The sequence below is a fragment of the Corvus moneduloides genome, chromosome W (genome assembly GCF_009650955.1).
Source record: "Corvus moneduloides isolate bCorMon1 chromosome W, bCorMon1.pri, whole genome shotgun sequence".
Lineage (NCBI taxonomy): Eukaryota > Metazoa > Chordata > Aves > Passeriformes > Corvidae > Corvus > Corvus moneduloides.
In genome coordinates, this window is record NC_045510.1 from 8,310,181 (window position 1) to 8,598,538 (window position 288,358).

Here is a 288,358-nt window from a genome sequence, read left to right on the forward strand (position 1 = left end):
TTGACGCTGACTTTAAAGGTCAGATTTGCGCTATGGTCTCCATGCAAAAACGCCCTGTCACTATTCCTGAAAAGACCTGCCTTGCTAAATTAGTGCCTTTTAAGTCTTGTGTCCCCAGGATAGAACAACAAACTTAAGAAGATATCGGCAGTGGATCTACGGGACTTCCGCAGGCCTTCTGGACTGCAGACATCTCTGACCAAAGGCCACAGATGACATGTACCCTGATCCTGCCGAACGCCCGTCCACCCTGGACCCGGCTTCGAGGTTTGATTGATACGGGTGCTGATGCAACTATCATCTCCTTCTCTGCGTGGTCTCCCTCATGGCCTTTAGCCCCTGTGGGATTGGCCATCGCAGGATTAGGAGGAACCACACAGAGCTATTTAAGCGAATGGCCTGTGGTGGTGAGGGACTCAGAGGGACACACAGCTACCATTAGGCCTTATGTTGCTACCACTTCCCTTAACCTTTGGGGATGGGACGTGTTAGCAGCTTGGGGGGTATGGATTGGGACGAATTTTTAGCAGGGGTCATTGTGCATAAGGGCGCACAGTATCCTACACTGCCTTTGCAGTGCCTGACTGACACACCAATCCGAGTCAGGCTCTGCTCAGTTAGTTGAATTACAGGCTGTTGCCATGGCTTTTCAATGATTCTCACAGGAACCTTTGAACTTGGTTACCGACTCTGCTTATGTAGCAGATATCACCCAACGCTTAGATTGTTCACTTCTGGAGGAGGTTGTTGGGGTTTTAAGAGATCTAGTTTTTTTTTTTCTGTTAAAGGAATTTTCCCCCATTCTGTTACTAAGATACAGATCCCTGGGTGCTTAAGAGAAGACAAAAGACCTGGCTACTCTTTTGTATCACCTGGGTGTGGGGTCAGTTCGCTCCCAGCATTCTCAGGGAGAGGAGCCTGGTTCTTTTCAGCCATTTTTCTTTCTGCGGAGAAAGATCCCAGGCCCCCCGGCCCACCTTCCCTGTCCCGCTGGAGGCCGGGCTGTGGCTGCCCTGCCCCGCCGCTGATTGGAGCCTTCGCTGCGTTGTAGCCGTGCTCGCCCTGCCTGCCTGGACCTCCGGGGGGTTCCCCACTTGGATACATCGTGTCTGCCACCCGGGATCTGTGCTCATCCCTGCCGCTTCAGCTTGCCACTCCAGCCTGCCATTCCAGCCTGCCACTCCAGCCTGCTGTTCCAGCCTGCTGTTCCCGAGGCTCCAGCCGGACATCGGGGCCAGCCGCCTGGGGTTTGTGAAGCCTTTGTTCCATCCCTTCCCGGGATCCCAGGACACCAGTGCTGCGTGCTCCCCGAGCTCGCTCCGGAGCGCCCCCTGCAGCCGTGGGGGAACCATCGCACCTGCCCTGCTCACCGGGAGCCGCCAGCGCCCCTGCCGGCTGTGACCAGAACTGCACACGAGGGGAAAGGGCCTGACAGCCGAGAAGGCTGGCACTGGGTTTGTGATCGTTTGCTGTTACTGTCATGGTTATTGTTGTTTGTTTGACTGGTTATATATATATAATAGTAAAGAACTGTTATTCCTATTTCCCACATCTTTGCCTAAAGGCCCTTGATTTTCAAAAATTTTAATAACTCGGAGGGAAAGGGGTTACATCTGCCACTTCAAGGGAGGCTTCTGCCTTCCTTAGCAGACACCTGTCTTTCGAACCAAGGCAGAGGTGAACAATGCAGTTCTGTTTCCACTGTTTCATACCTTGTGGTCTGCAATTCAGGCTCGAGTGCATCTGTATTACATTCTGCACATTTGAAGCCACACCAATTCACCAGGTTTTCTAACAGAAGGCAATTCCAGGGCTGACATGCTGGCCAACCCTGCGTGGGTAGGGCCTCAGCCTGACAAAATTGCACAAGCCAAGGTATCGCACGGTTTCTTCCATCAAAGTGCACATACCCTGCAGAAGCATTTTCATTTAACGCCAACCAAGGCGCGCGACATTGACAGCGCTTGTGCTGTCACGGACTCACTGTGCCTTTGCCAGCAGGGGTAAACCCCAGAGGGCTAAAAGCCTTGCAGATTTGGCAAACAGATGTAACTCACATCCCAGAATTTGGTCGGCTGAAATATGTGCACGTGTCACTTGACACTTTCTCCTCAGCTATGTGGGCTTCTGCTCACACTGGAGAGAAGGGCCGTGATGTCATTGCCCATTGGAAATTGGCTTTCTCAGTCCTGGGCGTGCCAGCTTCTGTGAAAACTGATAATGGTCCTGCCTCCGCCTCGGAGAAGATGCGGCAATTTTTACACCTATGGGGTGTAGACCATACCTTTGGTATCCCACATTCTCCTACTGGCCAAGCCATTGTCGAACGCGCTCATGGTACTTTGAAGCGTGTTTTGGACAAACAGAAAAGGGGAATGCATGGAGAAACCCCACAGAGCCGACTAGCAAAAGCTTTGTATACAATTAATCACCTTACAGTACCACAAAATTCAAATAATCCTGTTATTCTGAATCATTTTCTCTCATTGCAGTCTGCAGGCGACAGACAGCTGCCCCGGGCAAAAGTCTGGGTACGGAATTTACTCACTAACCAGTGGGAAGGCCCGCATGAGCTTATCGTTTGGGGTCGTGGGTATGCTTGCATTTCCACAGATACTGGGATACGGTGGCTACCTTCAAAATGCGTTCGCCCTGACCTGCGGCACCAGAGGCAGAACAGGCAACCTCCAAATGATGACCAGAACGCCAACCATCCAAATGGCGACCAGAATGTAGATCATCAGCTTAATGACTTTTCTGATGATGACCAAGATGTCAACCATCAGGCAGATGGTCCTTCCACAAGCAGAGACTGGGATGGTCCTTCCAAAAGCAGAGACTGAACTTTAAATTTCTTGTTATGGAGTCAGATAGTTAAAGCCTTAAGGACATATTTAGAATTAATAACTGATGTAGATTTCTATTTAGGATTAATAGTAGAGTTGTTCTCTTATCAAGCAAAAAGGGGGAATTGTAGATACAAAAATGCTGCTAGCAAGGATTTTCTTGCTATTTTCTAAGTCCTTGAGAGACTTTTCTCTCTCACAGAAGAGCTAGCAGAGTTATGTAAACAACCAAACCACCTGCAACCTTGAAAAGGCTTGTTTATGGTACGGTACAAAAATATTTTGACAATGGATGTTTTAGGATTTTAGCCAATCACCCCCAAGGGGTGGCTGATCCTTGTCCAATTAGACTATTGTAGTGGTTTGGTCTAAAATACTCATTACTGTTTACCTTCTGTGAGATAAGAATTAGGAGAAATGCAAAGCAGGCACCAAACTTGAAAGAATATAAAGAAGTTTATTAACAGACCTAAAAGAAGAAAAAAAATCATACCACACCTTCAGAATTCTTCTCCTCCCCCCACCTTCCTCCCTTCTCCCCGTGACAATGTAAAAAGACAACCCTTGAGAAGTTCAGTCTGTTTATCACTTCCATAATAACATTGTTCATTTAGGAAGAGGAGTCTCTCTTGCCCATGCTATGAAAACATTATCACAACGAGACAGCCACCCAGGTTGGTTCTCTGTTCGCATGTGGGTCCCTTCCCCCCCGACTTGCAGCTTTTCCCACAACTGCTTTCAAGGGTCCGCTCTTGAAATTACTGGGGTAAAATTTTAAGGTTTAGCCGTTCAGAAATAAAAGTTCTCTTCACCCATCTCTGGGAGCATTTCATCTCTAAGAACAGAGGCCCTTCTCCTTCCCTGGGAGCAAAGGGTCTTCCTCATCTTCATCTTTAGGACTATCTCTGGGAGCATCTCTAGGAACTGAGGTTTTCTCCTTTTCCATTTGGAGCAAAAGTTCTCATCGCTTCCATCTCTCCCTGTCCAAACTTCTCATGAAATTACAGCTGCTTCAGCATCTGCCTATCTCAGCGCAGGTGCTTTTGCTCGCAAGTACTTGAACGCTCCACCCCCCATGCCTTCATGAAATTACAACGGGTACTCTGATATATCATAGCTTTACAACAGACTTTCAGCTTTAAGCATCTCCTCTTTCTCTTCCCTCAGGTTTTCAGCTCTTCATAGCACTAAAAGTGTTAATCTCACCTAGGCCTTGCAGCTGGAATTTCGCTTATCGCTCTTGGTCACATGACAGCGGTGTAGCTTCAGCCGAATCTTGGCCGCACTGGAGAGGGGGGGAGCCGAGCCGCTCCGGCTGCCCGCAGCAGGGCTGTGGGGGGGTTCTGTGGGTGTAACAGGGCCCATCGGCTCCAGGATGGCCGTGGCCCGGCCTGGCCTGGCCTGGCCAAAGCAGGGCCTGGGCCAGGCCCGCTGGCTCCCACACAGGGCCTGCAGCCACCTGTCCCAGCACCGGAAACGAGACAGATTTGTGGGGGGGTTAGTCTGTTCTTAAGTGTGGATCACAGAGGCGGTCACAATTTTAAGTGGCTTAAAGAATTGTCCATATTCAAACTGGCCAGCTGATAGGTTCTATCAGGTCCCAGAGGAAGCTGTAAGCACCCCTTAGCAAGGACATCCCTTCCAGGACTATGCTTGCTAACCTATGACATATTGTTTCTAAAGCTTGTCCAAATAGGTTTGGAGATTCTGTACATCCCTGTGGTAATCTTGTCCATCTTAGTTGCTGCTTTCTCCCAGTATTTGGATCCTCCCATTCAAAGGCGAAAATATCTCAGCTTTCTTCAGCCAGTGGGCAGGTCCAGAAGGCATATTTTAAATCCACTACACTAAACCACTGATGCTGGGATGGGACTTTACTTAGGAGAGTATAGGGATTGGGTACCACAGGATAATGAGCCCGAGTCCTCTTATTAACTTCCCGTAAGTCTTGCACTAATCTATAAGTCCCATCAGGCTTTTTTACTGGTAGAATAGGGGTGTTATGAGGAGACATACAAGGTTCTAATGTCCCATCCTTTATTAGTCCTTCTATTACTGGTTTCAAGCCTTCTCGTCCTTCTAAGGATATAGGGTACTGACGTACACGTATGGGACATTCTTCTTTCTCAATCGTGACCCTTATGGGGTCAATATCCAGTTCTCCTCTATTCCCTTCCCCCAGCCCAAACCTCCTCGTTAATTTTCTTTTCATCTTCTTGACCAAGTTTTAAAATTCTAGCCGTCATTTTCCCTTCTTCTGGTATAACTTCTATTCCCAACTCCACCTGTAAATCCCTCCCTAATAAATTACTAACTGCCCCAGGGACTAATAAAACATCCCCCATCCAAATTCTAGTTTCCCCTTCGATTACCATGTCTTTTATGACAGGAACTGTAAAACTTTCTCCTTTTCCCCCGTTACTTTTATGGTATCTTTACTTATACTACAACCTTTTGGAGTATTCACTAGGCAGGTTCTTTCGGCTCCTGTATCAACCACAAATTCTAACTCCTCCTCCTGGGGACAGACTTTTAAAGTTATCACAGGCTCTAGATAGTATTTGTCTCCCAGAAAATAGAGCCAGTGACATCCCTATTCCTCGTCTGAGCCTATTTCTCGGAAGATTTTCATGTCCTTCCTTAAGTGAGGGCATTCTCTTCCAAAATGCCCTTCCTCTCCACAGTAATAGCAAGCAGTTTTAGAATGCTCTTGGGTTTTTGTTTGTACTGAGTTCCTGTTTTTTTCCCTTTTCCCCTTTTCTAAAGCCCGAATTTCTAGGAGTGGTATTCGGAGACTTCAGATTCCTTTGAAAGTTACTTTCTCTCATAGTGGCTACCATAATTTTGGCTTCTACTTTGGCTTTTTCTTCATCTCTCCTGACATAAACTTTTGGAGCCTCTTTTAATAAATCGTTTAATGATCTTTCATGCCAGTCTTCCAATTTTTCTAGTTTCTTCCTAATATCTGGCCAAGCATGAGTGATAAAAATGACTCTTAGTAGAGCCTGCCCAGCTACTGTCTCAGGATCTATCCCAGAAAATTATTTCATATTTCTCCTAAGTCTCTCTCTAACCATTCATTTGGAGACTCTTCCTTTCCCTGTTGCCCTTCAAAAGCCCTTTTTAAATTCTGCCCTAGAGGTGCTGCCTCTTTTATTCCTTTGATTATTAAATTACGGTAATCATTCATATTCCTTTGCCCAGCCTCTTCACTGTGATTCCAAGCAGGGGGTGTCAAATGGCATCTTCTGGTCTCCTGGTGGTCCCTGCTGGTTTTCTCTTTCCCAAATTCTCATACCTGCAACTCTAATCATTTCTCGTTCCTCTTGAGAAAATAATATTTTCATTATTGCTTGCATCTCTTCCCAAGTGAAAATGTTTGGACCTAAAAATTGATCTAATTGTTCAGCTGTACCTATAGGATCGTCCAATAGTCCTTTGATCTCTTTTTTAAAATTTCTAACCTCTGAAGAAGTGAGGGGGACGTTTACAAATCCTGTTCCCCCAGCTCCCATTGGAACTTCCCTCAAAGGGAACAAACGGACCTCCCCATCCCAATTCTTGTGTCCTTTTTCTCTTATGATACTTCTTTCCTGTCTTGGGGGGGGTGTCAGGAGAGGGCTGTTCTGTAACTGAGCTCCCCGTACTTTGGTGTTTTACTTCCTCCCTAAGAGGAACAGCAGAAGCGGTTGTTGCCAGGGGAACGGTGCAGGCGAGGGAGTGGGGGTAGGAGGTGGGAGTCCTCTCCGAAGCTGATTCCTCCAGGAGTGGGGGGGCCGTAGGCGGGGACTGCCGCCGGAACCGCCAAGGGGACAAGTTCTTCTGGCAGATACCAGAGTTTGGCGTGGACTCTCTGCACACGGTCCACAGCAGTCATGGCGACAGGACTCTGTGCTGCCGGCGGACCCAGTGTGGCCCACAGGGTTGAAGCCGGGTTCAATGGAGCAGTGACAAACAATGCAGCGGGGGCAGGGGCTGGTGGAACGGCTGTAGACATCGGAACCGGGGCCGGGGCCGGAACTGGGGCCGCCACCAGGGCCGGGGCAGAGGCAGAGGCAGGGGGGGCCCCAAAAGCGGCGGGCTGGGCTGCCACTGGACCCGAGGGGGCTGGAGGGGGAGGCGGGAATTCCGGGGCTACCAGCGGAGCCGTGGCAGGCAACGCAGCGGGGGCAAGGGCTGATGGAATGGCCACGGACATCAGAATCGGTGCCGGAGTCGGGGTAGGGGGGACTCCAAAAGCGGTGGGCTGGGCTCCCACAGGACCCGCAGGGGCTGAAGGGGGCGACGGGAACACTGGGGCTACCGGCGGAGCTGCTGCTGCTGGGACAAGTGGTAGAGCTGCTGGTGGTGCCATAAGAGCCAGGACAGGCGGGACCTCGGGCCCCAGGACCGGCGGTGCAGCTGCGAGTGGCGCAACAGGAGCCTGGGCTTGGGGTGGGGCAGGCGGGAATGGAGGGGGCAATGCTTCCAGGGGGTCCCAGCCCTTCTCTTTCTTGTTTTCCCTTTTCTCCTTTTCTTGGGTCTCTGACAACTTAAAAATTCTTATTCTCTTAGGCTCTATGTTTCCCACCCAGCATGAAGCATACTTGCCTTCTTCTGTGTTAAAGGGTTCTTTTGAATTTACAAATACTTGTAAAGACTGACAGATCCAAACTTCAAAAGAGCCATATCTGGGCCAGTGAACATGGTCAGATCTTATTTCCTTCTCGGCCCAATCAAACATACAAAACTGTATCATTTTGACTTTGCTCTTTTTTCTTGTACTTGGGTTAGTATTCCAGTTAGCTAACATAACTCCCAGAGGGCTTTCCTGGGGTATCTCTGCTGGCACGCCTCTATTCCTTTTTTTATTTCCTGATTCTTGCATACTGGTTTTATGTCCCATTTCCTCAGAATCTTATCTACCCTTCCCAGGCCTTTGTTTCCCACTTTTTTGAATAAAAAATTAACAAAACAAACAACAATTCGGACCCCACCCCCTCTTTCCCCTTTTCCTCTCCTAGAATACAAAAGTTCCCTCCTCTTAATACAATATGCCTCCCTCCAGAAAATAAAGTTATATTTCAGGGTTTAACATTTCTATCACATACATTTTCATTCATTCTCACTCATTTTTATTGTTCCAATTTCTCTTTCTCAAGCACTATCAGTCACAACCACACAAGATTAAGGTACCTTTTAATTTTAAATAGTTGGCTAATATTCACCCATGGGCCCAATGTTCCAGGTTTCTTGGATTAATCCTCAATTTAGCAGAATTAAGCCTAAATTTCTTGCGTCCAAACCTCAATTTGACAGTCTCAAACCCCAAATTTCTTGGAGTAATCCTCAATTTGGCAGAATTGAGCCCAAATCTCTTGGAGTCAACCCTCAATTCAGCAGTCTTAAAACCTAAATCTCTTGGGTCAATCCTCAGTTTAGCAGAATTAAGCCCAGATTTCTTGGATTTTAATCCTCAATCCGGCAGTCTCAAAACCTAAATCTCTTGGATCAATCCTCAACCTGGCAAATCTTTAGGGGCTCTTTTACTTTTTGTCTCGTTTCCTCGTGGTTTGTACTAGGAAACTCTTGACTCCCTTTCTTCAGGGGATCCAATCCGTCCCCTGAAACCCAGTCCCAGTTAAACCGGGGGTTCTTTCACTCCTTTTATCTTTCGCTTTGCCTCTTTACTGACTGCTTCCCTCACGGGAGAGCAGAAATGCAGCCTCAGAAGCTCCTCACTCGCTTCACAGGTCTGAGGGTAACCAGCCTGCATCTCATACACACACTTTCATCCCCCGTATTGATGCCTTTTCTTGGTCTTAAAATCAAGAGTCATACACGGTTAGAAGGGGAAAAGGGATTTTACCTTGGTATTTATTTTAAGGATCCTTAGGTGCACACGTCCAGGTCATATGCATCGAGATGCACCCCCACCGAGTCTATCTCTGTGTCCGTCCCCCCCCAACATTGGGTATAACATTATAGGTTTTACTAATTAGCATATCTATCAAAGATTCCCCAATGAGAGGCTCAAGTGAGCCCCCCTCCCCAAGGAACCTTCCCCTGGATGGTTCTATCTTGGTTTACAGAATGTGTTCTGGAGAGGACCTTGGGGTCTGGGGCACACTGATCCCTAGCTACAAAGCTTCTAAGATGTTTAGTCTCTTAGCTTGACAAACAAGTCCAAGAATGTAGGCAAAAAGCACTAGGAATACAGAAGTTGCAAAAAGGTATAACAGGGGTATAAAAGAAAAGGCAAAAATCTTCATGGCATCAGTATCCACTCTCCCCCAAGAAAAAGAGGAAAGAAAAAATACTCACCTTTCTCTGAGTCTTCGTGCACAAGATTTTTACATGCTTAACTACTGCGGTATCTTAGGGAGCCTTTTCTTTCCTTTCTTTTTGCTTTATTGTCTCCTCTCTTGTCCTCCGGGTGTTTGACTTGCAAACCCCCCCGACCCACACCGGGAAACAAAAAGTGAGGCCACCAAAAGCGGGCGAGGGCGCCCCTCCGCTCTGGGTTCCCCGGGAGACCTCAGAGGTGAGGTCTTTATCCCCGTACGGGCCACCAATTGTGAAAAACGAGGTTCACTCTTTATAAATTTTAAAAGAAGTTTAATAAAAGGGACAATTAGGAGACAATAGCAAAAAGGGTATTACGGCCGGGTGCTTTGACAGAGCCAAAGGCACACCTCTACATCCAAAAGATCGTCTTTAAAAGTACATCTCTTATTGCATATTCATCACAATCATGCATGATTCATAAATTCTTTGGAGTTTCTGTGTATCATCCCATCAGCCTTATCTTCCTCCTTGGCTCCATTCCATCTCTGCTCCCTCCATAAATTCTTCTCTCTCTGGTTTTCTGGTTTTTCTTCTTCTCTGATAAGATACTCCAGAAATGTGAAGACTTTCTCTGCCTATCTTTTCTAAATTGACTACATAAACAATAGACATTCTATATCATCTAGGTAAAGTTTTTCTAACATTAACTAACATGCAAAAATCCAACATCACAATACATTCATAACAATTATGTAACATTCGAGAAGCCAACATCATAATATATTCATAACAATATCATTATTGATTTGATAGGTGAAAGTGATTTGTTACTTACAGGGAGTCTTGTACATACTCGGGTAAGCATCTCCTTTCATCCCCAAACTACAAATTCCAGTCACTAGGCCCTGCAGTTTGAGCCATGTATATCTTCTAATGCTCCTCCCCCACCCCCCCCATCCAATTGTTCCAATTAACCAAAGAATTTACTAGCACAGGTCCTGTTTTGGTACCTGCATAATGCTCTAGAAGGTTGGTTACAAATTCATCACTGTAGGCACATTAACAAAGGCTCATTCCTCCATCACATAAGGATTATATACACGTAATCTTGGGAATGCTCACAATTTGACCATATCCTTCCAACCACAAAACTATTAAAGGATGTTAGGAGTGGCCACCTCATCCAGCAGCTGCTGCCCAAAACTCCTGCCCAGCCACTGGAGCCCAGTTCTGTGTGTCCTGGGGACCCCAGGGTCTCTTCCCAGGCTGAGGGACATGGCTGCCACTTTCCCATTTGCAGGTTCAACTGGTAACAAAGCTGAGCTTGTATCCCAGAGATTCTCCACCCACATACAGGACACACAGAGGACATATACAGGACATTAACATGGCCAGTTACACAGAGTGCCACAGATAAGGCACTGCCTTCAACAGCACCTACATATAGGATTTGCATAAAACAAATATAGGCAAGTCCCCTTCCTCCTCTTTGGTAGAAATTGAAGGTCACTAGTGAAGGCACACACACGACACTGTCTAGATTCACAAGCACATGAACATTAGTGGATCCCATGAGTACCGGCACCAACCTTTCTGTCCTTTCGGTATGTCTGACTATATTCCAGGCCCTCTTACCTGTTTCATGGGTCTTTTATTCGCCATCTGGTCACCAAAAATACACATACTCATCCCACAGGCATTCCACATTTAAGTCATACTCCAACAGACATTTGTAAGATTTTACCTTTTCAGGGAAAAGCCACATTCTGTTTTGGTAGCTGCCAGGGTTTTTTTCACTTGTTTCTTTGTTTTTAGCTGTTCAATTTTTTTTTTTCTCTTCCTGAGAGTCTCCTAACCCTCTGGAAAGGGACTCTGTCTCTCCTTCTGGAGGCCTCTTCATACCAATTAAAAAATACATCCCACATTAAGTGAACTATTTTATCTAAGTTAAGATACCTTCTAGAATGAATTGTTTTGAGGGATCATTTTTTTTTGTCCCCAAATCCCAATTATCTAAGTACCTGCATGCTTTAGGAGAGTACTGCATTTACATATAGTACTCTGGAGTTCTCTTTGAGGGCAGTGAAACTTCCTTTGGTTGTCCCGATTCCCATTTTCACTTATTCAGAGGAAATAAAGGAAAGTCAGAGGGACTTATGTGGCTTGGATCCTTAGTGAGGGAGTGCAAATCCAGGCCTTTCCATGGCAAAGAGGGATAAGATAAAATGTTTGGGCATCCTGTAGAAGACAGAGCTTTGACTTAATCCCCTCACAGCAATCAACCATGTTTTTCTTCAGTGTGACTAACCAGAACCAGAGACTGAAGGGACCCTCCTGGTCACTGTGTCTAGACTGAGCCCATCATACTGGTTGAGGTTGGGGTTGTCAACAATGAAACCAAAGGAGGCTTATACTAGAACTAGAGACAGAAGAGGGTTAATGGGGTCACTCACACCAAGAGCTCACACTATTCTTCTTTAACAGCTAGGGCTAATCATTCTTTGCAGAGGGCAGCCTGGGTGGCTAATGGATACCAGAAGAGAGGATGTCTCTAAGTAGTGGCAGAAATCAATGCCCAGCTCTCAAGAATCACCATTCACACAGGTGCATTCATTCATTCATACCATATTAATACCAGAAACCAACCCAGACTTTACCTGACTTACCTCTCCTAAATTTTACCAGAAACAGAATTACAGATTTCTTCTCTCTTTAAGCCAGCAATTTGGGTCTGAACTGACCTTTATCAAAAGTTTGGATTTGGTAGTCTCAGCACACCACAGGAGCCTACAGATGACCATTGCCCAAAGTCCCAGTAAGGATTTCAAAAGGTCCTGTACCTTCTGAGTGGCACCAAGGAGTTTTGGGAGGGAGCAGTCTGTGGTCCTCCCAGGTGAAGCATGATGTGTGAATCTGACTTATGGCTTCAAATTTGTCATGGAAAAAATGGAATACAATTTACATCAGATGAGAACAGAAGCTATTGGAGAGAGCATGGAGCAACAGTCTCTGCTGATGTGAACTCTGTCTATGTAAAGTGGATACAAGTTTTATACACTTAAAGATGCTGTGCCAAAGACAGATAACAGAATGTGAGTTATTAATATCTGTCACATACATAAGACCAGAGAACTGCTCAAGGCTGGTTTAGAGTCTGCTTTCTTTAACACAGAGACTGAACATAAAGGTTACACAGTGATTATTATTTCAGGAGACAAGGTGAGAGTTCAATCAAGAGGTCCATGAGACAGGATGAGAGTTGACTCAAGAGGCCCACCCAGGCCTTAGCATTTCTACTTCCATAATAGAAATGAGTAATTGTAAAATTCAGAAAAAAGGATGATCTCTTAAAAAATTAAGAAGAGACATACCTTCTTTGAGAATGATGTAAAAAAATATTTTGAGAGAAAAATCTATATATTTGGAATTATTTGAAGTAGAATTTCCTATTCTTATTTTAATTTCTATTAGTCCTATTAGGCCCTGATGGATCTAAGTGGAAAGATATCTGTGCAAATTAACTATATAGAAGAAAAGATTACAACTTTAAACTGATTTGATAATTTCCTTGTAACACTGGCAGCTACAACCCTCCTACCTATATAACAGCTGATTATATATTCATAAGATGAAGATGTTTCTAAAACATTCTACAAATATGTAGAGTCGGGGAAAGAACTTAAGCCATTTCATTTTATTTGTGCCAAGGCCTGAAACAAGTTTGATTTTTTCCTTCAAAGATAGGTGTGAAAAACGAGGTTCACTTTTTGTAAAATTTAAAAAAAGTTTAATAAAAGGGACAATTAGGAGACAATAGCAAAAAGGGTATTACAGCCAGGTGCTTTGGCAGAGCCAAAGGCACACCTCTACATCCAAAAGATCGTCTTTAAAAGTACATCTCTTATTGCATATTCATCACAATCATGCATGATTCATAAATTCTTTGGAGTTTCTGTGTATCATCCCATCAGCCTTATCTTCCTCCTTGGCTCCATTCCATCTCTGCTCCCTCCATAAATTCTTCTCTCTCTGGTTTTCTGGTTTTCTGGTTTTTCTTCTTCTCTGATAAGATACTCCAGGAATGTGAAGACTTTCTCTATCTTTTCTAAATTGACTACATAAACAATAGACATTCTATATCATCTAGGTAAAGTTTTTCTAACATTAAGGAACATGTGAAAAGCCAACATCACAATACATTCATAACAATAGGCACACGAAGTTCCTTCCTTTGAGAACACAAATTGACAGCCCAGTCAACTGAGATAAAGACCCAACTTTAAGGCTCGCACCACAGCTTATCCTGTTCTTCTTTCCAAACAAGTAAGCATGCAAATGTTGCTTGACAGAACAGATAAGAGTACAGTATCAAGAAGAAACAGCCTTCAAGTCTGTCATGGTTTAGGATAGTTTGGGTTTTTAGTAAAGAGAGCTTCAGCCACAGAAGTAATTCTCTTGCAAAGAGGTGCTTGCAGCTTCCTCTATGACCCGATAGAACCAATCAACTGGCTAGTTTGAATACTGGCAACTTTTTAAGCTACTTAAGAAGCTTGACACGCCTCTGTGATCCACATTTAAGAACAAACAGAGCCCGGGAAAGCTCTCTTGCTTCTGGCTTTCGGACAGGTAACTAGGGGGGGGCCTGCAGGCGGCCCAGCAGGGCTGGGCCAGGCCCTCCCGTGGCCCTGCCCCATGCAGGCCCTCACCCAGTTTGGCCGAAATTCATCTGAGGCCGCTGCCCTGCCCGGCAAAGATCATGTGACCAACAGCAAGAGGCAAATTCCAGCTGCGGAGCCCGGGTGAGATTAAGCCTTTTAGTGCTGTAAGATTCTCCAGAACAGATGAAGCCTGCAGACATCAATACTCTCCCGAGTCAGAGGAGGAGGAAAGGTGAGGGCACATGAAGAAAACACCATAAAGACACCAAAGTCAGTAAAGAAGGAAGAGCTGAAACCCTGAGAGAGGAGAAAGAGGAGATGCTTCAAGCTTAGAAGCTGAAATTCTGTTGTAAAGCTATGGTGATGGACTATGATACATCAGAGTACCTGTTGTAATCTCATGAAAGCATGGAGGGTGGAGCCTTCAAACTGCAATTGTGAGCAAAAGTACCTGTGCTGAAACAAGCAAATGTTGAAGTAGCTGTAATTTGATGAGAAGCTTGAACAGAGAGAGAGATGAAAGTGATGAAGACCCTTGCTCCCAGGGGAGGAGGAGGGCCTCTGTTCCTGGGGCTGAAGATGCTCTCAGAGATAGGTGAAGAGAACCTTTGTTTCTGAACAGCTCATCCTTAAAATGGTACCCCAGTAGCTCAAGATTGAACCCTCGAAAACAGTTGTGGGGAAAGTTGTAAGACGAGGGAAGGGACTTTCACATGCGAGCAGAGAACCAACCCGGGCGGCTGTCATGCTGTGACATTGAAGCCATGAGTGAGCTGTTTCTTGTGGAGATGTCTCCATAGCATGAGCAAGAGAGACTCCTCTCCCTAAGTGAACTGAAAAAAGATTATTATAGAGGTGGTAAACTGATTGAAAATCTCAAGGGTTGTCTTTTTACTGTAGAGGGATTCCTTGTGGAATATAGGATACCCCAGGAGGGCTTGGGCATCCCAGGGCTGTTGCAGAAGTACCCCTGAAGGGGCCTCAGGCTGAAGATAGGCTTGCAAGGCACCTGCCAGCCGGCAGCCTTGAACAGCCTTGGGAAAAGGTATACACTGGTCAGCTCCCCCGCTGCTTAGAGGTTTTCTCATGGGAAAGGGGCGTGAACTTTGGGAAAAAGTATAACTTGGTGTAACCGAATAATAAAACTGGAGCACGATGGTCAAATCGTATCGGTGTTCGTATCATGACTCTGGCTGGATTCCCCTGCTCCCGGGCCCCCCCCCCCCCCCGCTACACGTGGCGCCCGAACGGCAGGGACCCGAGTGAGTTTTGCTTCAGGCAGGTTCGCTTCAATGAGGTAAGACTCCGTATTTCATCGTATCGGTGCGGCGGAGCCAGGGGAACCAGAGCGGGTGGCCCCGAAGCCGAGTAAAGCCGGGGGCCCGGTCTCAAAGCAGAATAGAAAGCTGGAGGATAAGTCCCAAAGCCGAGTAAAGCCGGGGGCTAAACCTCAAAGCTGAGTGGCCGGAGACCATATCTTCGCGCGGCCGAGCGAATACCCGCAGCACAGAAGCTATGGACTACGGGGCAGGACCTCGACTCCTAGCTAATATTCTCTCTATGAGAGGCGAAATTGTAAAAGACCGAGATCTGAATGCCCTCGTTACGTGGGCCCGGGAACATGGATTATTGAGTTACACTTCGCATTTGTTCTCAACCGAAGCGTGGGGGCAAGTTGGATATAAATTGTGGCTGTCCACGATTGAGGGTGGAAAGGAAGCTAAAGAAGCTAAAGCCCTCGGCTTAACCTGGAGGGCAGTAACTAGCACTCTTGCAGAGATGAACACAGAGAGGACAGTGGCTGCGGCTGTCATAGAGGCTTTAGAGAGTAGCAGCTCTGGGAAAGGAACAGATGGGGGTCTTATGGAGCGGCGGCCAGAGACCAGAGCCGAGTCCGGGGTAGCGCGGTCCTTCGGGCTGGCCGCGAGAAAACCGATTAAAAGCACAGCAGCACCCGTCCGCTCACTGCAGGAGCTGCTAAACTCGGCAGAGCCGGATGTTACCCCTCCGACGGCCGAGGGAGAAATGGCCGCGAACGCGGAAGCTGAGCCGCCAGACCCAGGGGGCGGGGCGCAGGTGGGTCAAGGAGACACAGGCAGTCCTGGCGTCCTGCCGAAAGCGGCAGAGCAACGGAGAGGTCCTAGAACCCGGCCAAAAGCGGCAGAGAGTAAACCCCCCCCCCCCCCCCGCCGAACAGCGGGACGTCCGGCAGCAGCGCGGCTTCTGCGGTTTCGTCTCCTGCAAAGCCAAAGCCGGCCGGGGCGGCCCGGAAGCAGCCCCAAAAGAAGGAGAAGTACCAACAAATAACGCAAAAAGTAATCAAAAAGCTTGCTGACTTATCTACACAAGGCATTTTGCAGTCTATCTTTACAGCAGATGTCCTGTGTTCAAATTACTACATCAGCATCGTACAGTTGTTATTAACCCCTTCACAGTTCCTGCTCTGGGAACGAACGTGGACTGCAATGCTGCGGAATGTCCTGCAACAACAGGGACAAGTCATCGCTGCATCACTGCCCAGAGCTGTGCCCAGGAACGTGGTGCCATGCTACAGGACCCCGAAACAAGAAAGCACAGTCAGCATCAGCTCCTGAGGAAAGTGACGCCACTACTTCAACAGCTGGAACTCTGAGACCTGTCCTGAGGAGCCTTGGGAGAGGCTGCAGACGTGGCTGAGTGAAGGAGCTGAGGACTTGCCAGATCCACCACTCTCCGTAGCAGGAGAAATAGCGAGACTCTGGGGTGAATCTAACAGCTGCCCTAGGTGGTTGCTAGTGACTTGTGGTGGGTGTCAGGGAACCCTCTCCAAAGGCAAAACCAAGAGGGAGAGTTGCATAAATTTTTGGGTATAGCACCAGACACAGAGGTAGAGTGAGAAATTGTTTTTTGACTGTCTTGAGACAGGAGCATTAGTGGACATTTTCAATCAGCTGTCCGCCCATTTAGATCGAGTGAAGGCAGTCAATTTGGCTAGCATCTATGTTGTTACCTGGTGTTTCGGCAGCCAGGGCTCACGCTATTTTGCATAAACTTTCTTGCTGGGAGAGGGATAAGTTAAACATAACTTCGCAGATGCTTGATGAGTTAAGCGTAGATGTTACTAGTGTTAGACATACAGTATTACAAAATCGAGCAGCCATTGATTTTCTACTACTAGCTCACAGCCACGGCTGCGAAGAGTTCCAGAGTATGTGCTGTATGAATCTTTCTGACCACTCTGTCCCAATTCACAAGCACCTCTCTGACCTCCAGAGGGGCCTACACATCTTTCAGGAGACAGATGACCCGATTGGAGATTGGCTTAAGGGTCTGGGTATCACCAGATGGCTGTGTACCTTGGTAGTAGAAGGCTGCTGATTGCTATTTGTAGTTATATTAGGTTTAATAATACTTGGGTGTATTTTTTTGCCTTAAAGCAGGGCTGCGAAAAATCATTGACCAGACCTGGGTTGCCCAAAAAGAAAACGGGGGATGTGTAGAGGGATTCCTTGTGGAATATAGGATACCCCAGGAGGGCTTGGGCATCCCAGGGCTGTTGCAGAAGTACCCCTGAAGGGGCCTCAGGCTGAAGATAGGCTTGCTAGGCACCTGCCAGCCGGCAGCCTTGAACAGCCTTGGGAAAAGGTATACACTGGTCAGCTCCCCCGCTGCTTAGAGGTTTTCTCATGGGAAAGGGGCGTGAACTTTGGGAAAAAGTATAACTTGGTGTAACCGAATAATAAAACTGGAGCACGATGGTCAAATCGTATCGGTGTTCGTATCATGACTCTGGCTGGATTCCCCTGCTCCCGGGACCCCCCCCAGCTACATTTTACGTTGTCAGTGGGAGAAGGGAGAAAGGTGGGGGGAGGAGAAGTGTTCTGAAGGTTTAGTCTGACTTTTTTTCTTTCTTTTAGGTCTGTTAATAAACTTCTTTATATTCTTTTAAGTTTTGTGCCTGCTTTGCTTTCTCCTAATTCTTAACTCACAGAAGGAAAATAAGTAAGTAATGGATATTTGGAACCAAACCACTACAAAGTCACAGAATGGTTGAGGTTGGAAGAGACCTGTTGAGATCATCTAAGTCTGACTTCCCTGCTCATGCAGGGCCACCTAGAGCTGGTTGACCAGGACCATGATATCTCCAAGGCAACCACTGTGGCCAACTTGTGTGAGTGCTCAGTCACCTTCATAGTAATAAAGTGATTCCTGATGTCAATGCTTTCTTAACCATCATGGGTAAGATGGTTCTAAAGCATTACTGTGGACTTAGTCACAGTGTTCTAGTAACAGTTTTTATGAGATAAAAATTATTTGGTGGCCAACCTTTAGAAATTAATTAAGATTATTCTGTCTTGCTTTTAGCAGCAATTATGCTGAGAACCCTTTCAGCCTTAAATATTATGACATACATTTTGTAGCCCTCTATGTGGATACTGAACAAATGCCAGTTAAACTGGTGCAGCCTGATTTTGAGAATGGCTGCTATGTGAGAGAATACATGCAGCTCATTCAGAGAGTCAGCAGCCATTTGGAAGACCATTTCCTGCTGGTTGACATAAGGACCATTGAGTCCAACTCCCTGCTCCTCACAGGAATACTTAAAACTAAATCATATGACTAAGAGCATCCAGAAGCTCATTGAACTCTGACAGGCTTGGTGCCATGATCACTTCCAGTGACAGACCACCCTCTCAGTGAAGAGCCTTTTTCTAATGTCCAATCTGAACTTCCCCTGCTGCAGCTTCATACCATTTCCACCACAGAATAATAGAATCGTTAAGGTTGGAAAAGACCTCTAAAATCATCAAGTCCAAGTGTCAACTGAGCACCACCATCATGTTCACCATTAAACCATGTCCTCAAGTGCCATATCCACATGTTTTTTGAACACTTCCAGGGATGGTGACTTCACCACTTCCCTGAGCAGTCTGTTCCAATGCTTTACAATCCTTTCTGTGAAAAAAAAATTCCTAATATCTAATCTAAACCTTCCCTGGAAAAACTTGAGGCCATTTCCTCTCATCCTGTTACTTGTTGCCTGGGAGAAGGGACTGACCCCCACCTCACTACAACTTCCTTTCAGGGAGTGGTAGAGAGCAATAAGGTCTCCCCTCAGACTCCTTTTCTCCAGGCTAAACAACTCCAGTTCCCTCAGCTGCTCTTCATAAGACTTGTGCTCTAGCCCCTTCACCAGCTTTCTTGCTCTTCTCTGGACTCATTCCATCAGCACTTCTCCCTTTGCTGCCCCTCTTGAGGAGGTTGCAGACTGCAGTGAAGTCTCCCTTCAGCCTTCTCTTCTTTTCTCTTCTCTTCTCTTCTCTTCTCTTCTCTTCTCTTCTCTTCTCTTCTCTTCTCTTCTCTTCTCTTCTCTTCTCTTCTCTTCTCTCTTCTCTTCTCTTCTCTTCTCTCTTCTCTTCTCTTCTCTTCTCTTTTCTCTTCTCTTCTCTTCTCTCTTGCCAAGTGGCCTCAACTGCTCCTCAAGTCTTGCCCTTGAGATCTTTCACCATATCAGTCCCCTGCCTCTGGACACACTCTAATAATTTGATGTCCTTCTTATGTTGAAGCACCCAAAACTGCACACAGTACTTGATGTGGTGTTCCACCAGTGCAGAGTAGAGTGGGACAATCACATCCCTCGACCAGCTGGTGATACTGTGCCTGATGCACCCCAGGACATGGTTGGCCCTTTTGGCTTCCAGGGCACACTGCTGACTCATATTCAACTTGACATCAAGCTGAATGCTCAGATCTCTTTCCACAGTGCTGCTCTCTAACCTCTTGTTTGTACGTATAGCATCCAGCCCCCCCCCCCCCCCCGCCAGTTTGTACATATAACCAAGATTATCCTGTCCCAGGTGCAGAATCTGGCACTTGCTCTTGTTAAATTCCATAGAGTTGGTGATTGCCCAGCTCTCTAGTCTATCCAGATCTCTCTGTAAGGCCTCTCTACCCTCAAGGGAATCCACAGCTCTTCCTAATTTAGTATCATTGTCAAACTTACTTAACGCACATTTGATTCCTGTGCCCAGATAATTTATAAAAACATCAAAGCATACTGGCCCTAAAACTGAGCCCTGAGGAACCCTACTGGTGACTGGCCACCAGCCCGATGTTGTGGATACAAAAATGCTGTTAGCAAGGAATTTCCCTGCTGTTTTCTAAGGCGTGGGATACTTTTCTCTCTCATGAAGAGATTAGCAGAAGTTCTGTAAACCATGAACACCTGCGACCTTGTAGAACTTTGTTTATAGTACAGTAGGAAAATATTTTGACAATGGATGTTTTAGGATTTTAGCCAATCACCCCCAAGGGGTGGCTGATCCTTTGTCCAATTAGACTATGAAGAAAAAAGTCTATAAAAGAGTTTGTGAAATAATTAAATAGATCAATCTTGCTGCACAATTCCTGCCTGTTGGATCGTCTCTCCTCCTCCCTATGGCTGCGGGATACAGTAATATTTACTACTGTAATACAGTGTAATCCAATTTACTATAACTCTTTGAACCCAACCTGTCAGCCAATTGTTCACCCAATGTATTATGGACTTTTCCAGCTGTATGCTGGACATTTTGTCCAGAGGAATACTGTGAGACACAGTATCAAAAGCTTTGCCAAAATAAAAAAAAAAACCCACCACATCTACTGGTTTCCCTTGGTCAACTAGATGTGCAACCTTGTCATAAAAGGAAATTAAGTTAGTTAAGCAGGATTTTCCCCTCATGAGCCCATGCTGGCTATGACCAATATATGTATTACAGCCAAATATTACTGGTTATGTAGATGGTATAATGGGCTGCATACAACAGTAATTTTATAGGTTACAAAATGTGCAAAAGAGCTGCAGGTTTGCATGTATTTGGGTTACAGGGATATATGGAATCATAGTGACCATTAGATGTGGATGCATTGCAGAAAAATAAGTATGGTGCTGTGTAAATTCTCACATTGTGTATTGACTCCAGTATGCAACATCTCTTATATCCCTTAAACAAGCAGTCATCTTCAATATCTTGTAGCCCCATGACTGCAAGGTGCAGAGAATCATTGGTGATATGGGAGATTAAGGGGAAACAGGATGAGGAAGGAAATTTAAAGAGCGTTGCCCTGGTGGCAGCATGCAGAATGAAGTGTGTTCAGGGAAGGAATAGAAGTGAAGCAGGTTGCATTCTAAGGAAAGGCATATGTGGGGAAGGGTAGGGGTCTATGAGAAACATTGCTGAAGGGAAAGGTTAGCACAAGGCAGTTGGTAATGCACATGCTGGTTGTGCATGTGCTGAGTCCAGGAGGCCAAGCGTATACAGCAGTTACAGAAAATGTTCAGCTTTGCCAATGAGGGCAGTACAGCTGCTGCCACAGCCTCACCTACTTTAAGTGGCAGCAGTCGACAAATACCCCATCCAGCAGCATCTCTTCACTGTTACTTTCTGATGGAAAAAGAAATGGAGATGGTGATAAGATGTTAGGACAAAGCAGAACTTCCTGTTCACTCTAAACTGCTTCAAAGTAGCAGGAAGCAAACAGGGTGGAAAAGCAAAGCAAACCACTGAACAGAGATGCCTGCAGAAACCCCCCCTTTATTTTAGTCGTTAATCGGATGTGACGTCAGGATGTCGGTGAGCATGATCCACGCGGGAGACAGATATGCTGATATGCCCACACCCTCTCTTCCCTCCTTCTCCCTCCCACTCGTGTTTCGGCCTGGCATTTGCTATCCATTTGAACTATCACCCACCACTACAGGTTCCCTCCTTGCCTACTCCGATGTAGTATGATCTTACATCCATGGATAGTCCATTGTCATACTAGTGCCACTTTGCTTGCTGGGAATAGAATACGCCCTCGCACGCCCTTAGTGAGGTGGGGGTTTTAATACGTTCCTACCAACCTTCTTTTCTTTCCTCCTTGAGGAAACAGATCCTCCTCCCCTCCGGCCCTAAAAGCTGTCCGTCATACGGGAGGCCCTGCCTCTTCCGGGTCTCTTCGGCTGGGCCACTGCTTCCTTCTCTCTTGCTTGCTCTCTCTCTTTTGTGGGTTATAGCAACTGTTGCCTTGTGAATCAAGCGCCATAGTCACCGTAGTCCTGGTGACTGTTTACTCATCAACAACTGCTCTTCCACTGCTTTCTATTTGCTTCCTAATCATCACCTACAACAGCCACCACCAGCAAGAACAACACAGCTTTCCACGATTCAGGTGAATGTAACTGTTCTGTATAGGCTTGCAATTCTGCCTTTCTATCCCTTTCTTCTCTCCCCGCCTCCACCCCAGCTTTTACCTCCTCCCTCCTTGCAGCATCCAGGCTGGGACTGCTGCATTGGGCTTCGCTATTGATTGGGGGGAGGCGGGCGGGGGGAGGGGGAGAGGGAGAGAGAGAAAAGCCTCGAGCGCTTTCTCTTCCTCATCCTTTCTTCCCTCCCAATTTATAATATAGGAAGAGACATAATTTCCAAAGGGGGGAAAAATGATGTAAATTGCCCTGTGGTTGTTTATTATGAAGGGTATTTATCTTTATTATTATTATTATTATTATTAGTTATCTGACACGCTGCAGTACTTGTAATGTTCCAAAGTATCTTGTACATCAATAGGGAAAGGCCTATGTTACCTGTAGTACACATTAGAGATCCTTTAAAATTGTCTTGAAGGTGTGATTAGTAGTTAATAGTAGAGGTTGAAGGGCTAATTGGTACTATATAAGATTCTTCAGTGCAATTAATTGTCATGGTGAAAGTGTAATTTAATTTTATAAATTCATTTTATGGCTGTACCTCTGAATTCCTAACATTCTCTTCTCATCAACTAACACTTTCATTTTATTTTAAAAACATATTTGTTCTACATGGAATATTTGATTGTATTATTTTTTCATGCACTGATTCAGAGCCTTTTTTAATTCTTCAGCTTGTGCTACTTGTAGAATTTAACCTGCTAGTATAGAAACCACTAAGTTTTCAGTAAACTCAAAAGAGTTGTGCATATTTAGAGCACACAATGCTGTGTTTGTCTTACTTTCTTAGAAACCCATTTGTTTCTGAAGAGCTAAAGAAATATTGAATGTATAGTTCGATAGGAATAAGAGCCATCTACCTGGCTATGCCTTCTTAATTAAGGTGGCCCTACCATGCCATGTTGTTGATCCATATAGTTTCTTGTCATTCAGTTTCTGTATCAAGTTGTGTTATCTCAGTAGATGATTTAAAATAGTTTTATAGTCTATTAACCCTAGCTTATACTGTGTTAGGAAGTGTACCTCTTCTTACAAAAAATGTACATGCTATCTTTCTTATGAGCATAGCTTCTTTCTGCTGCCTAATAAAAGTTCTATGTGGAAAAACAAGAGAACATATCTACTGTGGGTTTTAACCTATTTTTAAATTACTTTAAAAGGAGAAAAACATGGATACCATGTAACTGTCTAGTTCTTCACAACCCCTTAGCCACAGAAATCCCATATGTATTTCCTTTATAATTGCATTACTTGAATTTACTCTACTCTCTCTCATTTAGTGCCACGATGAAATGTTTAATTGTCTCTTACACCCATATTTACATGGCACAAAACTAGGATATTTTTATCTTCAGTAATTCCATTTTGTTTTATCACATTATGAATACTTTTGAATTAAACCAAATTTTGAGATAACTGTAAAGTAATATTGTATCAGGAAAATAATGATTCATTTTTTAGAATTACTGTTTACTAACATGCAGATACAAGCCCATGAAATGGAAGGCAAAATGCTGTATTTTTAAAGGGATATTTGGAATACAGATAATGAGGGAAGCTAAAGAACAGCCTTGGAACATTTTCCTAGAATCATAGAATGGTTTGGGTTGGAAAGGACCTTAAAGATTATCTAATTCCAACCCCACTGACATGGGCAGGGACACCTTCCAATGGACCAGGTTGCTCAGAGCCCCAGCCAGCCTGGCCTTGAACACATTCAGGGATGGGGGCATCCACAACTTCCTGGGCAACCTGTTCTAGTGTCTCACCACCCTCACAGCAAATAATTTCTTCCTAATATCCAATCTAAATCAGCCCTCTTTCAGCTTAAAGCCATTGCCCCTTGTCCTATCACTACATGCCCTTGTAAAAAGGCCCTCTCCAGCCTTCCTGTAGCCCCCCTTTAGGTACTGGAAGGGACTATAAGGTCTCCCCAAAGCCTTCTCTTCTCCAGGCTGAACAAGTCCCAACTGTCTCAGTCTGTCTTCATAGGAGAGGTGCTTCAGCCCTCTGATCATCTTTGTGGCCTCCTCTGGACTTGCTCCAACAGATCCACATCTTTCTTGTGCTGGGGGCCCCAGAGCTGGATGCACAACTTCATGTGGGGTCTCACCAAAGCAGAATAGAGGGGGAAAATCACCTCCCTCACCCTGATGGCCACACCTCTTTTGATGCAGCCCAGGACACGGTTGGCTTTCTGGGCTGCAAGCACACATTGCTGAGACATATTGAGACTCTCATCCACCAACAGCCCCAAATTCTTTTCCCCAGGGCTGCACTCAATCCATTCTCTGCCCAGACTGTACTTGTTCTTGGGACTGTCTCGACCCAGGTGCAGGATCTTGCACTTGGCCTTGTTGAATTTCATGAGGTTTGCACAGACCCACCTCTCAAACCTGTCAAGGTCCCTCTGGATGCCATCCTGTCCCTCCAGCACGTCGACTGCATCACGCAGCTCGGTGTCATTGGCAAACTTGCTGAGGGTGCACTCAATCCCACTGTCCATGTTGCTGACAAAGATGTTAAACAGCACAAGTCCCAGTACAGACCCCTGAGGAACACCACTCATCCCTGGCATTCACTTGGACATCAAGCCACTGACTGCAACTCTGAGTGTGACCATCCAGCCAATTCCTTTTCCACCAAGTGGTCCATCAATCGAATCCATGTCTCTCTAGTTCCCTTGTCCACCATTTTGTTGATTTTGTTTCTAGATAAGTTAAACTAAATAGCAGTCTTGAAAACTTTTTTGGGTCAACATTTTCTTTGCTTTTGCAATTTATGTTTTAGTCCTACTTTGCTTTTTTATTATTGCTGATCATTTTTTTTCTGTTCATGTACATATTATAATTCTGTTTTCTCTATCTGCTGGTGCTTGGTTATCTCTTCAATATGTTACCTTTTTGCAGAATTGTTTCCTATCCACTTTTCTTTCCTTTTCCTTGTTAGATGTTTCACTTCCACATGGTTTAATGTTTCAGTTTACTTGAGGTAGAGGGGTGTGTCAAGGCTGGGGAGCACTGTATATTAGACATCTCTGAACTATATCCAGCTGAGCTGCAGAGATAGCCTACAGGTGCTCTTTTATTAATCTGTTTTCTTTTGGGGTGTAAATGTTACCTGCTTCATCTCAATATACACAGAATTGACATTTAAAATTTATTTTGAAGAAGACTCCTTCAGCCAATTGCAAATGACTAGAAAGAACACTTATTCAGCAGTCCAGGATCTATTTTTCACACCAGAAACCTGAAGATTAGTTAAAACATCCTCAAACATATTGTGAAAATAATCATATTGAGGAATATGCCTTTTTGTCAAGTTGGAGAATCTGAGGAAGTTTTAATTTTTTTTTTTTTTTTAGATAATATAGAAGTGTACTTGGTTGATAGCTGCTTAGGTTTCTGCAGAACATATTAAAGCCTTATTCCTTTGTGGTATAGTAGTGCTTCTGTGTCTGGCTTGACATCTCTTGGTGTAATAACCCTTTACCACATTAAATTTACCATTTAAAAATCAGGGATTTACTGAAACTTAGTATTGGAGTAGCTGTTTTCAGGGGGGTTTTAGTATTTATCTTAAAATATATATATAATTATATACTTGTATCTATGTATACATTTAAATACAGGTGGTTGAGGTGTTTTGGGTTTTTTTTAAACATGCCCTGTTCTTGGAATTGCAGAGAAGTTAATTTTCCTAAAGGTTCTGGGTGTTTGACACTATGCCCAGCTGGAAAAATAATAAATTTAGTAAAGATACAACAAAATGAAAACATACTCATGTTGGAAAATGTTCAAGAGTCTTAAGTGTAGATGGCAATATTTATTTCATTTTGGGCAGATATTTATCATGTACATGTGAAACAGCTGTTTAGAGAGATTGAGGATATGAACATCTGCATGTGTGTCAAAGCCTGGTCTATGTACTTGCATCAAGTACTTAAAAGTTTGATGCTGAGAAGTGAGGGAGGGAGAAGGAATTTGAATGGAAAAGACTAAAGGGAACATTGAACATAGACAGTATGTACTGTAGAAACATCTCACAGATCAGGGAGATACTCCATAATAGTGAAGGGGGAAATGTTGGTTTAATCTTGGTAGGGTCTGATTTTGGTTGAATTTCTTCATGTGAAGAATACTTATTTAACCAAGCTGTCTCACCAAACTTAACAGATTGAGGCTCTTATTCTTATATAAACAAACCTATATGTCTGCAAAAGTTTAGTTGCATTCAAGAGACTGTCTTATGGTACTAATAAAATATTACTTATGGAGCAATTGAAGTTGGACAGCATTGCAACTGCTCTTTGCTAAGTCCCTCCTGTCTCTAGTATATCCTTGAGCAACACAGAAGGAAACACTTGCTCTCAGTAGAAACTAGATCTAAAAAAAAACCAAGACTGTAAAATGGAGTTCAGATAATCATTAGCTAGTTTTTAAGTGCAACTATTTTTAGAGTATAAATATCTAGATGTCTTTAACTGTAGCTGTGTAGATAGAATATTTTTAGACTGTTTTCCAAGCTGTTTTCCCTCACTTTTGAGATCACAATCAATAGGATAGCTTTTAATTTTGCAGTGATCTGTCCTTGAAAGTAATTAAAAGTAGTGATTACTGTACTTATGTCTCTATATTAATCTTTTTTGTCTGTGTTGAGGAAAATAGGTACTTGATTCAGGATTCTGACTTTCCTCTGTGTTCTTTACAAGGCTAAATCCTAAAAGTGCTGGAGATCATGGAATCATCATGGTTTGGGTTGGAAGGGACCTTAAAAATCATCCAGTTCCAACCCCCCTGCCATGGGCAGGGACACCTTCCACTAGACCAGGTTGCTCAGGGCTCCATCCAACCTGGCCTTGAACACATCCGGGTATGGGGTGTCCACAGTTTCTCTGGGCAACCTGTTCCAGTGCCTCGCTAGCCTGATGAAATAACTTTTCTTTATGGTTTGTTTTGTAAGCCCACTAGGCAAAAAAAAAAAGAAAAAAAAAGTTTGGTTTTGAGGTTTAACAAGTCTAAGTGCCAGGTCTTGCACTTTGGCCATAATAACCCCCTGCAGCACTACAGGCTGGGTACAGTGTGGCTGGACAGCGGCCAGGCAGAAAGGGACCTGCGGGTACTGGTCGACAGCCGACTGAACATGAGCCAGCAGTGTACTCAGGTGGCCAAGAAGGCCAATGGCATCCTGGCCTGTATCAGGAATAGTGTGGCCAGCAGGACCAGGGAAGTGATTCTTCCCCTTTACTCGGCACTGGTTAGGCCGCACCTTGAGTAATGTGTCCAGTTCTGGGGCCCCAATTTTGGAAGGATGTTGAGATGCTTGAATGTATCCAGAGAAGGGCAACAAGGCTGGTGAGGGGTCCGGAATGCAAGCCTTATGAAGAACGGCTGAGGGAGCTGGGGTTGCTTAGCCTGGAAAAAAGGAGGCTCAGGGGAGACCTTATTGTTCTCTACAACTACCTGAAAGGAGGTCATAGTCAGGTGGGGGTTGGTCTCTTTTTCCAGGCAACAACTGACAGAACAAGAGGACACAGTGTTAAGCTGTGCCAGGGGAAGTTTAGGCTAGACATTAGGAAGAATTTCTTCACTGAAAGAGTGATTAGGCACTGGAATGGGCTGCCCAGAGAGGTGGGGGAGTCACCGTCCCTGGAGGTGTTTAAAAAATGACTGAATGTGGCACTCAGTGCCATGGTTTAGTTGATAAGGTGGTTAGGTCATAGGTTGGATCCGATGATCTCAAAGGTCTTTTCCAACCTAGTTAATTCTGTGATTCTGTGATTTGCTTTAGAAAAAACACTGCAAGCTTATGAATTATGGAGAAGAAACAAAATACCAGTTGCAAAAGCAGTTCTCATTCATTAATGCTCTCTTAGGAAGAAATTTTCTCTTCTTCCCCCCCTTCCCCCCAACTTCTTGCTTTCAAAGGAGTCTTCATTTTGTTATTCTTTTTTGAGGTCCCTGTAGAAAACCTTGACCAAGTAGTATTAAATGCTTTGAGATGCACAAACTGGGTGTTGTATAGACTAGTTATCTCAGCCTTTTTGATAACTTTCAAGACATGCTTTTATTCTTGTGTTCCTAAAGAAATAGTTTCTGTGATAGTGCCTTCCATCTTATTTGAAAAAGGGGTAGAGGGTTCAAAAACACAGATTTCATCAGAATAATTATCTGGGGAAAGGTAAGACTAAATTTATGCTACTATTGAAGAAAATGCAGTCAGTTCTCAGGTTTTAAATATTTCATTTGGCAATAAACATCTGGCCAGTCAGCAAACATCCACACCTTATACTCTCTGTTGTAATATGGATACAATTGAAGAGCAAAAGGCATAGGCCAGATTTCCTATTTCCTATAATGTCATCAATCATGCTACTTTAGAACAATTTGTAGGAGAAAAGCCATATTGTTCACTTCTTAGCCATTTCTTCACCCTTCTTCAGTGGATTTGCAAAAATATTATTGAAAACACTGATCCTGTAGAGGTATTCTCAGGTATCTAATTTGGCCTGCAGAATGTTTAAGATTGAAAATAATGAATAAAACCAGAAAAACAGAGTTTGACAAAAGCAACTTGGAGTCAATATGAAGTTTTTATTGATGAGTGTGATGTCATATAGTATAGAATATTATTTTGGTCAATTGGGATCAGCTGTCCCAGCTGTGTCCCATCCCAACTCCTTGAGCATTCCCAGTCTACTTGCTGGCAGGGCAGTATGAGAAACAGAAAAGACCTTGATGCTGCATAAGCACTTTTCATCAGTAGCTGAAACATGGATGTGTTATCAACACTTTTTAAAATCACAAATCCAAAACACAGAACCATACAAGCTGCTGTGAAGAAAATTAATTCTATCCCAGCCAAAGCCCAGTGCAATTGTTAAAATCTGTTAGTGTAACCCTTTAATAAAAGTGATCTGTCAGTGTGTGGTGGCTATTTGAGAAGACTTTTAAGCTCTTTAAGCAAATTTATCAGAAATGCATAAGAAGGGCTATAGATTTATTAGTGCTTCTTAACCTAAAAGCACCACATACCTTTTAGGTTGCCCAGCAACTGACTCCTAGCAACAGTAGCAGATTGAATTTTTAATAGCGACATGTCAGATGTAATAATAAAGCAAGAGTACACACAGTTGTAATGGTTTTCTTTTTATAATAAACTAGTTTGAATTTAAGGAACTTTTTGTCCCTCCAAAATAGGAAGTCTCCTTCTCCACTGACCTTGATGCCTCCATGTTGTGTCCTCACATGTTCTCACCTCCTTCTCTGTGTAGAAAAAAACTGCGTGTGCCCCACTTCTGGCACCAAAACTAACAAAGCTGTTTAGAATGAGAGTTGCTGTCAGGTTTTGGTGTGGGGGTGGGATTTTTTTTTGTCTAATTTCCATTTTTCTAGCATAGTACTATGAGATAAAACAGAAAATAAGGAATCAATAAATGGAACATTACATAAGAAATTTAATGCATGCTTAAGGCGATTTGTAAATTTCAACTTCTCTTGTAAATTAATTCATTGTAGGATTTCTTAAAAGTCACCAGCTAAACAAGTAAACAAATGTTTTGGAAGGAATCAAAATTCTTTTACTTTGGGATACAAGTCAAACTAATGGAGTTAGAAAGAGATCTCCCCTGAACAGGTTATTCCATAACTGCCTACTGTAGAGATTCTTGTGTCTATGTGAAGTTTGCTAAACTCATTTAGACAATTTTTATGTTCCAAAATATAGATGGTCAGTGTTTCATTATTTTTTTCTGTTGTCTTCTCTTGGTTCAGCTAACAAATATTCTGAGGCAATTTTTCTAACTTTTTTTGAGATGAATGTTGATATAAAATCCTATATTGATTTTTTTAAATTTTATTTGCTAAACACAATAAAATGGACTATTTTAAATCAAATTCTAACCTTTTTCAAAAAGGTTTGTGAAATTATTGTGAAGATTTGTATAAAAGTTACCAACAGACAAATTTACTCTGTCATACCAGTCTGTCAGTGTATGTTTTACCTTTTAAAATCCTTTGTATTAAAGGTGTGAAAAAGGTAGAAAATATGTGGGCAGGTAGGTGGTATGGAGATGGAATGAGACAGAGAAATAAAACATGCTTCTGCATGGGCTCCTCTCCATGTGCCACAGTTCCTGCCAAGAGCCTGCTCCAGCATGGACTTTCCATAAACTCCAGCATTCTTTGGGGCATATCCACCGTTCCAGTGTCATCTTTGCCACGGGCTGCAGGGGTATCTCTGCTCTGGTGCGCCTTCTCCCCCTCTACTTTCACTGACCCTGGTGTCTGTGGGGTTGTTTCTCACACTCTCTCCCCCCCCCCCCCTTCTCACTCTGCTGTGCAGTGATTTTGCCCTTTCTTAAATATGTTATCACAGAGGTGCTACCAGCTTTGCTGATTGGCTCAACTTTGGCCAGTGGTGAGTTCGTTAGGGATTTTGCTGGAACCACCTTTGTTAGGCACAGGGGCAGCCCCTGATCTTTCTTCACAAAAGCCACCTGTGCAACCCCGTGTGGTCTGAACACTAATGGAGTCTGACAACATGTTATAAAACAAAGCTTTATTGAAGCAGTAAGAAAGATGAGCAATGATGTGCCCATATGGCACAATTACCATTAGCAAACATAGCCTCATAAGCGATGTCATGACTCTGGTGGACTGCCAGGTACACTTGATGGCTGGGTCATCTGACAGCAACTGCCAATTGTGCAATTGCCTTTTGAGTGTGGGTAAAATTTGTGCCTCCCCTTGACTCCACCATGTTGTGTTCCGCTCCTAAGAGGAAGGGAGCACCCAACATTTGTAGATGCCCATGGTTGAAAAGGAATGACAAATGTCAGAAGGTCTGAAAAAAACTTACAAAGATTTATTAGTAAATTATAAAGTTGGCATGGAAATTGGTATAAGTAAGTCCCTTATCTTCTAGTAGCAAGAAAAATAAAAAATAAAAGAGGGAAGATGGAGAGAAAGAGAAATAGGTCAGATAGGAGAGGAAAGGAGATCACCAGTCCTGGGTCCAGTGTTTATCTGGCTGACAGGGTGTCCAGGGTCCTGGGGGGAAGCCACATGGGCTTTGTGAGGGTACCTTTTTATAGATAAGTTTTCCCCACACCGGAGATAAGTTCCTCGCTTTCTATGCAAATTAGTCATTATATGCAGTTTGTTCTTCTGGACCTTTCTGGAAATGGGTTGGAGGGCTTTGGGGGTCTGTGGTGGTCTCATCCCCCCTCTACTGGTCTTGCCTATTACTTGACCTCATTCCTGCCCTTGTTCTGGACTGTGTTGTACTTATCTCCAGGAGCCAGAACAAGGATGTTTGTCCTGGAAAAGTGCTGCCCTACCTCTGCATGGCCCCTTTTCCAGCCACATCCTGCTCTTTTTTTCCAATTTGCACAGCATGCTCTCACTCATCAATCCTTGTTTGGCTTCATGGCTATCAGTGTTTGAGACGTACACATTAGCTCCTTATCTTCTGGGCTTCTACACACCAATGGTAGTGTGATTTGAGAGAATCATACTTTACATGAAGAATGTGGGCAGCATCCTGCCTGTGCTTCTGATATTGGTCAAGAAGCAGGGTATCAGGAAGCAGGGTGTCACCTCCCCCAACTGCCAAAATCTTGCCATGTAAATCTTGTTTTGTTTTAAACCACACTTTGTTAAATGTAATGAGGCTATTTCGTTACTTCATATGCCCTCGATAGAGAGCTAGTGATAGAAATTCATCTGAAAGAATGCCTTGCATGTCATAAAGCTTTATTTTATGACATAAAACCAAAATAAAAGGTAGAAATTAAGAAACCACGCAGATGCTCACTTGTCCCCCCCTCCCCCCCAACCCAGTGGAACGGGGAGGAGAATCAGAAGTAAAACTTGTATGTTGAGATAAGAACAGTTTAATAATTGAAAATAAAGCAAAATACAATAATAATCATAAATAATAATACTGATAATAAAAAGGAAACAAACACGTGATGCACAATGCAATTTCTCACCACCCACTGACCAATGCCAGACCCCCCTTCCCAAACCCAGATTGGCCACCCTTCTGGGTAACTCTTCCCAGTTTATATACTGGGCATGATGTTCTATGGTGTGGAATATCCCTTTGGTCAGTTCGGGTCACCTGTCCCGGCTGTGCTCCCTCCCAGTTTCTTTTGTGAACCTCCTCACTGACAGAGCATGAGACAAGAAAAAACTCCTTGACTTAGGATAAACACAACTTAGCAAACACCAAAACATCAGTGTGTTATCAACACCATTCTCATTCTGAATCCAAAACACAGCGCTGTAACGGCTACTGAGAAGAAATTAACTCTGTCCCAGCTGAAACCAGGACAGTGCAAAAGGGTTTAGCAGTACTTAATCATGGACTAATTTAACATTTATGAAATGATTCAATAGGGTTTACTACAATTACAGCGACTTAATTATAGATTTGAGATAGCAACATTCATACCATAATCAATTCACATGCACTCACACAGATGTATGCATCTATATCTATATGTGCAAAGGTACCTGTTAAAAACTCGAGTTCAGTGAAACATGCCATATCCCTTTGTGTTCTCAATGAGCAAGGGTTGCGCCTCGAGGAGTGTGTGTGTGTGGCCTATCAGCCTAAGCCTCATTATCAGCAATAGTCTTTCAATAGTCTTGCAAACTTGAGGGTTCATGAGCTCCGAGTGGCATCCCACTCAGAGGGAGGTGCTGGCACAGCCCACTGCAGTCCAGGAGAGCTCAAAGGGCCTTTATAGGGTCACAAGATGATTTGCTTTAGTCATCAGTAAGTTTCCATCCTGGCCATAACCCAAGTTGGTAACTACTGGACATTTTTAAAAAAATATAACAATGTAACAATGGTACTATTTCACTTATTCAGGTAAATAGTTTTCCAAGGCTGTCAGGGGATAACTGATTATCCCTTGTTCCCCACCTTGATCAGATGTTCCTGATACGATCAGTGTTGTTTCCACCTTTACCATGCAAGAGCTCCTGGTCAAGGGGTGCTTCATTACCCAACTGGTTTGATCAAGGCTTATCAGGAGCTCCTGAGATCTGTTTGTATTTCAATATCAAAATAATTAAAAGTGTGACTAGGTCTTAAAAGTATGGAAAAAGGCAAATGTTATGCTCATCTTCAAGGAGAATGAGGATGAGGAACTGGATAACTACAGGTTTGTCAGTCTAACCTCAGTCCATGGGTAGGTTATGAAGGACGTCCTCTTGTAAACTGTTTCCAGACACATAAAGGATAAGAAGGTGTTTGGGAACAGCCAGTGTGGATTTACCAAGGCAAAGTAGTGCCTGACCAACCTAATAGCTTTCTGTGATGAGCTGACTGTATGTCTCTAAGGGGAGAACAGTGGATGTCACACCTTTTACTTTAGCCTTTGATATGGCATTTCATGGTAACCTTATGGCCAAATTGGTGAGATATTGATTGGATAAGTGGACAATAAGGTGGATGGGAAAACTGTCTTGGCCTGCCTGGCTCAAAAGGTGTTGAGTAGTGATACAAAGTCTAGTTGGGAACTGGATAGCAGTGTTGTCCCTCAGGGATTGATACTGGGGTTGATAGTATTTAATGTCTTTTTTAGTAACCTGGACAGTAGGATAGAGTGCACCTTTGACGAGTTTGTGGGTGACAGTAAATTGGTGTGAATGGTCAATATTCTGTAGGGCAGGGCTGTTGTTCAGAGGGACCCCAACAGGCTGGAGAAATAGGCTGATCAGAATGTCATGGAGTTCAACAAAGGGAAATGCCAAGTCCCACGTCTGGGCTGAAATAGCCCCATGTACTGGTACAGGCTGGGAGCCAACTGGCTAGAAAGCAGCCTTGTAGAAAAGGAAGGATCTGGGGGTGCTGGTGGGCAAGAAGTTGTACACGAGCCAGAAAAACATGCCCTTGAGACAAAGGCAGCCAAAAGCATCCTTGGCTGTATTAGTAAGAGTGCAGCCAGCAGGTCCAGGGAAGTGATCCTTCCCCTCTATTCCATGATGATGAAATCACATCTGGAATCCTGTGTCCAGTCTTGAACTCCTAGTACATGACAGTCAGAGAGAGATTGGAGCAAGTCTGGGTCTGAAGCATGTGACATGAGGAGAGGCTGAGAGAACTGGATTTGTTCAGCCTAGGAAAGAGAAGTCATGGAGAGACCTTATTGCTGCCTTTCAACTACCTAATGGGAAGGAATAGAGAAGATGGAGCCAGACTCTTCTGGGAGGTGCACAGTGAAAGGACAAGAGGCAATGGACACAAGTTGGAACAGGGGAAATTCTGACTTGATATTAGCAAAAGTTGTGTAGAAAGGGGGGAAAAGGATGTGTATCAGGAGGCATTAGGTAGTGTGTTTTCAGTCTCCCTATCATCTGTTTAAAAAAAAGCCCTGAAGAAATCTGTACCAGCCATATGTTTTTGGTTTTCTTTTTTTTTAAAGAAAGGCAAGTTTTTTATTGTGGCCATGGATTCTGGTTTTAGGAGTATTTATTGAAACTGGTTAGGAATTTATTCTCTTCAGTGTTATATAGGAATCTCAACTATGTTTAAAATTATTCCTGAAAATGAAGCAGCCATAAGCAGGATCGGAAATTCTTAGTAATAATCTAAATAACATTTCAGTCTTATTTTCAGTTAAAATTATTTCCTGACACACATTCTAGATATAGATGTTTTCTGATTCTACTTAACATGACACTCAGGAAACCTATTCCTAAAATTCAATTTTGAGTGGAAAACAGATATGTATTAATGCCATTTGATCACAACGCAAAACCAAAAAGAATGAACACAGTTTAGGACAGTTTTCAGGTAGATGGTTACATGACACCTCAAAATCAGCATATACTTGTGTATTTCTTGATGCCTACCAGTAAGAATTTATTGCAAAGTTTAGAAGTGAAGTTTGTGCAACATTTGACTGAAAAAAGACCCAGCTGAAAAGGATCCGAGGGTGCTGGTCGACAGCCAGCTGAACATGAGCCAGCATGTGCCCAGGTGGCCAAGAAGGCCAATGGCATCCTGGCCTGTATCAGGAATAATATGGCCAGCAGGACTAAGGAAGTGATTCTTCCCCTGTACTGAGTACTAGTGAGACCGCACTTTGAGTACTGTGTCCAGTTCTGGGCCCCTCACTTCAAGAAGGACTTTGAGGTGCTGGAACGAGTCTAGAGAAGGGCAACAAAAACTGGTGAAGGGTCTAGAGAGTACGTCATATGAGGAACAGCTGAGGGAGCTGGGGTTGCTTAGTCTGGAGAAGAGGAGGCTGAAGGGAGACCTTATTGCTCTCTACAACTACCTGAAAGGAGGTTGTAGCAAGGTGGTGATTGGCCTCTTCTCCCAAGTAACAAGGGGTAGGACAAGAGGAAATGTCCTTAAGTTGCACCAGGGGAGGTTAAGATTGCATAACTACTGTTATAATTTCAAATATATACCTGTAGAAAATCTGTTGAACATCTCATTCCTAATTACTGGCAGAGACAGAACAATACCTATACAATAGCTAGGCAAAACTTGAAGCCATATGATAAATGCTTATTTAATTTGGATCGCATCTTCCATTTTATTGTGGCACTAAGTGGTGTTGGGAAATATAATAAAAAGATCAGAAATTACCGACAACATAATACAACAGCTGAGATATTAGCATCCTTTCAGGTAGTTATAGAAAACAATAAGGTCTCCCCTGAGCCTCCCCTTCTTCAGACTAAACAACCCCAGCTCCCTCAGTTGCTCCTCATATGACATTCTCCAGACACTTCACCAGGTTCAGTGCCCTTCTCTGGACACACTCTAAGACCTCGATGTCCTTCCTGTATTGAGGGGCCCAAAACTGAACACGATATTCAAGGTGTGCCCTCACCAGTGCCAAAGAACAGGGAGATGATCACTGCCCTAGTCCTGCTGGCCACACTATTTCTGATACATATCTTCCACTTCCCTTACTGGTACTTAGTTAATATGAACAGGAGCTTGAACAGGGAAGACATTTATTGGAAAAATAAATTTTGTATAGAGAAATCTGGTGGTACTTGGAAGCAGATACCAGGGAGGGATAGGACCGTTGGACTGACTTTGAATAGAGGATGGAATTTTGAGAGATTTGAGTTCTGATAAATACATACCTTAGGTGAAAGTGGAAAAAGAAAGGGAGAACAGGATCAAAATCTTCAGAAAAGGGGTAGGTGAAGGAGGGTATGAGAAATGTTAATTCTATGTACTATAGAGGGATTATTATCAAATATAGCAATTCTTTGTTTTTGACTAAAATGTTACAAAATTTTTTAATGAAGTTTCTTCCTTCAAAACTGTGGTTTTTTAACCTTTTTCCTGCTTTTCCTTTCTTTTTCTGTTTTTCCTTTTTTGAAATTGTCATGATGTACAGTAGTGTATTTTGTATGGTTCTCTCTAGTGTTTCTCACTTTTAATTTGAAAAGAAAGTCCAGAAATTAGGGTGTTAATCTGGAAACCTATGCTAAATTCCCTGCTGTGTTACAGATTATGTTTGTGGTCTTGTCTGGAGCAAATTATTTGGGCTCAGATAATCAAAGATAATCAGGGACCTAATTCCTCTTAGCTACTCTTTGGTTGCAATTTTTAAGTATATGAAAGTGTGCAGGGTTTTTTTACTTTGTTAATACCCTTTATATGATTTTGTATTTGGTTCATTCTCTGGTATATACAGTAGTCAAATTAAAAGGAAAATAACTGGGATTTCTATGCTTTTTGTCAAATTGTCTCTCCTGTCTCCAACAGTTGCAGGGGAAAAAAGGGTTTTGAGTTTCATTGGGAATATCACATTTGAAGAAAATAGTTTGTTCATACTAAATTGACCATGTTCTAGTAAAAAATAAAGGAAAGGATACTGTCACATGAAAGGGGGTTTTTCCTCAAACCCTATATATTTGATCAGTCTGTCAATGCCCCAAGAAAGACGAGACTCTTGTATCTGACCAGCCTGTCAGTGTCCTGTTATGGGGACTCCACTAAACAGTCCACTGTATTGGAGAACATGCATCAACAGCAAATTGGAGTAAATTCCTTTATTTCAGTTTGCAAGGAGAGACCCCCTTCTGGATCTCCCCACTCATAGTTGGTATATTATTGGTTTTGTTCAAGTATGTTATCTGCTGCCATCTGCTTCTAGTGCCCTTGAGAAGGACTCGCACTAAACAGTTCATGGAATAACACACTTTATTAACAGACACACTGATAATAGGAAATTGTGACAGATTAAAGTTCAGAGATTGCCATTGAAAGTATATTGACTGTAAAAAGAAATTTGAAGCAATATACAGAAAAGCTCTAATCCCTAACAAAAGATGGACTCGAGATAATCATTCAGCCCACATAGAGTACAGTTTGTACCCAATAGGTGTCCTTAGGGGGAAGAAGACAGGTTCAGCCCATCGACTGATCCCCGCAGTTATGATGGAGTCTTCTCTAACTTCTCCCCATTCTTAATTTACTTTTATACTATTTCTTTGTGTTTAGGTGGAGCTTAAGTGGCTTTAGTCATACATACTTTTGTCACTGATTGGTGTAAAATTCTCTCCCTTTTCTCTTAAAGACATAGTCAATAAAATCTAGAGTGCATGCCCAGTGAGCGGTGGTCATACCTTGGAGGTGGGTAACTTTGGGATGGAGGTATGCTCTGGTATTACAATGAGATTATAATGAACCAAATTCATCTGAGGAAAGTGGTTTTGCCACAGTTGCTGGTTCGACAACAAGACATCTCCTATCTCCCTTGGTTGACAGCTGCTATGTGATTTATCAACTACATGGTACCATCAAGTTCTCATTCCTGCAGGGATTGCAACAGAGCCTGGCCAAGTGTCTTCACTCACTCCACCCTCCTTTTCTTCCCTCTGAGCATGTGCTTAAGGTTGCAGGATGTGTTGTGTGGGGAACTACTGTGGAATAGGTTTTGGGCATGCCAACCACATTCCATCCTGGGAGTAGCAACTGCATTTCACCCTATAATTTCCTTACTGTTATAACTTCTGTTAGAATATGAATATAACTTCCAAGTTTTCTCTAATTTTATCCCCAGTCATTTTCTCACAGATACTAAGTTGACGTTTAAAGTCCTTTAGTATGGACCAGTCTCCAAGAAAAGTTTTGGAATTCAGATGTTGATGTCTTCATCTTTACCTTCAATTCACAGTGACCCTTAACATTATGAAACTGCAAGAAACGAAGTTTTAAACTTCATTTTGAAAGCACATTGATTGTATCATTGTTTTTAGCACTACAGCCTAGATTTGGTGTGATGTATTGAAACTGTATTGCATTTTTAGTACAATTCACCTTTTTCCATTGTAGAGATTATGTCCCATTATTTAATATCTGGAATTGTATCACCATGGAAAGGTAAATCCTAAAGATAGTGCAAGAAGATTACTTTGTATATTTTAACCCTATTCTTCTATGCATATCCCTCCCTTACTTTGGGGACCTTTTTCAGATAAGCCTGCTTAAAAAGACTTGCTTCCTCCTGTGGAAGAAGCATTTAAGAAATTCAGGTGAATTAACTTGACTCAAGTTGTTTTCTGATCATAAGGAGGGATGATAGACTACGGCTCATTTGAGACAATGCAGTTCTTTGACAAGAAGTTTGATTTATGTATATTGACTTTAGTCAAATCTGTCTTTCTTCATAAATTGGTTCAGAGGAAAAAGATGCATGCTACTATATGCCTGTCAAAACTTTACAGCTCTGAGATGTACACTTGAAGGAGATGTACACAGTTGAAGGAGATGACAATTAGTGAAAGACCTAACTTCTGGTCTTTCTACTTTCCTGTGTGCATTTACAAAGTGTCTGTCACTGTTCCTTCTGGAACAGACTGCTCTAGCATGGGTCCCCCACAAGTCCACAGGTCCTGCCAAGGAGCCTGCTCCAGTGTGGGCTTACCACAGGGTCACAGCCTACTTTGGTCATCCACCTGCTCCAGTGTGGGGTCCTTCACAGGCTGCAGGTGGATCTCTGCTCCCACGTGGACTCATCCACAGGTGCCTTTGACTCAAGTTTGCACTAGAGTTCCAGCCTGTCCAGTACAGCAGCACAGAAACAGCAGCAATGCCATGGCCATTTGCCAACCTAGGCACATCATCATTGCTGTTATCAAAATGTGCATGGGGTTATTCTTCCCCAGGTGCAGGACCCTACACTTGCCTTTGCTGAATTTCAAAAGTTCCATTCTGTCCATCCCTCGAGCCTGTCAAGATCCTTCTGAATGGCTGCATAGCTCTGGGGTATCGGCCACTCCTCCCAGTTTTGTATCATCAACAAACTTGCTGAGGAGGCATTTACCTCCTCATCCAAGTAACTGATGAATAAGTTAAACAATACTGGACCCAGTATTGACCCTTGGGGGACACCACTAGTTATAGGCCTCCAACTAGACTCTGGACCACTGATCACAACCCTCTGAGATCTGCCATTCAGCCAATTCTCAATCCACCTCACCATCTACTCATCCAAACTGTGTTTCCTGAGATTGCCTATGAGGATATAATGAGAGAGTGTTATAAGCCTTGCTGAAGTCCAGGTAGACAATATCCACTCCTTTCCTCACATCTATCCAGCCAGTTGTTCCATCGTAGAAGGCAATCAGGTTGGTTAAGCAGGCTATCCAAGCAGGATGTTCCCTTGTTAAATCCATGTTGACTACTCCTGATCACCTTCTTGTCTTCCATGTGCTTAGAGATGGCCTCCAGGATGAGCTGTTCCATCAGCTTGCCAGAGATTGAGGTCAGGCTGTAGTTCCCTGTGTCCTCCCTCTTGCCCTTTTTGAAGACTGGGGTGACACTTGCTTTCTTACAGTCTTCAGGCACCTCTCCTGATATCCACAACCTTTCAAAGATGATTGTGAGTGGCCTAGCAATGATGTCCACCAGCTCCCTCAGCACTCATGAGTGCATTCTATCAGGGCCCATGGACTTGTGGATGTCAAGTTTGACTAAATGGTCTCTAACTCAATCCTCCTCAACCAAGGGAAAGTCTTCCTTTCTCCTGACCTTCTCCTTGGTCTCCTGGGTCAGGAATTCCTGAGGACTGGCCTTGGCAGTGAAGACTGAAGCAAAGGAGTTCAGTATCTCAACCTTCTCTGCAACCTCTGTTGCAGAGGGTCCCTGTTCCATTCAGTAGTGGGCTCACATTTTCCCTGGTATTCCTTTTGTTATTGATGTATTTGAAGAAGCCCTTCTTGTTATCCATGCCATCCTTAGCCAGATTTAATTCCAGATGGGCCTTGGCCTTCCTTGCTGCATTTCTGCATACTCTGACAATATCCCTATATTCATCCCTGGTGGCCTGTCCCTGCTTCCACCCCGTGTATCTCCTGCTTATGTCTGAGTTTTAACAGTTCCTTGTTCATCTGTGCAGGTCTCCTGCCCCTTTTGCTCAATTTCTTGCCCATGGCAATGCACCATTCTTGAGCCTGGAGAAAGTGATGTTTGAATATTGACCAGTTCTCTTGTACCCCTCTTTCCTCTAGGACACATTCCCATGGGATTCTTCCAAGAAGGTCCCTGAAGGGGCCAAAGTTAGCTCTCCTGTAGTTCAGTGTTGTGATCTTACTCATTGTCCTGCTTCCTCCTCACAAGATACTGAATTCTATGATCTCATGGTCACTGTAGCCAAGACTGCTCCCAACCTTCACATCTCAAACCAGACCTTCCTTGTCAGTCAGTATAAGGTCCAACAGCACACCATTCCTCATTGGCTCCTCCATCACCTGTATCAAAAAGTTATTGTCAATGCTTTCCAAGAACCTCCTGGATTGTTTGTACCTTGCTGTGTTGTTCCTCCAGCAGATGTCAGATGCTATCACAGAAGCGCCACAAACTTCCTAAAACTGACTGTCAAACATGGGGCCAGCTCCTGATTTCTTTGCACAGAAGCACCCCCGCAGCCCCCCCACTTGCCATGTAAACCCAATACAGGCACCAAAAAGGGCTATTGTGATTTAACTGCAGTAGGCAGCTTAACACCACACAGCTGCTCACTCACTCTCATCTTGTCAGGTCTCTCATGTCTCTCATCTCACTGCTCCTATATAATCCGATCTTTCTTACCTGTCTTGCCTGATCTCCCTCTCCTCATCTCTCTTCTGCTTCTGTCAGCTTGTCCCTCATCTTGTTTCCCGTTGCAGCTCTCTCATCTCTAGCCTCTAAACTCTTGACTCTCTGTCTCTCTTCTCATCACTTGCCTCCCCTTTTCCTCTTCTTTCTCCCATCTCTCATTTCCTCTTGTCTCTCATGGCTTGTCTCATATTTTGTCTCTTGTCACATTTCTCATGTCCCACCTCTCATCCCCCCCATACCTCTCGCCTCTCACATCGCAATTCTCTTGCCCCTCCCTGTCTCTCATCTACCTTGTGTCTCTACTTTCTCAAGTTGCTCTCACCTTTCTCAACGCATGAAACCCCCTCCCCCCACCATAGAATCATAGAACATCATAAGTTGGAAGGGACCCACAAGGATCATCAAAGTCCAGCTCCTGGCCCTGCACAGGATAGCCCCAAGAATCCCACCATATGCCTGAAAGTGTTGTCCAAATGCTTCTTGAACTCAGGCTTGGTACTGTGACCACTTCCCTGGGGAGCCTGTTCCAGTGCTCAACCACCCTCTGTGTGAAGAACCTTTTCCTAATATCCAACCTAAACCTTCGCTGACACAGCTTCAGACCATTCCCTCAGGTCCTGTCACTGTGCACCAGAAAAGAGATCAGTGCCTGCCCCTCGTCTTCCCCTCACAAGGAAGCTGTAGAATGCAATGAGGTCTCCCCTCAGTCTCCTCCAGGCTGAACAGACCAAGCGACCTCAGCCACTCCTCATACGGCTTACCCTCTAGGCCCTTCATCATCTTCATAGCCCTCCTTTGGATGCTCTCTAATAGGTTAATATCTTTCTTATATTGTGGCACCAAAACTTCCCCCGGGACTCAAGGTGAGGCTACCCCGGTGCAGAGCAGGGCAATCCCTTCCGTTGAGTGGCTGGCAATGCTGTGCTTGATGCACCCCAGGATATGATTGGCCCTCCTGGCTGCCAGGGCACACTGTTGACTTATATTCAACTTGCCATTAACCAGGACCCTGTGTGAATCGACACATACAGGTAACCAAGGTGACCATCAAAACACGACTTTATTTCATTACCTTGCTAACAATGCTGGGCAGCAGAGGCACACGAGGACACTGGCTCTGTTAGGCTCTGTTAGGCTTAGTTCATTCTAGTGGACAGCAGTGGGGGGGAAAGGGTAGGGTATCTGCCCCCAATATATCAAAAGTCTTTGGGCATGCACAGTTTATCACAAGGCTGTGCTTTTATGATCGCTCTCTCTCCCAGCAGGAGGCTCAAGCGTGTCTGTGAGAGTGTGTTATCTCCACACAGGAATTCTACTTCTCAAAACAGGCAGAGGACAAACAACACTAGGCATAATAAGTGGAGTTTTCAAGGTTACTTTGAGTGAAATTATTCCCTCCTTGCCAAATATTCTGGTTTTAACCCTTTCCTCCCAACAGACCCTCAGGTCCTTTTCTGTGGCACTGCTTCCCAGCATCTTGTTCCGTAGTCTCTACATACATCCAGGGTTGCCCTGTCCCAGGTGCAGAATCCAGCACTTGCCCTTATTAAACTTCATATGGTTGGTGATTGCCCAGCCCTCTAATTTATCAAGGTCTCTCTGCCTTTGAGGGAGTCAAGACCTCCCAATTTTGTATCATCTGCAAATTTGCTTAGTATACCTTTGCCAGTCTGATGTCACCCCATTCACTAGAACCCTTTGCGCCCGACCTGTGAGCCAGTTGCTCATCCATTGCATTATGTGTTTATCCAGCTGTGGGCTGGACGTTTTGTCCAGAAGGATACTATGAGAGTATTGAAAGCTGTGCTGAAGTCCAAAAATATTACATCAAGTGGCTTTTCTTGACCAAGTAGGTGGGTTACCTTTTCATAAAAGGAAATGAGGTTTGACAAGCAGGACTTTCCCCTCATGAAGCCGTGCTGGCTGTGACCAATGACTGCATTGTCTTTCAAGTGTTTTTCAATAACTCCCAGAATAATCTTCTCCATAATCTTACTAGGCATGGAAGTGAGACTAACAGGGTCATAGTTTCCAGGGTCATTCTTCTTGTTTTTTTTTTAAATCAGGACAACATTCGCCAGCTTCTGTTCAGCTGGGACCTCTCCAGATTCCCAAGACCATTCAAAAAACCTCAAGAGAGGCCTTGCAATTACATCAGCCAGCTCTTTGAGGGTTCTTGTGTGAATCCCATCAGGCCTCATAAATTTATAAGGATCCAGCTGGAACAGCAGATCCTTCAAAACTTCAGGGTCAACTGGGAGTTGACAATTCTCACAGCCATGGTCCTCCAGTTCAGGGCACTGGGACCCTGTTAGTCTATCATCAGTGTTGAAGACAGAGGCAAAGAAAGCATTAAACATATCTGCCTTGTCCATGTCCCTGTTTGTGAGGTGACCATCTTCATCCTGTATTGGGCTGATGTAATTTCTGCACTGCCTATCACCATTAATGTATATAAAAATACCATTTTATTGTCCCCCACAGTTCTGGCAGCTTCAACTCCAACTGAGCTTTGGTTGCACAAATTTTCTCCCTACAGTGGTGAGCAGCGCCCTTTTATTCTTCCCATGTCACTTGACCTTGCTTCCACTGGCCATACACCTTCCTTTTTGGCCTTAGCTCCAGAGGAAGTTCCCTGCTCAGCCAAACCAGCCTTCTGCCTTGCCTGCTTGATTTCCAACATTTGGAAATTGCCTGCTTCTGTGCCCTTAACTAGTGGTGTTTAAAAGTGACCAGCACTGATGGACCCAGCACCTGCAAAAGCATTTTCCCAGGGGATCTTATTCACTAATTTCCTGAGCAGCCTGAAGTCTGCTCTCCTCATGTCCAGAGTTGAGGGTTTGCTGGCACTTTTCCTCCTGTCAACAGAGATTTTAAACTTGATCATTTTGTGGTTGCTGTGGCCAAGACAGCTGCCAATCTCCACTTCTCTCACAAGACCCTCTCTGTTGACAAGCAACAAATCAAGGAGGGGATCTTTCCTAGTCAGCTCTCTTAGTACCTGTTCCATAAAGTTGTCATCCAGGTTTCTTAGGAATCTTCTGTGTTGGTTACGGACGGTCGGTGACGGAGATGAGAGATCTCTATAGTCTGATCTTGGGACACAGGCGGTTTATTGCAAAGGGCGTGGGTATGGGGGCACTGCTCAGAGCTGCCAGACTCAGCTCTGAGCAGGCCCAAGAGAGCAAGAGAGTAAGCGGGTAAGAGAGAGAGAGAGAGAGTGTAAGAGCAAGGAGAGTGAGGAAGAAGTAGTAAGAATAAGAGCAAGAGTGGAAGCAAGAGCAAGAGTAAGAGCAAGAGTAAGAGCAAGAGTGAGAGTGTCTGAAGTCCTGGTTACAATACAATAAATCATCTTCTGTACTGAATATTCTAATTGTCACTAACCAATCTAATACAAGATACAAATCCTATAGCATTTACATACAGCCTATAAGAGTTCTTATATTACCATAGAGTGTTACATCTTAACTTCTAAAAACTACTCTTTGGACCCCTTCTGCTGAGCTAGTAGGGTCTGCTCTGACCCTTGGACCTGCTTGCAAGCAGAGGGTATTGTTCAATCAAGAGGGGATTACCTTCAGTTGGCCATACCATTGTTTTCTAGTTGTTCAGTAACTAAGACTTGGTATTTCAAAAGTGGCTTTCATTTCGATGTTGCCTGTAGTTTTCATATTCCCAAAATCTTTTGTCAAGCAATCATATTTATAAGGCTTTCCTGTTTCATCTTCCCCAACACTTCTGGACTTGTTTGTACCAGCTATGTGGTGTTCCCAGTTAACATCAAGCATGTTGAATTCCCCCATAAGGACAAGGGCAGTTGATTGAGAGGTTTCTCTTAGTTCCTCAAAGGATAATTCGTTGGTGTCATCGTTCTGGCTAGGAGATCTATACTAGACTCCCACAATGACATCTGCATTATTTATTTGTCTTACCCAGATGCTCTCAACTGTACCATTGCCATCTGTAAGCTCCATATGTTCCAGCCCCTCCAATACATACAACTCCACTCTCCCGCCCTGCCTTGCCTGCCCTGCCTATCCCTCCTGAAGAGTAACTGTCCAACATGGCACTCCATTCACAGGACTCATCACACCAGGTTTCACTTATGCCAATGATGTCAAATCTCTGGGTCTGGGCCAAAACTTTGAGCCCGTCTTGTTTGTTCCTCATGCTACATGCGTTGGTATAGAAACACTTCAGGTGTGGTTTATTGTAGCTGACACCTCATGGAGCCAATTGGCCAATTGAGTGATCCCACTAGTGCTCACCTCCTCATGTTTTGGCACACCATCCCACTGTCTATCACTGGCAAGCCTGGTTTCATCCCTTTCCCCTTCCAATCTAGTTTAAAGCCCCACTAGTTCCTGTGCTAGAACCATTTTTCCCCTCTGAGAAAGGTGCATCTCATCAGGTGTCAGTAGACCAGGTGTTGAGTAGATCATCCCATGGTCATAAAACCCAAAGTTTTTCCAATGACGCCAGCCTTGGAGCCATGTGTTGATCTCATGGATCTGCCTGTTCCTTTCTATATTATACCTTGCTACTGGAAGGATCAAGGAAAAGACTACCTTTGCTCCTGATCTTTCAACCAGTTGTCCCTAGGTCCTGAAAGACCTTTTGATTGCCCTTGGACTTCTCTTTGTTATCTCATCATTACTGACTTGAAGAAGCTATAGCAGATAATAATCAGAGGACCTTATTAGACTGGAGAGTTTTCCAATAATATCCCTTACCTGAGCCCCTGCAGACTTTCCTGTCAGTTTTGTCTGGTCTGCGTATCAGGCCCTCCGTTCCCCTTAGAGGGGAGTCACATATGACAACTACCTTTCTTCTCCTCTTAACAGAGGTGGTCGTGATGCAGGGGGTAGATTGTGTTGCCCTAGGTGGCCCCTCCATCCCAGAAGGACCTTCCTCCACCTCGTCAGTTGACTGTCCTTCTGGTTCCAGGGCTTCATACCTGTTGTAAAAAGTGCCAGTCCTACTTGTCATCATCAAGTTTTCAGGAAGAGGAGCCTTCCTTCTAGTATGGTGTATTAGTTTGAAAACAAACCAGTGGGAGACTCCAAGTCAGAAGTACAATTTGATAGGAAAATTAAAAATTAAGGCAGAAAACACTGGCTTAAACTGACAGAGTCAGGATATAACCTGATACCCTGTTGGTCAGGGTGGTGGTAGCAGTCCAATTAAATGGTGGCTGCAGTCTTCCTGGAGTGATATATGTGGTTTTGTTGAAGCAGTGATCCTGTAGAAGGGTCTGGTCTTCCTCAGAAGGTCCAGTGGTGGTTATGTAGCTCTTGCCCTCTGGGAATCCAGTAGGAAAGGGCTGACTGTGGTGTTCCAAACTTCAGATTATATCCAGGATGGAATGCTTGGTTCCTCCCCCTGGGTGGAGCATCTTACAATGGGATGATGTAATTTTATGAGTCATGCAGTGAGACTTGATGGCCCATTAACAGAAGAGAGTTATCAGGGATGTGTCATGGAAGAGATAAAGAACACTGTCTCACCTGGTTTTAACAGCTTATGAAGATGGTGATAGAATACATACTTTTAGTTACACCTTGCATTGTAACCTAAGACATATGGGCAGTGACCAGCTTCCAGCCTTTCTGTTCAACAGACCTTTGACTAGCTACTTGACAGGGTTCCAGGTTGTCCTGGTTCTGGCCAGGAGGTGCATGGCTAGGACCTGGAGGTTATTCTATACCACCTCATGTCATTGTCAGGGGCAGGAGGAAGGGAGTCTCTTCCGTGGTTGGCATATCATGGCAGAGGGAGTAATTGGATATTGTCTATTGTCGGGGAGTTTCTGTGTTTTCTTATTCTGGTTCCAACCAGGACAGAGTTAATTTTTTGCAGTAGCCAGGGTGGGATGCAGCTAGGACATGGAAGTTATTCAATACCACCTCATTGCTGGGGGCAGTGGGGAAGGGACTCTTTCTTCCAGGTAGAAGGGGTTCCTTCTGGTGGAGAAAATATGGTGAGGGGAAGATGATTGGTATCGTTTATTGTCTCAGGCTCCATGGTGAGCATTTTTGCATGTGAATCATTCTCTCTTTTTGCATACCTTTGTTATTAATATTGTTGCTCTTACTGTTGGTTTTCTTATCTCATTGCTGTTTCCAGTAAATTGTTCTTCTCTCAACCCGTGATCTTTACCTTTTGTGCCTCCAATTCTCCTCTCCAGCCTGCCAGCGGGGGAGGGGGAGGAGGGGAAATGAGCAAGCAGCAGTGTGGTTTGGAGAGTCTCAGTGGGAACACTAAATTGGGGAATACCATTCCTAAACCACGACAAGGGTTCACCTGGCTCTCCACTACTAACGCAACCGGGAGCTTGTAATCACAAGCCCCGGCATGCCTTCGGGCAGAGGGGACGCAGCGTTAGCCTCCACAGCGTCCTCGCTGGACGGCTCAGTGGAATCAGCGTGAGATGGGTGCGTGCTCTGGCTCCTCCTCAGAGGAAACACGTCGTGCAGCCGGTGGAATGGCTTGCGTTAGCCCGGAGGCAAAGAAGGTGGGAGGGGCTTCTGGTGTGAGTTCCAACAGGTTTATTTGCAGGAGGGTCCAGGGACCAGCGAAGCCTCAAGGAGATGCAGGCTAGCCCCTTTATGGGGGGGGTGGAGTAAGGCAGGGAAAGAGAAAACAACCAATGGGGTACAAGCAGAGGGGAGGATACAATTTTTCAGAACAAATGGGGAAAACAGGGAGGCAGGAGTCATAACAGGGAACCAATTAATAACTAAAAAAGGGAGAACTTTCTGGAACAGGGGGAGGTAATTTAGGATTGGGAGCCACCCAGGGGGAGGTAACCTAGACCTCAGTGATCTCATCTGGTCCACCTTCCGATCCACTGTCCTGGGTGGGGAAATCCACCCAGTGGATAGCCCTGGTTTGACTGACATTTGATGGTTTCAGCCTGAGAGCAGGCTGATCCACCCCAACATACTACAATGAAAGTGGGAGACAATGACAACGAACAAACCTCTCCAGTCACACTAATTAATGGACTGTTAAGAAACTACAGTCACCACTTTCAGGAAGATCAACATGGACTTTGCAACTGATAAGATGTTAAACCAAGGGCGATCCCAGACACCAACCATAGAGGGATGTGGGAACTGATAGAACTATACAAAATGATGAGGGGATGTGGGAGGGGAAGGAGAAGCAGGGAGAAACAAAGAGGAGAGATAGACAGAAAGGGGGATAAAAGTTTCCAGTCACAGGTAAAAATGGGCCAGTCAGTATGGTTGTCTTGATGCCTTAAGAGGCCTCCTAGAAACAGAGACTAGACAGGAGTAAGGGAATAAAAGTAGGTATTTATTTGAAAGGCCTTCAAAGGTACCCCCTGGGGCCAGAGGCTATTACCAAGATGGACCCCAAGATGGACAACAGGTCACAAGTTCTTCACTCTTTTATAGGTTTGGTTCATTTGCATATCAGGGTTAATTCTCCAATTAAAGCTTCAGTTTTCCCCTCAGCTTACCCCCTCTCCCCCTCCCCCCCTTAGAGGCTCTTTGGTTTATAATTTTGAGCCTAGGACAGTCTAGGTGTCCTTGAAGAGCAGGCCCAGAGAGGCTTTGTTATGTCTACCTAGCATGAGAGAGCAGAAATTAACAGGCTACAAGAAACTTCAGAGTTACACACTAAGCAGTACAGGATTTGAAAAATTTAAAAGTTAAAACCTAAGGCATCATTTCCCCCCCCCTTTAGAGGCTTGACAAGGCCTCTATCTTGTTGAGACTCTATTCTAAATATTCTAAATATCCACTAATAATATGTGTCTAACAGCAGTATATATCTATAAACAAGAATTATAATTACGATCCTTATAAACAATCTTTAATTCAGGGCCAGTTTGGTAACCATGAAACCAGGGTGTGGAAGATACAATCAGCTTTGAATGTTATCCAGTGTAAGATCTAAGTTAATTGTCAAATTGTAAACAAATTTTGTTGATCTTTTCACTTCAGTTCACATGTCAATTATTAGTTTTGTATCCAAATGAATGTCTTTGGATATACTTTGGACTAGAATGATATGCAAAATTTAGTTCCAAACCTGAGCCAGGGTTACCAACTGTGTAGATAATAAGCACAGGAAAAAAATCATTTAAACTACATCATCTTCGTTTGTATCAGTCTCTGTTTTCTCAGTTGTTTCAGGAGCAGAAGCCTTCTTAACTCTGGAATAGTGAATCCAGGGTCCTTTGCCAGCAACTTTGACTGCGGTGAGGGTGGTCAGCAAAATCTGGAATGGTCCTTTCCTCTTGGCCTGTAGAGGATCACTATACCACCACTTGACATAGACCCAGTCTCCAGGCTGGAAGGGATGTGCAGGGGTGTCCAGTCCTATGGGTCTGGATAACACAATGTAATTCTGGAGCTTCTGCAAATTAGAACCTAAAGCCAATAGATATCTCTACAAATCAAGTTTTCCCCTCATGTGAATTTCACCTGGAACATGTGGAATTTGATATGGCCTGCCATACAATATTTCATAGCGACTGATGTTATCCCTCTGCCTCGGTTGTATGCGGATCCTCAGTAAAGCTATAGGCTGAATCGCGCCGAAACCGGGCCAGGAGACACTTCAGAGACAGAGTCAGAGAAGTGGGTATTTGCTTTATTCGGCGCGCCGGGTGTGTGGGGATCGCTCCTCCAAACACACACCAGTGCTCCTTACAACACAGTATTAAGGGTTAAATTATGAATATTCATCACATTCCTTGGGACAGGTGTGGTTATACAAATTATTTCTCGGAAGTCATTAATATCATTAGCATACGGGCCACACATACGCTGTGTGTCCTGGTGGTCTCACTGAGGAAGGCTCCTTCTTCTTCCTCAGGGGTCTTTCTGATGAGGAGCAGTAGTCATCCTCACAGTGCACTTTTCACCTTTCTCCCTGGGCATGCGTAGTCCTTAGAGGAATGATTCAGCAGTCTCTGAGATGATCCTTGTCCCCTCTATCTTGACAAGATTAGGGTGAATTTGGCTTCTTAGGCTTTGTAATTAACATCTGCTGTCTGAACTAACATTTGCTGTCTCCCAATAGTTAACTTGTGCTTACATGAGTTAGTTATTGACTGCCCTTTCCTCAGGCAAGGCCTGAACCCATGTCATGGATGTCGCTTGACAAATTTTACTAATTTGTGCCTTAAGGGTCCCATTCATGCATTCCTCCTTACTGCTTGCTTGGGGTCTGTAAGGTGTGTGCAGATCCCAAGCAATTCCCAAAATTCGGCTAACTTCTTGAATCGCATTTGCAACAAAATGTGGTCCTATATCTGAAGACATACCCAAAGGAACCCCAAACCTTGGTATTATATGATTAAGCAAAACTTTCACCACCTCCTTGGCTGTGTTAGTGTGACAGGGGTAAACTTCTGGCCATCCACTGAAGGTGTCAACCAATACCAGTATGTACCTGTATCCCTCTTTGTGTGGTAACTCAGCAAAGTCTATTTGCCAGTAGTCTCCAGGAAGATCCCCTGCCTTTGTTACTCCTAACACAACTCTTTTCCTCGTATCAAGATTGTTTTTGTAGCAGATTTCACACATGCTCACTAATTGTACAAGATCTGTCGTTCCCTTTCCTATTACTATCTTTTTCAGATGTTTCAGAAGATTTTCAACCCCAAAATGTGTGCTTTCATGTTCTCTTTGAGCTAGCTCTCGAAGAATTAAGAGGTGGGACTACAACCTGATTTGCAGGTGTAACAGCCCATCCATTTTCTGTGATTTCAGCCTTAAGAAACTGTTGCAGTGGGGATACTGCAACATGCATATACCAAACCAGGAGTCCCGTGGAAAGGAAATATATATGGACAGACAGATTCTTGATAGCTGTTTCAAAGAGATGTTTATTTCTCCATCCGCATGGCTGGAGCTCTGCCGAGGAACTGTTACAGTCACCGGACCAAGGGTCCTTTTGCCCGCGCAGGGGAACACAAACCAACCAATGGGGAATGAGGCTGAGCAGGGGCAGGGAAACCCCGTGTCTGTCCCCTCAGGGCCCCTCTCCCAGGGCTACACGGCGGGGGAGGAGACCCCAACACCTCACCCGTTTTATTTTAATAAAAGGAGAATGAAAACAACTGGATAAACATAACAAGAACAGTTTCAAAACAAAACAAGCCACCCTCCTGAGTCTTTAAATGTCCAAACAGATTCTGTGGAACATCTTAGGGCTGACAGAAGGGAGACAGGACTCTCTGAGCATGCTTTGTGGGGAAACTGAGGCAGGAGAGGGTTTAATTTCTTCCCTCCCCCTTTTCATCCCCCACTCGGCATTGGAAAGGGATTTTTGGGGAAACAATTGGCAAAAGCATGGTTTTGTGAGGGAAACTATGGATAAAAAACCGGATTGGGAATACACTGGGGGTAATAGGACATAGGGTAAAAGGGAAAGGTGGGATTAGGAAAGGGAGACTGTAGGGGGGACTTACAATGGAGATATTGTCTAACATGACTACGATTTTTTGCATATATACTGCCTTTTACAGGAACACCATCAGGCCCAGTGACCTGTGATGCTTGTAACCCTTTTCTACCTTGTATAATTTTGAATTCCACCACCTCTCCATCTCCCAAGCTTGGGATGCATTTTTCAGGGTTATTCTTTTTAATAGCAGTTCTATGCACGAATATGTCTTGCTGGTTGTCACACCTTGTTATAAAACCATAATTTTGCTTAACATTATACCATTTTACTATCCCTAAGATCTTAGCTACTATGATTTTTTCCTTTTTTCGAGTGGCTGCTGTTTTCTGTCTCGCTGCGTCTTTGCTCTCTCTTTCGGTCTCTCCCGTGTTGGAATTGTTGGAGCTGCTGGGGCTTGTGCGCTCTTCCCGGGGTTGCGTTCGGGGCTGCATGGGCCGGGCCGGGCCGCGCCGCTCAGTTCTCCGTGCGTCGCCTCCTCTGGTCGCAGCTTCGCTGCCGCTGCCAGGTGCTGTGACCACGTCTCGGCCGGGCCCCTGAGCGACGACTCCCCCGCGCCCTGCTCCAGCGCGTGTTTCGGTTCGGCGCGGCTCCGCTCCACCGCCACCGCCGCCAGCCGCTGCCCGCGCGCCGCCCCTCTTGGTCGGACGTTCACGGGGCTCGCTCCACCACGCGCTGCGCGGGGCCGGGTGGGCACCGCCGGGTCCCGCCGCGCCTCGCTCTGCCACCGACACTGCAGCTCGCGTGGCTCCGCCCGCGCGCGGGAACTGCCTCGCTGCTGCTCGCAGAGCGCTCAGTGCACGTGGCCTGGGCCGCACAGTCCCTGCGCCAGGCTTCCCTTCGCCAGGACACAGCTGACATTGCTCAACAGTCTCGGAAATTAAATAATATTCACGAAAATATTCTTCCATCGGCATATATTTTGACTCAAATATTAACTGTGTCCAAATGGTTTTCCAAAAGCTCTTGGTAAGAATTAAATCCCAGGAAACATAGAAAAAGTTCTTAAACAACCATGCCAGGAAGTGTTTCAGTTCTTTTTGAGCTTGAATCAAGCTAAAATTTACCAATCGTTGTTCAAGAATCATTTTAAGTTTAAGATAAATGTCCATATGCGGCTCTGAGAGCCAAGAGTCTTCCCACGGTTCCTCCATAGTTTAGATATGGAATAGCAAAGCAAAACCAAGAAGAGGAATCCAAAGTTTCCAGGGTTTACTCACACAAATCAGTCGCTTAGGGATCGGGGATCGTTCTGCCCGCATTAGCCACCATTATGTTGCAGTGGGGATCCTGCAACATACATATACCAAACCAGGAGTCCCGTGGAAAGGAAATATATATGGACAGACAGATTCTTGATAGCTGTTTCAGAGAGATGTTTATTTCTCCATCTGCATGGCCGGAGCTCTGCCGAGGAACTGTTACAGTCACGGGACCAAGGGTCCTTTTGCCCGCGCAGGGAACACAAACCAACCAATGGGAACGAGGCTGAGCAGGGGCAGGGAAACCCCGTGTCTGTCCCCTCAGGGCCCCTCTCCCAGGGCTACACGGCAGGGGAGGAGACCCCAACAAGAAACTTAATTAACTTGTGGTCTGCCTACTCATATTTTGGGGTGAAACCTGAAAAATCAATCTTTTTTTGTTGAATTACTACAAGAATACCTTTTTCTGCAACTCCTTTTGCTGTTTCATCAGCAAAGCGATTTCCCAATTCTGGAGTGGTTTTCCCTTTCTGGTGACCCCTACAATGCATGATAGCTACTTCTGTGAGTTTTTTGATGCTCTCTAAGAGGGCAAGGATTTGTTCAGCATGTTTGATCTGGTTACCTTGAGCATTCAACAGTCCTCTCTCCTTCCAGATGGCTCCATGGGCGTGGACAACACTAAATGCATATTTAGAGTCCGTCCATATATTTACCTTCTTTCCTTTGCTCAGGTCTAGGGCCTTCGTTAATGCAATCAGTTTGACTTTCTGCGATGACACATCCGCTGGCAGGGCCTTTGCCTCGATCACCTTGTCCTGGGTGGTTACTGCATAACCTGTCATTCGTTTACCATTTCTCATGAAGCTGCTCCTGTCTGTAAACAGCTCCCAGTCTGGATTTTCTAGGGGCACGTCCTTCAGGTCTAGTCTGCTGGAATAGACCTCCTTGATTGTCTGCAAACAGTCATGCTCAGGCACATCGTCAGTTAAGGTAGAGGACAGAAACATGGCAGGGTTAACAACAGAAGTTGTTTTCAGGGTAACATCATCCTGTTCTAACAGCAGTGACTGATATCTAAGCATTCGGTTGCTGGACAGCCAATGTCCTCCTTTCTGCTCCAGTACTGCTGCTACTGCATGTGGCACATACACTACAATGTGTTGTCCAAGGGTGAGTTTTCAGGCCTCTTGAATCAGGATGACAGTAGCCGCCATGGCCTTCAAACACCCAGGCCACCCTTGGCTAACATTGTCTAGCTGTTTGAAAAAGTAGGCCACAGCCCTCCATTGGCTTTTGAGGTGCTGTGCTAGTACGCCCAGTGCCACATTCAGTCTCTCATGTGTAAAATTTCAAGACTTAGTCAAGTCTGATAAGCCCAGTGCTGGAGCTGACATTAGAGAGTGTTTCAGCTGTTTAACTGCAGCCCTTGTGCTTTCAGTTCAAATTATAATGCCATTTTCAGCTGCTTTTATTGCTCCATACAAAGGTTTCACCAACAACCCATAATTTGCTATCCACAAACGACACCAACCTACCATTCCCAGGAAAGCCTGCATCTCTCTCATGGTGTGGGGCTCTGGCAGCCGGCAAATGGCTTCTTTCCATTCCTTGCTGAGCTGTCGGTGTCCATGAAAAATCTCAAGCCCCAAGTAAACTACTGCTTCCTTGGCAATCTGTGCCTCGTCTTTGGAAACTCTGTATCCACTCTGTCCCAAAAAGCTTAACAAGCTTACAGTGAATTGAATACAGTTATCTCTGGTGTTAGCTGCAATCAAGATGTCAACATACTGAAGGATAACCCCTCCTGGCTCTTGTCTCCTCCAATCTTCCAATTCCTTTGCTAGCTGGTTTCCAAATATTTTTGGGCTATTCTTGAAACCCTGGGGTAGGACTGTCCAAGTAAGTTGACTTTTCCTCCCCATTTTGGGATTCTCCCACTCAAAAGCAAAAAGCTCCTGGCTGTTTTTATGCACAGGAATGCAGCAAAAGGCATCTTTCAGGTCCACAACAGTAAACCACCCTAATTCATCTGTCAGTGTGGTCAAAAGTGTGTATGGACTGGCTACCACTGGGTGTATGTCCTCTGTAATTTTGTTAATTGCCCTCAAATCTTGGGCTAACCGATAACTTTTACCATCAGCTTTCTTCACTGAAAGGATTGGCGTGTTATACCTGGACTCACATTGCACTAATAACCCATGGTGGAGGAATTTTTCAATTATAGGTGCCAGTCCTTTGCAACTTTCTAATTTTAAAGGATATTGTTTTTGCCTTACTGGTGTGGCTCCTGGTTTGAGTGCAATGCTCACTGGTTCTGCCTGTTTGGATCTTCCTGGAACATCACTGGCCCACACAACTGGATTGACAGCATTTTAAACTTCAATGGGGATTTCACCACATCTGCCCTGCATAAAAAGTGCAGCAACTTCAACAAATTTAGTTTATGGAATTATAACTCGTACACCCTTCCCTTTTTAGAATTTAGTTTCAGCTTCCAATTTTTCTAACAAATCCCTCCCCAGCAATGGTTTAGGGGAGTTGAGCATATAAAGAAATTGATGAGTTACCCAGTGCTTCCCCAGTTTAAATTTCAAAGGTTGGAAGAAAGGCCGTGTTTCAGTTACCCCTGTTGCCCCAACCACATGAACAGTTTCATGACTCAGTTTCCCTTCTAAAGTATTTAACACAGAATATGCCGCACTGGTGTCTACCAGAAATTCTATATCATCTTTCCCCAGCTTGGCTATAACCAAAGGCTCTGCTGGGGGAGAAGCCTCCAGTCCCCATCATTCTGAGTATGAGTTTTGTTCCAAAGGGAGATGTGGAACTGGGGGTGTCTTCAACATCAGACAGTCAGCCTTCCAATGCCCTTTCCTCTTGCAATAAGCGCGTGTGTCTTTGTCCCTAGGGGGAGAGGCTTTCTTAGATGACTTTTCCTGGCTATCCTACTTTTTGGGACAGGGTTTACCTTTGTCACTGGAGTCTCTATCTCGAAATGCTCTCCAGGCTACTTCTAACATTTTATTCATGTCTTGAAACCTGTCTTGGTTTGAAAGACAGGTGTCTGCTAAGGAAGGCAGAAACCTCCCTTGGAATGGCAGATGCAACCCATTTCCCTCCGAGTTATTATAATTTTGAAATCAAGGGGGCTTTTAGGCAAAGATGTGCGAAATAGGAATAACAGTTCTTTACTATTATATATGTGTATAACCAGTCAAACAAACAACAATAACTATGGCAGTAACAGCAAACAATCACAAACCCAGTCCCAGCCTTCTCGGCTTTCAGGCCCTTTCCCCTCGGGTGCAGTTCCGCTCGCAGCCGGCAGGGGTGCTGGTGGCTCCCAGTGATCAGGGCAGGTTCGATGGTTCCCCTGCGGCTGCAGGGGGTGCTCTGGAGTGAGCTCGGGGAGCACGCGGCACTGGTGCCCTGGGATCCCGGGGAAGGGATGGGACAAAGAAGATTCACAAACCCCTGGGCAGCGGATCCCAGTGTCCGGCCGGACCCTCGGTAACAGCAGGCTGGAACAGCAGGGACGAGCACAAATCCCGGATGGCAGATGAGGTGTATCCAAACAGGGAACACCCCTGGAGGTCTGGGCAGGCAGGGCGAGCAGGGCTACAACGTAGCGAAGGCTCGAAGTGGCGGCGGGGCAGGGCGGCCACGGCTCGGCTCCGAGCGGGGCAGGGAAGGCGGGCTTGGGATCCCTGGGCTTTCTCCAGCAGAAAGCAAAGTGGCCGAAGAAAAAGCAGCTTCCCTCTCTGTCCGAATGCCGCCGAGACCGACTGCCCCCACACACTCAGGTGAAAACAAAAGAGTAGCCAGATGTGCCCCACCCTGTAGTCAGCTCTTTTGTTTTTCTTAAGTACCCAGCCATTTGCTTCCCAGCAACATGTATGGGCAAAATTCCTTTAACAGAAGAAAAAAACCAGAAGAGCTCCTAAAACCCCAACATTATCCACCCCGAATTTTTCCCATACTAACACGTTACATGAAACTTAACCCTTTTAACCATATAAATACATGCATCACCCGAATTATATACATATATACATGCTGATACTGATACAAGTACAGAGCCATGGGTAGTTCACCCTAAAACAAGGTCCCCTTGAGGTATGCATCCGGTCTCTCCATCCTTTTGCATCACCCACCAGGTGCAACCTGGTCCCTGAGTGAAGACAACCCCACGGATGGGTCTGTCTTTGCTCGAGGCAGAATGAACCCAAACAGTTTTTCCAAGCATACCTCTCATGTGCACCACTGGAACCTTATCCCCGTCTGTTGTTTGTAGGGGTTCGGATTGGGCAGGGCCTGCTCGGCTGGTGGAGCCTCGGGTGTTAACTAACCAGGTGGCTCTTGCTAAATGCACCTCCCAGTTTTTGAAAGTCCCCCCACCCAGTGCCTTCAAGGTGGTTTTAAGCAATCCATTACACCGCTCAACCTTCCCAGCTGCTGGTGCATGGTAAGGGATGTGGTACACCCACTCTATGCCATGTTCTCTAGCCCAGGTGTTTATAAGGCTGTTCTTGAAATGAGTCCCATTGTCAGACTCGATTCTCTCAGGGGTGCTATGCCTCCAAAGGACTTGCTTTTCAAGGCCCAGGATGGTGTTACGGGCAGTAGTGTGAGGCACAGGGTAGGTCTCCAGCCATCCAGTGGTGGCTTCTACCATTGTGAGCACATAGCGCTTGCCTTGGCGGGTTTGAGGCAGTGTGATGTAATCAATCTGCCAGGCCTCCCCATACTTGTATTTGGACCACTGCCCACCATACCACAGAGGCTTTACCCGCTTGGCCTGCTTGATCACAGCACGTCTCACAGTCATGGATCACCTGGAAGATACTGTCCATGGTTAGATCCACCCCTCGATCTCGTGCCCACCTATAGGTAGCATCTCTGCCCTGATGGCCTGAGGCATCATGGGCCCATCGAGCTAGGAACAGTTCTCCTTTATGTTGCCAATCCAAGTCTATCTGGGACACCTCTATTTTCGCAGCCTGATCTACATGTTTGTTGTTATGATGTTCTTCATTAGCCTGGCTCTTGGGAACGTGAGCGTCTACATGATGGACCTTCACAGGTAGCTTCTCTACCCGAGTGGCAATGTCTTTCCACTCCTCAGCAGCCCAGATTGGTTTTCCTCTGCGCTGCCAGTTTGCCTTCTTCCACCTTTCCAGCCAACCCCACAGAGCATTGGCTACCATCCATGAATCAGTGTAGAGGTAGAGCTTTGGCCACCTCCCTCTTTCAGCTATGTCCAGAGCTAATTGGACGGCTTTGAGTTCAGCAAATTGGCTCGATCCACCTTCTCCTTCAGTAGCCTGTGCAACTTGTCGTGTGGGGCTCCATACAGCAGCTTTCCATTTCCGGCTAGCACCTACAATTCAGCAGGAACTGTCAGTGAAGAGGGCATATTTTCTTTCACTCTCGGGTAACTCGTTATATGGTGGGGCTTCTTCGGCACGTGTCACCTGCTCCTCATCTTCTTCTTCAGAAGATAACCCAAAAGTCTCACCTTCCGGCCAGTTCGTAATTATTTCCAAGATCCCAGGGCGGCTTGGGTTTCCAATTCGGGCGCGCTGCGTGATGAGGGCGATCCATTTGCTCCAAGTAGCGTCGGTGGCGTGATGCGTGGAGGGAACCTTTCCTTTGAACATCCACCCCAGCACCGGTAGTTGGGGTGCCAGGAGGAGTTGTGCCTCTCTGCCAATTACTTCTGAGGCAGCTTGGACTCCTTCGTAAGCTGCCATGATTTCTTTCTCTGGGGGAGTGTAGTTGGCTTCGGACCCTCTGTAGCTTCGGCTCCAGAATCCTAGTGGTCGACCTCGAGTCTCACCAGGCGCCTTCTGCCAGAGGCTCCAGGACAGACCATTGTTCCCGGCTGCAGAGTAGAGCACATTCTTCACCTCTGGTCCCATCCTGACTGGGCCAAGGGCTACGGCGTGAGCGATTTCCTGCTTGATCTGGGCAAAGGCTTGCTGCTGTTCAGGGCCCCAGTGGAAATCGTTCTTCTTTCGGGTAACCAGGTAGAGAGGGCTCACGATCTGGCTATACTTGGGAATGTGCATTCTCCAGAAACCTATGGCACCTAGGAAGGCTTGTGTTTCCTTGTTGGTTGGTGGAGACATTGCTGTGATCTTATTGATTACCTCGGTGAGAATCTGACGTCGTCCATCTTGCCACTTTACTCCCAGGAGCTGGATCTCTTGGGCAGGTCCCTTGACTTTGCTCTTCTTGATGGCAAATCCAGCTTCCAGGAGAATTTGGATGATTCTCTCTCCTTTCTCAAATACCTCCATTGCCGTGTTCCCCCACACAATGATGTCATCAATGTACTGCAGATGTTCTGGAGCCTCACCCTCTTCCAGTGCAGCCTGGATCAGTCCATGGCAGATGGTGGGACTGTGCTTCCACCCCTGGGGCAGTCGGTTCCAGGTGTACTGCACACCCCTCCAGGTGAAGGCAAACTGAGGCCTGCACTCTGCTGCCAGAGAAATGGAGAAAAATTCATTAGCAATGTCAATAGTGGTGTACCACTTTGCTGCTTTGGACTCCAGCTCGTACTGTAGCTCCAACATGTCCAGCACAGCAGCGCTCAATGGCGGGGTCACTTCATTCAAGGCACGATAGTCCACAGTCAATCTCCATTGCCCGTCAGACTTGCGCACAGGCCAGATGGGGCTGTTGAAGGGTGAGTGGGTCTTGCTGACCACCCCTTGGCTCTCCAGCTCACGGATCATCTGGTGGATGGGGATCACAGCATCTCGATTTGTCTGATACTGCCAGTGGTGCACTGTCGAGGTGGCAATTGGCACTCATTGCTCTTCCACTTTCAGGAGCCCAACTGCAGAAGGATTTTCTGGTAGTCCAGGAAGGGTGCTCAATTGCCTAATGCCCTTTGCCTCCACAGCAGCAATCCCAAATGCCCACCTCAGTCCTTTCAGGTCTTCGTAATAGCTGTTCGGGAGGAAGTCTATGCCCAGAATACACGGGGCCTCTGGGCCGGTCACAATTGGATGCTTTTGCCACTCCTTCCCAGTCAGGCTCACCTCAGCTTCCAAAAGGGTCAACTGCTGTGATCCCCCAGTCACCCCAGCGATGGATACAGGTTCTGCCCCCACATGTCCCGATGGCATTAAAGTACACTGTGCCCCAGTATCAACCAACGCATCATATTTTTGTGGCTGTGATGTGCCAGGCCATCGGATCCACACCGTCCAGAAAACCTGGTTCTCCCGTGCCACTCCCTGGCTAGAGGCAGGGCCCCTCTAGCCCTGGTTATCATTCTTTCCCTGGGCGTACATGCTAGAGGTCCCTTCAAGGGGATCTGACATATCATCCTCCTTTCTGTAATACCTGGCAGCTTGGTCACGGGAGGCTGAGGCTACTTTCACCTTAGCGGAACCCCCTCAGTTAGTGCCTCCCTCCTTGAGCTCACGCACCTGTGCTGCCAGGACAGAGGTGGGTTTCCCATCCCACCTTCTCATGTCTTCCTCATGCTCACACAGGAAAAACCACAGCTCAGCTCGTGGGGTGTACCCTCTCTCTCTAGCTGGGGGATGATGGGCTCTGACTTGGGGGCCTGTGACTCGCACTGGTGCCACACTGACCCTCCTCATCTCCTCCCTCATCTCCTCCCTCATCTCCTTCATCTCCTCTTTGAGGTCCTGGACCACAGCTGAGACATGAGCTTTCAGCGGGCCATTGACCATACTGTCGTAATTCCTGAGCTTGTTGGCAACAGAGCCCTCTGTTTCTCGGTTATTGTCAGCATCAATTGTTGCAATGAAGGTGGTGTATTGCGGTGGCCCTAGCTTTGCCAGGTTCCACATCATCTGTCCTGTGCACCTGACCTCATCAGGGTCATTATCATGCTGTCCATCCTTCTCAAAGAGTACCTCTAATACTGCCACCTCTCTTAGCTGCTGGATCCCTTCTTCGAGTGTCTTCCACTGCATCCTATGATGGTACTCCTGCACTCTGTCTTTGTGAACGAACCTTTCTCTCACACCCGTTAAGAACCGCTCCCAAAGGGGCCCTGGCTCCCTCACAAATATCTGGTCCACACCTGGATCCTGGGTCAATGATCCCAGATACCTTGCCTCACCACTATCCAGTTGCACACCTGTGCCCATAAGGTCCCAAACCCAAAGCAGCCAGGTTGTATAAGGCTCACGTCCCCTACGCACAATGTCTTTTTGCATACTACGGAGACTGTCGTACGACAGGGACTCAGTGATGATTTCTGGCTCTGGCTCTCCTGCTGGTTGTGAGGGCCCTGGTTCCCCATCATCATTAACTGGTCGTACTGATTTGGTCTTATACTTCCTCCTTTGCACAGGGGCGACTGCTGCTGGCTGTGGTTGTCCTTGTGGTTCAGCTGAAACCTGGACAGTTGTAACATCCATGGGTTCCACTGCTGCATCATCGGACTCACCCTCTTTGGGGCAGGGAGAGGGTTTTTCACTAGCTGAGGAGGTGTATTCCCTTAGCACTTGGCATATCCCCTGTCGCACCTGGCCCATCTCCTGGCATATCCCCTGGCACACCTGGCCCATCTCCTGGCATATCTCCTGGTGCATCTCCTGTATCCCCTTCACCAGTACTCCCACCCAGTTTGGGCAGTCCATTTCTGAGGTGGGCTGTTGGGCGGTATCAGGCTGTGGGGCAGGGTCAGGCTGTGGGGCAGGATCTCTAGTGTCTGGGGCCATGTCAGGCTCTGGGGCTGGATCAGGCTCTGGGGTAGGATCTCTAGTCTCTGGGGCCGGTGTCTGGGTAGTCATCCAAGCTGATCTCAACTTATCCCTGAGTGCTAAATAGAGTAGGCCTATCAGCACCAGTTGGTTAGTACTCAGAGGGAATCTAAACCCTTCGAAAATTGGTGGGGTGGGCCCAAAGAACTGGTTGAGGGGTTGGGAGAAAACTTCCCCTGGTGTCATTTCCTCACAGAAGGTACCATTTTTAACATAACTCCAAAAACATGCACTTAGTGTGTGATAGCCCTTTATCCATGTACCCACATTCCGGAGGAAGTTAAAAACCCATGAATTCCTCACCTACTTGACCCATAGTGCAAACTGGATAACAGCAATGGCAGCCTTAGTCAGAGGACCCATGTTTAGGTAAGGAGCTGCAAAGGGGAAGAATATAGCCACGACCACCTGCCACCCGAACCAGGGTAAACTAGACCACATAGTGCTGCCTAACAAGGTTCCTATATCTAGCACACAAAATTAAGTTATCCAGGAACTGTTATTCCTTTTTCACCCCTTTCTCTTAATGCCCTCAGGCCCCACGGTTGGGTGCCAAGATCTGTCTTGGTTTGAAAGACAGGTGTCTGCTAAGGAAGGTAGAAGCCTACCTTGGAATGGCAGATGCGACCCCCCCTTCGAGTTATTATAATTTTGAAATCAAGGGGGCTTTTAGGCAAAGATGTGGGAAATAGGAATAACAGTTCTTTACTATTATATATCTATATGTGTTTAACCAGTCAAACAAACAACAGTAACTATGGTAGTAACAGCAAACAATCACAAACCCAGTGCCAGCCTTCTCGGCTTTCAGGCCCTTTCCCCTCGGGTGCAGTTCCGGTCGCAGCCGGCAGGGGCGCTGGTGGCTCACGGGGATCAGGGCAGGTGCGATGGTTCCCCCGCGGCTGCAGGGGGCGCTCCGGAGCGAGCTCGAGGAGCACGCGGCACTGGTGCCCTGGGATCCCGGGGAAGGGATGGGACAAAGAAGATTCACAAACCCCTGGGCAGCCGATCCCAGTGTCCGGCCGGACCCTCGGTAACAGCAGGCTGGAACAGCAGGGACGAGCACAAATCCCGGATGGCAGATGAGGTGTATCCAAACGGGGAACCCCCCTGGAGGTCTGGGCAGGCAGGGCAAGCAGGGCTACAACGTAGCGAAGGCTCGAAGTGGCGGCGGGGCAGGGCGGCCACGGCTCGGCTCCGAGCGGGGCAGGGAAGGCGGGCTTGGGATCCCGGGGCTTTCTCCAGCAGAAAGCAAAGCGGCCGAAGAAAAAGCAGCTTCCCTCTCTGTCCGAACGCCGCCGAGACCGACTGCCCCCACGCACTCAGGTGAAAACAAAAGAGTAGCCAGATGTGCCCCACCCTGTAGTCAGCTCTTAATACCCAGCCATTTGCTTCCCAGCAACATGTATGGGCAAAATTCCTTTAACAGAAGAAAAAAACCAGGAGAGCTCCTAAAACCCCAACTGATGCCTTTTCCTGGTCTTAAAATCAAGAGGCATACACGGTTAGAAGGGGAAAAGGGATTTTACCTTGGTATTTATTTTAAGGATCCTTAGGTGTACACGTCCAGGTCATACGCATCGAAATGCACCCCGCCGAGTCTTTCCCTGTGTCTCTGTCTTTCTTCTTGTGTTTCCCCCCCAACATTGGGTATAACATTATAGGCTTTACTAATTAGCATATCTATCAAAGATTCCCCAATGAGAGGTTCAAGTGAGCCCCCCCTCCCCAAGGAACCTTCCCCTGGATGGTTCTATCTTGGTTTACAGACTATGTTCTGGAGAGGACCTTGGGGTCTGGGGCACACTGATCCCTAGCTACGAAGCTTCTAAAATGTTTAGTCTCTTAGCTTGACAAACAAGTCCAAGAATGTAGGCAAAAAGCACTAGGAATACAGAAGTTGTAAAAAGGTATAACAGGGGTATAAAAGAAAAGGCAAAAATCTTGGCATCATTTCCCCCCTTTTAGAGACTAACAAAACTCTATCTTGTCTAGTCTCTACTCTACTCTTCTACCCGCAGAACCGGTTTACACAACCGGCTGCTCCACAGGAAATTACATAGATAATAACTACAATTACAACTATTATGAATATTTCTTTTACCCAGGCCCAGTTTGGTAACCATGAGGTGAGGGTATCAAAAATATGATCAAATTTTAAGGTGTTATTTCTAGAAACTACTTCATGTAGAATTTGAGTTCCCTTCCAAATTTCATCCAAATCTTTCTTAATTCTTCTATTAAAATGCCAATCAATGGCCAGTGACCCTTCCCATCTAGGGGCGGTAACTGAGTACAGATTCAGCAATTGCTCTTATTAAGAATTTTGGACACATTTTGGACCACAGTCTTATGCAAATCATGGGGTGAACCCTGAACCATGGTTACCAGTTGGGCAAACAGCAAACATGTAAAAAACAGTTTAGACTGCATCTTTCTGATTTGTCTCAGTCTCTGTCTTCTTGGTGATTTTGGGAGCAGAAGCTTTCTTCACCCTGGAGTAGTGAATCCATGGTCCCTTGCCAGCAACCTTGACCGCAGTAAAAGTGGTCAGCAAAACTTGGAATGGTCCCTTCCACTTGGCTTGCAAGGGGTCGCTGTCCCACCAGTTGATGTAGACCCAGTCTCCAGGCTGGAACGGATGAGCAGGTGTGTCCAATCCTATTGGTTTGGATAACACGATGAATCTCTGGAGCTTCTGCAAAGTGGAACTCAGAGCCATTAAATACTTTTGCAAATCATTTTTACCTCTCATATGAATTTCCCCTGGGATATGTGGAACCTGGTATGGCCTGCCATATAATATTTCATAGGGACTGATGTTGTCCCTTTGCCTTGGCTGTACGCGGACTCTCAGCAAGGCTATAGGCAGGGCTTGAACCCATGTCATGGATGTCTCTTGACAAATCTTGCAAATCTGAGGGTCCCATTCATGCGTTCAACTTTGCCACTTGCCTAGGGCCTGTATGGTGTGTGCAGGTCCCAGGTAAGTCCCAAAATCCTGCTAACTTCCCCAACCACTGTTGCAACAAAATGTGGTCCCCTATCTGATGACATTCCCAAAGGAACCCCAAATCTTGGTATTATATGATTAAGCAAAGCTTTTACAACTTCTTTTGCTGTGTTGGTGCAACAGGGGAAAGCCTCAGGCCATCCACTGAAGGTGTCAACCAGTACCAGTATATACCTGCATCCCTCTTTGCGTGGCATCTCAGCAAAATCTATTTGCCAATAATCTCCTGGGAGATCTCCTGTCTTTGTCACTCCTAACACAACTCTTTTGCTTGTGTCAGGGTTGTTTTTACAGCAGGTTTCACACTTGCTTGTTACAGATTGTACAATATCAGTCATTCCTCTCCCTATCACTACTTTCTTCAAATGTTTTAAAAGATTTTCTGCTCCCCAGTGGGTACTTTCATGCTCTCGTTGGGCTATTTCCCGAAGGATCAGGGGTGGAACTACGACTTGTCCTACTGGGGTAACAGCCCACCCACCTTCTTTGATTTCAGCCTTAAGGAATTTAATTAATTTGTGATCCCTCTGATCGTATTTTGGGGTAAATGATGACAAATCTCTCTCTTTTTGTGGTACCACTGCAAAAATGCCTTTTTCTGCAATCCCCCTGGCTGTTTTGTCAGCAAAACGATTTCCCAGTTCGGGGGCTGTTTTCCCTTTTTGATGACCCTTGCAATGCATGATAGCCACTTCCGTAGGCTTCCAAATGCTCTGTAAAAGTGCAAGAATTTGTTTAGCATGCTTAACTTCATTACCTTGAGCAGTCAGCAGGCCACGTTCCTTCCAAATAGCTCCGTGGGCATGAACAACACTGAAGGCATATTTGGAATCAGTCCATATGTTCACCTTCTTCCCCTCACTCAGTTCTAGAGCTCTCGTTAGTGCAATGAGTTCAGCTTTCTGTCATGATACATCTGGAGGCAAGGCTTTTGCCTCAGTGATTTTATCTGAGGTGGTTACAGTGTAACCGGTCATCCTCCTATCGTTTCTCATGAAGCTGCTTCCATCAGTGTACAGTTCCCAGTCTGGATCTTTCAAAGGACCATCTTTCAGGTCTGGTCTGCTGGAATAAGTTTCCTCTATTGTCTGCAAACAATCATGCTCAGGCACACTGTCAAGTAATGTGGATGATAAAAACATTGCAGGGTTTACCACAGAAGTTGTCTTTAGAGTAACATCGTCCTGTTCCAACAACACAGATTGGTATTTGAGCATCCTGCTAGGGGATAGCCAGTGTCCCCCCTTTTGCTCCAGCACATTTATCACTGCATGGGGTACATACACGACAATGTGCTGCCCAAGGGTGAATTTACGGGCCTCCTGTATCAGAAGGACTGTTGCTGCCACAGCTTTCAAGCATCCTGGCCAACCCTGGGCTACATTGTCTAATTGTTTTGAGAAATAGGCCACAGCTCTTCGCTGGTCTCCAAGGTGCTGTGCCAGTACCCCCAGAGCAACATTCAGTTGCTCATGTGTAAAGAGTTCAAAAGGTTTAGTCAAGTCCGGCAGCCCCAGAGCTGGGGCTGACATCAAGGAATGTTTCAGCTGTTTAAATGCAGCCCTGGCATTCTCTGTCCACATGATTGTCCCCTTTTCAGCTGCTTTAAGGACCTCATATAAAGGTCTCACCAGTATACTGTAGTTTGATATCCACAGGCGACACCAACCTACCATTCCCAGGAAGGCCTGCATCTCCCTTATGGTATGGGGCTCTGGAAGTTGGCAGATGGCTTCCTTCCGTTCTCTGCTGAGTTGGCGATGTCCACGGAAAATTTCCAGGCCCAGGTATACTACTGTTTCCCTGGCAACCTGTGCCTTCTCTTTCGAGACCCGATACACACTTTGGCCTAAAAAGTTCAACAGACTTACAGTGAGCTTGATGCAGTCACCTCGTGTCTTGGCCGCTATCAAGATGTCATCAACATACTGGAGAACTGCTCCTCCTGGTTCTTGTTTCCTCCAGTCCTCAAGCTCCTTTGCCAGCTGGTTTCCGAATATGGTTGGGCTGTTTTTGAATCCTTGTGGTAAAACTGTCCAGGTGAGCTGGGTCTTCCTCCCTGTTTCTGGATTCTCCCACTCAAAAGCAAAAAGTTCTTGGCTATTCTTATGCACAGGAATGCAGAAAAAGGCATCCTTGAGATCTGAAACAGTGAACCACCCTAATTCGTTAGTGTTGTCAAAAGTGTGTAAGGATTTGCTACCCCTGGGTGTATGTCCTCTGTAATCTTGTTGATTTCCCTCAAATCCTGTACCAACCTGTAGCTTTTACCATCAGCTTTCTTTACTGGCAAGATTGGTGTGTTGTACCTGGATTCACATTCTGCTAACAACCCAAATTTGAGAAACTTTTCAATCACAGGTACTAATCCCTTACGAGCTTCTAATTTCAGAGGATATTGTCTTTGTCTTACTGGTGTAGCCCCTGCTTTGAGTGTGATACTCACAGGTTCAGCTTTTTTGGATCTCCCAGGAGAATCATTGGCCCACACTATTTGAATGACAGCCTCTTCAACTTCTTTGGGAATTTTTCCATGGCATTCCTGTACAAGTATAGCAGCTGCTTCGATAATTTTAGATTCTGGGATTATAACTTTCACTCCTCCTTCCTTTGAAAACTTAATTTCTGCTTCCAATTTTTCCAATAAATCTCTGCCTAATAATGGCATTGAGGAATTTGGCATATACAGGAACTGGTGAGTGACCCAGTGTTTTCCCAATTTAAATTTTAAAGGTTGGAAAAAAGGCCTTGTTTCACTTACCCCTGTAGCTCCAATCACATCCACAGTGTCTTGACTCAGTTTACCTTTTAAAGTATTTAACACAGAATACGTTGCCCCTGTATCAACCAGAAATTCAACATCATCATTCCCCAGCTTAGCTACAACCGAAGGCTCTGCTGGGGTAGTTATCTTCAGTCCCTGTCAGTCTGTATTTACAGTTAGTTCCAAAACTGGGGGCTTCTTTTCTGCTCGTGATGGACACTCATTTTTCCAGTGCCCCCGTTTTTTGCAAATTGCGCATTGGTCCTCAGATAGGGGAAAAGGGGGACCCCCTTTTGATGTCTCAAATGACTTTTCCTTATCATACTTCTTCTTGTAGTAGGGTTTATGATGTTTATCTGCTAAGTCTCTGTTCTGGTATACCTTCCAGGCTACAGTCAACAATTTACTTATGTCCGGTGGCCCATCTATCTTTTGCAGCTTTCTCTTTATGTCATTAGAAGATTGACCTATAAACAGGTAGGCCAGGTGGATTTGCTGCTCAGGTGAGTCAGGGTCTAAGGTAGTGTATTTTTGTGCAGCCTCTTTAAGCCTATTTAGAAACTCTGTGGGGGTCTCATTTGGATTTTGTTTAATTTCATATAATTTAGCCCAATTCACTGCTTTAGGAACAGCACATTTTAACGCAAAAACCACCCATTTCTGGTATCGCTTCAGCTTTTCCATCTGTTCTGGGACATTGGGATCCCAGTTAGGGTTCGCTAGGGGATAGATATCATTAACTGACCCTTGAAGACTCCCAGTTGCAATTTGAGTTTCTATAGCAGATATAGCAGCTTTGTTGACCATTTCTCTCTCTGTTTTATCCAATAATTCATCTAGCATAACATTTAGATCACCCCAATCTGGGTTTTGGGCTTTTATGGCCATTTCTACACACATAGCTACTCTCTCTGGGTTGTCCCTGTACTTCCCAATTGAGTTTTTCCACTGCTGTAATTCTCCGAGAGAAAATGGTACTTTTATATAAATGGCTCCTTGATTTCCCACAGCCTGTCTCAGAGGTGCTTCTAATGCAAGTTCTTCCTCCCCCCCTTTACCTGCTTTGGACCTTGTGTGTTTAGCGACGGGACTGATTGCTCTCATAGCTTCTCGGGCTATCCTGCCCCTCCTTCTACCTCCCTCCCCGTGAGAACCATCTGTATCAAAATCATCCCATTCGCTTTTAATTGAAATTGGTTCATTGGTTTTAAAACTTGTTCCAAGCGAATATTGATCAGGAACCGTCTCGCTCTTTGCAGCAGTGGAGGGGTAGGGAGGCAGGGGCTGCAAGCAGGTTCTCCCGTCCCTGGCTCTGTAAGAGCCGCCTGGGTCGGGGCCATCCCATCTGCCCTCAGCTTTAACACTGCCTGTGCCGCAGGGTGGGGAGAGCGAGCGGCTCCTCCTGTCTCTGGCTCGGAAACTTGCGGTTCTCTGTATTGGGGAATGCCGCTGCAATTGCCCGTGTCCATTTCTACCTTCACTTCTGTGTTCAGGGTACTCGGAGAAAGGCGGCCAGCCTGCCCCTTCCCCTTCCCCGTCTCTGCCTCTGGACCGGTCAGGGGGCGGCGGCCAATCCACCCCTTCTCCGCCTCTGGATTGGTTAGGGGGCGGTGGCCAATCCACCCCTTCTCTGCCTCCGCGCCCGCCCTCCGCCCCTGAGGAGGCTGGGGGTGGGGGGGCCCCGCGCCGCTCCTCCGGCTTGGAGCTGGCCGCCTGCTCCCTCCCCTGCCCCCGCTCGGACAGTGGCGGGGACAGCGGTGGCGGCGGCGGCACCGGCGGTGGGGGAGCCACTGCTCCCCCATCCCCCGCCCCCACCTGTGCGGGCTGCCCCGGCGGTTGAACAGGGTGGGGAGACCCCCCCCCCCATTGCGCAAAGCTGGTGCTACCATATCTGTATCTGTCATATCAATTTCTCTGTCCGTATTAGTATACGAGTCAGCTTGCTGCAGCTTTTTCTTTCCCTTTCTCTTCCTCAAAGTCATTTCCATATTACTTTTGTCTACCACATATGCTTCTTCCCTGTTCAAATACATAGTAAAAAGTTCTGCATATCTTAGTTCATCAAACCTACGTAATGATCTCAATTCTACCATCAGGTCATTAATGATGTTATTTTCCAAACTCCCATAGCGAGGCCAATTTCCTTGACTTAATTTTAAAGTCGGCCAAACCCGTGTGGACAGCCTGATCAATTCTCGGGTGTCTAAAGTAGTTTTTCGCCCTGTCAGCCATTTCCAGTGTTTTATTATCAGCTCCAACGGGCTGTTAGGAGGAATTTTTTCATTCACACCATCCATGTTTTCTCACAGACAGGAAAACTCTGCCAGAGGAAAGCTCTTAACTCTGGAATTCAGCCTGCAATCTGGCCTTGGAATTCCGATTTCCCAGGCAGTTTATCTAGGTTACTACACTAACACTTCAAAACAGCACTTTAAAATACTAAAAAGCAACTAGTTTCAGCAAGCAGTAAATGCGCGCAAAAATCTGATCTTAACAGGATTCGAACCCACAACTCCTGACGTCTGAACCAACCAACCAACCAACCTCTGAGCCACTCCTGCAGCTGCATAGGGTGCAGCCTCTGGGCTCCTGGAGGGCGTCCCCTCCTTTCTACAGTTTGCAGGGGAAAAGTTTAAGCTTTCCCCTTTTGTGGGCTTTTATGCCCCCAACCTTTCCAACCCCCTCGGAGACCTCCTTCCCTAGTGCTAGCACAGTCTCAGTGGTACTGATCCCCTTTTCACTCACCTCTTTCCATGCTTCTGCCTTTCCGTGCTGGGTCCTAAAGTCCTGGTCACAGATTGTTGCTCCAGCCCCTCTGTAATTTGCCGGCAAAAAGAGGGGCAAAGCAAGATGTATTCCAACCCAAGACTGCGAGTTTCAAGGTCTTTAGGGTCCCTTCATGGTCGCCAGCAACTGATGCCTTTTCCTGGTCTTAAAATCAAGAGGCATACACGGTTAGAAGGGGAAAAGGGATTTTACCTTGGTATTTATTTTTAAGGATCCTTAGGTGTACACGTCCAGGTCATATGCATCGAGATGTACCCCACCGAGTCTTTCCCTGTGTCTCTGTCTTTCTTCTTGTGTTTCCCCCCCAACATTGGGTATAACATTATAGGCTTTACTAATTAGCATATCTATCAAAGATTCCCCAATGAGAGGTTCAAGTGAGCCCCCCCTCCCCAAGGAACCTTCCCCTGGATGGTTCTATCTTGGTTTACAGACTATGTTCTGGAGAGGACCTTGGGGTCTGGGGCACACTGATCCCTAGCTACGAAGCTTCTAAGATGTTTAGTCTCTTAGCTTAACAAACAAGTCCAAGAATGTAGTCAAAAAGCACTAGGAATACAGAAGCTGTAAAAAGGTATAACAGGGGTATAAAAGAAAAGGCAAAAATCTTCATGGCATCACAACAAACCCCTTCTAACTTTTGCAACTTTCTTCTTATATCGTTTGAAGCCTGACCCATAAAGAAATAAGCCAGATGATTTCCCCCTTCCATTGTATCAGGATTTATGTTCGTGTATTTGGTAGCAACTTCTCTTACCCTATTCAAAAAATCAGTAGGATTTTCATTAGGGCCTTGTTTCACTTCATAAAGCTTTGCCCAGTTAAGAGCTTTAGGGACACCATGCTTTAACCCATATACTATGAGATCTTGATACCATTTTAATCTTTGCATTTCTGCTGGCACATTTGGGTCCCACCTTGGATCATCTGTTGGAAATATTTCTGCAACCGTGTTTTGTAGTGTCCTCTTAGCTATGCCTGATTCCACAGAGTCTATAATAGCTTTGTTTACCATCTGTCTTTCAGTGGGATCAAGCAATGTCTCTATCATAGCTGCCAAATCGCTCCAGTCAGGGTTCTGTGTTTTAATTGCTCTTTGTACCAAAGTAGCCACTTTGTCTGGATTTCCTTTATATTTTCCCACTGTACTCTTCCATTGTTCTATGAGGGAGTATGTAACTTTCACATAGATTATCCCTTGATTACCCACAGCCTGTCTCAGAGGGGCTTGTAAAACTGGCCCCCTTTTCGCTCTGGTCCGTTTAGCAATTGGGCTCCGCTCCCTTATTGCTTTTCTGGTTATCTTTCTCCTCTTTCGCCTGCTTAAAGCAGCTATCTCATCTTCATCTTCAGAGGAACTGCCTGAGTGAGAGCTGTCTGATTCCGTGGAGTCGGCTGTGTCAGGTCTGCCCTGGCCCGTTCTGGTACCTGGTATCACTGACAGGGACCTACTCCGTCGCAGGGACCGAGCAGTGTCCCTGGGCCTGCGCGCTTTGATGACGTCATCCTCCAACGCTCGGCGCGCGGCGTTGTCATGGAGACTCCGACGCCTGGGAGAGGGAGGGACGCCACCCCCCCCCCCTTGGGAGGTTCCCTCCCCACCCTCTTGGTGGAAAGCCCTACCCCCCGGCTCCTCCTCTAAGGGCGGTGCCGTAGGCTGCACACGCTGGCTGTCCCCTCCCCTCAGCCCTTCCTCCCCTGGTGAGATTAGATGGGAGGGGGGAGAGGGAGAGCCGGGCGGCTTCTGGGCAGAAGTCACTGAAGATACAAACGCCTTCCAAAGCCGCCACTGCAAGTTTTCATCCTCTTTCAAATGCGGCCCTGTCGGAGCCTGAGTCGGGGCCAGGAAGTCTCCCGGGTCCGCGGGAGGCGGCGGGGGCGGCCAGTCCACCTCCCCCTTCTCCTTTTTCACCGGCCGGAACCCATCTAAAGCTGCCTCTCCTCCTCCCCCTACCCCCTGGACCCACGTCGGCTGAGAAGGAGGAGGAGGGGGAGGGGGCCCCATTCTCAAGGCGGGCGCTATTAAATCCATCTCCACGTCTTCCCCCTTTGTCAGGTCCAACATAGACTTAACATTTTTCTCTTTTTTCCTTAAAAACAGTAAATGCTTCCTTTTAAATATTTGTAACTTAGATGCAGCCAAGAAGAGCTTCGCATATCCTAGTTCTAAGAAACAGTCATCTCTTCAGTGATACGATATTAAACTCAATATTAATTCTTCATCTAGGCTTCCAAATTGCGGCCACTTTTGCCAGTTATCTAACCTATTAGCTGTCCAAATCAGTGTGGAAAGCCTAATTAATTCTGCTTTTGTAAGGGTTTTATCTTTGCCAGTCAATTTTCCCCGGTTATCTAAGTTTAAAGGTGAGTTCTGTGGTGTTTCACTCCCCATACAAGAAATATTACCACCCATGGTTTTATGCTTATAAACAGAAAATTCACAAAAACAAAACAAGATCTAAAATACTCTATAAAGCAAAGAGAGAAAACTAGAGAAGGTAGGATTTGAACCCATAACTCCAGGATTTGAACTCTGGCTGGAAACTCATTCCAAGCCTCCAGGCCACTGTGCCACCTGGCTGGATGTCTAAGGTTGGTGGCTGGACAGAAGCTAGCAACAAACCAACAGAGGGAAAATTAAATTCCCTGGGACTCTCACACGAGTTCCATGACAAGCTCTCACGAGCTACCAAGCTAACAAAAGGGGAAACACCAAATAAAAACCCCCTTGGACTCTCCCGAGTCCCTAAACAAACTGTAAGAGATCTCTTAACACCCAGTCCAGGTGCCAACAGAATACCATCTTTATTCAGTTACTCACGTGCCTCTGTGCTGGATCTGGAGAGTTTTCTGGGCTCTTGGAGCTCCTCTGCCTCCTGGACTCCTGGCAACTGCCCCCCCCCCCCCCGGGTGCTGGCAGAGGGGGGGAGCTGAGCTGGATCTTTCTGAGTTCCAGAGGATTTTCGGAAGCCTCGTTGTCCCTTCTGGTGGTGCCAAAGAACTGATGCCTTAAGAGGCCTCCTAGAAACAGAGACTAGACAGGAGTAAGGGAATAAAAGTAGGTATTTATTTGAAAGGCCTTCAAAGGTACTCCCTGGGGCCAGAAGCTATTACCAAGATGGACCCCAAGATGGACAACAGGTCACAAGTTCTTCACTCTTTTATAGGTTTGGTTCATTTGCATATCAGGGTTAATTCTCCAATTAAAGCTTCAGTTTTCCCCTCAGCTTACCCCCCACCCCTTAGAGGGTCTTTGGTTTATACTTTTGGGTCTAGAACAGCCTAAGTGTCCTTGAAGAGCAGGCCCAGAGAGGCTTTGTTATGTCTACCTAGCAGGAGAGCAGAAATTAACAGGCTACAAGAAACTTCAGAGTTACACACTAAGCAGTACAGAATTTGAAAAATTTAAAAGTTAAAACCTATGGCATCAGTCTGGCTGAGCCCTGTGCCTGATCACTGCAGTCTGTCCTATTTTCTTATATTTTCTTTTTGAATGTTTTCTTAACTATCGCCCTGCTTAATCTCACTCTCTGTCCTCTGTGTATGTGTTGTGGCTTAACCCCAACCGGCAACTAAATACCACACACAGCTGCTCGCTCACTTCCCTTCCCCCCACCCTCATTGTGATGGGAAGGAGAATCAGGGAATAAAAGAAAATTAAACTCATGGGTTGAGATCAGAACAGTATAATAATTGAAACAAAGTAAAATATAATAATAATGATGGTAATATGGTAATACTAATACTACTGCTAATAGTTGTAATAAAATGAGACGGAGAGAGGAAGGTAAAACCCAAGAAAAAGAAGTGATGCACAATACAAATGCTCACCACCCACTGACCGAGCAGCAATTGGCCCCTTCTGGCTAACTTTCCCCACTTTACTCACCGAGCATGATGTTCTATGGTACAGAATATCCCTTTGGGCAGTTCAGGTCAGCTGAGTATGCTCCTCCCAGCTTCTTGTGCAGTTCCTCCCTGGCAGAGCATGAGACACTGAAAAGCCCTTGACTCAGGGTAAGCACTGCTCAGCGACAACCAAAACATCAATGCGTGTCCTGGTTTGAAAGACAGGTGTCTGCCAAGGAAGGCAGGAGCCTCCCTTGAAATGGAAAAATGCACCCCCCTTCCCTCCGAATATTATAATTTTGAAATTAAGGGGCTTTCAGGCAAAGATATGAGGAATAGGAATAACAGTTCTTTACTAATATATATATATATGTGTATAACAAGGCAAACAAACAACAATAACTATGGCATAACAGCAAACAGAACCACAAACCCAGTGCCAGCCTTCTTGGCTGTCAGGCCCTTTCCCCTTGGGTGCAGTTACTGTCACAGCCGGCAGGGGCGCTGGCGGCTCCCGGTGAGCAGGGCAGGTGCGATGGTTCCCCCGCAGCTGCAGGGGGCGCTCCGGAGCAAGCTCAGGGAGCACGTGGCAATGGCAGCTTGGGATCCTGGGAAGGGATGGAACAAGGGCTTCACGGACCCTCTGGGCAGCCGATCCCGGTGCCCAGCCAGACCCTCGGTAACAGCAGGCTGGAACAGCAGGGACGAGCACAAATCCCGGGTGGCAGATGAGATGTATCCAAACTCTGGAGCTGCAGCAGGAACCCTGGGAGGTCTTGGCAGGCAGGGTGTGTGGAGCTACAGAGTAGCAAAGGCACGAAGCAATGGCGGGGGCAGGGCGGCCACGGCCTGGCTCCCAGTGGGGCAGGGAAAGGCGGGCTTGGGAATCCCGGGGTTTTCCCTGAGGCTCCTGTGCAGATGGTGAAAAGGTCCCTCTTTTAGTAAGGCGGGGTGTTAAATAGGGTCCCAGTGTAACAGTCACTCCAGCAAGCAAGCTCCACTCACGGTAGAAGGAAGGTAGCTGAAAGCAGAAGCTTGCAGCACTGACAAACTCCCTCCACAACGATGGGAGCCCTCCTCTCCCTCCGAACGAAGAGAACACCAGCCAGCCAGGGACTGTACTCACCCCCTTTTTCCCAGTTCAAATCTCGAGGCATCCCCTGCCCTACAGGAGAAAACCACAGGTGAAAGAGAGTAGCCAGTTGGACCTCTCCCTCTGTGGCCAGGTCTTTTGTTTTTCTTAAGCACCCAGTAATTTGTCCCCCTGGCAACATATATGGGGAAAATTCTTTAAGAGAAAAAGAAAATAGAAGGAGAACTCCTAAAACCCCAACAGTGTGTTATCAGCATTATTCCCATACTGAATCCAAAACACAGCACTGTACCAGCTACTGAGAAGAAAATGAATTCTATCCCAGCTGAAAACAGGACAGTATGTGTGCTGAAAGGAACAGGTGCCAGCTGCTGGTGAGACCTGTGTGTGTGTGAGTGAAATTTGGTGCCCAGCTACTGGAGTCAGACTGGGGAGTATAGGCACCCTGGGGCCTGTGGTGTCAGCTACAGGAGTGAGTGAGGGTTCTACCATCAGTAGTTGGACAGACCATAGCTCTCTAAATCATCATCATATGGTTTGGGTTAGAAGGGACCTTTAAAGGTCCAACCCCGCTGTCATGGACAAGGGCACATTTCACTAGATCAGGTTGCTCAAAGCCTTGTCCAACCTGACCTTTAACACTTCTAATGATGGGGCATCCAAAACTTCCCTGGGCAACCTGATTGTTCCAGTGTCTCACCATCTTAGTTGTAAACAATTTCTTCCTTATGTCCCATCTAAATCAGTTGAAAACCATTGCCCATTTTCCTGTAACTATGGGCCCTGGTAAAAAGTCTCCATATTTCTTAGAAGCCCTATTTAAATGTTAAAAGGCTACTATAAAATCTCCCTGGAGTCTTCCCTTTTTCAGGCTGAGGGACTCCAGCAACAGATATGAAACTGGGAGGAGTCGTTGATAGACCAGATGTCTCTCGTGCCATTCAGAGAGATCTTTACACTCTAAAGAACTGGCAGAGAAGGATCTCATGATATTCAACAAGTGGGAATGCAAAGTCCTGCATCTGGGGAGGATTTACCCCAAGCACCAGTACAGGCTGCAGGGTGACTAGCTAGAAAGTAGCTTTGGGGAGAAGAAAATGTGTGTCCTGACGGAGAAACTGAACATAAGCCAGCAATGCACCCTAATGACAAAAGAGGCCAACAGTATCCCTGGCTGCATTAGGAAGAGTATTGCTAGGATTTGAGGTAGATCCTTTCTCCCTACTCAGTGCTCGTGAGGCCACATGTTCAGTTCTGGGCTCCCCAGTACAAGAAAGGGCAAGGGCAGCAAGGGACTACAAAGATGATTAAGGTACTGGAGCATATGCCATATGAGGAGAGGCTGAGAGCTGGGACTATTCAGCTTGGAAGGAGAAGGCTCAGGGAGGACCTTATCACTGTGCATAAATACCTGATGGGAGGGAGTGAAGATGAGGGAGCAAGACTATTCTCAGTGGTGCTCATTGACAGGACAGGAGGCAATCGACACAAATGGAAAAAAGCAGGAAATTCCATCTGAACACTCAAATACACTTTTTTACTGTGAGGTTAGTCAAGGACTATAGCAGGTTTTACAAAGATGTTGTGGAGTGTCTATCTTTGGAGGTATTAAGAACCCAACTGGACATGGCAACTTGTTCTAGGTGACCCTGTTTTGAGCGGGAAGGTTGGACTAGATGATCTCAAAAGGTTCCTTCCAACCTAAACAATTCTGTAATTCTGTGCAAAACTGAAGATTTCTCTAATTCCTGTTATGTATAAGTGTGGTTGTTTGACTGTGGCTGGATGCCAGGTACCCACCAAAGCCGCTCTATCACTCCCTTCTTCAACTAGACAGGGGAGAGAAAATATAATTAAAGGCTCATGAATTAAGGACTGGGAGAGATCACTTGTCGATTACCATCACAGGCAAAACAGACTCGACTTGGGGAAATTAATTGAATTTATTACCAATTAAAATCAGAGCAGGATAATGGGAAGCAAAACAAATCTTACAAATATCTTCTCCCCACCCCTCCCTCCTTCCTGGGCTCTACCTTCTCCCTCCCCAACAGCACAGGGAGACAGGGAATGGGGGTTACAGTCAGTTCATCACACGTCATTCCTGCTGCTGCTCAGGGAGAGGAGTCAGAGTCCTTCCCCTGCTCCAGCATGGGGTCCTTCCCATGGGAGACAGTCCTCCACAAACTTCTCCAATGTGAGTCCTTCCCACGGGCTACAGTTCTTCAGGAACTGCCCCAGTGTGGATCCCTTTCCATGGCGTGCAATCCTTCAGGCACAGCCTGCTCCACTGTGGGTCCCCCACAGGGTCACAAGTCCTTCTGGCAAACCTGCTCCAGTGTGGGCTCCTCTCTCCATGGGTCCACAGGTCCCTGCCAGGACCCTGCTCCAGCACGGGCTTCCCACAGGGTAACAGCCTCCTCTCAGGCATTCACATGCTCCAATGTGGGGCTCTTCCATGGGCTGCAGGGGCACAGCTGCTTCACCATGGTCTTCACCACAGGCTGCAGAGGAATCTCAGCTCTGGCGCCTGGAGCACCTCCTCCCCCTCCTTCTGCACTGACCTTGGTGCCTGCAGAGTTGCTTCTCTCATGTTCTCACTCTGCTCTTTTCTGGCTGCAATTACTTCTATGCAATATCTTTTTTTCCTTCTTAAATATATTATAACAAATGCATTATTACCATCACTGATTGTCTCAGCCTTGGCCAGTGGTGGGTCCGTCTTGGAGCCGGCTGGCTTTGGCTCTGTCGGACATGGAGGAAGCTTCCAGCAGCTGCTCTCAGAAGCCACCCCTGTAGCCCCCCTCAACTCACAAAATCTGGCCACACAAACCCAACAGAGTAAGTCATCCTCAGTCTTCTTTATGATAATCTAAATAGGTTTTCTTTGTAAGGCATTTTCCTTCATTGTTGGACCATTTCTGTGCTGTATCCAAATTTTGAATATTCCTCTTAAAAATGTCAGTGCCACAACCTCATGTAGGGGTAAAATCCCTGTTTATAACTCCAGTGATTACACTTAACACTTTCTGCTAAAAAAGCTTACTTGAGTCACTTTTTCACCTTTAAAATGCTTTCCAGGGTCTTCTTTTCAGGTTGAAGCCCCTCATTCTATCACCTGCCAGAGCTTTAACTCAGCATTTGAATATGAAAAATTTATAGTGCAACTCATTAAACCAGAGGAAGGACAGCTTTGAAGAATGTGTAGTCATTTACAAGCTGATGGCAGGACTTTGACTTATTTCTGATTTTTATGAGTTGTTCCTGAAGTCACATAAATAAGTGAGAAAAGTTTCTGTTGATTTGCATTATTAAATAAGATATCTTGAGGGCAAGTAAGGTAAGAGAAAACTTTTAATATTTCAGTACATAAGGATTTGAACTGTTTCAGGGAAGAAAATGAAAAGAAATTTCTTTCTGGTATTGCATATTTTACCCATTGTGTTCTTACAGTATACTTTATTCAGTGTATGTTAGTTCTTTCTGAAAGCTGACGATATTGAAGGTACTATAATTTGCTTGTACTATGATTACTACATAAATTACTCTTTTTGTTCTTTAGAATTGTGATGACTTAGTGGGAAATATTTCCATCATTCAGTTTTATTGCATTGATGATTGCAAGTCTTTTTGTGAAGGCATGCTTAATTAAGAAGTAAACATTTATATGTGCAGCTTCTAGAATTAATTATTTTTGTGCATATAGGTAGCTTAAAGTGTGTTGTCTTAATATGGTATAAGGTTTTGAGTCTCCTCTCAAAATTTAATAATAGTTGCAGCTAATGTATACAAGTGTAGTTAGAGAAGAATCAGGCCTGTGAATGGATGTTTTTCTAAAAGTTCTTTACTTCAAAGCAGTAAATAGGTTTGTGTGCACCTTGCTTCTGACTTGATAAATGTATTTGCTATTACAAAGCAGACTGTAAACTGTTAGAAAGAAATCATGAAGTCCAAAGCTTATTCTCTTCTCAATGTGCTGCAAGCTCTAAGCAGACCTTAGATTAGATAAAGTAATAACATAATATATAATATGAATTTTCTAATACTTTAGGCCAAAACAGCATTTTAAAAAAGGAAAAATAAATTAAATATCTCTGTGTACTCATGTAATAGAACATGAAACAATCTTTAGCTAATCCCCAGATTTGATTTTGGGTGAATATGCTTCTTTTAAGATCTGAATAAGTGACAAAAAGCAAAGAAGTTCGTGCTGAACTTTTAATTTTACATTTTAATTTTATTCAGAGACCACGATGCAGACATCAGAGACTGGGTCGGACACAGGTTCGACTGTGACTTTACAGGCATCTGTGGCTGGCCAGGCAGCAGTACCCACACAGGTAGTACAGCAGGTACCGGTTCAGCAACAGGTAGGTGTCTGTTAATTTTGGGAAAACAAAAAACCCTGGCAAGACAGAATGATGCATTTCAATAGATGTAGTGAAGAACTGATTTTTACAAGGCTGCAAAACCAATTCCTTTTCACTGTTTTATTCAATTTTATTTTGATGGAACTAAAATAGCTACATAAGCAGACATGCAGTTTTCAGAGTTTATTTCTTGAACTAGAATATTTGTCAAATACCAGAAATATATATGCATGATTCTGTAAGTAGATTATTATGAAATGTGTGAAATAGCTCATAAAAATTACATTCATTTAAGTTAATGAATATTCACATTTATTCCTTTGAAAGGAATGTGGATTTTTAAAATAAATTCAATATAGATGTAAAACACAAAAACAATGTAATTTTGTACTTCTAAGCTGATCTCCCTGCAGGTTCTTGAGCAAATGCAGAAAGATGTGAAGTAAAACAGTAAGTAATGCATAATTTGGATTTGCCAGGGAATTAAAAGGGCTTCTGAAGCAGCCAGTTCAGCACACACTTCTGTGACATGATTAATCACCTATGCAGCCCCACCAACACTGGAGGGTGTGCTGCATGGGGAGATCAAGGAGGGAAGCAGGAGTTGGAAAACAAGAACTGAATGTGAAAAGCCATGACTTTTGTCCAAGACTCCTTTAGTATGTGTAATTTAGCATTTTTTCTTTTTTTAAAAATTCTTTGTTCCAGTTGGAAGGGATCTACAATGTCTACTTCAACTACCTGACCACTTCAGGGCTGACCAAAAGCATAATATTAAGGGCATTGTCCAAATACCTCAAACACTGACAGGCTTGGGGGCACCAACTATGTCTCTAGGAAGCCTGTTCCAGTGTTTGACCACCCTCTCAGTAATGTTTTCTAATATCTAGTCTGAACCTTTTGTGATGCAGCTCTGAAATATTCCTACTCATCCTGTCACAGGATACCAGGGAGAAGAGAGCAGGATCTCCCTCTCCACTTTCCCTCCATTCAGCTGTCACTGTTTTAGGTTCTTTGGGTGAAATCTGATGTTCTTTTTTTCATATAAGTTGGCTTTAGAGGTTCAAAATCACCAATATTAAAACTGAGAATAGCTTGTTAAATTATATGTCTGTTTCTGTGCTAGTGAATCATTGTTGTCTAAACTAAAATTTCTAGCATTGTGTTAAGTTTAGTTTTAAAATTTAAGGTTATTACCGCAGACCTGGGCCCTAGGGTATATCACCGTGTCCCGCAGCCATAGGGAGGAGGAGGAGAGAAGATACAGCAGGCAGGAATTGTGCAGCAAGATTGATTTATTTAATTATTTTACAAACTCTTTTATAGACTTTTTTCTTCATAGTCTAATTGGACAAAGGATCAGCCACCCCTTGGGGTGATTGGCTAAAATCCTAAAACATCCATTGTCAAAATATTTTTCTACTATACCATAAACAAGACTTTTCAAGGTTGCAGGTGTTTGGTTGTTTACATACTCTGCTAGCTCTTCTGTGAGAGAGAAAAGTCTCTCACGGACTTAGAAAATAGCAAGAAAATCCTTGCTAGCAGCATTTTTGTATCTACAATTCCCCCTTTTTGTTTGATAAGAGAACAACTCTACTATTAATCCTAAATAGAAATTTACATCAGTTATTAATTCTAAATATGTCCTTAAGGCTTTAACTATCTGAATCCATAACAAGAAATTTAAAGTTCAGTCTCTGCTTGTGGAAGGACCATCCCAGTCTCTGCTTGTAGAAGGACCATCTGCCTGATGGTCGACATCTTGGTCATCATCAGAAGAGTCATTAGGCTGATGATCTACATTCTGGTCGCCATTTGGATGGTTGGCGTTCTGGTCATCATTTGGAGGTTGCCTGTTCTGCCTCTGGTGCCATAGGTCAGGGCGAACGCATTTTGCAGGTAGCCACCATACCGCAGTATCTGTGGAAACGCAAGCATACCCACGACCCCAAACGATAAGCTCATGCGGGCCTTCCCACTGGTTAGTGAGTAAATTCCGTACCCAGACTTTTGCCTGGGGCAGCTGTGTCTCGCCTGCAGACTGCAATGAGAGAAAATGATTCAGAATAACAGGATTATTTGAATTTTGTGGTACTGTAAGGTGATTAATTGTATACAAAGCTTTTTCTAGTCGGCTTCAGTAACCAAGTTCAAAGGTTCCTGTGAGAATCATTGAAAAGCCATGATAAAAGCCCTTAATTCAACTAACTGAGCAGAGTCTGACTTGGATTGGTGTGTTAGTCAACCACCGCAGAGGCAGTGTAGGATACTGTGTGCCCTTAAGGACAGTGACCCCTATTAAAAATTTGTCCCAATCCGTACCCCCCTAGCTGCCAACAAGTCCCATCCCCAAAGGTTAAGGGAAGTGGTAGCAACATAAGGTCTAATCATAGCTGTGTGTCCCTCTGAGTCCTTCACCACCACAGGCCGTTCACTTAAATAGCTCTGTGTGGTTCCTCCTAATCCTGCGATGGCTGATCCCACAGAGGCTAAAGGCCATGAGGGAGGCCACACAGAGAAGGAGATGATAGTTACATCAGCACCCATATCAATCAAACCTCGAAGCTGAGTCCGGGGCAGACGGGCGTTCGGCAGGACCAGGGTACATGTCATCTGTGGCCTTTGGTCAGAGATGTCTGCAGTCCAGAAGGCCTGCGGAAGTCCCGTAGATCCACTGCCATTATCTTCGTGAGTTGGTTGTTCTATCCTGGGGACACAAGACTTAAAAGGCACTAATTTAGCAAGGCAGGTCTTTTCAGGAATAGTGACAGGGGGTTTTTGCGTGGAGACCATAGCACATAACTGACCTTTAAAGTCAGTGTCAATAACTCCTGAGTTCACTAAGATTCCTTGATGGGCAACATCAGGTTTTCCTACCAGCATCGCACTGGATCCCTGTGCTAAGGGTCCATATGCATCCAAGGGAACCTTATAAATACCACTAGAGTCTAAGATGACTGTGACTGAGGTATGGACGTCAAAACTGTCTGATCCCTGGGTGCTGTCTCTAGGGTGGCTGAGTAGGCCTGTGCCTGTACCTGTGCCACTCTCTGGGGGAGCGACTGCATCGGAGAGCAATTCCCCCTCCTTGCACCCCGGCGGAAGTTTCCTGACAAAGGCCGACCATCGGCATGAGTCCGGGATCTACAGTAGTCCGAGCAATGCCCTGGCCTGCCACACCTCTTGCACTGGGGGATCGGTGTGTTCTCTTTTTGGCTCGGCTTAGGCCGCTTCCGTTTTTTTGCCTGTTTTGGTTGCTTTGGTTCACGACCAGAAGATGCGTGAACAGGCTGCAGGAACGCAGCCAAAGCAGACCTTCTCTGGTTCCCAGATCCCACCTTAGCGCAGGCTTCAACCATGTCTGTTACCTCAGGATCCCCTGGCAAAGCATCTATGATTTTTCTGCACTCCTCATTCACGTTCTCTCTCACTAACTGCCTTAATAACAACTGTCTTAACCCAACATCCTCAACCTGCTTCTCGAGAGAAGCAGCGACTTTCTCCACAAAAGAGAGGAATGACTCTGATTTCCCTTGAACTATTTCAGTATATCGCTTTCTAGGAGCAGACAGCTGTATGGTTTTCAACAGGGCAGCCATGCCGACCTGTTGAGCTTGCTGCAGGATGCTAGAGGACAAAGCACCCTGTAGGCTGGGATCAGAGAAGGGACCAGTCCCCATCAAAGCATCCATTCCCGCTGTCCGTCTAGGATCGGCAGCAGGGAGCTGCATATTCCCTAATGCAGCCTTGTCAGCCAGCTTTCTCCAGGTTTTCTCAAAAACTGTAAATTGTATAGCTTGGAATAGAATTTGACCTAAGTGTCCGATATCAAATGGAGCAAGTAAATCTGTATTTATCACCCTTATTATCTGCATAACCTCAGCAGAACCTAGCCCATATTGTGCCACCTTGGATTGCAGGTCCTGGGCAACCTTCCAAGCAAGTACCTCATGCTTATCATGCTTGCCTGAATTTGGGAGAGCCTTATACACTGGGAAAGCTTGGATCTCCCCTTTTGGGGAGTCGCTACCATCCTGAACTTCTGGCATAGCCTGTGGATGGAGTGTAACAGCTTCTCGATTACCCCCAGAATCCTCAAATCTATTTGGCATTCCAAGTGTTTCCAATAACTTCCAGTCACCCTCCTCCAATGCTCGCATTTTAACTGACTCTAAGAAGCGACTGTAGTGGGTTGGACGCACTGTTACCATGAAGTCCTGAAAGGTCCAGGGGCGAGACCGGAGCAGCCTTTTCCTTCTCCGCCCGGCTACGGCAGCTTTATGCCCCGGGGCCAGAACCTCATCTGCTTCACTTCCCGATGATGAGTCATCAGGCAAAGGGAACTCTGAGGTGCTGGGAGCGAACAGAGGTGGATGGAGAGGGGCATTTTGGCTAAGTTCGCTAGAGCCAGAACAGACAGCACAAGACTGCAGTTGGCTGCGCTACAGTTTGAACAGCAGCTTCTTTTCGGGATGCCGTCTCGGCCGGTCCCGACCGAACTGGTACTGGAGCTGCTGCTGCCGTCTCTGGGGCTACAGCCGCGCCCGGCGCCGCCACTGGCCCTTGCTTTGTGGCCGCGTTCGGCGCCGCTGCCGGCCCTTGCTCCGTGGCCACGTTTGGCGCCGCTGCCAAAACCGCTGCTGTTTCTCTCTCCCCAGCTGCGTTTGGTGCTGCTGCCCCCGGCCGCCGCTCTGCAGCCACCGCCGCTTCCGGGTTTTCCTGCGGCAGCGCCGCTTCCGGGTTTGCCGCCAGCCACGCCGCTCCCTGGTTTGGGACCGCTGGCGGCGCGGGCCCGGCACACCCTGCGCGGCAGGGTGCCTCTGTTATCTGCAGCAGCTGCTCTTGCAAGCTGAGCAGGTCCTCCAGCTTTCGGGATATGTTCGGTAACTCTGTCAGCAAAGGCAGATGCTGTATTAAAAGGTCGATGGCCTGGTTCTGCAGCGATGCAGAATCATCCAGCGCCAAGGAGGGCAGCGGGCCACACCCAGGCAGTCTCGGTGCAGTCACGCCTGGCACTACACCGGCTAAGAAGGGACATCCGGGTGATTTTGGCTGTGTTGGTGCATATGCAAACGGGCTAGGAGCTGCCAGGGGGGTCCAATTCGCTAAGCCGCTAATTCACGGCCCTGGATAAGCTGTGGCCGCTGCCAAACTGAGCGGCAAGGCAGGCTGCGTGCCCTCTCGCTGCCCCGACACCCCCACCTCTGCCAGCGCGATGTCCCTGGGGGCTGCAGAGTCCTGCGATTGTGCAGGATGAGGCGGCGCAGGCTCTGTCTGTGGAGCCCGGTCACCAAGGTCCCCCTCAGACGTTCCTCCGTCACTCATCACCGAAACAGGCAAGCCAGCTCTGCTGCTACAGTCGAGGTCGGTCAGCAGAATAAATAACGAACGCCAGGTCTGGTATAATTCTAACACTGCTGGGTCCCCAGACAGGAGTTCGTGCCGGACAGCACAGCCAAGTTCCTGCCATAAGGCAAAGTCCAGGGCAGTATCTCTGTCCATGGAAATCCCTTTTAAAGTAGCCCAATCTAATAATTCCCAAACTGAGTTTTCAGGAATGGAGGTTTGCAATATGCTAAACACACCTTTCCAGGCCATTACCACAGCGTCGTTTTGTGAGCCGCTGTTCGCTATTCCTCAGTCATGTTGGACCTCCCGGGGGGGGGGGGGGGGGGGGGGTGGGGGGGGTGGGAAAGGGGAACAGCGTACCTCTAGAGAAATTCAGTTTGACTCACAGCAGCAGGACACATCAGAGAGTGCAGATCACGTCGGGGTCACCAAATATTACTGCAGGCCTAGGCCCTAGCGTATCCCTAGCGTGTCCCGCAGCCATAGGGAGGAGGAGGAGAGAAGATACAGCAGGCAGGAATTGTGCAGCAAGATTGATTTATTTAATTATTTTACAAACTCTTTTATAGACTTTTTTCTTCATAGTCTAATTGGACAAAGGATCAGCCACCCCTTGGGGTGATTGGCTAAAATCCTAAAACATCCATTGTCAAAATATTTTTCTACTATACCATAAACAAGACTTTTCAAGGTTGCAGGTGTTTGGTTGTTTACATACTCTGCTAGCTCTTCTGTGAGAGAGAAAAGTCTCTCACAGACTTAGAAAATAGCAAGAAAATCCTTGCTAGCAGCATTTTTGTATCTACATAAGGTGATGATTTTTTTCTGCATGTGTTGCAGGTTAATGCTGGCTGGATGCCAGGCACCCAAGAAAGCCGCTCACTCCCTCCTCTCCGCAGCTGGACAGAGGAGAGAAAATTTAACAAAGGGTTCATGGGTTGAGATAAGGACTGGGAGAGATCGTTCATCAAATACCACAATGGGCAAAACAGGCTCAACTTAGAGACATAAAGTGAATTTATTGCTAACAAAATCAGAGCAGGATAATGAAGAGTAAAATTAACCCTTAAAAACACATTCCCCCCCCCCCCCCCCTCCTCCCCCCCCTCCTTCTTCCCAGCTCTACCTCCTACCCCAGTGGCGCAAGGAGACAGGGAATGGGGGTTATGGTCAGTTCATCACCCATGGCTTCTCCTGCTGCTCAGGGAGGAGTTGTTCCCCTGCTGCACCCTGGGGTCCATCCCATGGGAGACAGTTCTCTGTGAACTTCTCTGACATGAGTTCATCTCACAAGCAACAGCTCCCTGTGAACTGCTGCAATGTGAGTCCATCCCACAGGCCACAGTACCCCTCAAAATGCTGCAGAGCGGGTGACTCTTCCATGGAGTGCAGCCCTTCAAGAACAGGCTGCTCCAGCCTGGGAGCAGGGCCCCTCCCTCCACAGGTCTCCCACAGGATCACAGCCTCCTCCCAGGTGGCGTGGGGCTCTTCCATGGTCTGCAGGTGGATCTCTGCATCGCTGTGGTCCTCCATGGGCTGCAGGGGGACAACGTGCTTCACCATGGTCTTCACTATAGGCTGCAGAGGAATCTCGGCTCTGGTGCCTGCAGCACCTCCTCCCCCTCCTTCTTCACTGACCTTGGTGTCTGCATAGTCATTCTTCTCGCATGTTCTCACTCCTCTCTTCTCTGGCTGAAAATTACAACTGTGCCACAACCTTTGTTTTGATTTCTTCTTAAATATGTTATCACAGAGGCGTTACCACCATTTCTTATTGGCCCAGCCTTGACTAGTGGCATGTCCATCTTTGGAGCCCCCAGGGATTGGCTCTGCCGGACGTTGTGGAAGATTCTGGCAGCTTCTCACAGAAGCCACCTCTGTGGCCCTCCCTACCAAAAACCAGGCCATGCAAGTCCAATACAGCATGTTCTTTGCAATGCTGTTTAAATGCCTCATACATTTCACTAATAATATTTCCTGGTATACAGACTCAATTTATAATGTATAATAATTCCATTACTATCACTTCTACTTATAATGTACCTTGGAATACATTTGCTTTTTTTTTTTAAACATGCCCCCCCAAACCCCAAAAATGCAGTGTTTCAGCAAAACATTCAAATATTGGGCACTTAACATGAATTTAAAAGCTTATCTTCATGTACTTTCTCCTCTTTTAGTTCAGAACGATTCCCTCTTGTCCTATTACTATCTGCCTGTGTGAAAATGATAAGGTCTTTCTATTATTGTGCTTTTTAAATGAAGCTACTATGGTGCTTTGACTTAGTAAAGCTTTCTATGAGGCTTACTGTGGTTAACTCTTTTTAAGCTTTGCTTCAAACTTTTGAAAACTAGATATAGTTTTTATCAGAATATATTTTCAATAAGGTATTACTCATGTTCTAGCATTATTATTTCCAATATTTCCTTTTCACTGAATATTTAATCTGTACTTTGGAGCATTTTCTGATTCTATTAGACTGTATATTTCAGTTGAGTCTTACTTTGAAAGTATAAGTTATGTAAGGTTTCAAAAAGGAATGTTAGGGGATCAGCCTGGCCAAGGAAGAGGAGTTTGCTGCAATAATTTGTATAGACTGAAAAGGTGATGCATATGTAGTGAAAGCCAACGCAGATGATTCTGCAGTGATTAAGACAGAATATGAAGGAGATACTGGTTTAGAGAGAAAAGGATAGATGATAAAAGTGTTGAGAAAAGGTCAGGAATTCTAAAGGAATTGAATGTGTAGGGTAAGCAAAAGGAAGAATCAGCAGTCCAGCCCGATCAGCAGCCCAGAGCTGTGTCAGAGCTTGGAAGCTCTTGTGAGCCAATCAGACAAGGAGGAGTCATAGCCAGGAACACTGTGGGAGATTTAAACGACTCCAGAAAGCACGAGCAGCCCAGAGAGCATCGAATAGGGTGAGCAAACAGGATGTGGCATGTCAGAAGGATGTGACGTGGCAGTTCACGAGGGCAGGGCATATGGGGAGGGTGCTGCAATCTGAAAGTAGGTCCACAGCTCAGGTAAGTGCTAAGTGCTCTAGGTCTCTGCCATAATGGTGGGCACTTGTCTCAGAGCCAAAACCAGTGTGTCTACTGAGATAGCACCTAAGAAGTCTGATGCTTCTGTCCAGATGGAACTGGTAAGGAAGGAGATGTCAGTACAGGTGGTAGCTTGCAATGGATGCCCAGATACTTCTCCTGGAGAAAAGGCTGGTGCCTGCACAAAGTGTGCACAGGTTGATGACCTGTTGCAGCAGGTGGCTGAATTACAGGAGACAGTTAATAGGCTGCACAGTATTAGAGGGGCTGAAATGGAGATAGATAATGTGGCTTTGAAACCATCCACCTACAATGGATACCACTGAGCATGAGGCACCTTGGAACCTGGTGACCCACAAAAGCTGGGTTCCGATTCAACCTCCAACATCCAGACCAAAAGCAGATTTGATGCTTTAAAGGCTTTAGATGTCCATGAGCAAGGCCAACAAGGAGAATCCACACCAGCAGCACACAGCAGTTACCATAAAAAGAAACTTTGAGTGCTCATAGTGTGCGACTCTCTATTAAGGGGCACTGAGGCCCCTATCTGCCAGCCTGATAAACAGTCACAAGAGGTATGCTGCCTACCAGGGGGTAGGATTGGTGATGTTACTGAGAGGGTACCCAAACTTGTCAAGAGCATGGACTAGTACTCACTACTACTTTTTCATGTGGGTACAAATGACACCGCAAGCCAAAAAATAGATAGGATCAAGGAAGACTATAAAGCCCTGGCGAGGCAGGTGAAAAACAACAGTGCCCAAGTCATCTTCTCATCTATCCTACTGGTTAGAGAAATGGGGACAGACAGAAGCAGACATGTAGTGCACATCAATGTCTCACTTTGTGGCTGGTGCCATCGAGAAGGTTTTGGTTTTTATGACAATGATTGTAGCCTGTTAGGGAGGGATGGGATCCACCTGTCTAAAAAGGGCAAGAGAATCTTTGGCAGCAGGCTGGCCAATTTGGTGAGACGGGCTTTAAACTGAAGGACTGGGGGAATGGGGTCCAAAGTGGTGATGCTTGTGCCATTGCTTCCTCATGGGGAGTAGGCCATGCCAACCAGTGCAGTGACAGATGTTCCTTGGCTGCCTCTCAGGATGAAAATCACAGAGCTAACCACATCGAGGGTGTGTATGGCTGTGGTGAATCCTCTTACACCCCTTCTAGCGAACCTGCATGCTTGGTTACCTCTCTGAAGTGCCTGTATACAAACACACGGAGCATGGGGAATAAACAGGAAGAACTGGAAATCTGTGTGGTCACAGGGCCATGATCTCATTGCAATTACTGAGACATGGTGGGATAGCTCACATGACTGGAATGTTGTCATGGACGACTATTTACTTTTTAGAAAGGACAGGTCAGTGAGGCAAGGTGGTGGAGTTGCTCTTAATGTGAGGGAGCAACTGGAATGTATTGAGCTGGGGACAGATGTACCCAGGGACAGACTAACGAGTTGAGAGTTTATGAGTGAGAATTAAGGGACAGGGTGATATGGGTGACACTGTCATGGGTGTTTACTGTAGACCACCTGATCAATAGGAGGAAGTTGATGAGGCTTTCTATGGACAGCTGGAAATAGCCTCATGGTCACAGGCTCCAGTTCTCCTGGGTGACCTCAACCACCCTGATATTGGTTGGAGAGACAACACAGTTTGGCACACACAGTCCAGGAAGTTCTTGCAGATTATTGATGAAAACTTTTTGAGGCAAGTGGTGGAAGAGCCAATGAGGAGAGGTGTGTAGCTGGACCTTGTGCTAACAAACCAGGAGGGACTGGTTGAAGACGTGAACATTGGAGGCAGCCTTGGCTGTAGTGACCATGAGGTGGTGGAACTCAGGATCCTGCACGAAGGAAGCAAAGCAGTAAGCAGGACTAGAGCTCTGAACTTCTGGAGATCTAACTTTGACCTCTTCAAAGACCTACTTAGAGATATCCCATGGGTTAGGGCCCTAGAAGAGAAGGGGATCCAAGAGAGCTGGTCAGTATTCAAGCATCACTTTCACCAAGCTCAAGACCAGTGTATCCCCATGAGCAAGAAGTCAAGCAAAGGGGGCAGGAGACCTGCATAGATGAGCAGGAAGCTTCTAGCAAATCTCAAATGGAAGAAAGAAATTTATGGGATGTGGAAAAAGGGACTGGCCACATGGGAGGACTATAAGAATATTGTCAGAATATGCAAGGATGTGACGAGGAAGGCCAAAGCCCACTTGGTTCAACAAGAGCAAGTGTATGGTCCTGCACCTGGGGAGGAATAACCCCAAGTACCAGTACAGGTTGGGGGCCGACCTACTAGAGAGCAGCTCTGCGGAGAAGGACCTGGGAGTCTTGGTGGATGACAAGTTGACTATGAGCTGTCAGTGTGCCCTTGTGGCCAGGAGAGCCAATGGGATCCTGGGATCAGGAAGAGTATGGCCAGCAGGTCGAGGGAGGTGATCCCCCCCCTCTGCTCGGCCCTAGTGAGGCCATATCTGGAGTACTGTGTTCAGTTCTGGGCTCCTCAGAACAAGAAAGACAAGGAACTACTGGAGACAGTCCAGTGGAGGCCACAAATATGGTTAGGGGTCTGGAGCATCTCTTATGAGGAGAGACTGCAGGAGCTGGGCCTGTTTAGTCTAGAGAAGAGAAGACCGAGAGAGGATCTTATTAATGCATATAAATATCTCAAAGGCAGGTGCCAAGAGGATGGTCCCAGACACTTTTAATTGGTGCCCAGAGACAGGACAAGGAGCAATGGCCACAAACTAAAACACAAGAAGCTCCACCTCAACATGAGGAAGAACTTCTTTCTATTGAGGGTGGCAGAGCACTGGAATAGCTGCCCAGGGAGGTGGTGGAGTGTCCTGCTCTGGAGACATTCAAAACCCACCTGGACGCGTTCCTGTGTCACCTGCTCTAGGTGACCCTGCCTTGGCAGGGGGGTTGGACTGGATAATCTCCAGAGGTCCCTTCCAACCATAACTATTCTGTGATTCTGGGAAGAAGATGTGAATCTACTATAACACTAGGAAATGTGGTGAAGAATGTGGGTAAGATAGGTGCTTTTCCACTGTAGGAAAAGAAAAGGCTATCAGGCATTAAAACAATGTCTTTGATGAAGAAGAATGGCTTTGCTCTGAAAAAAATTAATGTATATACTATATATTTGCTTAATTTTAAAATTTGAATTTATGTACACATGCTTTAGGAGCAGACTACTTTAGGTAAAAATGAAAAATTCAGAAGAAATAATTTATTTTTTTAAATTCTTTCTTGTAGTTATGAGTGGAATAATTTTTCAATGTCTAAATTATTTTCTGCTAAAATAATTTTTTTATTTGCACACAAACAATATAACTATGGCTTTCATGAAAGTTTGATATGGTGCTCCAAATGAAGAAAAAGAAATGTCCTTAATGAAAAACTAAGATTCCCTTCTGATTGTAGCGGCAGTAGTTTCACAGATGTTTTTAAATGACACAGCAATTGTCATTTTTGGAACCTTGAATTGGTGAAGGGAGAAACCTATATATGTGCAAGTAAAAAGTAGCAAAAGTAAGGCAAAAAAGTGAGAAGCATAATTAAATGCCATTTAACATCTTGTGCAATTTTTCTTAGTCTTATATTTCCTCAAATATGATTTTCCACTCATATATCATTCCTGTTTTAACATGCATTCTTAAGCATGAGGTAGCAAGCTTATAAGGATTTTAAATTAATTTCACTGACCTTATGGTTTATGTCATGCAATACAGAAGGATTCAAAGAGTAAAATTAAAAACAAGTGTCTAATCTATTTTAGAATGTGTATCCATACATTAAAGGTTACACAAAACAAATCTTCCTATTCATAGTAGACTATGACCATAGCATTCAGAAATAAATGTATCATTCAACTGGACATACAAACTTCTGCTAATGAAAATTGGAGCTTAATGAAAAATCATTTTTAACATAAAAACTAGTCATGAACTTATATTGGTCATTTATCTAAATATCAACGTTACAGCATGAGCTGCTTTCCAAAAGTATTACAGACTAATTAATGTATTAAGATGATTTTTTTTCTCTGAGAACAGAAATCTTTGTGTATACAGCTCTGATTTTTTTTTTTTTTTAAATTTAAATGGGGTTTATAAATCCTCACATATTTTACCCTGGTATTATTCTCTTAACCTTATTAGTACTTTTAATGCAAACACTTGTATCTAAAATCAAAATTCTGTACAATTTTATCTTGCTTTATAATAAGAGATGTATTTTTTGAATTTGGGAAATTATAGTTCAGGAACACTGTTAAGAGATGGCAGGCCAATGTCAATTTATGTAACAGTTAACATGTGAAATCAGCAACCTGCTGAATTTTCCATTTAATCATCAAAAAGAGTACATATCATTACTACTGATTGACAGAAACTCTGTTTTTCTGTCACACTTGAACAGTCTTTTTCAAAGTAATGTATTTTTTTTCAAAATTAAGGTTTTCATATAAATTTTTCCTTAGGTGTCATGATTTCACCCCAGACGGCAACTAAGCACCACAGCAACATGCTCACTCACTCCTCCCCTCCCCCCAGTGGGAGAGAATTGGAAGGGTAAAAATGAGAAAGCTCATGGGCTGAGCTAAAAACAGTTTAATAATTAAAAAGTAATTCTAATAAAATGTAAGGAAAAGAGGGGGAAAAAAGACCCAAAGAGAGAAAAATAAAATCCAAGAAAGATGAGAGTTGCAAATGAAAACAATTGCTCACCACCAACTGACTAATGCCCAGCAGTCCCCCGGCCAACCTTCCCCCTAGTTTTATTGCTGAACATAACATCATATGGTATGGAATATCCCTTTGGTCAGTTGGGGTCAGGTGTCACAGCTGTGTTCCCTCCCAACTTCTTGAGCACCTCCAGACTATTCCCAGTAGTTAACAATGAAGTTTAGAATCTTGTTTTGAAGTATATGACTTAATGGTGGAGAAGGAGGGATAGGAATTTTAGAGAGTATAGTGAGGATGATGAATGTGTTCTAACTAAAATGTTATTAAAGAGCTCTTGTAGATCATAGAATCAAAGAATAATTTAGATTGGAAAGGACCTTTAAGATCATTGAATCCAACACTGCCAAGTCGATCACTAAACTATGTCTCTGAGCTCTACATCTACACATCTTTTATATACCTCCAGGGATGGTGACTCAATAATTTCCCTGGGCAGTCTGTTCCAGTGCTTGACAATGCTTTCAGTGAAGAAATTTTTCCTAATATCCAATCTAAACCTGCCCTGGCGCAACTTGAGGCCTTTTCCTCTCATCCTGTCACTTGTTACCTGGAAGAAGGGACTGACCCCCACTTCACTACAACCTCCTTTCAAGTAGTTGTAGAGAGAGTGATAAGGTCCCCCCTGAGCCTCTTTTCTCCAGACTAAACAACCCCAGTCCCCTCAGCTGGTCCTCATAAAGACTTGTGCTCCAGACCCTTCACCAGCTTTGTTACCCTTTTTTGGACACGCTCCAGCACCTCAATGTCTTTCTTGTACTGAGGGGCCCAAAACTGAACACAGTATTCGAGGCCTTTCCAGTGCCTGGTACAGAGGGACAATTATTTCCCTGGTCCTGTTGGTGTCTTGGGGTGACTTTGTGATGTGTATCCCCTATTGCTGCCCCATGCCCAGAAATTAATTTTGTGCCTTTCCGTGCCTTTAAACTGAGCCTGAGAGGGGGGGAGGAAAACCTGAGCAAAACTTCTTCAAAGCAGTTTGCAGCTTGTTCAAGGGCACACAGAGAAACTTTTTTTTTTGTCAGCTGCAGCAGGAGAGCGAGAGTGGGGAAAGCACCCTGCTTGCTTTCGGCCAGTTTTTCAGCTCCTTTTTCTTTCTCCACAGAGACGGAGAGTTGAACTTTTGTTTTCCTGGGACTTTGTTTTTTTTCCTTTTTTTTCTCTGCTGGACTGTTTCAACATCAGAATACATCGGGAGGAATTTCCACCGAGGCATTGGCCCTGGAGGTGCGCCCACCACCCTGTCCCAGCTCCAAGGAGGGGGAGAGAGAGATCTATGGAAGGACTGAAATTTTCCCAGGTTTCTCTCAGCAGGGCAAGGGGTTTTATTATTTAGCATCATTATCCCTTTTCCTGTGTGTTTGTTAAATAAATAGTTTTTATCTCTTTTACTTTCCTTCTAGGAAAATTTATTTTTTCCCAAACCTGGTGGGGGAGGGATGGTTGTAACCTGCCTTCTCTCAGAGGATATATTTCTAAATTTGGCCAAACCGCCACACTATTTCTGATACAGGCCAGGATGCCATTTGCCTTCTTGGCCATCTGGGCACACTGATGGCTCATGTTCAGCTGGCAATTGACTAACACCTCCAGGTCCTTTTCTGCCAGGCAGCTTTCCAGCCACTCTTCCCCAAGCCTGTAGCATTGCATGGGGTTGTTGTGACCCAAGTGCAGGACCCAGCACTTGGCCTTATTAAACTTCATACAATTGGCCTCTACCCATTGATCCAGCCTGTTCAGGTCCCTCTTCAGAGCCTTCCTACCCTCCAGCAGATTGACACTCTCACCCAATTTAGTGTCGTCCAGGAATTTGATAATGGTAGGCTCAATCCCCTCGTTTAGATTGTCAGTAAAGATATTAAACAGGACTGGGCCCCACACTGATCCCTGGGGAACACCACTAGTGTCTGGTCACCAACTGGATGCAGCAGCATTCACCACCACTCTCTGGGCCTGGCCATCCAGCCAGTTTTTAACCCAGCAAAGAATACACCTGTTTAAGCCATGGGCTGCCAGCTTTTCCAGGAGAATACCGTGGGAGGCAGTATCAAAGGCTTTACTGAATTCCAGGTAGACACATCCACAGCCTTTCCCTCATCCACTAGGCAGGTCACCTGGTCATAAAAGGAGATCACATTGGTCAGGCAGGACCTGCCTTTCCTAAACCCACTAATGACCACTAATTGGGCTCGCCTCTTGAGTTGGTAGGGGGACCGTGTCCTCCCTGCATGCCCTTCTTGCATGAACTGCTGTGTAAACTGCCAAGCCTGCCTTGGCTGATGTGCCCCTGTCCTGGGTTTATCCAGAACAGAGTTAATTTTTTGCAGTAGCTAGGAGGGGGTGTGGACAGGACCGTAATTTTATTCAGTACCACCTCACACCACTGCCAGGGGTGGGAAAGGGACTCTCTCTCACTTCGGGGGCAGGGAAAAGGGTCTCTCTCAAGGAGAAGGATGTTCCTTCTGGTTGAGAAAATGTGGCAGGGGAAGCTGTCCAGTATTTGTTTATTCTTGCGGGCTTTCTGTGTAAATAATTTCTTTTTCTTATACCTTTTGTTATTAATATTGTTGCTGTTACTGTTCATTTTCTTATCTTATTGCTGTTTCCAATAGATTGTTCTTATCTCAAAATGTGATCTTTGTCTTTTGTGCTTCCAATTGGAGGGGGGTGGGGAAGCAGAAGCATTTGTTCAGTGGGAGCACTAAATTGGGGAATACCATTCCTAAACCACAACAGCGTTATTTGGCACCCAATGTGAGGCATGAAGGGTTGAGATAACAACAGATCTGCCCAGAGAGGGTTGGAAACAAATTTTATCTAAGCATTTGTTGTATTAGGTATGGAACCACTGGTCACAATGTTGCTTGGTCTGTTCCTGTGGATGTGGTACCCAACCCTGTATATATTCCTGTATGTGCTCCTTGTGATGATCTTCTTTAGAGCAGGGAGAGGGATCAGCATAGCTTTGTTGCTGTATTGTGGGATATCAGCTTATGACAGGATAGCATCAGGGGCAATGAGGGTCATTTGCGATGTGTATTCAGTGTTGCTCTCCTAACCTTACCTCAGGCGCTACCTTTGGGAGTGCATTAATAATCATACCCAGTCTGTGGGGGGAACAGGGGAGGATGATTTTCTTCACCTTTTCACCCCCTTTTCCTCCTTCAGGCCCGTTACAACAGCTTTTGAGAATTTAGAATTTCCCTTGGATGTTAAGGAAAGCATGTTCTTGTTGCTAAGTCTGCCAGGTCTCCTCAGTGCGGCCCATACCATGTTTAGAGTCAAGAAGGAGATTTTTAGGACGGTCATTTAAAGATCTGCCCCAAGGGGGAATAGTCATGAGTGGCATGGAATGTGGGAGAAAATGGGCCAGTTTTTGGAGAAATTCTCTCCTCCAGTGTTTTGGGAGTCCACCCCTGAACAACTACAGGACCCTGATAAAATGACAGAATATTTACAAGGAGAAAGCTGTGTCAACTCCAGAGAAAAACAACTTATTACAGTGTGCTGGGCCCTGGCTACTATTTATCAGACACTGCTCATCACTAGACAGCACCCTTGGGGGAGGAAGAGGAAAGCAGACCAGCAGGCACCATGGCCACTCAAACTGCAGCTGAGCCAGGGGGACAACCCATGCTGGTAGCAGTCGCCCCCATACAGAAAAAAAATCTTAGACTAAATCAGTTCGCCTAGTGAGGGCTGAAGAGGAATCAGGGCCGTCTCCAAAGGAGGAAGAGGTAGGGCCAGAGATAATCACCCAATCCCTATCCCATGTGAGCTGCGAGATATGCAAAAAGATTTCAGCCGCCAATCAGGTGAGCCCCATGTGACCTGGCTGCTCCAATGCTGGGATATCGCAGCCCACGATATGAAACTAGATGGTAGTGAAGCCAAGCAACTGAGATCCCTGTCCCAGGAAGTGGGCATTGACAAGACAATTGGGAAGAAGACAGAAACTCTCAGCCTCTGGAAGTAACTCCTGTCAAGCATGAGGGAAAGGTATTCTTTCAAGGATGATTTAATAGTGAGCCAAAGCAGGTGGAACGCCATGGAGAAGGGTATCCAGTACCTGAGAGAATTAGCTGTGCTGGATGTACTCTGAAGGGATTCAAATAACAAGCAGTCCCCTGTAGATCCAGATGGGGTCCAGTGTACACAATCAATGTGGCAGAATTTTGTACAGAGCACGCCATTGTCATACACCACCTCACTGGCATTGATATCAATGAAAGGAGAACAAACAGTGCTTCAGGTGATTACCCGACTGGCAATATGAAGATCTTTTTTTTTCCTCCCTACTAACCTGTGCCTCAGTTGTGGAAAGACTGTCCAAGACTATGCACAGACTTGAAAGACTCAAGCAAGTTAGAGAGAAAATGTCCCATGCACAGCCAGTATGGACCAGAGTCTCTGCTATTGGGAGCAAGCACCCTCCTGCTCAAGAGAGAAAGTACAAACCATGAGGTAACCTGTGGTTTTACCTGCGTGACATGAGAAAGTGGGATGGAAAACCCACCTCTGCCCTAGTAGCATGGGTATGTGAGTTGAGAGAAAGAACAACCACCACAGGAAATTCTTCAAGGATAAATGACGCTCCAGTTTCCAGAGGGCACGTCATCAGATGGAATAGGAGGGCTGATGTTACTTCCCATCGTCTTGAAGGGAACTCCAGTTCATATTTACAACAAGTGAGCAATGAGTACTATGACCAGGACTAGAGGGGTAATGCCCCCAGCCAGGTGGAGGAAAGGAACAGTAGGATCTATTGGACTGTGGGGATCCCATGGCCTGGCACATCAGACCCACAAGAGTATAAGGCTTTAGTTGACACCAGTGTATAATGTACCCTGATGCCATCAAGATATGCAGAGGCAGAATCCATCTCTATTTCTGGGGTGACAGGGGGATCCCAACAGCTGACTGTATTGGAAGTTGAAGTTAGCCTGACTGGGAAAGAATGGTGAAAACACCCCATTGTTACTGTCCCAGAGGCCCTGTGCATCCTTGGCATAGATTACCTCAGAAGAGGGTATTTCAAGGACCCAAAAGGGCATTGTTGGGCTTTTGGGATAGCTGCTGTGGAGACAGAGGGAATTAGGCAGCTGAATATCTTGTCCGGTCTCTCAGAGGACCCTTCTACTATGGGACTGCTGAGGGTTAAAGAACAACAGGTACCGATTGCTACCAGAACAGTGCACTGTCAACAACACAGCACCAACCAGGACTCCAGGACTCCCATCCATGAGATGATTCATGGAGAGCCAGGGAATGGTCAGCAAGACTTGCTCACCCTTCAATATCCCCATATGGCCAGTGCGTAAGTCCAATGGAGAGTGGAGACTGACAGTGGACTATCGTGGCCTGAATGAAGTCATACCACCACTGAGTGCTGCTGTGCTGGACACACTGGAGCTTCAGTACAAACTGGAGTCCAAGGCAGCAAAATGGTGCTACCATTGATACTGCTAATGCATTTTTCTCCATTCCTTTAGCGGCAGAGTACAGGTCACAGTTTGCTTTCTCCTGGAAGGGTGTCCAGTACACCTGGAACCGACTGTCCCAGGGGTGGAAACACATTCCCACTATTTGCCATGGACTGATCCAGGCTGCACTGTAAAAGGGTGAGGCTCCAGAACACTTACAGTACATTGATGACATCGTCCTATGGGGCAACACAGCAGAGGAGGTTTTTGAGAAAGGGGAGAAGATAATCCAAATCCTCCTGAAGGCTGGTTTTGCCATAAAACAAAGGGAGCCCTAAATTGGGGAATACCATTCCTAAACCATGACAGTCACACCCTGTTTACCTGCCCTATTTGCGCCACTCCTGGTTGCTTCTTGGGTGCGTCTTTTGTACCTGTGGGAGTTGGTTACCTTCACTCCTGGTGCTGCCCATGCTGAGTTAGAGCTGCCACTTGTCTAGCTTTTAACACTTCCTGCTCTGGCTGAGGCTGGTGCATCCTCTGTCTCTCTGCGCTAGGTTCACAGTTTTGCTGGGTTTTGGAAAGCTCTCCTAGCACAATCCTCCACTCCAGAGCATTTCTGCCAGAGCAGTTCACCTCGGAGACATATGATGATGCATCACATGCATGAGAACCAGACTCTTCTAGGATTACACTGAATTTTTTAGGACCTACTCTCACAGGTCAAAGTTTGCCTTTTAACAGCACATGTGAGTTGTGATTTAGAAGCTTGTATTGTATAAATTGGAGTAAAAAAAAATACAAAAATTCAGCATATAGATGACCAAATAAAATTTTCTTCCTTCCTATAGTTCCTAAGCTTGATGTCAATCATATAGTTCTTGTTCTTTCTAGATGGTTCTTTCTTTGGCATTGAAAATACCCATACTCTCAAGGGCCTCCATCTCCAATGTTAGTACTCCACTTAGCATATTACAGACTTGCACCACAATATTACATTCCGTGTCATTTAGTAATTGTGAGAACAGGGATATCCCATAATTGAGAGCATTGTTTAGAAACCATTAGATGCACTGAAGCACTAGTCATTCTTTTTATAAGGTAAACTATCCTATATTTCTGGTGTTCTTGTTTGCAGGTACAGCAAGTACAGACTGTGCAACAGGTACAACATGTCTACCCAGCCCAGGTTCAGTATGTGGAGGGAAGTGACACAGTCTACACAAATGGAACTATGTAAGTTGGTTATTGATCTAAATTAGAATGTTTACTAAAATATGAAGTTAAATGCACATTCTTTTAATGACATCATATGGGATACTATATTTTAATTAGCAGAGAAAAAATGTTTGAACAAAAACTTTATTTTTTGTCATTTTAAATCATTATTTGAGTGAAAACAAGTTGGATTCATATCACTTGAATTAATCTAAAATGAATTCAGATAATTGTTACAGTTGGGCAGTGTGAAGCTGTATATGCATCATTTTGTTGTTTGGGGAAAAAACTTGAGTTTATGGACAAGTTTTAAGTTATACTGATAGAAAGTATGATCTAAATTTGTCATAATATGATCATCTGTGTAATAAAGAAGTCTTCATGTGGCCCTCTATTCTTCTAGTTGAAATTATACTGGCAATTTCCTGAATTGCTGAGGCAGCTGTAGTCATTACTTACAGAAAACAATTATGTAATTGTTCCGGTTTGGCCAAATTTAGAAATATATCCTCTGAGAGAAGGCACAACCACCCCTCCCCCCACCAGGTTCGGGAAAAAATAAATTTTCCTCGAAGGAAAGTGAAGAAGATAAAACTATTTATTTACCAAACACACGGGAAAGGAAAATAATGTTAAATGGTAAAATCTTTCACTGTAGAGGAAAAACCTGGGAAAGTGTTCGAGTCCTCCCTTTGGTCTCCTCGGAGCTGGGGCTTGGGCCAGGGCCAGGCCCTCTGTGCCCGGTGGAAAGTCCTCCCGATGTGCTCTGATGCTACAGCAATCAAGCAGTCCAGTAGAAAAGGGAGAAAATCCGAAATTCCAGAGAAGGAAAAGTTCAACTCTCAGCCTCTCTCCAGAGAACAAGGAACTGGAAAAAACTGGCCAAAAGCTGACTGGAAAGCCGCAAGCCAGGTGCTTCCTCGCTCCCCTGCCCCAGCTGGGGAAAAAAAACCTGCTATCTTTTTGTGTCCTTGAACAAGCTACAAACTGCTTTGAGAAAGTTTTGCTCAGGTTTTTTTCCTTCCCCCTCTCAGGCTCAGTTTAGAGGCATAGAAAGGCCCAAAAATTAATTTCTGGGCATAGGCAGCGATATGGGATACACATCATAAGGTCACCCCAAGAAATTCCACCCCTTATCCCATATTGTTGGCTCAATGCCCAAAGATATTCTAATTCTACATACACATTAATACATATATATATATATATACACAGCTATATACGAACAGTGACAGTGACAATCAGCAAGAAGGGGTATACTGGCATTTCACACTACAGGTGGTTTTCACACAACAATCAGATCTCCCTGTGGTACACAACGCGTTGTTCCATCTTTCTGCGTTACCCGCCATGTGCAACCAGGTCCCTGAGCAAAGACAACCCCATGGATGGGTTTGTCTGTACTCGAGGCAGAATTTATCCACACAGTCTTTCCTAACAGACCTCTGACATGCACTACTGGGACCTTATATCCATCTGTTGTATGCAGGGATTCAAATTGGGCTGGACCAGCTCTATTGGTGGAACCTCGGGTGTTAACTAACCAGGTGGCCTTTGCTAGATTCTGTTCCCAATTTTTGAAGGTTCCCCCACCCAGTGCCTTCAAAGTGGTTTTCAACAATCCATTACACCGTTCCACTTTGCCTGCAGCTGGTGCATGGTAAGGCATATGGTACACCCACTCAATGCCATGTTCTCTAGCCCAGGTGTTAATAAGGCTATTCTTAAAATGAGTCCCATTGTCAGATTCAATTCTTTCAGGGGTGCCATGCCTCCAAAGGACTTGCTTTTCAAGGCCCAGGATGGTGTTCCGGGCAGTAGCGTGAGGCACGGGGTAGGTCTCCAGCCATCCTGTGGTGGCTTCTACCACTGTGAGCACATAGCGCTTGCCTTGGCGTGTTTGAGGCAGTTTGATGTAATCAATCTGCCAGGCCTCCCCATACTTGTATTTAGACCACCGCCCACCATACCACAGGGGCTTCACCTGCTTGGCCTGCTTGATCGCAGCGCATGTCTCACAGTCATGGATAACCTGGGAGATACTGTCCATGGTCAGGTCCACCCCTCGATCTCGTGCCCACTTATAGGCGGCATCTCTGCCCTGATGGCCTGAGGCATCATGGGCCCATCGAGCTAGGAACAACTCTCCCTTGTGTTTCCAGTCCAAGTCTACCTGTGACACTTCTATCTTTGCAGCCTGATCTACCTGCTTGTTGTTTTGGTGTTCTTCATTAGCCCTACTCTTGGGGACATGGGCATCTACATGGCGGACTTTCACAACCAGCTTTCTTACTCGGGCAGCGATGTTTTTCCACTCTTCAGCAGCCCAGATTGGTTTTCCCCTATGCTGCCAATTTGCTTTTTCCCACTTTTCTAACCATCCCCACAGAGCATTGGCTACCATCCATGAATCAGTGTTGAGGTAGAGCTTTGGCCACTTCTCTCTTTCAGCAATGTCCAGGGCTAGTTGAACAGCTTTGAGTTCAGCGAGTTGGCTTGATCCACCTTCTCCTTCAGTAGCTTCTGCAACCTGTCGTGTGGGACTCCATACGGCTGCTTTCCACTTTTGTTTCATCCCTACGATGCGACAAGAACCGTCGGTGAAAAGAGCGTAGCGTGTGTCTTCTGATGGCAGTTGGTTGTACGGTGGAGCTTCTTCAGCGCGTGTCAGTTGTTCTTCTTCATCAGCGAGACCAAAGTTTTCACCTTCAGGTCAGTTTGTAATTATTCCCAAAATCCCAGGGCGATTCAGTTTTCCGATACGGGCGCGCTGTGTGATGAGAGCAATCCATTTGCTCCATGTGGCATTGGTGGCGTGGTGGGTAGAGGGAACCTCTGCTTTGAGCATCCACCCCAGCACCGGTAGTCAGGGTGCCAGGAGGAGTTGTGCCTCAGTGCCAATTACCTCTGAGGTGGCTTGGATTCCTTCATAGGCTGCCAAGATTTCCTTCTCTGTTGGGGTGTAGTTGGCTTCAGATCCTCTGTAGCTTCGGCTCCAGAATCCCAGTGGTCGACCTCGAGTCTCACCAGGCACCTTCTGCCAAAGGCTCCAGGACAGGCCATGGCTCCCGGCTGCAGAGTAGAGCACGTTCTTCACTTTGGGTCCTGTCCTAACTGGGCCAAGGGCTATGGCATGAGAGATTTCCTGCTTGATTTAGGCAAAAGCTTGTTGCTGTTCGGGGCCCCAATGGAAATCATTCTTCTTGCAGGTAACCAGGTAAAGAGGACTCACAATCTGGCTGTACTCAGGAATATGAATCCTCCAAAAGCCTATGGCACCTAGGAAAGCTTGTGTTTCCTTCTTGTTGGTTGGTGGAGACATTGCTGTGATCTTATTGATGACCTCGGTGGGAATCTGACGCCATCCATCTTGCCACTTTACTCCCAGGAACTGGATCTCTTGAGCACGTCCCTTGACTTTGCTCTTCTTGATGGCGAAACCAGCTTCCAGGAGAATCCGGATAACTTTCTCTCCTTTCTCAAACACTTCGGTTGCGGTGTTCCCCCATAGAGTGATGTCATCAATGTACTGCAAATGTTCTGGAGCCTCACCCTTTTCTAGTGCAGTCTGGATCAGTCCATGGCAGATGGTGGGACTGTGCTTCCACCCCTGGGGCAGTCGGTTCCAGGTGTACTGCACACCCCTCCAGGTGAAAGCAAACTGGGGCCTGCACTCTGCTGCCAGAGGAATGGAGAAAAATGCATTGGGAATGTCAATAGTGGCATACCACTTTGCTGCTTTGGACTCCAGCTCATACTGGAGCTCCAACATGTCCGGCACAGCAGCGCTCCATGGTGGAGTCACTTCATTCAAGGCACGATAGTCCACAGTCAATCTCCATTCTCCTTCTGATTTGTGCACAGGCCAAATGGGGCTGTTGAAGGGTGAGTGGGTCTTGCTGATCACCCCTTGGCTCTCCAGCTCATGGATCATCTTGTGGATGGGAATCACAGCATCTCGAGTTGTCCGGTACTGTCGGCGATGCACTGTCGAGGTAGCAATTGGTACTCTTTGTTCTTCCACCTTCAGAAGGCCTACTGCAGATGGGTTCTCTGATAGTCCAGGCAAAGTGTTCAATTGCTTAATGCCCTCTGTCTCCACAGCAGCTATTCCAAAAGCCCACCTGAGTCCCTTTGGGTCTCTGAAATACCCGTTCTGGAGGAAGTCTATGCCCAAAATGCACGGGACCTCTGGGCCAGTCACAATGAGATGTCTCTTCCACTCATTTCCAGTCAGGCTCACCTCAGCTTCCACCAAGGTCAAATTTTGTGATCCACCTGTTACACCAGAAATAGAAACAGATTCTACCCCCACATGCTGCGATGGGATTACTGTACACTGCGCACCAGTGTCAACCAAGGCATCGTACTTTTGTGGTTCTGATGTACCAGGCCAACGAATCCACACAGTCCAAAAAACACGGTTTTCCCTGACCTCTACCTGGCTAGAGGCAGGGCCCCTCTATGCCTGGTTATCCTTCTTTCCCTGGGCCTGTATCTTAGAGGTTCCTTCATGGGAATTGGACATGCCATCGTCTTTTCCATCATTTCCGGCAGTTTGGCTACAGGCAACTGGAGCTACTTCCTTTTTGGTAGATCCTCCTTTCTGAGACTTGCGCTCCTTCAATTCACGCACTCGTGCTGCCAGAGCAGAAGTGGGTTGTCCACCCCACTTCCTCATGTTTTCACCACTGTCACACAGGAAATTCCACAGCTCACTTCGTGGGATGTTCCTTCCCTCTGGGGAACGTCCGCGGAGGAGGCACTCTTTAATCTCCTGGTGACTCTTCTTCATTTCATCTTCAATTTTCTGCATACGTGTTTCCACAGCTGTGATTCTTGCATGTGTTGGGCCATGCACAGAGTCTGCATATGCTCGGAGCTTCACTGCCATATCCCGCACGGTCTCATTCGCACCGTAGTCCGGTTTCATTATTGCTAAAGCAGAAGCGTATTCTGGTGGCCCAAGCTGTATGAGTTTTCGCCACATGTATGGAATAACTCTGGCCCAGTCTGGACTCCTCAATCCTGGGTCATTTGTGAAGACAACCTCTACCACCCCTAGTTCTCTCAGGCGTTGGATCCCTTGTTCTATGGTCTTCCACGGGGTTTGCTGCATGTAGAGATCGTCTCCACACATATATCTTTCAATCACACCTGTCAAAATCCGTCTCCAGAGACTGGTAGAGTCAGCCTCCCTTATCATCGCTTGGTCGATCACTGGATCATGTGACAGGGATCCCAAATGCCTCGCTCCAGCACCGTCCAGCATCACATCATCACCTGCCGCATCCCAAATACGGACCATCCAACTTATTATGGATTCATCGGACCGTCGGGTGTAATCCTTTCTTAGGCTGTGAAGGTCCTTTATGGACATGGACTCAGTAATGGTTTCTGTGCCTGAGTCAGTTGGTGGTTTTGAGGTTCCTTCCCCGGCATCTTTTGAGGTTCCTTCCCCTGCATCATCATCATCTTTCACTGGGTGATCAGTTTTGGTTGTGTGTTTTTTCCTCGTGACAGGAGCCACTGTCAGTGGCTTAGACTCTCCATCTGGTTTGAGCTTGCTATCTGGTTTATGTGCAGCCTGAGTGACTGGGGTTTCTGCAGGCTTTGCTGATTGATCTTCCTGCCTCTCTACCTTTACCTTCTGCAGTGTGCGATAGGCATATGCCAAAGCCCAACATATTGCAAGGAGCTTTTTCTCATTAGAATTGTCATTGTATTTCTCTTTCAGGTATTTCCCCACCTCAGCTGGTTTCTGAATTTGTTCAGATGGGAAATCCCAAACTATCGGGTCAGAGAATTTCTTTAGGGTTTGGCCGATGTCCTCCCATTCCCCACACCGCTCAGGATTTTCCACCTCTGGGTCAGGTGTCTCAGCAGTCACCCTGGAAATCTGAGCTCTTATTCTAGACAAGCTGCGAACCACATAGAGGAAGCTTACCAGATTAAATGCCAGGAGGGTGGTCTCTTTAACATCCAGGGGATACTGAACATTCTCAAAAGATAACCTATCAAATTTAAAGGGAAGGGAAACCCCGTCTCCTCCTCCTCTAACAATCTGGGTGCAATTACTAATAAATTCCCAAAACAGGCTACTGAAGCTAGGACTGGGGTTAGGATGGAGGAATCACTTATCATACACACCTTGAACAGCTGCCTGTACCTCTATCAACTTCTTATAAATCATTATCACCGAGCACAGCAAAATAGAAATCCTGATTCGTTTCCCTTCTCTGTAAAATTTACATATCAAGGACAAGATTGGGCCAAGTTGTGGATAGGCAAACAACCCTAGGGACCAAAAAAGCACTAGTACCTCACTGAAGCCTAAGGACCAGAAAGACATGAGTACATCGAGCCAGAGAGACATTATGAACTCAACCGGCATGGTGACTACTTTACCCCAACACAGGATAAGTAAATTCAAACCAAAATGTGATTACTACAGGTTTTTTCACTTCCCTTTGAGCCACGCAGTTGGGCGCCACTAAATTTGTTCTGGTTTGGCTAAATTTAGAAATATATCCTCTGAGAGAAGGCACAACCACCCTCCCCCCACCAGGTTCTTTATTGTTTTAAGTGCAATGATATACATATTTATTATTTTTTCCAAAGGAAGGAAGGTAGAGGAAGGAGAATATGTCCTTTTGCTTCTCTCTCAGACTCTTCTATTTCCTGTGCTTTTCTTGCTTCCATGAACATAGTTTTCTACCATCAAATTACTTTCTCCCATGTTCAAACTTAAAATCTTAGAATAATTTAGGTCAAAAGAGACCTCTAGAGGTTATATGGTAAAACCCACACACGCAGTCAGAGTAGGGCTAACTTCAAAGTTGCTCAGGGAGAACCTTCCCTCCCTCTTTTTCAAGTTACCTCTAAATATATCCCCTGAAGCTTTTGATATAAGGTTAAGGAAGAAGCAAAAGGCCTGTAGAAAACTTTTTTGGTGCCAGCATATAGGTATTTATTTATGATAATCTGGCATTGACACGAAAAAGTCAACAACACTATTGGGTTCTGAGACTGATGTTAACACTTGCAGCATCCTCTTCACTGACATATTTTGCCAAATTCATTCTTCAGATAAACTTTTCCAACACACTCTCTTGTTCCCTCATTTTTTTTGCTCTTATAATATCTAAGCAATCTTCTGTCCTAAATGGGTCTGTTAAGACATGCTTATTATTAAGAATGACCAATGTGTCCCTGTTTAAGATACTGTAAAAACAGAAAGTCACTCATCACATTGTTAAACTGTAATCAAAGACTGAAAATATCTATGTAGAATGTCTGATCAGGCTAACTTCTATTTGAAAAATGTCAGCCAAAGACACTGAACTGTTGAGACAAAAGAAAACATATTTCTTCATTCACACTTGTTTTTATTTTAAAAGCTCTAGTGCTTCTACTCTTTAAATTATGGGCAGTGATATTGGCAATGTATAGTTTATTGCAGTTCATGACATTTTTCCTGACTTTATAGCTCAAAGATATTAAGCAGAGGATTGTTTGTTTTATCCTATCTATATGTTAATTGCTCCAAAGACCAGTGGTTGTCCTCCAGATGGCTCTAAATGGGGTATCTCCTTGCAGCTGCTGCTTCTGCTATTAATTATGTGAACTCTGGTTTTTAGTACCTAATCTATTAACAAAGAATCTATTCTATTCCATATACAGGGCCTAGGATATATGGTTGAAGGAAGTTATCCTATTAAAACAGAGAAAGGAGCAAGTACTAAATCTATGGTGGGAATGGAAAATGTTCTATGACAAGTAACACGGATATTCTTTCATTCTCTTTTTATGGTCATGTACTAGCCTGATTCTAATGCAACCCTCAAGACCTCCCAAGAGATCATTTGCTCATGAAAACAGCAGCTAGGCCCAGTCAGTGAGGAGGAAAGGAAAACATGAGTTTTCTGATTCAGAAGAGTGAAACTGTGATCTAGTGAGCAGGAAAGGGTTCTGGTCTTAGATAAAGAGCTGGTGGAAGTGCCTGGAAAGGCGAGAGCTGAGAACCAGTGAGTGGAAAGAAGGAAGTATGGTGGCAGACATAGAAATCTAACAAAATGTCAAAATGCATGGTTGTCTGCGAAAAAGAACTTTAAAAAACAAAACAAAACAAAACAAAACAAAACAAAAATAAAAATACTGACTGGATAAACAGCCCAGAAAAGTTGTCTCCATACAGGAGATGATGCCTATATGATTTTCCTGGTATAACTCCTTACAATTTCATTTGTAGATAGCACCTTAAAAGGATATGGAAGGAGGAGCTGGCTGATGTGACAGTTTGTAGTCCTATTTCATCCACCAGTAAGCTGTATTTTAGTATTTAGGTTGTAAGGGACTTCCAGAGGTGATCTAGTCCAACCCTCTGCTCAAAGCAAGTCTAATTAGATCAGGTTTCTCAGGGACCTGTCCCATAAAGTCATGTACAGCTCCAGGGATAGAGGTTGTGTACATCTCCAAGGATAGGGGAGGTTCCTGAGGACCGGAAGAAAGCAAATGATACTTCAATCTTCAAAAAGGGCAAGAAGGAGGATCTGGGGAAATACAGGCTGGTCAGCCTCACCTCTATTCCTGTGAAGATGATGGAAAAAATAATCCTGGAAGCCATTTCCTGGCACACAAAGGACACAGGGGGATTTGGAGTAGTCACCATGGATTTACAAAAGGAAAATTATGCTTGGCCAACCTGCCAGCCTTCTACAATGAGTCAACTAGCTTGGTGGATGAGGGGATAGCAGCAGATGCTCTTTATCTTGACTTTAGCAAGGCTTTCAATGCTGTCTCATATAACATCCTCATAGACAAGCTGACAAAGTGCAGGTTAGATAAGTGGACAGTGAGGTGGACTGAAAACTGGCTGAACTGCTAGGCTTAGACAGTTGTGACCAGAAGCATAATGTCTAGTTGGAGGTCAGTGTCTAGTGGTGTTCCCCTGGGCTGATCCTTGGGCCAATACGGGTTAGCAACTTCATTAATGACCTGAACAATGTGACAGAGAGCACCCTCAGCAAGTTTTCAGATGGTACAAAATTGGGAGGAGCGTTTGATAGACCAGATGTCTGTTGTGCCTTCAGAAGGACCTCAACAGACTGGAGAAATGGGCAGACAGGAACCTCATGCAGTCCATCAAAGGGAAATGCCAAGTCCTGCCCCTGGGTAGGAATAACATGATGCACCAGTACAAGATAGGGGCTGACTGGCTGGAAAGCAGCTTTGCAGAGAAGGACATGGGGGTCCTGGTGGAAAATAAGCTGAATGTGAGACAGTAATGTGCCCTTGCAGCAAAAGAGGCCAATAGTATCCTGAGCTGCATTAGGAACAGTGTTGACAGGAGGTTGAGGGAGGTAAACCTTTCTCTCTACTCAGCACTGGAGAGGCCACACTTGTAGTACTGTGTCCAGTTATGGTCTCCTCAGTACAAGAAAGACACGGAAATACTGTAACAAGTTCAGCGAAGAGCCACTGCAGTGATGAAAGGATTGGAGCATCTCCTATAGGAGCAGATGGTGAAAGAGCTGGGATAGAATCATAAAATCATAGGATCATTGAGGTTGGAAAAGATCTTTAAGATCATCCAGTCCAAGTATTAACCTAATACTGTTAAGTCTAGCCCTAAACCATGTGCCTAAGTGCCTTGTCTTTATGTCTTGCCAAATGCCTTCAGGGATGTTGACTCAGGATCACAGAATCACAGAATAGGTAAGGTTGGAAGGGACCACAGTGGGTCATCTGGTCCAACCTCCCTGCTCAAGCAGGGTCAGACCAGAGCACATAGCACAGGATTGTGTCCAGAGAGTTCTTGAATATCTCCAGTGAGGGAGATTCCACAAGCTCTCCAGGCAATCTGTTCCTGTGCTCGGTCACCCACACAGTAAAGAAGTTCTTCCTCCTGTTCAGGTGGAACTTCCTGTGCATCAGTTTCTGCCCATTGCCTTTTGTCCTATTGCTTGGCACCACCGAGAAGAGCCGGGCTTCATCTTCTTGGCACCCTCCCTTCAGAGAGGCAAAAGGATTTTAGCCCATGAACTGGCAGAACTCATTGAGAGGGCTTTAAACTAGATTTGAAGAGGGAAGAGGATGCAACTGGGTTCTCCAGAAGCAAGCCCAAGAGTGGTAAGCCAGAGTCAGGGGTGAAATCAGCGGCCCAGCTGAAGTGCATGTATACTAATGCATGCAGCATGGGTAACAAACAAGAAGAGCTGGAAGCCATGGTACAGCAGCAAAGCTATGATGTAGTCGCCATCACAGAAACATGGTGGGATGACTCACATAACTGGAGCGCTGCACTGGATGGCTACAAGCTCTTCAGAAGGGACAGGAGAAGGAGAAGAGGTGGAGGGATAGCCCTTTATATTAGGGAGGCTTTTGATGCCATGGAAATTGAAACTAATGACGATGAAGTTGAATGCCTATGGGTAAGAATTAAGGGGAAGGCCAACAAGGCTGACATCCTGCTGGAAGTCTGTTATCGACCACCCAACTAGGAAGAAGAGGTGGATAACTTATTCTACAAGCAGCTGGAGGATGTTTCAGGATCACCAACCCTTGTTCTTGTAGGTGACTTTAACCTACCAGACATCTGCTGGGAACTTAACACAGCAGAGAAGAGGCAGTCCAAGAGGTTCTTAGGGTGTGGAGGACAACTTCTTGTCACAGCTGATGAGTGAGCCCACCGGGGGAGGGACTACACTAGACCTGTTGTTTGCAAATAGAGATGGGCTGGTGGGAGATGTGGTGATTGGAGGCCGTCTGGGGCATAGTGATCATGAAATTATAGTTTTCAATATTTGGTGAAATAAGGAGGGGCATCAATAAAACTTTCACACTAGACTTCCAGAGGGCAGACCTTGGCCTATTCAGGAGACTTATTCGGAGAGTTCCTTGGGAAGCAGCCCTTAAAAACAAAGGAGTCCAAGAAGGGTGGGCATGCTTCAAAACAGAGATCTTGAGGGCACAGGAACAGACTGTCCCTGTGTGCCGAAAGATGAGTCGACAAGGCAAATGTCCAGCCTGGATGGGCAAGGAGCGTTTGAAGGAGCTAAGGAATAAAAAGAGGAAGGAGGGTCAGGTATCTCAGGAAATATTTAAGGGGGTTGTTAGGGCATGTAGAAAAAAAAATAGAGAAGCCAAAGCTCAGTTAGAACTTAATTTGGCAACTTTTGTGAAGGATAATAAAAAATGTTTTTACAAATATATTAATGGCAAAAGGAAGGGTAAGAACAACCTCAGTTCTCTACTGGATGCAGGAGGGAATTTAGTGACTGCAGATGGGGAGAAGGCAGAGGTGTTTAATGCCTTCTTTGCCTCAGTCTTTAGCAAAAAGACGGTTTGTCCTCAGGACAACTGTCCTCCTGGGTTGGCAGATGGTGTCAGGGAGCAGAACAGTCCCTCTGTTATCCAGGAGGAGGCAGTCAGAGAACTGCTGAGCCACTTGGATGTTCATAAATCTGAGACCAGATGGGGTCCATCCCAGGGTGATGAGGGAGCTGGCAGATGAGCTTGCAAAGCCGCTCTCCATTGTTTACCAACAGTCCTGGCTCACTGGTGAGGTTCCAGATGACTGGAAGCTGGCCCATTCACAAAAAGGGTAGGAAGGAGGATCCTGGAAATTATAGGCCAGTCAGTCTGACCTCGGTACCCAGTAAGGTAATGGAACAGTTTATTTTGAGTGCCATCACACAGCACCTACAGGATGGCCGGGGCATCAAACCCAGCCAGCATGGGTTTAGGAGGGGTAGGTCATGTTTGACCAACCTTATCTCCTTTTATGACCAGGTGACCCGCCTGGTGGATGCGGGAAAGGCTGTGGATGTTGTCTATTTGGACTTCTGCAAGGCCTTTGACACTGTCTTCCACAGTAAACTCCTGGAAAAGCTGGCAGCCCACAGCTTGGACTGGTGCACTCTTTGCTGGGTTAAGAACTGGCTGGATGGCCGGGCCCAGAGAGTGGTGGTGAACGGTGCTGCATCCAGTTGGCGGCCAGTCACTAGTGGTGTCCCTCAGGGATCTGTGCTGGGGCCAGTTTTGTTTAATATGTTTATTGATTACATGGATGAGGGTACTGAGTCTACCATCAGTAAATTTGCAGATGACACTAAGCTGGGAGCGTGTGTCGATCTGTTGGAAAGTGGGAGGGCTCTGCAAAGAGACCTGGAATGGTTGGATAGATGGGCAGAGTCCAGTAAGATGAAGTTTAACAAGTCCAAGTGCTGAGTCCTGCATTTTGGCCACAATAACCCCTCGCAATACTATAGGCTGGGGACAGTGTGGCTGGACAGTGGCCAGGCAGAAAGGGACCTGGGGGTACTGGTCGACAGCCAACTGAACATGAGCCAGCAGTGTGCTCAGATGGTCAAGAAGGCCAATGGTATCCTGGCCTGTATCAGGAATAGTGTGGCCAGCAGGACCAGGGAAGTGATTCTTCCCCTTTACTCAGCACTGGTGAGACCGCACCTTGAGTACTGTGTTCAGTTCTGGGCCCTCAGTTCAGGAACGACATTGAGATGCTTGAACGCATCCAAAGGAGGGCAACAAGGCTGGTGAAGGGTCTGGAGCACAAGCCCTATGAGGAACAACTGAGGGAGCTGGGGTTGTTTAGCCTGGAGAAAAGAAGACTCAGAGGTGACCTTATCACACTCTACAACTTCCTGAAAGGTGGTTGTAGTCAGGTGGGGGTTGGTCTCTTTTTCCAGGCAACAACTGACAGAACAAGAGGACACAGTCTTAAGCTGTGCCAAGGGAAATTTGGGTTGGATATTAGGAAAAAGTTTTTTACTGAAGGAGTGATAAAGTACTGGAATCATCTGCCCAGGGAGGTGGTAGAGACACCATCCCTGGATGTGTTTAAAAAAAGATTGGATGTGGCGCTCAGTGCCATGCTTTAGTTGAGGTGGTGTTAGGACATGGGTTGGACTCAGTGATCTTGAAGGTCTCTTCCAACCTGGTAGTAAAAAGAAAACAAAAAAAAAAAACTTATAGGCATTGATGAGGTCCCCTCTCAGTTGTCTCTTCTCCAGGCTGAACAGGCCCAGCTTCCTCAGCCTTTCCTCATAAGAGAGATGCTCCAGTCCCTTAATCAACTTTGCAGCCCTTTTCTGCACCCAGTCCAGGAGGTCCATGTCTCTCTTGTACTGAGGAGCCCAGAACTGGACACAGCACTCCAGGTGAGGCCTCACCAGGGCTGAGTATAGGGGCAGGATCACCTCCGTCCACCTACTGGTAATGCTCTTCCCAATGCACCCCAGGATACCATTTGCCTTCTTGGCCACAAGGGCACTGCTGGCTCATGGACATCTTGTTGTCCACCAGGACACCTGGTTCCTTCTCTGCAGAGCTGCTTTCCAGCAGGTCACCCCCAGCCTGTACTGGTGCCTGGAGTTATTCCTCCCCAGGTGCCGGACCCTGCACTGACCTGTGTTGAATTTAAGACAGTTCTTCTCTGCCCATGTCTCCAACCTGTTGAGGTACTTCTGAATTGCTGTACATCTCTCTGGAGTATCGGCCACTCCTCCCAGCTTTGTGTCATCAGCGAACTTGCTGAGGAGGCATCCAAGTCATTGATGAATAAGTTAAACAATACTGGCCCACATTGAACCTTGGGGGACCCCTAGTGACAGGCCTCCAACTAGACCCTGTGCCACTGATCACAACCCTCTGGGATCTGTGTTTCAGACAGTTGTCAATCCACCTTACTGTCCACCCATCCAGTCCACACTTCCTGAATTGTTTAGGATTGTTTAGTCTGGAAAAGAGAAGGCTCAGGAGGGATCTTATCTGTATCTAAATACACTGTGCATTGAAGATTGTTGTGGTTTAACCCCAGCCAGCAACCAAGCCCCATGCAGCCACTTGCTCACTCCCCCATCAGTGTGATCAGGGAGAGAATTGGAAGGGTAAAAGCTGGAGAACTCATGGGTTAAGATAAAGACGGTTTAATAGGGAAAGGAAAAATCTCACATACAAGCAAAGCAAAACAAGGAATTAAGTTACCGCTTCCTATGGGCAGGCAGGTGTTCAGCCATCTCCAGGAGAATGGGGCCCCATCATGCATAACAGTGACTTGGGAAGACAAACGCCATCACTCCAAATGTCCCCCTCCTGCCCTTTCTCCTTCTTCCCCCCACTTTATATACTGAGCATGATGTCATGTGGTCTGGAATATCCCTTTGGTCACTTGGGGTCACCTGTCCTGGCTGTGTCTCCTCCCAGCTTCTCATGCACCTCCAGCCTCCTCGCCAGCACGGCCATATGAAAAGCAGAAAAGGCCTTGGCTTTGTGTAGCCCTGCTCAGCAATAACAAAAATATCTCTGTATTATCAACCCTGTGTTCAGCAGAAATCCAAAACATAGCCCCGTACCAGCCACTGGGAAGAATATTAACTCTACCCTAGCTGAAACCAGCACAAAGATGGAGCTAAAGTCTTCTCAGGTGTGCTCAGTGAAAGGATGAGAGACAATGCACACAAACTGAAATGCATGAACTTCCATTCAAACATAAGAAAAATCTTTTTAACTCTAAGGATGGTCAAACACTGGACCAGGCTGCCCAGAGAGGTTGTGGATTCCCCATCATTTGAGATATCTAAAACCTGACTGGACAATGTCCCGAGCTACTTACTCTGGTTGATCCTGCTTTGAGCATGGGCTGGGAAGGTGTTTGGACTAGACAAGCTCCAAAGATCCCTTTCAACCTCAACTACTCTACTATTCTATGGTTCTGTGATTACACTTGAAGTCGCCACAGCAGAAGGTGTCATTTATACAGGATTGAAAATAGCTACAAGGGTAGCTGAGTTTCTACATCTTAAAATATTAATCCAACTTCATAAAGTGATTATTCTTTGTTCCACGGAAAGGAATAGAAAACTTGGTATTTAAAAGAATTATCCTGGATTGTAAGCGGGAAATTTCTTTTTAATATTTAATGCAACATACAAAACATACAATGAATGATTTAGGAAGGAATTTAAACTACAGGCACCACCTCCTGGAAGATCAAACCGAACTTTGCAACTGATAAGATGTTAAACCAGGAGGGATCCCAGACATCAAACTGGGATGGATGCAGGAATTGATAGAACTATACAAAATGATGAAGGGAATTACAGGGGAAAGAGGAAGTAGGGAGAAACAAAGAGGGGAGATAGACAGAAAGGGGGATAAAAGTTTCCAGTCACAGGTAAAAATGAGCCAGTCAGTATGGTTGTCTGGCTGAGCCCTGTGCCTGATCACTGCAGTCTGTCCTATTTTCTTATATTTTCTTTTTGAATGTTTTCTTAACTATCGCCCTGCTTAATCTCACTCTCTGTCCTCTGTGTATGTGTTGTGGCTTAACCCCAACCGGCAACTAAATACCACACACAGCTGCTCGCTCACTTCCCTTCCCCCCACCCTCATTGTGATGGGAAGGAGAATCAGGGAATAAAAGAAAATTAAACTCATGGGTTGAGATCAGAACAGTATAATAATTGAAACAAAGTAAAATATAATAATAATGATGGTAATATGGTAATACTAATACTACTGCTAATAGTTGTAATAAAATGAGACGGAGAGAGGAAGGTAAAACCCAAGAAAAAGAAGTGATGCACAATACAAATGCTCACCACCCACTGACCGAGCAGCAATTGGCCCCTTCTGGCTAACTTCCCCCACTTTACTCACTGAGCATGATGTTCTATGGTACAGAATATCCCTTTGGGCAGTTCAGGTCAGCTGTCTGGAGTATGCTCCTCCCAGCTTCTTGTGCAGCTCCTCCCTGGCAGAGCATGAGACACTGAAAAGCCCTTGACTCAGGGTAAGCACTGCTCAGCGACAACCAAAACATCAGTGTATTATCAGCATTATTCCCATACGGAATCCAAAACACAGCACTGTACCAGCTACTGAGAAGAAAATGAATTCTATCCCAGCTGAAACCAGGACGGTATATGTGCTGCAAGGAACAGGTGCTAGCTGCTGGTGAGACCTGTGCGTGTGTGAGTGAAATTTGGTGCCCAGCTACTGGAGTCAGACTGGGGAGTGTAGGCACCCTGGGGCCTGTGGTGTCAGCTACAGGAGTGAGTGAGGGTTCAACCATCAGTAGTTGAACAGGCCATAGCCCTCTGAACCATTATCTTATGGTTTGGGTTAGAAGCGACCTTCAAAGGTCCAACTCCACTGTCATGAGCAGGGAATCCCTTTAGGGTTAGGTTGTTCCTAATGCCCCCCAAGATGCAGTTTGTCTTCTTGGTTGCTAGGGCTCACTGCTGACTCATATTGAGCCTCCTGTCAACCAGCACCCCCAGATCCCTTTCTGCAAGGGTGCTCTCCAGCCATTACTCTCCCAATCTATAATTGTGCCTGGCATTATTCTGTCACAGGTTCAGAATCTGGCATTTGGACTTGTTAATTTTCATGCCATTGATGATTGCTCCAATCTATCCAGATCCCTCTGCAAGGCCTCTTGTCCCTCGAGAGAGTCAGCAGCTCCCCGCAGTTTGGTATCATCAGCAAACTTGCTAATGGTGCATCCAACTCCTGCATCCAGATCATTGATAAAGATATTGAACAGAACTGGCCCCTAAATTAAACCCTGAGGAACACTGCTAGTGACCAGTTGCCAGCCAGATGTAGCCCCATTCACTACAACCCTTTGAGCTCTGTCATCCAGGCAGTTCTTCACCCAGTGCACCATGAACCTGCTCATCTCACAGTTGGACAACTTTTCCAGAAGGATACTGTGAGGGACAGTATCAAAGGCCTTAATAAAATCCAGAAAAACTACATCCATCATCTTCCTTTCATCCACTAGGTAGGTGATCTTATTATAGAAGGATACCAAATTAAACAGGACTTTCCCTTTGCGAACGCTTGTTGATTGTGCCTGATGACTGCATTGTTCTTTGAATGTCTTTCAGTAGCACCCAGTATTATCTTCTCCATAATTTTTCCAGGAATTGAGGTTAGACTAACAGGTCTGTATTTCCCTGGGTCTTCCCTCATACCCTTCTTGTAACTAGGAATAGCATTGGCCATCTTCCAGTCAGCAGGGACTTCCTCAGACTCCCAAAACATTTGGCAGAAGATCGAGATGGGTCCTGTCATAACATCCTCTAGCTCCTTTGGAACTCTGGGACGAATCCCATCAGGACCCATCGACTTGTGAACATTCAGCTGATACAACTGGTCCCTTACAATTTCAGTGTCCACAAATGGAAAACCACTGTTCCCTCAGTCATTGTCCTCCAACTCAAAGGACTGGGCAGCCCAAAGTCTATCAATATCATTAAAGATTGAGGCAAAAAAAGAATGTAATGCCTTTGTTTTTTCTTCATCCCTATTAGTCAGGTGACCATCTTCAACAAGTATCAGTCCAATGTTTTCTTTAGACGTGGTCTTGCTATTAATGTATTTTAAAAAGTCTTTCTTGTTATCTGACACAACCCTGGCCAGTTTCAACTCTATTTGAGCTTTGCTTTTCTTGTCTTCTCCCTGCAAATATGAACCACAGCTCTATAATCTTCCTGCAAAGCCTAACCTTGCTTCCAGAGAGTCTACAGTTTCTTTTTCCTCTTGAGCTCCACGAGGAGTTCCCTGTTCACCTGATTTGGTTTTCTGCCCCACTTGTTTGACTTTTGACACAGTGGAATTGCCTTCTCCTGTGCTTCTTAAAGGTGGTTCTTAAAGACTGACCAGCATTCATGGGCCCCTAAGCCCTCAAAGCAGATTCGCAGGGTAATCTTCTAATTAGCTCCATGAATAGCTTAAAGATTGCTCTCTTGAAATCCAGGGTAGCAACTCTGCTTACCTTTTTTCTCATTACACTTAAAATTTTAAACTCAACCATTTCATGGTCACTGTGGCCAAGACAGCCACCAACCATCACATCTCCCAAGAGTCCTTCTCTAGTCACAAACAACAGGTCTAGGAGGGCATCTTTCCTAGTTGGCTCACAGAGTACTTGTGACAAGAAATTACCTCCCACAAGCTTCAAGACTTCCCAAGGCCTGCTCGTGTCAGCAGGATGATATTCCCACTTGATGTCTGGGAAGTTGGAATCTCTCATAAGGACAAGGGCTACTGATCCAGCAATTTCTCCTAATTGCTTACAGAATAACTCATCACTGCTTACATCCTGGCTGGGTGATCAGTAATAAACACCCACTATAATATCTCCTTTGTTTTTCATCCCCTTAAGCCTCACTCAGAGGCTCTCTACCACATCATTGCCAACTGTAAGGGCTGTACAATCAAACCTCTTCCTTACATATAGTGCCACATCTCCATCTTACCTGCCCTGCCTATCCCTCCTAAACAGCCTGTACCCCTCCATCCCAGCACTCCAGTTGTGGGACTCCTTCCACCTAGCAAATATATCACTACTTGCTACATCAGTTAGACATACACAAGTCTATGGGACTTGATGGGATCCAGCCAAGGGTGGAATGTTTTGGAGCAGATCACCCCTACAGAGAGGGGTCTGGACAGGCTGAATTGATGGACTGAGGTGAACTGTATGAGGTTCAACAAGGCCAAGTGCCAGGTCGTGCACTTGGGTCATAACAACCCCATGCAATGCTACAGGCTTGGAGAAGAGTGGCTGGAAAGCTGCCTGGCAGAAAAGGACCTGGAGGTGTTAGTCAATTGCCAGCTGAACATGAGCCATCAGTGTGCCCAGATGGCCAAGAAGGCCAATGGCATCCTGGCCTGTATCAGAAATAATGTGGCCAGCAGGAACAGGGAAGCGATTGTCCTTCTGTACTTGGCACTGGCAAGGCCACACCTCAAATACTGTGTTCAGTTTTGGGCCCCTCACTACAGGAAGGACATTAAGATGTTGGAACATGTCCAAAGAAGGGTACCAAAGCTGATGAAGAGTCTAATGCATGAGTCTTATGAGGACCAGCTGAGGGAACTGGGGTTGTTTAGTCTGGAGAAAGGAGGCTCAGGGGACACCTTATCGAGCTCTACCTGAAAGGAGGTTGTGGTGAGGTGAAGGTTGGCCTCTTCGCCCAGGCAACTAGCAACAGTACAAGGGGAAATGGCCTCAGGTTGCACCAGGGGAGGTTCAGGTTGGATATTAGGAAAAATTTATTCACTGAAAGCATGGTTAAGCATTGGAAAAGGCTCCCCAGGGAAATGATGGATTCACCATCCTTGGAAGTGTTCAAAACATGAGTGGACATGCACTTTACAATATGGTTTAGTTGACATGGTGGTATTAGGTCAAAGGTTGGACTTGATGATCTTGGAGGTCTTTTCCAACTTTAATGATTCTATGATTCTGTGATGCTATGACTACCAGGTCATGTTCATCTTGTCATCAGCCGACACCTCCAAGTCCTTGTCTGCATGGCTGCCCTTGATCCATTCTCTACCCGCCCTGTATATTTGCATGGTATTCCCCCACACAGGTGCAGGACCTTGTATGTGGCGTCATTGAAATTCATGAGGTTTGCACAGGCCCACCTCTCTAGCTTGTCAAGATTGCCTTTGATGGCATCCCTTCCCTCCAGCTTGTCAACTTCACCACTCAGCTTGGTGTTATCTGCAAACTTGCTGAGGCTGCACTCAGTCCCATTGTCTATGTCATTAATGAAGATATTAAATAACACTGGTTCCAAAATGGACCCCTGAGAGACACCACTCATTACTGATCTTCATGTGAACATTGAGCTGTTAACCACTACCCTCTGGATGAGACCATCCAACCAATTCCTCATCCACCTAACAGTCCACCCACTGAATCCATCTCTCTTCAATTTAGAGAGAAGGATGTTGTAGGGGACCATATCAAAGGCTTTACAGAAGTCCAGATAAATGACATCTGTAGCCCTTCCCTTGTCCACTGATAGAGTCACTCCATCATAGAAGGCCACTAGGTTGGTCAGGCAGGACTTGCCCTCGGTGAAGCCATACTGGCTGTCCCAAATCACCTCCCTGTCCTCCATGTGCCTTAGCACAGCTTCTAGGAGGATCTGTTCCATGATCTTCCCTGGCACAGAAGTGAGGCTGACAGGCTAGTAGTTCCCAGGGTCCTCCTTTCTACCCTTTTTAAAATGGGTACAATGTTTCCCTGTTTCCAGTCACCTGGGACTTCACTTGACCTCCATGTTTTTTCAAATATGGAGAATGGCTTTGCAAATACATGAGCCAATTCCCTCGGGACTGTGATTCATCTCATCAAGTCTCATAGACTCATGTCTGTTCAGTTTCTTCAAGTGGTCACAAACACAATCAGTGGGACGGACTTTGCTCCCCCAGTCCCCCATCTTGCAGTCCATCTACTCAAGATGTGTGGGAGAGACGTTGCCATTGAAGACTGGCAAAAAATTTGTTGAGTACCTCAGCCTTCTCCTCGTCTGTTGTTACCCATCTGCCAGCCTTGTTTATTGGGAGAGGTAGGGTACACCTTCTTTGACTTCCCTTTTCTGATTGACATACCTGAAGAATCCTTTCTTCTTGTTCTCTGGCCATTTTCAATTCTAGCTGAGCTTTAGCCTTCCTGACTGCATCTCTTCATGCCCTAGCAAGGTTCTTATGGTCCTCAATGGCTATTTGGCTGTCTTTCCATACCTGATATGTTTCTTTTTTGCTTTTAAGCACACCCATAAGCTCATTGTTAAGCCAGGGTGGCATCTTGTTCTGCCTTCCTTTCCCTTTGTAGGGGGATGGACTGTTCTTGTGCTTCCAAGAGACTGTTCTTCAATAACTCCCTGCTCTCACAAACTCCTTTTCACTTCATGGACGATTTCCATTGAATGCCTCACACCTGGGCTCTGAGCATCTTCAAGTTGGCTCTTTTAAAATCCAGGGTCTTTGTCCTACTACTGGTCTTCAGTGTGCTTGGCAGGATATTAAACTCCACAACGTTGTGATTGCTGTATCCAAGGCTACTATTGGCAGTTATCTTGTCAAGTAAGTCTTCTCAGTTTGCAAGCAGTAAATCCAGCAATGAACTGCTCCTAGTTGGCATGTCTAGTATCTGTAGCAGGAAGCAGTCCTCAGTGCATTCTGAGAACTTGATGGTTGACTTGTGCCCTGCTGTGTTGTTTTCCCAACAAGTGTCCAGGTAATTGAAGCCACCCATGAGGACCAGGTTCTGTCAGCCTAAGAATTCCTTGAGCAGCCAAAGTAAGGTTTCATTAGTCTCATCATCCTGCTTGGGAGGTCAGTAACAGATACTTACCATGAGATCCCCCTTGGTGACAATCCCTCCAATCTTGATCCAAAGTTATTCAATGATAGAACTTTTGTGATCTCCACATCTCACCTTCATAAATTCAAATTTATCTTTTACATAAAGTGCAACTCTACCTTCTGTTCTTCCCTTCCAATCTTTTCAAAAGAATTTGTAGCCATCCATTGTGGTCTGTCACATATGAGTTTTCCCCCCAAGCTTCTTTGACTCTTATGACATCATAACTGTCATACTGGGCATGGAGCTCCAGTTCCTCCTGTTTGTTGCCCAGACTATGTATACATGCACTTGAGGTGGCTGGACTTGGGGTTTTTGACTTTGGAGAGGGTTGGGGAGCATTTCTCACTACTCCGGTAGGTATGCTCATCCACCCTGTTGCTCGTGGATATACAGGTGTCACAGCTTTGGACCCCACCGCCCCAAGTTTATTAGTTTAAAGCACGATTCACTAAGTCAGTCAATATGCTGGCAAAGATTCTCCTGCCTCCTCTTCTAGATCAGTAGATTCCAACTCTTCTCAATAGGCTGCATTCATCGAAGAACGTCCTGTGACCATAGAAACCAAAGCCCTGGGGACAACACCATCCACAAAACCAGGTATTGATTTGCATGATGCATTGACTTCTGCCTGCACCCCTATTCCTGACTGGCAAGACAAAGGAGAAGATCACTTGGACACCTGTCCCCTTCACTTGAAGCCCCAGGGTTTTTAAGTCCTGCTTGATCTTGTCCAGACATTGCTTTACCATGTCATTGGTGCCCATGTGGAAAAGTAGTGGATAGTAGTCTGCGCTTTTAGCCAGTTGTGGTAGTTTCTCTGTGACATCCTGGATCTTGGCTCCTGTCAAGCAGCAAACTTCCCTTGACTGTATATCAGGATGGCAGATGGGTGCCTTGATGCCTCTCACCCACTCTTAGCACTTGCTGCTTTCTTTTGCAGCTTTTAGTATGTCCTGCTGTTGCAGTTTCTCCCTGTGAATCGCTCATTGGTTTTGCCCACTGCTAAGGCTTCATATCTTTTGCTGGTTGGTACATACAAGGAAGGGGAGTGAAGCAATATCCTGTTCCCATGGTTCACCAAAGACCATGGTGCCTCCTTCTCCAAGGTGCTGTGTGTTTGCCACTGCAGCTCTTTGTCTGGTAATCCTTGGAGGTCAGTGACATGGGGTCCTAGTATTTATTCTTGCAACACCTCAAATAGTACTCTGTTTCTTGTTCCCCCTTGTAAAGGCCCAGAAAAGCTGACTTTAGTCGTGGGGTGCATCCTCCTGCCCTCCTCCCCAGGCTGCACTATGATCTGAAAAATGCTCATTAGGCCTTGGCCTTGACTAACTGCACTTGGACTAAGCCCCTCTTGAGCTTATCAGAAACACTGTCTGTTCCCAGGAACTAACAACTCAGCTTATTCTGTGATTTCTCTTTTTTAACAAACAGCATTGGAAACTTATTTTTCTTGCCTGAAAAACAACCCAAGTAGAATAATATTTTTGTTATTGGACCTTCAAAGAAAGTTACTGACTCGAATTGCAGCCAGGATGGAAAATTACTATGACTAAAGCCCATTCTCCAACAACCCTATAAACAGCAGTCCAAAGTGACACCCTTTGAGCTCTTGATTCCCAGAAGATAAGGGGCTAATGTGTATGTCTCAAACACTGATAACCAGATGGCTGTGGAGCCAACCAAGGACTGGCCACCATGAGAAAAAACAAGATTTGGCTTGAGAAGGGGGGCCATGTGGAGGTAAGGCAGCACTTTTCTGGGATAAACATCCTTGTTGTAGTTCCTGGAGATAAGCACAGCACAGTACAGTGCAATCACAGGAATGAGGCCAAGAAGTGGGCATGGACTATAGGGGGAGATTAAGACCACCAAAGAGCCCTGAAAGCCCTCCAGACCATTTCCAGAAAGGTCTGAAAGAATGGACTGCACATGAGAATTAATGTGCATAGAAAGAGAGAAACCTGTCTTCAGGGTAGAGAAACCTATCCAGAAAAATGTACCCACCCCCCCAAGCCTGGGCAGTGCCCCCAGGACCCTGGACATCTCATCAGCCGGACCAATGCTGCTGGACTGATGCTAAAACCAGGATTATAAGATGGATGAACACTGAAACCAGAACTGACATCCCATCAGCTGGATTGATGCTGGAACCAGGACTGGTGATCTCTTTTTATCTCTTTCTTTTTCTCTTTCCCTCTTTAATCTCTTCCTTTCTGTTTTTCCTTTCACCCTACCCCTTTTCCAAAACCCACTGCTGTGTGCTTATATAGTAGGTCAGGGACTAACATACCAAATTCCATGCCAAGTGTGTAATTTACTAATAAAACTTTCTCATTGTTTGTGGACCCTCTGACTTTTGCCTTTCCTTTCGAACACGAGCATTTATGAATCTTAGGTGCTCCCTTCCCCTTAAGGATGGATCTTCACACCCCTCCCTAATACAGCATAACCTAGTGACTTCCTTCTGCATCTCCTCCACCCAGGAGCATGATGTGCAGTTTTTACAGCCCTCCACCTGGACAGCAGCTTCCCTGATAGGAAGCTCGGTCTGGGTGGCTGCCTCCACTCATTCCAGGCTAGCCTGGCTAGACAGCCAATTCCTGCCTGCTGCAGAGTACAGCTCTCATCTGGTCTCTACCACCATGTTTTCAACAATCCCAAAGCACTGCCTAAAAAGGTCCTATGATTCCCTGGAGACCTCAAGCTGCTGGATAGGCTTGCACAGCCAACAGCTATTTGGGGTGACCATTTGGGCTGCAGCATAGGACTGTGTTAGCAGAGCAGGCAGCAGTCCAACATCTAGTAGGATGTGCTGCCTTTCTCATGCACCCTTCTGCTTGAACTGCTGCACAATCTCTTGCGCCATTCTTCTCAGGCACTGTTCCCTACAGCACCACACCCTGGTCACTGGCACTTCCTAGGGGCCAGTTACATGTGGATTCCTGTGGTTTGAAGTGGCTGCACCAACAGTGGGGATCACCCAACTCTCTCACGCCCCTCTTATGAGACCTGTTGCCTGCCGGCTAGTCCCTACACACACACACAGCCCAAGGGTATTGGGGGCCCAGAAAACTCCTCAAACACCCTCCAGGACTTCATAAGCATCACAGTCTTCTCAGCACACAGCAAATACTACTGCTGCTGCTACTACTGCCATTGCTGCTGCTGGCATTGGCTTCCCATGGTTCGAACTGGCTGGGGAACAGCCACCACCACCCAAGCAAATGGATCTCCAAAGTGAAATCAGACACGAAACGGAAGTACACAGAAGGTGGAAGCAGGGACAGACTACTTAGGACAAACACAAAGATATTGCCCATACATATAGCAAGACAGCTCTGAAGATTGTCTAGTGCACACCCCCCACCCCCTGCCCAGCTCAAAGGACATAGGAGACTATCTGCACTAGTTTTATACTTTTTTGGGCAATAGTGGATGCTCTGTGAATCTTAAAGATTCCTTACTGAGATGCACTGAAGGATCTATTTGCCATCCAGACAAAAGAACCAGAGGCCACTGATGTGTTAGAAACCAACAGAGAGACACCTGTGACATGCCACAAAGGAATTAGGTTGTGTTCCTCTAAAAAGGTGACAAGGTCAATAGGCCCACTAAAGTGCCTCTATAGCAATGCATGTAGCATGGATAACAGACAGGAAAAGATGGAAGCCTCTGTGCACCTGGAAAGCTATGATTTAATTGCTATCACTGAGATTTGGTAGGACAAATTGCATGACTGGAGCGCTGCAATTGATGGCTATAAACCGTTCAGAAAGCACAGGCAAGGAAGAAGGGGTGGAGGGGTTGCCTTCTATGTAAAAAAAAATTGATTGACTGGAGAGAGCTGTCTTTGAAAACCAGTGCTGAATGGGTTGAGACCTTTTGGGTAAAAATAAGGGAAAAGCCAACAAAGGAAACCTCGTGGTTGGTGTTTACTACAGGCTGCCCGATCAAGGTGAGGATGTCAATTAAGCATTCTTACTTCAACTGCAGGAAGAATCGCGCTCACAGGCTCTGATCCTCCTGGGGAACTTCAACCACCCTGACACCAGCAATCTCTCTTCCCACAACCTTAACCTCAAGGTCTATATCCAAGACAGGGAGGAAGCAGTTCCTCCCATCATAGGAGAAGATCGGGTTTGTGACCACCTAAGAAACCTGAGCATACATAAATCCATGGGACGACACAAGATGCATGCCAGGGTCCTGAGGGAATTTGCTGATGTGGTTGCTAAGCCATTGTCCATTATATTTGAGAAGTTATGGCAGTCAGACCACATCCCTGATGACTGGAAAAAAGGAAACATTGCACCCATTTATAAAAAATGTTAAAAGGACCACCCTGGGAACTACCAACCAGTAGACCTCACCTCCGTGCCCAGTAAGATCATAGGACAGATCCTCCTGGAATATATATTGAGGCATACGGATGACAGGGAGGAGATTAGCACAGCCAGCATGGCTTCACTAAAGGCAAATTGTGCATGATTATTTTAGTGGTCTTCTACAATGGAGCGACTGAATCAGTGGAAAAGGGAAGAGCTATGGATGTCATCTACCTGGACTTCTGTAAGGCCTTTCAAATGGTCCCCCAAAATATTCTGACCACTAAATTGGAGAGATATGGGGACTGTTAGATGAATTTGCTGGATGGCTATGTCCAAAGAGTTACAGTCAATAGTGCAGTGTTCAAGTGGAAACCAGTGACAAGTGGTGTCTGTCAGGGGTCCATATTGAGACCAATGCTGTTTAATATCTTCATCAATGACATAGTGAGTTTGAGTGCACCCTCAGCAAGTTTTCAGATGACACCAAACTGAGTGGTGCAGTTGACATGGCTAAGGGAAGGGATGCCATCCAGAGGGATATTGACAGGCTAGAGAGGAGTGGGCCCATGCAAACCTCATGAAGTTCACCAAGACCAAGTGCAAGGTCCTGCACCTGGATAAGGTCAATCCCCAGTATCAATGCAGACTGGGGATGAATGGATCGAGGGCAGTCCTGAAGAGATGGACTTGGGGATATGCTGGTGGATGAAAAGTTGGTCATGGGCTCGCAATGAGCGCTTGCAGCTCAGAAAACCAATCACATCCTGGGCTTCTGTCGTGGGGTGACTTTATGATGTGTATCCCATATCGCTGCCCTATGCCCAGAAATTAACTTTGTGCCTTTCTATGCCTCTAAACTGAGCCTGAGAGGGGGAAGGAAAAACTGAGCAAAACTTTTTCAAAGCAGTTTGCAGCTTGTTCAAGGTCACACAGAGATAACGACTTTTTTTTTTTTCCCCAGCTGTGGCAGGGGAGGGGGGAAGCACCTGGCTTGCTGTTTCCCGAGTCAGTTTTTTGGCCAGTTGTTCAGCTTCTTTTTCTCCGGAGAGAGACTGAGAGTTGAATTTTTTTTCCCTTCCCTGGAATTTCAGATTTTCTCCCTTTTCCACTGGACTGCTTCAATATTAGAACACATCGGGAGGACTTTCCACCAAGCACAGAGGGCCTGGCCCTGGGCCAAGCCCCAGCTCCGAGGAGACCAAAGGGAGGACTCTAACACTTTCCCAGGTTTTTCCTCCACAGCGAGAGATTTTATTATTTAGCATTATTTTCCTTTTCCCATGTGTTTGTTAAATAAATAGTTTTTATCTCTTTCACTTTCCTTTGAGGAAAATTTATTTTCCCCGAACCTGGTGGGGGAGGGGTGGTGACCTGCCTTCTCTCAGAGGATATATTTCTAAATTTAGCCAAACCGGAACAAATTTAGTGGCGCCCAACTGCGTGGCTCGAAGGAAAGTGAAAAAACCTGTAGTAATCACATTTTGGTTTGAATTTACTTATCCTGTGTTGGGGTAAAGTAGTCACCATGCTGGTTGAGTTCATAATGTCTCTCTGGCTTGATGTACTCATGTCTTTCTGATCCTTAGGCTTCATTGAGGTATTAGTGCTTTTTTGGTCCCTAGGGTTGTTTGCCTATCCACAACTTGCTCCAATATTGTCCCTGATATGTAAATTTTACAGAGAAGGGCTACGAATAAGGATTTCTATTTTGCTGTGCTCGGTGATAATGATTTATAAGAAGTTAACAGAGGTACGGGCAGCTGTTTGAAGTGTGTATGATATGCGGTTTCTCCGCCCTAACTCCAGTCCTAGCTTCAGTAGCCTGTTTTGGGAATTTATTAGTAATTGCACCCAGATTGTTAGAGGAGGAGGAGACGGGGTTTCCCTTCCCTTTAAATTTGATAGGTTATCTTTTGAGAATGTTCAGTATCCCCTGGATGTTAAAGAGACCACCCTCCTGGTATTTAATCTGGTAAGCTTCCTCTATGTGGTTTGCAGCTTGTCTAGAATAAGAGCTCAGATTTCCGGGGTGACTGCTGAGACACCTGACCCAGAGGTGGAAAATCCTGAGCGGTGTGGGGAATGGGAGGACATCGGCCAAACCCTAAAGAAATTCTCTGACCCGATAGTTTGGGATTTCCCATCTGAACAAATTCAGAAACCAGCTGAGGTGGGGAAATATCTGAAAGAGAAATACAATGAAAATTCTGAGAAAAAGATCTTTGCAATATGTTGGGCTTTGGCATATGCCTATCGCACACTGCAGCAGGTAAAGGTAGAGAGGCAGGAAGATAAATCAGTAAAGCCTGCAGACACCCCAGTCACTCAGACTGCAGCCATACCAGACAGCAAGCCCAAACCAGATGGAGAGTCTAAGCCATTGACAGTGGCTCCTGTCACGAGGAAAAAACACACAACCAAAACTGATCGCCCAGTGAAAGATGAGGACAATGCAGGGGAAGGAACCTCAAAAGATGCAGGGGAAGGAACCTCAAAACCACCAACTGACTCAGGCACAGAAACCATTACTGAGTCCATGTCCATAAAGGACCTTCACAGCCTAAGAAAGGACTATACCCAATGGTCTGATGAATCCATAATAAGTTGGATGGTCCGTATTTGGGATGCTGCAGGTGATGATGTGATGCTGGACAGTGCTGAAGCGAGGCATTTGGGATCCCTGTCACATGATCCAGTGATCGGCCAAGCAATGAAAAGGGAGGCTGACTCTACCAGTCTCTGGAGACGGGTCTTGACAGGCGTGATTGAAAGATATATGTGTGGAGATGATCTCTACATGCAGCAAACCCAGTGGAATACCATAGAACAAGGGATCCAGTGCCTGAGAGAACTAGGGGTGGTAGAGGTTGTCTTCACAGATGACCCAGGATTGAGGAGTCCAGACCGGGCCAGAGTTAATCCATATATATGGTGAAAACTCATACAGCTTGGGCCACAAGAATATGCTTCTGCTTTAGCAATAATGAAACCGAACTACGCTGCGAATGAGACTGTGTGGGATAGGGCAGTGAAGCTCTGAATATATGCAGACTCTGTGCATGGCCCAACACATGCAAGAATCGCAGCTGTGGAAACACGTATGCAGCAAATGGAAGATGAAATGAAGAAGAGTCACCAGGAGATTAAAGAGTGCCTTCTCCGCAGACGTTCCCCAGAGAGAAGGAACATCCCACGAAGTGAGCTGTGGAAATTCCTGTGTGACAGTGGGGAAGACATGAAAAGGTGGGGTGGACAACCCACCTCTGCTCTGGCAGCACGAGTGCGTGAATTGAAGGAGCGCAAGTCTCAGAAAGGAAGTTCTACCAAAAAGGAAGTAGCTCCAGTTGCCTGTAGCCAAACTGCCGGAAGTGATGGAAAAGATGATGGCATGTCCAATTCTCATGAAGGAACCTCTAAGATGCAGGCCCAGGGAAAGAAGGATAACCAGGCATAGAGGGGGCCTGCCTCTAGCCAGGTAGAGGTCAGGGAAAACCGTGTTTTTTGGACTGTGTGGATTCATTGGCCTGGTACATCAGAACCAGAAAAATACGATGCCTTGGTTTGTAGCGAAATGGCTGAGTGAACAGGGACATGTATACGTGCACAATCCAAGCTATATTAGTGAACTGTCCTTGACTAGAGGAAAAAAGAGAGGAGCAATGCTGATGTGGCAAGTAACAGGATATTGCGGAGGGGGATGCTGACCATAGAAAGAGAAAGACTTATGTTAATTAGTCGCGTGCATATTAATCTGTAACCAATCGCTTGCTATTAAAGGCCGCATGAACAGTAGCTGTAACCCAATAGTATGGAGCTTGCTTATGCGTGCTTGGGGAATTAGGGTATAACTATGGGTCTGACAATAGAATAAACGGAGTTCCATCATATCTCTATGAGAAGCGTGGTTCATCCTGGCAGATCTCTGGCTATTTCTGGCGCCCGACCAGGGACCGTTCCTCCGAGGAAGATACGCTCACTGATCACCAAAAGGAGGGTGACGACGACGAGTGACAGAGATACTGCGGGCAGAGAGTGTCGACCGCGAGTCAAAGGACGTCGGTCAGGCCGGTAAGAAGGGTCGCTACCTTCCCTCCGTGATACCCTGCTAGCATGGATTTAGAGTTTGCGGCAGCACAGAAATTACTCCTCAGTATCCTCGCTAAGCGAGGGGAGGAGGTCAAGGAAAAGGATCTAAATAAGCTCGTTTTATGGGCGCAGGAGTATGGACATTTGCGAGTCCCCCCCCTCCTCTTTGATGCAGCCGAGTGGAGGGAAGTAGGGGATCACCTGTGGGACTGTACTATCCAGGGAAAAGGGAAAGAAATGACGAACTTAGGGCCCACCTGGAGAACTGTTATAAATGCCTTGAAAAATATGCAAGCTGAGTCGAAAGTAGCTGCGGCTGCGGTGGAGGCAATTGCAACACCGGCTGGTGTTGTCGCTCCTGCCCGAACTACACAGCGTGGGGGGGCTGAGTGGACTGTTTAAAAGCCCGAGCGCGATAAAAGGGCAGAAAGCAGAGAAGCACTTTGAGACTGTCAGTGAGCTCCTGCGGGAGCAGGAGAAAGAGCTCTTGCAATCAGAGCCAAAAGAGGAAGTTACCACCACCATGCCTCAGAGCAAACTGAAGGTAAACGCGGAAGTTACAGTTGACCAGTCAATGGGCGGAGCAATGGGCGGTCCTTCTTGTCAGCAGCGCCTCTACCCTGCTTGCCCACCCCCTCCACCTCCGCTGCCAGCAGAGATTCATCCCGGACCACAGACTGCTTCTCTGCCACAGACTGTTTTTCGGCCAGAGCCACAGACTGTTCCTCTGCCAGATGATGACATACCAATGACAGAGGCGACAAATGAGCTACCTGCTCATCCCCCAGGATCTTGTGTGAACCCACAATCATTGGAAAGATGGGCTCATCAAGTGGTAGAGGCAATGCATCAAATGAAACAACACTTTGTGCTCTGTCTTCTATGGAAGAAAAGCTCAATTGAAAGCAGGAGCCACAACAAGGTCCCATTCAGTCCCGAAGGGGTGTGGCCCAGACGGCCCTGCAACTACAGGAATGGGCTCCAGTCGAGCCCTCCGCTCCACCTCCCAACTTTGAGCCAGGACGTGACACGTACAGCAGATGTTCCCAACCTTTGGAAAGTGAACCTCTGCTTGATGACCGACGACCTCACATTTGGACGACCACTTGGAGTCTGGGAAAAGTCACTGAGTGTGCATGCTAATCACCGCAGGAATTGTTTACGCTGTTATAATAGCTTGTGCTTGCGCTGTGGGGGCTGTGGAGAAGAGCTTGCATGGGGAACTTGGAATGTAGATGAGCGAGGTAGTTTATGCCGAGAATGTTATCAAGTGCCTGAGACAAGTTTTAGGCAGTGTGCGCTATCGTGCTCAAGATATTTTGTTGTGTTTTTGGGTGCATACGGAAGGCTTTAGAGAACGTTGTTCATCGGGCTTGGCTTGTGCAAGAAGCAAAAGGGGGAATTGTAGAGAAATGGCTGAGTGAACAGGGACATGTATACGTGCAAAATCCAAGCTATATTAGTGAACTGTCTTTGACTAGAGGAAAAAAGAGAGGAGCAATGCTGATGTGGCAAGCAACAGGATGTTGGGGAGGGGGATGCTGACCACAGAGAGAGGAAGACTTATGTTAGTTAGTCGCGTGCATATTAATCTGTAACCAATCGCTTGCTATTAAAGGCCGCATGAACAGTAGCTGTAACCCAATAGTATGGAGCTTGCTTATGCGTGCTTGGGGAATTAGGGTATAACTATGGGTCTGACAATAGAATAAACGGAGTTCCATCATATCTCTGTGAGAAGCGTGGTTCATCCTGGCAGATCTCTGGCTATTTTGGTTGACACTGCTGCGCAGTGTGCAATAATCCCATTGCAACATGTGGGGGTAGAATCTGTTTCTATTTCTGGTGTAACAGGTGGATCACAAAATTTGACCTTGGTGGAAGCTGAGGTGAGCCTGACTGGAAATGAGTGGAAGAAACATCTCATTATGACTGGCCCAGAGGCCCCGTGCATTTTGGGAATTGACTTCCTCCAGAACGGGTATTTCAGAGACCCAAAGGGACTCAGGTGGGCTTTTGGAATAGCTGCTGTGGAGACAGAGGGCATTAAGCAATTGAACACTTTGCCTGGACTATCAGAGAACCCATCTGCAGTAGGCCTTCTGAAGGTGGAAGAACAAAGAGTACCAATTGCTACCTCGACAGTGCATCGCCAACAGTACCGGACAACTCAAGATGCTGTGATTCCCATCCACAAGATGATCCGTTAGCTGGAGAGCCAAGGGGTGGTCAGCAAGACCCACTCACCCTTCAACAGCCCCATTTGGCCTGTGCACAAATCAGAAGGAGAATGGAGATTGACTGTGGACTATCGTGCCTTTAATGAAGTGACTCCACCATTGAGCACTGCTCTGCCGGACATGTTGGAGCTCCAGTACGAGCTGGAGTCCAAAGCAGCGAAGTGGTACGCCACTATTGACATTGCTAATGCATTTTTCTCCATTCCTCTGGCAGCAGAGTGCAGGCCTCAGTTTGCCTTCACCTGGAGGGGTGTGCAGTACACCTGGAACCGACTGCCCCAGGGGTGGAAGCACAGTCCCACCATCTGCCATGGACTGATCCAGACTGCACTAGAAAAGGGTGAGGCTCCAGAACATTTGCAGTACATTGATGACATCACTCTGTGGGGGAACACCGCAACAGAAGTGTTTGAGAAAGGAGAGAAAATTATCTGGATTGTCCTGGAAGCTGGTTTCGCCATCAAGAAGAGCAAAGTCAAGGGACGTGCTCAAGAGATCCAGTTCCTGGGAGTGAAATGGCAAGATGGACAGCTTCAGATTCCCACCGAGGTCATCAATAAGATCACAGCAATGTCTCCACCAACCAACAAGAAGGAGACGCAAGCTTTCCTAGGTGCCATAGGCTTTTGGAGGATGCATATTCCTGAGTACAGCCAGATTGTGAGTCCTCTTTACCTGGTTACTCGCAAGAAGAACGATTTCTGCTGGGGCCCTGAACAGCAACAAGCTTTTGCCCAAATCAAGCAGGAAATCGCTCATGCGGTAGCCCTTGGCCCAGTCAGGACAGGACCCGAAGTGAAGAACATGCTCTACTCTGCAGCTGGGAGCCATGGTCTGTCCTGGAACCTTTGGCAGAAGGTGTCTGGTGAGACTCAAGGTCGACCACTGGGATTTTGGAGCCGAAGCTACAGAGGGTCTGAAGCCAACTACACCCCAACAGAGAAGGAACTCTTAGCAGCCTATGAAGGAATCCAAGCCGCCTCAGAGGTAATTGGCGCTGAAGCACAGCTCCTCCTGGCACCCTGACTACCGGTGCTGGGGTGGATGTTCAAAGCAAAGGTTCCCTCTACCCACCATGCCACCAATGCCACATGGAGCAAATGGATTGCTCTCATCACACAGCGGGCCTGTATCAGGAAACTGAACTGCCCTGGGATTTTGGAAATAATCACAAATTGGCCTGAAGGTGAAAACTTTGGTCTCACTGATGAAGAGGAACAAGAACCAGTGACACGTGCTGAAGAAGCTCCACCATACAACCAACTGCCATCAGAAGACACACGCTACGCTCTTTTCACTGACGGTTCTTGTCGCATCGTAGGGATGAAACGAAAGTGGAAAGCAGCCGTATGGAGTCCCACACGACGGGTTGCAGAAGCTACTGAAGGAGAAGGTGGATCAAGCCAACTCGCTGAACTCAAAGCTGTTCAACTAGCCCTGGACATTGCTGAAAGAGAGAAGTGGCCAAAGCTCTACCTTTACACTGATTCATGGATGGTAGCCAATGCTCTGTGAGGATGGCTGGAAAAGTGGAACAAGCTAATTGGCAGCATAGGGGAAAACCAATCTGGGCTGCTGAAGAGTGGAAAGACATCGCTGCCCGAGTAAGAAAGCTAACTATGAAAGTCCGCCATGTAGATGCCCGTGTCCCCAAGAGTTGGGCTAATGAGGAATATCGTAACAACAAACAGGTAGATCAGACTGCAAAGATAGAAGTGTCACAGATAGACTTAGATTGGAAACATAAAGGAGAGTTGTTCCTAGCTCGATGGGCCCGTGATGCCTCAGGCCATCAGGGCAGAGATGCCACTTATAAGTGGGCACGAGACCGAGGGGTGGATCTAACCATGGATAGTATCTCCCAGGTGATCCATGACTGTGAGACATGCGCTGCGATCAAGCAGGCCAAGCGGGTGAAGCCCCTGTGGTATGGTGGGCGATGGTCCAAATACAAGTATGGGGAGGCCTGGCAGATTGATTACATCACACTGCCTCAAACCCGCCAAGGCAAGCGCTATGTGCTCACAATGGTAGAAGCCACCACAGGAGGGTTGGAGACCTACCCTGTGCCTCACGCTACAGCCCGAAATACCATCCTGGGTCTTGAAAAGCAAGTCCTTTGGAGGCATGGTACCCCTGAAAGAATTGAATCTGACAATGGGACTCATTTTAAGAATAGCCTTATAAACACCTGGGCTAGAGAACATGGCATAGAGTGGGTGTACCACATCCCTTACCATGCACCAGCTGCAGGCAAAGTGGAACAGTGCAATGGATTGTTGAAAACTACCCTGAAGGCACTAGGTGGGGGAAATTTCAAAAATTGGGAACATCATCTAGCAAAGGCCACCTGGTTAGTTAACACCCAAGGTTCCACCAATAGAGCTGGTCCAGCCCAATCTGAATCCCTGCATACAACAGATGGATATAAGGTCCCAGTAGTGCATGTCAGAGGTCTGTTAGGAAAGACTGGGTGGATGAATTCTGCCTCGAGTACAGACAAACCCATCTGTGGGGTTGTCTTTGCTCAGGGACCTGGTTGCACATGGTGGGTAATGCAGAAAGATGGAACAACACGTTGTGTACGACAGGGAGATCTGATTGTTGTGTGAAAACCATCTGTAATGTGAAATGCCTGTATACCACTGCTTGCTGAGTGTCACTGTCACTGTTCATACATAGCTGTGTATACATATATGTATGTATTGATGTGTGTGTTTAGAGTTAGAATATATTAGTTTGGGCATTAAGCCAACGATATGGGATAAGGGGTGGAATGTCTTGGGGTGACTTTATGATGTGTATCCCATGTCGCTGCCCTATGCCCAGAAATTAACTTTGTGCCTTTCTATGCCTCTAAACTGAGCCTGAGAGGGGGAAGGAAAAACTGAGCAAAACTTTTTCAAAGCAGTTTGCAGCTTGTTCAAGGTCACACAGAGATAATGACTTTTTTTTTTTCCCCAGCTGCGGCAGGGGAGGGGGGAAGCACCTGGCTTGCTGTTTCCCGAGTCAGTTTTTTGGCCAGTTGTTCAGCTTCTTTTTCTCCGGAGAGAGACTGAGAGTTGAATTTTTTTCCCTTCCCTGGAATTTCAGATTTTCTCCCTTTTCCACTGGACTGCTTCAATATTAGAACACATCGGGAGGACTTTCCACCAAGCACAGAGGGCCTGGCCCTGGGCCAAGCCCCAGCTCCGAGGAGACCAAAGGGAGGACTCTAACACTTTCCCAGGTTTTTTTCCACAGCAAGAGATTTTATTATTTAGCATTATTTTCCTTTTCCCATTTGTTTGTTAAATAAATAGTTTTTATCTCTTTCACTTTCCTTTGAGGAAAATTTATTTTCCCCGAACCTGGTGGGGGAGGGGTGGTGACCTGCCTTCTCTCAGAGGATATATTTCTAAATTTAGCCAAACCGGTACAGCTTCATAAAAGGAAGTGTGGCCAGCAGTTTGAGGGAGGTCAATTCTCCCCCTCTACTTCACTCTCATGAGACCCCACCCGGAGTACAACATCCGGTTCTTTTAGAGAAAGTCCAGAGGAGGGCCACAAAGATGATTAGAGGGCTGGAACATCTCTCATAAGAGGAAAGATTATGAGAGTTCGTTTTTTTCAGCCTGGAGAAGAAAAGGCTCCAGGGAGACCTTATTGTAGCCTTTCAATATATAAAGGGGGCAGAGAGGCACTTTTTGCCAGAGCTTGTACTGGCAGGACAAGGGGCAGTGGCTTTAAACTGAAAGAGGGAATGTTTACATTTAGATTTAGGGATCAGGAGCATAGCTGAAATGCTTGTACACCAATGCACTCAGTATGAGAAACAAACAGGATGAACATGTTGTAGTGGGTTGACATTAGCTGAATGCCAGGTGCCCAACCAAGCTGTTTTATCACTCTCCTTCCCAGTGGGACAGGGGAGAGAAAATAAGATGGAAAACAAGTAATAGGTTGAGATAAGGCAGTTTACTAAAGCAAAAGCAAAAGTTTGCACGAACATAAGCAGATAAAAAAAAAGTTTATACAGCAAGTGATGTTTAGACACTTCCCAGGAAGCAGGGCTTCAGCACATGAAGTGGTTGCTCTGGAAGGCAAACATAAATAGCAAATGTCCACCATTCTTCCTCCGTCCTTTAGCTTTTATATCTAAGCTGACATCACATGGTATGGAATATCCCTTTGGTTAATTTGGGTCATCTGGCCTATTTGTGTCCCCTCCCAGGATCTTGCCCACTCCCAGCCCCTTGATGGGGGGGGAGGATGTTGGTTAGACAGCGCTGATGGTGTGCCAGCGCTGCTCAGCAGCAGCCAAAACACTGGTGTGTTATCAACACCTTTCCAGCTCCCAATGCAAAGCACAGCACTGGGAGGGCTGCTATGGGAAAATGAACTCTAGCTCAGCCAGACCCAATACACATGCTTGAACGACCCTGTCTAGGTTTGAGACAAATTGGGAGGAAACGTCTGGAATGAACGTGTCCTCTAATAGAAGGCAGGTGCCAGCAGCCCCTCCTCCACTCAGGTTTGGAAAGAAATTTCTTGGAGGAAAGTGAAACAAAAAAAAAAAAAAGCTGTTTATTTAACAAGCAGGGTGCATGCAGGCAGGAGAGAATGAATAATGTTAAATAATAAAACCTCTTGCTGTGGAGAAGACCTGGTAGATTCACAGTCCTTTCTGTAGGTGTGGCTCTGCTCTCTCCGGAGTTGGGGTGTGGTGTGGGCCCCTCCGAGCCACGGTGTGGGGCCTCCAGGTGATGGTGTTCCAGACCGGAACAGAGTTCCAGGAGAAGAAGAAAAAGCCACAGTCCCAGAAAAACTTTCTTGCCTCACCTAGCAGGCTAGCTAAAAAGCAAAAGATTTTAACTTTCCGTCTCTCTCCTGAGAAAAAGGAGCCGAGAGCTGGGGAAAAGCAGGAAGGTGCTTCCTCGGCTCTGCAGCGGTGAGAACGCAGGGGAGTGTATGTGTCCTTGAACATAAACCGCACTGAAGAATTCGCTCGGCTTCCCCCCCTTTCTCTCGGACCCAGCTTAAAGGCACAGAAAGGCACAGAATTCATGTCTGGCATAGAGCAGGTGATAGGGGATACAGCATCATAAAGTCACCCCAAGACAGTCTATTAGGTCTATTATGAGTTATTTTTTGAATAGATATGAGGTAACAGACAAAAGGCCTTAAACAGAGTTACTTACTATACATTATAAACTAAAAGAACTACTAGTAGATTACATAAAACAGTGCATGACATAAAGGTACCTATATTATAGCTAGCAAAGAAATAGTATAGATTAGGAGTCAATGTAACTTACTACCAAATTGATGATAGTGTACAGAGTCCTTTCACTCAACTGCCAGGAGAGTAACCCAAAACTCACGGTAGAAGAAAATAGTAGGAGACGGGACTCCGCAGTGATGGCGAATTCTTCCCACAGCGACCCCAGCCTGTCTCCCCTCCGATCCCGAGAGCGAGAGAGAGCTCGGAGCTGAGTCCATCCCCTCGCCCCCCAGCCAGAATCTCATGGTATCTCTGCCCTTCCCAAGAGAAAAGCCCCCGGCTAAGGGGGTGCAGCTGGCTGCACCCCTTCCCCCACCTTGGCCACTTCCTTTGTCTCTCTTAAGTACCGGTTGTTATTATCTCTTAGCAACAAATGGGAGAAAATTCCCTCAGAGAACAAGAAAAAAAAAGAAAAAAATCCTAACATCCAACAAAGATTAACTGGTTAATGAGGCCCAAAGGTTTAATAGTTGGAAAGAATTGTGGAAAATTGCTGCTGTTCCTTTGACTTTTTTACTCCCTTCACAAACCCTTTCATAAATTGTAGTTCTTTTTTAGTTTTTCCTTCTTTTTCGTAATAACACTGTACATATTGCTGTCCAATTTAAAATTTCACTCTGCTGAACTGAATGTCTTAAAATACAAATGAGTTCGGAATTTCAAGCTTCAGCCAGAGAATTTCAGTTAATTTGAAAACAAAGCAAAGCATTTATAGGACTCTTGTATATAGGACCCTCTTGGCTGACATTTTTTTGTCATGTTTACAGTTTTGTAATGTACACAGTTGTTGTGGTTTAACCCCAGCCAGCAACTAAGCACCACACAGCTGTTCACTCACTCCTCCCTCCCTGCAGTGGGATGGGGAAGAGAATTGGGAAAAGTAGTTTGACAGTTGGACTTGACAACTGTTGAGGTTGACGGTTGGACTTGATAATCTTAAAGGTCTTTTTCAACCTTGATGATTCTATGGTTCAATGATTCTATGAATAGTAAACCTCATGGGTTGAGATAAAGAAAGTTTACTAAGATTAAAAAAGGAAGAGAAAAGAATAGAATATACAAAACAAATGATGCAAAATGCAATGGCTCACTAGTTGCTGACTGATGCCCAGCCCATCCCTGAGCTGTGATTCCAGCCCCCTGGTGAACTCCTCCCAGTTTATATGCTAAGTATGACATCACAGAATGTTATGGGTTGGAAGGGGCCTTAAAGATCATCTAGTCCCAAGTCCCCTGCCCTGGGCAGGGAAACCACCCATTAGATCAGGTTGCTCAAGGCCTTATCCAACCTGGCCTTGAACACTGCCAGGGTTGGGGCATCTACAACCTCCCTGGGCAACCTGTTCTGGTGCCTCACCACCTTCACAGTAAAGAATTTTTTTCTTATGTCTAACCTAAATTTCCCCTCTTTCAATTTGTATCCATTACTCCTTGTCCTATCACTACAGTTCCTGATGAAGAGTCCCTCTCCAGCTTCCCTGTAGGTCCCTTCAGATACTGGAAGGTTGCTATGAGGTCTTCATGCAACCTTCTCTTCTCCAGGCTGAATAGCCCCAACTTTCTCAGCCTGTCTTTGTAGGTGTCAGGAAAATTAATCCACAAACACCAGAGGTTTATGTCCAAAAAGGAGACAGAGGAGTCCTGTTACTTCATTCGAATAAAGGGAGAGGCCATGGGCATTTCCCATGGGGTCTCTCAAATTGTTAGAGGATGCAGTCTCCTTTTTATCCTAATTTCCTGGCTGCATTTCCCTCTCTTTCCCCATTGACTGAGGTACTTGAGAGGTACAGATGCCCTTTTAATGTGTACTCCCCCCCACACACACATTTTTCTTTTTTCTTGTGTCTCTGTTCTTTTTCTCTAAGTCCAGGGATTTAACACGGTCTTGAGTGAGTAACAGTCTGTGTCAATTAGTGAAATTCCTATGGAATTTATGGTTCCTCCCATTGCTTCTTTCACCTCTCAGTATCTGGCTTTATCTACCAGCAGGCCCACTGTTTGTAAAGACATCTCCTTCTCATTCCTTTCATAGGGGAAGTGCTCCAGTCCTCTTATCAACTTCATGGCCTTCCTCTGGACTTGCTCCAACAGTTCCATGTCCTTCTTATGTTGAGGGCACCAGAACTGTACTCAGTACTCCAGATGGGGTCTCACAAGAGCTGAGTAGAGGGGGAAAATCACCTCCATCAACCTGCTGCCAAGTCTCCTTTTGATGCAGCCCAGGATGTGGTTGGCTTCCTGGGCTCTGAGCTCATACATGGAATATTGTTTGGGTCAGCTGTCCTGGCTGTGCCCCCTCCTAGCTTCTTGAGCACCCCCAGCCTTCATTCTGGCAGGACATGAGAAGCTGAAAAGTCCTTGACTTAGTATAAGCACTACATAGCAACAACTAAAACATCAATGTGTTATCAACATTATTCTCATCCTAAATCCAAAACACAGCACTGTACCAGCTGCTAGGAAGAAAATTACTTCTATTCCAGCTGAAACCAGTATACAAAATAAATGTCATATAAATAAAAATCCAGCTTTAACTGGAGGATTTTAAAAGTTACAACAATTTTTAAAATTACTATATAATATATTAATACTTGAATGAGATTTTCCTCTCACATCTTCAATTTTTGTCATACTTTTCTCCACTCATCTCCAGATGGGGCTAAAACCATTTTCTTTTAAGTTTAATGAATACTTATTTTAACAGTGAGTCCAAGTTAATTACTCAGTACTTTGACATATGAAATGTTATTTTGTGTAGATGCAGGGGGTTTTTGCCAATCCTATTAAGTTTGATTATAGCAACTGTACACTCTTTTCTACAGTGATGTTTCCCTCACTTAAAGAATTCAGATAAATAACTACTACTTCTTTTATTTTCTTTTCCTGAAGTCGAACAACTTATCCTTACACGGAAACCCAGATGTATAGCCAAAACACTGGGGGAAATTACTTCGAAGGAAGTTCTGCACAGGCAACTACAGTGGTCTCCTCTCATAGTATGGTGGGCACCGGAGGGATTCAGATGGGTGTTGCAGGAGGACAGCTCATTAGCAGCTCAGGAGGGACCTATCTGATTGGCAATTCAATGGAAAATTCTGGTCATTCAGTGACTCATACAACACGGGCCTCCCCAGCTACAGTAAGTACTTCAGAACTATGTTAAATCTTTGGGGATATTTCTTAATCACTATGATGTTCTGGCATGCTGACATGTTTCTGTAGCAAAAAGCATATTATGTTGGCAGAATCAGTAATACATGGCTTTGTCTTGCAAATATTTACATTTAGTTTAACTCTGTACATGTAAATAGTACAGTGCTGTCATGGTTTAATCCCAGCTGTCAACTAAGCACCACGCAGACACTCACTCTCACCCAGTGGGATGGGGGAGAGAATCAGAAGAATAAAAAGGAAAAAACTCATGGGTTGACATAAAAGCAGTTTAATAATTTTAAAATAGAAACAATAGTGATAACACTGATAGGAATAAAAAATTATAAGGAAAAGAAAAATATAACAAAGAGAGTACAAATAAAATCCAAGAAAGACAAGTGATGCAAATGAAAGCAATTGCTCACCAACCGACTGAGCCAGTCCAGCTGCCCAGTCAGTCCCCAAGCAGTGGCGCCCCTGCCAATGTCTCCCCTAATTGTATTGCTGAGCATGACATCATATAGTATGGAATATCCCTTTGGTCAGTTAGGGTCCCAGTTAGCTGTCCCAGCTGTGTCCCCTCCCGACTTCTTGTCCACCCCCAGCCTACTCATTGGTGGGGCAGCGTGAGAAGCAGAAAAGGCCTTGACTCTGTGTAAGCCCTGCTCAGCAATAACTAAAACATCCCTGTGTTATCAACACTGTTTTCAGCACAAATCCAGAACACAGCCCCATACCAGGTACTGTGAAGAAAATTAACTCTATCCCAGCCAAAACCAGTGCAGTTCACTGGGGATGCTTGCATGCATAAGAATGTGGATGAGATTGAAAATCTTGCTGCAACCTCCTTTCAGGTAGTTGTAGAGTGATAAGGTCTCCCCCGAGCCTCCTCTTCTCCAGGCTAAACAACCCCAGCTCCCTCAGCCCCTCTCCTCATATGACTTGCTCTCCAGACCCTTCACCAGCTTCCTTGTCCTTCTCTGGACACGCTCCAGCACCTCAATGTCTTTCTTGTAGTCAGGGGCCCAAAACTGAACACAGTATGGGCAGGGACATCTTACACTAGATCAACCTGACCTTGAACACTTCCAGGTATGGGGCATCCACAACTTCTCTATGCAACCTGTTTCAGTGTCTCACCACCCTCATTGTAAACAGTTTCTTATGTCTAATCAAAACCTCCCCTCTTTCAGTGTTCAATCATTGCCCCTTGTCCTACTGCTACAGGCCCTACTAGAAATTTGTTCCTTTCTTATAAGCCCTCTAAGTATTGAAAGACTCCCTAGACCCTTCTCCAGGCTGAACATCCCCAACTCTCTGTCTTTCCTCATAGGAGAGGTGTTCCAGCCCTCTAATCATCTTTGTGTCCCTCCTCTGGAACCACTCTAACAAGTCTTGCTTGTGCTGGGGACCTCAGAGCTGAATGCAGTACTCTAAGTGAGGTCTCATGGGAGTGAAGTAGGGGAGAAGAATCACCTCATTTGACCTGCTGGCCATGCTTCTTTTCATGCAACCCAGGGTGCGATTGTCTTTCTGTGCTGCAAGTGCACGTTGCCAGCTCATGGCAAATTTTTCATCCACCAGTATATCCGCAAGTCCTTCTCCTCAGAGTTGCCCTCAATCTGTTCATTCCCCAGTCTGTATTGATACTGAGGATTGCTCTGACCCAGGTGCAGTACTTTGCACTTGGCCTCTGTGAACTTCATGAGGTTTGCATGGGCCCACTCCTCAAGCCTGTCAAGATCCCTCTGGATGCTACATAGCAAGTCAACTGCATCACTCAGTTTGGTATCATCTGAAATCTTGCTGAGGGTGCACTCAATCCCACTCTGTGTTACATTGATGAAGATATTAAACAGTATTGGTCCCAGTATGAACCCCAGAGGGACACCACTAGTCACTGATCTCCATTTGGACATGGAGCCATTGACTGTAACTCTTCAGAAGTGGCCATCCAGATAGTTTCTTATCCATCTAACAGTCCATTGATCAAATCCATATCTCTCCAAGTTAGTGGCCAGAATGTTTTGGGGGACCGTTTCAAAGGCCTTACAGAAGTCCAGGTAGATGACATCCATAGCTCTTCCCTTTTCCACTGATGTGGTCACTCCATTGTAGAAATCCACTAGATTAGTCAAACATTATTTGCCTTTGGTGAAGTCATGTTGGCTGTGTCTCCAATCACCTCCTTGTTTTCCATGTTTTGACATACACGGAATCACGGAATGTGTAAGTTGGAAGGGACCACTGGAGGTTGACTAGTCCAACCTCCCTGCTCAAGCAAGGGGCCTAGAATACATTATTTAGGATTGCATCCAGACAGTTCTTGAATATCTCCAGGGAGGGAGACTCCACAATCTCTCTGGGAAATGTGTTTCAATGCTCAGTCACCTGCACAGTAAAGTTCTTCCTAATGTTAAGTTGGAACTTCCTGTGTTCCAGTTTCTGCCTGTTGATTCTCGTCTTATTGCTCGGCACCACCAAGCAGAGCCTGGCCCCATCCTCTTGGCACTCTCCCTTCAGATACTTATATACCTTGATAAGATCCCCTCAGTCATCTCTTCTCCAAGCTGAACAGGCCCAGATCCCTGAGCATTTACTCATAAGTGAGATGCTCCAGTCCTCTAATCATCTTTATAGCCCTCCACTGGACTTGGTTGAAGAGCTCCATGTCTCTCTTGTACTGAGGAGCCCAGAACTGGACACAGCACTCCAGGTGAGGCCTCACCAGGGCTGAGTAGAGGGGCAGGATCACCTCCCTCTACCTGCCGGCAATGCTCTTCCCAATGCACCCCAGGATACCATTTGCCTTCTTGGCCACAAGGGCACTGCTGGCTCATGGACAGCTTGTTGTCCACCAGGACCCGAGGTCCTTCTCCACAGAGCTGCTTTCCAGCAGGTCACCCCCAGCCTGTACTGGTGCCTGGAGTTATTCCTCCCCAGGTGCAGGACCCTGCACTGACCTGTGTTGACTTTAAGACAGTTCTTCTCTGCACATATCTCCAGTCTTTTGAGATCCTTCTGAATGGCAGCATAGCACTCTGGAGTATCCATCACTCCTCACAGTTTTGTATGGTCAGCAAACTTGCGGTGAAGGCACTTTATTCCTTCATCCAAGTCATTGATGAATAAGCTAAATAATACTGGACTCAATACTTTTCAGGACAATGTGTTTCATGATCTTACCAGTCACAGAGGTGAGGCTGACTGGTTGGTTGTTTCCAGGGTCCTCCTTTTTACCCTTTTTAAAAATGGGTACAATGTTCCCCTTTTTCCTGTCACCAGGGTCGTTTCCTGACTGCCATGACAAATATAATGCAGAATGACTTGGCCACTGTATCAGCCAATTCTCTCAGGATCCTGGCATGCATCTTGTTGGGTCCCATGAACTTGGTGCATGCTCAGGTTCCTCTGGTGGTCACAAACTGATCTTCTCCTATGATGGGAGGGACTTCTTTCCTCCAGTTATTGCCTTGAGGTTTGGGGCTTGAGAGATGTGGGAAGAGAGATTTTCATTGAAAGCTGAGGCAAAAAAAATTGTTGAGTACCTAAGCCTTTTCCATATCGGTTGTCACCAGTTCTCCTGTGCTATTTATCAGGCTGGATATGAGAATACATTTTCTTTAATCTTTCTTTTCTGGCCAACGTACCTGTAGAAGCCCTTCTCATTCTTCTCATCCCTTGCCAAATTCAGTACCAGCTGTGCCTTAGCTTTCCTGATTCTATCCCTACACATTTGGGCAGCATCCCTATATTCTTTCCAGGTTCCCATGTCCCTGTTTCCACAGCCTGTGCATTTCCTTCTCATACTTTAGGTTTGACCAGGAGGTCCTTACTAGGCCATTCTGGTTTCCTGCCTTTTTTGGTTTGCCTGATCTCTTGCATGTGGGAATCAAGAGCTCTTGTGCTCTAAGAATAATGTCCTTGAAGAGCTGCTGGCTCTGTTCAGCTCCTTTATCCCTGAGGGCAGTTTCCCAGGGAGTCCCATCAACTAATTTCTTGAATAACTGAAATTTTGCTCTCTTAAAATTCAAAGTCCTGACTCTACTCTTCACCTGGCCCATATTCCTCAAGATTGTGAATTCCACCAGGGCATGATCACTGCAGCATGGGCTGCCACCAGTCTTGAGAACTCTAATTAGTTCTTGACATCTCTAATTAATTTAAGGGTCTTGATATATAGGGTTCAACTCATACAAGCACTAATCAATTGAAACCTAAACAGTTCAGCTTAAACTGTGATGCCAAACACATGCTGTTTTAAATTTACTAGAAAGTAGAAATAAACCAGGTAAACTAGACCAACACACCAGTTCAATTTTTCTTGTTTTGTACCTGGTACATTTCACTTTTAATCCTAATTCTACCTGCACCATCATAATATTTTTTCATACTTGTATAGAGAATTTAAGAGATCACAATAATATGTAGCCAGACCTGCTTCTTAATGTAATACTCATCAAATGTATTCAAATATTTTGAATTAATTTTGAATAATTTTCACATGAAGACAAATGAACCAGGCATAGGGCTTTTTATAACCTCTGACACTTTTGCCATATCAAGATTTAGTTCTGTTTCACTGTTTACAATAAACAACTTCATTTTGTTTTATTCACTGTTACTAATCAAATAATTACATTTTTGTAACTAGCAAATTAGAAGTAACATTGATAAGATTTTAGCTGTTCCTGATAATTCTACTAATACATTGTAGCAATTTGAAATTATATTACATGTATCCTACTTGAATGATGAGCCTGGGTAGGTTACTGATGGTTAATGTCAGGATGGGCAGCTACAGCAAAGACTAATTAGAAAATTAACTGCCCTATAAATGATAGAATTTAAATCACCCTGCACTTTTTACTATATGTAAATGTTTTAAGGATTGTTCTGATAAAATTTGCATTGTAATACCAATGTTTCCTAATGTCAAAACTTCCAAAATGTGTATATAGTTATTAAATTAAAAAATGTATTATGCTTGTCAGCCTGGAAGGAACTCCCATCTATTAGTTCTGTTTTTTCTAACAAGCATTAGGGTTGACTGTTATTCATCAGTCATCACTATCCATAGGAACTATTGACTCAGAAATGTATCCTATTTCAGTCATGCTTGTGTGCATCAAAATGTACATGGAAATAAAAACAAAGCCAATATGAATTAATTAATTAGTTCATACTTCTGAATTAATTAATGAATACTCCTGGTACTAAGTACAGTGTGCCAAGCACTCTCCTGATGGAAAAGAAAGCATGGCACCTTTCTAAAATTAACCATTTGATAATGGAGTGGGAGAAAAAGAATAACAGCCACAAATAAGGAGGACCAATAGTAATGTCAAATCCTGATAATATAGTTTTGGAGGAAGTATAGTTCTTTTAAGAGAAAAAAAATATAAAAATGTGTAAGCTTCCATAGCCTTATTTTAAGCTGGAGTAGTTTTGATTTGGAAAGTAGTTTGAAATAAGATTTTATTTATTCAAACAGCCAACCTCTTTCCAGGTAAAGGAATTTTTTTCCTTTTTCCTCACCCCTCTGGTAATTGGCAGCACAGTTTTTATAGCTGGATTCATCCTAAAATGAACAAACTGTTTCAGATTAAAAAATCAGAGATACATGGATCTTTATGTTATATTGGAAAATTAAATTACCTAGTCTGACCTTTTAATCATACAGGCCTGACATTTTTATTCAAATCTTCTTCTGAACACAATGACTTCTTTTGTGAAAAAGGCATTCAGTCTAGGTTTCCAAACACAAGAAAGTGAATAATCTGTTTAATCAGTCATTCAAATGTTCAAGTACTATCACTGTTAAAAATGTTGGTCAATTATGAATTAACTAGTGGGGTGGAAGTTTAGAGGATTTGGGGGTCATGTACTCTCATTAACCTCTGTCCCCCAAGACTCTGCCTCCTGATTTGTTCTGCTCCATATCTGTGAAGCATCATGGCTTGTTTCTATCCCTTCCCAGGAAAAGAGATAACTTTCAGTGTTGCACAGTAGACAGAATTATATATATGTCCTCCTCTGCCCTGGGAGCCCCATACAGCCCCCACTGAATTTCCAGAAAATCCCCATGAGACTAAGGTCAGATACACTTGCACCATTTACATTCTGGCCTCATATGCTTATATTGCTCATTTCTCTCTAGCTTTCAGCCATTATCTTTTGTTGTGTTAAAAATTTTAAATTGCATTTAAAAATTAAATTTAAAAAGCCCTGTAGCACTTAGTATTTTGTTTCTAGTTTTGCCTCTTAATGTATTTATTCAGTAGATCACATACCTATATCAGCATGTTATATTTAGTGTATTCTTTGCAAACAAATTGTTTCTGAAATAACTCTTTGTGGTGGGTTGGCCTAGCCACCAGGTGCCCACCAAGCCACTCTCAATCCCACTCCTCAACAGTCTGTTTTGCCTCTGACGATAATTGGTGAGTGATCTCCCTGTCTTTATTTCAACCCATAAGCTTTTTGTCATTTTTTTTTTTCTCCCCCTGTACAGCTGAGGAGGAGGAGTGTTAGAGCAGCTTGGTGGGCACCTGGAGGCCGGCCAAGGTCAACCCACCACACTTTCAAAGGCAAATCAGATTTGACTTGGTGAAATTATTTTAATTTATTGCAAATTAAACAGAGCAGGATAATGAGAAATAAGAACAAATCTAAAAACACCTTCCACCCACCCCTCCCTTCTTCCCAGGCTCAACTTTGCTCCCAACTTTTCTACTTCCTCCCTCAGAGCAGCACAGGAAGACAGGGAATGGGGGTTGCTGTCAGTTCATAACACTTTGTTTCTGCCTTTTCTTCCTCTTCATGTTCTTGTCCTGCTCTAGCATGGGGTCCCACCCGCAGGAGACAGTCCTCCATGAACTTCTCCAATGTGGGCATTCCCACTGGCTGCAGTTCTTCACAAGCTGCTCCAGTGTGGTTTTTTTTCTCCATGGGGTGCAGTCCTTAAGGAATGGACTGTTCTAGCATGGGTCCCCCACAGAGTCACAGGTCCTGCCAACAAACCTGCTCCAGCATGGGCTCCTCTCCACAGGCCACCATTCCTGCCAGGAGCTTCCTTTAGGGCACATCCACCTTGTCCATCGTGGAGTCCTCCATGGGCTGCAGGTGGATATCTGCTCCACTGTTAACCTTCATGGGCTGCAGGGAAATCTCTGTTCAGATGCCCTGGAGCACTTGCTCCCCTCTTTCTTTACCGATCTTAGTGGCCGCATAATTTTATTTCTCACATATTCTCACTTCTAGCTGCCAGCGTGAAGTTTTTTTTACCCCTTCTTAAATATGTTGGGACAGAGACTAGCAACATCACTGGCCCAGATTTGGCCAATGGTGGGTCTGTCTTGGAGCTGGCTGGAGCTGTCTGACATGAGAACAGCTTCTAGCGTCTTCTCTCAGAAGCCATCCCTGCACTGCCAGGTCTACCAAAACCTTGCCACATAAACCCAATACACTCATATGGAAAAGTATTCTCATTATTAAAAATTGGTCAAAGGAACACAATGATGTTTTGTATCCGAGGTATTAAAAATTTGATATTGGAGATGCCTCTGAATCCCTGAAGTGAATTTCTGTCTGTTCTTTTTCCTTTTTTTCCTGTAAAAATGTATAAAGTAGGTCAAACATGACTAGCCACTGCTATCATTATAGTTCAAATCTTAGTGGCATGGTGTTAGCACTTTTCTAGAGTAGTGGATTTCTGTGTGTTTGTTGTGGTTTAACCCCAGCCAGCAACCAAGCCCCACGCAGCCACTTGCTCGCTCCCCCACTAACGCAGTTCTTAGTGCCTGAAGTACGAGCTCTGGCGTGCCCCAGGTCAGAGACAGTCCAGCTGCGTTACTTCTGCCTGTCGCAGAAGCGACTTCGGCGTCAGGAAAAGAGCTGCTTGCTGGGCTAGCTAGCTGGCTTCTTTGCAGAGGGAACACGGCAGGAGCCAATGGTATTGGCTCACGTTAGCTCAGAGACAAAGGAAGAGAGAGGCTGTTCAGGTCTGACTCCTAACAGGTTTATTGTTAGAAGTTTCGTAACCCGAACAAGCTCGGAAGGCTGGAATACGATGGGATGGGAATGATGGAATAGTCCCCTGAGGCTTGTCCTCAGTTTTATAGGGAATTTAAAAACCCCGGTGAAAGGGGAAAACAACCAATGAGCTACAAGCCAGGGGGAGGATACAATGTAACAAGAACCACTGGGATAAACCGAGAGGCGGGAGTTATAACAGAACCAATGAACACCCGAGTAACCGAGAATTTTCCCGAACAGGGGGAGGTGGCTTGGACCCGGGCACCGCCCAAGGGGGTGCAGCTTAGGTTTCTGAGCCGCCCCTCAACCCACCCTCTGAGTCTACCTCTTCCGGAAACTCAATCCAGGGGATGGGCTGGGATTGATTGGCATCACGCTGCCCCAGCCCCGCAGTGGGCTGGGTCACACCAACACCCCACCAGCAGGATCAGGGAGAGAATCGGAAGGGTAAAAGCTGGAGAACTCATGGGTTGAGATAAAGACGGTTTAATAGGGAAATTAAAAGCCACGCACACAAGCAAATCAAAACAAGCAATTAATTCACTGCTTCCCATGAGCAGGCAGGTGTTCAGCCATCTCCAGAAGAGCAGGGCCCTATCATGCATAACAGTGACTTGGGAAGACAAAGGCCATCACTCCAAATGTTCCCCTCCTGCCCTTTCTCCTTCTTCCCCCCACTTTATATACTGAGCATGATGTCATGTGGTCTGGAATATCCCTTTGGTCACTTGGGGTCACCTGTCCTGGCTGTGTCTCCTCCCAACTTCCCATGCACTCCCAGCCTTCTCGATAGTTTGGCAGTATGAAAAGCAGGAAAGGCCTTGATTGCTGTGTAAGCCCTGCTCAGCAATAGCAAAAACATCTCTCTATTATCAACACTGTGTTCAGCAGAAATCCAAAACACAGCCTCATATCAGCCACTGGGAAGAAAATTACCATACCTCAGGCAAAACCAGCACAGTGTCTAATTAAATAGACAGTTTGTTCTTAAAGTGCCAATTGATCTCTTGCAAATTGTCTTGTCATATTTTTTTCTGAATTTTTAAAAATAATTATCTGAACTTTCTGTTTTGTTTCTCAATCCTGATTTCCTGATGGGACTAACTCTTGTGGAAGCATACAGCTCTTGCTATATGCTTTTTAGCTCAGTGGAGTGTGCCTGTTTTAGAAATCCTATTTAAGCTTGCCAAGGTTTTGGGGGGATTTTTGAGTCTGTACCATAACTGGCAGATCAACTACAGGGCAGCTTAGGGGTTTAGAATCTCAAGTGTATGAGAAAGGTGAGGTATACAGACTACTCTTTGATTTCTAAAAAGGGATTGCATTGAAGAAAAAGAGTGGAATTGATAATTTGACCAGCCATTTGAAACATCCAATAGGGAAATAAAAATGGACACTGAATTGTCTTTTGAGAACTTAGGGAGAAGGGAGTCATCTGGTATAAACACCAAACATTTTGAATTTTTACCAAGTCATGGATGTTATGTATGCTTCTGCTCCATATGTTGGCCCTGTATGTTGTTTTCTGATCAAAAGAAATATTTATATTCATCAGTCAATATGCATACCCTGTGCACATGCACAGTACTGAAGATAACTGTGCTGTGTTTATTGTAATGAAATTTAATGGATGGTGATAGCATCTGAAATACCCTCACATCAACATCAGAAAACAAACAAAATAATTAACGTCCCCATTCATTTCTCCCAGCTTTCCTATCTGATTGGGGACAGAAAAGAAGTCCTCAGACTAACTAAACATTTCATCTGGGAAAGGTGTGAATTTTGGAGGCCATTATTTTCTTGAACTTCTCCATCTTCCCCTTAATTATTATAAATATATTAGTTACAGTATTATGTTTTGGAAGGTAAACAGAAATAAGTGATACAGTAGCAGAGACCACAACTATGTCTAACTCTGTCTGTGGATTACCATAAATTTCAGTATTTTCATTATTTGACTGCTGTTCTTACTGAAGTGGACAACACTGTTCCAGTAATTCATTATTTTCTCTCTTGTTCTCCTTTGAATATGAACTACCTCCTGCTATTTGTGCATCTAGTCCAATATAAACACTTCTAAAGCTTTTCTGAGTTCTTTAAAAGTTGGCATATATAAAATATCAGATATATTTCATGATCTTTTTGTGTATATGTACAAAACTTTTTTTCACAAAAACTTAAAACAATTGCTTTTTTTTCTTCTGTCTTTCAATTACTTTTTCATTCTCTTGAGCAAAATCCAATATAACTAGTAAAAGCTTTACTACAGTTGCTTAGTCTGTGAGAACTTTCAAGAGAATCTTTCACATTTTTCTGGGTGTTGGACCTGTGAGTTCTCTTCGTATGGTCACTGATGCTTCATTTTCAAGTCTTTGCATCTAGGCAATTTTGTCTGCCCAATTCAAGGCTCTGGTACGAGTACCTCTTCAGAGGACAGTAGCATTTGTATGAATGCACTATTTTGAAATATAGGTGGAAGGGATGCTGGAGTTCTCATCCATTTATCATATAACACTTTAATATAGTGATGTGCATAGACCTTGTTTTAGGATTGTCAATCAGAAAGTAAGAATTGTTACCAGGAAAAGCTATAACAGCAAATACAGTTATTACTAGTATCCAAGACTTAATTAGCTGTGCTGAATTTAATTTTTTTAATACACATTTGATGAATTAATAATTTTTTCACAACTTATTTTGTATTTCACTTGGCTTAAAGCCTACAACGGCAACATTTTTGAAACAGATAAAGTTAAAATTTGCTAAATATATAGCAGATAAAAATTAAAGGGAGCAGATGAAGTTAAAAATAGGTGCCTGTGTAGAGGCATGGACTTCTTTTGGACATGAGGCAGCAGATATCTTAAACTTTAGGATATTATCAAAAGTAGTCTGTTTTACTGTCAGTGAAGAGGGGTTTAGAAAGGCAAACAAATATAGATAATGAATTAGAGGATGTCCATGTTAATTTCAGTAACTTAGAGCTTAAATTTCTTTTTCCTTATGTCCTGACTTCCTCAGAACAACTTAAGTATTTTGTGTCAAATACTTGAATCATGATGAAAGCAAGTTTTCCTTGCCATTGACTTTTAGGAAGGAAGTTTTTCAATGTGAATTGGGTATTTTAAAGTGTTTTTCTATGTATATACTATAGAGACATCTGAGATGTTAATGTATATATTCATCTGATAAAATGTTAATGGACAAAAAGACTTTAAAAATAACTGTTAATAAGATTACATAAAGGCTGAACATTGTAGGATTTAGTTGACATATAATAATCACAGTTTTGAATTTATTATCCACAGAAATGTTCTACCCTTCTTAACCATTAATGACTACAGCAAATAATAAATTAGCATTTTAGAAGGCAAACTGAGTGAACTGACTTAGAAGTCTAAAATCACAATTCCCATTATTATAATGCCGTAATTTCCCCATCCATGTTTATATTAATATGTACACTCATAATTATATGTATCAGTAATTAGTAATGCAGATATGTTTAACATGCTTTGGTTGGGGCTGCTGCGGAAATGATAACTTCTTTCAGTTATCAGTCAAAACATTTTATTAAATGTCTTTCAATATAGAATTGGTTTTTCAGTAAGAAGAAATGTATGACCGATCACACATTCAAACAGATGGGTGTGTGATTTTTTTGTCAATTAGCATTCCAGTTGTAAATAGGCCTGCAACTTCTGATTGATTGTCCTTAGAAATGTAAGGAATGTAATTAATTAATCTCTATCTGTGCATAATATAATTTCAACTATATGTGCATAATATAATTTCAACTTATTTTTGTAATTTTTCCCAAAATGTTAAGGCTACAATTAAAAAAATTAACAAACACTATTTGAGATAACCACTATTTAATTTGGGATATATGATTAAAAACACTATGAATGAAGGTGAATTTAAGTTCATGCTCATCTTTTTCCAGAACCAAAACCTAAGTTCCTGGTCCTAACTTTGAACTTAAAAGATTGAAGGAACAAATTCTGCATGTGAATAACTTGCCATTAAAGTTTCTGTTACTTCCCCAACATGCAGGGGCCGGTTTCACATAGAACATTTTGAAAGCTTGAGGACTCAAGCCTATCAGAAGCTTGGGATTTTTAAAAATAAAATAAATTGTAATGAGAGAGAACCCAGAAGTAGCTGAAAGTTTTCAAAATGAGCCAGACAAATGATTCATTGTCTAGAAAATCTGCCTTCAAGTTAAGTTATTAACTACATGCTAGAGAAGGTTAAGAGCTGCTTTGTCTATGGTTAGGTCCCTGCATGGGAAAAAGTTACCTGATGGTAAAGAGATATTTCAGTAGCAGGTTGTCCTGGTTTAAAAGACAGATGTCTGCCAAGGAAGGCAGGAACACCCCTGGAATGGAAAGATGACCCTCTCCCTCCTATTATTATGATTGAAATTACAGGGCATCCAGGCAAAGATATGGGAAAAGGAATAACAGTTCTTTACTAAACTATATTTATATAACAAGACAAAACAAACAACAACAGCAACAGCAACAACAACAAAAGAAAACCCAATGACAGCCTTTTCCTGCCTGTTAAGCGACTTCCGCTTTGGTGTAGTTACGACCACAACCAGCAGGGGGCGCTGTTGGCTCATGTAAAGGCAGTGAGGCTGCAGTAACTCCCCCGTGGCTTCAGAGGGCGCTGTTGGCTCAGGTGGCTTCAGAGGGCAGGCCGATGTGAGCCCTGAGCCTCCCCAGGGGGTAATGGTGGGCTCGGAGAGAGAGAGAAGGTGGAGGGGGGGTAAAGAGTTTGGTTTTTCCCAGGTTCTCACATGCACGATATGGTATCCTGGCGATGGCAGCAGCCGAGGTTCCAGTCAAACCAGCAGCTCTGGAGAGAGGGAGGAGTTGTGTGAGGGGGTCCGGTTTACCCCTGAAGCACCCACGCAGACGGTATGGGTCTTCCTGGCAATGGCGAATGCTGAAAAGTCCCTGTCAACCGGCAGCTCCTGCAAGCCTCACCCATGGGGGGCAAGGAGAATTCCCCAGCAGCAAGGGTCCAGCACCAAAAACTGCCCGCACAGCCCTGCTCTTAGCCCAGCCAGCTGGTTCCCTCCTCAGCAAGCCAATGCCCAATCCCTGCCCTCCCTCCCTGGAAGCTTTCAGTGGAATGCAAGGGTCGTTGGCCAGTTCTTTTGTATCTTAATTGCCCATCATTCATTCTCCCCGGGCGTCAACCGCCCTTTCCTCTCAGTGTCCCCCTTTTCAGGTAACAAATGGGAGAAAATTCACTGAAAAAACCGAACCCACAACACAGGTAAAGCTCAAAAGGCAACATGTTGCTGCCTGTTCCGAGCTTCCCCTCCCCCCTCCCAAAGACATGTGCTCCGAGCTCCTTTGTTCCAAGCGCGGGCAAAGCCAAATGTAACTCAGACTCTTCAGCAGTGTCTGATTGGCTGGTCACCCCGGGTCCGCCCCCAGTCCTCCCCTTTCCCCTTCTCCTAATAAAGATGGTCGAGGGGAGGCAAATGCTCTCTCAGCTCAGCTACTTTCCTGTGAACATCTCTTGTTGTCTGTCTCATTTGAAAGCTTCTAACTGCAGGGAATTGAGCGGGCAGGGAGCTATATTTCTCCCTCTTTGCTTCTGCTGATGGTATTTGCTCTGCAGCTGATTCAGGTACCGATTTTAGAGCTACTAAAGTGCTAGATTGCCCGTGCTACCTCTCAAGGCTGCTCGAGGCTTTCTAAGGCATTGAAATACAAGCGCTAGCCGGTATAAAGCTGAAAAGATACCTTCCGCATTTGGCGCCTAACGTGCTATCTCTGAACTCCGGTTCTGAGAGACTTTCAGGGTGTCCCGGCAGCTGTGTGTCTGCTGGAGTTAGCTCTGCACGTCCTGCTGTGCCAGCTCTGTGTGGCGAGGTGTTACTTTTTGTGTACCACAGCAACGCATCAAAATTTAGACAAGGAATACTGCATAAAATGTTTAATAATGAAAAGAATTATTATTGGAACAAGTTACACTAGAATATGATGAATACTTATAATTTCAAATATAGATCAAAAGTCTTTCTGGAAGACCTGCTCTAGTTCACTAATACTTCATGAGATTAATGAAATAATTAAGGGCGAATTTTAGAGGCAAACATTTCTTGACCTACATTATTCAAAAAAATAAGACAAGCTGATCATAGTAATCATTAAGATCTCTGGCTTTAAAATCTATGGATCTGTGGCCATGAGTATGCCGACAACATCAAGCTGAGTGGTGCAGTTGACACACCTGAAGGATGGGATGACATCCAGAGGGACCCAGACAAGCTCGAATTCTGGGCCCATGAGAACCACATAAGACTTAACAAGGACAAGTGCAAGGTGCTGCACCTGGGTAGGGGAAAACCCAGGTGATAATATAGACTGGGGGATGAACTGATCGAGAGCAGCCCTGCTGAGAAGGACTTGCAAGTGCTGGTGGATGAGGCTGGACATGAGGTGGGAACGTGTGCTTGCAGCCCAGAAAGCCAATGATATCCTGGGCTTCAATAGAAGCAGCATGGTCAGCAGGGTAAGGGAGGTGATTCTGCCCCTTTACTCCACTCTGGTGAGACCCCCCCTGGAGGCCACCAAGACGATCAGAGGGCTGAAGCACCTCTCCTCTGAAGAAAGGATGAGAGAGTTGGGAGTTGTTCAGCCTGGAGAAGAGGCGGCTTTGGGGAGACGTTATTGTGGCCTTTCAGTACCTGAAGGGAACCAACAAGAAAGCTTGAGAGGGACTTTTTACAAGAGCATGTAGTGCCAGGACAAGGGGGAATGGCTTCAAACTGAAAGAGAGTAGGTTTAGATTAGATATTAAGAAGAATTCTTTACTGTGAGAGTGGTGAGGCCTTGGCACAGGTCTCCCAGAGAAGTTGTGGATACCCCATCCCTGGAAGCATTTAAGGCCAGGTTGAATGGAAGTCTCAGCAGCCTGGTCTAGTGGAATGTGTCCCTGCCCATGGTGGAGGGGTTGGAACTGGATGATTCTTAAGGTCCCTTCCAACCCAAACCATTCTATAATTCTATGATTATATATATATATATATTCATAATTTATGGTTTTAAAAAATTGGTTCTTTGAACAGGTCACAAAAACTTGTCTCAGTGAAGTGAGAGGGTAGTGTAATAGCTTGAATGAGCCAGCAAGAGGCAGGACTTCAGCCCTGTAGTACTGCTGTAGAGAAGGTATTGTCAAAGAGTGGAGTGAGATTCATAATTATGATTTAAATTATGCATCATGTTATAATATGTTAAAATGGGAGAGTCTACGGTTGTACTATATAGTGAGTTGATCTTATTATGATGAAATCTTAACCTTTTAATTTTTAATATAGAGTATCCTTTTAAATTTGACCTTTTCTGTCTGATTGAATAGTTTGACCTAATAGTATTTTCTACTGAAGCAAGAAAAAAATCTGTGTTCAAACATTATTTTTGCAATATTTCTTGCATACTCATCAGATCTTAGTATGCTTTTATCAAAAGGCTTATATTTCTAATAGTAAGCAGTTGTAAGAAAGACTTTCTTTTTCATTGAGAATTCCTACAGTAAGAATACTATTTGATTAGTTTATAAAAAGGGGAAAGCACATTTTATTTATGCACTAAGTGAAATATAATCTGAAATATTTTTCAGTTTTGTGCTGTATATTGAGTGAAGTCATTTTAGTAATGCAATTTGCCAGTATTAACTCTTTGGATAATAGTATAATAATTAAAGAAGGGTAGGGAAGATTTATTTAAAAACTGTCAACAGTGGATATAAGTGGTTTTAAATGTACAGATGCTTTTCCATTGCTTTTCTGTTTTTTCCATTTAATGTGGCTCATTATGTGCCTTTTTTTACTGTACATCCCATTGTCTCAATGACTTTCAATGTTTTTGCTATTCTAGCTCTGCATCTAAACTACAGTTAGATTGTAACTTTATTTTTATTGTTGTCATTATTGAATTAATAAGATGTATTAATATGGAAGGGAAGAATAGGAATGGATATGGTTGTCTACTCATTTGTATTAGGAGTAATACTACTGTATAATTAGTGGCTTATAATATTTTTTCATTTAAAAGTATTATTTTGAACTCATCTGATTTTTTATTTCCTTTTAATGATGAATCTTGCTGTCTGTGTAAGCCTCCAATTTTTGTTTACTTTGAGAGCTCTGGATATTCAAAGAATTCTCTAACAGGCTGTAGGGGGTGATATCCTGTACATTGAAGCTAATGACAGAAAACCTACTGAATGATTGAGATTTTACTCCATGGTTGCAGACAGCAGAAATTTTATTTCTTATTCACACTCAAAGTGTGCACAGTTCTTTCTCAAATACTTAGAGGAAGAAACATTGAGGCCTTTCTTAGGATTTTATTCTGGGATTTTTTTTTCTTTTATTCAAAACACTGATTGTTCAGTAATTTTTACTGTTTGCAATGTAGATTACTAGTAAATCCACTTCTCTTATTTCATGAATAGGGAGGAAGGTAAATTGGACTTTGAAAGTGGGATCCTGCAGTATATACGCAAGCAAAATGCCTCCCTGACTTCACTAGGAGGTTTGCCTTCATGAGGACTTCAGGATGAGGCCTTTAAGTAGAAAATATCCCTTAGCTGTGACCAAACTAGATATTTCTGTTGAACTTAAAGCAATCTATTAAAATTTTTCTGATTAGTCTTTTATACTGTCTTGAGTCATTTTCTAATGACATCTATTATCAGATTGAAATGGCGATTGAGACACTTCAAAAGTCTGATGGTCTTTCTACTCACAGAAGCTCTCTTCTCAACAGCCATGTAAGTTGTCTCTTCTTTCATGAAAGCTAATCTCTATCTTGTTCTGCATGCTTAGCCTGCCTCTAAATGTTTGTTTTAATTTATTGCTATTTTTTGCTTGTAATCTTTCCATTTTAGTTGCTTGTAATCTACATCTTATGTCACTAAATTTTGTCAGGCTAAGTGTCATGATACACTGTAGAGTGCATTTCTTTTCTAGGTTCTGTATTGTGTTAAGGAAGCTTAACATATTTGTCTATTTTGCAGGTCCCAATGTAAATGTAAAAATAACCAAATAACCCTTAGGTAGTCTGTGTTTGACATTTAAAAATAATTCTCTATAATTTGTGTACCTCAAATAATACTTTAAGAGCAGGTAAAGGGGGAAAGAAGCAGTGCACACATTTTGAATAAAAAATATACTTTAGATTTCTTTTCAGATATTTCTATTATTCTGAATAAGTTTATTATAACAATTCTGCAGATCCGTCTCATGAGATTTAAAAATGAAAACAATCTGTTAGTGTCTAATATATTTTCTTCTTCTGCCTTTTGCTTTGTTCTGTCTTTGCAAATCCTGTAGTTAGGAATTTTCCGTAATAAAAGGCTGAAGAGTTTTGCATAAAAAGATGGTTCCAAATATAACTTTTAGGTAAAGGAGTAAGGCTCAAAATTTAATCTTCAGTTTGTTTTTAAATAGTGCTAGTCTTTCTTGAAATGTTGTGCAAACAAAATGTTTTTTCTTCAGCTGGTATAAATAGTTTTGTATTTTTAATTGCTGCTAAATTTATATACATACTGCATCCCTTTTGCTTCTAAGCCTTACTAACAAGCATAAAATTACATATTTTTTCAGATTCTTGTATTTCTTTACCACAGAAAAGTAAATATTGATTGTGATATGAATGTATGAGTATATTGGGTAGAGTCTATACACTTATTTTGATTTGTTGACATCTCCCCCCCCCTCCCCCCCAAGAGTGTGGTAATATGGAGGTGAAAAGCAAAATTTTTTTGTATAAATTTATCATCATGGTAGAAAAAGACAGCAGGAGCCAGTACAATTTCTTGGAAGAGAATTTAGTTTTCTTAGAAAATGTTAAAATTAGATGAAGGAAATTGAATTCTGTTTGAAATGTGAAGAAAGAGATTTAGATAATTTTGGATGTTTTAAAAGTAAATGTTTCCAACCTAGAAACATGTTAAAATTATTTTAGCATCATAATTAAATGAGTGATAAATTTTTTTGCAAAATGCCAAACATATGTATTAAAACTTAGATATACAAAGAATTGCTAAATCTGCCTTGAATCTGACCAGGAAATCCAGAATCTTCATAATGAAAACAATAAGAATTAAAGGACAAGCTTTTCTACATCAGAAAACCGTATTCCCCTATTTCCTCTGTAATGCACTAGTTAAAAGATCATGGAACAGATCCTCCTGGAAGAGGAGGAAACATATGGAACACGGGGAGGTTATTAGAGACAGTCAATGTGGCTTCAGCAAGGACAAATCATGCCTAACTAATCTAGTGGCCTTGTACAATGGAGCAACTGATTTGGTGGACAAAGGGAGAGGTATGGATGTCACCTATCTAGACATCTGTAAGGCCTTCGATACAGCCCCCCACACCATTCCTGCTGCTAAATTTGAGATATATGGGTTTGATGGGTGGACTCTTAGATGGATAAGAAACTGGCTGGATGGCTGCATCCAAAGCATTACAGCAAACAGCTCAGTGTCCAAACGAGGATCAGTAATGAATTGTGTCCCTCAAGAGCCTGTACTAGGACCATTGCCATTTAATATCTTCATCAATGGCTTAGATAGTGGGATAGAGTGGGTCTAAGTAGGGCCACAAAAATGATTAGAGGGCTGGAACACTTCTCCTATGAAGAAAGACAGAGAGACTTGAGGTTTTTCAGCCTGGAGAAGGCTCCATGGAGACCTTATTGCAGCCTTTCAGTACTTAAAGGGGGCTTATGAGAAAGATGTAGAGAGACTTTTTACCAGGGCCTGTAGTGACAGCAAAAGGAGCAATGGTTTTAAACTGGAAGAGGATAGATGTAAATTGAACATAAGGAAAGAAGTTCTTTACAATGAGGGTGATGAGACATTGGAACAATCAGGTTGCACAGAGAAGTTGTGGCTGCCCCATCCCTGGAAGTGTTCAAAGTCAGGTTGGATGGGGTTCTTTGCAACCTGATCCAGTTGAAAATGTCCCTAATCATTGAAGGGGAATTAGACTAGATGACCTTTAAAAGTCCCTTCCAACCCAAACTATTCTATTATTTTATGAAAATATCTTTCTAATAATGAGATTTGTATCTGTCTGTTATGGTAGTCTTATCCTGATGTTTCTTAACTGTTTTGAGGTATTTTAAAAACTACTGAAAGACAAATAGAGGGATCTATTGTGGATTCTGTGGGGAAAAAAGACCTGCAGGCATCTTGCTGTAATAAATGTTCTTTCCTAGCCTCAGTCATTTTGGAAGAAATTAATCAAACCCAGATCAAACTTACTGGATATTTTCCCTTTTTTAGAAACTTTTATTGAATTATGACTCAAGGACAGTAAATATGGTTTTAGTCCTATCTTCTTCCTTAAGCTCGCATTTTGCTGCCTTAATTAATACCTGTTTATTTTAATGATTTTTTTTAATTTTCCTTTATTTCCTTTCCTGATTTCTTTCTGTATGTGATTAAATAATTTATAATCTAATGATTTTTAAATATTGGCATTTCATTGAAGTTGTAGTCAATTTACCCATTCTGCATAAACCATTTAATACCATTCCAATGTTGTTAATATTATAAATCAACAAGTCAAAAATCAAAGTGTAGACATTTCAATTTTAGAATTAGATTTTTTCAAATACAAAAATGTGTTTAAGGTTGTTTGCAATAATGTTATCATGTCTGCAGATTATTTACTTTTTACATGGCATTCAGCTATTGGCATTCTTCTTTGAAGGCTGTAACTTGCCAAATAATCATGTCAGCATTTTTTTATTGAAATATCTTCACCCTGGAGCAAATATCCTTACTTGGTACTTATCTTGGGTTTTGCCTTCCCATTGTTGGCTAATGCCAAGCTGTGGTTGAAAGAATATCTGTCAAATACAGATAATTAGTAAAATGCACTGAAATTAACCCTAATAAATTATAATTAATCTGGAAAAAAAGTCTAATACTATATTTAGAAGTTAAATTGGAAATAATTCAGAGGTTTTGTTAATAATTTTTTTCTTTGTGAGGTAAAACAAATTGCTCATATTCCATAAACTAATTAGTATAGCTTAAGTTGTAAGTTTGAAGGATATAATTAAGATATAATGAAATGGTTTTGATAATACACTCATGTAAAGGTAAAAAGTTATAATATTTTTTCCTAGGCTTTGTTTCAGAATTGTAAATGCTCAAGTTAATAAAAAATTGTGAATGTTAAGACTGCATTTATACCTAAAAAGTTGATATAAGGATGATGAACTGCACTTTTTAATGTTTATTTAAAGTGCAACATTATCTACATCCATCTTGCACACAGCTAGATTATGCTTCTCTTACATCTTTACACAGAGCTCTTGTTTAGAAACCTAAGCATGATAGTTCTAGTGATGTTTTCTGTAAGAAAGTAAACATGCAGATGGTCTTTGAAAGGTCTCGAGTAAATGTTTTCCTAATTTTTTTTTCATTTTTCATGTATTGTGTTCAGTAAATTGCTTACAACTGACTTAAACAGAACTGTATGTCCAATATATTCATTATAATCTAATTTTTACTAATAGTTCTGCAATAAAGAAGGGTCAGAGTGGAAACATATTTCAAGAGTAATGGACACTAAAATATTGATATTCTTGTTCTGTAAATGACAAGTTATATGGAACATTACTAGAACACATTTTGTTCAGTGATCTATTAGTAAGTAGCCCTGCAGAGTAGCATATTCAATGTCACATAATTATATATTTTACTGTACTTTAAACACATATCTCGGTCATATTAATTGCTTTGGTGGACTAAAGTGAAATGGCTTAAACAACTGTGTGAGGGTCCAGCATAATGGAATAAAACTTTGTTCCAAATGCCAAAACCAAATCCATGGTTTGGGGATTTATTGGATGCTCAAACTAAGTCCAGACTTTCTGTAAGATTTGTGAACCTGGAAAATTTGGATGTTCATTCTAATTAATTTTGGTATAATTACTTGCTTAAGTAATTAGTAAATACAAGATGAAAACAAAATTTGGAAATTATTCAAGTGGAAATTAAAGGGAAATTCCAAGGTTATGAAACCATGGGGGGAGGAAGGTGCAAGCTAAATAAAATGATAGTATCCCCAAAAATCTGAAACCACATAAGTTAAATATAGAATCATAGGATCATTTAGGTTGGAAAAGATCTTTAAGATCAAGTCCAACTGATAACACTGCCAAGTCTACCACTAAACCATGTCCCTAAGTGCCACAGCTACATGTCTTTTAAACACCTCCAGGGCTGGTGACTCAACCACTTCACTGGGCAGCCTGTTCCAATGCTTGACAACCCTTTCATTGAAGAAAATTTTCCTATATTTCCATTTACTCTTGTCCTATTTCTTGTTACTTAAGAGACTGACATCTACATCACTACAAGCTCCTTTTAGGTAGTTGTAGAGAGTGTGATATGGTCCCCTCTAAGCCTCCTTTTCTCCAGGCTAAACAACCCCAGTTTCCTCAGCTGCTCCTCATAGGACTTGTGCTCCAGACCTTTCACCAGCTTCATTGCTCTTCTTTGGACATGCTCTAGCACCTCAGTGTCTTTCTTGTAATGAGTGGCCCAAAACTGAACACAGGATTTGAGGTTCGGCCTCACAGCTGCCAAGTACAGGGGGGCAATCACTTCCCTAGCCCTGCTGGCCACATTATTGCTGATACAAGCCAGGATGCCATCAGCCTTTTTGGCCACCTGGGCACATGCTGGCTTATGTTCAGTCAGCTGTCAACCAGCACACGCAGATCCTTTTCTGACCAGCAGTTTTCCAGCCACTCTTACCCAAGCCTGTAGTGCTGCATGGGGTTGTCGTGACCCAAGTGCAGGACCATGCACTTCGCCTTGTTGAACCTCATACAAGCTCTGTAGAGCCTTCCTACCCTCCAGCAGATCAACACGCCCACCCAACTTGATGTCATCTGCAAACTTACTGAGGGTACACTCAATCCCCTTGTCCAGATCATTGATAAAGATATTAATCAGAACTGGCCCCAATACTGAGCCCTGGGGAACACCACTTGTGGCCAGCCACCAAATGGATGTAATTCCATTCACCACCACTCTTTTGGCCCAGCCATCCATCCAGTTTTTTACCCAACAAACAGTATGCCTGTCCAAGCCATGAGCAGCCAGCTTCTTCAGGGGAATGCACTGGGAGACACTGTCAAAGCCCTTACTAAGGTTCAGGTAAACAACATCCACAGCCTTTCCCTCATCCACTAAGTGCGTCACCTTGTCATAGAAGGACACCAAGTTAGTCAAGCAGGACCTGCCTTTCCTAAACCAATGCTGACTGGGCCTGATCCCCTGGGTGTCCTGTACATACCATGTAATGGCACTCAAGATGATCTGCTCCATAACGTTCCCTGGCACTGAAGTCAGACTGACAGGCCTGTAGTTCCCTGGATCCTCCTTCTGGCCCTCCTTATAGGTTTGCTAACTTCTAGTCAAGTGCAACCTCCCCCATTAGTCAGGAGTGCTGATAAATAAAAACTATAAAAATATTTCCATTTTATTTTTTTGTTCTCTTATACTGGTAATTGTCATTAAAATGACCATTTTACTTGAGTTTTGTGTGAATGACCCTGAGATTTGCTCAGTTGGTTAGAGCATGGTGCCAATAACACCAAGGTTGTGGGTTCAATCCCTGTATGGGTCATTTACTTAAGAGTTGATCCTCATGGGTCCCTTCCAACTCAGAATATTCTGTGGATCTATGTTAGTTACTATTTGTCCTATATAAAGGTACAGCGATGTATTAGAAACTGTTTGCCTAAATGTTTCCAAAATTATTCACCAAAATTCTGAAATAAATTACAAAGGAAAAAAAAAAAGTTAATTCTCTTCCTCTTAGAAGTCAAAAGCAAAGAGTCTACAACAGAAAGGGATTGGGCCCATGATGCTTTATAGCTATACAAGTTATTTTTCATGTCCTCTAGATTGCTTTTTACCTTATATTTGATAGTTTCTTCTTTGTATTTGGAAGACAATAAACCCTATTAAGTTGAATGTAGTACTGGGTTTTTTTCATTTGTATTTTTTTAATTCCATGTGAAGAGAAATAGTATATCATTCCAGATTTTAAAATTTATTAACTTAGTTCTATTAGTTTTTTTTCATGCAATTAATATAAATTACATTGGTTATTTTCTTTCCTTGGAGTTCCAGCAATTTTTCTCCAAAGCACAAATAATTTCATAAAATGTTAATGAATGGTACTGAATCTGAAATATTTTTAGAAGTGGAGCTATCTGGGCTCACAGGTGCCATAAGTCTTGTTATTTCCTTGTAAACCTAAAAAAAATTCCGAAACTAAGGCATCATGGCATATCTAACATTGAAAGAAATTTAAAGAGATTATATTTGCTTGAAGAACAAAGTCACTGTATTAAACAGGCCTTAAGAGTGGTCTAAAAAATATCAGAGTTCTGTGTTGTACAATTAAGTGGGGGTTTTCAGTAGAGTAATACTGAATTTACATATGTTCACTCTTTCATATTTGACATAGCTCCAATGGCTTTTAGACAACTATGAAACTGCAGAAGGAGTGAGTCTCCCCAGAAGTACCCTTTACAACCATTACTTACGTCATTGTCAGGAGCACAAGTTAGATCCAGTCAATGCTGCCTCCTTTGGAAAACTCATACGGTCAATCTTCATGGGATTACGGACCAGAAGACTGGGAACCAGGTTTGCGTTAATAAAATCTTAAAGTTTAATTAAAGTTTAATTTAAAGTTAGAAAAATACCAATAATAATCGTGAACATGAAGCTCATATATTAAAAACAAGCAAGGAATTAAGCAAATAAAAATATTTAAAACTTTTCTGTTAAGGGAGTTGCCAAATCCAGCAGACTTCAGGACTCAGGGGACTCCTGGTCTGCTATAGCCAGATTCTGTGTACTCTTATGACCCAGATATCTTCCATCTCAGTCCAATGGATGCAGCTACTGCTGTTTCCATTTGCAGGTCCAGATAATAGTGAGACTGAACATGTATTCTAAAGATGCAGACAAATGCACACATGACACTAACACAGCTAACCACAGAAGCTAACACAGGGCAATGCCTTTACCAGCACCCATATAGACACTCTCATAAACATGAACACAGATAGCCCAATTCTGTTCTTTCATTCCAGTTGACCAGGACTGATTAGTGGAACATTCACAAACCCTCACTCACAAGCATATCCCATTTATGGAATTGTTTTATTCACCATGACTGCATAAGTAATTTAGTTGGTTTTTTATTTACCTTATTCTATTTAAATGAAGCCCAACAGTAAAGTGCTGGAAAATATAGTTTAAGTGAACTGATTTTCAGAAGCTGGTGGAGCTATATCAGTTTTATACCAGAGTGAGAGGAAAGACAAGCCTAACTTTTATGTACTGTTTTCCAGTCAACGCAAATGTTAACGTGTGATGTATATACAAAAGAAACAATGTTATTTTTGTTCTTTCATGAAGGGGGAACTCTAAATACCATTATTATGGGATTCGTGTCAAACCAGATTCTCCCCTTAATCGTCTACAAGAGGACATGCAATATATGGCTATGAGACAGCAACCCATGCAGCAGAAACAGAGGTATAGTGTTATATGAAACTACTTTTTCATATTTTTAGTTCTTAGAACCTTACCTGTCTGCATTTATGTGGCAAAGTTGAATCTCTAATGGAAATTTTTTAACTTCCCTTGGGAAAAAGAGAAGTTTGTCAGTTCAGCAGTTGATGTTGCTGGAGTCTGATATCAGTAGACAGACATACCTAAAAACTCATAAATTTGAAAAATTTATTAAAAAAGTAAAATATTATTCAGTTCTTCAGAACAGACACTTCTTGGTGGTCTTGGGTTATTTTCTCACAAGATGGAAAAAAAAGTAATAGGAGCTTTGAATTTCAAATTCTGCTGTTCATTTTCATCTCTTTATTCAGCACACATAAAAAATGATAGAAGAACTTGTGATTAGGTTCAGCTTTGTGTTGATCTCCTCCTCCTGACAAGAACTGATTCATCAAACCCCCGAACTTGAGCAGAGAAGACTTGGGCCTCTTCTGGGCTCTGCTTGGAATAATCCCATGGGAGACAGTCCTACAGGGCAAAGGGGTCCAGAAGAGCTGGTTTATTTTTCAAGGATCACCTTCTCAAAGTTAAAGAATGGTCCATCCCAACATGCAGGAAGTCAAGCAAAGGTGGAAGGAGGCCTGCATGGATGAACAAGGAGCTCCTGACAAAGCTCAAACGTATAAAGAAAGTATACAAGAGGTGGAAGCAAGGTCAGGGAACCTAGGAGGAATATAGAGTCTGTCTATAGACTCTCTATATGTATAGACTGTCTGAGTGTGCAGGGATGGTGTTAGGAAAGCCTATGAAGGACAAGAAGATTACTGAGAGTTGTCAGCATGTATTTACAAAGGGGAAATCATGCTTGACCAACCCAATAGTTTTCTACAATGAGGTGAATGGCTCCATGGATGAAGAAAGAGCAGTGGATTATGTCTATATTGACTTTAGCAAGGCTTTCAAAACTGTCTTCCTGTCAGGGAGCAGCAAGGGCTGGCTTCTCCCTAAGGAATGGGGAACTGGGAGTTGAGTACCATGGTATACACAGCAGGGACCTCACCAGCCTGGGCCTAGTCCTGCAGTATCCAAGTGAAGTGAGCAGGGCAGATCTGGAGATGGTAGTCAAATTTAACCGAGAGTCCAGATCATCAGACAAATTTGTGGTGATGACACAGGTCCAAGGTCCAGCCAGGAAGTCAGTCCACAAATCAGACTCAGGTCTGGTGAGGACAACCAGGGTCAGACACAGTCCATTGATCATTGGGTAGGTCCCTAGGGGCAAGACAGGTCCAAGGTCAAGACAGAATGCAAATCTATAATTTGGGGTCCAGGTCAATGGAATCCATACCAGTCACAGGCGTGGGTGTGGCTGAGCTAGAGATCAGTACTACTGCAACACAGGGATCTTATCAATGTGTATAAATACCTGATGGGAGGGAGTAAAGACAAAGCCAGACTCTTCTCAGCAGTGCCCAGTAACAGGACAATGAGCAATGGGCACAAACTGAAAAACAGAAAATGTCATTTAGTTGAAAGACACCTCTGGCAATTGTCTAGTCCACACACACACACCCGCAGCACAAAGCTGTGTCAGCTAGAGCAGGTTGCCCACGCCCATGTACAGTTGGGTTTTGAATTTGTCTAAAGGTGGAGACTCCACAAACTTACTGGGCAAACTGTTTCAGTGTTCAACCACCCCTAGAGTAAAAAAACCCCAGAATTTTCTTATGTTTAAGTGGAATTTCCTGCAGTACAATTTGTGCCCATTGCCTTTTGTCCTTTCACTGGATACTAATGAAAATAGTGTGGATCTGCTTTATTTATTCCATCCCAACAGTATCTATATAAAGTAGTTTTGAAGATCTTTGTTCATCCCCTAAATCAATTCAGGTGTGCAAAGATTTCAGTAAAATAAATTTCCAAATCCCCAGCATTCTAAATAGATGACATGCAGAGTAGGGAGCTAGAATGACTCTGTGATATTTACAAGGTGAAAAACTTAGTACTGTTTGTTTTCTGTGCAAAATCAGATATACTAATATACTTTTCAGACAAGAGGTGTTTATCCAATAGAAAAATAAGAAATTTTCATTGAAAAAATTGGGAATCCATGAACCAACTGTTACCTACACAACGTTTTGTGCAAAAACTGCCAACTTTGAAGGTTTTGATGTAAATTTTTTGATGGAAAAAATAGACATTTTAAAAGCAAGACCAGATGTCTTCCTAATATTTTTATCACAATGGACTATGGTTAACATAATAGTAATTTTAAACAAAAGTTTAAATATATATATATATATATATAAACTAGCATTTCTTATTCTAACATGTTTAATACAATTTTGCTGTTCTCTAGCATGCAGAAATCTTTCCTTCTACTTTTTATTTCTGTTTATATCCTTATTTTGCAGGGTTTAGGATACAGTTTGGTCAGATTTTCTTCTGAAATATGTATGGAGGGAAAGCTTGACCCATATAGTTGCTTGTTTATTTTAATGGATATAAAGATTCTCATGTATGTACTAGACCTCAGAAGTTAATGCTTGGGGGGTGGGGGAAAGGATAAAAGAGCTATATGTAAGAAAAACAAAAAAAAAGTATGCATTAAGCTGCATTACATTTTTTAAACACTACATTTCTGAACTAAGACTTCTGCCACAGTTATGAAGCATGCTTAGTATATATCTGAGAAGTTTAGTATATAACTGTATATTTGTATAAATTTTATCTTACAGTATTCATAAATCTATCATGTTTTAACACAAGATAAAGGGCTTAATACTATAGCTTGAGTCATTAAGAGCAATCTTGTTATTCCCAGTTTTATTAATATTTCTAATTTTATTTAAAAACTAAAAAAAGTTTTAACTTACAATAATTCTCTTTTAAGAAGACATTCAGAGCAAAGAGAATCTAAGAATCATGAATGTTTCCTTCTCCTTTCTGATAACTCAAGCTGGGAAATGTTATTTTTCTCCTTTAGAATCAGCTGACAACTGTGTTTGCTTTTTCTGTTCAGATGTATCAATTCTACCCCCTCTCCATCAATCACATCTAATTGGATAGACACTTCTAGTTTTTGACTTCTTGACAAAGTGTAGGCTGAATTTATGCTACAGATCACTTTTCCTCATTCTTAATTTGAAAGGTCATGCAACTTTCCTACTTGTGTGACATTGTATTCCCAGAATCACAGGATATGATGAGTTGACTGGGACCGATAAGGATCACTGAGTCCAACTCCTGGCCCTGCACAGGACCATCCCCAAGAGTCACACCATGTGCCTGAGAGTACTGTCCAAATACTTCTTGAACTCTGTTAGGCTTAGTGCTATGACCACTTCCTTGGGGAGCCTGTTACAGTGCCCAACCACCCTCTGGGTGAAGAACCTTTTTCTCATATCCAACCTAAACCTCCCCTGACACAGCTTCAGACCATTCCCTTGGGTACTGCCATTGGCCACCACAGAGATCAGTGCCTGCCCCTCCTCTTCCCCTCACAAGGAAGTTGTAGACTGTGATGAGGTCCCTCCTCAGTCTCCTCTTATCCAGGCTGAACAGACCAAGTGACCTCAGCCGCTCCTCATTCAGCTTCCCCTCAAGGCCCTTCACCATCTTTGCTGCCCTCCTCTGAATGCTCTCTAATAGCTTAATATCTTTTTTATATTGCGGTGCCCAAAACTGCACACAGTATTTAAGGTAAGGCTGCACCAGTGCAGAGCAGAGTGGGACAATCACCTCCTTTGACTGGCTGGCACTGCTGTGCCTAATGTACCCCAGGACACGGTTGGCCCTTCTGGCTGCCAGGGCACACAGCTGACTCATGTTCAACTTTCCATCAACCAGGACCCCCAGGTCCCTTTCTGCGGCCCTGCTTTCCAGCATCTCATTCCCCAGTCTGTCCGTACATCCAGGGTTGCCCTATCCCAGGTGCAGAATCCGGCACTTTCCCTTGTTGAACTTCATATGGTTGGTGATTGCCCAGTCCTCTAATTTGTCGAGGTCTCCCTGCAGGACCTCTCTGCCTTTGAGAGAGTCGAGACCTCCTCTAGTTTTGTATCATCTGCGAACTTGTTTAGTATCCCTTCCGGTCCTGCATCCAAGTAATTTATACAGATGTTGAAGAGCACACGAACAAGGATGGAATCCTGCAGAACTCCAGACACAGGTCACCAGTCTGATGTCACCCCATTCACTATAAGCCTTTGTACCTGACCCATGAGCCAGTTGCTCACCCATTGCATGATGTGTTTATCCAGCTGTGGGCTGGACATTTTGTCCAGAAGGTTCTTGTGGGAGATGATGCCTTTTCCTGGTGTTAAAATCAAGAGTCATACACGGTTAGAAGGGGAAAAGGGATTTTACCTTGGTATTTATTTTAAGGATCCTTAGGTGTACACGTCCAGGTCATATGCATCGAGATGCACCCCGCCGAGTCTATCTCTGTCTCCCCCAACATTGGGTATAACATTATAGGTTTTACTAATTAGCATATCTATCCAAGATTCCCCAATGAGAGGCTCAAGTGAGCCCCCCTCCCCAAGGAACCTTCCCCTGGGTGGTTCTATCTTGGTTTACAGAATATGTTCTGGAGAGGACCTTGGGGTCTGGGGCACACTGATCCCTAGCTACAAAGCTTCTAAAATGTTTACTCTCTTAGCTTGACAAGTCCAAGAATGTAGGCAAAAAGCACTGGGAATACAGTTGTAAAAAGGTATAACAGGGGTATAAAAGAAAAGGCAAAAATCTTCATGGCGTCAGAGACAGCATCAAAAGTTGGGCTGAACTCCAAAAAGATTACATCAAGTGGCTTCCCTTGATCAGCTAGCTGGGTTACCTCATCATAAAAGGAAATCAGGTTTTACAAGCAGGACTTTCCTCTCATGAAGCCATGCTGGCTGTGAGCAATGACTGCATTGTCTTTCAGCTGTTTTTCAATACCTCCCAGAATAATCTTCTCCATAACTTTACCAGGCACCAAAGTGAGACTAACAGGCCTGTAGTTTCTGAGGACCTCCTTCTTGCCCTTCTTGAAAATTGGGACAATATTTGCCAACTTCCAGTCAGCTGGGACCTCTCTAGATTCCCAAACTGCTCAAAAATCCTTGAGAGGTTTTGCAATGACATCAGCCAGCTCTTTGAGGATTCTTGTATGAATCCCATCAGACCCTATAGATTTGTAGGGATCCAGCTGAAGCAGCAGATCCCACACAAGTTCGGGGTCGACTGGGAGTTGATCATGCTCACAGTCGTGGTCCTCCAGCTCAGGGCACTGAGACCCCCTTGGTCCATCATCCATGTCAAAGACAGAGGCAAAGAATGCACTAAACACCTCTGCCTTGTCCATGTCCCTGTTTATGAGGTGACCATCCTCATCCTATAATGGCCAATGGTTTTTTTACACTGCCTGTTGCCATTAATATATTTGAGAAAACTCTTTTTATAGCCCCCCACAGTTCTGGCAGCTTCAACTTCAGTTGAGCTTTGACCATACAGATTTTCTCCTTACAGTGGCAAGCAGCATCTCTGTATTCTTCCCATGTCCCCTGACCTTGCTTCTACTGGCCATATGCTTTCCTTTTTGGCCTTATTTCCAAGAGAAGATCCCTGTTCAGTCAAGCTGGTCTTCTGCCTTGCCTTCTTGACTTCCAACATTTGGGAATTGCCTGCTCCTGTGCCCTTAACAGGTGGTGTTTAAAAAGTGACCAGCACTGATGGACCCCAGCACCTGCAAAAGCATTTTCCCAGGGGACCTTATTCACTAATTCCCTGAGCAACCTGAAGTCTGCTCTCCTTATGTCCAGAGTTGAGGTTTTGATGGACCTTTTCTTCTGTCAACAGAGATTTTAAACTTGATCTCTTTGTGGTCACTTTGTCTAAGATGACCACCAATCTCCACTTCGCTCATGAGTTCCACTCTGTTGACAAGCAGTAGGTCAAGGAGGGCATCTTTCCAAGTTGCCTCCCTTAGGACTTGTTCCATAAAGTTGTCATCCTGGTATCTTAGGAATCTTCTGGTCATGTTTGTACCAGCTGTGTGATGCTCCCAGTTAATTTCTGGCAAATTGAAGACTCCCATAAGGACAAGGACAATTGACTTGGAAGCATCCCTTAGTTCCTCAAAGAATAATTCATTGGCATCATCATCCTGGCTAGGAGGTCTATAGTAGACTCTCATGATGACATCTGCATTGTTTGTCCTTTGATTCTTAAGGTTTTGGTAGTGGGTAAGGTGTTGCCCTGTGCTGGACACAGCTGGTTCCAGCTGGCTTGCTAATGGACCCAATGCAGGCCAAAGCTGAGCGAATCAACAAAGTTGATGGTGCCTCTGTGAAAACATACTTAAGACCGGGCAAAACCCACCAGACATGCAGAGGAGTAGGGGGGGAAAAGAGTGAAAACCAGCAGTATGAACAGAGGTCAGAGAAGAAGGTGGGGGAGAAGGTGCTCCATGGTGCCAGAATCAGTATTCATGTAGCAGCTTACGTAACAGACCATGCTGGAGCAGTTGGATATTTTGTGAAGGAACTGCAGCCCATGGAGAATCCATGCTAGAGAAGAGAAGTGTGAGAAGGAAGGAGTGGCAGAGAGATTTTCTTATGTACTGACCATAACACCCATACACCCATGAACTGTTCATTGCCTCACTGAAGGGGCTGCATGTAACCTGTGTCAATAGCAAGGGGGGGGGGGGGAAGATGAGTCTGGAATGAAGGCATGAGCCTGGGAAAGGAGGAAGTGTATTTTAATATTTGTCTTTTTGCTTCCTGCTACTTGAATTAGTAATTACATTGTTATTTTAATTGGTGATAAGTTTACTTAATTTTACCTGAGTCTGTTTTTCTGCAACGATGATTTGTAAACAATCTCCTGTCATTATCTTGGCCTGCAATCTTTCTTGCTCCCGTTCTTCCTATTTTCTCCATCTGACCAACTGGGGCAGGGAGGGTGTGAGTGGCTGAGTGGGAATTTCACTGTTAGCCAAGGCTAAACCACCACAAATGTGAATATATCCAAAGATCTGCTAGAGGTATGCTTGTGTGCAGTGTTTGACATGGCCCTGAATTCAGGGTCTGAGATTTCAGAAATTAATTTCAGTTGAGTGGCAACAACCATTGAGCTAATTCAAAGGTTGCTGAATCACAGTTGTGGTCAACATGAGCTATGGGAGTGCTACTTCTGTATTCCAATAAGAAATTTAAAAATAGTAAGTGTAAACTACGTGACTACATGACTTGCTAACAGTCCCATCTCCCAGTTGAGACAGTAGCTTGGACACAACAGACACAGATCAAGCCATTTAAAGCACCTTTGTACTGGAATTGAAGAAATTCACAGGTAAGGACTTGCCTCACCTATATAGGTAAGAGCCCTGACTTTCAGCTGGAGCTGCTTTATGGCTCAGATTTCCAAATGGAAGTCTGGTTTGTGTTTGACATACTGGTGTTAGATGGTTTATGGGAAGGAAATGCCAGGATATTTAAATAATTGAATTCACAGCATCACAGAATCACAGAATGGTTGAGGTTGGAAGGGACCTCTGGAGGTCATCTTGTCCAACCCCCCTGCTCAGGAAGGACCACCTAGAGCAGTTGATCAGAACTATGTCCAGATGGCTTTTAAATATCTCCAAAGAGGGAGACTCTACCATATCCCTGGGAAACTTGTTCCAGTGCTCAATCACTGGATATTTCCTGATATTCAGAGGGAATCTCCTATGTTTCAGCTTGTGCCCATGGCCTCTTTTGCTTTCACTGTGCACCACTGAAAAAAGTTTGGCTCTATCGTCTTTGTATCTTCCCTTCAGGGATTCATATACATGAGTAAGATCCCTCTGAGCCTTCTCTTCTCCAGGCTAAAGAGTCCCAGCTCTCTCAGCCTTTCCTCATAGGAGAGATGCTCCAGTTCCTTAATCATCTTGATGGCCTTTTATTGGCGTCTCTTCATTATGTCCATGTCTCTCTTGTACTGGGGAGCCCAGAACTGGACATAGTACACTAGGTGTGGCCTCACCAGTGCTGAGTAGAGGGGAAGGATCATGTCTCTCCACCTGTTGGCAATGCTTTGCCAAATGCAGACAAGGGTACCATTGGCCTTCTTTGCAGCAAGGGCACAATGGTTGTTCATGTTCAACTTGATGTCCACGAGGACCTCCAGGTCCTTTCCTGGAAGCAACACAACCCTCTGTAATATCAACCACTCTTCCCAGTTTTGGTGCTGTTTGCAAAGTTGCTGAGGGTACACTCTGCCTGATCATACAGATCATTAATGAAAATGCTGAACTGGACTGGACCCAGTATTGACCCTTGGGGTACACTGCTAGTCACTACACTTTTTGCCACTGATCATCATCCTCTGGGCCCAGCCATTGTGGTGGGTTGACCTTGGCTGACTGCCAATTGCCCACCAAGTTGCTCAGTATGACAAGGGAGAAAAATACCACAAAATGCTCATGGGTCAAGATAAGGACAGGGAGATCACTCAGCAATTGCCATCACAGGCAGAACAGACTCAACTTGAGGAAATTAATTCAATTTATTGTCAATCAGAGTTGGATAATGAGAAATAAAAATAAGTCTAAAAAACCATCACTCTAAATTCTTGCTTCTTTGCAGGCTCAACTTCACTCACAACTCTTCTAACTCCTCCCCCCCAGCAGCACAGAGGGATGGGGAATGGGGGTTGCAGTCAGTTCATAATGCATTATCTCTGCCTCTCTTTTTTCCTCGCCTGCTTCAGTGTGGGATCCTTCTCACAAGTGACAGTCCTTCATGAACTTCACCAATGTGGGTCCTTCCCATAGACTGCAGTTCCTCATGAACTCCAGCATGGGTCCTTTCCATGGAGTGCAATCCTTCAGGAACAGACTGCTCCAGCATGGGTCCCCCATAAGGTCACAGGTCCTGCCAAAAAACCTGCTCCAGTGTGAGCTCTCCATGGACCGCAGCTTCTTTCAGGGCACATCTACCTGTTCTGGTGGGGGTTCCTCACGGGCTGCAGGTGGATCTCTGCATCCCCATGGATCTCCATGGGCTGCAGGGGGACAGCTGCTTCATCATGGTCTTCACCACAGGCTGCAGAGGAATCTCTGCTCTGGCACCTGGAGCACCTCCTCCCCCTCCTTCTTTTCTGATCCTTGATGTCTGCAGAATTTTGTCTCACATATTCTCACTCCTCTCTCCCGGCTGCTGTTGTGCAGCATTTTTTACCCTTTTAAAAATATGTTATCACAGAGGTGCTACTAATGTCTCTGATTGGCTCAGGCTTTGGCCAGTGGTGGGTCCATCCTGGAGCTGGCTGAAACTGGCTCTTTCCAACATGGGGATAGCTTCTGCTGTCTCCTCTCAGAAGCTACCCCTGCAGACCCCCACTACCAAAACTTTGCCACATAAACCCAATATCATCATTCAGCCAATTCTCAATCTATCTCAGTGTCTGCTGATCCAGCCCAAATTTCATCGATTTCTCCCCTCATCTACCAGGCCAGTTGTATCATTGTAGAAGTTTATCAATTTGGTCAAGCGCGAACTCCTTTTGGTGAATCCATGCTGACTACTCCCAATTGCCATATTCTCCTTCATGTGTTTTTAAATGGTTCCTAGGTTTAGCTGCTTCATCAACTTCTCAGGAACGAGGTGAGGCTAACCAGCCTATAAAAGCTGTTAAAACTGTTTGACTCCTATAATGTCACCTGTAATAATGCCAGAATTAAGACTTTTCCCCAAGATAAAGCACATTGGAGCAAGTGGTAGGATAATCCTGGCTCCTAGCACCTATATTTTTTTTTTGTGTGAAAGCTTTTTTTAAACCCTAGAAACTCAAAGGACTTCTATGCATTCAAGGCACTTTGGATTCTACTTGAAGAGCTGAAAAATTTGTGAAATAATAAATTTTGTAGAAACTAGTGGAACTATGTGAACATACTGATTTTGATTTAAAAATAGGAATTGATCTTCTGCCAGACATTTTTAAAGTATAATGAAAATAAAGTTAAAAATTCTTTAAAAATTAGGTTTTTGGATTGCAAATAGATCTATCAAGTGATGAGAAGTTTATCCATAAGAGTTCAATGTTACTGTTGATCAGGGTAGGGAAAAGATAGGAAAAAGTTCTGGAGCTAACTACGAATACAATAATAGGCTACAGAGCTACAAATATATGTGTAAAGAATATAGAGAATATATAATAGAAAAAAAGGCAAAAATCAATTCAGCATCACTGTGATAGTAGAGATTAAACTTTAGTCTTCCTAAAGTTGATTACAGTTGTACAATTTATTTCTGCCAGCCTGGGATTTTATCCTGGGCCTTTACAATAATTAAACTTCATATAAAAGTCATAGAGATTTAGATGATGACAAAAGTTTTTGTCTTCAAGTATTATCATTTAGGAATGATACTCTATGTTAATCGAGCCAAGAGGTGTCTTTTGGAAAAGTATGCTTCTTGTATATCACATGTTCTATGTTATTGTATAGTTAAATATATGTCTAGAATGACCAGAACCTTGGATGCTTGCTTCTTATGGGAACTTTCTCATAAACTAAAATTTAAATAGCTACATAGGACATTCCTATTATCTGTTTAATAAGATCAAAATGGGAACATGCTCACATCTTACTCAACTGCTTCTTAAGAGGAGAATTTTCAGAGTGGAATTTGTTGATGTTTCTAAAGTTAATACAAAGCTTTACAATCTGCAATTTCAGACTTGGGCAACAGTTCTGTAGTGGTTTGGTTCGAAATATCCATTACTTACTTATTTTCCTTCTGTGAGATAAGAATTAGGAGAAAACAAAGCAGGCACAAAACTTAAAAGAATATAAAGAAGTTTATTAACAGACCTAAAAGAAAGAAAAAAAGTCAGACTAAACCTTCAGAACACTTCTCTTCCCCCCACCTTTCTCCCTTCTCCCACTGACAACATAAAAAGACAACCCTTGAGATTTTTTCAGTCAGTTTACCACCCCTATAATAATCTTTTTCAGTTCACTTAGGGAGAGGAGTCTCTCTTGATCATGCTATGGAGACATCTCCACAAGAAACAGTTCTCTCATGGCTTCAATGTCATAGAGAGACAGCCGCCCAGGATGGTTCTCTGCTCACATGTGAAAGTCCCTTCCCTCATCTTACAGCTTTCCCCACAGCTGTTTTCGAGGGTTCGATCTTGAGCTAATGGGGTACCATTTTAAGGATGAGCTGTTCAGAAGCAAAAGGTTCTCTTCACCTATCTCTGGAAGCATCTTCATCTCTAGGAACAGAGGTCTTCTTCTTCCCTGGGAGCAAGGGTCTTCATCACTTTCATCTCTCTCTGTTCAAGTGTCATGGGTTAGCAAGCATAGTCCTGGAAGTGATGTTCTTGCAAAGGGGTGCTTACAGCTTCTTCTGTGACCTAACAGAACCTATCAGCTGGCCAGTTTGAATACGGACAATTCTTTAAGCCACTTAAAGTTGTGACCGCCTCTGTGATCCACACTTAAGAATAGACAAACCCCCCCACAGGTCTGTTTCGTTTCCGGTGCTGGGACAGGTGGCTGCGGGCCCCGTGCAGGGGCCAGCAGGCCCGGCCCAGGCCCTGCTCGGGCCAGGCCACGGCCATCCTGGAGCTGATGGGCCCTGTTCCACCCGCGGAACCCCCCCACAGTCCTGCTGTGGGCAGCTGGAGTGGCTCAGCTCCCTCCCCCTCCAGCGAGGCCAAGATTCAGCCGAAAGCTTCCCACCGATGTCCGGCAGAGATCATGTGACCAACAGTGATAAGCTTCATTCCAGCTGCAAGGCCTGGGTGAGATTAACCCTTTTAGTGCTGTGAAGAGCTGAAAACCTGAGGGAAGAGAGAGGAGATGCTTAAAGCTGAAATTCTGTTGTAAAGCTATGATATATCAGAGTACCCGTTGTAATTTCATGAAGGCATGGGGGGTGGAGCGTTCAACTTGTGAGCAAAAGCACCTACGCTGAGATAGGCAGATGCTGAAGCAGCTGTAATTTCATGAGAAATTTGGACAGGGAGAGATGGAAGCGATGAGGACTTTTGCTCCAAATGGAAAAGGAGAAAACCTCAGTTCCTAGAGATGCTCCCAGAGATAGTCCTAAAGATGAAGATGAGGAGGACCCTTTGCTCCCAGGGAAGGAGAAGGGCCTCTGTTCTTAGAGATGAAATGCTCCCAGAGATGGGTGAAGAGAACTTTTGTTTCTGAATGGCTCAACCTTAAAATTGTACCCCAAAAAACTTCAAGAGTGGACCCTCAAAAGCAGTTGTGGGAAAAGCTGCAAGTCGGGGGAAGGGACTCACATGTGAGCAGAGAACCAACCTGGGCGGCTGTCTCGTTGTGATAATGTTTTCATAGCATGGGCAAGAGAGACTCCTCTTCCTAAATGGACTGAACAAGGTTATTATGGAAGTGGTAAACAGACTGAATATCTCAAGGGTTGTCTTTTTACATTGTCACTGGGAGAAGGGAGAAAGGTGGGGGGAGGAGAAGTGTTCTGAAGGTGTGGTATAATTTTTTTTTCTTCTTTTAGGTCTGTTAATAAACTTCTTTATATTCTTTCAAGTTTGGTGCCTGCTTTGCGTTTCTCCTAATTCTTATCTCACAGAAGGTAAATAGTAATGAGTATTTTGGACCAAACCACTACATCAAGCTTCTCATCAAATCACAGCTACTTCAACATTTGCTTGTTTCAGCACAGGTACCTTTGCTCACAATTGCAGTTTGAACACTGCACACCCCATGCTTTCATGAGATTACAACAGGTACTCTGATGTATCATAGTCCATCACCATAGCTTTACAACAGAATTTCAGCTTCTAGGTTTGAAGCATCTCCTCTTTCTCCTCCCTCAGGGTTTCAGCTCTTCCTTCTTCACTGACTTTGGTGTCTTTATGGTGTTTTCTTCACGTGTCTTCACCCTTCCCTTTCCTTTGACTTGGGAGAGGATTGATGTCTGCAGGCTTCATCTGTTGTTGGAGGAATCTTACAACACTAAAAGGGTTAATCTCACCTCGGCCTTGCAGCTGGAATTTGCTTATCGCTGTTGGTCACATGGTCTTTGCTGGGCAGCGGCCTCAGATGAATTTCAGCTGCACTAGGTGAGGGCCGGCCTGGCCGAGCCACACTGCGGGGCTGCCGACACGGAGCAGGGCCGTGGGGGCTGGCCCGCACGGAGCAGGGCAGCGGATGGAACAGGGCTGCGAGGCTCCGGGGTGACTGTCTCCCGGCCGGCCCAGCCCGCACTGAGGGGGGCTGCGCCAGGTGTCCAGCGAGCAGAAGTGGCTGACATCTTAGCCAAGCAGCGCCGCGGCCCACCCGGCCGGGCCACGCTGAGCAGGGCCCGGCCGGCCCTGCTGGTCCGCATCACAGGCCCCCAAGTTACTTGTCCAAAAGCTGGAAGCAAGAGAGCTTTCCCGGGCTTTGTTTGTTCTTAAATGTGGATCACAGAGGCATGTCAAGCTTCTTAAGTGGCTTAAAAAAGTTGCCAATATTCAAACTAGCCAGTTGATTGGTTCTATTGGATCTAGAGGAAGCTGTAAGCACCTCTTTGCAAAGAATCACTTCCGTGGCTGATGGAGCCCTCTTTAACTAAAAACCCAAACTATGCTAAACCATGACAAGTTCACATGCATTGCTTTCTGCACTGAGGTTTCTCTAGTTTTCTTCTGGCTACAAAGCTATTTCAGAAGGACAAAGGTCCCAAGTTCTTATCACTAAGAGTTGTGGTGATGCCTTTTCCTGGTGTTAAAATCAAGAGTCATACACGGTTAGAAGGGGAAAAGGGATTTTACCTTGGTATTTATTTTAAGGATCCTTAGGTGCACATGTCCAGGTCATATGCATCGAGATGCACCCCACCCAGTGTGTGTGTCCCCCCAACATCGGGTATAACCTTATAGGTTTTACTAATTAGCATATCTATCCAAGATTCCCCAATGAGAGGCTCAAGTGAGCCCCCCTCCCCAATGAACCTTCCCCTGGATGGTTCTATCTTGGTTTACAGAATGTGTTCTGGAGAGGACCTTGGGGTCTGGGGCACACTGATCCCTAGCTACAAAGCTTCTAAAATGTTTACTCTCTTAGATTGACAAACAAGTCCAAGAATGTAGGCAAAAAGCACTAGGAATACAGAAGCTGTAAAAAGGTATAACAGGAGTATAAAAGAAAAGGCAAAAATCTTCATGGCATCAGTGGCAGAATTAATTTTCAGTTGTGTTGAAGATGGCAGGCAGAATCTTCAGCCTGTCAGTGTGATGGTTTTAACATCTGACCACCCAAAACAGGACTCCTATTTTTATTTTTCTCCTTTTTATCCTTTATAAAAGTTTTTATGACTTAAATGATGAATAGAATAGAATAGAATAGGATAGAATAGAATATTTCAGTTGGAAAGGACTTACAATGATCATCTAGTCCAACTGCCTGACTACTTCAGGGCTGAACAAAAGTTAAAGCATATTATTAAGGGCATTGTTCAAATGCCTCTTGAACAGTGACAGGCTTGGGGCATTGACCACCTCTGTATGACACTGAACCGTGCCATAAATCAAATCCCTCCTGATGGGAGAGAATTTTCTAAAAGTCCTTGCAAGGAGTTTCAAAGATAAACCGAGACTTCCTTGAGTTTCAGTGCTGCCGGATAGTTGTTTATTAAGTCTTATCAGAGGAACAGAGCTACTAGCGTGACCCAGGTACAGCATAGAGCACAGAAAGCAGGAGTGAAATCTCTAATTATCAAGATTTACACAGCCTTTTAAAGATAATTTAACCAATAGTTACTAAAAACGTATATTATTTTCACTTTCCTACCAATTATTCAGTAACACAGACAGGAACTGCAGAATTCTCTATCCAATCATTCCAAACTACTTTTACTGCAGAACATGGAGAAGTAGAAGAAGGAGAAGAAGGTTTAGGGAACATCAACAATCCTCCATTTTGATATTTTTTACTCTTATCTATTTACTACAAAGAGAAGCCCAAAACCTCTAAATTTTTCACCCTGTGACAATCTTACATAGTAGTCTATCACCTAATTCACACCACTGTATTTTCTAGTTCTTGTCTGATTGTTGGTAATTTTTTCCAAGATTGGAGGTTAAAACCGTGTTGTTCAGGGGGGTAAGAACCCTTAAAAACAGGCAGAGAAATATTCTTCTCACTCTGGGTTAGTACACTGTAGGAAGCCTGTTCCAGTGTTTGACCACCCTCTCAGTAAAGAAATGCTTCCTAATATCAAGTCTGAACCTCCCCTGCTTCAGCTACTTAATTTAAGTAGCCTTCTCGGACCTTCTGAGCTCATGAGAAGTTTATTACATGCTAAAATTATTTAAATTACTTTGTCTTCAAACAAATGAATTGCCTTTCTTTAGGTGATTAAACCTTTATTTTTGAGCTACTTGATTCCTGGGAAGACAAGTCCTTTGGAAAAGGAAATATTGTGTTTCTGTTTAGTGTAAATGAGCTTTACATGTTAGTGGTATAGTTTTTAAACCAAATTCTACAAGAAATTGGTAGTTGTGCCGTGATATCTGGTTTATGAATTTTATAATGTGTTACCAATGTTCTACATTTCCTTGCTACAATTATTCCGATGTTACTTTTTTCTTTTGTGTGAACTAGCAAAACTGTATATTGATACTCAGGAATCAGGCACTTGCAAAAAAGTGAACCTAAAGAATAATTTTGTATTTGATAATTCTGTAGGTACAAGCCTGTGCAGAAAGTGGATGGCGTTCCAGATGGTTTCACAGGAAGTGGTCAACAGACAGGCACATCTGCTGAACAAACTATAATTGCCCAAAGTCAACATCATCAACAGTTTTTAGGTATGAAAAGATGTTATACTGTCATCTCACTGATAATAGAACAAAAAGATACTCATAGGAGCTATATGTTCTGTATTGCAAGACTTCTGCAATATTTAATATTTATCATGCAGATATAAAACAAAAAAATGTGCAAAATCTATTTGCACAGTAGATTTAAAATATATTGTAATGCAAGTGAGGTGAAGACTCTGGGGCAAACTGCTCTGACAGATGTGCTCTGGAGTCAAGGATCATGCCGAGGGACTGTGGAGAGAGTTCCTGAAGTGGCAAGACCTCGAAATTAGCACCAAGAGGTGCCTCAGCACCCCACCTTCCCCCTCCAGCAGGAAGTGCTGAAGCTCTGACTCAGAGGCAGCTCTGACTCAGCGTGAGTGAGGTCAGGAGTGATAAGGTCCACTTTGCACCCTGTAACACCCCAGACACTTAATGTTTGGGGCTAAACTGAGGTTCCTTTGCTCTGGGTAGACGCAAGGGAGAAATACTGACCAGATATTCTCAAGAGGTAAAAATCCCACAAAGGTTTACTGGCAAAAAATAGAAAATCAAGGAACTTTGGCAAAACATTCAGTACAACATAAAATACTTATCACAGCATCAACTTAGCCCATTCAACTTAGCAACCTTTAAACCCATTTGATGTTACGTTCCATGAAAAGAGAGTTAGAAGAAGAAAGGGAGAAAGACAGGAAAGATATAGCAAAACAGACATATAGCTACCAACTCCTGGGTTCCAGCAATGTAACAGATAGAAAACTCCAACATGAAGGTAGGGTTAAAGAACAACATGCTTGCCTTGTGGTCAGCCTTCTTAAACCCTTGGCCCTTCGTGGGCCTTCTCCCAGGTAGGACTTCTGGTTGCTCAGTCACTCAGGGGCTGGGTTAAGCAACACTGGGGGACTGCCTCCAGTGTGCTATGATTGACAGAGACTGCGGGGCTTGGGGGTATGAGGGGCAGGGCACCACCTCACCAGAGCAAGGCCTGACCCGCCCCCTACTACGCATATTCCAAGCATCCTAAAATGTCTCCAGACATTGATCTTTCCAGTCTCTGACACACCCCTACAAAAGCAGCTCCTAGGGTGCAGAGTAGGTAAACAGGGCAGGGTGTGGCAGTTCAGGAATGTAGAATGCAGTCACCCACCAGCTCAAGAGGAGAGCTCAGTTGGTGGTCATTACATTCTCGGAAGGAGCTCAGCTATGGTATCCACTTGGCAGGGAGCTATGTCCTCTGGACTTGCCAGAAAGGATGTGGTGACACAGACAGAGCTGCCATGAAAACACGCAGCCATCTAGGTCTTGGGCTACAGGGAATGCCAGAGCCTGGCACTGGTATTGGATGGCAGTAGAGACAACAGCTGTGTGAGGTGTGATAAAGTGGGTGATCTGCTCAGCCCAGGGACAGAGCTAAGAGAGGAGGTAGAAAAGTTAAGAAGTATCAGGGACTCTGAATGGTTGAGACACTCTGCCATTCCTGAGGCAAATGCACCAGCTGGCCACACCACAAGAAGAAAAGGATCCCTTACACTCTCACCACCAGGCAGAAGGAGGGGACCTAAGAGATGGGAGGGAATGGAAACAGGTCTTTACTCAAGGCAGCAGGCAAATCCCCTCCTGGCCTACCTCACCTTCCCAGCTGCAATACAATAAGTATGAGGCTCTAGAACTTGAAGACCAGGTACAGAATTGTCAAGGTTGGAAGAGACCTCCAAGATCATCTAGTCCAACCATCAACCCAGCACCTCCATAGTCACCTTTAAACCATATCCCCAAGTGCCACATCCAGATGCCTCTTGAACACAAATACAACATGGGCACACTACAATATGGACAAAGGTCCATCCAGGTTGGAGGAGTTGCCTAGGGTGAGTAAGTCTATGCCCCTGCATCACAACTGCCTCAGTCAAGGAAAAATAGAGCAATTGTCATTGGTGACTCCCTTTAAGAGGAACAGAGGCCTGATATGCTGACTGGACCCAACCCATAGGGAAATGTGGTGCCTCCCTGGGGCCTGGGTAAGAGACATTACCAAGAAACTCTGTAGCCTGGAACAGCCCTCTGATTATTATCCATTACTGGTTTTTCAGGTGGTCAACAATGAAGTCCAAAAAAAAAGTCTAAGGACAATCGAGAGGGACCTCAGGGCTTTGGGATGACTGGTTGAAGGATCTGGAGCACGAACAGTTTTCTCCTCTATTATGTCAGTTACAGGGAGTGATGGAGGCAGAAATAGGAAAATCATGCAGATGAATACCTGGTGCTGAGCCAGGTGTCACCAGCAGAATTTGGTTTTTTTCATCATGGGTTGTTTTACATGACACTGAGCCTGCTGACAACAGCTGGGGTACACCTGTCTCAAAGGGGAAAAGGATCCTTGTTAGTTAGCAGGGCTCACTGAGAGAACTTTAAACTAGATTTGAAGGGAATAAAATCAGGAACAATGGAAATAAGCCTGGGAGTGGCACGCCACTGACGGATGGTGTGCTAGTGAGGTCCTTCAGTCTGCTGTCTCGATAGAGGTAAGGGATGGAGATCCATGCAGTAGAAAGGATGCACGGGTTATTGATGTGCTAGAAACCACAGAAGCAGCTGAGAATGGTCAAGCAGAAATTAGAGCTTCTCCCCCGAAAAGGTAGTGGATCAATAACACAAGTGTATTACATCAATGTATTCAGCATGGGCAACAAACAGGAGGAACTGGAAGCCATGGTGCAGCAGGAAAACTATAACATAGTTGCCATCACAGAGACATGATGGAACAAGTCACACAACTGATGCAGATGGTCTTTAAGGTGCCTTCCAACCCAAACCATTCTATGATTCTGTAACCTGATCTCCTTCTATGACAAGGTGACCTGCCTAGTGGATGAAGGAAAGGCTGTGGATATTGTCTACCTAAACCTCAGTAAAACCTTTGACACTGTGTCCCACAGCATTCCTGGAGGAACGGGCTGCTCATGGCTTGGATGAGTACACTGTTCCCTGGGTAAAACACTGGCTGGATGGCCAGGCCCAAAGAGTGGTGATGAATGAATTTAAATCCAGTTGGTGGCTGGTCACAAGTGGTGTTCCCCTGGGCTCAGTATTGGGGCCAGTCCTGTTTAATATCTTTATCAATGATCTGGATGAGGGGATTGAATGTGCCTCTGTAAGTGTGCAGATGACCTCAAATTGGGCAGAAGTGTTGATCTGTTGCAGAGCAGGAAGGCTTTGCAGAGGGATCTGGACAGGCTGGATCGATTGGTTGAGGTCAGTGGTATGAGGTTCAACAAGGTGAAGTGTTGGGTCCTGCATTTGGGTCACAACAACCCCATGCAATGTTACAGGCTGGGGGAAGAGTGGCTGGAAAGTGTAAGAAAAGGATCCGGGGGTGCTGGTCAACAGCTGGCTGAACTTTAGATGGCAGTGTGTCTGGGTGGCGAAGAAGGGCAATGGCATCCTGGCTTTTATGGTTGCTTATGTAAAAATGCTTATTAAATATGTTGTTGCAGTAATTGTACACTTTGTTTTGAATTCATATATTGGGATTTTGAAGCACCACATCTTTTGGCATAACCTTGCTGTGTACCAAAATCATTGGGAAACTTAGGCTATAGTTAGCAGGTTTTTGAATTTTCCCTTCCACTGTTCCCATAGTTGACAGTGCATTTTTCCCCCCATACCAGTATATCTGTTGGAAACACTTATGAGAAATAGTAAAAGCACGTTTGCTACAGTTGAAAGGCTTTTAAATTTCAAGTAAATATATGCTGCTGAGTCTACTAAACCCTAACATTCATGTCAATTCAAAAACTCTTTGGTTGATCAAAATAAAAACTATTACATTATATTGATCTCTTATATACTGACATGAATATTCTGAAAATGAGTCTTATCTTTTTTCTAATATACAGATACAATATGTATGTGCAATCATTTTTATCTGTTACCTATCAAGAATAATTTAACATCTCCTTTTGTTTTAAAAATAGCTAGCTGGTTTGTTCACAACTTTATTGCAACTTTAAAATATATTTAGTATGAAAGACATTCCTCTTTGGGCATTATGACCTTCTAGACTTTATTTCTTTACATCATCCTTAAATGTTTTCTAATCAAACTGTAATTGGCATCATTTGCAATAGCTTTTTTCTGTTATGTTGTCATGGAAACAGATGCATCTCGAGTACTTCCAGAGTTTGGAGAAGTTGAAATATCTTCTCTGCCAGATGGTACTACCCTTGAGGACATAAAATCATTGCAAAGTCTTTATCGAGAACACTGTGAGGTAAGAAAAGTGTCTTTTCACAGAAATCATTCTTTGAAAATTCATGTTTTCTAGTAAGAATCAGTACAACAGGGTGACTGACACAAAACAGATTGCAGCCAGCCTACTTGTACCTTATGTGATCCTCAAATATTTTGCTTATTCAGAAAGGATATTTGCAAAAAAACCCCTGAAATTTCTCTCTTAACAGGGAAAAAAAATAACATGTAATAGAATACCGATACTGGAATGTAATCATGTGTAGGTTTTGAGAATTTTAGATAAAACAAACTTTAGATAATATATATACAGAATTTTGCTTTTTTTTATATGAGTTGAAATCAGATTAAATTATTATTTCTAATGTTTATGTTAAAAACAAACTTTTTTTTTCAAGTTTTAAAGAAGCAGGTTGCTTAAGAACTTAAGGCTGCATGTTATATTGAATAACATGTTTTAAAATTATTGTTGAAGGTGCTTTAAAGCATGTAATGAAGTAACAAAATTAATGAAATAGGTTTCCTTTGTGTTTGCAATAGTGTTAAAAGTTCCGTTTAAGTGAATTCACCTGAGATATGTGCTTAGGCTCTTTTCTGGAGGGTTGATCTTAGTCACTTGGCCTGATCTAAGTCTGCGGTTACACTAGTCCAGACAGTTGGAAAAATTTTTGCTAAAAAGTTATTAAAAAGGATATTATATGTTTATTTATAAGCATACCTTTTAATATTTTTTTCTGCAAAATGACCAGGGGCAGCGATACCCCTGGAAAGAATTGGGGGGAATCACTTAGAAGACTATCTGCACTGATTTTATATTTCTTTAGGCAATAGTGGATGTTATTGTGAATCTTCAGTTTAGCCTGATAGAAAAATTGTGGCAAACTTTCTGGCGCTATTCTCCCTCTGCTCCAGCTGATGACACAGCTATTATTGAACTGAGGTCAGTAAATGTCTCTTTGCTTACTGTTCCCCATCATGATACAACAGCAGGAGTCAAATCAAAGAAAGACTTAGTTTTACATATAGGCTAAGAACCTTTTCTGATATCAGTAGTTTTTCAGGTTAAATTGGTGTTGTCTGCTATTTGATATATAGGGTGTTGGTATATGTCAAACTGCAGCCTTGAAATGATTGTATACATCTTCTATTTTTTCCTTTGGATTACTAAATTCAAAGTATCTTTTCCCAATGTATTGTCTGGTCTGTTTAAATTGCAAGGACCATTTTTATCATACCTCTGCATTATTTATGGTCTGGAGCTGAACTTTGGAGGCTATTTTTTCCCCCAGTTTCATATGGCGAAGTTAGAGTTTCAATTGGATGTAACAGAGACATCTATAAAGTTTTCATTAAATAATCTATTTCAAAATCCATTGTACTTTTCTTATCTGTATGTAAATGCATTTCCATTTATTCACAACAGCAATCTGAGTGAAATAGAAAGTCGACTTCCAAAAGGAAAACTAATTACTCTGTGCAAAAATGAGTCTATTCTGAAATGGATGGGTAACTGTGACCATGTGATGTACCAGGCTTTGGTGGAGATTCTCATTCCTGATGTCCTTAGACCTATTCCTAGTAAGTCAAACACAGATAACATTTCATAACACTGTCTTTTGTTTTGTTTTATGTGGTGAGATTTTTGTGCCTCATGTGAAACTTTTGGGAATGATTTTGAAGGATGTAAACGTAGTGTCTGTGTCATTTTTCCTTAATTCTGTTGAGTAGAAAGGTGTACTGGAGTTGATGTAAGCATTGTACTTAAAGAAAAGCAGAGTGGATGCTTCATTGCATTTAGGAAAGCCTCTAGAATTTTTAAGAATATATTTTCTTATGAATTATGCCTTTTTTAACTGCAAATTCTAAGTTTTTATTAAAGATAAAAATGGCTTTCTTTATATACTAGCTCTAGTCTGACAGCTGTGAATGCACTATGGCCCTGAGCCTGAGTCCAGTAATGTCAAGACAGTCTTTCTGTTGACCTCAGTAGGCTTTAGTTTAAGTTTTTTATATATAAGTTCTAGTTGTTAATAAAAGTAAAATGTATATGCTTTGTCATTTCATTTTTGGATAATTAAACATTAATGTATTATCAGTGGCTGCTAAAACCTTATCAGTTTTGATACCTATTAAACCAACACTATCAAACATCTTAAGTCTTGTTTATTGTTCCAATCTATATTTTCTATTTCCAGTATGAAGGACTCATCAATTGATTCTAATATTATGGCCAACTGACCATTATCAGTAATAGAGCATTCTTTTCAAAGCTGATTTTATAGCATCCATCATTGCTCAAGCATGGTATTTTTTTATGGCTGCTTTTGGTAGTAAACGATTTTTAATTTTTTTTCCAGGAAGGATAAATTCTTTTTAAAAACATCTATTGCATGTTTTGTATGTTGTGTTAAATCTTGAAAAGTAATTATAATTACATATATTAATATAAAATATAATATATAATATTAAAAGAAATTATAAAATAAATATTAGGAACCAACAGGGAGACACCTGTAAAATGCCACAAAGGAATTAGGTTGTGTTCCTCTAAAAAGGTGACAAGGTCAATAGGCCCACTAAAGTGCCTCTATAGCAATGCATGCAGCATGAGTAACAAACAGGAAAAGATGGAAGCCTCTGTGCACCTGGAAAGCTATGATTTAATACCATCACTGAAACTTAGTGGGACAAATCACACAACTGAAACTCTGCAATCAATGGCTATAAACCATTCAGAAAGCACAGGCAAGGAAGAAGGGGTGGAGGGGCTGCCCTCTAAAAAAATGGATTGACTGGAGAGAGTTGTCTTTGAAGACAAGTGCTGAATGGGTTGAGACCTTTTGGGTAAAAATAAGGGAAAAGCCAACAAAGGAGACCTCGTGGTTGGTGTTTACTACAGGCTGCCTGATCAAGGTGAGCCTGTTGATGGTGTTCTTACTTCAGCTACAGGAAGCATCACACTCGCAGGCTCTGATCCTCCTGGGGGACCACCTTGACACCAGCAATCTCTCTTCCCACATCTTTCAAGACCCTGAATTTCAAGTCAGGGGCTGGGAGAAAGAAGTCACTCCCATCATGGGAGAAGATCAGGTTTGTGACCACCTGAGGAACCTGAGCATACACCAGTCCATGGGATGACAGGAGGAGCTGGAAGCCATTGTGCAGCAGGAAAACTATGACATAGTTGCTGTCACAGAAACATGGTGGGATGACTCACATGACTGGAGTGCTGCAATGGATGGCTATAAACTCTTTAGAAGGGACAGGTGAGGAGAGAGGTGGCAGGGTAGCCCTGTATGTTAGGGACTGTCTCAATTGTCTGGAGCTTAATGATGGTGTCTATAGGATTGAGTGTTTACTCAAGAATCAGGGAGAAGGCCAAGACAGATTTGGCAGGAGTCTGTTATAGCCCACCCAACCAGGATGAAGAGGCAGACAAAATATTCTATAACCAGCTGGGAGAAGTCTTATTAATCACTAGCCCTTGTTCTTGTGGGAGACTTCAACTTATCAGATGTCTGCTGAAAATACAACACAGCAGAGAGGAAACAGTCTAGGAGGTTCCTGGAGTGTGTACAAGAGATCTTCCTGACACAGCTGGTAAGTGAGCCAACTCGGGAAGGTGCCCTGCTGGACCTGTTGTATGTGAACAGTAATGGACTTCTGGGTGATGTCTTAGGCAAAGCGATCATGTAATGACAGTTTTTGATTCTTGGACAAGTAAGGAGAGGTGACAACAGAACTGCTAGCTTGGACTTCCAGAGGGCAGACTGGCCTGTTTAGGAGACTGGTTGAGAGAGTCCTTTGGGAGGCAGTCCTGAAGGGCTAAGGAGTCCAGGAAGGCTAGACATTCTTCAAGAAGGAAATCCTAAAGGCACAGGAGCAGACTGTCCCCACGTGTTGAAAGACGAGCCAGCGGGGATGACTGGCTTGGCTGAACAGAGAGCTTTGGCTGGAACTTGGGGGGAAAAAAAGGAGAGTTTATGACCTTAGGAAGGAGGGACAGGCAACTCAGGAGGACTACAAAGATGTCGGGAGTTTATGCAGGGAAAATATGAGCCAGCGATGTGCCCAGGTGACCAAGAAGGCCAAAGACATCCTAGCTTGAGTCAGAAATAGTGGGACCAGCAGGACATGGGAAGTGATTGTCCCCCTGTATTTGGCACTGGTGAGGCTGCACCTCATATTGTGTATACTTCTGGGCCCCTCACTTCAAGGAAGATATTGAGGTGCTGGAGCATATCCAAAAACAGGCAACGAAGCTGGTAAAGGGTCTGAAGCACAAGTCTTATGAGGAGCGTCTGAGGGAGCTGGAGTGTGGGGAAAAGGAGGCTCAGGGGAGACCTTATGTCTCTACAACTACCTGAAAGGAGCTTGCAGCAAGGTGAGGGTCTCTACTCCCTAGTAACAAGTGATAGGACAAAGGGAAATGGCCTCATGTTGCACCAGGAGAGGTTTAGAGTGAATATTAGGAAAAATTTCTTCAATGAAAGGGTTGTCAAGCCTTAGAGTCACCATCCCTGGAGGTATTTAAAAGACATGTAGCTGTGGCACTTAGGGACATGGTTCAGTGGTAGACTTGGCAGTGTTAGGTTAATAGTTGGACTCAATGATCTTAGAGGTCTTGCAACCTAAATAGTTCTATGATCCTGTGACCGAACAAGTTGCATGCCAGGTTCCTGAAGGAACTGATGTAGTTCACAAGCCATTCTCCATTACATTTAAGAAGTCATGGCAGCCAGACTGCATTACCAGTGACTGGAAAAAAGGAAACATTGCACCCATTTTTAAAAAGTGTAAAAATGAGGATTCTGGGAACTACCAACCAGTTGGCCTCACCAGTTACCTGTAAGATCATGGAGCATGTAAAGGAAACTTCCCAGTCTGACCATTTAGGAGACTCTCTGGCAGTCACACTCCAAACACCAGAGACTTTAACTGCTGGGACCAAAGCCCCTTCGCAGTGGCGGCTCCAGTGAGCCAAAGGGAGCCACTGCACACCCCACTCACACACAGTCAGACCAGGTTTCCTTACCGGTTTGACCCCAGGTTTCCCATAGCAGAGTCTCAGATGTCTCATTCCATAAAGCAATTTATTCACTGCCCAGCAACACAGAAACAGCCTGAGCTGGTGCCTCTGAGGAGTCTCGTGAATGGTCAGACTGGGTAGTTTTCTTAACAGAGCAGATTCTCCTGGAAGCTACATTGATGACAGGGGGGACATTAGACACAGCTGACATGGCTTCACCAAGGACAAATCGTGTCTGATTAATCTAGTGGCCTTGTATGATGGAGTGACTGCATCAGTGGAAAATGGGAGAGCTACAGATGTCATCTACTTGGACTTCTGTAAGGCCTTTGATACAGTCCCCCAAAATATTCTGACCACTGTTAGATGGTGTTGTGGTTTAACCCCAGCTGGCAAATAAGTACCACACAGATGCTCCCTCCCCCCCTAGTTGCATGGGGAATCAGAAAAAAAAGTAAAACTTGTGGGTTAAGAACAGTTTAAAAATTGAAACAAATTAAAATATAATAATACTAATATTGTTAATGATTATAATAACAATAATAATAATTGCAATGAAAAGGAGAGAGAGAGAGAGAGAAATAAAACCCAAGAAATACAAGTGATGCACAATACAATTGCTCTCCACCCACTGACTGATGCCCAGCCTGTCCCTGAGCAGCGATTGATCACTTCCAGCTAACTCCCTCCAGTTTATATCCTGGGCATGACATTCTATGGTGTGGAATATCCATTTGGCCAGTTCAGGTCTCCTGTCCCAGTCATGCTCCCTCCCAGCTTTTTGTGCACCTCACTGGCAGAGCATGAGATACTGAAAAGTCCTTGACTTAGGGTAAGCTCTACTTGGGAAAAACCAAAACATCCATGTGTTATCAACATTACTACAGAATCATGGAATCATTTAGGTTGGAAAAGACCTCTAAGATATAGTCCAACCTTTAACCAATCACCACCTTGTCAACTAGACCATAGCACTAAGTGTCACATCCAGTTTTTTCTTGAAAACCTCCAGGGATGGTGACTCCATCACCTCCCTGGGCAGTCCATTCCAATGTTTAACAACCTTTTCCATGAAGAAATTCCTCCTGATGTCCAGCCTGAACCTCCCCTGGCGCAGCTTGAAGCTATGTCCTCTCATCCTGTCGCTAGTTGCCTGGGAGAAGAGGCCAACCTCCACCTCACCACAACCTCTGTTCAGGTAGTTGTAGAGAATGATAAGATCACCCCCTGAGCCTCCTTTTCTCCAGGCTAAACAACCCCAGCTCCCTCAGTCACTCCTCATATGACTTACTCTCTAGACCCTTCACCAGCTTCCTTGTCCTTCTATGGACTTGCTCCAGACCTTCAATGTCCTTCCTTTAGTGAGTGGTCCAGAACTGGACACGGCACTCGAGGTGTGGCCTCACCAGTGCCCAGCAGAGAGGGACAATTACTTCTCTGGTCCTTCTGGCCACACTATTTCTGATACATGGCCTTCTTGGCCATCTGGGCACACTGATGGTTCATGTTCAGCTGGCTATCGACCAAAACCTCCAGGTCATTTTCTGCCAGGCAGCTTTCCACCTGCTTTTCCCCAAGCCTGTAGCATTGCATGGGGTTATTGTGACCCAAGTGCACGACTTGGCACTCGGCCTTGTTGAACCTCATACAATTCACCTCAGTCCATCAATTCAGCCTGTCCAGACCCCTCTCTGTAGGGGTGATCTGCTCCAAAACATTCCACCCTTGGCTGGATCCCATCAAGTCCCATAGACTTGTGTATGTCTAACTGATGTAGCAAGTAGTGATATATTTGCTAGGTGGAAGGAGTCCCACAACTGGAGTGCTGGGATGGAGGGGTACAGGCTGTTTAGGAGGGATAGGCAGGGCAGGTAAGATGGAGATGTGGCACTATATGTAAGGAAGAGGTTTGATTGTACAGCCCTTACAGTTGGCAATGATGTGGTAGAGAGCCTCTGAGTGAGGCTTAAGGGGATGGAAAACAAAGGAGATATTATAGTGGGTGTTTATTACTGATCACCCAGCCAGGATGTAAGCAGTGATGAGTTATTCTGTAAGCAATTAGGAGAAATTGCTGGATCAGTAGCCCTTGTCCTTATGAGAGATTCCAACTTCCCAGACATCAAGTGGGAATATCATCCTGCTGACACGAGCAGGCCTTGGGAAGTCTTGAAGCTTGTGGGAGGTAATTTCTTGTCACAAGTACTCTGTGAGCCAACTAGGAAAGATGCCCTCCTAGACCTGTTGTTTGTGACTAGAGAAGGACTCTTGGGAGATGTGATGGTTGGTGGCTGTCTTGGCCACAGTGATCAACAGTTGGACTCAATGATCTTAATGATTCTATGATCATGGAACGTTTGAGTTTAAAATTTTAAGTGTAGTGAGAAAAAAACATCAGCAGAGTTGCTACACTGGACTTTAAGGAAGCAAACTAAGCTATTGAGGGAGATACTTAGCAGAGTACCTTCAGAATCTGCTTTGAGGGCTTAGGGGCCCACGAGTTCTGGTCAGTTTTAAAAGGTATTTAAAAGACAGATGTGGTGCTTATGGACATGGTCATTTGCTTTCTTCTAGTCCTCATTAACTTTCCCTGATCGCCATGACCTTTCAAAGATAATTGAGAGTGGCCTTACAGTGAAATTAGCCAGCTCCCTCAGCACTCATGGGTGCATCTGATCAGGTCCGTGTACTTATGCATCTCCAATGTTTTAAATGTTTCCCTAACTGGGTCATCCTCTATTGAGGAGAATTCTTCCTTGCTGCAGACTTTTCCTCTGGTCTCAGAGGCTTTGGATTCCTGAAGGTAGTCCTTATCAGTAAAGACTCAAGTGTAGAAGGCATCCAGTACCCCAGCCTTTGTCATTAGGTTCCCTGCCCCCATTCGGCACCAGGCCCACATTTTCTCTGGTCTTCATTTTTTCTGCTGATGTACCTATAGAAACCCTTAATGTTGCTCTTCAGTTTCAACTCCAGGTGGGCTTTGGTTTTCCTAACCCCATCTCTGCACACTTGGACAGTGTCTCTGCATTCCTTCTGGGTCACTTGCTCCTTTTTGCAGCTCCTGTGTGCTTCCTTTTCATGTTTTAGTCGTGAGCTCCTTGTTCATCCACACAGACCTGTCACCTTTGCTTGATTTCCTGCTCATTGTGATGGACCATTCTTGAGCTTGGAGGAGGTGATCCTTGAATATCAAACAGGTCTCCTAGATCCAGTCTGCTCTCCAGGACTGTCTCCCATAGGATTCTTCCAAGCAGGTCTCTGCACAGGCCAAAGTCTGTTCTCCTGAAATTTGGAGTTGTTATCCTGCTATTTGCCTTTTTCTATCCTCTCAGTATACTCAACTCCACCATCTCATGGTCAATGCAGCTCAGACTCCACCCAAGCTTTATATCACCAACAGTTTGTAAGAATTGTAAGAAAAGTTTCCTTGTTTGTAAGAATTGGCTCCAGCAGTGTCTCCTTTTCAGCCCTGTTTTGCCAATTACAAGCTCTCTCTTTTCCATAACACCCTGCTTGCCAACTCATTCCAGTATTCCTTCACTTGATTGTAGGTCGTCATCTCCCTCCCCTGTTATTTCTAGTTTAAAGTTTTCCTCACCAGGTTGTCCAGCCTGTTGGTAAAGATGGTTTTGCCCCACTTGGTCAGGTGTATCCCATCTCTCTCTAACAATCTTCAATCTTTAAAAAAGGGTCCCTATGGTCATAAAATACAAATACCGACTATCATTGCCAGCTGGGCAACCAACTGTTGACCCACAGGATACTTCCATTCCCCCTCAAGATCTTGCTTTTCACTGGAAAGACCAATGAGAAAACTACCTGGGCCCCCATACCCTTGACCATTGCCCCATGATGCATGTAGTCACACTTGATATGTTCCAGGTCTCCTCTGGCAGTATTGGTGCCCACGTGAAGATTTGCAAGGAGTAATAATCTGAGGGTCAGACAAACCTTGTCAGTATCACCACAGCATCCTAGATCCAACCCCCAGCAAGCAGTAAATCTTCCAACACAGCAGGTCAGGTTGGCAGATGTGGGCCCCAATCCCCTATAGCATGGAGTCTCCCACTATTATCAGTTGTCACTTCCTTGTGGTGCTGCTCCATGGCTCAGGCTTAACTAGCTCTTAGACAGAGTTCCCAGACCCTCATCTGCTGTGAGGGTACTGCATCTGTTCTTTGCTGGAGATATGCAGGTGAAGCAGGAGCCTTCTTTATGTTTCCAGAAGTCACAGGCTTCCAGCCTTTGCCATTTCCTAATCCAATTAGCACAGACCACCTGATCCTCCTTCAATACAGCTGAGACTTCAGGCTTCAGGGTCTTGAAAACGATCCAGTAGATCTCTTTCTCACCTTCTCTGATACTGCACAGTCTGCTGACCTCTTCCTGCACTTCTTTGGCAACACAGGTCCTGTTCCACTGCACACCTTCTGCAGGCAAGAAAACTGTCTCGCTCTGCCCCAGCCTCAGCAAGAGACCCCAAGCACTTGTTGTACTCTGAGAGCTGCATCTTCCCTCAGGAGTTCGATCTGAATTGAGGCCTCCGATGTTATAGGGATAGTTCCTTCAATGGCTGGAGGTGGTACCCTGTGACACATTAACACCATTGCTGAGGACGTGAATGCTGTTCTCTCTTCTGACACAAGTACTGCATCTTTTGTCTGCCTCTGTTAGCTATGCTGTAAGAAGCAACTCAGGAAAATATTTGCAAGTACTGCTTTGTAGAAATACCCCATCATAGGCAGGTTTCTTTTTTTCTGGATAATCAGAAAGGTACCAACAGCAGCTAGCAAAAAAAAAAAAAAAAAAAGGGGAAAATGTGTTTAATTTAGTAAGGATGCAAACTGATAATTCTATTTTTGAGTTTCATCTTTTTTCTTTTCCTGATTTTCAGTATTTGGGGAAACCTACTCTTTCACATAACTTCCTAATAAATATTACCATAAAAGAAATTAATAGTGAAGAAAACTTTTTGAAAAGCAAGCTCTAAGTAAAATTTGGTCAGTTGAAATTTTTGTGAAAACATGTCAGTGCCCACAAAATGAATTAAAAACTACTGTGTGGGAAAAAGCCAAATTTCTTTGTTTAAAAAGAAGCCAAACACTTTATACTTCAGTCAGGATTAAAATTTATTATTATCTAATGATTCTAGCAAAAGACCAGAGCCACTGTGTATTAATGGCAATAGATCCTTTCCCCTGAGAATGGCCTTTTTATCTCTTCACATGTGACAGGATGGACAGCACCAAACTTGTTTGGGAGTTCCTCTTCCAGGCAGAGAAGTTATGTTCAAGATATTTTTCATGTTGTATTTGTCAATTTCAGCAATTACAAATACCAGAAAGACTGCAAAATCTTATTTGTGTAGAAGAAATATTTCAGATGAAAAACCCAAGCTTTTTGAAGGCTTATTCAAAAATACACGTTTTCCTTTTAACCTTTTTTGCTGTATCGTTTGATGTGTGTTTAGTAACACTGCAAACTATCTGAATGAGCTTTTTTTTTATTCTGTAGGTAATAAATTAACATGAGCTAATGCTTTGTTAATTAGCAAGTGCATACAAAAATGTTAATGTAGAAACATATGTGGGTTAAATGATCGACAGTGAAAAAGAGTGTTTGTTCTTTGTCTGGAAACCTCAAGAAAGAAAAAAGAAAAAGCCCATTCCGTAGAGCTAATTCAGAAGTTTTATGAGTCCAAATTAAATTTCAGATGAGCATCCACATTTGGGGACAGTAACATAAACCAGTTATCACTACAAATTTGAAGAAAATAATGCTGTGAAAAATAAAATATTTCTTTTTTTTTAAGCAAATTGGCTAACTTTGCTAGCAGAAGTTCTTAATTACAGGATTCATCGATTACTCAAGCTGAAAAAGGGCATTTCTCAGGTGACTTCCACGAGAAATTAATTCTTACTCTACCAAACGTGCTGTTTTGCCTCATAAACAAAATCCAGTCTTGCACTGTTTCTTCTTAGATGTAGTAAAAAATAAATCACTTATAGATAGTAATATTTCCCTTTTCTGTTTTTTTTTCTTCTTTGTTACTGTAGCAGCATTCATTCTCCACCAAGTTTTCACACCAGTATGAGCAATCCTACCTTCTGTTCATTTAATACATTCTTATATATTCCTTATTGATACAGTTGTTGAACATTTCACATTGCATTTTGTTCTTCAGAACTAAAATAAAAAGCATGTTGGCAATGGTTCAGGGTACTTCAAGCTTACTTGAGGAAACTGAAGTACTGCAATAATTGCTGTTTCCTGTGGGGTTTTGCTCTTTAAAAGCAAAAGCACTTAGGCAAAAATTGATGGCAGAAAATTCATGATGGAAGTTTTCAGGAGATAAGAAACAGTTGTTACAATCACTAATGTACCTGTCGGAATGCCAAAAAGAATTTTCACTGCTGATCATAAGGTTTTTGAAGGGGTCTTAGGTGAAGTGGTCAGTTCTGTTTGTTAAATCAGAAACTAAATAATTGTTACATAATATAGAATGAAAGAATAATTCAGGTTGGAAGGGACCTCAGGAGGTCTCTAGTCCAACCTCCTGCTCAAAGCATGGTTAATGCTGAATTCAGACTTGTTTGTTCAGGGCTTTACCCTGTCAGGTCTTGAAAACATCTAAGGATGGAAACTACACAAAGCTCTCTGGGTGATCAGTTGCATTGCTTAACTGTCTTCCTGGGTTGCTTTTGCTCTGCTTTGTTGTCCCTCTAGCAGATAGGGACAGCTCTGCCGTTCAAGTCCCTCATGAAAACTGGAGCCTGTGAACATGAAGCTTATTCCAGTTACCTGAAGGAGACCTGTATTGGCTTTACATGGCAAGCTTTTGGTAGAGATGGGGAGTGCACAGATGCCTTCTATGAGAAGATACCAGAAGCTGTCCCCATGTCAGAAAGGGACGGACACTTTCAGCTGGCTTCAAGATGGACCTGCCGCTGGCCAAAGTCTGAACCAATCAGAGACATTAGTAGCATCTCTGTGGTAAAATATTTTTTAAAAGAGTAAAAAATGCTTCACAACAGATGCCAGGAGAGAGGAGTGAGAATATATGAGAAACAACTCTGCAGACACGAAGGTCAGTGAAGGAGGGGAGAATGTGCTCCACTTGCTGGAGCAGAGATTTCTCTGCAGCCCATGGGGAAGACCATGGTGAAGCATTGTCACCCTGCAGCCCATGGAGGATCCCACATGAGAGCAGGTGGATGTACCCCGAAGGAAGCTGCAGCCCATGGAGAGCCCATGCTAGAGCAGGGTCCTGTCAGGAATGGTGGTCCCGTGGGGAGGAGCCCATGCTAGAGCAGGTTTTCTGCTGGAACCTGTGACCTTGTGAGGAAACTAATGCTGGAACAGTCTGTTTTTGTAGGACTTTACCCTATGGAAAAGACCTATGCTGGAGCAGTTTGTGAATAACTGCAGCCTATGGGAAGGATCCATGTTCAAGAAGGTCGTAAAGGACTGTCTTCCATGGATGAGACCCCATACTGGAACAGGAGAAGAGTGTGAGGAGGAAGGAGAGGCAGAGTATTATGAACTGACTGCAACCCCCATTTCTTGTTGCCCTGTGCCACTTGGGGGGAGGAGGTAGAAGAGTTGGGAGTGTTGGTGATTGAGGCACGGACCCAGACCAGCAGGGAATCTGAATTGTTTATTCAAAGAAATGAGCTGATTTTATACACTTTTCCAAGGCACAGTATTTCCTTATATGGTAATTCTCACTGCGTGACCTATCCCGTGTTGCCACATCAGCAACACACTTTCCAAATGTCCTTCTATGGGATGATCACTCGCTGTTCACTCATCTGTCAGCTCCCGTCAGCTCCCAGAAGGCTCCTCTCCATAGGGGTCTGCTGTGTGACACTTCCTCCCCCCAGGGTCTGGTGGAGACAAGCTTCTCTGTGCCGCCATGTGCTCCTTTGTGCTGCCATGTGCTTCTGCAGGCACATCCTACAGCCTGCAGCTCAATTCTATCTTATCTCTCTCTACATGGGAGTTAAGTTGTTCCTAGAAAGAAGCGAGGGTTGGAGGAAGTTTTTTTTAGATTTGTTCTTATATCTCACTATCCAACTCTGATTGGCAATAAATTCAATTAATTTCCCCAAGTTGAGTGTGTTTTTCCTGTGATGGCAATTGCTGAGTGATCTCCCTGTCCTTATCTTGACCCATGAGCATTTCTTCGTATTTTTCTCTGCTGTTCTGTTGAAAAGAGAGAGTGATAGAGCAGCTTGGTGAACATCTGGCAGCCAGCCAAGATCAAACCACCACAAGACTTCATCTACTTTTTCCTTATGAGGTAGGCTGTATCAGATACCCACATCACCCACATTGTTATGTCATCTAACCTGGACCCTTAAGCTCTCAACTGGCTTATCATCCATCCCTAGGCAAAGCTCCATGCATTGCAGCTCCTCTTTCATATAGAGCACCTTCTTGGCTAGTTTTCCCTAAAGATTCTGTATCTATCCATTGCAGCACTCCAGAGAATCCCATAGTTATAGTTGCACAAAGTCTATTTGGAAGCCAGTAAATAGCAGTGTATCCCAGAGGCCAATACTGGGTCCAACACTGTTCAATGTCTTTATTGGTGATCTGGATGATGGGGCAGAGCATACCCTCAGCAAGTTTGCTGATGACGCAAAACTCTGAAGAGTAGCTGATGCATCACAAGGTTATGCTGCTATCCAGAGAGACCTCAACAAGATGGAGAAATGGGCTGACAAGAACCTCATACAGTTCAACAAGGGGAAGTGCCAAGTCCTGCCCCTGGGGAGGAACAATCCCATGTGCCAGTACATGCCAAGGGGGCCAACCAACTGGAAAGCAGCTTTGCAGAAAAGGACCAGTGGGTCCTGGTGGACACCAAGTTGAACATGAGCCAGCAGAGTGCCCTTGCTGCAAAGAGGGCTAGTGGTATCCTGGCTTGTATTAGACAAAGTGTTGCCAGTAGGTCCAGGTAGGTGATCCTTCCCCTTTATTCAGCACCATTTGAGTGCTGTATACCTGGCGTCCTGTATCTAGTTCTGGTCTCCCCAGTACAAGAGTGACATGGACATACTGGAGAGAGTCCAATGAAGGGCCATGAATTGGCACTGCTTAACTGTCCTCAAGGTGAAAAAAATTCTCCTATCAAGTCAGGACCTCTTTTTTTTCAGTTTATGCCCAGTGTTTATCACTCTCCTGACATGCATCTTTGTGAAGAGGCTGAGTCTGTGTTCTTAAAACCTTGTAGGTATTGAAAGGCTTCTATTAGGTCCCCCCTAAACTTTCTCTTTCAGGCTGAAAAACCTAGTTCCCTCAGCCTCTCCTCATAAGGTATGTGGTCCAGCTCCCTGACCATGTCAGTGGCCCTGTACTGAACTTGCTACAGTTTATCAACATCCTTCTTGTAATGATAGGGATCCAAACCTAAACTGGATAAGTCTCTGAGCCAATAAATGCAGTAGTTCTCAATGTGGAATATTTACATACCGAGGATGCAAAAGGTTTCAAGAGAGGCACCTTGCCATCCTTTTCATTTTATTTTTATTCTTTAATGTTTAGGTGCCTTGACTCAAGCCATTCGCAATTTTGCAAAAAGCCTTGAAGGTTGGCTTTCCAGTGCCATGAACAATATTCCACAGAGAATGATACAAAGCAAGGTAAACAAAGTTGACTGCAGTTTTCTTTACTTTCTGCAATTGTACACTAGATGTCATTCAAGATCTAAAAGTAGCAGCATTTTAACTTTTATGCTAAATGTCATATTTAAGTTGAACTTCAAACATGAACCATGGGGTTGGAAATAACTTTGTTTGCCAAAAAAAATAATAGGAAAAACTGTATTTGTTCTATTATATGTGAATTGCAATACCTGAGGGCTCAAATTAATACAGCAATTTTAGAATTAAAATAGACAGAAGATTGGTTGATAATACAATGTGTTAAGATAAATGGATTTCTTCATAGGTTGCCACTGTAAGTGCATTTGCCCAGACTTTGAGAAGATACACATCTCTCAATCACCTGGCTCAGGCAGCTCGGGCTGTGCTTCAGAACACTTCTCAGATCAACCAGATGCTCAGTGATCTCAACCGTGTGGATTTTGCCAATGTACAGGTACCTTTAACTTTAAAACCCAGACTTAAAAAAAATTATTATTTCCACCCATTTTTAAAATTTTTATTGTTAGCTCTTACTCTATCAAGAAAGCAAAGTGGGAACATTTTTCTGATCTATATATATACAGTGATTCAGTCAAAACTTTCCAGCTTCTGCTTTGGCCATAAGAAAAATAGAACTTCAGAAACATTATCTATTTCCATTTTCTCTGAAGGCTTCTTATCCTTCAGACCATGCATTCTGCCAGTTTTTAATGCAGATGAAAGTGTAGACTACATGTGTTCTTAGAATGAACAGCATGAACAATGCCTGAAGATGAAATCTTGGATAGCATAGATTCTGATCTTTCATTAAAAAATATTGATCATAGAGCACTATTTCTAATACAGATGGTTTAATTATTTTTAATATGTTTCATATTTTTATTTAAAATACGATATCATTAGTATACTTTCTTTAATTGTTTGTGTTTACATTTCCAACCTTTCCTAAGTAAATGGTTAGAACTAGTTTCCAGTTATCTGTAAAACATCGATTTATTATTTTTCATTAGGTTTAGAAAAGGTTTCCCTTTTATCTCTTTCTTCTCCTTAGAAGAAACAAGTTTTTTTCTCCTGTTGCTACACTAACTTACATGGCCCAGATACTGATAGTCATACATTTGTCTTCTTTCATGAACAAACATTTTAAAACATTTTACCTTAAAAGAAGTTCAGAAGTTCACTAGCACAGTTGAATTCTTTAAGTTTGTTGCAAAGATCTTTGAATAAATAACATTTAACACAATATAGTTATATTGCATAATAGTGTGTAAACTACCTAAGATTTAGTATGTAACCAAATATATGTGTGCCAGTTTGGACAAATGTGGAGGAAAATATCCTCTGATAGAAGGCAGGTTACAACTACCCCTCCCCCACCAGGTTCGGGAAGAAAAATTTTCCTCAGAGGAAAGTGAAAGAAATAAAAAACTATTTATTTAACAAACACACAGGAAAAGGATAATAATGCTAAATAATAAAACCTCTCGCTGTGGAGAGAAACCTGGGAAGATTTCAGAGTCCTTCTGTAGGTGTGGTCTCTCTCCTCCTCCTCGGAGATGGGTCAATGTGGACCCACCTCCAGGGCTTTGGTGGAAAATTCTCCTGGTGTGTTCTGATGTTGAAACAGTCCAGAAGAGAAGAAGGGAAAAACCAAAGTCCCAGGAAAACAAAGTTCAACTCTCTGTCTCCCTCCGGAGAAAAGAGCCAAAAGCTGGCTGAAAAGCAAGCAGGGTGCTTCCTCCGCTCTTTTCGCCGCAGCAGGACGCAGAGGAGTGTGTATCTGTGTCTTTGAACAACTGTTTTGAAAAGTTCGCTCAGTTTTTTCCTCTCCCCCCTCTCAGGCTCAGTTTAAAGGCACAAAATTAATTTCTGGGCATAGAGCAGAGATAAGGGATACACATCATAAAGTCACCCCAAGACAAGGTGGTATATTAGAAATTGTTCTGTGGTAAGATATCAAGTCTGTGAAAGTTGAGATGTTAACTTGGCATGTGATAGCTAGAGTTTAAGAATATGGTCTTTGTTAAATCAATATTGGCTTTCTCAAATTCCATTTAAAGGAAATATCCATATTGGTCTTATTAAAACTTTAATATTTAATATTCCATAATAATACTGTGAATTGCTCTTTATTGTATATAGACTGTGTTTGTCCAATTGTGTGCTATTTATATTATTCATTACTCATTAGGCAATGTGTAATATATTGCAGACCGCGGATAAACACAACAATCCTTTCTTGCCTATAAAAGAAAGCTCTTTTTAAGTGAGGGGATTAAAAAATGTAACAGAAATTGTATTTGGTCTTAAGTCCTTTGTTGTGGTTTACGAATGGTATTCCCCAGTTTAGTGTTCCCACTGAAACACCCCAGACCATGTGCCACTCACTTCATTCCCCCCCTCCCCCTGTGTCAGGATGGAGAGGAGAACTGGAGGTACAAAAGGTAAAGATCATGGGTTGAGATAAGAACAATTTACTAGAAACAGCAATGAGATAAGAAAACAAACAGTAACAGCAACAATATTAATATCAAAAGTGTATAAGAGAGGTGAGAGATTCACATGGAAATGTTCAGCACTACGCCAAATGGAGCCCGACAATACTCGACCTCTGCCATGCTACCCCAACCTGGAAGGGACCCCTTTCCCCATTCCTGGAAAATTATATGAGATAGTATAGAATAACCTCCAGGTCCTAGCCATGCCTCCTCTTGGCTACCACAAAATTTAACCCTGTCCTGGCCAGAACAAGGACATCATCCACCCCTATAACTTCCAACTATATACATATATATATATATATATATACACATATATACACAATCACAGGTATCATTGCCATAGTCAATGACCATCCCTCCAAGATGTCTGTTGAGTTCATTTAGTCCATGACTGTGGGTTCTATCCATCCTAAATGTCTTCCAGGGGTGGAGAGCTGGTGTGCTGTCAGCTGGTTGCAAGCTGCATCAGGAGCTCATGACTGGTATATCTGGAGCAGTCCATCCTCATTTTCCATGGTAGTTATGACAAACAGTGGCAGTGTCATTCAGCAACCAATATTATACAATTCAACATTGCAGACTGTTCTCACCCAAAAATCAAATCTCCTTGAGGTACAACTTGTCTTGATCCACCTTGTCCTTCAATAACTTCTGCAACTTGCCATGTAGGGCTCCATATGGCAGCTTTCTATTTTCAATGGATCCCTACAATATGGCAGGAACTGTCAGTGAAGAGAGCATATCGCTTTTCATTTTCTGGTAGCTGATTATATGGTGGGGTGTCCTCAGCATGTGTCACCTTCTCCTCTGATAGTCCAAAATTTTCGCCTTCAGGCCAGTTTGTGATGACTTCCAAGATCCCTGGGCGATTGGGGTTTCCTATTCAAGCTCACTGTGTGATCAGTGCAACCCACTTACTCCACGTAGCATCAGTGGCCTGATGTGTTGAAGGGACTTTCCCTTTGAACATCCAGCCCAGCACTGGCAGTCAGGGTTCCAGGAGGAGCTGTGCTTCAGTGCCAATCACTTCTGAAGCAGCTTGAACCCCCTCATAAGCTGCCAGTATCTCTTTTTCAGTTGGGGTGTAACAGGCTATGGATCCTTTGTATCCCTGATTCCAAAAACCTAGAGGTCAACCTCAAGTCTGCCCTGGTGCTTTCTGACAGAGGCTCCTGGAAGGATCATTCTCCCTGGCTGCGGTGTAGAGAACATTTTTACATCCTGTCCTGTCCTGATTGGCCCAAGGGCTACTGCATGAACAATCTCCTGTTCAAAAGCTTGTTGTTCAGGACCCCACTTAAAATCGTTCTTCTTCCATGTCACTTGATAGAGAGGATTTACAATCTGACTGTAATCTGGAATAAGCATCCTCCAAAAATTCACAGCACATAGGAAAGCCTGTATTTCCTTCTTGCTGGTCAGTGGGAACATAGCTGCTATTTTGTTGACCCCATCCCTTGGAATCTGACAACATCCATCTTGCCATTTTATTCCTAAAAACTGAATTTCCTGGGCAGGTCCCTTGACCTTACTTTGTTTTATGGCAAAACGGGCCTTTAGGAGGATTTGGATTATCTTCTCCCCTTTCTCAAAAACTTCCTCTGTTGTGTTGCCCCACAGGATGATGTCATCAATGTACCGTAAGTGTTCTGGAGCCTCATCCTTTTTCCAGTGCAGTCTGGATCAGTCCATGGCAAATAGTGGGGCTGTGTTTCCACCCCTGGGGCAGTGTTGTGAATGAGTGTTTTAAGTTCACTTAAAGAATCACCAGCAAAGGTTTAATATAAAAAGCCACATAATGACAAAGTTAATTGGCAAGGTTCACTCTATTATTTACTAGATGGTTAAAACACACAGAGAAAAAGCAAACAAAAATCCAAAATCAGTCAATCCAAATCAAAATAAACACAAAACTCTCTTTGTGGAGGCTGGGGCGGGAGGAGGGGAAGACAAGAGGCTAGGAAAGGGTAAGGATAAAAAAGGAATACAGAAGACATTCCTGTTGAGTCACAAGCTTCAGAGTAGACTCCCATGATAAACTGAACCCTGGACTTGACCAACAGCACTTCACTTCACTTAAACTTAACAGCATTTAAGCTTAATAGTACTTAACTTAAACTCAATTGATAAGTTAAGCAATTTAGTAAAGGATTCATATAGAATTTGCTATACTACAACAGTAACTTACTTGCAGTCCTAACTTAGTTACAAATCTAAAGTACTTGAGAATCTAGGAGAACATTATATTTGCTACAGCATATGCACACTCGCATGCACAAAGACGGTACCTGTGAAAAAATCCCCTCGAATTCTGTGAGATACTCACTTCAGATGCCATTGCATCTTCTCAGCAGGTGAAGGGTTGACTCCTGAGGAGTGAGGGCATCAGCCAAGGATCCATTGTTGTCATTTGGTGATCTTCCGAGTATAACAAATTTGAGAGTTCACTGGCTCTGAGAGGCCCTACTCAGAGGGACGTTGCTGGTCACAGCCTGCTGCAGTCCAGGAGAACTCAAAGGATCTTACTTTGGACCACTGTTGATAGGGTCACAAGAGAGTGGACTTCAGTCATAATAATTTTCTATCCTGGCTGCAACTCAGGTCAGTAACTTTCTTTGAAAGCTTGATAAAAAAAATATTATTCCACTTGGGTTGTTATTCAGGCAAGAAAAATAAGTTTCCAAGGCTGTTCATTAAAAAACAGGAGCTCATTAGACAGCACAGGTTCCTGGGAACAGACAGTGTTTTTGATTAACTCAAGAGGAGCTGTTTATGAAGGCTCCTAACGAGCATTTCTCAGATCACAATGTGGCCTGGCAAGGGGGTATGCACCACCACAGGAAGTTGGTTCCAGGTGTACTGGACACCCCTCCAGGTGAAAGCAAACTGTGGCCTGCACTCTGCTGCTAAAGGAATGGAGAAAAATGCATTGGCAATGTCAATGGTGGCACCACTTTACTGCCTTGGACTCCAGTTCATACCGAAGTTCCAGCATGTCTGACACAGCAGCGCTCAGTGGTGGTGTGACTTCGTTCAGGTCATGATAGTCCACTGCCAGTCTCCACTCTCCATTGGACTTACACACTGGCCAGATAGGACTATTAAAGGGTGAGCAAGTCTTGCTGAGCCCTCTCTGGCTCTCCAGTTCACAAATCATCTCATGAATGGGGGTCACAGGGTCCTGGTAGGTGCGGTGCTTTTGACAGTGCACTGTTGTGGTAGCAATCAGTACCTGTTGCTCTTCGACCCACAGGAGTCCCACAGCAGAAGGGTCCTCTGAGACACCAGGCAAGGGATTCTGCTGTTGAATTCCTTCTGTCTCCATATGTCACGGGATGAGTGGGAGCTTCAGACAAGCCCTGCCTTAGCCTCAGATTTTGGCAGCAATTCAAATTTAAGGAATCACTCTGGCCCACAAGTTATAGTGATGGTGAATCAGGTCTATTTATAAAAATTAATTATTTATTAAACAGACAAGACAGATGAAAGATCTAATCAGAATTACTTACTACACAGTATAAAACAAAAGAACTACTAGTAGATTACAGCATAATATAAAACAGTGCACGATATCAAGGTACCTATATTAAAGCTAGCAAAAGAAATAGTATTGATTAGGAGTCAAATTCAACTTGCCACCAAAATGATAATAATGTACACAGATTCCTTCACTTAACCCCTAGGGAGCAACTGCGAAGTAGGCATCCCTATTTACGGGAGAAGCTCCCCACATTTCCAGGGAAATGTATAGAAGATTTCTGCTTTATGAAAGTTTGGTGTGGCTTTTATAGTCGTAAAGTGAGATGTCTGTTGGTCAGAAATACAGCTTATATTCCTGTAGTGGTTTGGTCCAAAATACTCATTACTATTTACCTTCTGTGAGATAAGAATTAGAAGAAACACAAAGCAGGCACCAAACTTGAAAGAATATAAAGAAGTTTATTAACAGACCTAAAAGAAGAAAAAAAAATTATACCACACCTTCAGAACACTTCTCCTCCCCCCACCTTTCTCCCTTCTCCCAGTGACAATGTAAAAAGACAACCCTTGAGATATTCAGTCTGTTTAACACTTCCATAATAACCTTGTTCAGTCCATTTAGGAAGAGGAGTCTCTCTTGCCCATGCTATGAAAACATTATCACAACGAGCCAGCCGCCCGGGTTGGTTCTCTGTTCGCATGTGAGTCCCTTCCCCCGACTTGCAGCTTTTCCCACAACTGCTTTTGAGGGTACACTCTTGAATTACTGGGGTACAATTTTAAGGTTGAGCCGTTCAGAAACAAAAGTTCTCTTCACCCATCTCTGGGAGCATTTCATCTCTAAGAATAGAGGCCCTTCTCCTTCCCTGGGAGTAAAGGGTCCTCCTCATCTTCATCTCTAGGACTATCTCTGGAAGCATCTCTAGGAACTGAGGTTTTCTCCTTTTCCATTTGGAGCAAAAGTCCTCATCGCTTCCATCTCTCCCTGTTCAAACTTCTCATGAAATTACAGCTGCTTCAGCATCTGCCTATCTCAGCACAGGTGCTTTTGCTCACAAGTACAAGTTGAACGCTCCACCCCCCATGCCCTCACGAAATTACAATGGGTACTCTGATATATCATAGCTTTATAACAGAATTTCAGCTTTAAGCATCTCCTCCTTCTCTTCCCTCAGGTTTTCAGCTCTTCACAGCACTAAAAGTGTTAATCTCACCTAGGCCTTGCAGCTGGAATGTGGCTTATCGCTGTTGGTCACATGATCTTTTGCCGGGTGCAGCTTCAGCTGAATCTTGGCCTCGCTGGAGAGGGGGGGGAGCTCCGTCTGCCCATAGCAGGGCTGGGGGGGGGGGGGGGCCGTGGGTGGAACAAGGCCCATCAGCTCCAGGATGGCCGTGGTCCGGCCCGGCGTGGCCCGGCCCGGCCTGGCCCGAGCAGGGCCTGGGCCGAGCCTGCTGGCCCCTGCACAGGGCCCGCAGCCACCTGTCCCAGTGCCGGAAACAAGAGAGGGCTCTGCCAGGGGTTTATCTATTCTTAAGTGTGGATCACTGAGGCGGTCACAATTTTAAGTGGCTTAAAAAATTGTCCATATTCAAACTGGCCATCTGATAGGTTCTGTCAGGTCACAAAGGAAGCTGTAAGCACCCCTTTGCAAGAACATCACTTCCGAGACTATGATTTGCTAACCCATGACAATTCCAGATTTCACTTCAACAGTAAGATGTGTATTGGCAGTTGGGAGGTGCCAGACTGACGTTAACCCCATGGCGCCAAAATAACTCACTACAAGACAGCTTGTCCTGCTTGAGTTATCTGACTGGTTAACAATCAACAGATGAGCTCTTGTTGATGGGGTGAGATGCCCTGCCACACCACAGCAGCTATCCCAAAAGCCCAACAGATGCCCTTTTGGGCCCTTGAAATACCCTCTCCTGAGGTAATCTATGCCAAGGATACACAGGGCCTCTGGGTGTTTTTGCCATTCATTGCCTGTCAGGTTCACTTTGGTTTCCAGTACAGTCAGCTGTTGGGATCCCCCTGTCACCCCAGAAATAGAGATGGATTCTGCTTCCACATATCTTGATGGTATCAGGGTACATTGTGAGCCAGTGTCAACTAAAGCCTTATACTCTTGTGGGTCTGATGTGCCAGGCCATGGGATCCACACAGTCCAACAGATTCGATTGTCCTTTTCCTCCACCTGGCTGAGGGCAGGGCCCCTTTAATCATAGAATCATAGAATCATAGAATCATAGAATCATAGACTGTTAAGAGTTTGGAATGGACTTCAAAGATCATCTAGTCCCAACCCCCCTCCCCTGCCATAGGCAGGGACACTGCCCACTAGACCACATTGCTCAAGGTCTTATCCAACCTGGCCTTGAACACTGTCAGGGATGGGGCATCCACAGCTTCTCTGGGCAACCTGTTCCAGTGCCTCACCACCCTCACAGTAAAGAATTTCTTTCTTATGACTAACCTAAATTTTTCCTCTTTCAATTTGTACCCATTACTCCTTGTCCTATCACTACAGTTCCTGATGAAGAGTCCCTCTCCAGCTTCCCTGTAGGTCCTTTCAGATACTGGAAGGCTGCTATGAGGTCTTCATGCAACCTTCTTTTCTCCAGGCTGAATAGCCCCAACTTTCTCAGGCCCCCAGCTGCCTTTGCAGGGGAGGTACTCCAGTCATAAATTTTGTGGCCCTCCTCTGGGCTTGCTCCAACAGTTCCATGTCCTTCTTATGTTGGGGACACCAGAACTGTATGCAGTACTCCAGATGGGGTCTCACCAGAGCTGAGATTCACCTTGGACCTGCTGCCAATGCTCCTTTTGATGCAGCAGGACACAGTTGGCTTTCTGGGCTGCGAGCGCTTACTGCTGCCTCATGTTGAATTTTTATTCAACCATCACCCCCAAGTCTTTCTCTGCAGGGCTTCTCTCAATCACTTTTCCCCCCAACCTGTTGGTGTGCCTGGGATTGCTGCGACCCAGGTGTAGGACCTTGCACTTTATTTTGTTGAACTTCATGAGGTTTGCATCAGCCCACCTCTCAAGCCTGTCATGGTCCCTCTAGATGGCATCCCTTCCCTCCAGTGTGTAGACTGCACCACACAGTTCAATGTCATCAGCAAATTTGCTGAGGGTGCCCTCAATCCCACTGTCCATGTTGCCAACAAAGATGTTGAACAGTATTGGCCCCAGTACCCACTCCTGAGGGACACCACTCATCACTGGTCTCCATGTGGATAATGAGCTGTTGACCACAACTCTTTGCATGCAACCAGCCAGCCAGTTCTTTATCCACTGAGTGGTCCATCCATCAAATCCATGTCTCTCCAATTTGAAGTGTCTCTCCAAATAGTACTGGTCATAGTACTCATTGCTCACTTCTTGTAATTATGATCAACTTGAGGTTCCTTCAAGAGGATCAGAAATAACATCAGCCCTTCTATTCTGTCTGAGGAATTGCCCACTGGAAACTGGAGTGACATTTATTCTTGAAGAAATTCCTGTGGTTTTTGTTCTTCCTTTCAACTCATGTACCCATGGTCCTAGAGCAGAGGTGGGTTTTCCATCCCACTTCCTCATTTCCTCTCCATGATCATAAATGTAAAACCACAGGATACCTCAAGGTGTGTTCCCTCTCTTAAACAGGGTGGTGCTTGTTCCTAATAGCAGAGATTCTTGTCTGTACTGGCAAGCCATGGGACATTTCCTCTTTAAATTGCTGGTGGTCCTTAGTGTTTCTACAGCCAAGATGCAGGCCTGTATGGGGGAAGACAGACTTTCTTCATATTGCCAGAGTTGAGCAACCAAATTATTCACTGTTTGTTCATGACATCGCTGCCAATGAGTTGGCATATGACAATGGCGCGCTCTGTAGAAACTTCCACCACATGGATTGTGTACACTGGACCTCATATGGATCTACAGGGGACTGCTCGTTATTTGAATCCCTACAGTGTACCTTCAGCACAGCTAATTCTCTCAGGTACTGGATACCTTTCTCCATGGTGTTTCACTTGCCTTGGTGCACTGATAGATCATCCTTGAAAAGATACCTTTCTGTCATGCTTGACAGGAGTCACCTCCAGAGGCTGAGAGTTTCTGTCCTCTTCCCAATGCCCTTGTCAATGCCCACATCCCTGGACAGGGATCCCAGCTGCTTGACTTCACTACCCTCTAGTTTCCAACAGTGGGCTGCTCTATCCCAGCATCAGAGCAGCCAGGTCACCAGGGGCCCACCGGATTGGCAGCAGAAATATTTTCACATATCTTGCAACTCACCCAGGGTCCAGTGATTGTCCTCGATTCTGCCTCTTCTTCCTGTTGTGAGGGCCCTGCTTACTCCTCTTCATCCCTTACTAAGCAAACTGATTTTGTCTTGGATTTTTTCTTTTGTATAGGGGCAACTGCTACGAGCACGGGTTATTCCTCTGGCTCAGCTGCAGTTTGAGTGGCCATGGTGCCTGTTGGTCTGCCTTCCTTCTCCTCCCCCTGAGGGTGCTGTCTAGTGATGAGCAGTGCCAGATAAATAGTAGCCAGGGCCCAGCACACTAGGCCCAGCACACTTCACTCCTCTCTGGATCCGTCACAGCATTTTCCTTTCAAATATTCTATGACTTTATCAGGGTCCTGTAGTTGTTCAGGGGTGAACTTCCAAGCCATTAGAGGAGAGAACTTCTCCAAAAACTGGCCCATTTTCTCCCACATTCTATGCCACTTATGACTATTCCCCCTTGGGGCAGATCTCTGAATGACCTTCCTAAAAATCTTTTTCTTGACATGGTGTGGACCGCGCTGAGGAGACCTGGCAGACTTAGCAACAAGAACATGCTTTCCTTAACATCCAAGGGAAATTCTAAATTCTCAAAAGCTCTTGTAACAGGCCTGAAGGAGGAAAAGGGGGTGAAAAGGTGCAGGATATCATTCTCCCCTGTTCCCCCCACAGACTGGGTATGATTATTAATGCACTCCCACAGGTAGCGCCTGAGGTAAGGACAGGAGAGCAACACTGAATACACATCCCAAATGACCCTCATTGCCCTTGATGTTATCCTGTCATAAGCTGATATCCCACAGTACAGCAACAAAGCTATGCTGATCCCTCTCCCTGCTCTGAAAAAGATCATAATGAGGAGCACATACTGGAATATATACAGGGTTAGGTACATGTGCCAGTTTGGACAAATTTGGAGGAAAATATCGTCTGATAGAAGGCAGGTTACAACCAGCCCTCCCCCACCAGGTTTGGGAAGAAAAAAATTTTCCTCAGAGGAAAGTGAAAGAGATAAAAAACTATTTATTTAACAAACACACAGGAAAAGGATAATAATGCTAAATAATAAAACCTCTCGCTGTGGAGAGAAACCTGGAAAGATTTCAGAGTCCTTCTGTAGGTGTGGTCTCTCTCCTCCTCCTCAGAGCTGGGTCGGTGTGGGCCCACCTCCAGGGCTTTGGTGGAAAATTCTCCTGGTGTGTTCTGATGTTGAAACAGTCCAGAAGAGAAGAAGGGAAAAACCGAAGTCCCAGGACAACGAAGTTCAACTCTCTGTCTCCCTTCAGAGAAAAGGAGCCAAAAGCTGGCTGAAAAGCAAGCAGGGTGCTTCCTCCGCTCTTGCTACTGCAGCAGGAGAACGCAGAGGAGTGTGTATCTGTGTCCTTGAACAACTGTTTTAAAAATTCTCTTGGTTTTTTCCTCTCCCCCGTCTCAGGCTCAGTTTAAAGGCACAGAAAGGCACAAAATTAATTTCTGGGCATAGAGCAGCGATAAGGGATACAACATCATAAAGTCACCCCAAGACAATACAACACCCACATTAACAGACCAAGCAACATTGTGACCAGTAGCTCTGTACCAGTACAGCAAATGCTTAGATCAAATTTGTTTCCAACCCGCTCTGGGCAGATTTGTTTTTATCTCAATCCTTCGTGCTGTGGGCACCAAATAAGGATGTTTTGGTTTAGGAATTGTATTCCCCAGTTTAGTGCTCCTACTCAAAGACCACAGACCATGTGCCACTCGCACACTAACCCCCTCCCCCTGCCATGGGCTGGAGACTAGAATGTGAGGCACAAAAAGTAAAGATCACGGGTTGAGATAAGAACAAATTACCAAAAAACAGCAAAGAGATAAGAAAACAAACAGTAACAGCAACAATATTAATAACAGAGTGTATAAGATAGGCAAACAGTTCACATGCGATTGCTCACCATGTGGCACCCAGTGGGTTTCTGGTTTTGTTTGTTGTTGCTGCTGTTGTGGCTGTTTGGTTTCCTTGTTATACATATATATGCATACTAGTAAAGAACTGTTATTCCTTTTCCCATATCTTTGCCTGAAAGCCCCTTAATTTCAAGGTTGTAATAATTCAGAGGGAAGTGGGTCATATTTTCCATTCCAAGGGAGGTTCCCACCTTCCTTGGCAGACACCCATCTTTCAAACTAAGACAAAAGGGGTTTCATTTTTATATTGTTACTTGTATAAAGGTACATGACCAGATGTTTATTTTGGAACTTTGTGGTCTGGCATATCAGTCCACCAACCAGGCACCTGGGCATGTCAAGCACGAAGCCCCTGTTTTCCTAAAATTGCATATGTTGTTTTGAAAAGGTACATATGTTTAAAGGTTTACACAGTGGCCAACTATTACCGCAGGCCTGGTTCCTACGGTATATCACCGTGTCCCGCAGCTATAGGGAGGAGGAGGAGGAGAAGATCCAGCAGGCAGGAATTGTGCAGCAAGATTGATCTATTTAATTATTTTACAAACTCTTTTATAGACTTTTTTCTTCATAGTCTAATTGGACAAAGGACCAGCCACCCCTTGGGGGCGATTGGCCAAAATCCTAAAACATCCATTATCAAAATATTTTCTACTATATCATAAACAAGACTTTCCAAGGTTGCAGGTGGCTTGGTTGTTTACATTCCCTGCTACCTCTTCTGTGAGAGAGAAAAGTCTCTCATGGACTTAGAAAATCACAAGAAGATCCTCACTAACAGCATTTTTGTACCTACAATTGCCCCTTTTTGTTTTATAAGATAACAACCCTACTATTAATCCTGAATAGAAATCTACATCAGTTATTAATTCTAAATATGTCCTTAAGGCTTTAACTATCTGACTCCATAACAAGAAATTCAAAATTCAGTCTCTGCTTGTGGAAGGACCATCTGCCTGATGGTTGACATCTTGGTCATCATCAGAAGAGTCATTAGGCTGATGATCTACATTCTGGTCACCATTTGGACGGTTGGCGTTCTGGTCATCATTTGGAGGTTGCCTGTTCTGCCTCTGCTGCCGTAGGTCAGGGCGAACGCATTTTGAAGGTAGCCACCGTATCCCAGTATCTGTGGAAACGCAAGCATACCCACGACCCCAAACGATAAGCTCATGTGGGCCTTCCCACTGGTTAGTGAGTAAATTCCGTACCCAGACTTTTGCCCGGGGCAGCTGTCTGTCGCCTGCAGACTGCAATGAGAGAAAATGATTCAGAATAACAGGATTATTTGAATTTTGTGGTACTGTAAGGTGATTAATTGTATACAAAGCTTTTGCTAGTCGGCTCTGTGGGGTTTCTCCATGCATTCCCCTTTTCTGTTTGTCTAAAACACGCTTCAAGGTACCATGAGCGCGTTCGACAATGGCTTGGCTAGTAGGAGAATGTGGGATACCAAAGGTATGGTCTACACCCCATAGGTGTAAAAACTGCCGCGTCTTCTCCGAGGCGTAGGCAGGACCATTATCAGTTTTCACAGAAGCTGGCACACCCAGGACTGAGAAAGCCAATTTCCAATGGGCAATGACATCACGGCCCTTCTCTCCAGTGTGAACAGTAGCCCACATAGCCGAGGAGAAAGTGTCAATAGACACGTGCACATATTTCAGCCGACCAAATTCTGGGATGTGAGTTACATCCGTTTGCCAAATCTACAAGGCTTTTAGCCCTCTGGGGTTTACCCCCGCTGGCAAAGGCGCAGCGAGTCCGTGACAGTCAGCACAAGCGCTGACAATGTCGCGCGCCTCAGTTGGCGTTAAATGGAACTGCTTCTGCAGGGTATGTGCACTTTGATGGAAGAAACCGTGCGATGCCTTGGCTTGTGCAATTTTGTCAGGCTGAAGCCCTACCCACGCAGGGTTGGCCAGCATGTCAGCCCTGGCATTGCCTTCTGTTAGAAACCCTGGTAAATTGGTGTGGCTTCGAATGTGCAGAATGTAATACGGATGCACTCAAGCCTGAATCGCAGACCACAAGGTTTGCAACAGTGAAAACAGAGCCGCATTGTTCACCTCCTTCAGAAGTGAACAATCTAAGCATTGGGTGATATCTGCTACATAAGCAGAGTCAATAACCAAATTCAAAGGTTCCTGTGAGAATCGCTGAAAAGCCATGGTAACAGCCCTTAATTCAACTAACTGAGCAGAGTCTGACTCGGATTGGTGTGTTAATCAACCACCACAAAGGCAGTGTAGGATACTGTGCGCCCTTGCACACAGTGACCCCTGCTAAAAATTTGTCCCAATCCGTACGCCCCAAGCTGCCAACACGTCCCGTCCCCAAAGGTTAAGGGGAGTGGTAGCAACATATGGCCTAATTGTAGCTGTGTGCCCCTCTGAGTCCTTCACCATCACAGGCTGTTCGCTTAAATAGCTCTGTGTGGTTCCTCGTACTCCTGCGATGGCCGATCCCACCGGGGCTAAAGGCCATGCGGGAGGCCATGCAGAGAAGGAGATGATCGTTACATCAGCACCCGTATCAATCAAACCTCGAAGCTGAGTCCGGGGCAGACGGGCGTTCGGCAGGATCAGGGTACATGTCATCTGTGGCCTTTGGTCAGAGATGTCTGCAGTCCAGAAGGCCTGCGGAAGTCCCGTAGATCCACTGCCGTTATCTTCGTGAGTTTGTTGCTCTATCCTGGGGACACAAGACTTAAAAGGCACTAATTTAGCAAGGCAGGTCTTTTCAGGAATAGTTACAGGGGGCTTTTGCGTGGAGACCATAGCACATAACTGACCTTTAAAGTCAGCATCAATAACTCCTGAGTGCACTAAGGTTCCTTGATGGGCAACATCAGGTTTTCCCACCAGCATCGCACTGGATCCCTGGGCTAAGGGTCCATATGCGTCCAAGGGAACCTTATAAATACCACTAGAGTCTAAGACGACTGCGGCTGCGGTGTGGACGTCAAACCCGTCTGATCCGTGGGTGCCGTCTCTAGGGTGGCTGGGTAGGCCTGTGCCTGTACCTGTGCCACTCTCTGGGGGAGCGACTGCATCGGAGAGCAATTCCCCCTCCTTGCACCCCGGCGGAAGTTTCCCGACAAAGGCTGACCATCGGCATGAGTCCGGGATCTACAGTAGCCCGTGCAATGTCCTGGCCTGCCACACCTTTTGCACTGGGGGATCGGTGTGTTCTCTTTTTGGCTCGTCTTAGGCCGCTTCCGTTTCTTCACCTGTTTTGGTGTCTTTGGTTCTGTGAGCCGCTGTTCGCCATTTCTCAGTCCTGTCGGACCTCCCGGTCCCGGGGGGGGGGTAAAGGAACAGCGTACCTCTACAGGAATTCGGCTTGGCTCGCAGCAGCAGGGCACGTCAGAGAGTGCAAATCACGTCGGGCAGCACCAAATATTACCGCAGGCCTGGTTCCTACGGTATATCACCGTGTCCCGCAGCTATAGGGAGGAGGAGGAGGAGAAGATCCAGCAGGCAGGAATTGTGCAGCAAGATTGATCTATTTAATTATTTTACAAACTCTTTTATAGACTTTTTTCTTCATAGTCTAATTGGACAAAGGACCAGCCACCCCTTGGGGGTGATTGGCCAAAATCCTAAAACATCCATTATCAAAATATTTTCTACTATACCATAAACAAGACTTTCCAAGGTTGCAGGTGGCTTGGTTGTTTACATTCCCTGCTACCTCTTCTGTGAGAGAGAAAAGTCTCTCACGGACTTAGAAAATAACAAGAAGATCCTCACTAACAGCATTTTTGTACCTACAGCCAACTTTGGTTCAGGCCCCACATAGGGCCTACCACATCACCCCCTGTGCATGGTGTGAAGTAGTATAGAATAACCCCAGCCTTAACCCATCTGGCTGCTGCAAAAATTAACTCTGTCCTGGCCAGAACCAGGACACTCCTTCAAAGCAAAAGTGACCATGGTACTTTGGTTTCTTTGTTCCTCTTTAGTTTTTACTCTCTCAACTTCCATTTGACTGCCCTTTCCACTCCTTGTTCCTGCAGTCTCAAGCCTGACAATTCCTGAAATTTTTACTAGAAAAATCATGAATGAGGGAAGTTGAAAATTCTTTAATGAAAATTAATATGGAACATTGCAATGTATTTGTGGATTTCCATTGTATTTTTGTGTGTGTGCTTTATTTGATGCCCATTTTTGTACTTTGGATTCCTCCTCTCATTTTCTTCCAACAAAATTGAGAGAGACATGAAAATAAAAATACTCATTAGTTTGTCTAATAAGTATATTCCATCCTTTTAATTTAATTGTTCAGTCTTTAAGAATAATTTACATTTTGTGTTTTGCTTTCATGTTTGCCATGTTTTATAACAGGAACAGGCTTCCTGGGTGTGTCAGTGTGATGACAATGTGGTTCAAAGACTAGAAACAGATTTCAAGATGACACTTCAGCAGCAGAGCACTCTGGAGCAGTGGGCTGCCTGGCTTGATAATGTAATGGTGCAAGCATTGAAACCATATGAAGGAAGACCCAGCTTTCCTAAAGCAGCGCGGCAATTTCTTTTAAAATGGTCTTTCTACAGGTAGTCTTCTAAATTATTTTAGCTATTTTATTATTTCCTCAATTTTATGCCATAATAATGTTGAAAAAAGTATCAGAAAATAGTTCCCAAGAAATTTAGAGCTTTCCCCCCACCCCCAAAAAGATCAGTGTTCTTAACATTAAACACAGTGCTATGTGCAACTCAGCAGCGGATAAAATTATCCTTGTATATTGTTTTAAAGGCCTTGTGCAAGTGTAATGAGGTTAGAATCTTATCCTGATTTGGAAACATGCTATGAAACATTTTGGATTGAATAGCTATACCATTTTAAAGTCAATGTTTTAATATTAGTTATTAAAATACCACGGGTTCTATTTTTATAATGTAGGGACAAAAAATTATTTTTAATATGTAAAAAGAACAAGACAAATGTTCCATGTCATCTGCTACTGTATCAGTTAACATAGTAAAGCTATTTTTTTTCAAAATGGTACCTTATAGAATCTACTTTCTGAGAGTATCACATGGATGTTTACATCCACAATCTGCATTTTTCTATTATAAGGTATACACAAACTTATCTAAATTTTACAATTTTAAAAATCATACCAATTAAAACATTTGAACTAGGAATGGGAGCAAAACAGACACAATATTTTGAAAGACCACTTTGTTTGAAATTAATAATTTTAATACAATTTTGTTATTTAAAATTTTAACAAAGAACTTCCTTTTGCTAAGTTCAGTCTTTACATGTGCTCACATATTGGTAATTGTGCATACACCAAAAAAAACCCTTCCCCCCTTTTTGAAAATTTAGCTTTTAGTTGTGTAATGTGGTCTCTAACCATGCTTTCAAAAAAGGGGAAAGACAAACAATTGTCTTTCCCAGACATTTCTTTCTGAAGACACCATAAATCAGATGGTTTTGAATAGCATTACTCTATTATTCTTGAAGTGTATATTCCATATGAATAAATTATTAAAGAATTGTGATATTTATTTCATATTTTCCCCCCATATTTAAATAGCTCAATGGTGATTCGAGATTTAACCTTACGCAGTGCTGCTAGCTTTGGTTCTTTTCATCTGATCCGCTTGCTTTACGATGAGTACATGTTTTACTTAGTCGAACATCGTGTTGCTCAGGCAACAGGAGAAACACCTATCGCAGTTTTGGGAGAGGTAAGATAATACACAAGACAATGGATTGGTGAATTTAGCTATGCATCTTCGGGGTTTTTTAACATTCACATAGACCTATGGGATATTTTTTAATAATATTTGTAATCTGTTGTAGATTAAGTTGTAAATACATTGGCATCTTCAAATTTGGGTTATATACCTTCATTCACGTTTCACACAAATGAAATGAAAGTAGCACAGAAGTACTTGCAGGATTGGGACATGGCATAATTTCATGCCTATATTTCAATGTATTTTGTTTAAAATAAACAGAGCAAAGTATAAATTCAGAATCACTGTGTCTTATATATGTTCATGGTATTTGCAATCTGAAGTTTTCCTCAGACCTCTTTTTCTTCAGTAGCTCCCCTAACCATTAATTTTGTGTAAGTTGCTTAAGAATTCACATTATCTTAGGAGTTATCATCAAGGGATTGTACTTTTAAAGTTCTAGAAAATGGATGTGGACATACAATAGATAGTTCACCAGACTGAAGCTTGATGCTTTTATACTTGATGATCATTATATCATGCTTAATCTTACTGATAAGTTGTAAGTCACCTTGCATGACTTGATATATCATTCTTTCCTCAGGATATATTTAAAAGTATAATTAAATATTATAAAAATATGTACATTTTCATAGAGATTGGAAGTCTTGGCTTAATTTGTAGTTTGATCTGACGTAAAAAAAAATTACTTTCTGATTAGATACTTGAACTCTGCTATTACATTTATAGCAAAGTATTGCAAAAGTGTAATATTGCTACGTTCTTGTTTTCTTGACATAGTATATGTCAAATGTAATTTTTGTGGTGTACTGTGGGACTTCCTAGAATGTTTTGGTAAACTTAAGACAGATATTATCTTAGAGACAAAACATGTAATCTAAAGTTTTGAGAGATGAGAAGGGAACAGGGAAGTTGTAAACATTCATTAAATGCATGGCTTCTTGTGTTTCTTTGCATTTAATGACTAGTTGAAATAAAATGGGAAAGACTAAGGCTAGTTTGACAAACACTTGAAGCCATTATGAACTGTCTTTGCAGCTGAGAAAAGCACTGTTTCCTCCTCTCCCATCCCCTTAGGTTTGTAGATTGATGCTGGCACAAGTACTCAGACAGTCCTGTGGTTAACTGGATCAGAGAATTAATTCTGTCCAAAATAATCCCTTGGGCTATTTTTCTTGGGTTAGTTCTGTCATGTGGTTCTTTGCATGGCCATGTGGAAGACTTAAGGTGAAAGGATGGGTATGGGAGGGTGAGGAGGGAGTATATGTGAGGGAACCTGGAAGGATAGGGCTGCTGCTGCTTATGCTGGTTTAGTGTTCACTGAAGTTTTATCTTTCTGTATTTCTGAAAAGGACTGAATCAGGTATAGTTAGAAATATATTTATTTAAATATTGTATTGCTTTTATTTGAGATTAACTCATCAAATTATGCTCTGCTGCTTCTCATTTAAGAGAAGGGTAAAAGACTCAGACAATGAAAGGGAGGAAAGAAGTTTGATTTTTCACTTGTGAGCAACTTTTTATTTTTTATAAGTAAACTAGTCAGCATAATATGCTGTAATAACCATCAACCCTATTTTCAGTGGTGTCATTTATTTACCCTACATATAGTTTTGCTACACTATAACTGCCTTTAGTGACACACCATTTCAGGGGAACTTTTAAGCAAACTTTTGGTTAAAATATTGCAGTTTAAAAATGGACACCGGTCATATTTTCCAGCATTCTACATCAGAAATATCTCACTCAAAGTAACAAAGGCCTTGACAGAAGTCACCCTAAAAAACGCAAAAACATATGCTTAAGTTTATATCCTATTGTTTTAATTGCTGAGAATATTTTATTTTAATTTCCTTAATATGAACACAAATATAATGGAATGGAAAATTAACTGGTATACTATGGATGTGACTGCAGTCAAATGCATGCACTTTCATACTAGCCACAAGCCATTAGAGCATACTACTAGCTTTACCATAGATAATCTAAGGTCATGTTTGTGTAGGACTGTGTCCACACTTTTTAATGTTTATTTTGCAGTTTGGTGATTTAAATGCTTTATCCCCTGGACATACGGATAAAGGTAAGCACTCTCAAATGTATAATTTTATATAGAACTACTGTGTCTCTTGGAGCAAAACAAGTTCTTTATTTTTGAAAATATAGTTAAGCAGAATCTAAAGCTGCATCATAGTTTAAATTATGTGAATATTACTATTATATGGGTACAATATGCTATACATTATATATAGTATATAATGATTAGAATATTCTAGGGCCTTAATAGTTAAAATTTTTAAAATGTCTATTATTTACACAAGAAATTTTCAAAATTTAATTGTATATCTTGGTAAGAGAGCTGAAGGGGATGGACAGTTGGAAAAAGGAAGATATGATTGGTTGCTACACTTTCCTGTGTTTTCATATTTCATGTTATTTGTAAAATAAAGGCCTTTGTATTCAAATTTTTTCCCTTTGTGCTATTTTTTCTTTTCTTTTCTTTTTTCTTTTTTTTTTTTTGTGTTTGCAGATGAGGGCAGTGAAGTTGAAAGTGAAATAGAAGAAGAGATGGATGAAAATGGAGAGCCACAAGCCAAGAGGGAGAAAACAGACTTAAACCAAGCATTTCAGGTGGGCTGCTTGCAGCAGCCAGTGCTTGAGAGTGGAATAGAGCAGAGCCTCCTGAACCCAATTCATAATGAGCACACTGTTACAAATACTCAGACTATCAGACAATGCAGTGCTACTGGAAATACATATACTGCAGTCTAATATTGAAGTGCCCCCCAACTGCATTAGCCTTGTTGATGCTGGACTTAATGGGGGAGGAAGGAGAATAGGTCTAAAAGTTGACTTATCAAATTTTAGCTGTTCTGAACATTACCTTTTATTGGAGTTGTGAAATAAAATGGGTGTATGCATTTTGCCAGATATTTAAAAAAAATTATAAGCAAAATCATTTTACATTGGTTATTCAATATTGAGGTTTTGTAGTTTCAAGTGTCAATGAAGATTTTTGTCAAGCTTTTAATGTTAATGCTTTTGTCCTCTTAAAATTAAAATAACATTTTTTTCATAGATTAAATATATTTTAATGTTAATTATTTGTCATAATGATTTCATATACATAGGTTTTTAATTAGATGCAAAATATTAAAAGAAATACTTTCTTTGACATACTGGATGCATACTCATTTGACAGTAGATGCATCAAATTTGTTATAAAAGGTGCTTTTCATTGAACAGAACTAGAAGACACTATTTTGATGAAATTGTGAGCATTCAGGGGGTATTTTTATCATAATGTTGGAGGGTTGGGAAGATCTACTGTTTTCTTTCTGTAAGGAAGAAGTGTTTTCACTGCATTTACAAATGCAGAATAAGCGATAGAATTGTAACAATGTGGTAATGTGTACACTGTAGGCACACCTAATTATCTAATCACATGTAAACAATACAAGCTTCCTTTAAAATCAACAACTCTGGATTATATTTGCATGCCAATTCCTCTGGTTTTGGAGACCACTGATTCTATTTTGAGACCACTGCACAGATACGTCTGGTTGTCAAGTGGTACTGTAGTTAATAGAAACTAAACCACAAAAGAAGTAACTTGGTTTTTTTTAAATATACATGCTACTTATGTTGAACTGGACATATAGGAAAACATTCCTTTTGGATGACTTTCTTCTATTCCAGGCCTTTTCCTACTAGTTTAATTTGCTGCTTTCATAAATGATAATTTATAGAATGTAAGAAATGTAGCAACCTGCATAATTTTCTTTTCAAAATGTATTTCCTGATTAATAAAGTTAATTTAATTTTTTACAAAAATTTATTAAGGTAGTGTAACTGGCACACCTCCCTTGTACTTATTCCCAATTGCTTTAAATTTGAATAGGTGGCTATATGGATCATTGCCATTTAAGAATGTACATCAGGGATCGTTGTACCTCGGCTATTACATGGTGCCTTAAACAGAACTGAAGCTAAGATTTAGTATTTTTTGTTATTTTTAATAACTCTTAAAATTTATTCAACAAGGTGTGCCTGTCACTTTCAAATTTCCTAAGTATTAGGGGCAGGTTACGTAGTCTTCAAAGAAATAAAGAGGGTTTTATTATTAAGTGATATTTATATCCCTCCTAAAATTGATACTAAAAATATTTTTCTTGTTTCTAGCTGAATTTCACTTTATTACAAATAAAATTTGCTTGGGAACTTGAAAAGCAAAACTAGCTTTAATGCTAACTTCAATGTTGTTAAAGTAAATGGACCATAGTCATAAGAATGGTTATATATTTTAAACTCTTGTCAGATTTTAATTTTAAAAAGTCAGACTAAATAAATAAGCAGGTACATAATGCAGCACATATTTTCAATTTGTATATGTGGTAGGGTGTCAATCTGATGCTAGGTTTTAATGATTACATTTTATAGTGATAGTTTATACAGTCCATATTAATTGGCATTAAACATCTCTGATTTTTTCTGATTATTTTAAGCATTTTCATTATTTTTAAAGCAGACACATGATTTTTCTAGGCTAAAATATTGAAAATAAATTTAAAAAAGCAAAAAAGTAAAGGAAAGAGAAACAAAAGCAATTTTATAGAAAGGACTGCATTAAAAATTAAGGGAGTCTCTTGTTTTATCGAGTGTGACTGTGGATTGATTTTTTTTAAAGTCATATACATCAAATGGGTGAACATCGTGTGACATGAACAGTGTATTTTTAGCAAAGAAATTTGTTGCTACAACTTTCAGATGCTCCAAGAATGGTTACAGATCAACTAAGATGGCTTAATACTTTTGGGGGTACAAAATTATTTGTAAATTTCTTAGCAGAATTTGGAGGCCAACCCATACTGCTCCATTCTATGTAGGCACAATTCCTACTTATGTCTGTAGATGTTTTTTGTATCAGCAAAAAGTGCAAATGAGGTTTGTATTAATTTATGTCTGAATTCACCTGTGCACTGAATCCTCATAGGTTGTGTTTTCCCAAATATCGCTGCATCCTGGGTTTTTTCCCCTTAAAAATCAGCACCCTTCACTAAAAATTCTAAAATCTAACCTATGATAAATATTCACACCCTTTTATTTTGCATTATAATATTTTAAAAAATAAAATATAGGTGAATACTCAGCATTTTTCATTCCTAACATAGGGTGCCCTATGCTGTACTGATGGTCTGTATTGCCTGGTTTCAAATTTTGTGTTGACAAACCTTAAATATTTTTTATTGGTAGAATGTTGGATTTGTTGTTGCTGAGAGAAAAGTATGGTTGTAACATGTAAATCTAGATTGCTAAGAAGAGGCGGGACCCGAACATCTTTTGAACAGTTGATCACTGTTCATGTAGTGCAAAAGGAAAACAAAATATACGCATACAAAGATAGAATGCATATCATGGATTCTAATAGCAGTTATCAAAACAAATTGGAATTATTCCTGATTCAGATAATTGAATGAAGTTTGTATTTCTATGCTTATCAACTGATTATTCTCTCAAATTTTTATGTAATAATTTTCCCACTTTAACAATTATTTGAAAGAATTAAGTTGCTGTAAGCTGCTGTGCTTTGCTTTTAAATTTACTGCAATTTAGGTCAAACATACACACATGAAACAATTTAAACGCTTTTGATATTTGTTAATAGATTGGTATTGTTAATGATTTGAGCACAGAAATATGGATACCTCCGTCCAAATTATGTAGTGTGTAGCATGTGGCTGAATTGCCACTCTGAAGCCTGCTTAACTCTTTTAGAGCTCTAAAGAGCTGTAGCAAGCATCTACTGACTAGATACTACAAGATAAAGGCTCATATCATTTGTGGATTTTACCCAATCTTGATGTGAAATTAAAAAAAATTATTTTAGAGTCGCTTCCCCTATTGGCACAAATTACTTAGTAAATACTGTGGCAGAATGGGTATTGTTGAATTACTTTTTCAAAACATGGGGCCAAATTTCACAAGTTTTATATTTATGAAAAGTTTTTGTTACATTTTCATATTTCTTATTGTAAATCAGTTTTTAAAAAAGTCCCCTCTTTTCAGTTATCTGCTTCTGTGTTTTATTATTATACTGTAGCATGCTTTGTGCATCTTTTTTTTTAATGTTCCGTTAAAAAAATTTAGATAATATCCTTTAAATTGTTTACGTGCAAAATTATGATGTACAGCATTTCTGCCTTTAGTTCACAAATGTGCAAAATATTGTGCTGGTGTACTGTCACTGAGGAGTGTATAGCTTTATAAAACATTTCAATTTAAACTGAAGCATTTTTAAATGTCTGAAATACTGCTTCTGTTCAAAATATTTTCCACGGGGGAAGACCTGACCTGATATATTTGTGGTTCTCACCAAATGATATTGGCATTGTTTAGAAAAACGTTTATATTAGTTAGCACTACATTGCAATCTAGCTTACTTTATAGAGTGGTTTTACAAAATAAAATAACCTTTTATAGTCATGAAAAAAATGGTGGAAAAGTAACTTTTTAAATAATGTAAGTATTTTTGGTACTTTGTGACAGTTATTTCAGAGTTTAAAACATTAATTTGACAGATCAGTATAAATTTCTGAAAATTACATCCTTGTCTCTGTAGAAAAGGAAAACTATCATGTCTGTGGTTTAAAAATTGGTCAATGAATGGTATTCTAGTATCTTTGCTACTTTGGTGATAAAAAAAAAAAACCAACAACACAGGAATAGAAGAATAAATAGTGCTTAGTTTTAGCCTTAGAAAAATAATTTAATGTAATGCCTTGCATTAACCCTTTGAGCATTGTAAGGATACACTTTTTAGGTAATTTAATTAGACCACTGAAAATATTCTATATATTTAAGTAACTGATTGTCCTGCAGAATTTTTTTTAAATTTCTAAATTAAATATTTGCATGCTAGACAGAAATGTTTTTGTTTCAAAAGGCTTAATAGATTTAGGTGAAATTATTCGCTGCCATCAATATGTGCTGTATGGTGCAAAACTATTTCTGCTATTTTCTTCTCATAATTGCATAAATATCTGAAGAAATCAAATATTTGACTCTACAGTCATAGGTTGTTTGCTTTAAGATGCCTTTACAATATGGAGGTTTAGAAAAAAATATTTGTACTCTTTTGGAAATATCTTTCGGGTAAAATTAAAATACTTTAATACTGTAAATTAAAATCTTTACAAATAAAACCAAAACTGCTTAGTTAACAAGAGAATGAATTTTACAGAATCCTTGGTATGTTTGCAATCAAATTTTCTGCAGTCTGATAAATAGACAAAAAAGGACATTGCATTCATATTACTTTTAACATTCAGTCACTGTGATATGAACTAATGAAGACAGTGGTACTAGATTCAGCTTCCTCTACAGGGATGCAGTTTAGATAACTCTTATTGAATGTCAGAATTTAGAAAGAAATAAAAACCAAACCCTAGAAATTGCACCTGCCTTCTGCTGTGTTGAAAAGTCCTTTTTTCGTACAAGTAGTGCTCACCAGAACAAGGGAACAAGTTCAGAAGTGAGTAGAGAGTTGTTGAAAATTATAGATAGAAATACCACCTTACTGAGCTTTTCTACTGGTTCCTTGCAGAAGCAATCAACAACAGTAGGTGCAAATGTATTTTATTCACATCTGAGTGAAAAAAAAGTCTCATTACATTTAGTGGAATTACATTATTAATATAGTTCAAGTAAGTTGTAAAGATTTCTAGTAAATTAATGCAAATTCATGCATAATTAGAATGCAATGCTCAAAGGGGTTTAATTTAACAATATTTTATTCATAATTTATTGTAAATGCTCCCCAGTTTGCCTGCCTTGAACATTGCTGCTAGTGATTTTAAATGCTAGCAGACCTAACTTTAATTTACCCATTATCCTTAAGAAAAAGTAAAAGCCACTTACAAAGTGACTGCCTAGTTTTTGTTTGAGGAAAATATGCCTCAGTTTGATCATTTAAACTCTCATGGTTTATTCTGATTTTTTTTTCTTTTAAAAAAGAAACTCAGCAATTAAAATGTTGGGACAGGAAGCCCTGAGTAATTAAAGTTTTTGCAAAAATTGTTCTTGTAAATTGATCAGTATGCCTGAAATTCACTACAGAGAAAAAAGTCCATAGCAAGACTATGAGCATCAAAATGACCCTCACTTAAATCAGAATCAGGGAAATGCTCTTATGTTCTTAAGTGCTTCCTTGATCATGGTGCAAATGTCTTCAAGAATTTTCAGCACTGGGTGAACTTTACTCTATAATAATAAATATTTTGAAAGAATTAAGTCTGTAGAGGGACAACCTCCCTTGATTGGGGCTCACCAGGGATATAATCCATTATCTTTTGACTTGCTGATAACAAGAGGGTCTTTTTCTTTTAGTGTTTTTCTTTAACACAAAGAATACTAAAGGGTTCCCAAATACATTGTTAAAGTGATTGTTTTGTATTTAAACATTAAACACCATATTGAAATAACCCAATAAAGCAATTTAAATGTCAAAAAAATATAATTATGTGCCAAAGCAAGTTTCTCATCCTCACTAAAAATTTGGATTTCCAGTAATAACCAATGAGGCTATTGAATAAACTTTGAGTGCCTTTCAAACACTTGGGAAATTTTGCCTCAGGTGGTAAACTGTAATTAGGTTAATTCTAGAGCTTGCCAATCAACAATTCTGTCATCATTCAGGGCTTTCTTAGCTTCTAGAAAACTTACTTGGTTCCATTTATTTTCTACTGTATTTTTTTAAGGTGCCCTCGTTTAAATTTCACTTAGTAAGTGGCAGTTTACATTATTCAGTACCACAGGCACAGAAATGTAATAACACTAGGAGAAATTGAACTTTTGTTTTCCTATTTACTGCATACATTATGTAAATTAAGAAAGCAACTTTTTGGTAGAACGTGCATGTGACATACTGTAGTTTTGCAGTTTTTTAATTTCTTGAACACACTTTTTAATTATTTAAGGAAAACCTCTTTACAGAATAATTTGATAGGGTTTTTTGTATAATGTGTTTGATTTTGTAAATATGTATTTCCCAATGTGATTTTTTTTTTGGTGAGAAATGCTAAATCTTTTAGTATATCATGTCCTCTCAAAATTGGAAGGAGCTAAATAATAGTTTGTGGGCAATTTGTATTGTGTACTGTACAATAACTAGGAAACTTTTATAATTATAAAAATATATATTAACTTTTAGTGTGTTGTTTTTAAAAATAATGACTGGAACATGCTAAAGACCGTAGGATTTTTCTGAATATTTCAGACATGAACTCAGGCTAGTTTTCTTGTGTTTTTCAAAATAAAATTGTGCATTGTCTTCTGAAATAAATTTGTTTTCCTGTTACAAACATTTGACATTTGAATTGTTTTGGGGTTTCTATAACTAAATACTTTAGATTGCAATACTATTGATTTTGGAAGAAAAATTATTTCGACTTTATTTAAATCGTAAATGGAAGTTTAGTTCAACCCCGCCGCAGTGCTATAATATAGTTCCTATAGCATACAATATGGTAGAAATGGTGGAAATTCAGGGATGCAAGTTATTGTAAGAAGACAACAGAATATGATGGGTTGCACATCAAAATATCATTTTTATTACTTCTGCAAGGTGATTTTTCCACACGACATTTATATTACAAAGTAAGTCACATTCTATATCAAGTTATTTTAAATGTATTTAATTTGCCTCACCTCAGAAAATCACTTCTAATGTGTAAAAAACACATATAGTCCACAACAATCTAAACTGTGCCAAAAGCCATCACAAATATAAAGCAAATTATTATCCCACAAAGGAACCGAGACAGTCAAACCTTTATCTCTTTCTGGCACTGTTAATGTTATGCCAAATAGAGTTGCTGTGTTGACTTGATGCTGTTATTCCTAATCTTGTTCCAGATTTCACTAAATATCATTGTATGTATTCTTCCCCAATAACTGGATTAGCCTAACGATATTAAAAAAGAAAACAAACAAAAAGAAATCTTGACCACAATGTGGCGCTGTTGACAGTTTGTTCTGAACAATTTTATTAATAGAACTGTTTTCCTAAGGAAATACTATACACCCAAAATCTGAAGTTGTCTTCACTACTAGAGTTTAAGGCATAGTCAGACATACTTTCACAGATCTAGCTGGAGTGGTGTTTAACAAGATGTTGTCCCAAACTGCTCTCTCTTTCCAGCTGGAAGTTGCTGTTACCCATGGTGAGTATGATGTGAGTACAGATGATTTGAGTAATATCTTTTTTCCATAGCTTGGAAAGTCCTTAAAGCTTCCTAAGGTGTTGTAGTAGTTCAGTTAGAGGAACAAGAAAACAAGTGGATGATGATGGGCATTTATTGAATTATAGAATGATATAGGTTGAAAGAGATATTTGGAGGACTAGTCCAATCCACCCCACTCCCTGAGCATGGCCTCTATTTGTGTTTGACATCTTTACAGGGAAAAAGCTTCCTAATATCTAAGTGGAATTTCCCATGTTTCGGCTTGGGCCCATTGCCTCTTGTCCTTCCTTCTCTTTTGAAGGCTAAGTGATCCCAGCTCTCATCCTCTTCTTCTATGCCATATGCTCCAGCCCCCTGACCATCTTGATGGCCCTCTGCTGGGCTCACTCCAGTATGTCAAGTCTTTCTTTTACTGGGGAGACCAAAAGTGGACACAGGACTCCAGTTGTAGTCTCATCAATATTGAATAGAGGGGAAAAATAGCACTTCTCTTAACCTTCTGGTTACATTACTGCTAATACATCCCAGGACGCAGTTGGCCTAGACCACAAAGACACACTGTTGGGTCATATACTAATTGTCCACCAGGATCCCAGTGTTAGCTAACAAGTTCTATTTCTTTAAAAAGGAGTCTATGCATCAGGGGAAAAAGATGTTGGAAAATTATTTTAACTTTAGCACAATACATGATCCCTTTATCCGTGGTTAATACTTAATTTTGCACCATACAGTGCTTAGTACAAATGCCAGAGATTAGTTTGGCTTTGTGTTAACTTCCTACATCATAAGTCTTGTGCCAGCTAGTGCTTCCTTATTTACCAATATCATTCATTAATATGTGCTATCAGATGTCTTAGTTTTGAGAACAGAGATAGAGTGCTGGAACAAAGAATGATAAGAGAAGTGCATCATAATCTGACCACATATTTGAGATACACCCAAGGAGAAAAGATTCATTAAAAGATACGGAACCATAAATGGAAAATTTGGGGAATGGAATCTTCCCAAAAAACCACCAAAGACCCTCAAAAGACCCCTACTGATATCCAAATAAGTCAGTGGAAATAGTTAGCATATATGCATGTATTCAGGAAATGTAATATGTAATAGAAATCTAGTGGATTTGTATTAGTTTCATGAATACAACCTGGTATGTTAGGCTACTGTGTGTGCATATTAGGTGAAGTGATCCCCATGCACCCAGGGTGCTGAATAATGTCAGCTTTCTAACCTAACAAACTGCAAACTGGTTGAAGACTTTATTTCCTGTTTTTCCGTGACACCAGGTCCTTTTCTGCAAATCTTTTCTCTATCCAGTCAGCCCCCAACCTGTACTAGTGTATGATGTGATGTCTTTTCCTGGTGTTAAAATCAAGAGTCAAACACGGTTAGAAAGGAAAAAGGGATTTTACCTTGGTATTTATTTTAAGGATCCTTAGGTGCACTATGTCCAGGTCAAATGCACAGAAATGCACACTGCAATGCACACCCCCAAAAGATCTGGTATAACATTATAGGTCTTACTAAATAGCATATCTATTAAAAATTCCCCAATGAGAGTCTTGAATGAGCCCCCCCCCCCTCCAAGGAGCCTTCCCCTGGATGGTTCTATCTTAGTTTACAGAATGTGTTCTGGAGAGGACCTTGGGGTCTGGGGCACATTATCCTCTACCTACAAAGCTTCTAAAATGTTTAGTCTTCTAGCTGAACAAACAAGTCCAAGAATGTAGGCAAAAAGCACTAAGAATACAGAAGTTGTAAAAAGGTATAACAGGGGTATAAAAGAAAAGGCAAAAATCTTCATGGCATCAAAGTTGTTTCATCCCAGATTTGGGAAATTTCCCTTTCCCAAACTCATTGAGGTTCCTGTCAGCAACCCTGCTCTCCACTGTATCATCTGCTCCCCCCAATCTGGTATTGTCTAGAAACTTTCAGAGTGTTCACTCCATCCCATCATCCAAGTCATTAATAAAGATGTTAAACAGTATCAGCCCCAGTATCAGTCCTTGGGAGGCCATTGGCAATCAGTCAATGTTTGGACTTTGTAACACTGATCACAGTGGTGAGCATGATGGTCCAGTCAAATTTCAACACATATTATTGTCTATTCATCCGGTCCATATTTCATAGATTTGGCTATAAAGAAGCTATGAAAGACCATGTCAAAGGCCTTGTTGAAGTCGACGTGATGAAACAGATTTAGAGGAAACATAAAGATTGTAGTCATAGGCTTGGGATTTCAGTTGTAGGCTTGGGCCCAGTGAGGGTTAATCAAAATAGTTAGGAGAACTGGACCTGAAATAGAGTTTTAGATGTTAGTAACTGATTACCAAATAACTGATGATCTGTCATTTGCATGTTTGTTTAGCTGTGCTTAGAATAAGGAGCAGAAACATTGATAAGTTGGTGTATAGAATAAAGACAATTACCAATTTCCTCCCTTTGTGGGAGCCCGTCCAAAAGTCATGCAAGAGGAAACTTAGAGGTCACTAAAGTAATTAGGATTGTTAAAACTCAGAAAGGCAAAAAGGTCAAAGTGAGGAAGATGAGTTACTTTATCTTCCTTAGGACCACTGACCCAATTCAAGACCACTGATTCAATTCAGAACACACACTACGCATGCTTAATGACATGTAAGCTCATTTCCATACGAAGCGGAGAATGGGAGGTGTTAACACGATGAATATGCATTTGTATTTTGGATATTCATAATATTTGGGAATAAAAGGTATCATGTTTGCTTGTATCGGGGCCTGCGTCTTAGGGAGCTATCTCACGCAGAGCCTAGCGCCAAATAAAACATACACTTTCTAACTCTAAACTGTTAGAGAGTTTCTGTCCGTCTCAGTTGAATATCGATATTAGATCGATATTCATATTTTGGTAAATCATTTTGGCGACTCTGTTGGGACCCTGCTCTATCTGGCCGTGGGGCCAGGGGTCCGGGGACCCCCCTCGGGCGCCCGCCCCGCAATTTTGGGGAGAGGGGGCTCCTTGATCCTCTGACACCCCGGGGAGAGACCAGGACCTGCTGGAACCACGGACAAAGAGGTATGTTTTATAAAATTGAAGGGTACCCTAAGGAAGGCAGCTTGTAAGACACAGCGGGATGCCCTGTGCGAAGCGGAAGCCTGGGAAAGTTTGGTTGTAAGTGTCCACGGAAAGGGTCTGTCTCCCGTGAGGGGAGCAAAGCTGCCTCTGTTTCCCGGAGAGGGGAGGCACAGAGGCGCTGCCTTGGTCTCTCGTGGAGGAGAGCCGGGCGCGCAGCGTGAGTGGGCGTGCAGTGTGTGTTGAGGGGCGCTGCCTTTGGTCTCTCGTGGAGGAGAGCCGGGCGCGCAGCGTGGGTGGTGGTGCGGTGCGCGTGGCTGCGGAGTTCGAGTGGCTGCAAGAACTCCGGCTTGGTTCGTTCCCGTAGAGGGGAGCGAGGACCGCGCGGTTGCACACGGGAGGAGTACGGGCGGTAGCGGCGGGAGTGCCGCCGGCTCCGGTCCAGTCGGTGGCTTAGAATCAGCATTGGCTTGTAGTTTGGGATATGAGTGGTGAACAGAGAGAGAGAGACTAACTTTATTTTGAGTGCTGTGCGCATGCGTCAGGGACGCGCCGCAGGTCTGCAGGGGCCTCTTTGGATCAAAGAATACGGACCCCCTGGGCTGAGCAAGCGTGACAGGGGTACGGTGGCTGGGTTATGCCAAAGAGCGTGTTGAGATTATGAATTAGCAGTGCGTTGTGTGTGTGTGTTTAGTTAGTTGGTACTTTGATTCGTGTGTATTTGAAGCGGATTAGCTACGTATTCGTGTGAAAAGGTTGTAAGAGTTTGCGTTTAGTGGAGTTGGCGGAAGGATTTTTGTGTTTGAGAGAGCAGAGGAATTTGATCTTTGTGTATGAGTTATAAGAAAGGCACCAAGTAGTGTGTGTGAGTTTTGAGTTGTGTGAAGGGTGACGGTGAAATTTGATTAAGACATTAATGAAGAGTGGTAATTGTGTATTTGAAAGTTGTTGAATTTGCGCTTAAAGGAGCGAGCGGAGCTAGTTTGAAGTTATGCCCGGCGTCACCTTGGCGACCAGCGGAGTGATTGGAGTTTGTAGCCTTGGATTTTTGTTTTGTAAGCCTTTAGTATATCTTGAAAAGTTTGATTGTAAGTGAGTTTAAATTTGGTAGTTTGGTGCGGGGTAACATCCAGACGAAGGGCTAATAATTTTAACCTTAGCAGCGAGGCAGAGCGGCGTAGCGTGGAAGCGGCAGGGGCTAAACCCCCCAACCCCCCCCCCCCCGCTCGGCAGAGTGAGTGAGGCGGAAGCACAAGCTGTAACTCGCCAGCTCGGCAGATTTTAGCGGAGCCTTGCGAAACCCCAGCAGAATATTTGCTCAGGGTTGCAAAAGGCTTGCGGTGGGTTTTATAAGTTTCAAATTGTTGGTATAAGTGCTTTGAGTAAATTGTTTTAAGCATTTGAATGTGTGGTGTGAGTTTTATGTGCTGTGTAAATTTTTTTTAGATTTGAATAAAAAGAAGGGGGTTTTGGTTTTTTGAGTGGAGTGTGTGTGTCGTGAATTTTATTAACAAGCTTTTTGTGAACTTTAAAATGGGGGCAAACGAAAGCAAAGAGGCTCCTAAGAGTAGCCCCCTGGGATGTGTTTTGACACACTGGAAAAAAGATGGTGAATCATAGTGGTGCAGAGACCAAGAGAGCTTATTAAGTTATGCACCCAATGGTGGCCGCTTTATAAACTGGAAAGGGGTGCGAAGTGGCTGCCTTCTGGTATACTGGATTATGAAACATTACTGCAACTAATGCTTTTCTTAGACGTGAGCAAAAATGGCAAGAGATTGTTTATGCTGAATTATTTTTCACTCTTCGAAATCAACCTGAGTGATAAAAAGAGTGTGGGATCAGACCACCCTCTGATCCCTTGGTATTGGCTTTTGAAAAGGATAACAAAGTTAATAATGAAAAACCTAAGCGATGTTGCAGTGCATGTTCAGTAAACCAGAGATGTACATCTCCTGACAAGGTATATCAGCTAGAAGCCCAAGAACAAGAACTGGCAGATCTACTTAAGTCACCCCCTAAAAAGGGAGATGGAGGAGGGGTAGCAAATGATACAGAATCAGTTACCATCATCTCCATCCCCGAACCCCGCTCCACTTTCTATTTCATCTCCCTCTGGGAAATCGATAACAACTAACCTGTACCCACCTTTACCAAGTAGTGACAGCGAAGAGGATGAACCACCCTCCCCACAGGGTCCTACAACATTAAGGACCTGGGGGCGAACTAAAAGAAATGTACAAGCACCTTTAAGGGAAGCAGTAAATTATGAAGGGATTCTGTCTTGGGGTGACCTTATGATGTGTATCCCATATCACTGCATATGCACAGAAATTAATTTCTGTGCCTTTCTATGCCTCTAAACTGAACCTGAGAGGGGGAAGGAAAAAACTGAGCAAAACTTTTTCAAAGCAGTTTGCAGCTTGTTCAAGGTCACACACAGATAGCAATTTGTTTCCCAGCTGCGGCAGGGGAGGGATGAAGCACCCGGCTCGCTGCGCCCAGGAAGATTTTGTTTTGTTCTGTTTTGTTTTTTTTGGCCAGTGGTTCAGCTTCTTTTTCTCCGGAGAGAGACTGAGAGTTGAATTATTCCTTCCCTGGAATTTCAGATTTTCCCCCTTTTCTACTGGACTGCTTGATTGCTTTAACATCAGAGCACATCGGGAGGACTTTCCACCAGGCACAGAGGGCCTGGACCTGGTCCAAGCCCCAGCTCCGAGGAGACCAAAGGGAGGACTCTAACGCTTTCCCAGGTTTTTCCTCCACAGCGAAAGATTTTATTATTTAGCATTATTTTCCTTTCCCATGTGTTTGGTAAATAAATAGTTTTATCTCCTTCACTTTCCTTCGAGGAAAATTTATTTTTCCCAAATCTGGTGGGGGAGGGGTGGTTGTGCCTTCTCTCAGAGGATATATTTCTAAATTTAGCCAAACCGGAACAAATTTAGTGGCGCCCAATGTGTGGCTCAAAGGAAAGTGAAAAAACCTGTGCTAATTACATTTTGGTTTGAATTTACTTATTCTGTGTTGGAGTAAAGTAGTCACCATGCTGGTTGAGTTCATAATGTCTCTCTGGCTTGATGTACTCATGTCTTTCTGGTCCTTAGGCTTCATTGAGGTACTAGTGTTTTTTTGGTCCCTAGGGTTGTTTGCCTACCCACAACTTGCTCCAATATTGTCCCTGATATGTAAATTTTACAGAGAAGGGAGACAAATCAGGATTTCTATCTTGCTGTGCTCGGTGATAATGATTTATAAGAAGTTAACAGAGGTACAGGCAGTTGTTCAAAGTGTGTATGATAAATGGTTTCTCCGTCGTAACCCCAGTCCTAGCTTCAGTAGCCTGTTTTGGGAATTTATTAGTAATTGCACCCAGATTGTGAAAAGAGGAGGAGACGGGGTTTCCCTTCTCTTTAAATTTGATAGGTTATCTTTTAAGAGTGTTCAGTTTCCCCTGGATGTTAAAGAGACCACCCTCCTGGCATTTCTGGTATTTTATCTGGTAAGCTTCCTCTATGTGGTTCGCAGCTTGTCTAGAATGAGAGCTCAGATTTCCAGGGTGACTGAGGAGACACCTGACCCAGAGGTGGAAAATCCTGAGCGGTGTGGGGAATGGGAGGATATAGGCCAAATCCTGAAGAAATTTGCTGACCCGATAGTTTGGGATTTCCCATCTGAACAAATTCAGAAACCAGCTGAGGTGGGAAAATATCTGAAAGAGAAATACAATGAAAATTCTGAGAAAAAGATCTTTGCAATATGTTGGGCTTTGGCATATGCCTATCGCACACTGCAGCAGGTAAAGGTAGAGGGGCAGGAAGATCAATCAGCAAAGCCTGCAGACACCCCAGTCACTCAGACTGCAGCCACACCAGACAGCAAGCCCAAACCAGATGGAGAGTCTAAGCCACTGATAGTGGCTCCTGTCACGAGAAAAAAATACACAACCAAAACTGATCGTCCAGTGAAAGATGAGGATAATACAGGGGAAGGAACCTCAAAAGATGCAGGGAAAGGAACCTCAAAACGACCAACTGACTCAGGCACAGAAACCATTACTGAGTCCATGTCCATAAAGGGCCTTCACAGCCTAAGAAAGGATTACACCTGACGGTCTGATGAATCCATAATAAGTTGGATGGTCTGTATTTGGGATGCTGCAGGTGATGATGTGATGCTGGACAGTGCTGAAGCGAGGCATTTGGGATCCCTGTCACATGATCCAGTGATCGACCAAGAGATGAAAAGGGAGGCTGACTCTACCAGTGTCTGGAGACGGGTCTTGACAGGCATGGGCGAAAGATATATGTGCGGAGATGATCTCTACATGCAGCAAACCCAGTGGAAGACCACAGAACAAGGGATCCAACGCCTGAGAGAACTAGGGGTGGTAGAGGTTGTCTTCACAAATGACCCAGGATTGAGGAGTCCAGACCGGGCCAGAGTTATTCCATACATGTGGCGAAAACTCATACGACTTGGGCCACAAGAATACGCTTCTGCTTTAGCAATAATGAAACCGGACTACGGTGCAAATGAGACTGTGCGGGATATGGCAGTGAAGCTCCGAGCATATGCAGACTCTGTGCATGGCCCAACACATGCAAGAATCGCAGCTGTGCAAACACATGTGCAGAGAATGGAAGATAAGATGGAGAAGATTCTCCAGGAGATTAAAGAGTGGCTTCTCCGCGGACGTTCCCCAGAGAGAAGGAACATCCCACGAAGTGAGCTGTGGAAATTTCTGTGTGACAGTGGGGAAGACACAAAGAGGTGGGGTGGACAACCCACCTCTGCTCTGGCAGCATGAGTGCATGAATTGAAGGAGCGCAAGTCTCAGAAAGGAAGTTCTACCAAAAAGGAAGTAGCTCCAGTTGCCTGTAGCCAAACCACCAGAAATGATGGAAAAGATGATGGCATGTCCAATTCCCATGAAGGAACCTCTAAGATGCAGGCCCAGGGAAAGAAGGATAACCAGGCATAGAGGGGCCCTGCCTCTAGCCAGGTAGAGGCCAGGGAAAACTGTGTTTTTTGGACTGTGTGGATTCGTTGGCCTGGTACATCAGAACCACAAAAATATGATGCCTTGGTTGACACTGGTGCCTCTTTATCTTTTTGTCTTTTCACTTGCATTTCTTTCTCTTTGAATGTATCCTCTAAGTTGGTTTCACTTTCTTGTTCAAAACATACCCATCTTTCTTTCATAGGGAACTCTCCCGACATCCTCTGGCTTGGGTTTGCAATGTTTTTTAGCTAGCCAATATATTTTATTATCTTCTTTACAGGTTGTTAACTGGGAATGATCGATACATTTGGGATTCATGTTTGCATGTACTCTGATTAATACACTTACTGTATCTCCTCTATACAAGGGATAGTAACACTTCTCACAAGTGTTTCCTCCACTTCCTTTGAAGTAAGTAAGTAGTAGCATTGGTACTAGTGGGAGTCTGGTACGGGCTGGCCTCCTCACCTCTCGATCTACAGGGGTTTTCTCGGTCCCCTAAAACTTTTCCCGGAGGTAGTTCCCGATCCAGTCTTACCTCCCACCTCTGGTTTTCCCTTCTTCTGGAGACACTCTTCCATGGCCTTTATCGTACCAACTCCCTTTCCTCAATTTGGTCCCAATTAGGGTTGCAAGGAGAGTGCTCTATGGAACAGTATCGGAAACTGAGAGGTTATTTTGATTATCAATTCCTAGCTGTATAAAGCTTGTACTTGTACTATAACAAATATTAACAAACTTTAAGGATATAGGGATAACAATGTGGGTGCTTCCCATGTGGAGGGGTCGTGTTCAGAATCCCGCTTCTTTCAGCATTTTTTTCAGGACCAATTTCAAGTCTTTATCGTTCCTGTTGGCTATAGTCCATTCGCTTGCCTCAGCTGGGGGTTGTTCTGGACCCTTCACTCAACTTGCATGAGTCCACCCCCGCTCCTTTGTTCTTACTGCGGTGTTTGTTGTAAGCAGCACCTCAAGGGGCCTTCAAAGAGAGCAGTTAGTGGGAGGTTTTTCCATGATTTAATCAATACTCAGTCTCCCGGGTTAATACTATGTATTTTACAGTTCAATGGGGAAGTTTGGGGGAGGTAGCCCTTTTTCCTTAGTTCTTCTAGGGTTGTTGTTACTGTTTCTATATATTTTTGCATTGTTGTTCCCCCTTCTTGATGTTCCCCAATACTGTACGGGGTTAGCAAGAAAGGCAGCCCAAACAACATTTTGTAAGGAGAGACCCCTAGATCTGTTCGGGGTCTCGTTCTTATTCGTAATAGGGCTAGTGGTAAACATTTGACCCAGTTCCATTGGGTTTCTAAGACCAATTTTGTTAAGATATTCTTTAAGGTTTGATTCACGCTCTCGACCCTCTGTCTTGGTTTTGAAAGACAGGTGTCTGCTAAGGAAGGCAGAAGCCTCCCTTGAAGTGGCAAATGTAACCCCTTCCCCTCCGAGTTATTATAATTTTGAAATCAAGGGCCTTTAGGCAAAGATGTGGGAAATAGGAATAACAGTTCTTTACTATTATATATATATATATATAACCAGTCAAACAAAACAACAATAACTATGGCAGTAACAGCAAACAATCACAAACCCAGTGCCAGCCTTCTCGGCTGTCAGGCCCTTTTCCCCTCGGGTACAGTTCCACTCGCAGCCGGCAGGGGCGCTGGCGGCTCCCGGTGAGCAGGGCAGGTGCGATGGTTTCCCCGCGGCTGCAGGGGGCGCTCCGGAGAGAGCTCGGGGAGCACGTGGCACCAGCGGCCCGGGACCCCGGGGAAGGACGGAACAAGGGCTTCACAAACCCCCGAACAGCTGGCCCCGGTGTCCGTCTGGACCTTCGGGAACAGCAGGCTGGAACGGCAGGCTGGAACGGCAGGCTGGAGCAGCAGGGATGAGCACAAATCCCGGAGGACAGACGAGATGTATCCAAACGGAGAACCCCCCCCCCGGAGGTCCAGGCAGGCAGGGCGAGCAGGGCTACAATGCAGCGAAAGCTCGAAGCAACAGCGGGGCAGGGCGGCCACAGCCCGGCCTCCAGCGGGGCAGGGAGGGTGGCCTTGGGATCCCGGCGCTGTTTCCAGCAGAAAGAAAAGTAGCCGAAAAAAAGAACCAGCAGCTCCTTTCTCTGCAGCTTCTCTCTCCGAATGCCGAGAGCGAACTGACCCCACACCCAGGTGAAACAAAGGAGTAGCCAGGCCCACCCCACCCTCCGTGGGCAGCTCTTCTGTCTTCCTTAAGCACCCCAGCGATTTGTTGTCTTAGTAACAGTATGGGGAAAATTCCTTTAACAGAAAAAAAACCTCGAACTCTTAAAACCCCAACACCTTCCCAGAACTCTGAGGGTGCCAAGGGGTGTGTAACTCCCACTTTATTCTCAGGGCCCTGATGACTTGTTGCAGAACACTGGATGTAAAGTGGGGGCCACAGTCCAAATCAATAATATTTACTAGCCCGTATCTTGGAATAATTTCTTCCCAGAGCACTTTTGTCACAGTTTGGGCTGTCTCCCTTCTCGTGGGGAACGCTTCAACACAGTGGGTTAGATGGTCAACTATGACCAATAGGTGTTTATATCCCTGGGCTGGAGTTAGTTCAGTAAAATCAACCTGAATACTCTGGAAAGGTCTTATGGCTAATTTCCTCCCTCCCGGAGTGGTTTTTCGCATTACCTTTTTGTTGACTTTTTGGCAGGTTAGACATTCTCCAGTGATGGATCTGGCTATTTCATATATTCCCATTCCCATGTAATATTTCAGAAAATGATCACATATTCCTTTTGTTCCCCAGTGAGTTAATCAGTGGATCTCTTCCATCACTTTCCCGGTTATTATTCGGTTGAATATTTGTCGCCCTTCTGGGGTCCACCACTTTCTGTCCTCTGTTTTTACCCCTCCCATCTGCTCTATTTCTTTTAGCTCTTTGTCATTGAAAATTGGTACCCCTTCTTCCCTTATTCTTCCCCGGTCTTCTTTTGCCATTAAGACTATGACTGGGTCCCCCATTTCTAAGGCTGCTTCTTTGGCCGCCAGGTCCGCTAATTTGTTTCCTTGGATTTCAGGGGTATCCCCTTTTTGGTGGCCTTTAATATGGACTATGGCAATTTCTTTTGGTCCTCTGAGGGATTCGAGTACTTCCCTGATCAGATTTTCATGTGCCCGATTTTTTCCTTTTGAGTTAAGGTATCCCCTCTCTTGCCAGATTTTTCCAAAGGTATGAGCTATCCCAAAGGCGTATTGAGAATCTGTGTAGATTGTCCCTATATCGTCTACTAATAAATCTAAACCTCTCTTTAGGGCATATATCTCGCAGTTTTGTGCAGACCAATTGGAGGATAATTTCCCTTTTTCTTTGATTTCCCCTGCCTCAATAATGGCATATCCTGATGCCCTTTTTCCCATTACAATTTGAGAGGGTCCATCTATATACAGGATCCTTCCATATGGTAAGGGGTCTTCTTCTGTCTTCTCTTACTTTTGTTTGTATCTCAATTAGCTCTATACAATTATGCTCTAAATTTTCCATTGGTTCCCTAGTTAAGAATTGAGCAGGATTTAAACATTTTGAGGTGACAATCTCTACATTCTCAATATTCATCAGGGTTATTTCATACCTCAGGATTCGGCTGTCTGTTAGCCACTGAGGAGCTTTTTGGCTTAACACTGTCCTCAAGTCGTGGGGTGTGTGTACTTGAATCCTCCCATTGAATGTAAGCTTTTGAGTGTCTTCCAGTAAGGTAGCTGTGGCTGCCACAGCTTGAATACAGGCTGGCCACCCTCTTGCAACTGGATCCAATAATTTTGACAGATAAGCCACCGGCTTCCTGCTTCACCCCCCAATCTTGGGTTATTACTCCATATGCTATCCCCTCATTAACATTAACAAATAGATCAAATTGTTTTCTTAAATTTGGCAGACTCAAAACTGGGGCTTTTGTCAGTCGAGCCTTTAAGTCTTGGAACTGTTTGGTATCCTCCAGAGTCCAGGTCACAGGTTCTGTGCTTATTAATTTTTCATACAAAAATTTTACAGTTTGTGTATACTGATCAATCCATAATTGACAATAGCCAATTAAACCTAATAGCTTTCTTACATCTCTTTTAGTCTTGGGCGGTGGAATTGACAGAATCCCCACAACTCTTTCAGGACTGAGCTTTTTGTACCCTTTTCCAATTAGATGCCCCAGGTACTTTACCTCTTCTTCTACAAATTGGAGTTTTTTCTTTGATACTTTTAATCCTTTTTCTCCCAGAAAATTTAATAAACTTATACTGGCCTGTTGGACTTCTTTTTGATCTTTGCCTGATATTAGTAGGTCATCCACATATTGTAGAATTTGTATTTCTTCCCCGGGTACAAAGGATTTCATAAGATCCTCTAAAGCTTGTCCAAATAGGTTAGGGGACTCTGTGAATCCCTGTGGGAGGCGGTCCACTTAAGTTGTTGTTTACGTTTGCAGTCTGGGTCTTCCCATTCAAAGGCAAACCAATTCCTGCTCCCCTCCTCTAACGGACAGGCCCAGAAGGCATCCTTTAAATCTATTACTGAGAACCATGCATGTTCTCATGGAATTTGACTAAGAAGAGTATATGGATTTGATACTATTGGATATTTGTAAATAGTTTGTTTGTTAATTTCTCTCAAATCTTGCACCAATCTATAGGTTCCATCAGCTTTCTTAACAGCCAGAATTGGTGTATTATGTGGTGACATGCATGGTTCTAGTATGCCTTCTTCCACGAGTCCCTGTATCACAGGTGTTAGTCCTTTCTGGTCTTCAGGGGAGATGGGATATTGTTTTACCCAAACGGGGAATTCCTGACTGCATTTCTATCTTAATTGGTGGGATATTTAACAACCTTCGCCCTCCTCCTTCCGCCCAGACTATTGGGTTAATTTCTCCCATATCCCGTTCAGTTAATAACATTATGTGGGCTACCATCCTCCCTTCCTTTGGCACTACTCCAATTCCCAACTTTACTTGCAGGTCTCGCCCCAATAAGTTACAACCTAGTTTTGGGATATAAAGGAAATCAGCCCTGCATTCTCTTGAATTGCCTTTTACAATTATGGTCTCTATTACCTGGGCTCCGAACGGTTCCCCTTTTGCTCCCCGCACTTGGCAGATCTTTTTGCTTAGCTGAGCCCCCCTAGGGAGCTTTGTCACACAGGATTGATCAGCACCTGTGTCCACTAAAAACTCATATTCTTTGCTCTGGGGGCCAATTTCTAAGTTTACCAGGGGCTCTATCTGGTGTCTGATCTCATCCCCCAGAGCGTAGAGCCCCTGACACCCCTAATCATCATCTCCTCTCAGAATCTTCTCCAGGGTGTCCTGTTCTCTCTCAATCACTTCATCAATTTGTAATTTTTTGCAGGACCACTTCAAGTGTCCTTTCTCTCCACAATAATAACAATACACATCATCTAATGGTGGTTTTTTCCATTTACCCAGCTTCCCTTTATTTTCTGCTCCCCCTTTTGGCTCCTCTCTTCTCACTCCGCTTTCTCTTGCTACTGCCACCATAATTTTTGCTTTTGTTCGGTTTTTCTCCTCATCTCTCCTTAAATAAATTTTCAGAACTTCTCTTAACAGGTTGTTAATTCCCCTTTCTTTCCAGTCTTCCAATTTTTCTAATTTCCATCTAATGTTAGGCCAAGCTTTGGTAACAAACTGTACTTTTAATAATACTGGGCCCTCTGGTCCATCAGGATCAATGTTGGAATGTAACTGAAAATTTCATTTTAATTGATTTAGCCATGCCCCTGGGGACTCATCTTTTTCTTGACTCCCATCAAATGCCAATTTGGTATTGCTGCTTTTGGGTACAGACTCTTTTATGCCTCTTATAATTAGGGTCCTGTAGTCTTGCATGTTTCTCCGGCTCCCTTCCTGGTTGGGATCCCAATTTGGGTCCTCTACAGCGAGTTTTTGCTCACCCGGGGGACCAGTGCGATTTTCCTTCTCCCAGATCTTCATACCTGCTGACCTTATGAGGCCTATTTCTTCTGGGGAGAAGAAGATGTTCATAACAGAATGCAGCTCCCCCCAGGTATATATATTGGGACCCAGGAACTGATCTATTTGTTGTGCTGTCCCAATTGGATCTTCCACCAGGTTACTCAGTTCTTTTTTGAATGCCCTCACTTCAGAGGCTGTCAGGGGTGCATTTACAAAGCCTATTCCTCTGACTGCCCCCCTCTAGTGGAATTTCCCTCAGGGGAAATAGCTTATCAGGTTTTACCTCTGGTCTTACACCACTTTTTGATCTGGTATTACAGTAAGGGCCAGCATCTGAAAGGTCATCTGACGGGCTCACTAATTTTTTGTTATCATGTTGGGAGGATACAGTTGTTAGGTTGGAGGATATCTCCAGAGTTTTTTTCACAGGGAAAGGTGTTGTATTCTGACTTACAGGTTCAGCATACTGCAGGTTAGTAGGGGTAGAGGGCAGCGAGGGAAAAGCGTCAAGATATATATGAGGGAGTGGAGTGGTTGGAGGGGGTAAAAATGACGTGGAGATTCCCTGAGGAGATAGAGGCGGGGATCATTGGGGGGGGGGGGGGGGTAAATGTAGGTTTTGAGAAGCAGGAGGCTGGGTGTTAAGTGTGGGGATGGCTTGATAGTCTGGAGGAAGAATTGGTGGGGCTACATAATCAAGGGGATCCCACCTCTTTTGAATAGCTCTCTCATTTTCTTTATCTTCTTCCTCTGATTTCTGTTCTTTATCCTTTTTTAGTTTATATACCTTAGAATCTCCTTCCCTAGATACATATTTGACCCAGCAAGTTATATACTCTATTTCTTCTGAATTAAGGTTTTCTTGGTTACACACTTGCTGATATAATAACTTACATAACCACTTATCTCTGCTTCCATACCAGGGCCACTTTAAAGATTTTTGTTGTAATTTCCTCTTTGGCCAATGTTCCACACAATAATAAATCATCCTCACTTGTTCTAACTTCTTAGTTGTTTCCCATCTATTCCAGTCATCCAGTATATCACCAAGGGGGCTACCAGGAGGAATATTCTTATTCTTTTCATTTGATCGCCCTCCTCGTCTACTGTGGCCCTGGCCCATGGTGACCTTTAGTTATTATAAGCTTTTGGGCCGATAAATAAAATTGCCAAGGTAATACCAACTTACTGTTACTGGCCCTTTAAACAGATTTGTCTTGCTTTTTGACTTAAAAGAGAGAGAAGTTCTCTGAATTAAAAATAGCTCCCTCTTATCTCTTTCTGTTTACACAACAGGTCTCCCTGTCCTCAATAATCAACTTTGGTGCCCCTGGGCACTCTTATCTGGCATTCTTATCTAACGACCACTTATCTCACTCACACGTTCATACATACCCTCAAGAAAGGTGGTGCAGGGGACAAAGAAGAAAAAGAAAAAAAAAGAAAAAGGAAAAAGAAAAAGAAAAAGAAAAAGAAAAAGGATTTTCACTCACTCAATTTCTCAGGCCTGTTCACACACACACATCTCTGCCTCGCCCACCTGGACTTTTAGGTACTTTTTTCGACACTTCAGAGCCCCCCGAGTACTAAACCCTAGGTTTCCCCACTGACCTAGGTTTAGCACTCCCTTTTATTTCCCTTTTCTTTTATTGGACAGAGGAAGGAAACTTTAGCAAACCTCTTAGACTTACACAAAGTGGACCCCTGTTGCCAGGGAATCACTGGTCGGTGTAGGCCCCAACCCTGACCCCTTCCACCTCCCCCGAGGTTTGGCTATCCCTCTCCCCTAGAGATAGCCTCAGAGTCAGGGATTCGAACCTCCGCACCTTGCCCAAGCTGGACTTCCCACCCTTGTACCCTGAGGAATGGGCCACATGACCGCCCCTCTTGCGGCCGCGGTGCTATAAAGGTCCTACGATACTGTGGCCCCCTTCGCCTTGGGATCGGCCTTTCCGGGCTCCAGTACTGCCGGGCCTTAGGGAAGGACCCTGAATCTGGTTGCCTGTGGTGCTGGTGCATCCACCAGTTCACCTGTGACCCTGTTTGCGTGTCACTCACACCTTCACCCCAGCTCTCACACGCCCAAGAAGCTGGGGCTAATTTGTGTGTGACTCACTCTCTTACCACAGCTCCCTACACGCCCAGGGGACAATGGCTTACCAGGCTCCAACGGGGCCTGCCCGGGTGCCCTGACTGTAGGAACAAGGAGAGGGGCGCCTCATTCACTTCCCTCTTTCGCTTCCCTCCATTCCCAGCTGGTCTCCTTGTGGAGAAGCCAGAACCGTGGTACTAGGAAGTCCGCACTCACTTCGGGGCTCAGAGCTACTGGTCCTGTCTCACACACTCTCCACACACTCGCCCTCCCTGGCTCCCCCTGCCCGTGGGTTGGTGATACTCACCAGCTGGCGTCCCGTTCTGCTGTGCCTCATGGGCCTCAGGCCTTTTCCGGATACCGACGCAAGGTTCCTCCGTGGACCTGGGGAGGACAGGCGGCCATCCCGTCTTCTGGTCCTGGTCGGGCGAGGTCATATCCTGGACGAGTCTCCAAGCTGTTAAAAAACGGGAACGCACTCCTATTACCGCAGGCCTGGTTCCTACGGTATATCACCGTGTCCCGCAGCTATAGGGAGGAGGAGGAGGAGAAGATCCAGCAGGCAGGAATTGTGCAGCAAGATTGATTTATTTAATTATTTTACAAACTCTTTTATAGACTTTTTCTTCATAGTCTAATTGGACAAAGGACCAGCCACCCCTTGGGGGTGATTGGCCAAAATCCTAAAACATCCATTATCAAAATATTTTCTACTATACCATAAACAAGACTTTCCAAGGTTGCAGGTGGCTTGGTTGTTTACATTCCCTGCTACCTCTTCTGTGAGAGAGAAAAGTCTCTCACGGACTTAGAAAAATAACAAGAAGATCCTCACTAACAGCATTTTTGTACCTACAATTCCCCCTTTTTGTTTTATAAGATAACAACCCTACTATTAATCCTAAATAGAAATCTACATCAGTTATTAATTCTAAAAATGTCCTTAAGGCTTTAACTATCTGACTCCATAACAAGGAATTCAAAATTCAGTCTCTGCTTGTGGAAGGACCATCCCAGTCTCTGCTTGTAGAAGGACCATCTGCCTGATGGTTGACATCCTGGTCATCATCAGAAGAGTCATTAGGCTGATGATCTACATTCTGGTTGCCATTTGGATGGTTGGCGTTCTGGTCATCATTTGGAGGTTGCCTGTTCTGCCTCTGGTGCCGCAGGTCAGGGCGAACGCATTTTGAAGGTAGCCACTGTACTCCAGTATCTGTGGAAACGCAAGCATACCCACGACCCCAAACGATAAGCTCATGTGGGCCTTCCCACTGGTTAGTGAGTAAATTCCGTACCCAGACTTTTGCCCGGGGCAGCTGTCTGTCGCCTGCAGACTGCAATGAGAGAAAATGATTCAGAATAACAGGATTATTTGAATTTTGTGGTACTGTAAGGTGATTAATTGTATACAAAGCTTTTGCTAGTCGGCTCTGTGGGGTTTCTCCATGCATTCCCCTTTTCTGTTTGTCCAAAACACGCTTCAAGATACCATGAGCGCGTTCGGCAATGGCTTGGCCAGTAGGAGAATGTGGGATACCAAAGGTATGGTCTACACCCCATAGGTGTAAAAACTGCTGCGTCTTCTCCGAGGCGTAGGCAGGACCATTATTGGTTTTCACAGAAGCTGGCACGCCCAGGACTGAGAAAGCCAATTTCCAATGGGCAATGACATCACGGCCCTTCTCTCCAGTGTGAGCAGTAGCCCACATAGCCGAGGAGAAAGTGTCAATAGACACGTGCACATATTTCAGCTGACCAAATTCTGGGATGTGAGTTACATCCGTCTGCCAAATCTGCAAGGCTTTTAGCCCTCTGGGGTTTACCCCCGCTGGCAAAGGCGCAGCGAGTCCGTGACAGTCAGCACAAGCGCTGACAATGTCGTGCGCCTCGGTTGGCGTTAAATGGAACTGCTTCTGCAGGGTATGTGCACTTTGATGGAAGAAACCGTGCGATGCCTTGGCTTGTGCAATTTTGTCAGGCTGAAGCCCTACCCACGCAGGGTTGGCCAGCATGTCAGCCCTGGCATTGCCTTCTGTTAGAAACCCTGGTAAATTGGTGTGGCTTCGAATGTGCAGAATGTAATACGGATGCACTCGAGCCTGAATCGCAGACCACAAGGTTTGCAACAGTGAAAACAGAGCCGCATTGTTCACCTCCTTCAGAAGTGAACAATCTAAGCGTTGAGTGATATCTGCTACATAAGCAGAGTCAGTAACCAAATTCAAAGGTTCCTGTGAGAATCGCTGAAAAGCCATGGTAACAGCCCTTAATTCAACTAACTGAGCAGAGCCTGACTCGTGTTCCTTCAGCACCTGCCATTCCGATCCCTCCTTCCAGGTAACAATGGCTTTCCCAGTTTTCCCTGAACCATCCGTAAAGACGGTGGGTCCTTGCACCAGCACTCGGCTATTTCTCGGCCGCAAGGAAAGTACGGTCGATTTTGCCAGCTGCAGTAATTTATGGCTGGGCAGATGGTAAGTGATCTGCCCTGAAAAGTTTTGCAGCGCGCTTTGCAAAGGAGCACTATGGATGAGGCTCCACTCAAAGTATTCCTTTGAGATCGGAATGACAATTACTGCAGGATCCGCAGCCATCAGTTGCAAACACCGTTGACGGCATTTGATTATCAGAGAAGCGGCCAATTCAAACACTGTGGTCACCGTCCTTTTTGGCTGGTGAGGCAAAAAGACCCATTCTAGGATATGCAAAGGATCAGGCCATTGTGCATTCCACTGGCCAATGATACCTGTAGGATGGAGGTCTGGAATAGTAATGTAAACAGTGATAGCAATGGAGGGATCCACTCGATAAACCTGACGAGCAGAAACAGCCCGTTGGACCTCCTGCAGCGCTTGCCGCGCTTCCGGAGTCAACTCCCGAGGTGAATTCAGACCAGGGTCCCCTTTTAATATATTAAAAAGAGGGGAAAGCTGCTCTGCAGTTAGACCTAAATAAGGTCGTAACCAATTGATGACACCCAACAGCTTTTGAGCATCATTCAAGGTTTTAATCGAATCCGGGAATTGCACCTCTTGGCGTTGGATAATTTGGTCCAAAATTTTCACTCCTAAATATTTCCAAGGAGGATGCTGTTGAACTTTCTCCGGAGCTACCTCTAATCCATAGGCATGCAGAGCAGCGAGCAGCTGAGGCTGTATTCTCAGCAGCTCGTCCCGAGTGGACGCTGCCACCAGGATATCATCCATGTAATGGTAGCAGCGTGCATCAGGAAACTGCTTGCGAACTCCGGCTAATGCTTGGGCGACATACCACTGACAGATAATTGGGCTGTTCCTCATCCCTTGAGGGAGGACCTTCCATTGGTATCTCTTAGCAGGTTCAGCATTGTTAATGGCAGGCACAGTAAAGGCAAATTTTGGTTTGTCATCAGGATGCAAAGGAATTGTGAAAAAACAATCCTTTAAATCAATGATCAGGATGTCCCACCCCGTAGGAATCATGGTGGGAGAGGGCATGCCAGGTTGCAATGCCCCCATACCTTCCATTACTGCATTAACTTTCCCGAGGTCCTGCAATAACCTCCATTTCCCTGATTTCTTCTTAATTATGAAAACAGGAGTGTTCCAAGGGCTAGTAGAAGGTTCAAGGTGCCCCTGTTGCAACTGTTCCTGAACCAGCTGATGAAGGGCATCTAACTTCTCTTTTGGTAGGGGCCACTGCGGCTCAAAGACTGGTGTGTCAGTCAACCACCGCAAAGGCAGTGTAGGATGCTGTGCGCCCTTACACACAGTGACCCCTGCTAAAAATTTGTCCCAATCCGTACACCCCAAGCTGCCAACACATCCCGCCCCCAAAGGTTAAGGGAAGTGGTAGCAACATAAGGCCTGATTGTAGCTGTGTGCCCCTCTGAGTCCTTCACCACCACAGGCCGTTCGCTTAGATAGCTCTGTGTGGATCCTCCTAATCCTGCGATGGCCGATCCCACCGGGGCTAAAGGCTATGAGGGAGGCCACGCAGAGAAGGAGATGATAGTTACATCAGCACCCGTATCAATCAAACCTCGAAGCTGAATCCGGGGCAGACGGGCGTTCGGCAGGATCAGGGTACATGTCATCTGTGGCCTTTGGTCAGAGATGTCTGCAGTCCAGAAGGCCTGCGGAAGTCCCGTAGATCCACTGCCGTTATCTTCGTGAGTTTGTTGCTCTATCCTGGGGACACAAGACTTAAAAGGCACTAATTTAGCAAGGCAGGTCTTTTCAGGAATAGTTACAGGGGGTTTTTGCGCGGAGACCATAGCGCAAATCTGACCTTTAAAGTCAGCATCAATAACTCCTGAGTGCACTAAGATTCCTTGATGGGCAACATCAGGTTTTCCCACCAGCATCGCACTGGATCCCTGGGCTAAGGGTCCATATGCATCCAAGGGAACCTTATAAATACCGCTGGAGTCTAAGACGACTACGGCTGCGGTGTGGACGTCAAACCCGTCTGATCCGTGGGTGCCGTCTGATCCCTGGGTGCCGTCTGATCCCTGGGTGCCGTCTCTAGGGTGGCTGGGTAGGCCTGTGCCTGTACCTGTGCCACTCTCTGGGGGAGCGACTGCATCGGAGAGCAATTCCCCCTCCTTGCACCCCGGCGGAAGTTTCCCGACAAAGGCTGACCATTGGCATGAGTCCGGGATCTACAGTAGCCCGTGCAATGCCCTGGCCTGCCACACCTTTTGCACTGGGGGATCGGTGTGTTCTCTTTTTGGCTAGGCTTAGGCCGCTTCCGTTTCTTCACCTGTTTTGGTTGCTTTGGTTCACGACCAGAAGATGCGCGAACAGGCTGCAGGAATGCAGCCAAAGCAGACCTTCTCTGGTTCCCAGATCCTACCTTAGCGCAGGCTTCGACCATGTCTGTTACCTCAGGATCCCCTGGTAAGGCATCTATGATTTTTCTGCACTCCTCGTTTGCGTTATCTCTCACTAACTGCCTTAACAACAACTGTCTTAACCCGTCATCTTCAACCTGCTTCTCGAGAGAAGCAGCAACTTTCTCTACAAAAGAAAGGAATGACTCTGATTTCCCTTGAACTATTTCAGTATATCGCTTTCTGGGTGCTGACAACTCTATGGTTTTCAACAGGGCAGCCATGCCGACCTGTTGTGCTTGCTGCAGGATGCTAGAGGGCAAGTTACCCTGTAGACTGGGATCAGAGAAGGGACCAGTCCCCATCAAAGCATCCACTCCTGCTGTCTGTCTAGGATCAGCAGCAGGGAGCTGCAAATTTGCTAATGCAGTCTTCTTGGCCAGCTTTCTCCAGGTTGTCTCAAAAACTGTAAATTGTACAGGTTGAAATAGAATTTGACCTAAGTGTCTGATATCAAATGGAGAAAGCAAATCTGTATTTATCACCCTTATTATTTGCATAACCTCAGCAGAACCTAGCCCATATTGTGCCACCTTGGATTGGAGGTCCTGGGCAACTTTCCAAGCAATTACCTCATGCCTATCATGCTCTCCTGAATCTGGGAGAGCCTTATACACTGGGAAAGCTCGGATCTCTTTTGGGGAACCAGTACCATCCTGAACGTCGGGCACAGCCTGCGGATGGAGTGTAACAGCTCCCCGGTTACCCCCAGAATCCTCAGATCTATTTGGCATTCCAAGGATTTCTAATAACCTCCAGTCACCCTCCCCCAATGCTTGCACCTTAAGAGACTCTAGGAAGCGATTATGATGCGTCGGACGCACTGTTACCGTGCAGTCCTGAAAGGTCCAGGGGCGAGACCGGCGCAGCCTTTTTCTTCGCCGCGCGGCTACAGCCGCCTGACGACCTGGGGCCAGAACCTCATCTGCCTCACTGCCTGACGAGGAATCATCAGGCAAAGGCAACTTTGGGGTGCCGGGAGGGAACAGAAATGTACGGGGAGGGGAGACACTTTGGCTAAGTTCGCCAGAGCCAGAACAGACAGGACAGACTGCAGCTGGCTGCGCGGCAGTTTGTACAGCAGTCTCTTTACGGGAGGCCGTCTCGGCCAGTTCCGACCGAGCCGGTACTGAAGCTGCAGCCGACTCTGGAGCTACGGCTGCGCCCGGCGCCGCGGTCGGCGCCGCGCTCGTCTCCCGCACAGCAGCCACGTTCGGCACGGTTGCCGCTTCCTCTGCTGCTTCGCGCTCCCCGGGCGCGCTCGGCGCCGCCGTCTCTGGCCGGCGCTCTGCGGACGCGCCCGGCACCGCTGCTGGCCTGCGCTCCGCGGACGCGCCCGGCGCCGCTGCCGGTCCGTTCTCTGCGGGCGCTCCCGGCGCCGCCGCTTCTGCCCGCCGCTCAGCAGCCGCCGCCGCTTCCGGGTTTTCCCGCGGCAGTGCTGTTCCCGGTTTCGCCGCCGGCTGCGCCGTTTCTCGGCTCGGAGCTGCGTCTCCCGCTTCTGGCGGGGGGGCCGCGGGCGGCGCGGGCGGCACGGCCGGCGCTGGCGCCGCTTGCGGCGCGGGCTCGGGCATTCGCCGCTCTAACAGGCTGAGCAAGTCCCCCATCCTTTGGGATAGGTTTCGCAGCTCTGCCAGAAAGGGCAAATGCTGCATAAAAGGGTCCATGGCTCGGTTCTGCGACTGCGCAGAACAGTCCAGCGCCAGGGAGGGCAGCGGAGCACAGCCAGGCAGTCCCGGGGGGGCACGCCCGGCGCTACGCCCGCTAAGTTAGATCCAGGTGCATACGGAACCGAACTAGGACGCTCTCTGGGCGTCCAGTTGGCTAAGCCGCTGATCTGCGGCCCTGGATAAGCTGTGGCTGCCGTCCATCCGAACGGCAAGGCAGGCTGTGCGCCCTGCCTCTGCCCTGACCCCCCCGCCTCTGGCGGCGCGGGGTCCCTGGGGGCTGCGGAGTCCTGCGACTGTGCAGGGTGAGCCGGCGCAGGCTCTGCCTGTGGAGCCGGGGGGGTTATTCCAAATCCACCATCACTTGCCCCGGAAGCCCAGTCAGCGGGGCCCCCCTCGGACATTCCTCCGTCACTTATCACCGAGACAGGCGATCCAGCCCTGCTATCACAGTCAAGGGCTGTCAGCAGAAAAAATAATGAACGCCAGGTTTTGTATAATCCTAACGCTGCCGGCTCCCCAGTCGGGAGCTCGTGTCGGACAGCAGAGCCGAGTTCCTGCCATAAGGCAAAGTCCAGGGCAGTATCTCTGTCCATGGAAATCCCTTTTAAAGTAGCCCAGTCTAATAATTCCCGAACTGAGTTTTCAGGAATGGAGGTGCGCAATATGCTAAACACACCTTTCCAGACCAGTACGACAGCGTCATTCTGTGAGCCGCTGTTCGCCATTTCTCAGTTCTGTCGGACCTCCCGGTCCCGGGGGGGGGGTAAAAGGAACAGCGTACCTCTACAGGAATTCGGCTTGGCTCGCAGCAGCAGGACACGTCAGAGTGTGCAAATCACGTCGGGCAGCACCAAATATTACCGCAGGCCTGGTTCCTACGGTATATCACCGTGTCCCGCAGCTATAGGGAGGAGGAGGAGAAGAAGATCCAGCAGGCAGGAATTGTGCAGCAAGATTGATCTATTTAATTATTTTACAAACTCTTTTATAGACTTTTTCTTCATAGTCTAATTGGACAAAGGACCAGCCACCCCTTGGGGGTGATTGGCCAAAATCCTAAAACATCCATTATCAAAATATTTTCTACTATACCATAAACAAGACTTTCCAAGGTTGCAGGTGGCTTGGTTGTTTACATTCCCTGCTACCTCTTCTGTGAGAGAGAAAAGTCTCTCACGGACTTAGAAAAATAACAAGAAGATCCTCACTAACAGCATTTTTGTACCTACACACTCCCGGTTCTAAAGTGATTTCAGGTTTTATTATGTGGCCTAAAGCATAGGGGTCCGCAAGTAGAGCGCACGCCGATGGTCCAGGGACGTAGAGCAGGAGGGCTTCACTGGATCTTCTTCTTCAGAGCAGGGATGTTCCCAATGTTCAAGGTTGAGCAGCACATCTCACTGACCTGGATGCCCCCTTTTTATACTGTTTTTTGTCCCTTTGGATTGGTCTCTGTTTGGATCCTTCATTTGCATTAGGTTAAGGTGCTGATTGGTTCTTAAGGGTTTCGTCCAGGCTGGCACGTTGCTTGGGGGGGATGCACTTTACTTAGGTGTAACACAGTACCCCTTTTATAATATAATAACCAAACCTTTTAACAGTACATGCATTATTAACATAACAATTATTAACTATTTAACAATATTACTATTAACAGTATAACAGTTTCTAACTTATTTTTGACATAAACCATCTGGTAAAGCTGTGAAATCCAGTGGGCCTGTCTATTAAAGGGTTTGATGCCCTTTTGGTCCTGCGTATAAAAGTTCGGAGTAAGCCTTGTAGTTGAGAGACAACTTTAATGTGGGGAAATACTGGTCCTATCGCACAGCGGCCTTGCCATCCCAAGAGTAAAACTTTATAGGCGCTGTGTCCACATATCCAATACCAACCCTGTCCTGGGGGCACTGGCCAACCCTTGGGCTTTGGTCCTCTTCTTGTTTGATTCCTATTCCACATATTAGCCCCCCCATAGGTCCGAAATTCTGAGCAGTTAGGATAGCTGCCTATAAATGTTAAGCTCCCACATTTGGAATCCATCTTATTTCCTCCTGAGTTTTTAGGTATAGATTCCTTCCAGCACAGCTACATGCAGGGTACCAGTGAGGACTCACTTATTGGCTCTTCAAACTCTACTTTCCACTGAAGTTGGTCAAGGGATATGTTGACATAATGTGAAAGGTTATTAGTACTAAGTGCAGCATGGATTTCTGTTGTATTAGGGAATGTTGCCTCAACCAAAGGAAAGCCTCTAGCAGAATTTTCAGGCAGCTGGGAACATATCCAGCAATCAGATTAAAATTCTTAACAAGACCTTTGAGCAATCGAAGGTATGTATTGGTCCCACTTGCCCGCCCCAATTACTACTGTTACTAATATGGTGCAAATCATGTTTTGTTGATTTTTCATATTTGAAGGCACATGTTGGAACCCTGGATTCTGAGAGTTTCAGCCTTTCAGTGCTGAGAGGCAGTGATCCTCAGAAACACACTGTATTAGATCCAAAACCCTGGGAAAAGTTTCCTAAATTGTGTGATAACACTGTCATACATGAAATCCCTATTTGTGCTTGGTCTTTGCATATTAAGTGCTTTAATTAATTGATTTTGAGTTAAATATTTTTAGATTAAATCTTAAAATTAACCCATCAGCCCAGGTACAAAAATCCAGTTCCATTATTAGTGTTTTCAATTGTTCAAAGTAGTTTATTAAGAGAGTTGCACCCTTCCCAGTTAAAAATTCCCCAGTTAAAAATCACTAACTTGCCCCTTTCAAACTTCAAACCACCGGTACACCATAAGAGCTACCTTTCCTGTATTTACTGTATACTTTTACAAGTGTTTTAAGATGTGTTGGATGTATTTTAAGACCTTTTTTTAAGTGTTTTCATTTGCATTCTGATTCCAAGGCCAAAAAACCCCAGTTCTAATAGCCAGCAGCTATTTTTAGCCTCAGAGCCATTACTCTGCAGGCAAGCTCCATGGCAACCTGAATACCTGAATTTTAATGAAGGCATTGTAGCTCCCTTATCTCAACTGATACCACCCCTCTGACAACGATGAGCCATTGGTGGACGGAGATGATCTATCAAAGGGAAAGAACCAATCACTTTAAACTGAAGGGGCGGGCTGTGGGTGGACTGGGGCGGAGCAAAGACACCAGAAAATAACGAGGCAGAGAGGCGGGGTCTCTTCTTCCTCTCTCTCTCTGCAGGCTAGCTGTAGTAGACGTCGGTGCTGGGCATTCAAAGCCTTACTCCTTTTAAGGGGCCTTTAGTAATTTTTTTTAAAGTCAGCCCAGCACTGCAAGTTCTTTTTCTCTACCTGAGGTCTAGTGCTGTTTCAGCCAGAAGATCTCATATCCCTGCGCTCCTGGGGCATACCATCTACCGAGCCGTAGGATCCCAAATTTTTATATTTTTCTAATTTCTGTAATTTTTCAATTTTTCTGTTTTCAATAAATTAATCTTTTTAAGAGTTGTCTCATTTCTCACAACCCTTTTGGGGACTCGGCCGGGAGCCTTCTTTTTGGCCTAAAATCCAGGGATTTTGGTTAATTTTATTATTTTTGAATTTTTGCAATTTTTTTGGTTTTTTTACCTTGGATTTTCCGGGCTGCCACGAGGATTACTGCAGTGGAGAAAGGACACCTCCGGTGGAGAAGGACTTGGAGGTAAAGGCTTGAACCCTTCTTAAAGGGAACTTTGTTAGGGACTTACCCTTTTTAAGGGCTACTAGTTTTTGGGGAAACCTCCGGGTGGAATTCCTTTTGTGAGTGTGGGGTTGGCCATCCCCAGTGTGAGAGTGAGTGTGCTTGAAAGGATTCATTTTTAAGGGCACCACGAGGGATCACCCTTTAGAGACACAGAGGGTAAGATCGAGTGTGGTGGTCAGCCTTTTTTGGGGGAGGTTTCCACGTTTTAGGGGTGCGCGCAGCCCCAATTCAGTTTTATCAGTGTCTCAGTCTCCTCGGGTCTAGAACCGAGGAGAAACCTCATTTTAAACCCCTTCTTTTCTTTCTTTTCGGCGGGAGCGCCCGCCATTTTGAAATTTTGAATTTTGGTGGGAGCGCCCGCCATTTTGTGTCCTTGTAATTTGAACGACACCCTTTTGTTGTTCTAAGTGAATGTGAACTTGTTTTAGTTGGACTCTTTTGGTCAGTGCTATCTAGCACCTTTATACTCTCAGTTCAGATTGTTTTTGGATTATAGTTGTAATCTGCTTTATCTGCTTTAATCATAAGATACCACTTTGGTATTTTAGATTCCTGTTTGTGTTATTCATTATAATCTTTTTCTTTAATTCGATTATAAATATTTTAAATTTACCTCTCCTTTGCTAATAGACAACACTTGTTTATTAAGTAGTATATTTATATAAAGCTATCTAAATTTCAATCATACTTTAAACAATTAAATACATATTGATTATTCTTATTATAATTAAAATTAATTTTTGTGCACCATATTTGCTTTTCTCACCAGCCTACCATATTTAGTTTTCCCACAGATTCACCATCATTAATTCCCTTATACATCTACTATCTCTACTTATCTTTCTCTACATTAGTTGTATTTTATGCTTATAAATCTTTTACCATTGTAATTTTATATTGTGATAGTGTATTGATTTTAGGTTATTTTGTAATATTATCTTCTTATACAATATTTTAGTTGTTTTACACAATATAATACTTTGGTTTATTTAATTAAAAAAAAAAAATCATCTTCTGCACAAGCTACTTGTTTGCTTCCCAGTAACAAAATGGGTCAAACAAATAGCAAAAGAAAAGACCCAATGAAGAAATATAAAATCTTCCCAGAGAGTCCATTAGGACAAATGCTCCTAAAGTGGGAAGAAAATCTTTTAACTAAAGAAAAAGACCAATGTCAAATAATTAGATACTGTGTTTTTAAGTGGCCAAAACATAAAATTAACAAAGATGGGCTCAAATGGCCCAAGTATGGGTCTTCTGAAAAGTGGCTTTGTGAAGCTTTGCATTCTTATGTACATTACAAAGCTCCAAAACATTCTGACGAATTAGACTATGCTAAAATTTGGTTAAATTATTGGCAAAAACAAAATGAAGAACAAGACAAGAAAAGAGAATTGGAAGAGGAAACCAAATCTAATTCAATTGGACTTAATAAAAATTCAAACCAAATTTTTTCCATTGCAGAAGAACCAAAACAAAAAGAAAAACAAAAAACTAAATTAAATCAACCAAAGTGGGACCCCCTAGACTACCTTCAGTAAATCCTCCAGAAAGGAGGGTCCTTCCTTCATCAAGTCACCCAACCGAAAGGGACTCAGAAAGTGAGAATGAAATTGAAAAAGAGATTTCTGTTCCTTCCTGCTCTCACAATAAGACAACCGGACAAAGGATTTCTTCTAGTCAGGATGGCCCAGCATCTTGCACTAGAAAGAAATCATTTAAAACACCTGACTGTCCCACCTGCCTTAGCATTCCCCATGAATCTAAAATTTTACCTCTTAGAGAGGTACCCATGGGAAATGCTCAAGGAGGAATTGGTTATGTAGTCGTGCCTCTGGCTTCGTCAGAGGTACGAGAATTTAAAAAAGAAATGAAAAGTCTAATGACTGATCCCATTGGACTAGCTGATCAATTTGATCAATTCCTCTGCCCTAATATTTATAATTGGGGAGAGATACAATCCATCTTACACTCTTTATTCACCATCAAGGAACGAAAACTGATTAGAGCCGCAGGAGTGACAGTCTGGGACAGAGAAAATAATTCTAATCAGGGCCCAATTGGAGAACAAAAACTACCACTGACAGATCCAGAATGGAATCCAAATTCTAAAGAGGGCAGGAGGAACATGAAAGATTACAGAAATCTAATTGTAAAAGGTATCAGAGAAGCTGTTCCCCGAGTCAATAATATGAAAAAGGCATTTTGTGGGGAACAGGAAAAGGATGAGTCCCCAACAGCTTGGATGGCTCGGTTAAGGAACAACATCCAACTTTATTCTGTAATTGACTTAGACAGTGAAGGTGGTAAGACTATGCTAAAAGTACATTTTGTGCTTCACTCCTGGCCTGACATCAGGAAGAAATTGGAAAAATTAGAAAAATGGCCAGAGAGGCAACTGGATGAATTACTGGAGGAAGCCCAAAAGGTCTTTGTTAGGAGGGATGAAGAGAGGATGAAGGCCAAAAGCCGAATAATGAATAACAGCACTAATACCCCAATCCACAACCCTCCTACACAAAGAACTTTCCAAGGGGGCATCCCACAACAGCAAACCCAAATTTGCTCTCACCAACAGCCACAAGTTTGCACTTGCAATATACAATCAACCCTACAATCTACCTCAATTGTTCAAGGACCTAAGAGGTTAATTTGCACATACTGTAATAAACAGGGCCACGGGCACTGGTACTGTTTTAAAAGGCAGAGAGACCAAGGAGTCCTCCAAATGGAGGGACAAATTTTGAACAACTGAAGGGGTCAGGGGCTCTATTCTCTGGGGCAAAAACATCTTAAAGAGCCCTTGATAAAATTAGAAGTTGGACCCCAGAGACAGCAAGTGGAGTTTTTAGTGGACACAGGTGCTGAAAGAACCTGTGTCACTGAAACACCTCCAGGATGTTTTATTTCTCAAGAAACATTAGACATATGTGGTGCTAATGGTGAAAGTTTCCCTGTTCCTGTAGTTAAAAATGTAACCTTTTCCATACAAGGGCACACCCATACAGGGGACTTTCTATATCTACCTCAAGCTGGGATCAATCTTTTAGGACATGACTTCCAAATACCTCTGAGAGTTGGGGTGGTACCGCAAGGCAGGAAAATGACCACTAAATTGTTTGTTTTGTCTTTAGTAGATGAGCAACACATTGACCCGGTAGTGTGGGCCAGACCTGGCAACCGGGGAAAAATGGACATCACACCTCTAACAATTGAGTTGCTCCCAAACAGCCAGCCAGTACAAGTACCACAATATCCCCTCTCCAAGGACAAAAGAAAGGGCCTGAAGCCTGTTATCATGGACTTATTACGAGATGGAATTCTCGAGACCTGCAAGTCCACCTACAACACTCCAATTTTGGCTGTCCAGAAACCAGATAAGTCATTCCAGCTGGTACAAGATCTGCGTGAGGTGAATAAGAGAGTCCAAACCAGGTATCCGTTGGTGCAGGACCCCTATACACTCCTGAGTCGGGTACCCCCAGCACATGCCTGGTTCTCTGTTATTGACCTTAAGGATGCTTTCTGGTCATGTCCTCTAGATTCTCATTGCAGAGACATCTTTGCATTTACCTGGGAGGATCCAGACACTGGACGGAAGCAGCAGCTGCGCTGGACTCGCCTGCCTCAAGGTTACACCGAGGCACCCACACTCTTTGGCCAAGCGCTAGATTTGCTAAGTTCCTTTTCTCCACCCGAAGGGATTCAGGTAACTCAGTACGTAGATGACCTGCTCCTCTCTGGGGAACAGGAGTCTACGGTAAGAACTGCTACAATTCAGTTACTGAATTTTCTAGGGAGGAACGGGCTGAGGGTGTCAAAACTTAAATTACAATTCGTGCTGCAGGAGGTGAAGTATTTGGGACACCTAATTGTCCATGGCACAAAAAACTCAGTGCCGAAAGAGTAGAAGGAATCCTAAATTTACCACCTCCAACTTCAAAACGAGAAATTCGGCAATTATTAGGCCTACTTGGATACTACAGACTGTGGATCGATCAGTATTCACAATCTGCCAAATTTTTATATGAAAAATTAATGGAAGAACCTTTTAATTGGAATAATTCAGACACACAGAAATTACAAAATTTGAAAGAGAAATTAACAAAAGCACCTGTTTTAAGCCTCCCTTTGCTAGAAAAACCCTTCGATCTATTTGTTAATGTGGAGAAGGGAATTGCCTATGGCGTCTTGACCCAGGAGTGGGATGGAGTCAGGAAGCCAGTTGCTTTCCTTTCCAAATTACTGGATCCAGTGTCCAGAGGATGGCCAGTCTGCATCCAGTCCATCGCCGCAGCAGCCGTTCTGGTCTCGGACAGCCAAAAACTCATTTTTGGTGGAGATTTGACAGTGCATACACCACACTCAATAAAAACCATTTTGTCTCACAGGGCTGCAGAGTGGTTAACTGACCCAAGAAGAGTCAAATATTAAGCCATTCTCATGCACTCAGACCACCTGAGGTTAGTTGTATGTGCACACCAAAATCCAGCCCAATTTCTTTATGGGACCCCATCAGAAAAGGAAATTGAACACAATTGCATTGAGATAATTGACATCCAAACAAAAGTTAGAGAGGACCTGGTGGACTGTCCCCTCAATGAAGGGGAAATCCTCTTCATTGACGGGTCATCTCGGGTGGTGGATGGAAAACGATGCTCTGGCTATTCAGTGGTTGATGGACACCAAATGTGCGTGCTAGAAAAGGGCAAATTACCATTGACCTGGTCAGCTCAAGTCTGTGAGCTCTATGCCCTAGAAAAAGCACTCCACCGACTAGCCGGAAGCATCGGGACCATTTACACTGATTCGAGATACGCTTATGGCGTAGTCCACACTTTTGGAAAAATCTGGTCCGAAAGGGGGTTCCTAAACACTAAAGGGAAAGATATCCTACATAAGGAATTGATTCTAAAAAGTCTAAAAGCACTACAACTGCCTCAGGTGATCTCAGTGGTGCATATTCCAGGCCATCAATCAGGAACCACAAAAGAAGCTCAAGGAAACAGCCTAGCAGACTTGGCAGCAAAAGAAGCAACAGTGGAAGAAGAGGTAAAAGTAATGGAAGTGAACCAACTTCCAACCAACACCACCACAACTGACACTATTCCACAAACTAACATTTTACCCATACCCATTTTTACTGGTCAAGAAAAACAAAAATTAGTTTTAATTGGATCTAATGAGGATTCTCAAGGCCGCTGGTATTTACCAGATAAACGCCAAATTTTAAACAAAAATTTAACCCGAGAAATTCTACAAAATATCCACCAAACCAATCATTGGGGTTCAAAGACTCTGGCGGATCACTACCTCAGAACCTTTGGATGCATTGGTGTTTATGAAATAGCCAACCAAATAACACGGGACTGCGTAATCTGTCAAAAAGTGAACAAAAAGGTAATGAAAAAGAACACTGGCGGAGGAATTGAATTAGCAATCAGGCCTTTCCAAAACATTCAAATTTTTACAGAAATGCCTCCTGTCCAGAGGTGGAAATACCTATTGGTAATTGTTGATCACCTTACTCACTGGGTGGAAGCTATTCCAACTGTCAACGCTACAGCCCAGAGAGTGAGTAAAGTGATCCTCAAGCAAATTATCCCACGGTACGGGATAGTCCGCCGCATAGATTCGGATCGAGGTACCCATTTTACCTCCCAAATTGTACAACAATTGACTCAGCAATTAGGAACAAATTGGAGATTACATACCCCGTGGCATCCACAAAGCTCTGGGAGAGTGGAACGGATGAACCAGACAATCAAGAACACCCTCACAAAATTAATGCTGGAAACAAAATGGACCTGGGTAAAATGCCTTCCACTCGCTCTTCTTAGAATTAGAACGCAGCCAAGATCTGATTTGGGTTGTTCACCATATGAGATGTTGTATGGATTGCCCTACCTTGCTACACAACAAGAGCTGAATGCAAAAGAGTGTGGAAACACCAATGTACAACAATATGTACAGTTAATTGCCAAAAATCTGGGGTTGCTAAGGGAAAGAGGTCTTCTTCCACAAACACCCCCACTTGATTTTAATTTACATCACATTAATCCAGGAGACTGGGTGTTAATAAAATCCTGGAAAGAAAAGTCATTAACCCCGTCTTGGGAAGGTCCATTTCAGGTCCAGCTAACCACCGAAACAGCTGTCCGAACATTTGAAAAGGGCTGGACACATGTCAAGAGAGTGAAGGGTCCAGTAGCACCACCAATTGAAGAAAAGAAACCTCCAGACAAACCATCAAACTAAACATCCTGTTTGAAAGCTCCACTCAGCATCCCTCAGTCCAAGTTAATAAAACCCTGTACTCCCAGTTTATTCCCAGTTATACCCCATTAATAAGTGCAGTTTATCCCCAGTTATACCTCGTTAATAAGTCCTAGCTACAAGTTGTTAAATTAAGTTGAAAATATTTAGCTGTTAATTCTGTTCCTTGTTATTCGCTTTTACAGACTCTGCCTTCACACAACCATATTGTCACATCAACTGTATAGTAAGACTCCATTTGAAGCCAGCATTCTCTTTCAATAACAGTCCAATCAGACTCCAAATTTACGGGCATGATAACTCTAATCTCTGACAAGGCCAACCCCAAAATAACCACGAGTTTCCAGAAGCCTGAGATCACTGAAGAAGAACCATCTGAAGGTGAGAAGCCTAAAGAAAGGACTAAAGAAGCAAAGATGACAAGCCCCACCAGCAGAGGCAACCCAAATGCTAACATCTCCTCCCGGGTCTCCCTAAAGGGGAAAGTGAGCAACATCCTGCTACTAAATGTCATCTGTCTCTGGGTCCTCTGGCCTCCCTTCACACAAGCAGCCGACAGCCGCTGTAACAAATGTTACAAGACGGTGTATCAGGGAGAAGGAAGCTCATTCCAAATTCGACACTTTTTCCGGGCACATACTTATGTTAATCCATCTTGTTACAACATAACAGAGCTGGGTATCTGCTCAGAAAAAGGTCACAAGTATTGGATTGGCAGAAACATTGGCACCCAAACACATAAGCAGAAGGGAGAGTGCCCCTCCCAAGACAATTGGCTCTGTTTCAATTTTAGATACATAACCAGGACAGAAGATTTGTTAAAAAGAAAGACCTATGACACCGACCTGATCCAAGAGGTGGTCATAGAAGAAAAGGAAGAACAAAAAGAAAACAATCCTTTGATGTCAAGGAAAAACTTATTTATTGACCTGGCAGAAAGGATTGGACAACAGCTAAATTTAACAAATTGCTGGGTGTACGGAGGAACTTTAGAATCGGAAAGTTGGCCTTGGCGGGGAGTCAGTCTTGGACCCCCGATTTACTCCGACTGAGTAATCTTTCCCCCACAACCCGACATGACAATGAAACCTGGCTGCTAAGCAATTCTGTTATTGGAGAAGAATGCATCTGGAGGAAAGGAAGAAAATTCTTAGAAGAAGTTGGTGAGACAATATGCAAAAGGTACCTGGTAACTGATGGGCAAAAACACTGGTGGATACCCCAAGAACCAGATGTATTCTGGTCTGCAGAAAAGATTAAAAACAAAAATTGCATTTTGAATCCCGTTAAAAAACTCTGGCAGTGTTGGGATCAAGGAAATCCATACTCTGTCCTGCCACAAATTTCCAAGTACTGGATCACAGCAGCAAGTATACAACCCCACTTCTGGGAAGCACCACAAGACCTCTATTGGATCTGTGGTAACTGAGCTTACTCCAACTTACCACCTCGCTGGAAAGGGAGCTGTTCTCTTGGAGCCATTCAGCCAAACTTCTTCCTACTTGCTGAAAACCCTGGAGCCCACCTTGGAATCTCCCTTTACGATGAACTTTCCCGTACCAAGAGACATGTAATAGGAGGGACCCAGAGATGGGGAGAAGAAGAGTGGCCAGCCGGGAGGATCCTAGAGACTTATGGACCTGCTACATGGGCACAAGATGGGAGCTGGGGGTACCGAACTCCCATCTACATGCTAAACTAGATCATCAGACTGCAAGCACTAATTGAGGTAATCACTAATGAGACCTCTCTTTCTCTTGAACTGCTTAACACACAGCAAGGGCAAACTCGAACAGCCGTGTACCAAAATCGGCTGGCATTGGACTATTTACTAGCAGAAGAAGGTGGAGTATGCAGCAAGTTTAACACCTCAGACTGCTGCATCCACATTGATGATCATGGTGACGCCATCACCAAGATTACCCAAAACATCAGGAAACTAGCCCATGTTCCAGTGCAGAAATGGCAGCCCTTGATCACTTCTGAATGGTGGGGAAATATTTTCCAAGGACAATGGTGGAAGAAAGTTTTGATTATTGTTGGACTTTCCCTTACAGGACTCATTTTTCTCCCTTGTTTAATCCCTTGTTTCATCCGTTTAATCACCACTGTCGTCCAAAGCATGCCACTGATCCAAGATCTCCAAGGACAACAGCACCATCCACCATCCACTCAAAAGATTATGTATATCAATAATAATAAGAAAACCAAAAAGGAAAGAAAAATTGCCCAGCAAGTGTGGGACAGTTTTAAAGAGCTTGAATCCATCCCTGAAGAAGCTACCCACCTTCACTTAAATGCAAAGACCAAAGATGCGAGCATAAGAGAAAAAGGGGGGACTTGTCATACATGAAATCCCTATTTGTGCTTGGTCTTTGCATATTAAGTGCTTTAATTAATTGATTTTGAGTTAAATATTTTTAGATTAAATCTTAAAATTAACCCATCAGCCCAGGTACAAAAATCCAGTTCCATTATTAGTGTTTTCAATTGTTCAAAGTAGTTTATTAAGAGAGTTGCACCCTTCCCAGTTAAAAATTCCCCAGTTAAAAATCACTAACTTGCCCCTTTCAAACTTCAAACCACCGGTACACCATAAGAGCTACCTTTCCTGTGTTTACTGTATACTTTTACAAGTGTTTTAAGATGTGTTGGATGTATTTTAAGACCTTTTTTTAAGTGTTTTCATTTGCATTCTGATTCCAAGGCCAAAAAACCCCAGTTCTAATAGCCAGCAGCTATTTTTAGCCTCAGAGCCATTACTCTGCAGGCAAGCTCCATGGCAACCTGAATACCTGAATTTTAATGAAGGCATTGTAGCTCCCTTATCTCAACTGATACCACCCCTCTGACAACGATGAGCCATTGGTGGACGGAGATGATCTATCAAAGGGAAAGAACCAATCACTTTAAACCGAAGGGGCGGACTGGGGGCGGAGCAAAGACACTATAAAAACAACGAGGCAGAGAGGCGGGGTCTCTTCTTCCTCTCTCTCTCTGCAGGCTAGCTGTAGTAGACGTTGGTGCTGGGCATTCAAAGCCTTACTCCTTTTAAGGGGCCTTTAGTAATTTTTTTTAAAGTCAGCCCAGCACTGCAAGTTCTTTTTCTCTACCTGAGGTCTAGTGCTGTCTCAGCCAGAAGATCTCAAATCCCTGCACTCCTGGGGCATACCATCTACCGAGCCGTAGGATCCCAAATTTTTATATTTTTCTAATTTCTGTAATTTTTCAATTTTTCTGTTTTCAATAAATTAATCTTTTTAAGAGTTGTCTCATTTCTGACAACACTGAGGTTGTTGCTGTGTAATTAAAAGTTATGTCACTGGGTGAAATATGTAGACACGTAGAAAATTAGGTTTAGAACATATAGGTTATAATAGGTTACAATATGGAGGATTTTGGGTGTGGATTTTTGTCTTCTTCCTTCTTCTTCACAAACCTGAATTTTCTGTCATTGGGTCAAAAGTTCTGCACTGCAGAACATGAAAAGTTAGTAATTCGATTGTAAGTAAAAACATATCTTATAATTGGTTAGTTTAGACTTTAAAAAGCTTGGAAAAGTAAAACTCACGGCCATTTTTCCACCCTTCCAACAGAGGCAGTCTCTGTGCAGCTGTGTTACTGATAAGATATAATAAACACCTAAGTCCGAACAAGAATACTTGCTCTCCTGCGTCTCAATTCAAACTCTGAGTAAAAGAACTCGAGATGTAAGAAGAAAAAGTAATAGGCACAGAGGTCCTGTTCTTCTTGACTCCCATTCTGGTTTTGGTGCAGGTTTGGTCCTTGTATAATGAATCCAAGTCCGTTTTCCTTGTACTTAAATTGCCGTATGAGTGGTCAGCAGTGTCTGATAAGGTCCTTCCCATTTTTCCTGAAGTGGATCCCCTGAAAGAAACTTAAACCCAATCACTTGGATTCACATTATGAAAGGGTTTATCAGGTGGTGGTGGTTGACAATTAACAACTTTAGTGTGTAATGATTGTAATTTTTGACCTAAATGCTTAACATAGTATATTGATGTCTCGGTTTTGAAAGACAGGTGTCTGCTAAGGAAGGCAGAAGCCCCCCTTGAAGTGGCAGATATAACCCCTTTTCCCTCCAAGTTATTATATTTTGAAATCAAGGGCCTTTAGGCAAAGATGTGGGAAATAGGAATAACAGTTCTTTACTCTCTCTCTCTCTATATATGTATATAACCAGTCAAACAAAACAACAACAACTATGGCAGTAACAGCAATCACAAACTCAGCCCCAGCCTTCTCGGCTGTCAGGCCCTTTCCCCTCGGGTGCAGTTCCGCTTGCAGCCGGCAGGGGCGCTGGCGGCTCCTGGTGAGCAGGGCAGGTGCGATGGTTCCCCCGCGGCTGCAGGGGGCGCTCCGGAGCGAGCTCGGGAAACACGCGGCACCCGTGCCCTGGGATCCCGGGAAGGGATGGAACAAAGGCTTCACAAACCCCTGGGCAGCCGATCCCGGACTCTCAGGAACAGCAGGCTGGAATGGCAGGCTGGAGCGGCAGGCTAGAGCGGCAGGGACGAACGGCAGGCTGGAGCGGCAGGGACGAACGCAAATCCCGGGTGGCAGACGAGATGTATCCAGATGGGAAAAACCCACGGAGGCCCAGGCAGGCAGGGCGAGCAGGGCTACAGCGTAGCGAAAGCTCGAAGCAGCAGCGGGGCAGGGCAGCCACAGCTCGGCCTCCAGCAGGGCAGGGAAAGCGGCTTTTGGGGTCCCGGCGTTGTTTCCAGCAGGAAGAAAGAACGGCCAAAAAGAAAGAAGCAGCAGCTCCTTTCTCTGCAGCTTCTCTCTCCGGACGCTCAGAGCGAACTGACCCCACACCCAGGTGTAGACAAAGGAGTAGCCAGGCCCGCCCCACTCCCTTTTTTGTCTTTCTTAAGTACAGCTATTTGTCCCCTAGCAACATGCATATGGGAGAAAATTCCTTTAACAGGAAAAAACTAAGACTAAACTAAAACCCCAACAATTGAGTAGCTTTGTCCTACCAGAGCCACACTGTCATTGTGAATCACATTTGTTCTATTGGGCCTTCCAATACAGAATTTCAAAGGGACTTAGTTTTTCCTTGAGCTGTGGTTTTACTCTAATTCTTAGCAAAGCCAAGGGCAGAGCCTGATGCCAATATAAAGTAGTTTCTTGACAAATTTTGGCTAATTGCTGCTTTATTCAGTGATTCATCTTTTCTACTCGTCCACTTGCCTGTGGCCTTTATGGTGTACGTAGCTGCCATTGTATTCCTAATAGATGACTCATTCCCTGCACTACCTGGGCTACAAAATGTGGTCCCCTGTTGCTGCCTGTTCTGAGCTTCCCCTCCCCCTCCCCAAGACACTTGCCTCTGCCATGTGCTCTGGACCCCTTTGTTCCAAAGCACGGGCAAAACCAAATGTAACTCAAACTCTTTAGCAGTGTCTGATTGGCCGGTCACCCCGGGTCTGCCCCCAGTCCTCCCCTTTCCCCTTCTCCGAATAAAAGAGAAGATCAAGGGAGACCCCGCCTCTCTGGCTTTGCAACTCTTTCTGCGAACATCTCTTGTCGTCTGTTTCTTTTTGAAAGCTTCTAACTGTGGGAAATTAGGCGAGTTGAGAGCTGTATTTCTCCCTCTGCTTCTGCTGGTGGTATTTGCTTTGCAGCTGATACAGGTACCAATTTTAGAGCTATTAAAATGCTAGATTGCCCGTGCTACCTCTCTAGGTTGCTCGAGGCTTTCTAAGGCATTGAACTACAAGCGCTAGCCGGTAAAAAGCTGAAAAGATACCTCCTCAGTCCCCTATCAGAATTAATTTCCCTAGATATTCCAAATCATGGAATAATTTCTTGTACTAAAGCTTTAACAACTTCTCTAGCTTTATTTGTTCTACAAGGGAAACCTTCTGGCCAACCTGAAAAAGTGTCTGTGAGGACTAAGAGGTATTTGTATCCTCCTTTTCTAGGTAATTCAGAAAAGTCAATTTTCCATATATCTCCTGGCAAAACTCCTTTAGGGACAGTCCCTGTGTTCTGCTTAACAGTAGTATTAGGATTGTTTTTGAGACAGATTTCACAAGTGGAAGTTATGTTCTCGATTGTCCTTTTTAATTCTGATGCTGTCACTTTGTCCTTTAAGTGGTTATGTAAAGCGTCAACTCCCCAATGTGTTTTAGAATGTTCGCTTTGGATAAATAATTTTAACAGTTTTCTGGGTATGACTATGAGATTCTCTATCCTAGCCCATCTATCTGTTCCTATTTGTCCCTTTTCTTCTTGCATCCAATTTAAATCATCAGTGTCGTATGGTGGGGGATTTTCACCCATAAGGATGCTAGAAGGGATTAGAGCTAGGGCTTGAATTTGGATCCCATCAGCCACTGCTTTTGCTGTTTTGTCTGCCATAGCATTCCCCAGTTCAGGGATGGTGTTACCCTGGGAGTGTCCTTTACAATGCATTATAGCCACTTTTGAAGGTTTTAACACTGCTTCCAGCAAATGTAAGATTTCAGTAGCATGCTTGATTTCTTTCTTCTGTGAGGTCAATAAACCCCTTTCTTTCCAAATAGCCCCATGAGCATGTACCACCCCAAAAGCATACCTTGAATCAGTCCAAATGTTGATAGGTTTTTCCTTCAGCCAATGCCAAGGCTTGAGTTAGGGCTATTATTTCAGCCTCTTGAGCAGATGTCCCCACAGGTAATGGATTTGCTTCAATGACTGCGTCTGTGGTTGTAATTGCATACCCAGAAAACCGCTTACCATTCTTGACATAGCTGCTTCCATCAGTGAACCAGTTTTCCACGTTTTCTAGTGGAGAGTCCTTCAAGTCTGGGCAGCTGGAGTAAACTGCCTCCATGGTTTCAATGCAGTCATGCTGTACGGGCTCCTCAGTAACGTTGCCCTGGAGGTAAGCTGCTGGGTTTAAAACATTAGTTACTTGGATACTCACATCCTCCGATTCTGCTAGGACAGCCTGGTATTTGAGAAAGCAAGATGGGGTTAACCAATGATTTCCTTTCTGTGTGAGCACTGCTGACACTGTATTGATGCCTAGGTTTTAACTTTTATATTTTCCTGATTCTGTACTGCTTAGTGTAACTCTGAGGTTTCTTGTAGCTTGCTAATTTCTGCTCACTTGTGCTAGGTAGACATAACAAAGCCTCTCCAGGCCTGCTCTCCAAGGTCACCCAGACTGTCCTAGGCCCAAAAAGTATAATCCAAAGAGCTTCTAAGGGGGGCCAGCAGAGGGGAAATCACATCATTGAACTGAAGCTTTAATTGGACAATTAACCCTGATATGCAAATGAACCAAACCTATAAAGGTGTGAAGAACTCGTGACCTGTTGTCCATCTTGGGGTCCATTTTTGGCAATAGCCTGTGGCTCCCAGGGTGTACCTTTGAAGGCCTTTCAAATAAATACCTATTTTATTCTTTTACTCCTGTCCAGTCTCTGTGTCTAGGAGGCCTAATAAGGCATCAGTATGAGAGACAAAAACAGTTATCTGTTGGCCCATTGTGAACTTGTGGGTTTCTTCTATGTTCAGGATCACAGCTGCCACTGCATGCAGACAGGCGGGCCATCCTCGGCTGACCACGTCCAGCTGCTTGGAAAAGTAAGCCACTGGCCTTTTGTATGGTCCCAGCTTCTGTGCTAAAAGTCCCAACACCAGTCCTTGTCTCTCGTGTGAAAACAATAGAAAAAGTTTAGTGACATCCGGTATGCCCAATGCCGGAACTTGCATTAACTCACGTTTCAGAGTTACAAATGCATTATTAGTCTCTGGTGTCCAGCATAGGTGGGTCCCCTCAGTTTCTTTTAGGAGCTGGTACAAGGGTTTCACAATTAGTCCATAGTTGTAGATCCACAACCTACAGCATCCTGTCATTCCCAGAAAAGTTCTCAGTTCTTTGGTTGTAGTTGGCCAGTGCATTTGACAAATTGCCTCTTTCCTGTTATTTCCCAAGGCTCTCTCTCCTCCCGCCAGTTCATATCCCAGATATGTAACTTTCTGGAGGACTAGCTGAGCCTTTTCAGGGGAGACCATATATCCACTTAGTCCCAGAAAATTTAAAAGACTTACAGTCCAGTCCTTGCAGTCTTCATGGGTTCTTGTTGCTATTAGTAAGTCAACAATGTACTGCAGAAGTGTACCTTCTCCAAGTGGCGGTGTCCAGGCTTCCAGTTCCTTGGCTAATTGATCTCCAAATATCATGGAGCTATTTTTGAATCTTTGTGGCAATACAGTCCATGTAAGTTGGCTTTTTCTCCCTGTTTTGGGTTTTCCCATTCAAAGGCAAAAATTTCCTGACTGCTTTCAGCTAATGGCAGACAAAAGGACGCATACTTTAAATCTAAAACTGAAAACCACACCCAGTCACTTTGTTATTTTGTAAGTAAAGTGTAAGGATTGGCCACTATGGGATGCAGGATTTTTGTTATTGTGTTTATCGCCCTCAGGTCCTGAACTAATCAATAATTTCCGTTTGGCTTTTGTACTGGTAGAATTGGGGTATTGTAGGGAGACCTACACTTTCAACAACTCTTGATCAATAAATTTAGTAATTATTGGTCTTATTCCTACTCATGCTTCATGCCTTAGTGGATATTGTTTAACTGACACTGGTTGTGCCCCTTCCAGTAGTTCAATAATCACCGGGGAAGCCCGTTTTGATCTCCCTGGAATTTCAACATCCCATACTAGTGGGATCACTTGATCTGTTATTTCACTATCTATGGGCATTTCTCCTTTTTCAGGGACATTTGCTAAACTTAAGACAATAATTAATTTTTCCTCAGGAATCTGTAGTCTCATTCCTTGTTCTGTAAATTCTATTTTTGCTTCTAACCAGGTTAATAGATCCCTGCCTAACAGTGGCTTTGGTGAATTTGGAAGATATAAAAATTGGTGTATTCCCATCTTTTTGCTTAATGTAAATTGTAAGGGTCTCAAAAAGTAGGCTTTTTTGGTTTTTCCCGTGCCCCCAACAACTTGGACATAATCATTGCTTATAGGACTCAAAGTCTGATTAAGGACTGAGAATGTGGCTCCAGTATCCACCAAAACTCCACCTCCCGTTCCCCTAGCCTAACTTTAACCAGTGGGTCTGCTAGGGAGGGACCTCCCTGTCCTTGTTACTCTCGATACAGCTGTGCTACAGTCACCAGTTCTGGTGGCACTGATGGTTGTGTCATTGGAATCGCGGCACGGTTCATAGGGCACTGTCTCCTCCAAAGTCCTTTTTGCCTGCATTGGGCACATTGGTTAGGGCCTGGGCATTGCTGTCTTTGTCCTCTAGGTGGAGGTCTTCTCCCACCTCTGGGGAGTCTCTGTCCTGTAACCTGGGCAACCGCCACCGTAAGGGGCAATGCTCTGTTTTTTTAAACTTCCCATGCTGCTGCTAAAAGTTTCTCTACATTCCAGTTATCTGGCACCTTAGCCTTTTGCAAATTTCTGCGTATATCTGGTGCCGATTGACCCATCAATAAGGATATTAACTGTTGCTGCCCAATTTCAGAAGCTGGATCCAGTGTAGTGTGTCTCCTCATATTATCCCTTAGCCTTACTACAAATGAGCCTGGGGACTCAGGGGTTTCCTGGTGAATACTGAATAACAATTATCAATTAACTGTTTTAGGTATAGCATTTAGCAGTCCCCAGTGTATTAATTTCCTGTATCTAACCAAAAATGGATATGTTTGTGGATCATTTGGGTCCCAATGTGGATCTCCTGTAGGGAAAATGTTATCTACATTCCCATGTAGTATTCCAGTGGCTATTTGTCCCTGCACATGTTCTTGCCACAGATATTAGAGCTGCTTTTTCTGTCTCAGTTAACTCTGATAGCATTAAATCTATATCCTCCCAATCAACATCTTGATTTCTAACAACTAATTCAAACCTCTTTGCTACCTTTTAAGGGTCTTCTCTATACATTCTGGCTGCCCCCCTCCAGGTATCTAAATCCAAAGCTGTAAATGGTGCTTTAACTTTTGTTATTCCTCTGTCTGGCCCTACCACTTGTCTGAGAGGTGCTATAAGCTTCTTCTCTACAGGGGCCTTGTTCCTAGTTCTAGATGATATTCCTGAGCTAGCCTCATGTGGGAGACAGAGGACTAGAAACTCCTGCAATTAAAGGAGGCTTTGATTTACTGTCGGGGTCTCCTCCCCCCGCCATGTAGCCCTAGGAGAGGGGCCCTGAGGGGAGGCATGGGGTTTCCCGAGCCCCTGGTCAGCCTCGTTCCCGATTGGTTGTTTTGTGTTCCCCTGCGCGGGCAAGGACCCTTGGTCCAGACTGTGAGAGTTCCTGGGCAGAGCCCCAGCCATGCGGCTGGAGAAATAAACATCTCTCTGAAACATCTATCAAGAATCTGTTCGTATATATTTCCTTTCCACGGGACACCTGTTTTGATATATGCGTGTTACAGTATCTCCGCTGTAACAAATGGTGGTGACTGCGGGCAGAACGATCCCCGATCCGTAAACGACTGATGTGTGTGAGTAAACCCTAGAAACTTTGGATTCCTCTTCTTGGTTTTGTTTTGCTATTACATATCTAAACTATGGAGGAACCGTGGGAAGACTTGGCTTTCAGAGCCGCATATGGACATTTATCTTAAAATGATTCTTGAACAACGATTTGTAAATTTTAGCTTGATTCAAGCTCAAAAAGAACTGAAACACTTCCTGGCATGGTTGTTTAAGAACTTTTTCTATGTTTCTTGGGATTTAATTCTTACCAAAGACTTTTGGAACACCATTTGGACACAGTTAAATTTTGAGTCAAAAAATATGACGATGGAAGAATATTTTCGTGAATATTATTTAATTTCCGAGACTGTTGAGCAATGTCAGCTGTGTCCTGGCGAAGGGAAGCGTGCCTCAGGGACCGTGTGACCCAGGCCACGTGGACCGAGCCCTCTGCGAACAGCAGCGAGGCAGTTCCCGCGCGCGGGTGGAACCACGTGAGCTGCAGTGTCGGCGGCGGAGGGAGGCGCGGTGGGAATGGGGCAACCCGGTAGAGCCCGCCTGGCCCTGCGCAGCACGTGGTGGAGTGAGCCCCATGAACGCCCGACCGAGAGGGGCGGCTGGCGGCAGCTGGCGGCGGCAGCGGCGGAGCAGAGCCGCGCCCAGCCGAAACTCATGCTGGAGCAGGGCACGGGGTAGTCATCGCTCGGTGCCTGGCCGAGACATGGGCGCAGGGCCAGGCAGCGGCAGCGAAGCTGCAACCAGAGGAGGCGACGCACGGAAAACTGAGCGGCGCGGCCCGGCCTGGCCCGCACATCCCCCAACGCAACCCTGGGAAGAGCGCGCAGGCAGGAGCAGCTCTGGAAATTCCAACATGGGAGCGAGTGAAAGAGAAAGCAAGAACGCAGCGAGACAGAAAACAGCAGCCACTCGGAAAAAGGAAAATATCGGAGCTAAGGTTTTAGGAATAGTAAAGTGGTATAATGTTAAACAAAATTATGGTTTTATAACGAGATGTGACAACCAGCAAGACATATTTGTGCATAGAACTGCTATTAAAAAGAATAACCCTGAAAAATGCATCCCAATCTTAGGAGATGGAGAGGTGGTAGAATTCAAAATTGTACTAGGTAGAAAAGGGTTACAAGCATCGCAGGTCACTGGGCCTGATGGTGTTCCTGTGAAAGGCAGTATATATGCAAAAAATCGTAGTCATGTTAGACAGTATCTCCATTATAAGCCCCCCCTACAGTCTCCCTTTCCTAATCCCACCTTTCCCTTTTACCCTATGTCTTACTACCCCCAGTGTATTCCCAATCCGTTTTTTCATCCATGGTTTCCCTCACAAAACCATACCTTTGCCAATTGTTTCCCCAAAAATCCCTTTCCAATGCCAAGTGGGGGATGAAGAGGGGGAGGGAAGAAATTAAACCCTCTCCTGCCTCTGTTTCCCCACAAAGCATGCTCAGAGAGTTCTGTCTCCCTTCTGTCAGCCTTAAGATGTTCCAGAGAATCTGTTTGGACATTCAAAGACTCAGGAGGGTGGCTTGTTTTGTTTTGAAACCATCCTTGTTGTTTTCAATGTTAAGTTTTACATCTCTTTTATTAAAAATAAACAGGTGAAATGTTGGGGTCTCCTCCCCCCGCCATGTAGCCCTGGGAGAGGGGCCCTGAGGGGAGGCATGGGGTTTCCCAAGCCCCTGGTCAGCCTCGTTCCCGATTGGTTGTTTTGTGTTCCCCTGCGCGGGCAAGGACCCTTGGTCCAGACTGTGAGAATTCCTGGGCAGAGCCCCGGCCATGCGGCTGGAGAAATAAACATCTCTCTGAAACATCTATCAAGAAAATATTTCCTTTCCACGGGACTCCTGGTTTGATATATGCGTGTTACAGTATCCCCGCTGTAACAATTTACAACCCTGGAAGAGACTAGGTCTGGCTTAATTGACAGAGATTGATTGATCTTAAGCAAAAGGATCACAAGCCTGTGTTCCTATAGTTATAAGTAAAAATGTACACTGGGTGTTCTGGTGGAGGGTTTTAAATATAATAGTGTGATTTTATATAGTTTAAGTTAAGAATGTAGATGGTATAATAGAGACATCTGTGTGTACGACATGAGAAGTTATTGGTCAAGACACAGCTGCATTGCAGCGAGAAGTGCCACAGGTGATAGGTCATAAATCCAAAACAAAGTGTCGTTTTAAGTGCCTATTGGATTAGAAAGTTATAAATTACGATGTAACTCTAAATCTTGTGACTAGTTGCCATTATTCGGAGGTATTGTAAAATCTCACTCCTCGACTGATGCGTTATTTTAAACAATAAATTCGTGTAATCGCGTAGTCCCATTCCTGAAAGTTATTTCCTCCGATGAGTGAACACACGGGAAATTCGACAGCCTCACTTGTCCTTTCGTCACCACTACCCTCTGGGGATGTTGGGGACTCTGGGGACGTTTTCCCTGATGTTAGGGTGTCACCACTGAACTTCATTAATTCCTGGGTTTCTAAGGGATCCTGGTCTCCCTCACTTTTGAGCTTTAAACATCTCTGCCCTATACTGCATGATGAGCAACACCTCTTCATGCAGCTTTTCCCTTTTGCCTCCTTTTCTAAAAGAAGGACCATTGAGTCCTGTGGTGCCAAATCGATGCCACACTTTCTGCCACTCTGGTTTGTGTCTTAAAGTAAAGACAGAGTGTGTAAGAAATTTCATCCCATTTATTCTCCCTCCTTAAAAATAACATTAATTGCAGCAGAGTGTTATAATTTAAAGTCCCATTTTCTGGCCACTTTTCACCATCATCTAATTTGTACAGCGGCCACCATTGGTTACAGTATTTAATTAGGGTGCTCTTTACCATAGTCCCTCCGGGGATTCCTCCTAGTTCTTTCCAGTGTGCCAACATGTCATACATGAAATCCCTATTTGTGCTTGGTCTTTGCATATTAAGTGCTTTAAGTAATTAATTTTGAGTTAATTATTTTTAAATTGAATGTTACAATTAACCCATCAGCCCAGGTACAAAAATCCAGTTCCATTATCAGTGTTTTCATTTGTTTAAAGTAGTTTATTAATAGAGTTGCACCCTTCCCAGTTAAAATTTTCCCAGTTAGAAATCACAAACTTGCCCCTTTTCAAGCTTCAAACCACTGGTACACCATAAGAGTTACCTTTCCTGTGTTTACTGTATACTTTTACAAGTGTTTTGAGATGTGTTGGACTTGCATTCCAAGGCCAAAACCCCACCCAGTCTTAATAGCCAGCAGCTATTTTTAGCCATGGCCATTACTCTGCAGGCAAGTCCCATGGCAACCTGAATACCTGAATTTTAATGAAAGTATTGTATTCCCTTATCTCTAACTGATACCACCCCCCCTTGACAACGATGAGCCATTGGTGGACGGAGATGATCCATCAAAGGGAAAGCACCAATCGCTTTGGACCGAAGGGGTGGGCTGTGGGCGGGCTGTGGGCGGACTGGGGGCGGAGCAAAAACTATAAAAAGGACGAAGCTGAGAGGCGGTCTCTCTTCTCTCTTCCCCTCTCTCTTCTCTCTTCCCCTCTTGCTCTCTCCAGACTAGCTGTGGGAGACATCGGTGCTGGGCATCAAAAGCCTTACCCCTTTTAAGAGGCTTTTAGTAATTTTTTTTAAAGTCAGCCCAGCACTGCAAGTTCTTTTTCTCTACCTGAGGTCTAGTGCTGTCTCAGCCAGAAGATCTCATATCCCTGCGCTCCTGGGGCATACCATCTACCGAGCCATAGGATCCCAAATTTTTATATTTTTCTGATTTCTGTAATTTTTCAATTTTTGTGTTTTCAATAAATTAATCTTTTTAAGAGTTGTCTCATTTCTCACACAACACACATCCTTAATGGTCTTTTCTGGGTTATTTCCTTGCTTAGTGATGATCCCATTGCCTCCTTTGTTTCTCGCCTTTTTCTCCCTCTCTTCTCTCTTCCATGCCAACCTTATTTTACACTTCCTGCACATCTCCTCCCACTTTTCTTCCCAAATCTCCCAAGTCTGGGGAACCAATTCCCTTCTTCCAACCTTTAAAATATGAATTATTAAAATGCTGGGTAATTGATCAGTTTCTCTATTTGCAAAACTTTCCTAAGAAGGATCTATTGGAATTTTACAAAAGGAGGAGAATAACAGATAGTTTAGGATGGTTTACTGAATTAAATTTTAAAAATACTTTCTCCTGCATCCCTGTAAATAAGAGAGACCAAGGACTTTTTGCTGTCAAGTGGAAGAATCCTGAAACAGGGAAAAAGAGCCAGCTCATCAAGACCATCCTGCCTGAGAGTTTAAAGAACAGCCCAACTATATTCAAAGATCAGCTGGCAAAGGAACTGGCGAACTGGAGAAGTCAGCAACTGAGAATTGCTGCATCCAACAGTTGCATCAAACTCACTGTAAGTTTGTTCTGTGAACATTGACAACATGTACCCTATGCCATGTTACTAAAACAGGGTAATATTATTCTGAAAACGTTTGCTGTCAATCCTGGTATGTCTTTGTTCCCAACACTAACTGATAATGTATCTGAGTATGACTGTTTGCAGACCATGGAAGAAGCCTATTCCAGCAGACCAGACCTGAATTATGTGCCAGACTGGGAGCTGTATGCAGATGAGGGCAGCTTCATGTGAGATGGCAAATGGATGACAGGTTATGCAGTGACAACCATGAACCAGGTAACCAGGGAAAAGGCCTTGCCATCAAATGTATCATCACAGAGAGCTGAACTGATTACATCAATGAAAAATCTAGAACTGAGCAAAGCCATCTGGAAGGAAAGAGGACTGGCAATTGTTCAAGGTAATGGAGTTGAACGCACTGAACAGATCCATGCACTGCTACAGAGTGTTTGGAAGTCCAGAGAATCAGCTTTTATGCATTGCAAAGCTCAGCAAAATGGGAAAACAACTCCTGAATTAGAGAATCATTTTGATGATGAAATAGTAAAAGGGGCTGCAGAAAAAGTCTGCTTTGAAAGACAGGTGTCTGCTAAGGAAGTCAGGGGCTTCACTTGGAATGGAATATGTAACCCCCTTCCCTCTGAATTATTATAATTTTGAAATTAAGGGGCTCTCAGGCAAAGATATGAGAAATAGAAATAACAGTTCTTTACTAGTATGTATAACAAGGCAAACAAACAACAGTAACTATGGCAGTAACAACAAACAGAAACAGAGACCCAGTAACAGCCTTCTCGGCTGCAGGCACTTTCCCCTTTGGTGTAGTGATGGTCACAGCCAGCAGGGGCGCTGGCGGCTCCTGGTGGGCAGGTGTCATGGGTTAGCATAGTTACAGAAGTGATTCTTTTGCAAAGAGGTGCTTACAGCTTCCTCTATGACCTAACAGAACCTATCAACTGGCTAGTTTGAATATTGACAATTTTTTAAGCCACTTAAAGAACTTGACACACCTCTGTGGTCCACATTTAAGAATGGACAAACCCCAGGAAAGCTCTCTCTTGCTTCCAGCCTTGGGACAGGTAACTGGGCAGGGCCCGTGTGGCCCAGTGGGGCCGAGCTGGGCCCTGCTTGGCCCGGGCTGGGCCGGGCCACAGCCATCCTGGAGCCGTGTGGCCCTGTTCCATCCGCGGCTCCCCCCAGCCCTGTTACATGCAGACGGTGTGGCCCGGCTCTACATCCCATCCCCCTCCAGTGCGGCCGAAGATTCAGCTGAAGCTGCCCGCTGCCCAGCAAAGATCATGTGACCAACAGCGATAAGCGAACTACAGCTGCAAGGCCTGGATGAGAGTAACCCTTTTAGTGCTGTAAGTTTCCTCCAGAACAGATGAAGCCTGCAGACATTAATCCTCTTCTGAGTCTGAGGAAGAGGGAAGGTGAAGAAAACACCATAGAGACACCAAAGTCAGTAAAGAAAGAAGAGCTGAAACCCTGAGGGAGGAGAAAGAGGAGATGCTTAAAGCTGAAATTCTGTTGTAAAGCTATGGTGGTGATGGACTATGATATATCAGAGTACCCGTTGTAATTTCATGAAAGCATGGGGGGTGGAGCATTCAAACTGTACTTGTGAGCAAAAGTACCTGTGCTGCAATAAGCAAATGCTGAAGCAGATGTAATTTGATGAGAAGTTTGAACAGGGAGAGGTGGAAGTGATGAGGACTCTTGCTCCAAATCAGAAGGAGAAGACCTCTGTTCCTAGAGATGCTCCCAGAGATAGTCCTAGAGATGAAGATGATGAAGATGAACCTTTTGCTCCCAGGGAAGGGGAGGGCCTCTATTCCTAGAGATGAAGATGCTCCCAGAGATAGGTGAAGAGAACCTTTGTTTTTGAACAGCTCAACCTTAAAATGGTACCCCATTAGCTCAAGATTGAACCCTCGAAAACAGTTGTGGGGAAAGCTGTAAGTCGGGGCAAGGGACTCTCACATGCGAGCAGAGAACCAACCCGGGTGGCTGTCTCGTTGTGATACTGAAGCCATGAGAGAACTTCTTGTGGAGATGTCTCCATAGCATGAGCAAGAGAGACTCCTCTCCCTAAGTGGACTGAAAAAGGTTATTATAGAAGTGGTAAACTGACTGAAAATCTCAAGGGTTGTCTTTTTACATTGTCAGTGGGAGAAGGGAGAAAGGGGGGAGGGGAGGAGAAGTGTTCTGAAGGTGTGGTCTGATTTTTTTTTTTCTCTTCCTTTTAGGTCTGTTAATAGACTTCTTTATATTCTTTTAAATTTTGTGCCTGCTTTGCTTTCTCCTAATTCTTATCTCACAGAAGGTAAATAAGTAAGTAATGAGTATTTTGGACCAAACCACTACAGCAGAGCAGGTGCAATGATTCCCTTGCGGCTGCAGGGGGCGCTGTGGCGTGAGCTCAGGGAGGACGCAGTAATGGCAGCTTGACCGAGACAGGAAGGGATGGAAGAAAGGCTTGCTTCACAAACCCCCAGGGGCAGCTGATCCCAGTGCCCTGGCAGGAATGAGCACAAAATCCTGGGTGGTAGACGAGATGTATCAAACTCCGCAGCTGTAGTGGGAACCATGGGACATCTCGGCAGGCAGGGGGTGCGGAGCTACAGTGTAGCGAAGACTCAGAGCAGTGGCAAAAGAATAGCAGGGGCGGGGCAGTGGCAGCTCGGCTCCCAGCAGGGCAGGGAAAGGCGGGCTCAGGATCCTGGGGATTTTTCCCCTGAGGCACCCGAGTAGACAGTGAAAAGTCCCTCTTTTAGTGAGGTAGGGTGTTAACAAGGTCCCAGTGCAACAGCTGCTCCCACAAGCAGAGCTCCACTCATAGTAGAAGAAAGGCAGCAGGAGGCAGAACCCCGCAGTGGTGGCGAATTCTCCTCACAGTGACTGCAGCCTCTCTCCCCTCCGAACACCAAGAGAAAAAGAGAGCTAGGGGCTGCACCCAACCCCATTTTCCCAGTCCAAATCTCGCTGCATCTCTGCCCTACAGAGAAAACCCCAGGTAAAAGAGAGTAGCCAGATGGACCCCTCCCCTGAGCTGTGGCCATGTCTTTTGTCTCTCTTAAGTATCCAGTTGTTATTGTCTCCTAGCAACACATATGGGGGAAAATTCCTTAAGAGAAAAAAAAAAAAAAACAAAAGGAGAACTCCTAAAACCCCAACAGCATCTTAAAAGTGGTGCTACAGAAGGGAATTGAGTTGTCAAGGTTTGCCCCAAAGTGTAATTAAAAGGACCATCAGTTTTCTGGCAGAAAGGCTGAAATCAAAAAGTTAATGGACTATTACACAAGAGGGACAGATTGTAGTCCCACCTCAGCAAGAACATGAAGACACTCATAGGGGAACAGAGAACCTTTTGAAACATTTGAAGAAGGTGGTAATAGGAAGGGAAATGGCTTATATTGTACAGTCTGTAACAAGCAAATGTGAAATCTGCAACAGAAACAACCCAAACACGAGCAAAAGAGTCATGTTAGAAATAACAGAGACAGGAGATTTTCCTGGCGATTATTGGCAAATAGATTCTGCTGAGTTACCAGGCAAAGAAGGAAGCAGGTATGTATTAGTGTTAGTTGACACCTTTAGTGGATGGTCTGAGGCTTACCCCTGTTGCACTAACACAGCAAGGGAGGTGGTGAAAATTTTACTCAGTCATGTAATTCCAATGTTTGGGGTTCCTTTGGGGTTGGTCCCCCAGTGATCAGGGAAGTTAGTCAAATGTTGGGAATCGTTTGGGATCTGTAAATTCCCTACCCACTCCAGACAAATGGTAAGGCTGAATGTGTGAATGGAGCCCTCAAAATACAGATTAGTAGAATTTGTCAAGAAATATCCATGATATGGGTTTGTTCTGGTTTGGCCAAATTTAGAAATATATCCTCTGAGAGAAGGCACAACCACCCCTTCCCCCCCAGGTTCGGGGAAAAATAAATTTTCCTCGAAGGAAAGTGAAGGAGATAAAACTATTTATTTACCAAACACACGGGAAAAGGAAAATAAGGCTAAATAATGTTTCGTTGTGGAGGAAAAACCTGGGAAAGCGTTAGAGTCCTCCCTTTGGTCTCCTCGGAGCTGGGGCTTGGGCCAGGGCCAGGCCCTCTGTGCCCGATGGAAAGTCCTCCCGATGTGCTCTGAGGTTGAAAGCAGTCCAGTAGAAAAGGGAGAAAATCCGGAATTCCAGAGAAGGAAAAGCAAAGTTCAACTCTCAGTCTCTCTCCGGAGAACAAGAAGCTGAAACAACTGGCCAAAAGCTGACTGGAAAGCAGCAAGCCGGGTGCTTCCTCGCTCCCCTGCCGCAGCTGGGGAAAAAAAACCTGCTATCTCTGTGTGACCTTGAACAAGCTGCAAACTGCTTTGAAAAAGGTTTGCTCAGTTTTTTCCTTCCCCCTCTCAGGCTCAGTTTAGAGGCATAGAAAGACACAGAAATTAATTTCTGTGCATAGGCAGCGATATGGGATACACATCATAAGGTCACCCCAAGACAGGGTTCAAGTCTTACCTATAGCCTTACTGAGAATCCACATACAACCAGGGCAGAGAGACAACATAAGTCCTTATGAAATATTGCATGGCAGACCATATCAAATTGTGTATTATCATGGTGTCCCGCAGTGGTAGGGAGGAGAAGAGAGATCCAACAGGCAGGAATTGTGCAGCAAGATTGATTTATTTAATTATTTTACAAACTCTTTTATAGACTTTTTTCTTCATAGTCTAATTGGACAAGGATCAGCCACCCCTTGGGGGTGATTGGCTAAAATCCTAAAACATCCATTGTCAAAATATGTTTCTACTATACCATAAACAAAGCTCTGCAAGGTCGCACGTGTTCATAGTTTATAGAACTCTACAAATATCTTCCGTGAGAGAGAAAAGTCTCTCACGGGACTGGAATGAAGCAAGAAAAATTCTTGCTAGCAGCAATATTTGTATCTACAGTGTATATTACAGAAGAAATTCATATGAGAGGGAAAATTGACTTGCAGAGGTATTTAACAACTTTTAAGTTCCACTTTGCAGAAGCTCCAGAGATTTGTCATGTTGTCCAGACACACCCGCCCATCTGTTCCAGCCTGGAGACTGGGTATGTACTAAATGGAGAGACAGTGACCTTACAAGTTAAGTGGAAAGGACCATTCCAAATCCTGACAACCCTCACCAAAATCAGAGGTGCTGGCAGAGAACTCTGAATTCACTGCTCCAGAGTTAAGAAGAGCTCTGCTCCTGAAACAACTGGAAAACAGAGACTGGTACAAATTAGGATGATATGATTGTCTTGGGGTGACTTTATGATGCTCTATCCCCTATCGCCTGCTTATTGCCCAGACATGAATCCTGTGCCTTTCTGTGCCTTTAAGCCAAGAGAGAGGGGGGGGAAAGGCAGTGGAATTCCTTCGGCGGATGTGTTAAAAAACACAGATAGCTCGCTCGCTCTCTCCCCAGCTCTCGGCTCTGCAGCAGGGAAGAGAGTTGCATTCTCTTGCTTTTTAGCTAGCTTCTTGTTCGTTAGCTGAAGCAAGGAGTTTTCCTGGGATTGTGGCTTCTTCTTTATTCTGGAACTGTTCAGCTTTGCTCTGGTCCGGAACACCATCACCGGGAGGCCCCACACCGTGGCCTGGAAGGGCCTACACTGCACCCCAGCTCTGGAGAGAGCAGAGCCACACCTACAGAAAGGACTCTGAATCTACCAGGTCTTCTCCACAGTGAGACATTTTATTACTTAACATTATTCATTCTCTTTGGTGCCTGCATGCACCCTGCTTGTTAAATAAACAGCTTTTTTTTCACTTTCCTCCAAGAAAATTCTTTCCGAACCTGGGTGGGGGAGGGGCTGCTGAAACCTGCCTTCTATTAGAGGACACGTTCATTTCAGATATTTCCTCCCAATTTGTCTCAAACCAAGACAATTTGGCGCCCAATTTGGCTGGAGAAAGTGAAAAAAAACCCTGTACTAATTACAATCTGGTTTTAATTACTTTGTATTGGGGTAAAGCAGTCAGTAGTCACCATGTTGGTTGAGTTCATAATGTCTCTCTGGTTTGAGGTACTAATGTCTTTCTGGTCCCTAGGCCTGTTTGCCTACCCATAGACAGCGCCAATTTTGTCCCTGGCATGTAAAGTGATTCAAATTGTTCTTTTGTCCCTGTTATCTGCACAGTTGGTAACCATGATTCAGATTTGGTCCCAAAATTTGCATGTGACTTTAAAATGTATCCAAGAGCTCTTCATAAGAGCAACTTGTCAGGGTGGTAATAGATTTGCAAAACAGAATGGCTCTTATTTTCCTACTAGCTGCAAAATTATTAACACTGTTGTTGTTCTTATGTAGATACAAGTGAAAGAATCATTAAGGATTTGGTTGAAATTTGGAAGCAAACTCAAATTCTACATCAGGCAGCTTTCAAAAGGCTCACTGAACTTTGAATGTACCTTCAGTACACTCACTTCATGGTTACCAAACCAGGCCTGGATAGAAGAAATGTTCGTAGTGGCTGTAGTTATACTTGGCATCTGTATGATATCCGGTGGTGTGCTTAAATATGGAGTAGAGACTAGACAAGGTAGAGTCTTGTCAATCTCTAAAAAAAAGAGGGGAAATTATGCCGTTTTGGTTTTTGCCTTTTTTTCCTTATATATTCTCTGTCTTCTTTACACATATATTGTAGCCTATTGTATTAGTGGCTAGTTTTCCCAGTACTTTTCCATGCCCTTTCCCTAGGTTTGTCTTTCTGACAAAACAAATTCCAGAGCTCCGAGCCCCAGGGGGTAAAAGGCCCCTATCCTATCTTCGATCTTCCTGGCTACCAAGGTTGAGAACAACTCTTCGAGATACATTTAATGAATAAAATACAGCTAGTACTGAGGGGGGGAAGACTTAGAAGGGGCTTGACCGAGGGGGGGGGAATTGCCTCACCACTTGTGCTCCTAATTGGTGCTTTTTTGTCAATTATGCTAATTTACTAAACCTGTAAAACTGTATGCACCCCTGTGGGGGGTGGGCTTTTGTGGACCTTCTCCATAACTGCCCCTGGAAGCCTCCAAATAAAGATTCACTTTTATATTACCTCCTTACTAAAATTAACTTGAGTTTCATTTCCAGGTTGGAAAAAAGGCAACAAAAGAACTGTTATTCCTTTTCCTATATCTTTTCCTGAAAGCCCTGTAATTTTGGAGTTATAATAATTTGGAGGGAAGGGGGTCACGTTTTCTATTCCAAGGGAGATTCCCGCCTTCCTTGGCAGACACCTTGTCATGATCCAGTTATTAAAGGTTATTAGAAATGCCTCTGCCCAAATTGAGGTGCAAACGAGACCATATGCCAGTGACAATAGTATGGATTTTATTTAATAGTAAATATCAGAGAGAGACAGAGAGACAAAAGAAGATAAAGAAATAGGAAATAGGTGGGGGGGACAGAAAGAGTGACAGGGACAGAATAAGGAAATATCACCACTCCATGGATCCCAAAGATGTTCCGTTGATCCTCTCCAGCTGGTCTTGGTGGAGAAGGTCCTGTCATGATCCAATTATTAAAGTTCTTAGAAATGCCTCTGCCCGAATTAAGGTGCAAATGAGACCATATGCCAGTGACAATAGTATGGGTTTTATTTGATAGTAAATATGAGAGAGAGAAAAAAGAAAGAAAGAAAGAAGGAAAGAAAGAAAGAAAGAAAGAAAGAAAGTAAGTGTAGGTACAAAAATGCTGTTAGTGAGGATCTTCTTGTTATTTTTCTAAGTCCGTGAGAGACTTTTCTCTCTCACAGAAGAGGTAGCAGGGAATGTAAACAACCAAGCCACCTGCAACCTTGGAAAGTCTTGTTTATGGTATAGTAGAAAATATTTTGATAATGGATGTTTTAGGATTTTGGCCAATCGCCCCCAAGGGGTGGCTGGTCCTTTGTCCAATTAGACTATGAAGAAAAAAGTCTATAAAAGAGTTTGTAAAATAATTAAGTAAATCAATCTTGCTGCACAATTCCTGCCTGCTGTATCTTCTTCTCCTCCTCCTCCCTATAGCTGCGGGACACGGTGATATACCGTAGGAACCAGGCCTGTGGTAATACTTGGTGCTGCCCGACGTGATTTGCACTCTCTGACGTGTCCTGCTGCTGCGAGCCAAGCCGAATTCCTGTAGAGGTACGCTGTTCCTTTTCCCCCCGGGACCGGGAGGTCCGACAGAACTGAGAAATGGCAAACAGTGGCTCACAGAACGACGCTGTCGTACTGGTCTGGAAAGGTGTGTTTAGCATATTGCGCACCTCCATTCCTGAAAACTCAGTTCGGGAATTATTAGACTGGGCTACTTTAAAAGGGATTTCCATGGACAGAGATACTGCCCTGGACTTTGCCTTATGGCAGGAACTCGGCTGTGCTGTCCGACACGAGCTCCCGACTGGGGAGCCGGCAGCGTTAGAATTATACAAAACCTGGCGTTCATTATTTTTTCTGCTGACAGCCCTTGACTGTGATAGCAGGGCTGGATCGCCTATCTCGGTGATGAGTGACGGAGGAATGTCTGAGGGGGGCCCCGCTGACTGGGCTTCCGGGGCAAGTGATGGTGGATTTGGAATAACCCCCCCGGCTCCACAGGCAGAGCCTGCGCCGGCTCACCCTGCACAGTCGCAGGACTCCGCAGCCCCCAGGGACCCCGCGCCGCCAGAGGCGGGGGGGTCAGGGCAGAGGCAGGGCGCACAGCCTGCCTTGCCGTTCGGATGGACGGCAGCCACAGCTTATCCAGGGCCGCAGATCAGCGGCTTAGCCAACTGGACGCCCAGAGAGCGTCCTAGTTCGGTTCCGTATGCACCTGGATCTAACTTAGCGGGCGTAGCGCCGGGCGTGCCCCCCCGGGACTGCCTGGCTGTGCTCCGCTGCCCTCCCTGGCGCTGGACTGTTTTGCGCAGTCGCAGAACCGAACCATGGACCCTTTTATGCAGCATTTGCCCTTTCTGGCAGAGCTGCGAAACCTATCCCGAAGGATGGAGGACTTGCTCGGCCTGTTAGAGCGGCGAATGCCCGAGCCCGCGCCGCAAGCGGCGCCAGCGCCGGCCGTGCCGCCCGCGCCGCCCGCGCCCCCCCCGCCAGAAGCGGGAGATGCAGCTCCGAGCCGAGAAACGGCGCAGCCGGCGGCGAAACTGGAAACAGTGCTGCCGCGGGAAAACCCGGAAGCGGCGGCGGCTGCGGAGTGGCGGGCAGAGGCGGCGGCGCCGGGCGCGTCCGCAGAGCGCCGGCCAGAGACGGCGGCGCCGAGCGCGCCCGGGGAGCGCGAAAAAGCAGCGGAAGCGGCGGCCGCGCAGAACGTGGCTGCTGTGCGGGAGACGAACGCGGCGCCGGGCGCAGCCGTAGCTCCAGAGTCGGCTGCAGCTTCAGTACCAGCTCGGTCGGATCTGGGCGAGACGGCCTCCCATAAAGAGACTGCTGTAAAAACTGCCACACAGCCAGCTGCAGTCTGTCTTGTCTGTTCTGGCTCTGGCGAACTTAGCCAAAGTGCCTCCCCTCCCCGTACATTTCTGTTCCCTCCCAGCACCCCAAAGTTGCCTTTGCCTGATGATTCCTCGTCAGGCAGTGAGGCAGATGAGGTTCTGGCCCCAGGTCGTCAGGCGGCTGTAGCCGCGCGGCGAAGAAAAAGGCTGGGCCGGTCTCGCCCCTGGACCTTTCAGGACTGCACGGTAACAGTGCGTCCGACGCATTATAATCGCTTCCTAGAGTCTCTTAAGGTGCAAGCATTGGGGGAGGGTGACTGGAGGTTATTAGAAATCCTTGGAATGCCAAATAGATCTGAGGATTCTGGGGGTAACCGGGGAGCTGTTACACTCCATCCGCAGGCTGTGCCCGAAGTTCAGGATGGTACTGGTTCCCCAAAAGAGATCCGAGCTTTCCCAGTGTATAAGGCTCTCCCAGATTCAGGAGAGCATGACAAGCATGAGGTAATTGCTTGGAAAGTTGCCCAGGACCTCCAATCCAAGGTGGCACAATATGGGCTAGGTTCTGCTGAGGTTATGCAAATAATAAGGGTGATAAATACAGATTTGCTTTCTCCATTTGATATCAGACACTTAGGTCAAATTCTATTTCAACCTGTACAATTTACAGTTTTTGAAACAACCTGGAGAAAGCTGGCCGGCAAGACTGCATTAGCAAATTTGCAGCTCCCTGCTGCTGATCCTAGACAGACAGCAGGAGTGGATGCTTTGATGGGGACTGGTCCCTTCTCTGATCCCAGTCTACAGGGTAACTTGCCCTCTAGCATCCTGCAGCAAGCACAACAGGTCGGCATGGCTGCCCTGTTGAAAACCATAGAGTTGTCAGCACCCAGAAAGCGATATACTGAAATAGTTCAAGGGAAATCAGAGTCATTCCTTTCTTTTGTAGAGAAAGTTGCTGCTTCTCTCGAGAAGCAGGTTGAAGATGACGGGTTAAGACAGTTGTTGTTAAGGCAGTTAGTGAGAGATAACGCAAACGAGGAGTGCAGAAAAATCATAGATGCCTTACCAGGGGATCCTGAGGTAACAGACATGGTCGAAGCCTGCACTAAGGTGGGATCTGGGAACCAGAGAAGGTCTGCTTTGGCTGCATTCCTGCAGCCTGTTCGCGCATCTTCTGGTCGTGAACCAAAGCAACCAAAACAGGTGAAGAAACGGAAGCGGCCTAAGCCGAGCCAAAAAGAGAACACACCGATCCCCCAGTGCAAAAGGTGTGGCAGGCCAGGGCATTGCACGGGCTACTGTAGATCCCGGACTCATGCCAATGGTCAGCCTTTGTCGGGAAACTTCCGCCGGGGTGCAAGAAGGGGAAATTGCTCTCCGATACAGTCTCTCCCCCAGAGAGTGGCACAGGTACAGGCACAGGCCTACCCAGCCACCCTAGAGACGGCACCCAGGGATCAGACGGCACCCACGGATCAGATGGGTTGACGTCCACACCGCAGCCGCAGTCGTCTTAGACTCCAGCGGTATTTATAAGGTTCCCTTGGATGCATATGGACCCTTAGCCCAGGGATCCAGTGCGATGCTGGTGGGAAAACCTGACGTTGCCCATCAAGGAATCTTAGTGCACTCAGGAGTTATTAATGCTGACTTTAAAGGTCAGATTTGCGCTATGGTCTCCACGCAAAAACCCCCTGTAACTATTCCTGAAAAGACCTGCCTTGCTAAATTGGTGCCTTTTAAGTCTTGTGTCCCCAGGATAGAACAACAAACTCACGAAGATAACGGCAGTGGATCTACGGGACTTCCGCAGGCCTTCTGGACTGCAGACATCTCTGACCAAAGGCCACAGATGACATGTACCCTGATCCTGCCGAACGCCCGTCTGCCCCGGATTCAGCTTCGAGGTTTGATTGATACGGGTGCTGATGTAACTATCATCTCCTTCTCTGCGTGGCCTCCCTCATGGCCTTTAGCCCCGGTGGGATCGGCCATCGCAGGATTAGGAGGATCCACACAGAGCTATCTAAGCGAACGGCCTGTGGTGGTGAAGGACTCAGAGGGGCACACAGCTACAATCAGGCCTTATGTTGCTACCACTTCCCTTAACCTTTGGGGGCGGGATGTGTTGGCAGCTTGGGGTGTACGGATTGGGACAAATTTTTAGCAGGGGTCACTGTGTGTAAGGGCGCACAGCATCCTACACTGCCTTTGCGGTGGTTGACTGACACACCAGTCTTTGAGCCGCAGTGGCCCCTACCAAAAGAGAAGTTAGATGCCCTTCATCAGCTGGTTCAGGAACAGTTGCAACAGGGGCACCTTGAACCTTCTACTAGCCCTTGGAACACTCCTGTTTTCGTAATTAAGAAGAAATCAGGGAAATGGAGGTTATTGCAGGACCTCGGGAAAGTTAATGCAGTAATGGAAGGTATGGGGGCATTGCAACCTGGCATGCCCTCTCCCACCATGATTCCTACGGGGTGGGACATCCTGATCATTGATTTAAAGGATTGTTTTTTCACAATTCCTTTGCATCCTGATGACAAACCAAAATTTGCCTTTACTGTGCCTGCCATTAACAATGCTGAACCTGCTAAGAGATACCAATGGAAGGTCCTCCCTCAAGGGATGAGGAACAGCCCAATTATCTGTCAGTGGTATGTCGCCCAAGCATTAGCCGGAGTTCGCAAGCAGTTTCCTGATGCACGCTGCTACCATTACATGGATGATATCCTGGTGGCAGCGTCCACTCGGGACGAGCTGCTGAGAATACAGCCTCAGCTGCTCGCTGCTCTGCATGCCTATGGATTAGAGGTAGCTCCGGAGAAAGTTCAACAGCATCCTCCTTGGAAATATTTAGGAGTGAAAATTTTGGACCAAATTATCCAACGCCAAGAGGTGCAATTCCCGGATTCGATTAAAACCTTGAATGATGCTCAAAAGCTGTTGGGTGTCATCAATTGGTTACGACCTTATTTAGGTCTAACTGCAGAGCAGCTTTCCCCTCTTTTTAATATATTAAAAGGGGACCCTGGTCTGAATTCACCTCGGGAGTTGACTCCGGAAGCGCGGCAAGCGCTGCAGGAGGTCCAACGGGCTGTTTCTGCTCGTCAGGTTTATCGAGTGGATCCCTCCATTGCTATCACTGTTTACATTACTATTCCAGACCTCCATCCTACAGGTATCATTGGCCAGTGGAATGCACAATGGCCTGATCCTTTGCATATCCTAGAATGGGTCTTTTTGCCTCACCAGCCAAAAAGGACGGTGACCACAGTGTTTGAATTGGCCGCTTCTCTGATAATCAAATGCCGTCAACGGTGTTTGCAACTGATGGCTGCGGATCCTGCAGTAATTGTCATTCCGATCTCAAAGGAATACTTTGAGTGGAGCCTCATCCATAGTGCTCCTTTGCAAAGCGCGCTGCAAAACTTTTCAGGGCAGATCACTTACCATCTGCCCAGCCATAAATTACTGCAGCTGGCAAAATCGACCGTACTTTCCTTGCGGCCGAGAAATAGCCGAGTGCCGGTGCAAGGACCCACCGTCTTTACGGATGGTTCAGGGAAAACTGGGAAAGCCATTGTTACCTGGAAGGAGGGATCGGAATGGCAGGTGCTGAAGGAACACGAGTCAGGCTCTGCTCAGTTAGTTGAATTAAGGGCTGTTACCATGGCTTTTCAGCGATTCTCACAGGAACCTTTGAATTTGGTTACTGACTCTGCTTATGTAGCAGATATCACTCAACGCTTAGATTGTTCATTTCTGAAGGAGGTGAACAATGCGGCTCTGTTTTCACTGTTGCAAACCTTGTGGTCTGCGATTCAGGCTCGAGTGCATCCGTATTACATTCTGCACATTCGAAGCCACACCAATTTACCAGGGTTTCTAACAGAAAGCAATGCCAGGGCTGACATGCTGGCCAACCCTGCGTGGGTAGGGCCTCAGCCTGACAAAATTGCACAAGCCAAGGCATCGCACGGTTTCTTCCATCAAAGTGCACATACCCTGCAGAAGCAGTTCCATTTAATGCCAACCGAGGCGCACGACATTGTCAGCGCTTGTGCTGACTGTCACGGACTCGCTGCGCCTTTGCCACCGGGGGTAAACCCCAGAGGGCTAAAAGCCTTGCAGCTTTGGCAAACGGATGTAACTCACATCCCAGAATTTGGTCGGCTGAAATATGTGCACGTGTCTATTGACACTTTCTCCTCAGCTATGTGGGCTACTGTTCACACTGGAGAGAAGGGCCGTGATGTCATTGCCCATTGGAAATTGGCTTTCTCAGTCCTGGGTGTGCCAGCTTCTGTGAAAACCGATAATGGTCCTGCCTACGCCTCGGAGAAGACGCGGCAGTTTTTACACCTATGGGGTGTAGACCATACCTTTGGTATCCCACATTCTCCTACTGGCCAAGCCATTGTCGAACGCGCTCATGGTACCTTGAAGC

The 288,358-nt window shown here is 44.2% G+C and overlaps 1 protein-coding gene across 2 annotated transcripts; it reads left to right on the top strand.

Annotated features, from left to right (window-relative positions):
• The first annotated feature begins 79,235 nt into the window (after window positions 1-79,235).
• LOC116437448 (transcription factor RFX3-like) lies at window positions 79,236-219,487 on the top strand. Of its 2 annotated transcripts, none has more exons than XM_032095095.1 (16): window positions 79,236-79,352; window positions 99,058-99,155; window positions 139,146-139,395; window positions 156,177-156,251; window positions 162,994-163,175; window positions 163,956-164,075; window positions 179,749-179,870; window positions 184,025-184,137; window positions 184,940-185,055; window positions 185,539-185,693; window positions 198,694-198,791; window positions 199,099-199,248; window positions 215,349-215,557; window positions 216,550-216,703; window positions 218,756-218,798; window positions 219,222-219,487. In XM_032095095.1, the coding sequence occupies exons 1-16, from the start codon at window positions 79,236-79,238 to the stop codon at window positions 219,485-219,487; spliced, it is 2,268 nt and encodes a 755-aa protein (XP_031950986.1). The 2 variants fall into 2 exon arrangements, with proteins under 2 accessions (XP_031950986.1, XP_031950985.1); XM_032095094.1 differs by having other exon boundaries at window positions 219,246-219,487.
• Window positions 219,488-288,358: the final 68,871 nt, after the last annotated feature.

Excerpts from the sequence above, each read along its gene's own strand:
- LOC116437448 (XM_032095095.1), top strand. The coding sequence starts at position 79,236 with ATGCAGACATCAGAGACTGGGTCGGACACAGGTTCGACTGTGACTTTA. Across the intron at positions 215,558-216,549 it reads TTAAAATGGTCTTTCTACAG|CTCAATGGTGATTCGAGATT; the intron begins GTAGTCTTCTAA and ends ATATTTAAATAG. Across the intron at positions 216,704-218,755 it reads CTATCGCAGTTTTGGGAGAG|TTTGGTGATTTAAATGCTTT; the intron begins GTAAGATAATAC and ends TTTATTTTGCAG.